The sequence below is a fragment of the Thermobia domestica genome, chromosome 10 (assembly GCF_964235325.1).
Source record: "Thermobia domestica chromosome 10, izTheDome1.hap1.1, whole genome shotgun sequence".
Taxonomy (NCBI): Eukaryota; Metazoa; Arthropoda; class Insecta; order Zygentoma; family Lepismatidae; genus Thermobia; species Thermobia domestica.
This window is the reverse complement of record NC_137463.1, coordinates 1214725-1503082: the sequence shown is the minus strand read 5'-3', so window position 1 is coordinate 1503082 and position 288358 is coordinate 1214725. Positions and strand designations below refer to the sequence as shown.

General features: G+C 36.0%; 2 protein-coding genes across 16 annotated transcripts; one reads left to right on the top strand and one right to left on the bottom strand.

Annotated features, from left to right (window-relative positions):
* Window positions 1–13754: 13754 nt before the first annotated feature.
* syd (JNK-interacting protein syd) lies at window positions 13755–140939 on the top strand. 15 transcript variants are annotated; one of them, XM_081727580.1, is made up of 29 exons: window positions 13755–14644; window positions 23964–24084; window positions 25681–25873; window positions 34144–34282; window positions 37625–37745; window positions 42024–42138; window positions 44203–44294; window positions 49340–49381; window positions 52356–52373; window positions 54344–54401; window positions 60578–60634; window positions 64034–64181; window positions 64970–65157; window positions 68329–68496; window positions 78393–78633; window positions 79401–79565; window positions 83269–83452; window positions 88851–89135; window positions 91383–91499; window positions 94063–94222; window positions 101574–101790; window positions 103631–103802; window positions 109603–109617; window positions 116055–116168; window positions 116902–116931; window positions 119334–119528; window positions 120145–120285; window positions 129847–129971; window positions 137151–137312. In XM_081727580.1, the coding sequence occupies exons 1-28, from the start codon at window positions 14345–14347 to the stop codon at window positions 129960–129962; spliced, it is 3912 nt and encodes a 1303-aa protein (XP_081583706.1). In that variant the 5' UTR covers window positions 13755–14344; the 3' UTR covers window positions 129963–129971; window positions 137151–137312. The 15 variants fall into 15 exon arrangements, with proteins under 15 accessions (XP_081583706.1, XP_081583705.1, XP_081583713.1 ...); XM_081727579.1 differs by lacking the exons at window positions 49340–49381; window positions 129847–129971 and adding an exon at window positions 45169–45204 and having other exon boundaries at window positions 13757–14644; window positions 137151–140939; XM_081727584.1 differs by lacking the exon at window positions 129847–129971 and having other exon boundaries at window positions 13759–14644; window positions 34174–34282; window positions 137151–140939.
* A 6842-nt stretch (window positions 140940–147781) lies between these two features.
* Window positions 147782–285300, bottom strand: LOC145662234 (solute carrier family 13 member 2-like). Its single transcript, XM_081727577.1, has 12 exons — window positions 285062–285300; window positions 243991–244256; window positions 240956–241070; window positions 223521–223648; window positions 185600–185761; window positions 182509–182628; window positions 173694–173888; window positions 169577–169674; window positions 158225–158308; window positions 153064–153257; window positions 151151–151288; window positions 147782–149681 (listed from the first exon to the last, which is right to left on the bottom strand). Exons 1-12 carry the CDS (start codon window positions 285176–285178, stop codon window positions 149550–149552), a joined length of 1749 nt encoding a protein of 582 aa, XP_081583703.1. The 5' UTR covers window positions 285179–285300; the 3' UTR covers window positions 147782–149549.
* Between the last annotated feature and the right edge of the window lie 3058 nt (window positions 285301–288358).

The following is a 288358-nucleotide window of genomic DNA, read 5'->3' as shown; positions in this document are numbered from 1 at the left end:
TGTAGGATATGAACCAGCACCAAACTCAAATGGTGACTTATCACGTACCATTGGGTCCGGGATGAGATAGGGAGTATCTCGACATGTGCGTGGTACCTCTACACAACAAGGCGGTTGCCAGTTGAACGATAGAGGTAAGCAGGGCCGTGATTGAACAAGTCCCCTCGGGCATTGCCTGGGGCCCCGGATTTGGGTTGGACACTGTCGGGCTGTGGTCATACCGTGGGATTCGGTAGCTTGTGGGAGCCAATCCCAGGAATCTGGGTAACGGTGAACACGGGCGGGAGGTGAGCTTGTCTTATAACGCTCGGGCGCCATGCCTGCAGAGCATAGTAGGACTGGCTCGCTAGCAGTCTGCCTCAACCAGTAGGTTAACTACTTCGGTCTGTCCCACTCCCTCACAGAATGGGGGTTACATCGCTTAGGCGAGTCAGGATTAGGGGACAAATCTTGACGGTGCACCACGTGCACGAGGATACAATTTCAGTATCGAGCGACTACGGGCAGGGTGCAGAGTTAAGCGGAACTCGTCCATTATATAGACCAAACGGTCGCGGGCATGCTCCCCATGCATGCAATTAAGCGTGGCAATAGTAGACCACTAGCATCAACTATGTGTCAGTTGGCATTGCTTAGAAACTGTTTAATGACTCGAAAGTAGCGTGTGATATCACATACATAGACAGCAATTTTGGTTGGCTACCTACAAGCATTATAAAGCTAGAGAATATTGGGTGGCATCTTCCGGAATCTATGGAAAAAATAGAGGATGCAAAGAGACTGCTGCAAGGTGCGTGTGGAGATGTAGGAGAAAAAGTTGGAAAGAAACTAAATGCAGTGCTGGAAAGAAACCCTGGTTACGACAGCCTATTGGCTGTGTGTGAGATTATCAGTTGTGAAACAAGAACCCCCCTGAAGATATTTCCCTCAACTACATTTCCCTGTTGAAATACGCTCCTGTTACCTCATGTGATGTGGAGAGATCATTCTCTGCATACAAGACTATTTTATCCGATCGTCGACAAATTTTACTTCTGATTATTTGGAAATGTACCTTGTAACTGTAACCCATTGTGCAACAACACACAGTTGAACTGCAGGCACATCTTTTGTAAGTACTTTATTTCAAATTTAAAATGTTCATTAGTGGAAATATTCTTCAATCTTAGTTCAGCTGGTATTGTTTAAAATATATAGGACTGCTTTTCCTTGCATGAAATAAATATATATAAAGCAATGCATGTCGTCTTAAGTTGCTTTTAGTATTTACATTTGCAATATTGCGTATAATTCATTTCAAGATTGGGCCGTGGTGACGGATGCGCATTCAGTATAAAAGGTTCTAGATTTGGAACGGCACCACACCATACCACATGAAATTTCTGACGTACAAATGCCGTATGCATTGCTTTTCTCGGGGCTTTCCCGTTTCTCTCTAGCTGATTCACATCTTCCTTCATTCGCGTCTGATTTTTATTATCCTGCAATCAGTCACGTCAGTGACGTATGACTGTCTCAGCTGTTCAAGCATTTCACTTCATTGGGGGACTTGCATTAAGCAGGATAAAGTGTAGTAGATTTTCCTTTTTATTTTCATAATTCGTTTAAATATTGCATACTCATACGCGTGTTAATATTACGTTTTCATAAATATGTAATATATGTAATATTACATATTTTTATATAATATTACATATTTCTTTCATTTTAAGCGATTTTTGTTACATATTTAATGGGTTGATATTACATAAAAATCCGGACTCTAGTGGTAATACTAGATCAGACTGAGTTACATATCACCTAGGATATTTGGCAGTGCTGGCATCCCCAACGGCGACTTGACATCCTTTAAATAATCTACGCAAACCGGCAGTAATTTTGTTCTCTGCTATATGATATTTATTATAATGACAATAATGAAAATTTTAACTAAAATTGTCTTGACTTCAATGCAACTAAGCCTGTTTTATTGAGAAATAGGAGCGCCATAAGAGGATAGGCGCAGGCGGAGATCTCCGCCTCACAATTCTGTCCAATCCGTCACTGTTTCTTTCCTCGTTTTGCAACCGGAGAAGCTGAAGCAAGGTTTTCGTCCCCAGCATGGGAATCAACATGGACGTTGGAACCCGACGAAGTGTCTCCTCCCTGCATCGAAGGAGAATTTCCCGAAGTTTCTGCTCTGGAATTCTGGACTCCACTTCGTGAAGTATGGCTCGAGTTCATCATGTGTTGTGGGGATAATTTTCTTCCTTCTCTGAAACTGTTGTTGCCAAGAGAGATGAGTCATTGTAAATCGACCCATCTTCATCCGACTCGTTTTTAAGCTAAGTCCTGCGTCTAATGCAAGTTTTAAGGCCTTCCAACATCTAATATATCTCTCAGGATATTTTATAATTGATGTTATGTCCCTTACAGCTGTTAACGAACTGAACACCTTACATAAACTGAAACAATGTCTTTAAAACTAAAACCGATTTCCTTTTTTCAGGGGTCGTAAGACGGAATGGCATTAACAAGGGATGAGTGGATAGAGATTGTGTTGATCTCAGGATAGCGCAGCAGCAGACAGATTGCAAACTATTTCAACGCTTGTCATTCAGAATGGGAGCCCATTTCCCATAGTGCAGTGTGAAAAGTTAGCAAAATTTAAGGAAAACGAGCCGGTGGAAAACAGACCAAAAGCAGGCAGGCCTCGCACAGCGACGGACGAAGAGACGTCCACTGCTATATTGGCATCATTCGCGAAAAGTCCGACCCGCAGTACCCGTCGCCCAGCCCAAGAATGTGGTGTATCTCGTACGTCCATCCTGAAAATCGTATCTGTGCATAAGTGGCACCCATACAAGATACAGCTAATCCAGCATCTAACCGAGGATGATCCAGACCGCCGAGTCAAATTCTGTGAGTGGGCCGCGGAACAAATGACAGAATCCTCGAGGCCTTTTTTTTTTTTTTTTTTGGCTAGGTGAACAAGCACAATCAGCGATATTGACATGACAACAATCCACATTGGTACGACGATGGCTCTGACAAAGTGATGGTGTGGTGCAGTGTGTAGGGTACTCGTGTGGTGAGCCCATTCTTCATCGAGGGCAATTTAAATGCAATTACCTATCTTAACATGCTTAAGGAGGAGATCCTGCCGTCCGTCACATTAGAGGATGGCTCTTTCCCTTTGTTCTATGGAGCTCCTCCGTGGCTAAGCGGTTAGCGTACGCGCCTTTGGCGTGGGAGGCCCGGGTTCGATTCCCGGCGGGAGCTCATGTGGTTCGGATTCCACGTTAATCAGTAGGTCCACGTCTCATATAGCCTCGCTGCTGAAAAGGGACGTTAAACTCAAAATCAACTCAACTAAACTCCCTTTGTTCTATCAACATGACGGGGCACCACCTCATTTCGGATTATGTGCTCGTGAGTACCTCGATGAGAAATTCCCACAGAGATCGGTAGGCTGACGAGGACCTGTGAAATGGCCCAGACCCCACTCCATTGCATTTTCTTTCTGTGGGGCTACGTGAAATCCGTTGTGTATTCTACCAAGATCAGGGACCTTACACACCTTCAACGTAGGACTATTGACGCGTGTGCCAACGTTCCTGAGGACAGTGGGCAGGGTAATGGATGACTGATTGCTCAGAAGGGACGGCAAATTGAACAATTGCTGTAACATTGGTCAGTGAACCACACAATTCCCGCAATGGTATCTCCAGGTAAATGCAGAAAATCGGTTAAAATATGGAACGAGTGGCCGTAGAACCAAAAGCATTTCACTACTGGACTCCTGGAAAAAAATTCAGTCCTATTTGATGTGTCACACAAGAGGGTTCCCATTTTAAAAAGTTCCGTCCATTTCAAGGTGGCGACCGATGGTGCCATATGTCTCAAAAGATTTTCCCCCTCGTCTGTTATCACTTTTCCCCTTTTTTCTCAATTCTGAACTGTTTGAATTCTATTTGGGTGTTTACACATTTTTGGACCACCCTGTATATTATTCCTAGTTGTAAATCACATTTGATTATAAATATAAGGTAGGCCTAAATAACAAAGTATAAGTTAATTATTTTGGAGAAAACTATTTCTTCAAGTAATGGTTTAAACAAGCCCTAGTTTGCTACTTTGACACTGCACGAGCGTGTAGAAGGGTAGCGTTTTTACTGAAGTTCACTCTTCTATTACTCTAAATGTAGTTGAGTCTTTGTCATATATATATATATATATATATATATATATATATATATATATATATATATATATATATATATATATATGTTGTTAGATATTTTTATTTGTATAAAAAATTGTAAAATTTTCAGCTGTTTTCATTCCGTCCCTTTTTAGATATTGACTTGAGAAAATTGACGTTAAAAGGCTTTCGGCCATTTTGGAAAAGATCTAGAAAAAGAAAAAAAGGAGTGTATTTTCAGGACTAAAGGTTATACTGCAGGTAGTTATATAAGTATTCAATGCAGAAATAACGTATCATTAGTAAATCTCCTTTCCTTCATAAAACTAACGATTAACGATTGATACATTTTCCGAGTTTTTATAGTAAAGAGTTTGACTAATTCTCTTGCACTATAGAAAAATTAAAATAATGTATACCTGTAGTTCATTCCATGCTGAACACACTGGCGCAAATCTCGAGGGGTGAGGGGGAAGTGTCCCCTCCAATCTTGGAAAGTTTTACGTCCCACGGATATGCCGGTTAGGCTAAAGGAGACGGTGATGATGAAAGATGAGTGAAATGGTGGAATGAAGAAAGTGGGAGGAAACGGGAGAACCCCGAGAAAACTCACAAGCACGATGTTTGTCCACCACAAAGTCCACACGGTGCGATCTGGGATCGAACCAGGGACCCCAAACACCGGAGGTGAACGCTCTACCACTGAGTTACCGCGCCCCCTCCAATCTTGGAACTGGGAGGACTGTCTTCCCTAATAATTCGATTTGAAATGTTTTATTTTGGGGGGGGAGGGAATGTGATGATTTGTGTCCGACTGCCAGAAAAGAAAGTGATATGAAATTGATGTCCCCCCAGAATAAGCCTTAAATCTGCCCGCCTCCCAATGTTGAAGACATCTGCTCCCTGATCCTCCACAGAATTAGTTTTCAACTTCACAATTATTTTGAGCATTGCTTAACAAAAGGAAAGAAATAAGAAACGGTGTTACTTGTCCCCCCAATGTTGGAGACAGATTTGCGCGACTGGCTGAACACACTGTTTTTTTTTTAATTATTCTGATATCTTTAAAATAACTTGCCAATTAAACTTGCCGTAAACACGTTTTTTATTAAAATTTGCCCAGCCGTCATTTTAAAAGTGTCTGCCAGAAATAACTATGGCATATATATATTTTTTTTTCAAACAGTGTTTTGTGACTGTCTACCTATAGGGAACTCATGATTTTTTTTAAAAAAATCAGGAAAATAAAAAATGGTGTGCAACAATTTTGTTTAAAATTGGGTGATTTGAAATGGATTGACCCGTCGAAGAAAACTATGTATTAATTTCCATATCGGAAATTCCATCCTGCAACCTTACAAACACGCAGAAAGATACCTACGCCTCATTAGGCAGAATGCTATCAGAAATCAAAAATTAAGTAAAAATATTGAGACAGTAGAAGTTTCCCCTTTTGCCTGACGTCATTGCTTTACCAGTACTTGTACCAAGGAGAAACCCATTACATTAATTCCGTGTTAGTGGTCATAAAAACATGTAGAACCATAAAATACAGATTTTGGTACATATATGAGTTTCAACAGCTTATCAATTAGGGAACTACTTCGATGACATTTCTCTGATACGATGATACTCCAAAGGGCTAAACAGAAATAACATACATTCTGAAGCATATAACACTTTTATTTGTTTTTACCATTTTCATGAATCAAACCATATTCAAAAGCAAGTTTCAGACTTTCAAATAAGTTATAGCTTGTGAAGATAGAGTATAGGTATTTTCTTTTTGGTTTATAAGCTCTAAAGATCCATGCTGTGTTCAATATATAAACTCATCTGTTCAAGGCAACAAAATTAAGTGTTTATATAGAAAAATTTAATCAGAAAATCTTATAATCATTCACAATTTAATCAAATTTAATAACGGAGAATTTGGCGTAGTAGACCCTACTTTTTTTTATATAGATAGCCAATGTTTAAAATCGCCGTTACCCATTAGGATATTACAGCGGCGCAAATATTGGGGGGGGGGACGTCCCATAATCATTTTTTTTAAAGCGATGTTCAAAATATTTATGAAGTTGAAAAACAATGCCGTAGAAGATCAGGAGAGCAGAGTTGTCTTCAACATTGCGAGGCGGGGAGATTTGAGGCTTATTCTTGAAGGGACATGAATTTCATCTCATTTCCTTTGTAGCAATCGGACACAAATCATCACATTTCTTCCCAAATACACATTTCAAATCGGATTATTGGGGGGACAGTCCCCCAGTTCCAAGATTGGAGGGGACATGTCCCCCTTATCCCTCCCGGGAATTGCGCCACTAGGATATTAATGGGTTAATTCTATTACTGAACTCGATCGAGATAATCGCTCTAGCAAAAAGCAGAATAAAAAGTTGAATCCGCTCAAGAAGACTGCCTTCCAATAATCCGATTTGAAATGTGTCTTTGGGAAGAAATGTTATGATTTGTGTCCGATTACCACAATTTTGAAACAAAAATTTTCAAACAAAAGTTTGAAACAAAAAAATTTCAAACGAAAAATTTTCAAACAAATTTTTCGAACAAAATTTTGAAACAAAAAATTGTCAAACAAAAATTTTCAAACGATTTTAAAACAAAAAATTCTTACAAAAAATTTGGAAAAAATTTTACAAACAAAAATTTCAAACGAAAATATTTCAAACCAAAAAAGTCAAACAATATTTTCAAACAAAAATTTTCAAACAAAATTTTGAAACAAAAAATTCAAACAAAAATTTGGAACAAAAATTTTTCAAGCAAAAAAGTTTCAAACGAAAAAATTTTCAAACAAAAAATTTCAACTAAAATAATCTCACGTTTCACGGTTAACCATCAAACATTATCTGTTTTTTAACTATTCGATTAACAAATAAACGGTTTTGATCATATTTATCAGTGAGTTCAAAATGTTGAACGAAAGTGTTCAAACCAAGATTTCTAAACAGTAATCAATAAATGTTAAACAAAACTTAAACCTGAATGCAGCAAAGATTTGAAAATCATCAGCCAATCATATTGCACGAAAGATAGTGATCAACAATGAGATTGCATGAAAGATAGCGATCATCCAATCATATTGCATCAACAATAACTTTGTTAGTGATTAACGAATCAAATTGCGTCACCTTGTGATTAAATTTCAAAGTGTTCGAGCATGTATTGTCTTTCGCCTATGAGTCATAAAATTCAATAAGGTTACCTATCAGATTTCTGAAAACTCAAGGTAAAATCAACCACCACCAATGATCTTAGACTATGAGCTATGACTAAAGTTCAAAGTATTGTTTCAAATTTCGCGCCTCATACTAAAATTTTGTTTATCACAATTCCCAAATTTAAAGAATGGTCCTACGTACCTTTCTCGATATACCTAAGTCTTAGAATCAATCATATAATTACATGTAGTTAGGTCTCAATTAGGTCAATTGCTTACCTTAGCAGAACCAACTGTTGGCTAGAAACGTGTTATTTGATAACTTCCACGAATTTGAAAGGAAATGAATCCCTGTACACTACCTCATCAAGGCCAATCACATGGTACATCGTGTTGCTTACGTTTATATTTGGCCCATAGGCGGGAATAATCAAAACCAATGACGTAATTTCATTTTGACAATTCTCAAATTATTCTACAAAGTTATATGTACCAATGTCCTGGACTCCTAATCCCATCATAGGTCAATAACAGATCACGTGCCTATACTCATATTTGACAATTATTTACCCAAAGAATGAGATACCACCCAATTCTAAGAACAATTACCAATTATTGATTTAAAAATAAGAAATGTACCCTCCCAAAATTTAAGATTGATACACAAATACATCTGTGTCTTATGAAAAAGTAATAAATCCTATACTCATTCCATAATAATAATCAAAAAAGATAAAATAGGTCAATAACCTTTAAATTTGAATATTTGGCCATAAGAGGGAGGGGTATAGAGAAAATGGGTTCTAGAAAACGTTTACCAAATTTTGTTATTTGATAATTCCCAAATTTAAAAGGGAACTTAAACATATAAAGGTAATAAACCTCTGTACATACCCATATAACGTGCTAAATCCTTATCAAAGGTAATAAATTGAGTCAATAACCTCCGAAATTTGATTTTTGGTAGTTCTTTACCTATGAAAGGGAACGAGGTGGACCATCCAAATTTATAGTGGTACATATTGAGGTCCTGTACTATGATACCAAATGCTTATATAAGAACAATTTCTAAAATTGAGTGGATGAGCCATGGTACCCCTCCCAAATTTTTAAAGGGGTACATCAATGTACCCATGTCTTATGATAGTAGATTGACCCCTATACATGATCATATAACATATAAGGTAATAGGACCTCATCAAAGGGGATAAATTGGGCAAAAAACCAAACACGTGGTACAACATATTGCTTATGTTTATAGTTTGGCATTTTTTTTACCCATGAAAGGGAACAAGGTGGATCACCCAAATTTATCATGATACATATTAAGGTCCTATACTACAGAGCGTTCAAAAAGTCTCTATACACTTGAATCGTGGCAAGTCAAAGTCGCATTCAAAGTCACATGAAATAAAATTTTATGCGAAGTTTGCAACACTGCTATATTATCGCCTTGCGTGAAGTTCCTTTCTTAGATTCCAGTAGGCAAAGTGACGTTGAAGTGATTGTTGCATCTAGTTAGCGGTCTCTGAAACAATGGTGTTAACTTTGAAACAACGAATATTCCTGGTTGAACATGTGTTCCGTGAACAAGGTGAGTACAAACAGACAGTCAAAGATAAGTTTGCAGCTAGGTTTCCGGATACACCTGTTACGAATAGTCACACTGTAAGGGCACTGGTTGATAAATTTAGAGACATTGGAACGATAATGGACTATGATCGAAGTGGTAGACCGTCAGTGCTCGATGAAGAAAAAACGCTACACATATCGGATACAATGCAACGTAGTCCCCATAAACCACTTCGAAAACTTGCCCAGGAAGAAGCAATAAGTGTTGGTACGGCACAAAAGGCGGTTCGTAAGAAACTGTGTCTTATCCCGTATAAGGTGAGAGCGGTGCAGCAGTTACTTCCTCCCGACAGTGTAAAACGAGTGCAGTATTGTGAATGGTTTACACGGTTTGTTATGGACAAGTCTGACGATGTTTTGGATATATATATATATATATATATATATATATATATATATATATATATATATATATATATATATATATATATATATATATATTTTTTACTGATGAGGCCTGGTTCCATTTATCAGGTTACGCCAATGCCCAGAACTCACGTTTGTGGTGTGCAGAAAACCCACATGTCATACATGAAGTTCCTCTGCATGACCAGAAGGTAGGGGTGTGGATTGCTATATCCAGAAGAATAGTCGGCCCCATATTTTTCAGACAAAAAATAGATTTAACTCGTTATTGTGAAATTATTCACCAGATCATGGGAGAACTAACGGAAGACGAAATTCGTAATGCTTGGATACAACAAGATGGCGCTACAGCACATACAGCTCGCCAATCCATGAGATTACTGCAAGAGGTTTTTGGAGATTGAATAATTTCAAAGGGATTGTGGCCACCTCGGTCTCTTGACTTGTCTCCTCCGGATTTTTACTTCTGCGATTATGCAAAGAATTCTGTTTATAAAGGGAACCCCCACACGCTACAAGAACTCGAAACAGCTATTCGAGATTTTGCTCATAGCATTCTACATGAACAACTTGTGAGAGTATTTGAGATTAAGAAGAAACGTGTGCAAGCCTGTTTGGAGGCTCATGGGGGACATTTCCAACATTTGCTGTGAAAATGTGTATGTATATGCTACGCCCTGTACATAGTGCTTTTATGCCATAAAATATAATAAATTTTGAGTAAAATAATTTTCTCGTTGCATTGAATATGTGACAATTCATGTGTATAGAGACTTGTTAAACGCTCTGTATTATACCAAATGTTTAAATTGGGCAATTTCCAATTTAAGGGGTGGGCCAAGTTACCCCTCCCAAAAATTTAAACGGGTGCATCAATATACCCATGTCTTATGGAAGGGAATGTACCCCTGTATAAGTCTATATCATCATATAGGGTAATTAAGCCTCATCAAAGGAGGATAAATTAGATCAAAAAACCCCGAAATTTAACTTTTTGGCATTTTTTCCCATGAAAGCGAACGAGGTGAACCACCCAAATATATAGTGATCTATATTAGAGTTTTATACGGTTATACCAAATGTTTAAATTGGGCAATTTCCAAAATTTAAGGGGTGGACCAAGGTACCCCTCCCAAAAATTTAAAGGAGTGCATTAATATAACCATGTCTTATGAAAGGAAATGAACCCATGTACACTCCCATATAACCATATGACGTAATAACACCTCATGAAAGGGGATAAATTAGGTCAAAACCCTCCGAAATTTGACTTTTTGTAATTTTTTTACCCATGAAAGGGAGCGAGATAGACCCCCAATACTAATAGAGGTACATACTATGGTCCTAGGCTACCACACCCAATTTTAGATTTGGTAATTTCCAAAATTTAAGGGGGTAGTCATATGTACCCCTGCCAAAATCTAGAGGGGGAGGTCCTAAGTACCTCTAGATCATTGACCCTGGGCCAAGGTCATTGACATTTGACCTATGATGTCACAAAGGTCGGGTCTAAGTCCAAATTTGCCTCAAGTAGGACGAGTACTACTGGTGTCATAATAGCAGAATATTTGGACATGCGGAAGGTCAGTGCCAAATGGATCCCAAAATGTTTGAATGCTGACCAGAAGAGAACACGGATGCAAATGTCACAGGAAATTTTGCAAAAGTTTCAAAACCCTGGTGAGTTCTTGCGCAGTCTGGTGACAGAAGATGAAACATGGATGCACTACTATGATCCAGAGACTAAACAACAATCTATGGAGTTGCGCCACAGTTGATCTCCTCGACCGAAGAAGTTACGAAGTCAAAGATCAGCTGGAAAGATACTTGCATCGCTGTTTTGAGATAAGGACGGTGTCATCCTTATCAAATATCTTGTACCTTTATTTACAATATGATGTTTTGCAGGGCGCTCCGGGACATGTCCCGCTGTCCCGGTAGGCTAGCTTCCGCTCCAAACACGTGTATGCTAATCATATAACTAATTGGAAGTTCTGCATCTTTTCGTGTAAAAATTAAAATATTTTCCTTGTTGTGCAGCATTATGATGCTTCTAAGCTACTGAACCCGAATGGTTAACATTGAGATTCTTGTTTTTCTGTTTTTAGATTCGCTCTCCTTTGTGAATGTACGTATTGTATGTGGTCTGATTTCGTCAATGAACACATTTGAAGTTTCGCATACATATGTGAAGGCGTTGACATGTATTACAGTCAATAATATGAATCTTGTTCATTATATCCTAATCTCAGGATATGCGATTACCTTCATTTTTTTTTTTTTGATACACCAAGACATGTTTCATTACTTTTAGTTTATTCTTAACTAGGCAGATCCAACCATATGATAGTTCATTACCATATTATAGTTCATTTACAAGCCTACCGCGAAGACTTTAGAACCGGTAAAAACATAGGGGGGCCCGGTCCCCCTAGACCTCCCTTGGATACGGGCCTGTTATTAATGGCTGGATTTATTCCGTTAATGCACAAAGAATTTTCTCAACTAAAGTCGAAAGTAGATTCAGGTATACATACAGAGTATTAGAAAATCTCTCAGATATTAAGAAATGAAGTTCAAGATTATAATATATGTAGTTGATATACTGTATGTACTGTATGCAAATCGATTTGTTCCTATTATCCTTTTCTACACGACTGCGAAGGTTACTTCAGTAATTTTTAAGATTGCGCTTACTGTTTTCAAGCAAAGAACTATGAATATCTTAAACATTTTAAGATACTAGGTAAATTTGAATTATGCACTAGGCCTACTCTATGTTTAAAGAAAAAGTCACTTTTAGAAATGACTTCTTGTAAATATATATGAATTTTTAAAAAATAAAATTATACACTTATTTACTGTTTCACATAAAGTTAACTTGGGAATATTAAAATGAAATGGTGACAGAGACTATATATATTTTTCTCTTAGTAATCATATGACTGAGGTAGATATGCACCATTCCGTAAAACTACTGGGAATCCATCTAGATCCGAAATTAAACTGGAGTGAACATAGTGAAAATTTATACAGGAAATTATCTAGAGTGCTATTTTTATTACGTAAACTGAAAACAATAGTTACAGAAACAATGCTTCTTGCAGCATACTATGCCTTTTTCATTCTCATCTACAGTATGGCGTAATATTGTGGGGAAATTCACCAGGTGCCCAGACTGTCTTTAAATGACAGAAAAAGCCATAAGAGCAATAAAAGGCTGATAGTGTATCGTGTACACTAGCGTGCGCAGGACATTGGGAATGTGGGTGCCAGATCTAAAGTACCATCATATGGAATGTCGTCCTCCCCCCCTTTCCTCTAAGAAAAGATAGTGTCATTGCACCCGATGCTGCGTCGGCGACGCATGGCACACATGCAGACGGGAAATAATCTACACGTAATCTCTTCTCAGTTTGTAATAATTCTACATAAAAAAAGTTTGTCTAATGGGGTGCCAAGGCACCCACGTTGCGCACGCCTATGATCGTGTAGACGTACCATCATATGGAATGTCGTCCTCCCCCCCTTTCCTCTAAGAAAAGATAGTGTCATTGCACCCGATGCTGTGTCGGCGACGCATGGCACACATGCAGACGGGAAATAATCTACACGTAATCTCTTCTCAGTTTGTAATAATTCTACATAAAAAAGTTTGTCTAATGGGGTGCCAAGACACCCATGGCACCCACGTTGCGCACGCCTATGATCGTGTAGACAATATTTTACGGATTATGACAGTTCCCTCTCTATATATTTATAGTAGTCTTATGTACGTTAAAGAAAATGAGAGCAGTTCGTAACAATATCCATTCATATAATACTAGACATAAAGATGACTTAAATACGCCTTATATTAGGCTAAGTATAACACAAAGAAGTTATAAATATACAGGAATGAAACTATAATACATTGCCAGTGCATATACGAATGATGTGTGATAATGATGTCAAAAAACATTGTAAATCTTTTCTTTAAGTAATTATATTTATAGTATTAACGAATTTGAAGACAAGGGTAAATTGTAACTTTTATATGCTGACAATGTCTATTGCAACAAATGTTGTTTAATTACAATAAATATGCTATTCTATTCTATTCTAAAAACTAACACGTACTCAGCAGAAACGCCGTGACTATCGGCAAGTCACGTAACTTCACTATATTGCGGGTGAGGAAGGTGGCCAATTTTTTTGAATAAGAGTGTACATACATAGGACAATGACGCAAGTAAGGTTCTTCACTTTCGCTTATCCTATTTCCTCTTTCGTTCACACACAGTGGGCTGCTTCCATCTACCGGTCGTTTAAATAAGTCAGTTCTGTCTTCCTGTATATTTTTTTACGGTGTTGAATTTTTTATGAGATTGTTGCATAAATAAATATGCTGGATACGGGATTCTTCTTCGGTCATTTTAACACGTACCTTTATTAAATATCCAAGGACGCGTCCTTGTAGCGTCATCACTCTTTTAATTCTCTTTAAAAAATTACCATATCAACTGCGCTCTTGTGGAATTATGAAGAACTACGTCATAGGAAACAGTGATGATATCATAGTAAAAGAAGTTTACAGTTTAGAGTATACGTGTAAATTTAAGTGATATTTATACACGGCTTTCTGAAGAAGGAAAGTAACTTTCGGTAAAAGCTTTGTAAAAATTCGCAAAGCAACATAATGTTATGTTATACTGTTAGCATGATAACTTTTAATTACTTACTATAAATTGTTGATAGCGCTTTACTTTCGCGTGTAAACGTTTTCTACTGAATAGTCGAGCGTTATGGTTGATCATATGAGATCGCTGTGTATGTGGTGGTTAGGGAATGAGGAATTGTACGTAGAGATGGTGCTTTATGATCGAGGGTTGTGTATATTCTCGTTTTAATTCTAGTACTCACCTAAATATGTGTGCGTTTATTACGTGAGGTAGTGGTGATACCTGTTTTGTGTTATTTAGTGTTTTGGAAATACAGAAGTCATGGAATTGGAGCAAGAAACGGTGTATGGGACACACGAAGACTCCCATGTTGTTATGTCAGAGAAAGTCCAATCTCTGGCAGGCAGTATTTATCAAGAGTTCGAAAAGATGATAGGGAAGTACGATGAAGATGTAGTAAAAGATCTAATGCCCCTTGTAGTGAATGTACTTGAGTGCCTAGATTTATCTTATACGGAAAATCAGGAACATGAAGTAGAACTGGAATTATTACGTGAAGATAATGAACAGTTGGTGACTCAATATGAAAGGGAAAAACAGCTTAGAAAGGCTTCAGAACAGGTAATGAGAGCTATAGCATATCTAACTCTTGAATCTTGAAAATAATCACACATTAAAACGCGTGCAGACTATGAATCGGTGTGCCATCATATAATTACTATAAATACACTGTATTTTTAAATTTGTTTTAACGCCTTTGCCTCCGAATGTTTTAGGCCAGTTAACATTTCTATTGTCCTACCATCTTTCTCTTATGTGCAGATTAACAATTGGGGCTTGTAAGGGATTTTTGTCTTCAAGATACGATTATCCTTCAGTCTACAAAGGGTACATATTAAAAATAGGTTGGCACAGATTTCTAAATTTTATGCGTAATGTGCTAAGAGCAATCACCGACATCAGTACTTAAAGGGTGCAGATTTTATGTGAGGATTCACACATTTGTAAAATTTAGGCCTACAGAAAAAGAAAGGGTTCACTCGAGCAGACGGCTCTACCAAAAACAAAATTTATAGGTAAAATACGATGTCAAGCACTTCGTAAAAGAAGTAGAGTGTGAATATAAGCAATTTCTGTCATATTGAAATACATTTTTAATGGGAATGAACTTATTCTAAGTGTAACTATTTACTGAAGCGGAAGGCGTAAGAATACAAGAATGCAAAAAAGGTGGAAATAAACGGAGGGAATGTTCTGTTCGTCTTAGCAATGGACTTTTGCGATGGATATAATGTAAACATACGATTTTATTACAAAGAATTTTGTGATAAAGAACGTCATGTTATAAAGTTTTTGCAGCGCCATAGTATGTTAAAAAGTAAAATCAACTATGCGAACTGTGAAAAAGGAGTAAAAATTCAAAACAGACGAATTTCTCGTCGCAGCGGGCCATTTGTAACCGGGAAACCAGTGAAGCCATTTTGAAAGTAAGAGTTATTACGATTATTTAAGTGTTTTTGAAGATGAAAATTATTGCGAATATTTGATGTATTTTTGCACTATACTTGTTTATGCGTATGCCCCCCGTCACTGACGCGCCTGCTCTCTACGGACGCACCTTCTCGTTTCGCTCGGGCCCCCTGCTGCGCTCCTGCTCTCACTCAGTTAGATAGCATTCGTGTTTTTCGCGGTCACCTAGCACAAGTTGGTTCTTTGCAAGAAGAAATCGGAAAATGCAGTAAATGTGCGACAATTTGGTAGAGCCGTCTGCTCGAGTGTTGCCAAAAGAAACTTATTAGGATATTTTAATAGGCTACTATGTCAATAATTGAAATATGTTGTGTTTTTCCTCTGAAATGCGTATCTGCTTAAAAATTCTGGTTATGGCAAGTTTAGGCACACTAAATTTTGCAAAACTTATATGCAAAATTCAGTACGCTACATGGAAAGAAGTTCATGAGGATCAAATCTCAGCAGGCGGCAGAATTGAATACTAAGTAGTACGGCTAAAAGTAGGATGATTTACAGGAACAGCCTTACCTAAGCTGGCCCCCATTTCGCTAAACAAACTCCTTTTAGGTTTAAAAGTACAGGGTTACTAGTGTAAAATCATTATAAGTGCTTTACGCCATTTAAAATAACAAGTTCATGGGAAGGATAACTGTATTAGATACGGTACAGTTTTCGTAATGTTTAGATAAAGTAAGTAGAAAATAAAAGATTTACAGGAGAAATGAGTTGAACTAAGGAAAATATAATTGATTTAAGAATGGAATAGAAATAAGAGTTGTGGAAATGAGAATGTATGTACTTGTCGGAAGGGAATACGAGTGCAATGATATAAGTAGTTGCTCCTTATCTAACATCATATTATAAGAAATTAACGACATTGTAACAGTTTTTCAAAAAAGAGAAAACTGACCCCCTTCAACTGAATATAGAGTCTATTTTCCTCCAGCTTAGTATTTCTGCACAGAGAGAAAAACTGTATTTTACGTTTACCAGTGTAGCGTTACTAGTGTGAAAATATTTCAACTGCTTTAGGAACTTGTATCATTGAGAAAACCCTTGCGTTTTCACTGCTCTCGCTTACGCGTTTGCACACCGTCACTGACGCGCCTGCTCTCTTCGGACGCGCACCCACGCATACCTACTAGCTTGGCTCTGCCCTGACTTGATTAGATAACGTCCATGTCGATTGTTATACGCAAATTTCTAGTCATTTAAGTTATGGCACGATACTTTGGGTTCATGAGTCCTCCATTAAAAGTCTATTGAAAATACAAAAGATGTGTGTAAGATTGATGCTTGGTCTCCCTAGTCGTTCACATTGTAGATCAAGCTTCGTTAAATTAGAAAATGACACCTGCAATTTTCATATAACAATGTTTGCTTTATATGAAGGAAAACAATCGTATTTACGATGAATTAGGGTATTCTCCTACTTATGAAACTAGAAAGAGGATCCGTTTAGAATTATTTAGATGTGAATATAGGAACACACATACAACCTTTTACTATATGCTGCCAGTTAAATTTTATAATTTTCTTATATTTTTAAGAGAACTTCCATTTATGGCCTTTAAAAAGCGTGTTCAAAAATTACTTATTAATAATTTTATATATAATGTTGAAGAATTTTTCGAACTCAAAAATGATAGTTAAAATATTTTCGTCTATTATGCAGTGGTCCTTATTTATATTATGGTATGTTGTATATGTAACCCTAAAATTTTCAACTTATAACTGTTCATATCTGATGATTGTAATACATCTGATCTTCTCAGATGTTTCTGTAATAACATTTATTATTATTATTAGATTTCTAGTGGCCGCCTAGCACATACTGGTTTGTGTTTTCTTACAGTGTATCTAATTTTTATGACAGGTCTCTACTCTGTTTTTGTACGTAATTCGTAAAAGACTTGTAGTATTTCAACAATTTTTTCTGGTTGCCTTCTTGAATTTCATCTATGCTAAGTGGAGTAATGCCATGTCGCTCAGTGTAATCGTTTTGGAGGACAATGAGAAGGAAATTAGTAGAGCAATTATACTTTTTCAACAATTACTTCCAATGGAGCGCATAAATTTGACCTGCGCGGAAATACATTAATACAGATTAACTATTAAGCATGAATTCTGCCATAAGGTAGCCAGTAATCACAATATACTAAAGTGAAATATCTGAATTTACTCTGCTAACTCATGATGCGTAACCATACACGTGTTCGAGGGTTAAATGATCCACATAGAATTTACTTAATATGTGTTCTCTTATTTTGGAACGCAGATGTACAAATAATGAAACATATCGGGATATTACCTATAACATCCGTGGTAACGTACAAATACATAATCTAACAGGTAGGGTTTTTATTATGCCATATCGTCGCCGACGCGCCTGCTCCATACATGCATACACGGGTGCCCTTTGGCGCTTCTTCTCTCTGAATCAGTTAGCATCCGTTCCTTTATGATGGCCGCCTAGCACAAGTTGCTTTGTATCTTTTGCACAGTAGTTCGTACATTGCATGTATACTGATATTCCCTCTTAAAGCGAATCTACACAGAGATGCAAGTCCACATTCAATAAATGATTGTTTAAGATACAGAAATTTGATTTACTGAAAAAGAAATATATATGCATTGAATTTATATATGGGTCCGTACAATAAATCTGCATCATTTAAGATTACAATTGAAAAAATGCAGTTGGAAGGGAGAATAATGTGTAAGGTACATAATCGTGCTATGCATTTTTTTGCTATGTTCGTATTGTCTCGGCAAGTGCAGGAGGGCTGAATATGAGTACAGCATGTAGGCATAAATCATAAAAATGAAGGTGCTAAATACATGAACTAACCTTTTAGGTGGTCACTAAATAGCGAGAATCCTGTTAATTGAGTCAGGGCGGTGCTGAAGCGGGGGGCCCGATCGGGTATTATACCCTGGCCGGTGAACGATGATTTCTGACAGCTTTGCACAAGGCCACGGCGAGCAAGCAGAAGATAGCAGGTCAACCAACCTTAAGACTCAGAACTTGTCGCGTCTCCATGGTAACCACCGCACATTGCCAAACTTTCACTCACCCCTCCCATCCTCAACCAGGAAGCAAACGATTCTCCCCTTGCGCGAGAAGCACATGGCAACACCGCACTCCTCAGTCCTCCTCGTGAGCTGAGCTGTCAGAAATCATCGTTCGCCGGCCAGGGTATAGTCCGTATGAAGCAGACGCGTCAGCGACGGTGGTATACGTACAAACTAGGATAGTGGAAAACACTTCATATGACATAAGAGTAGAGCTTTCCGACACTTCTGTGATTATTTTGTACACTGCCTTCGCATAGCAACTAACTTCATCATGGGTTCCTTTTAAAATGTTAGCACATTTTGTTTTCCGTGTTAGTACCTTATTATTCGCGTGAGAGGTAATATCCCGATGTATTTTGAGTTTTTTATTATAGAATCGTATTGTATTATCAAGTAACGCATTTCTTCCATAGAATTTACAAATTTGCTCACTCATGAAGTGGAGTAGCACCCATACATATTCCAGTAGGCGGTGAACTTGCAGATCTTGTGTGAACATAGAAATCGTTAAAATTCTTCTTTATAAACACAGTTGTAGTGACTTGTAATGACTTATAAACACGAAAGTAACTCGTAGTGACAATCTTGCGTGTTTATCATACCATGTCTTTATTTTCGCACGTACCTGCTGTCATTTATTCACCTGCTTGTACAATCCGCGGCAAAAATCCTGCAACATGAGGATGTAAGTTTATTGTGAAACTACGCCTAACAGCACAGGGAATGAACATAACGTCTAAGTGGAACGAATCACGCCAGGATAAACCTCGGCCTCCTCCCGTGCACACTTATTTTGGAGCAAAAGACTTCGTCATTTCACAATAAACGTATATGCTCATGTTGCAGGTTTTTTGCCGCGGATTGTACAAACCCCTCCCTCCACGCTAACGTGTGGGCCACCCAGCCTCATCCTATCCTGAACCGGAATAGGTGCAAAGCTATTTTGTAGTGGCTGCATAGTACAGGTTGTTAGGTGTTTTTCACACTGGTTATTTTTATGGTATATTATAAATCTATATATACACAGTTAGTGGGCTGACGCCAATAAAATAAATATTAGAAGATGGTGAAGGAACTTTAATTTCTTAACGATTATTTTTGGTAGCTCCCTTCAACTTGAACTGTGCCAAGTGGGATATGTTAATGCTCCAACAGAAAGGAGTGTACTATTAGGATAGTACTAGGTTTGATTTGATTTTGAGTTTTACGCCCCGTTGAGCAGTGAGGCTATGTGAGACGTGGGCCTACTGATTAACGTGGAATCCGAACCACATGAGCTCCCGCCGGGAATCGAACCCGGGTCTCCCGCGCCAAAGGCGCGCACGCAGGATAGTACTAGGATACTACTTACACCGAGATATATAAGTTAGCTGTTGAATGTTTGACTCCGTAGTTTACTTTTTTTTTTTTTTTTTTTTCGTTTTAAATTATTGACGTAGAAGTCATTTAACGTGGCAGGTGAAAGACCGCTCATAAATTGACACTTGTAGGATTTATAACCAAGCACGAAACAACATAAAGACCGACGGTCGTTGAACGTCATTTTCTATTTGATTTATAATCAAGGTATAGTATGATGAATCTGACGTGCAATTATTGATATGAATCTGAGGTCTATCACACAGTAAGTGGGAATTCGTTGTTTCTCTCTAGAACTCATTATCTACTACCAAAAAAAAGAATTACTCTACGAGCATCTTCCCATTATGCATCGTGGGACAAATGCAGAATACGGGTCACTATATATTGACGTATACTGTATATTGTTTCTATGTACACACATGGTCTTCTAATACCTTAAAAACTCCTCCTCCAGTAGTGACTTTACACTTCTGTGAGGTATATCTGTCGAGGGCACCTGCTAGTGCAGTGCATGATCAGGAGCGAGCTAGAGGAGGCGAATTCACCAGAGATTCAGGGATCAGGAGCAGTGCTATTTGCTACTTTGTCGTTTGGGAATAAGCATATCAGGTGTTGTATGCGGATTAAATGGTACTGATGCTTAAATTTATTTGGTATTGCTGCCGTATTACTTTTCGCTGTCGTAGGCAAGTTTTTTTTTTTTATTTTATTTTTTTTTATTATAAAGACATTAATCTTGTGTGTAAAGAATATATTTTTTTTCCTAAAGTTTGCAGACCTTGATCTCATATTATTTAAGAACATCGTTGTTTAATAGGCCTCTTTTTAGTCAGCAAGTGTCACTGGAAACGGCGTTTTAAAATGTGTGATAATAGTTTACAGCGAGCGAGGTAGTTCTCTCTTCATAATAAGCCTAGTAAAACAGTGTTCATAAATTGAGGAGGATTTTTAAGTGGTTGTGTGAAAGTTCAGAGATTTAAGAATGGAACTTTTATTACTTATAATGAAGTATTTGAATATATATTTTCTATTTCTAGAAAAAGGAAAGAACGCTGCAATAAACAAAAAATCAGAATAGAAAACTAATAAATAAACCACGGGAAAAGGAGTCTACAAAATGAAGACGACATTTCAGTAGGAGGTAGAATGATGAGGTATATACGGTTTGCAGATGATATGGCGCTTGTTGAAAAATCTGAAGACAAAATCAACAAGATGTTAGAAAACTTGAGGAAGGGCTGTGAAGGCTATGGGATGAAAGTAAATGTTAGAAAGACAGAAGCTGTAGTGATTAGAACGAAAGGGTCGATGTCAAATATAGAAGTAGGAGGAAAGAAGGTGGAGCAGGTGACTACATTTCGATACCTGGGTAGTATTATTAGTGATGACATGAAGTGTGAACGTGAAATTAAAGCAAGGATAGGAATGGCGAAAGAAACCTTTAGGAGGAAGAAAATACTATTTTGTGGGACCTTGAATAAAGAGTTGAGGAAAAGACATATAAAAATGCTTCGTGTGGAGTATTGTGTTGTATGGATGAGAAACTTGGACATTACGCAGAAACGACTGGAAGCTTTCGATTTGCGTGTGTGGAGAAGAATGGAAAGAATTAGCTCGGTCGAGCAGAAAACGAATGAGAGAGTGATAGAAATGGTGGCAATTTTAGATATTAAGAAGAGGAAGGGATATTGACTAAGAAGTAACTGTATCATCAGGGTCGTGTTAGAGGGTATGATGCAGGAAAGAGACGGAAAGGGCGAAGAGGACTACAATTAACGATATAAATAGAGAAATCGTAAGTGAGGAGGAAGACCGTGGAGCATGGAAGCTTTAATTGCAGGAAATGATCGGCCAGTAATGGCAGAATACCTATGATTATTATTTATTCCATCTCCAATATTCCAACCTCAAATGATCCTAAGGTCTTTGTCTGGGGTGATTGTTTGTTTGAATATCGAATCAACGGCGCCGGCTTTCCAAAATTTTTGTGGGTACATATCAATGGCGGGGGACGTGTTACATGTTTTCAAGGGAGTCTCGATATTTTGTGATTGATTTTCTTTTAGTTAAAATCTTTTATAAACATTGTCATAAAGAGTTATGCTGTGATAAAGTAAAATATACAAGTACTATAAGGATAAGTTGCAGCTTCCGTAGCTCAGTCGGTAACACTTCTGACTTAAACGCAAGAGAAACGGGTTCAAACCTGGCTCCAATGTTAAGGATAAGTTACTGTAATGAATATTCTCAACGTATGTAATCGTAACATTAAGTGTATACTTTAAACAACTTACATGATGCACAATGATTAGAAGAGGCAATGCTATTATTAACACGTTACTTAAAAAAAAAAAAAAAAAATACCCCCATTGATACAAATTAAAATGAAAAAATCCTCATAAAATCAAATAATTTTAATGGTATTTCAGAAAGAACTGTGCAAGGATTTTGTTGTGAATATAAACAACAAAATAACTGACTTAGGTGTGTTGCTTGGTTGCCTCTGCACAAACACATTTGAAACAAACAGTTGTGTTTTAGAAGTTAGAAATTTTAACGTCCATCTCAATGTTTTAATATGCTTATTATTTTTTGATAATGACGAGTGAGAAATATTTATTTTATTTTGTTTCTATCAGACTAAAAATCTTGTGGGTGTGCTGGAGCCGAGGAGCACCTGCGTATTCGGCGCACATGATCTGAACCATTTCTGTAGGCCACATACCTTAATATTCTTAGACTGTTGTTTTATTCTGAATCTATAGGATTTAAGAGTACATTCAAAAATCGTAAGATTTCTTGATTTTGTCCTGAGTCTGTAGATTTAAAAGATGATTTAATTAATATGCAAAAGATAAATTTGTAAGCATTATTTTCAGGCTTCAAGATGATCCTTCATGTAGTGTTTACAAGTTTAAATATTCATCTTGCTCAATTGACAGATTTAGGATCAAGCTGCAGCCTAAGAATTTAATGGTATGTAATCCACAGAAGTGGTTCGAATAATAATAATAATAAAGCAGACGAAGACTTCAGAACTATTAGAGAATGAAATAAATGAAACTCACTATAACGGTAAATCAAAAATTACGTATACATGAAGGAAGAATCAACCGAATTTTCTTACACGCGAAATCCTCTGTAGTTGCGAATTCAATGGTCAATAAATAAATAAAAAAAATGTTTATTGTATTCTTATAATATCATCAGTAATGAAAACAACGAGTACGTACAATGGATAATGAAAACTTAACATTTTATGTTGTTTTTATTTTTATAGTGTGGGAACACTGTAGTTTAGTGGTTAGAGCATTGTCTTTATATCCGCGTGGACCCGGATTCGATTCCCGGCCGATGCTTCCTAATTTTCGGCGTCCCCCGAGCGTCGTGAGGCAAAGTGGAGAGCCACGAAAGACGTGACGGCCATCAGGTCTAGAAAACTCTTGACGAATCTTTTAGGGACGTACTTCAGTCGGGCGCTAGCAGATGGCGCTGGAGCTCAGAAATGGGCCGTGGTTTGGCTTTATTTTTATAGTATTAAATTAAGTCTGAAATATTTTTTCCCGTGGCATATTCAGTTCTTCTCATATTATTTTGGAATCAAGTTATGAAAGGCTTGCTTCATTCTTAGTAATACATTGTGTTAGTGCTCGTGTTTTCAGGTCCCGTTTTGGAGTACAACGTTCCTGACAAAAACTGAAAGAAGAGTGGTTCGGATCCCACTGTAATAGGTCGCGTTCATCAGAAGGACTTAAAAGAAGCAAAACCACAAATCATATTTTCTATATACACCTTTTGATTATGTGTTGACAATACCATTGGACGTTTATGGGCGGCAGTCAGTTGTTAATAATTTCTGTATTCTTTTGCTGCATCATTTTCATTTTTTACTCTTTTTGTATGTGTTTTTCTCTTGAAATTACACTTATTAACTTACGTGACCATTGTTTTAGCGAATTAATTATGTTCATTTATTTGTTTTTATCAGAAATTGTTGGAGCTAGAAGATGCTGCAGAAGATGAAAGAAAGGATCTCGGAGGAAAAATAGAAAGCCTGGAGTCTATTGTTCGAATGTTAGAGTTGAAATCAAAAAATGCATCAGACCATGGTAAGAATACTTTACTAGTTAGTTGTATTTTTTGTAAAGTATTCTGCAGAACTTCTTTTCTGTGGATTCTATTCTTTTTTTTCTTTTTTCTTTCTTTTCTTTTTCTTTTTTTTTTAATCGCCATCTAAATGGATTGATTAATTACAGTGTAGTGTTCCCCATCATAAACAAAGTTAGGGTATCATACATTCCTGGAATGCGTTTTTAGGTTATTAACTAATCTCTTATTTGTTTGCTTGAAATGAAAAGAAAGTATGCACCAAAAACATTGTAAATGTAGTATTTGAAACAGGAATTTGGCTACGTTACTTGGAACACTTAACTTTGGCTACGTTCAATACATTTCCAGCAGAAGATTCAAATAATTGTATGATCAGCAGAAGCAGTCGTTAGTTCTCATATCAATGACTAGCAGGGTTGGTAAAAAACCTTGGTTTTTGTTAAACGCAACCCCCCCCCCCCCCCCCAAAAAAAAACCCCGGTTTTTTGGGTTTAAACCAGGTTTTTTGGTTTAAATACTTTGCTCAATGTATTTATATTATATATGGACAGAAATGAGTTTGTTTCGCCTTGGTGTTATTATGCAGCAACAGGGTTATGCTGGAAGGGGTCGCATAAGCTTAAAGCGGAATCCAAATCGCTTCCCGGCTTACATACGAGAAAAATTGGCCTCCATTTGAACTCAAAACCGGGACTAATTGACCACAAATGCAATGAATCTGCCGACACACTAACGAATGACTCCTGATAAAAATCCGTTGTACTGATCTTTATATACTTGTTAATATATTTGTCGAGAGTCATATTAGAAGGACAAAAGATAAACAGTTGCACAAGTGAAACCATTATACAGAATTACATATAAATCGGGAAACTCCCGCCTTAGCCATTGGGAAAATCCTGTTATTACTTTAAATACAAAGCAAATCCCGTTATTACTTTGCATGTAAAACTTTAAGGTCAACGTATCATAATCGATACGCTAAAACTGAGGTATTAAATTACAAATTTAGTACATTCAGTAAACTTAAAACAAAGTTCAGTCCAAGCTAATGTTGGAAGCTACGTAGGCAGTCGATAAATTTTGCCAATGTCCATCAATATATTTAATAACATTTCCTTCTTTATAAAACAACTAGACATTCAGGCAAGCAGAAATATACAATTTGGTTTCGTTTCGTATGTTTAAGCTTAACATCCTTACGTAATACCGAGGTTATCAAGGAAAATACTTTCGCTTAAAGTGTTATCCGAACCGCTTCTTTGTTTACACTTGAAAGAAGGGTTGTGGTTCGACCGAAAATTGAACATGGGACACTTTGATTAAAAGGTGAAAAGGAAATAAAACTAATGCAGATTGTTTGATATGTGGAAACGTCACTATGAAGTTCACACGATTTAAAGCATTTTTTCGTTCTTTTTCTTTTTTCTTTTTTTGGTTTAAAACAGCCAATCCTGATGAATAGTAAAGTTTTTTTCTTGAATGATTACGTCCTTGATCATTAAGTTTCAACCTGTTTGCCATGTACAACTTTGTTTTCGGAATTGTTGAATGAAATAAAGTAACAGTGTATTTTTATTTATTTTGAATTGTAGTTTCGCGACTGGAAGAGAAGGAGCAGGAGATGAAGAAGGAATATAGCAAATTACATGAAAGGTACACCGAACTTTTCAAAACACATATGGACTACATGGAACGAACCAAGATATTGATGGGCACCGATCGTTTGGAACAACTAGGCTCTTCACGATGTAGAATACCTGTGATGAACTTGTCTCAGCTCAACAGGTAACCAACGGTTGAGATACGAAAACCGCTATTTTTATATAGTATGTTGTGACTTATATCGTGGCATTTCGAAAAACTATTTTCACATTTCGTTTCAAAATCAGTAGTATATGTAAATATGTTTCAACAACAACAACAACAAAAAAAAAAAAAAAAAAAAAAAAAAAGCAGAGAAAATAAGCAAGAATCATTCTGTAGATATGATTTACTTCGTCAGGGAACGTTTTTAGATTTCGTTCAGATTTTTCTTTTTTTCTGTCAGCGAATGAAATTTTGTATGTAGAAGGTAGACCGAAAACGACCAAATACGGGTATTTTCTTTTCTGCGGACAAACGGTTTAAGGAAACAAAAGCCCCCCTCTGAAACTGTTTCTAACTAGTGCTGAAATCCACAGAAAGACATGAACTATTGAAATTAAACTTCATACATAAATAGTAGACATAAAATGGGGGAACATGTTTTTTTCTTTCTTGCAGGAAAACTATTTAAGAGGGCAGAAGCACCCCTCCAAACATGTCAGGCGAAAGTGAGATTTTTCGTCAATCTTTAGCATAACTCGTAAAAGTGCATGCTTGAATTTCACGTATATGTAATAGACATAAATAAGCTAGCACGTATTGGTCTTTTCTGCGGAAAACCGGTTTAAGGAGACAAAAAGTTCCTGTGAAATCATTTCTAACCAGTGCTGGAATCCATATTTGGAAGGTGCCTCTGCGCTCTTAAACGGTTTTCCCACAGGAAAGAAAAGACTTTCTCCCTCATTTTATGTCTACTATTTGTGTATGAAGTTTAATTTCAATAGTTCATGTCTTTCTGTGGATTTCAGCACTGGTTAGAAACAATTGGATAGTAGGCTTTTTCCCTCTTAAACTGGTTTTCAGGAGAAAAGACCCGTATTCAGTCATTTTTAAGTCTACTTTGCACCTGCGAAATTTCAGGAAAATCGGCGTGGAACAGTTTGCGAAGGTTTCTTGTAAGTTGAAATGTACATACATATATTACTCCCAGGTATGAGCTCAAATCTAAATATCTAGACAGAATATTGATACACTGTTGGTATATACCTAGTTATATCATAAATACTGTCTCAGTTTGGAGTGGCACAGTGCTGCCATCTGTGTATAAAGCAGACGATGCATGTAGTGTGTGTGTGACTGTTCATGACATACGTTGATATTGTACTGAGTTCTGATGGAGTGAGGCGATTACGAAAATCGTGTAGCAGTAATTGCACTATATAAGGTCGGGAAGATAGTAAGTGAAATTTTCAACCTCCTGAAACCCCTACAAATCAGCAAGAGATTCGTGTATCGCGCCATACAGCGATACACCGAGACTGGAACGGCAGCTGACCGCGCAAGGATTGACAGACCACGAACGGTACGAACCCCGCAGATCCAGGAAGCAGTCGCAGCAAGAATTCAAAGAAATCCTGTTCGAACACAAAGTGTGATGGCTGCTGAGATGAACATCAGCAGAACTTCCATGTCTCGTGTGCTCAGGAGTGACCTACATCTACGGGCGTATAAGAGGCTAACTAATGATTTTCTGACCCAAACATTAATGTCGCAGAGGGTCCTTAAATCAAAGAGACTGTTGCAACGTTACGCCGACAATCTGCACAGAAAGATTCTGTTCACTGACGAAAAGGTGTTCACAATTGAGCAGGCCTACAACGCCCAAAATGACCGTGTGTATGCCACGTCATCTACTGCAGCTGTTGAGGCAGCTCCAAAGGTTCAAAGGGCACATCCTGCCTCAGTGGTGGGGAGTGAGCTGCTCAGACACAACCCAGCTGCATTTTTGCGAACAAGGTGTTAAAACATCTGCCAAGGTATACCAGGACACAGTGCTGACACCTATAGTGAAACTACTGTCTGCTACTATGTTCCCTGGAGAAAGGTCGACCTTCCAGCAGGATTCCGCTCCAAGCCACAAAGCGAAAACAACCCAGGACTGGCTGGCACGGAACTTCCCTGACTTCATTTCTACCGCTGATTGGTCTTCTAGCAGCCCGGACTTAAACCCGTTGGACTACAAACTTTGGGCAGTCCTTCAGGCAAAGGTCTGCCATAAACGGCACCCATCTGTCGAGAGTCTGAAACAATCCTTGACCCGAGCAGTGAACAATTTTCCATGGTCGTGGTGCGTAATGACATTGAGAAGTGGCAGGACAGATTTCGTGCCTGCATCAAGGCCAAGTGGGGACATTTCGAAAAATGATACGTGCGTCAGGTGTACAACATATCAATGTAAAACATGACCAAAATAAATTGACCCCTCGGTAATACTCTCTGTGTTATTCACACTCAAACATGTGAGAGTATTTATGATATAACTAGATATATGCACAATCGGGCTTTTACTTCTTTAAGCGACATTTTGACATATTTTTAAGTATTGTGATTACCAGAAACTCTCTTTGTAGATAGCGGTTTTTCGAAATGCGAGGGTCTTGTGTCATATTAGTAGTTTCTATAATCATATCTGCAACTAATTGCTTTTAATAATTATGACAAACGCGAAACTATACTCAGGAATCAAACTTGTATGCATTATTTTCGATTTAGATATAAATGTAACTTTCTATTATAAAATAAAGTATGAAATGCGTTTTTATTTAGGTAATGTGTGCTATATTTTAAACAGACGTTTTATTTTATTTTTTATTTTAATCGTTGTATTGAAGTACTAGACATTAAGTACGTAATGTTCATCATAGTAAACTTTTTTTTTTTTTTTTTTTTTGTAAGCGTTTCAGAGTATATAATATCTTATTCAAGGTGTTTGCCTCATAAGTGGTCTATACATTTCGTAGTTTCTTGTTAAGATGTTTAACAAGGGACTACCAAATTTGTAGATCACTTAACAAGTAATTAACTTGAATTGGAAATAAGTGTTCTTTCTAGCAGAAGTTGGCATCTACTCATCCACTTGTTATTTCTCTTTGAATTACATATTTCTATTGATTGTGTAAGTTTTCCTCAGTTTATAGCAAGTGATATTTGAAATTAATTCAAACATTTCGATGTAGGTAGACACGTACTTTTGTTGGGATGTACGATTACAAGAATGTACCATAGTGTGGAGTGACATTGAATACTTTGGAGAAAGGAACTTGAATAACTTCTTAAAAACAGCTGAATTTTCACATTAAACTTTTTCAGAACGTATGTTGTTCTTTTAGCTACAAAACCCATCTATTTGTTCATTCGCAACTTGTTGAAATAAAAATAAAAAATAGTGTGTACAAAGTCACCCCCAAGATGGGGTGAATTTGAACACTTAACTTTACATAATGCTATATTGGTCTGTGCAATACTTCATTTCGAGGAGAGCCCACCAATGTGGAAGAGATTGAACGGCCCTTCATGTAGATATTGATTTAGTTGTTCTAGGACATAAACTGACGGAGGTATAAAAAATATACTTTTTTTTTTTTTTTTTCAAAATTGACTCTGTATTTTGTCAGGAGTGAAAATGAAGTTTAACTTACTATTTACATCGTTCTCATAAGTTAAAAAACCTTCAGCTCAACTCTCATCTGGTGTAACAAATACATCGTACTTTACTTCAAAGTTGTGTAATGCCTTCTAAAGTTAGAAAGAGCAATTTTACCATGTAGGACTCATTCAAAAACAAAATGAAGTCTACCATGAATACCGTTGAAATCACTTATACAGCTAAAGAAATGAAGGCACATATTAACAAACAAAATATGACATCATAAGTTGCTATACTGAATAGGTGTTTTATAACACCCAAAATAAAAGTTTTGAACTTGAGTACAAAAGGATAGCCTTCCATATACCTAGTACCGTATAGCAAACAGATAACACTCAAGTGTGAACAATAGGAATCAGGAGTGTCTTAACAAATATTGTAACCTATGCAAGATACACCGAATACTGCTCTATTCCGACGGTCATACTCAGCCTGTGGCAATAATTTCTCAATATCGTCAACGTCAATAGATGAAATGGCATCATTTAACGCCCAGACAAATCGAGAACTGTCCTTCTCATTCTACATAAACTTAACTTGAATGTGCAATGCACTTTTCTGAATTACTTGTCCTACAAAGTGTTTAACAGTTTTTTTTTTTTTTTTTTTTTTTTTTTTGTCGGAAACTGTACAAGAAGGAAATCGCTTTGCGTGATTTCTTCGTCTTTTGCTGTTTGCATTTTTTCAATTTCTCTCGCTTCATCTATCAATTGTTCTGTATCCATGGAGGAACCGGTGTCTAAAACAGGATCATCCACACTTTCTGTTGTACTTTCGTCGCTACGTTCAGCAACTAGACCTGTCACAATCTGGATGGTACACTGAAATTTTCAGGCCCAATGCTCTTACCTGGTTCAGCTTAAAGTTTCTTTCTTCGGGTGATTTTTTCTAATTCGCTGATTATGGCTGTCGTAAACACTTCAAATAGTCAACGACATTTGCATGCAGGTCTTCAGCGAAGTCCTGCGCAGGATCATCAGTTCTGTCTTTGATTTAGTTAAGCATTACAACACGGTAGAATGGGTAGCTGCAAATCCAGCTTTCAGGTTTTTCCAGTTTTGGATGTATTTCATTCCAGAGCTCCTTTAGCATCAATTGGAACTTTGCGTTATCCAAACTCTTTACCTGCTTGGTTATCTTCCATTTCGTTAGGAGCAAAGAAACAATAATGTTTAAAATCTCCCCCACATATAGTAGGAGAAATGACGTTTGTTTGACAAATTTCCTTTTTACCTTAACACGAAAATCTGTTTGACAATTACCTCTTACGTTCTGAATATGTACACAGTTACCTATTATTAGCAACGAAACTTATTATATCTGAGCAGTATATACAAATTTTTTTTCGCGTACATTTCTCGTATTTTCTTCACCAAACTTCATATTTATTTGCTTAGGAGTAATGCATTCAAATACTGAGAACTTGCATTTTTCGTAATTGTACTAAACACAAAATGAGCAGTGATTTTTTTTTTTTCTTGTAACATGTTAATCTGTGTCAAGTATTGATCCTCGAAGATTTCCTCCATTTCTGTTCAAAGTCACCCCTCGCTACGGTACTTAAAAAATAAATAAAGAAAAAAGTATAGATACTGGGCTGACGGGAACACGAATCCCACTTTCTCTTTTATTAGAAGAACAAAACTGGCAATGTTACTGGTAGTTGAGTTTGTTCAGGTAGTTTCTGTCAGTCCAGCATCCAAATTTTTCTGTACAATTACAAGTCTGAGTTATAAGTTTTGCAATTTACTGGTACGGAATATATATATATATATATATATATATATATATATATATATATATATATATATATCGAAAGAAAGCAGGTTAACATTCAAAGTATAGCCCCTCGTGTTGGAGTGTCTGCAGCCATCTTCTTCCCAGTAGGCTACTTCGATTCCACATCGATACCACCTCTTGTCCTTGAAAGCAAAGAAGTTAGTCACTGCTGTTTCCATCTCCGGCTGGTTGTTAAAATATCGTGATTTCAGGAAGTGCGCCATGGACCGAAGCTGGTACTAATCCGAAGGGAGTAAGTCAGGACTATATGCCGGCTGCTGTCAAATTCCTGAAATTTTGTTGCTTTTTTTTTTTTTTTTTTTCGAAACGAGTGGTAGTTTTGCGATATCCTTTTGCAACAGGGTGCGCTTTCGGTTCAGTAGTGCGGGATATTTTTTGGCATAATGCAACATACATCCGCTCCAGCTGTTCGGAATTGGTCAGCATTAAACGAACTGAAAGTTAATTATTCCCAGTAATTTCACCACGCACATAGCATGACTTCATGCTCGAAGCGGTCCTTTTTGATGACCGGTTCTAGAAGTTGGTCCTTGTTCAACTACTGTTTTAGCACACACTCACTTTTCGTCGTATGTGATAATCCGTTTGAGGAAACACACATCATATGGATCTTGCAGCAGTTGTGGCACAATACAATAGCTCCTTATCGTTTTTCCAGAGTTGGTGAGGGTGGCGCACTACTGAGTTTGTTTGACAATCGTAATGTATTGGTGGAAGAATTTTTCCCATTGACATGTCACATAACCTCAGATTCTGTTATCCTGAGGCGGCCAGGCCGTGGCTGATTTTCGGCACTTTCACATCCTGTACTTAATTTCTGGAACCAACAAGTTACTGTGCTGTATTTCACCGCATCTTGCCCTTTCGCATGACAAATGTTTTGTTTGGCTGCCGCAGTGTTATGCTTAAGTTCGAACTCACATAATAACAGTTGACATATGACACATTGCTGAGCAGTTAAGGTCACTGCCACTAAAAACTGACTGAAGATACTAATAAAGCCATACTACGTCTTGGGCCAGTTTAATCTTGTGCTTACGGTCGATATGCTGTTTGGGTTGTGGAAATATTGCAAGACTTATGACTCCTCTTTGTACATATTTGTTTAGAATATTTGCATAGGAAAAGTAGAGTTAAATAAGAACAATATATTTTATTTATTTATTTAAATCTCAACTTTGGAATCAAATAGTTTAAGATTAAAATGGTTTCTTAATCTCTAAGGCTTCAAATGTCTTCGTTATAGTGATTTTGTTTATTACTGTGCCATTCAAATAATTTCACTACAGCATTAATCATAAATATGTTTCTCACTTTGATGCCAGTGTGGAAGCCTTCTATTTTTATGTTCGTTCGATAGTGAAACAACTCTATATATCTGTAGAATGCATAAGAACGTATGGAAACTAGCAATTAATGTTTGCTTTTTATTTTTTTATGAGTAAAACTTTAAATTGGCCAATGATTGAAAGGAATCGATGGTGAGACTTCCTTGTGTTCTTGCCGTTCTCTAAGCATGCGATTAGCACACTTTTACACCTGCTGTTATAAACTGAAGTGAAGACAGAGAAACATTCGTGCACTTAGAACTGTATAACGTGCAGGCACATTGCGATATGCATGTATTTGTTTTGTTTAAACAACTTCATATCACAGAATTCATTCAACATAGACTCGACTGATGATTATCATTGTGAGCACGATGACCTTTTGGTGGATGAGGTTGTTAGTAGTTAGTGATGAAGGAAGCTAATCGTAATATATTGAAAGTATGTTCATGACGATTACTTGATAGTTCAGTTGGGTTCGAATGCTAATAGGTGTCAACAAGTTCACGAACTCCTACTGGGTTTGCCCTGGAATGACACTTTAGTAAGGGTATGGGCACATTTTTTCCGAGAATATCCTGTTGCTGAGTTGTAATTTATTTTGTTCACCTATTAATCAGAATGACGTGAACTTAATTTCCGAAACACTGTCGTTTGTCTTGGCTGGTATGCGAGTAACACGATTTCAGTGTGATATTGAAACTCCCGACAAGTGGCTCAGAACGCAAAACATTTCTTCAGATTCAATTTTTGTGAAGGAAATGAGACCGTCTGTTTTTATATAACGAATCAAATCTATGAAATGTGACATTACACGGATATGTCATGAGATGTGGACATGGGTGAAATTTGTGATAGAGTATCGAATTCATATTTGCCTTGTAACATACGTTTCTTCCGGAGACTGTGTCCAAATTAAAATATGGACCAGTATTTACCTACAATGCTTCAGGATAGGTAGGTAAATTGTGTAAAGGTACCTCAAAAGTGGGTTCTCTCAGAGAATGCTGTTTCCCAAATGGATGAAAGCACTTATATGTTAATTGAAGAAGAATTCATGTAGTTCAAGAAATTCTATTTCGTCAGTTTATTCCAAATTTGTTGACAGAAAAAAAAAAAAAAAAAAAAACTATTCTGAAAGTAAATGTCCTTTTTAACGCTACTGTTCAACCAGGGCCATAGTGATTGAATTGGGAAATGTATATCAAATGGAGTTGGCGTAAACAGTAGTAGAAATTAAAAAATAATTTTCAAAATGTGAAGCAAGTTGATATGCACAATCTGGATGTGGGAGAAAGACAACTTCTGGTAATATGATGTCTATCACTGGTATATCGGTGCACACATTTACTAACAAAGCACAGTACCAGCGTTGTGAAATATTTATATGGCTACTTAATGCATTGTTTTATATTGCGAAAATAAATGTGCATCTTGTCGCATGGAGCTCGTAATGACAATTGGAAGATGTTGATTTTTGGGGATAGAGAAGTAGAGTCTGTCTGGTTGCATGATCTGGATTCTTGGAAGATTCTTCAATCGCCTCTCTTCTGCGCTAACAGCATGGGTGATGGTAAATCCTAGGTTAATATTTTAGTTTTAAAGATAATTGTTAGTTTCGGAAATGACTATTTCAGGTCATCAGGTCCTGTTTCTTTTGGATTCAGTTCTTTAGAAACGCCTATGAAGTCAGTGAGCAGCCCCGTGGAATACGGAAGCATCACGTCTCCACCGGACAGCACACACTCAAATACAAGTCTGAAGAACGAGTTACAAGTAAGTGGAGACATTTTTAATTTTAGTACAAGTTTATAATGAGAATTGCTTTAGAACGACAGGTCCGTGGAAATTTGTCTTTATCAGTATTAAGTATGATAGCTATTTAGGAAACTAGTATAGCGATGGTAGTTGCTCTTTAGAAAAAACGTGCGACAGCTAGAGTCTTGATTCCATATTACGTGATGGACTGGAGGTGGTGAGATGAAAACTACCAGTTACAAAAGCAAGCATGAGCACCACTGCTTCACCGACAACACTGCAGCATATGGTAAGCGAGCTGTCAATACCGAAGTAACTAATCCTGTATTAATTAAATCCAATCATTGTCAGCAGTTCAAATACATCGTATGTGCATTTATAATAATAGTAATAATAATGTATTTCTGTAACTGTTATCGTAATATCAGAATTTCTTGATCTTCTATTGCTTTAACTGATTTTATTTTCAGTACATGAGAGCTCCAATTGTATGAGTTTTAGATTCAAAATATATTAAATTTCAATTTTCATAGTGATATTGTTATAATGTTGTACTGATATTTTTCTTGTGTACAAGCTCTTTAAGTTTATCTAAAATTGTGAGTCAGGGTATCCTGTTGAAGGAGTTAGCGTACCAGCTGTGTATTGGAAGGTAATTCTTTCGGCAAGTTTTGTGTTTACTTTAACATTATGCACGAAGATATGAAAAAAGATCGATATCTGGAATAAATTATTCATGCAAATTTAGTATAGTCATTGTAAACAGCATTTCCACGCGTTTCTCCAATTCCCCGTCCCAAGTTTGTGTAATTGTTGCATGAGCATTTTATTATAATGCTTTTCAAACCTTGAGCTTACGTCAGAGCATTCCACCTATTTGTAGTTTATTTATCAAAAGTTAGGAGACCTGTTTTACATTTATGGAATGCGTGAAATTTGTTGCTATATTAAATAAATATCGGCAATATCAGTTGGATATTGTATCATGCGCATTATTCAGAAATGCACGGCATATGGAGGACGAAACGTGCTTATTGTGAAGAGCGTACAGTTGTGCAACATGGTCGCTTTCGTACTTATTTGGTCCACGTTTTTCTGTATGGTTGCGAAGCATGGTCGCTTACTCTGAGGGAAGAACGTAGACTGAAAGCGTTTTAGAACAAGATCTTGAGACGCATATTCGGACCGAGGAGGAACGGAAATGGGGAATGGCAGAAACTTCATAACGAGGAACTACATAATGTCATCAGTATGGAATCAGTTTAGGGTCATCAATTCTAGGAGACTCAGGTGGGAAGGTCATGTCGTCACAATGGTAGAAAGTAGAAACGCTTTCGAAGTTTTAACTGGAAGTCCGATCGAAAAGGACCATTAGGAAGACCTAGACGCAGATGGAAGGACGGTATTAAGATGGATCTCGCAGAAATAGGGATGAAAAATAGAATCTGGATCCAGTTAGCTAAGGTTAGAAATCAATGGAATGCTTTTGTGAACGCGCCATAGAACCTCCGGTTTCATAGGCCATAGAGTTAGTTAATTATGGAAGACGAAAAGATCTCCTCCTTACGTCCTCAGTTTGAAGTGGAAAGTGGTGTAGAGGAGCAAAGTAATTAATCTCTGATTGATTCATTGTTATTTTTTTTTACATTAAAAGGAGGAGCTGTGCAACGCAACGTTCACATTGGCAGCTGTGAATTGGAACATTTTAAGTTATTTTAATGCATTATTAAATTAGAGCGTCAGGTACTCTTTTCGCTTGGCGAATGAAAAAAGTTTTATATTTTGCACCAGTGGAGATCGTGAGAAATTTTCTGGAATACTAATACAAATGTAATAGATATTCTGTGCAGTTGTTGTTAGGGGTCTTAGTCACAAAGTTTACACGATTTGTTGTCCCATTATCCAGATCTTTCGTGGAAGAAAAATGAAACCACAAAAGTCTGTTTATTGTTTATACGGAGTATAAAAAAGTAAGTAGTACTGTTTACCTCAGTATAATAGAAATGGTCTCTAGGGTTGTCGACGGTTGATGAGCATCGTCCTTAGTTCGCTGATGAGAACACATCTTATGTTTAAATTAGGCTAATCTCTTAGATAATACGTTGAGTAAGAAAGGTCATTAAACTGCAAGTAAACAAAGAGTCAGTTGCTTTCCAGAACGAATAAGACGACAAATAATAAAGTCTGTGTGCAGACGTCGTGTACCTGCAAAACTGTTATTTCTTATCTAATTTTCAAGTACGAATAAAAGCAGAGTAAATAATAGAGATAAATTTCACGTTTTCCAGGCCTTTGATTGCTTTGTGGTTATTTGTTCTTATGAAGTTAAGGCTGCTTAACTAAGGTCACCACACTTTTTAGAATTTCATGGGATAACTTAAATAGTGAAGAACATAAACAAATATGAAGAGGGAGCCTGGTAGTATTTACAAAATGCTATTAGATAAACCAATAACAATTTTAAGTTAAATTCTTTGTGTTCTGCAGTTTATGATGTCATAATTGATGGACACCCAATTAACCCGTTAAAATTTTTGGTGCCTATTTTTAAGTGCAAGGGTAGTATGTTCATTATTCGATTAAACAAGTGCCAATAAAGTTTTTTTTTATTTGTTTGTTTTTCACCTCTGGAGGCATTACAGAACGCGTTACGTATTGTTTACGCCTTTCTGCGTCGAGACGTAGAAGGAGATGACGTCATAACTTTAAAAAAATATTTTGTTTGTTAGACTGACTTTCATTATTTTTTGGCGGGCTTACTTTTACATCTAGAAGACTGAAATGTTGCACAAATATTCAGTCTATAATTTACGTTAAAAATAAATAAATAAATAAATAAAAGGGTTAAAAACAATTCTTAGTCCATATAATAGCAGTTTGTAGATACTCTGTTTTACTTTCAATATTCTTTTATTATCTATATTATCTTTAAGTTATTATTATTAAGTGTTCTGCACTTAATATTATAAAGTTCTGCACTTTAAGTTATTATTAAGTTTCTTCCACATTATTGACTAAAATAAAAGAAAGAAGGGGGTGGGGTGAACTTAGTGAAGAGCCTTAGATTGCGGAGATTTTGTTCATGTAACTGTGTGTAGTGTCTTCGTTGCATGTACCCTTCAAAAAAAAAAAAAAAAAAAAAAAAAAAAAAAAAAGCGCTGATTAATCGGATCATTGCTGTTAAACAATGCCATATTTTGAAAATTAGAAATAATAACATTAATAAATTCATGTATGTAAGAATTTCGCTGTATGAGTGCGAAAATGTTAAAAGACAGGATTATTACAAGGCATATATTGTTTTTCATCTTTACGTTAATTCTAATATTTTGTGTAACTGTTTTACTTTTGTTCGTGCAGGAGACTCAAGTTGGAACTGAGAATCTGGAGGAGTTGCAGTCGTACCAAAGGGAGAAGGAAACATCAGAGAAAGGTCAGCTAACAGACGCCATTATATTGGAACATCGAGGCACAATAACAAGTAGGGTTACTAACGACTAACGTCGTCATATGTCTATGCAGTTCGTGAGTAACGAGTAGCAGCTGAACGCATGATTGCATGAGCGCTTGCTCCTCTCCAGCTCGACGCTTAAATATACCATCATTAGCTGTCTTCGTGATTCAGTCAGTGTCGTTTATTTGCATGCAAATTCGTACCATACTTATAGTAATGGATATTCATTCCTACACTATATTTCAAGATTGATACTAGAATTACATATACAAATCATGTTCAGTCGTTTTGACATTGTTATTTTAGAGAATTCTCAGGTAACGTGTCCAGGGTTTTCACCAACCTGGAGAACCTAGAAGTCTGGGAATTCGGCTTAGTCGTAAAACGTCTGGAAAAGTCAGGGAATTTCATGAAAAACTGAAAGAAACTGGAAAAGTCAGGCAATTTTAATACAAATTATTTACTTCTCAGAACCCATTTCTATATTTGCTTTGCAGCTATTGGGTACGAGATATTTTATAAAATAAATTAATTTGCTTTGCAAAATTTCCCTACCTGCACGCAAACTACATACACGTACAATCAGCGACAAGAGTTCTTTCCATTTGATGAAATTAGTTTCGTAAATAACTTCAGAATGGAAGGACAATTTGAGTACAGTTTTCAGTAAATTAAAAAGAATAGAATTTTCTGTACGTTCAAGCCGTTGTACATACCAGCGTTATTTCCAAAATAAATTTTACCAAACGGAAAGAACTTCTGTCGTTGACTGTACATACATAGTAGGTCAGAAACCCTCTGGTTAGGAAAAGATTTTTTCACATTTTATATATAGACCTGGAAATTTGTAAATCGTTATTTGTAAAACCTGTAAAAGTCACGGAATTCGTTCTTAGCAAATAAATGAGAACCCTGGTATTTTATAATTCAAAAACTTGTCCCCATTTCACTTACATATTTCTCATTTCACTTTCATTTTTCTGAAGCAAGCGTCCTAAGCTCTTATGTGCCATGATATGCATTTGTTTCAAACTTCTTTTCTCGAAGATCGTGTGAGCTATATTGACTAAATTTTCCACGTTGATAATGTAATGTAAATGGTTTTCAAGCGAGATGAATATGAAACGTTATATTCTCAAGCAATAGTTGAAATGGTCATGGTCAACCCTCCCCTTGAGGAATAATGCCCCCCCCCCCCAGTTGGTACTGGTTTTCCCAGGACTTCGTAGAAGGATCAAACATTACAAGTTGGTAATAGTCATGACATAGATGCCTAGAAAACTAAATATTTTTGATCAATCGTGCTCTTCAGAAGTAATGTTAAGAAAGTTGTCCTATATATTACCATGATTTTTTTGAACTAATTTAAGTAAATTGACAAAACCTTAAACCTTGGAAGTGGTCATGGAAGTGAAGTGGTGTTTTCAAGCAGAATGGTTACAATAGATATCCTTGCGAAATGTTGGAAAAACTCCGCTTACGTTTGGTATTACCAGGTTGAATGCATTTCCGTTCCTTTATGATAAAGAGACAGAGACGGTTCGAGCAAACATTGTACGAGGATAGTGTTAAGCAGAATTCGTTCGCCCAACTCAATTCTGCATCTTAAATGCATTTATCGGTTGCTTATGTAAAATACAGCAAAATGGAATTTTTGAGTCCCTGAATAGTGGTTCGAATCCTTCTTTAATAGCAAGTGTTGTTCTTTATAACGTCAGAGCTGTGTAACGACGTAAAGCAGAAATTATTAAATCACATTCATTTTGTTCAATTTCAAAGTACTGTGTAGAGTACAGTTAACGCGCTGGCACAGTAAAACAGAGACTGGGATTTGGTCGCCGCAGAGTCAAATATTTTCAGTTAAATTGAATGTAATTTCATCTAATCAAAAATAAAATATTCTTTTTAGTTTTCAAATATAGTGTACAGATTTTTAAAATAAGATACATGCTTTTCTCTCTCTCTGTGGAAACATAAATATTCTGTTAAAATAATTTTGAGGTATGCAGCCTTTCTTAGACGTATCTTCAACGTACCTGTTTTATCTTTTTTGTTTCTTTCTTTTTTTTTTTTAACCTCTTCACGTATATCAAGTAATGTCAGATTATTAGCTGGAAATATTTACCTCACTTGAATAATAAAAAAGAGCTCTGTTCTTGCATGAAAATAGTATTAGATGCCAAGAGTTACTCTTAATACTCCTGAATGGTCATAATGCTTTTTTATACCTACCTTTCCCGTAACTGTTCATTTTATGTTAAATTATGCAGTCTATTTAGTAGTAATTAATGCGAGAAAAGATTAAACAGGATAACTATTTGCTGCTTAAGCCTAGCTGTGTATAAGAGAAGGGTTAGTTTTTATGCATTTACCATCATTTTCACAACTTAAAAGAAGCATTTTGATAACAAGAGTGCACTTATTGCATTAGTTAAAGCGGCTTGTATTTTTTGAAGTGTTTATTTTGAAGCTGATAAATGTTAATTAAGTTTCTGCATCAGGAAATGATTGTGTACTGCAAGCAGTGTTTCCAGAATTGGTTGCTTCCATTAAGTCTTATTATAATGTTGGGCTTGTAAATAAACTTTCTCTGTACTTATGTGCATAGATATTTAACTTCTTTTTCCCTCCATTATATGTTGTTTATTTGTAACTGTTACGGTTTTTTTTTTTTTTTTTTTTTTTTTTTTTACTTATTGATTTTTAAAGAAACAATTTTGCTCTATAAATAAATATTATCACATAATTTGTCTATTGAAAATTAATTTCATGTCTGATTTGAAATCCCTGCAGAAAATGATTTTAGTGGTTCCAAACTTATGTTTCATTAGTGTTTAGCATCGTAAATGCATGCCATTACCGAAAAATACAAGGGTATCTTTACCTATTGTGTCATTAACTGACATATTCTTGTATACAAAATAATTCAGGACATTTCAGAATAATTTGAACGATAACAAAATGCTCTATGAGGAATATATTACCAACCATCGGACATCCCATGAGATACATCCTCAAGTTTTATATATATATATATATATATATATATGTATGTAATTCATTAGATTTCGTTTAAGTTTTGGTAATAGGTTCATAACCGAAAATGCACTGTAGAGACACAAAACACCTTTTCAGCTCAAGAAAGTTATATCTTTAATTTGTCACATCTAGTGCTGAGAAACTAAACTATGAAACACGTGTAATACAAAGAAACCTATGAATTCTCTCGTATACAAGTAATATATTATGTCAGTAATGTTAATGGTTTCTTGAGATATTTGAAAGTGTTATCGGACTTTATGCGTAACTAATTTATACAGTGCAGCCCTCTTATAACGAATTTCAAGGGACCAACACTGAGTTCTTTATATCCGTACTTCGTTGTAAACAACTCATGTATTTTTTCGAATTATGGGAAAACAAAGGATTAGATAACAAGCAGATACGTTGAAAAAAGAATATACAGCAGTGGGAAGCGTGAGTCATGCCTCGCATGTACAGAGACAACAGCTATAAAAACCAGTTTCGCGGTACCTGAGTTATCCACGGGCAGAAGAAAAGAAAACATGATCTTGTTCTGAGAACTTTCTCTATAAGCAGTCTTTACGGAAAGTATTGTTCGTAATATACGGTCATTTCTGACATGTTCTGAATAGGCGATGTGACTGGGATTTCATTTATGTTTGTAATATCCAATAATTTTTTATTTCCGAGTTCGTTATAAGCGGGCTTCACTGTATTTCTAAGATTACGATATACTGTGAAACAGTTTATCTTTTTTCCATGTGAGACTTCATGAAAGCAAATGAAATATTTTTTCAGTATAAAGCTGTATTTATATAATACAGTGGATAAAAGTGGATACAGGATCATAGTTGTTTACTTCATATTCTTTATATTAACCATTCAGTTGGTTGTAACGTATATACACATCATGATACGAAGCGCAGTAAATCTGACATGTGTGAACGTAACGACGTAGCTCAGTTCTCACTTAACCAGTTTTTAATGGCGTGATTTTTATACATTTCTAAAATTGAAATGGAGGGAGAGAGCTAGCGTGGAAATTTAAATATTTACTGCAGGGTCGGGAGCAGAAGAAAATACCTAGCTTTGTAGTTAATGATATTTAGACTTAAGAATTGTTGGGTCTGCGCACTACAATTATTCGGGTACCGCGCGTGAAAGAATGATGTGTAAAAATCTATATTCATTATGAATCTTTTCCAGTCCTTTATATATTTATGTCTGTTCTTACTTGATATAAATATTATTGGAATCTAATAATGAAACAATGGGTTTCAGGAGGAGGCTGGGTAGATGGTTTGAGTCCTGAAGCACAAAGCGTCACAGAGCTTGAAGATGTCGAAGAGACTGCCGTCACCACTGTTGGGCCCCAAGGGAAGAGCAGGACGAAGAGGTGAGTATCTCTCTATTGTATGTGTCCTTAATAGGTTAACTGGACATGTGCTTAAGCCACTTCGTCGTAAAAGAGCCACATTTAGCTCCTGATGGATTTCACGTTAAGTTGTAGAGCCTCGCTACTGAAAACAAACGATAAACATGAGATCAACAACGATCTTCCCAAAAACTTAATGACTACCTTTGTTACTAGTAAAGTATCAGGGAGGTAAGTGCTTTGTGAGCCTTTATGCATAATAGTAGTAAGCTTAGCGGGGATCAGCATAAAGAAATGACGTGTCTACTTGCTCTGAATTACTGTTTGCACAAGTCTCGAAAAACACGGATTTCGTCTAAAATCCTATAAAGAGGGATGATCGTTGTTAAGGGTAATGGGCATTTCGGGAAAATGAAAGATTTCTATTAAATCCGGAAAAGGTTAGGAAAAATGAAATTCTTGTAAAATTTTTCAAAAAGTCGGGATGTTGGTAAACAGCAATCTTACAACGATACGAAGGTAGTGGTATGGTGGAAGCAATAATATCCATTGTAATTATTAATACTAATTATTTTAGATGGAAGTGTAATTTACTATTGTTATAAAATTACCAGTACGAGATGTATTTAAAATTCAAAGTCTGAACATTTTAAAAACCTTTGAAATGATACCTCTTCCTTTGCAGTATGTTTGTACTTGTTTATTGCAAATTCCATTGGGTAGCTAGCTCAATATTATTCTCTAGTAATTTAATTGCTCGTTACTAGATGCTGTTGGCTGTATTGTCTTATTTCTAGCGTGGTCGTTAGGACTAAACTTGCGTAGCTGTTTTTAACGATGTGTAACATCTATATTAATGGAAATTGAGTCTTGTTAACATCTTAAGTATATATTGATAGTAAACAGCCGGAATGAAACATCTCAATGTTTTTACCAAATTTCATAATAGATTTAATATGTTCATGGTATTCAAAGAGTGAACAACGAGCAGTTGTACCAAGAATTGAACTCAGGTCTTAGGCTACCAATTCCGCTTCCCTACCAGGCATCCATTTTCACTCTTGAGGCCAGTGCTCAGCCATTGAGACGATATTGATCATACCACAACTTCTGTCGTGTTTGAACAGCCCAATATCTATATTAATGTTGACTTCTGTTTGTTTTATTTATCATATAACATAGTTCAGCTCGTAATGTAAGCCAGGCAGATTAATAAAAGGTAAAAACAAAGGATAACATTCCACAAGGGTTTTCGAGTAATGTTTTAACTAGGTCTCTTCGGTAATACGTAAACATTTTGTTGGTGTGTTTAGTGCGCGTTCAAAAAATTGTCCGGACTTAGCAGATGACAAGCACAGTTCAAGCAGGAAGATTCCGCCAACATAGATGTGTGTCTAACCATGTGAATTTATCGCTTAGTTTTATTTCTCTAGTTGTACATTTTATTCCATTTCATATATAACTACTATCATCTTTTCATTTGCCTTTGAAAGTTAGTTTACGTTTTCGGTCGAAACAGTTTCGTGACAAAACTTTGTAAAAGTATCAAGGTTAATTTCCATTTAAAAAGTTTGTTGTCGAAATTTGATTATTGTGAGAATGCTCTGTGTAGTTAATGCCACAGGGAAAACTATTTTCTTTGAGGATTAGATAACGTATTCAAAATGGTGCCTCGAAGGCGTTATCCACTGTTGTGAAATAACGAGTCCCTCATTGGTTTCCTTTCCATTTCACTATATTTGATGGATATTAAATGCTAAAGTAGCAAAGCGACATTTCTTAAGGCTCTGCTGTGTTCGTTTTCTCTTCAGTTTTCCTGTATACTACAGAATTAACAATATTGTAAAGTAGCGAACCGTACAAAAATATCCCATAGTGGTCACTGCTGAAAAAAAAAATAAAAAATGAATTGTGGTTAAACTTATGGTGGAAGAGAATAAAATAATTTCTTTACCAGAAAGCGGTCTTTTAATTATGTTTCGACCATGTTCCCTGACAGTATATTAAATTGCGATTATTTAGGTTGTATTTTATTCGGATATTCTATTTTAAAAGCTTCCTTTTTTTCTTGTTTGTCTTTTGTAGAGAGCAGAGAAGTGGTAATACTTTGTATCAGGAACTGAGCTTTCAAGATGCGGAAGCTCTTGGTGAAATGGATGAAGGTGCCGATATCACAGGTATGCGTAAGGAAATGCATTACGTAATTTTCTTCAAGTGTATTTTGTAACGTAAAGTTAACATGTTTTGTTACTATTATCTTATTTAGAAGATAAGCAGTATTACTTACTAAGTTAACATGGTTCTGAGAAGATTCACAATGAACTACTAAATGAATTTTTTTTAGAGTTGTTTCCTCAGCTGATCGGCTTAAGCTTTCAAGACTTCGTGCCAGGTAATTATTATTTAGTTGGCTGGAGATACATAGAGAAGAAAAAATATAATGGTGGAGTCGGGTGAATGAATATAAAATTCAATAAATTTGTTATCTATATATATATCTTAATAAACTAAATATATATCTTTACTTTGATGTACCACTATTATTTTCACGTATCGTACGCTTTCCATATTAAATCAACACTTCTAAATAAACACCATTAAATCATGCATGTAATAATAATTGAAAGACGAAGAAGAATATAAGTTTTATAATAATATCAGTATTTGTTCGTTTAATTGCATAATTTATTTGTGTGAAGAAGAAAATATGATATGTAACTTGTAAAATCTGAGATAAAGATCGGATTTCCCTTAAATTTGAAGAAAGTAACATAATGTATGGTGTACTACACAATAAATTTATTTTAAGATAATTTTAATTTTCATTTTGGTAGAGAGACCTAACGAAAAAGCCAATTAGTATAATTCTTAAAATATATTCGAATGTTAGTGGCAAAGACCCCTTATAGGTAAAATGTGTGTTGCGAACAGTATTTTCATGTTTTATGATATGAATAAAATGTCAGGATTGTTTTATTTTGTGTCTTTCGTAAAGTGTTTTGTAACCTTACTAAAATGTTGAAATTTGTCTCATTTCTTTGCATCGCACAGGAAGTTGGGTTCATCCTGGTGAATACGCCTCATCCGGTTTGTATCCAGTGAAATACTTTTGTTAAAAACTTTTCTTTTATGCTTCCATTTCCCCCTCCGTATTTCTTGATTTTATTCTTTGGGTGGGGATTAGAATGCATGCACAAGTCACATGCATTTAGATGTACACAAGATGCTGTGGAAGCATGGCTGGTTTTATAGTCATTCTTTTGTATAGTGCTTATTCTTCTTGTGTACATTGCAGTTATTCGAGCTTCAATACTCCACGATTATCACTTTAAAATTTTTCTGTAAAGTGACGAGATCTTACGTGAAAATGTAGATTTTTATTTATTTATTTTTATCAGTAATTACGAAGGAAGTAATTAAGAGCAGCCTCTAATACCATGAAATTTTACACTAAGCTTATACATATGATAAACTGTGGAAATGTTCGATTTTGTATCACACCAATTTATCTACAGGTGTGAACTTGCAAATTTTGTGCTATTCGTTTCAAGTTTCCTGTATTTAAAAGTACTGGCTGAATTTTCGGTGGATATGGCCATGGAAGAAGAAAACAGTAAAGACTAATTATAGCAGTGCTTCTGTTTGTGATTTTTAATATAAAATTGATTAACAAGAAAAAATAGAATGACTATAAGAGAAGAGAATATAAATTATTCATTTAAAAAAAAAGCCGGAAGAACTGTCTCAAAACTTAGCTTATAGGCACGGACAAAGGTGGCAAGAAAGTTCACTGAAAATTCAGCAAGTACTTCCTAATACAGAGCACTTGAAAAGGTAAGTAGTACAAAGTGTCTATAACATTGTTCGATTTGTGATGGAAGCTGTGTAAGTTCTTTAATTTTACGATTTTAAATTCATCTGAACATGATATGACAGGATTAGATAGTGAAAGTATATACTTAGTTCTAGTTTTAAAAAAAATATATAGAAAAGTATCACTGTGTGTTTCTCAGCGTAGAGTGAAAAAGTTGTGAAAACATTGAACTAAAATCCTTGTAAGTAGCTATGGTTACGGTTCTTGATATTTATTTAAGCTTAGTGTGACAAGTTTGGCTAATATTAAGGAATATATTAACCTTAAAATTATACATTAATATTAAAATGTGCGAGTAACATGTGTCGTATGGTGAGAGTAGAACAAATTTGTGAAGTGTTTCAGTACAGAAAATTAAACAATAATGTGCAAAGTTAACATTAACAGTGCAGTATTAACCTTAAAAAAATCTTAAAAATTCAGTATTAACCTTAAAATTTAGAAATCTCCCAGACACTTACATTATTTCATCCGTACACATATTCTGAGCCCACACATACAATATCCTCCCTAAATTTACCAAAAATTAATAATAATAGTGACATACCAACTCGTTGATAAAGATTACGACGAAATAATTGAAATTAGTGAGTCGAAAGCTCCTAACTGGGAATATAATATGGTTATTATCAGTAATTATGGATTAAAATTCATTTTTTTGCGTACAATATCCAGGTATGTAATATACTGCTATATCACAAAGCTAGTGGATAATCTTCATTATATGTGTCTAAAGTTATTTTCGTTGTGGGTAAAATATGTATAATTTTATTGGACGGAGTTCTAAAATTATTCCAATTTTCTTGATCTGCTAGTACAACTAAGTAGAATTCACCAAATGAAGTTAGATGCTATTTTCAGTTTCTCGTAAACGTTATGTGGTTTTATCATTGTATATCATTGTAATAATTACTTACTATGTTGAGAATTTTCCTGCTGGATCGTAAGTACTTTTTGTCCTAAGGACGTAAAGAAATTTAACTTAGAATCAGTACCACATTCATAATAACAGTAATAAACGCCATTCCATGGCTATCTGTTTCTGTGGCCAAGTTATTACAAAGACTAAGACAGGGAAGAAAACAAGAAGTCTCGAATTCTCAGTACAAAGTAAATCTAATTTTCTGCAGTGAAGGAAAAAGAGAGGATATTTCTAGAGTTGTTGTTCTTATGAATTTTTAGATCAGTGAACCACTTTTTCTGGTTCTAAAATAAAACTGAGTCCAATTATTTTGCAATTCTGAACTGTATTAAACAAAAGACGTACAATTAAGATTTTCATCATACATAACCTTCATTACCGTCAAGTTGAAAATACCGTTTTATGTATGTTCATGCACTCTTTAAGTAGAGTTTTGCTAAATAATGTGTTTCAGTTCTGTCAAAGCATTTAAGATTTCTTATTGAATTACTCCTTATATGTATTTTATTTTATTTCAGAGAAGTGTTTATATGCTTACAAGATTGAATATAAGAATGAAAGTATGTTGTTTGCATGAGGCATATTTTGAATACTACAAGACTAGTTCATTATCATAATCTTGTTGTCATGTCCGAAAAGTTTTTTTTTTCGTTTATTTATTACGGTTCCTTTGCTTTAGACAATTGAAACTTCGGTCAGTTTTCTTAATACCACAAGAATTAACCTAAATACATAAATTAAAATTTACTTGGGCCACAGTGGGTCCGTGGTAGAGCGTTCACCTCTAGTGCATGAGGTCCTTGGTTCGATCCCAGCTCGCACCAAGTAAGCTTTGTGGTGGACAAACACCATGTGCGTGGGTTTTTGGGTTCTCCCATTGCCTCTCACTTTCTTCATTCCACCATTTCATTGATTTCTCATCATCACCATCTCCTTTAGCCTAATCGGCATAACTGTGGGGCGTAAAACTTTAAGACTTCATTTCATAACTTTGATTTGTTATCTTAAAAGAATGTTGGGTGTTACGTTTACATACGTCATAAGAAAAGTTTACGGGTTATACTAACAATAATAATTGAAGTGAAGGTCCCCAATGTATGATTTGTGGTGGAAAGAATAGATATTTTTATTCTTTGGAAGTTTAAAGACGACGTCACATCGCAGCGCTTTTGCTTATAAAAAAAAGTAATAGTAATAAAAATGAAGACAAAAAATTCTTTCATAATTTTTCAGATACTTTATTATCCTTGTTTTAGGTTGCGCGGAATAACAGCGGGACTGATTTATGATTTTTTAAATTCTAATAAAGCATACAACATCAAAAGTAACGTCCTGAATTTTTTTAAAGATCGTAACCTTTTTACACTTGCTTTTGTGTCCAATGCTTTTCTTTCTTTGCTTTACCGAATTTTCATGAACTAAAGTTCGGTAAGAAACTGCGTGTTTCAGTTCTAAAATTGTTTATGGAGATTATGCGAGAGAAGAAAATCGGATAGAAATATGTAATATTATTTGTGATATGCGGGGTTTCCATATATCATCAGTTTGTACTTTGCTCTGCTTCACTACTTCAGTAACTCTTTTGCTGCTTCGCAGTATCCTTATTTGCCTCTTTATTTCGTATATATGCCTTAATACTTTAAATAACTGAGAATAGAAATAAAATCTTTATATCATTCTTTGACTATAAAAAAGTAATTTCTAGTATGTTTTCTAGCTAACAACTCTAGACTGTACGTAGTTCCTTTGCGTAGTAAAGCTCGAAATCATTTAGATAAATGCCATCGTCGGGGGCGTAAAAGCCTCATTTCTTGCCAATATAAATATTATGACCAGTTTGTATCTACAGCTATCTGCTTTCATTTTAAAAATAAGAACTCATGATGGAGCGGTGTATGCTAAACAACTTGTGTGAATTAGATGTTCGTGAATAAATGCTACGTAAAGAGTAATAATAGAAATAAGGATGATATTTATTTTATTCTTTAGTCAATTCAAGGAAGAAAAACTTAAATGTGATAACGTGAGCTCTATGCTCTTTTATAGTAGAAATTACCAATAGCTACACACAACAGATAACCGATGGAACTTATAAATAATGTGGTGTCAGCATTAGCAAAAGCGTTTTCTGATATATTTCAGTAACACTCATTGATTGGCAACCAGAGATGTTATTAGTTATGACGTGGCTCATTTTGCAGAAAACGTTGACCTAATGTATATTTGAATGTTAATAATCTTAGGTATTGAGCTGGCGTTGGTAATGCTTTTTTAGTTATCTTTTAATTTCTGTAACCTAGATGTAGTGCCTCTGTATTTTTTCTGTTGCTCAAATATTTATTTTAAATTTTTTCTAATCTTCTTGTTGCACCCTCGTTGTTTTATTTGCATGTAATGTTTACTGCATGCTGCTGTCTCCCACGCAGAGAGTGACACTGATGAGGAGTATGGAAGCTCACTCTTTAGGGGTAGGCCTCTTGGATACTTCTTTACGTCTTTTGTTCTTTGGAAGCTTCAAAGATGGTGATTGGTAGCCACCATGGAATTTGTTCAAATGACTGTGCAAATAGAGCGGACAATTAAATCATAAATTTGTTTGGGTTTTAGTTATAATATTAGACATATTCTATTAGACTACCCTATGCGTATTTTAAAAGGGAGATCGAGCTAGAAATTGGTATGAAGCCAATTGTCTTAGAAAACGTGTGAAGAGCTATTTGTTGTAAGTAGGTGATTCTTTTGATTACCTTACTACATACACTACTAAATAAAAAATATTAGTTATTAATGGTCTTGAGTGCGTACGGATCTTTATTTATTTATTTTTTTTTTTTTTAGCCTATTGATTTAAATGGAGACTTTCTTCGAAATGAACTGGAATTTTAATGAAGTGCTTTTACTCATTTCTTCTTCGAATTCGTTTAAATGTCGTTCCGTGCTTCTTAACTTTCGTATGTGTAATCTTAATATTTAATAATCAAATTTGAGTAATATTTAGTATTCATTGTGGAAAAGCAAAGGGACGTTTACGTAGATTAAAGTGTGCAATGGACTTGCATTTAGTTTTCATTTTTGCATTTTCTTTCATTTTGCGTTACAATAGAATCTCTGCGTTAATAGATAGACTGTTAACGTTTGAACGTCATCCATGGGAACTGGATCGATAACATACTCGCAGAGAGTTTGCTTATACGTCCCAATAATACTTCAGCCAATGAGAGTGTATGTACAGACGAAATGAATAAAAATTTGTGTGAAACGAGAATTTCGAGAGTACTTTTTACTCCTGGGTTCTAGACCTATGGACGGTGCTTCGTCTGAGATGGACGGTTGGTAACAGGACCTGCGTTACAAGTTCTATTTAGTTATTTTGCAAGTTTTTTTCTTCCTTTAATTTTTTTGTTAACCTACATCAATAAAGTATGTATGTAGGTTATGATATGATAATACATATAAAGTGCAATGACATTGTAAAACCACGTCCAAGAATTGTAACTATCATTTTACTTACAGGTTTCTGTAATTCTTGAATCTTTAAATTTCCAAGCTTTTGACTCTCCCCTGGAGTCTTGGTCACGGAGGTAAAAACAGGAGGAAAAAGAACAGAAACATCAATGAATAAAAAAGGAACGTACTTACCAAGAGGAAGAGCTGTGTGCAAAACACGTTGTCAAGTGCGTCAGCGATCTGCAGATGGTCTTGAAGAAAAGAAAGAAAAAAAAATATTAGGAGCTAGAAATGAAGTAGAGACAGGTTTCTGAAACTTTATTTGTTCATTAAAAAAAAAAAATCTAGACAAGGGATGGCTCAGTGACGAATGGGAAGCGGTTATCACAAAATTTTCACAGCATTGGCATGATAATAAAAATAACATGAGTTGGCAACCTTAGTTTGCTTCAAGACCATCTGCAGATCACTGACGCACTTGACAACGTGTTTTGTACACAGCTCTTCTTCTTGGTAAGTCCGTTCCTTTTTATTCGTTGATGTTTCTGTTCTTTCTCTCCCTGTTTTTAACCTCCGTGACCAAGACTCCAGGAGAGAGTCGAAAGCTTGGGAATTTAAAGATTCAGGAATTACAGAAACCTTGTAAGTAGAATGAAAGTGCTATGAATTCAATCGTGTGTGTAATTTCTTCAATATTTTTCGTAGTGCTCGTTATGTGCGTAGCTTGCCTATACTAGTTTTTAAATGATGTTCTTTACAGTGAAATCAAATTGCTGAAGTTATTGCTAATATAACTTGTAATATTGTGGCGAGGTTGGAATCACATCACACTGTGCATTGGATCTCAAGTTCGATTCCCGAGCTTGTTCGTTACGTTGTTTCATTTGGCATCCGCGGTAATCATAAGAATTGAAGAAGAAATAAGCAAAATGCCATCATTAAACTTCCAGTTGATTTCGAAGAAAACAGAAAAATGATTCTCCATTTAAATAAATGTTCTAAAGCAACAAAGATTGTGTACGTTCCTAACAGTGTTAACTTATAATGAGAATAGTGAGTGAGCGTGAGGTGCATAATGACACTTTAAAAATATTTTCTACAATCATGACTAGGAAGTTTGATATTTTTTTATAGTCATCAGTAATGTATAGAGAATTACGTTCTTTGTCCGTTTCAGAAAGTTAAACTAAAGTTGATCGACTCATCCCGAAGCTATTGAAAAAAGAATATATTCTGTTCCTGTTTTCACTGGTGACTTTTCTAGAATGTGCTTTCAATAACATAGCACTAAGGACATTCTGTTCCTAAATATTATATAGTATTCCGGAGTGGTATTGTCGTGAATTAAAATTTGTTGATATCAGAAATAACTATTGTAACGACATAAAATTCGTTGATATTAGAAATAACTATTGTAATTAGTTTTTCTTGCTTTTTCCGTCCAACATAAAGCACCGAGAATGACAAAGAGGAATGCTTTGCTTTCGGAACGTGATACTTTGCACAGGCACTGCTTACTCTGCATATTTTTGATTACCACAAACGCTTAGGTTTGTATAGGTTATTGTGTTGCGTTCTGTTTGTGGGGATTGAAGCTAAGAAAATAAAACTTTTCCGTAAACCTCAGAATACGTACACTTTTCATTTGAACAAATTCTTCGTACATTTCAGTTTATTGATCACCACAATGAAATTTTAAATACCGAATTCCATAATTATTTTAATTTTTTGTGGACATATTTGAATTATTATAATATTACTGAAATAATTTAATTTAATTTGGTGGATATGTTTAATTTTTCTCCATTTTTTTTTTTTTGTAAAGTTACTACATGATTATGTTATTGAGTTAATAAATGACTTTAAGCTGTCCCATTGTAAAGATTCATCTTAATAATGTAATTGATGTGATTGTGTTACCCTTTAACAAGACTAACAGATGGACTTTTTCTCTTTTGGCTTTCTTCCCTGTGGATGTGCTGTTACAAATCCTAGTTAATGACAACTTTTTTGGTAAGGAAATTTTTCCTCTTTAATATGTTTCTAAGATTTTCATTATGTAATTGCTACTTAAGTGTAAATATGTACAATTCATTGAGACTTTAAGGAGAAATTTTTATATCTATATATAAGTGTATATACTGATTAATTTGTAGAAAGATTTTTTATTTTATTTTTAGATTAATATATTCTCTAATATAGTTACGTATAAAATCGAACGATAATCTTCGTGTAAGTTTTAAAACTTAATTTCGTAAATACTTGATAGAAAATTATTTTTCTATCTGTGATAGGACGTTTGTCGCTGATTCTTCTTGAAAATACCCTGGCTAAATGATTTAAAAAAAAAAAAAATTCTACAGAGAGACTGGGTTTGATAGCCAATGAAAGTACGTGTGGTTCGGATCTTAAGTGAAACTATGAGTGGGGGCCTCGGTGGCTTAGTGGTAGAGCGTTCACTTCTGGTGTGTGTGTGATCCCTGGTTCAATTCTACTTTCCGGCAAATGGGCTTTGTGGTGGACAAACACCATGTGCGTGAGTTTTCTCTGGGTTCTCCCGTTTCCCTCACTTTCGTCATTCCACCCTTAACACCCATCTCATCATCACCGTCTCTCTTATCCTCGGGAAAAATTCGTGGGACGTTAAACTAAAACAGTGCAGATCCGTGAATGGTAAAATGGAACGTTAAGCTACAAAGAAGAGAGAAGCTGTTATATGGCGAATGGAGGAGGCAACTGAATGTTGTTCACATCGTATTCTCTAGAGGTGCGAATTCTGTGAAATTCAGTGAAAATGTACTACTGATTACTAGCGTAGTGATTAGTCCACCGACATGTTAAGTCGTAGATTCGGATTTGATTCTCGATCCGGTTCTGTATTTTTCACTTTGAATTTCTTTGAAATGTCGCCTATCAAAATACGATATGTTGAAGAACTGATTTTCTCTGTTTGGCATATAATACCCAGTTCAATTTCTGAGCTCCTTCGTGGCTAAGCGGTTAGCGTACGCGCCTTTGGCGTGGGAGGCCCGGGTTCGATTCCCAGCGGAGCTCGTGTGGTTCGGATTCCACGTTAATCAGTAGGTCAACGTCTCATATAACCTCGCTGCTGAACGGAACGTTAAACTCAGTCAACTCAACCAGTTCAATTTCTTAAGTATTCATTAGTATAGACGCTATATTCTTCAAGTAAACAAAAGTTGTGGTACGGTCCGTGGGTTCTGAATGGCTGAGCACAAACCTCAAGAGAGTTTAGTGTCCGAAAGCAGACTGGATACCACCGTCTAGGTAAGCCGGAGATCCGGTTTTGATTTCTAGGTTGTTCAGTTGAACATCAAGAAAATAAATTAATTCGAATGATATGGAAAAGTATTTGCTAGACAAGCAAAGATTTGAACTCCAATCTTCCGCTTGCCGGGCTTTATGTTCCACTACAACTACTAGTGTGTTACTTCTTTCTATGGCCCCAACTACCCAGAGGAAAACTCTCGAGAATATTTTGAGTAAGATTATTTTTCTAAAACCATATAAAACATGCAGTACATGCATATTTGAAATTATTATTTTTCTCACAAAACCAGAGAGTATGGAACAATGTTGGGAAAGCACATAGCACTGTTCCGTTGTCACTGATAAGGATGTGAAAACAAAATAATGTGAAACATTTTTTGCTACATTTCATTTTGAGATGTAAATTTAGCAAAACGGAGTAATGTGAACTGAGTAATCAATATTGTTTTCTACTATTCTTGAATATGTTAAAAGTTTTAATGAAGTTTACCATTCGGAGTAATTAACAAAAATGTTTACAAACATTTCTAGTCTTGGCTAGTTTTATTTTTAAGGTTAGATTAAAAGTCATCGTTGGAAGAGACAATTGTGTAATCTGAAAGTTGAAGCTATTAGTATAGAGATAATAGTTGATGTTAATGTTAATATGTTGATATATTAGTAATTGAAGTTTATGCTTTTGCTTTTCATAGGAATGGGCAAAGAAGTGGAGAATCTCATAATGGAAAACAATGAACTTTTGGCAACAAAGTAAGTGATTTAAATTCCATTTACATACCAGAAAATAATGAAAACATTATCACTCCAACATTATAAGTTATTACGATGTTATTGTTTGCATATGGAATTTTAACTGGATTGTAGAAACTAGAATTATCACATGTAAGATGTTAGAAATGCTGCATGTAGTGTAGATAAATACTTGGAAAGAAAATTTTATTTATTGTCTTGACCAGCGTTTTTCAATCTTTTTCAGTTGTTGGTCTATGACTATGTGATAATCTTAAAATTTTACAAAACGCCTGTAAATAATAATAATAATAATAATAATAATAATAATAATAATAATAATAATAATAATAATAATAATAATAATAATAAAATTTTTATTGGTATCAGAAAATTACAGAAACAGAATCCAATTACAATTTCCAAAAGGTAATAAACTATGAATTAACAATACAATCAAACATGCATGCAATAGCAGATAATTAGAATAAAACCTACATCCATAATAATAAATCATACACAGACGACAGTAACATTAAAACTAACCAAGACAGAACAATACATGCAAGAAAATGAAATTTATAACAAGTGATAGGTAATGAATTGCCTCTGAATAGAAAGAAAATCAGCAGTAAAAATATTAGTAGTACGTGACTAATTGTGAGCTCTTGTTAAGCATTTATATACTGGGACACCAATAAGAACAGGATTACATTTAAAATTTTTGAAATTTCTTATTGACATGTTAGGAACATGAAGATTAATGGTAAGTTGCCCATCAAAACATTATGAAGAAGTTTCATATCAAATGAAGTCCTTCGTTCCGATAATTTGAGTGAGCCAAGTTGGTGCCTGATTATGTCATGAGATTTCTTTGATAGGAATTTGATTTCGATTGTAACCATGAGAGAAACAAGTTCTGAACTACTTCAATGTCTTTTTGAAAATATTGGGCACTTTTATTCTAAATACTCGTACAGTATTCCAAATGGCTTCGTACATTGGCATAATATAGTATTAAACAGATTTTGAAAAAAGAGAAATCTTAGATCCATTTTATAATTCCTAAATTCCTTCTAGCTTTAGAAACTATACGTTCAAGATGTTTGTTAAATAAGAATTTAAGAGTCAAATGTAATACCCAGATATTTGATAGAGACAACCTTTTTAACAGGAATATTATCAGTCATAAATATAATGTAGCAGATTAGTTTTAGAAGTACAGTATATGCCAAAATATACAGTACTGAAATTAAAAGATGAAAAAAATTACATTATTGTCATTTGTGAGTTTATTTCTTCTCAAAAGAAATTAACATGCACACTACATACATAAATAATTAGCGTGTTGATTTACTACGGTATGCGTAATGTAAGTGTTGAAAGTGTGCACTGCGTCGCTGTAGAGAAAACAATGAAAACAATGAAAATCATATCTTCACGCAGATTCTCAAACAAAGGTTGCTGCAGACTCCGCCAAAGGAGATGATTTGCTCACGTAATGCAGGCACAGTTCTTGGCGGATTTCGTAACAATAGACAGCATAACTGTGTTACTTGGTGCCGTCTTATTAAACGTATCTCGAAATTGTTCTGTCACCTTTTTCAAACTCGGTCAACCTTCACGACCGCTTCCGTATGAGCGGAAGTAATGCTCAACTATGAATACTTTTTCCTCCGTCAAAAGAACCATTTGTAACAACAACTGCACAACACAGCTTCCTTTCAATGCGAACACGTGAAGCTGGAGCTATGCTCCATCGACAAACGCAACCACGTGTTCGAGATGCGCGAGTTTCAGTTCTGTATATTTTGGCGCATACCGTAAAAGATTTAAAGAATGTTTTGTTGAGATTCAAAGGTAAAGCATTAACTTTTGACTAGGTGACAATAGAGTTAATGTTTTTTTAAAATTTTACATAATAACAACACATTACATTCGGAACTCGAACTGCCTATCAAATTATGAAAAATAGTAGTTCCAGTTTTGAAAGATTAAATAATGAACTTTTCTATAAAGCATGCATCATACGATGCCAGTCAAAAAGTTCCGGAATGTTGTAGTTTTGGCATTTATGATAGATCACAATGAATCTTGAATCCTTAGTTCTCTACCTAGGTCATAACAGGCAGTGTACGGAGGTGTGTGTGTGATGATTAGTTGGCGCAATGTCGCAGTTCGAACATCAAGTGCATGCACAAATTGGAGAAACTGGTTTAGATACCTTGATAGCCTTAAAACAGTTTAAAGTTATATATATATATATATATATATATATATATATATATATATATATATATATATATATATTTAAAAAAAAAAAAAAAAAACTTGGCCTCAAAGGAACCCGTTTCGCTACCTTAGAATACATCAACTTGAACTTCGGAAGATGTCACCATTTACTCCATAGGATGGCAATCCAAATAGAGCAAACAGCGCGTGAAATAACTATTAATTGAACTTTCTTCCGAGCGTTAACGAAGAAGCAAGTTATCACAAATGATACCTTCTTTCACCGCTAACTACACATAGAAGAAAATTCAAGTAATGACCTTAAATTAAGACAAGAAACAGCATCTTCGAACATTCAATTAAACACTCTAAAATCGCATTCGTATAAATATATTGCACCATGCACACATGGCAAAGAACATGAGGCAGAATCTCAAAGACGCAACTATAGCGAATAATGCGCAAAAATTGAGTCTAATATTTAATAAACTAACATACTTACATATTCCTTCAGATGGGCATATACATTTATAAACTAATAAATATATATTGTTAAGCTAAACTATCTCAGATGAACATTGATATTAATTTTATAGATTTTCAAATCAATTTAGTGGTGCAGCGTTGATCAAATCCTGTTAGCTTCGTGGTTCCGGGGCGCCAATTGAGATTGCTTCCCGCGGATTCTCTCGTGCTCTCGCAGTTTGCGCGAGCTCCGCCTACGAGATGTAATCACAGGTAATGCTGTGATTGGCTGTCATTGGTTGCTAAGGCCATAGTCATATCGTCTGCAAGGCGTCGCTATCCGTGCGAGGATGCATAGCGCTGTTGTGAATGTAGTAGTCTTTTTTTAAAATAAAAGGAAAATAAATTGTCTGAACTGGATACACCAAAAGTAATGCACAAATAAGTTTATCACAAAGATACGAAAAGAGGCCTTTCGTCGGTGTTTCCAGCAATGGCAGGAGCAGTGAAGCAAATGTGTATGTTACGAAGGTGCCTACTTTGAAGATGATAAAGTAAATGTGTAATAAAGAGCTGGCACAACATTCTGGGAACTTTTTGACTGTCTTGGTATTCTGTAATGTCCTAACTTCTTACACTCCGTTGGGCACATTATTTGCAGGTGTCTGTTTTTGAGTGTAAATCATGTCGAAGTACGTATATATATAAGTCAGAGAAGTAAACTGTCAGATAAGGAACAATAGGCAAGCACATGCTTCATTGATTATGTTGATGCTTCTTTGTTCTTGTATGCATGATATCTAAAACTAATTAAAATACTATATATATATTAATACTATGTCTGTACTCCTTTCCTTAAATTTCAATGCAAATTTCCGGGTGTGTACGTACACGAGATAGATCCTGTCTGAAAACTTACAATTTACGCTCCGATATGAAGCCTCTAGCACAGCGTTTCCCAACTGGTGTGCTGTGAATGGGCAGCTGGTGTGTCGCGAGGAATCGAAATAAAATTATTAATTTTATAGCAATCAAATTGCAAAACCTAGGGAAAAATGTATGTTTGTATTTCACATTACTATGAACCTCTACTGTGAATCTAGAATTTTAAGTTTCATACCGGGTTACTGTTCTGTACATTTCTAATCTTGAGAAAAATGGTTACCATTGTTATGACCATTGTTGCAGACTATTTCGTAACTTGAACATTTAAAATAAATATCATTCAATCCTTTCGACAAATTACCTACATTTGAGATTTAAAAGTAAAAGAGATGTGTTTGTTCGTTCGTTATTTAGTGATCTTCCTTCTTAGTAAAAGGTTCGATACAGTTTTTTTTAAAAAAAAAAAAAAAAAACAAAGCGTATTTTTAGAAACCTGAATCCAATTTTTTAATGCAATTGTTTTCTATTTTTAAATTAGAATGAAAAATAAGCGTAATAATTTACCACGGGTTGATAGAGCTTTCTTCTCTGTGAGGAGGAGATCAATAATCACAGAAAAAAAATACTACTGTGTCTTATATTTACAAATAGTAATAGCTATAAGTGTGCCGCGAGAATGCAAGTAACACCTGTAGTGTGCCGCAAGTTGAAAAAGGTTGGGAAACATCGGGTTCTGAAAATCGGTGGAGGTGGTCTGTCTATAGTTGGGGTATCTGGGGGTATGGAATACCCCTAAGCTGAGCATGGTCCGGGTTTCTCCCATTGGATAATATTAAAAATTGACTCTCCTGTAGATACAGTTTTAGATATTTTTGAATGAAAATGGATTATTTCTTTTAACAGTGGAAGATATTCTTCAATGAGAGTATTGCAGCTTAGCCAGGAAAGTTTTAGGATTTTAACTCCTACTTTAGTTCTCGTCATGCCATTCTGATCCTTGACGCCACAATCCCGGAATTCTACATGTTTTCACCGTGTGCGTGGGTTTTCTCGCGGTTCTCCCATTTCCTCCCACTCATCATTCCACCCTTTCATTCATTTCTCCTTTAGCCTAGACGGCCTTTAACCTTAAAGACTTCATTTCATTTTTTCTATATATTCCTGGTAAAGTCTCTGCCTAAACTTTATATCTTCCCCCTCCCTTTCCGATCTGAAAAGTTCGCAGCCTGAAAAACGGCGAAAGATTAGCAATTGCTTTTTTCTTTCTTTTCACCTTTTTTTTTTTTTTTTTTTTTGTGTGGGTTCTGAGCACCTCGACAAAAATTCTGGGGCGTGCTTGAGCACCCCAGGAGTCTGCGACCCTGGCCTCATTTTATTTTTAACTCTTAAAGGAGAAACTTCCAGGAAATCAGTTAGAAAAAGATGAAATGGTTTCATAGCAAAATCAAAATACTACTCCTTCCCCGTTCATAATTATCTACATAGTATTGTTTCAGTTAGTTTCTAAGTACCGTACTTTAAAATCGCTATATAAAATAGCTATTACTATATTCTGTTCCGTTTTATTCCTGCTCATTCCAAAGTACTGTATAAAATAGCTATGACTGCATTCTGTTCTGTTCTATTCCTGCCCATTCCAAAGTACATATAAAAATAGCTATTACTATATTCTATTCTGTTTTATTCTTGCCCATTCCAAAGTACTATATTAAAAATAGCTATTATTTCATTCCATTTCTATTCCTTGCCTTTCCTTTCCCTTTCGTTGGCGTAATTTGAAACTTTTCTGTCCCACAAGTATCGTTAGCAATTCCACCTGTTCCATTGAATTGCTATCCGCTTTATTTTTTTCCGAATAATGTCCTTAAATACTCATTCTTACTAATAATAATTACGTTACACGTTAAAGATCTTTTTTTTTTTTATCGACTTGAAACGAGAAAATGACTTGATACCAAACTCTTACGATATTAAAGGTTATTATGTTTTTTGAATTGAGGGCGCACATGAATTAAAATATGAAAGCACTAATGTGGAGATTAAAGATGCCATCATTTTTGGATCAATAGATCTAAAATATTTCAATCAAAAATTTTCTTGTAGGCCTTATATCTGGAGATCTACATATAGTGTAGCCAAACCCAAACTATCACTTAACTCAGTATGATGTACTTATTCCGTAGAACATACGAAAACTTGATCTAGGGGCTGTTCAAAAATTTTGTGGCCGCTGATTCAAAAATTAATTGGCCAAGATCACAACCTTCTGATCCATTTTTTGGTTTTTCAAATTTTCTTGTTCCTGAAATTACTTCCTAAGGAACAAGCTACATAATTATATTACACGAACGAACACTCAGATTAATAAGTGGAGTTGCATTCAACTAAAAGTTGCTTGTGGTTTTTAATTCTGAATTTTATTTCTTTTGAAATGTAAAAATTTGTTTTAACGTCACAATTATGCCTTTTAAGCTAAAGGAAGTTCTAAATGTAAATGACGGTATAATCATTAGAGAAATAAAGAACAGTTAATTTCAGTTATTTTGTTTTGTTTTGAACATAAACGAACAAGTTTATTTCCATTAATTTTTCCATTTTCTTTTCTTTCTCTCCAGGAACGCCTTAAACATAGTTAAAGACGACCTTATTGTCAAAGTTGATGAACTCACAAGGTAAGTAAGAAATGATCAATATAATTACTTTATTTGTTTACACTTGTGAACTTAAGATCATTTTAAATTTCAGTCTTTCCTTGTTCAATGGTATTCAGTATTACTTTCCCTACGTAACGTGAGAATGCTTACTTGCTACGAATGATACATGTAAGTGTATTATATGCTTGATATTCTGTAGAGTGAAATTCTAAAAAGTGTTTATTTACACATTATTAAAAATTTTTTTCCAGTTTCTTTTTACGATGACACTCACTGTTAGTGCCACAAACTTTGTGACGGGACTGTGATTTGTTGATTTGTTTTTGTCAATTATGAAAATTATTAACGGAAGACAGTGTGGGTTTCAATGGCTTCTAACGGGGAAAGAGAGCATCTTATGTTCCTGTCAATATCTTCGAGAGATTTGATAAAATGATACGTGATCATATTTAAAAATGTGGCTACCCCCCCCCCCCCCCCGATGCATGTAATTCCAGACTCGAGGGTTTCGATGGGAGATCATTGAACGCATTACGGTGGTTCAGATTCAAGTTTGATGCAACCTCGGTGCGGTCACGTGGGTTATACTTTAAGAAACAAACTAACTACTGACCGTTTTTATATTCGTATAGGTGTTGAACAACCCCCACAACAAAACTTAGGGGACATAAAACTTCGCATGTCAGATGGGCTAGCGTCTGCAGTACAGATGTATTGCTAGAACATAAAAACTGCGGAAAAGCTAGTTTTGTAACAACAATTATATATGCTATTAGTTTTCCTTTAATATATAGCCTAGTTTTAAACTAAATCCAGCATGTTGTATACCGTTTCAAAGCATATTAAATTGTGCTTCTTTTTTATGTCTTATTAAAATGTTGAATTATTAGCCATTTTCGAAAAAATTACGAAAATAGATTAAAATTTTATCTTCAATTCTGCTCTTTCCAATTTTTCGGGAAAACTGCGCAGATTTCGCAAAAAGTGCAAGAACACAAAATTGTAGAGTATAATTTTCTCTTTCCAAAGGAAAAAAAGATGATCAAATCGGTCCATAAATGGCTGAGCTATGAGCGTTTAAAGAAAGTCACGATCCGCCATCTTGAATCCAATATGGCGACTAAATTTCTTTTGGTCACGTGATCTGGTTCATGGTCGTTAACTCTCTCTTAAGTGGGTAATAACACCCAGCAGTCAAAATAAGGGCACGTATAATGCACACGTGACACAGGCTAGCGCCCGCACTATAATGTAAATGAGCCAAAAGAGACATGTTAAAACGTCAGCAATGAAGAAGTTAAATCTTTATCCACGTTTTACCAAGGTGAGTCATAAGGCTTGCAATATTTCCATAACCCAGAGAGCTTGCGCGTGTATACGCCATTAAGGGCTGTAAGTTCAAGGTCAAACTGGCTCAAGAAGTAATGTGACAAACGGACTATTTAACGGGGAGGCCGGCACTCCATCGGTATGTCATTGAGTTTTTAGTGGCAGTGACTATTAGTACATGAATTGTTAACGCTGCAGCAGTTACGAAAAGCATTTGTCATGCGTAAGGGAAAGGTGCGGTGAACCACAGGACAGTGATTCATTGGTTCCAGAAATTTATTGCAGGTTGTAAAAATGTCGAAGAACAGTTAAGGTCCGGGTGCCTAGGCTAACAGACTGTAGGGTCACACGACACACCGTTAAGAAAAATCCATCCACCAGCACACTACAATTGTCAGACCAACTCCGGGCTTTCAAAAGAATGCACTATAAAAGGGAACGCTACACCGAATCCATAACAAAACGTAAAGAAGAATCTGCTTGTGTTTAAGAGAAATAGAGAATGTGATCAATGTATTGTCAGCAGTGTTGAGTTGACTTGAGCTTAGCGTCCCTCTAAGTAGCAAAGCTTTGTGAGACGTGGACCTACAGCGTAACGTGAAATCCGAACCGCATGACCTCCCGCTGGGAACCGAACTCGAGTCTTCCACGCCAAAGGCGCGTGCGCTAACCGTTTAGCCACGAGAAAGTTTCTGTCACCAGTGCTTAGCTAGGAAGTTGTTATTGAGGGGGGGGGGGGGGGAGTAGTTAATTTTTCAAGAGAGACTGCCTTTTTACGTAGTAAAATCCAGAAGTCTTTTTCCATAATATGAAAGCGTTGCATACATACATCTTACACACTTAGATACGTACAGTACACACAGATTATTCATATTGTTATTGCTTGAACTTAGAATCACAGATTGTTGGAAAAGTTATTTATAAACAAACAACCAAACAAAGTTTCTGAAAGATATTTGTTTGACTTCAATTTTATAGAGGTATAAATGATATGAAAAAAATCTTAAAGATAAGATTAAATCCAGACTTCGTTGTACAAAAGTATAGTAATAAATTTGCAACTGTGTGCATTCAGTTAGGCAAATGAGAGTTGCAAAATTGATGATTAATTTCCATTGTTTTAAGTATTTTAATGCGGTGACATGGTTTAAATCAGGCATGTGCAAGTTGGAACAGGGAATGGGCCAACCACAGAGGACTTACTGGAGTCGAGGGCCGTACGAGACAATGTATAACATTTTCACAATAATTGAATAGCCATATTCTCTTTATGAAATCGTTCTCGTGCATTAATATCACAGAAACATAAAAAACTGTTATAACGGTAACCAGAATATTTACTTACTAAAGAAAACTAGAAAAATCAAATTAACATGTTAGTGGAACATTTGACCAATCTAGCAATATTCGGTGGTACACTCTGCACTGGGGGTGTTCCAACGCGGACGATGTTTTTGAGGCGGACGTCAGTTATTCAAGCAAAACTTTCAACTCAGTGTAAGAGATTACGTAATAAATAATAACGAGTCAGGCGGGCCGGGTTAAAGGGTTTGAATGGGCCGGGCGGCTCTAGGGTCGGCTGTTGCACATGGCTGGTTTAAATAAAAAAAAAATAATCATTTTATATCATTAATATTTTACTGTAAGTATTAAACAAGTTTAATAATCCCATAACATATGAAATTCATTGGGGGCCGGGAGAGGGGGGGGTTAGGGCAAAATATCATTTGGTGTCCGGACTCCCACTTGCCTGTGCACCACAGATTTTAAGATAAATGTTTAATTTTGTGTTGGATTTTTCCACTGGGATCGTGAATTAAAATATGCTGTGCTTTTAATAAAATTCTTCAATATGGACGAAATATAAAATAGAATATTTAAAAAAAAAAAAAAAAAATCTTAAGGTGATAACTGTTGAGAATTTGAATATGACTTGTAAGCATTGCTTGATCTCTTCGAATTTCGTTGAATTGATAGAAAGGAATTCTCTCTTATAGTTGGAGTACTTCCGTTCTATCATTTTCTAAAGTAACATAAAGTAAGTAGTTTTTGGTTTTCTTGTTTTAATTGTTTTTATGTTGTTTTCAGCGAGCAGGAGATCCTTCGTGAAGAAATAAAGTCTCTGCAGGCTGTGAAGTCTCGATTGCGCCTTCGAATCCAGGAGTTAGAGGATGAAATCAAGAAAATCAAAGAAGAAGCAGAGAAGAATGCCAAAGCCAGCAAATCGGATGATGAGGTATTGGGATAGTTCTTTAATCCGGAAGAATTAATTAAAAAAACATCCACATCGAATAAGACTTTTCAACTACAAGTTTGTTTTGTTTTTAAATGAAAGGAAATGGGTGTAGGGTTGAATGCTGGTATCACAGCAGACTTCATTATAGAACCATAACATATAATTTTCGTTAAAAGTAAATATTGAGACTGCTTTAATTGTTGGAAACAAATACAGTGAACCTGTAAATTTGCTATCCTTCCTACAGCCATATGAAAATATTGCTATCCTTACTTAAATTTTGAGTTATTTTCATACCTTTATATAGAGATGTGCAGTTCATACGAGTTTCTTCTTTATTTCGTCTTAGATCTTCATTACAAGGGTTTCAAACTGTTCTTTATGCTGGGAAACGAGATTGAACATTCGAAATAAATTGAATTTGCTTTCACCGTAATTTATAAACATTAATTAAATTACATTCAAAGTTAGTAACACAAATACAATAGAAGTAAATACCAGATAGATATCAAATATATACTTGAAGGGCTTTCAGCTGAATAAAGTTTGATAAAATGCATTGAGGCTATGAAAACGTTTCAAGTTTAAATAGGAGCTAAAGCGCCATTACGTAGGTACGTATTATTACTGTTATTATATATAAAAAGCGCGATTTGAAAGCTATATGTTTCAGTGGAATTCAATTTCAGTAGTAAAATTACTGTGCATCTTAGTAAAATGTTATTTTTGATAATTGTTCCGAAATGTCATTAAATTGTGATATAAGTGGTGTGTGATTACTTTTCTAGGAGGATGTTCCGATGGCTCAGCGAAAGAGATTCACTCGAGTTGAAATGGCAAGAGTATTGATGGAGAGAAACCAATACAAAGAAAGATTCATGGAGCTGCAGGAAGCAGTTCGTTGGACTGAAATGATTCGAGCGTCCAGGAACGATCCAACGATGGATAAGAAGAGCAAACAGAGTATATGGAAGTTGTAAGTGTTTGCAGATGGCTTCCGTAGTTTCAATAAAATAATACTTTACTTGGCACTCTTGACATGTGTATTTCATACATCTTAGTTTTAGTTTTACCGTAATAAGAGTTGGAAGCCGGTCGATGTGTTCGCTTTTGTTTCGGAAATTTGTGTATCTGGAGCTCAATTGATATATTGATATGCGAAGTACTGGAATGCTTTTAAAGTGCGGCATCAAAATCAACTGAAGGATGGCTTAATAATACCATGTGTTACATTGTGTTATTTTTGAAAATAAACTAGTATTCGAAAAGTAGGTCTTCATTATAAATAATACAAAGATGCACCGGGAATATTTCTTCAGTGAATGCTCTTTCAGCCTATATTTCAGATGAACTCTCGGTCAATCTTCTTTACAGCAGAGGATTTAAAATTATTTTTGTCTGTAGATCTTTACATAGTTGATGCAACTAACAGTGGTACGTAATAAAAATATATATTATAACGTCTTTATATAGAGAATATGTGCTATGTGTAATGATTTTTTTTCTCAAGTTATTTTAAATTTCAAGATACTTCGTAAAGATAAAGATATTATTTATAGATAGCAAGATTTTAACCGTAACCAACTAGTATCATTTGGGACGCGGTGGCGTAGTAAGCGATAAGAAGTCTATCCACCAGTTGGGCAACCTGAGTTTGATCCTAGATAGATGTGTTACTTTTTTCTTGTTGAGTCCTCGTTCTAGTGCGATTTAGAGGTTCACCCGATCTCGGGAAACATCGGCCGAGACATGATACCAATGTCTAAATAATGTGAAGCCTTATCTCCACCGAACCCTGCGCCTCGTATGGCCTGTTCCGATTAGAGAACACCCTTGGAGGGGGGGAAAAATCAAGAAATTGAAGGGAAAGCACACGATATGTTTAATAAAAATCATTAAATTTATAGTAAAGTTACGATAAAATATCATCTAATGTTAAACAAGCCAAGTAATTGACAATTCTAAGCCTCTAAAAAGAAAACACGCCATGTTGCATAGAATCGGAGAATATTAACGAAGTTTATGGTGAACCTTTTTTAATGGGGTAACTTTTTTTTTTTTAAACCAATATCTCCCTCCCCGAAGCAATGGGACTGATAGAGAAGGGTCAAAGAAAAATAAACATACTTTATCAAAATCGAAGGTTTTACGAAAGTGATCGTGGAAGATTTTTTTTTTTTTTTTAACATTATGCACATGTTCTAGTTTCAGTGTCTAGCGGTGACATATAGTGTAGAAGTAAACGAAAGATATCCAAGTTGGAAGTTTTTAAATTTTACCCTTGTAAATTATCATTAGCAAGCAGTAACAGAAATTGTTGTGCCTCCAAGGAAACTTTTTTTTTTTCTTCTTTCTTCCTAAAACAAAGTTACCGTGAAAATGGTCTTAAACTTGTAAGTAGATTAAAAACCGTTTGTCCCTTACTGAGTAAATACCAAATCAATAACCTGTATTGGAAAACACAACGTTCTATGCAAATTTAATACTTTCTTGTTAAGATATATTTAAACTTTTTTTTTTCTTTTCTTTTTAAGATTCAACTCTAAACATTAGGAATAAGTTTTTAAGACTGAAACAAAGTACACAATATGTTCCATAAAAAATTATCAGTTTTTTAAGAAAGTTATCGTTGAAAATTGTTTTGTTATGTTATGCATGTGAGTAAACTTCCAATACATTTACCCTGTTATGCCTGGTCACCCTGTTATGCCTGGTCAATTCCAACCCCAAGCACTAGCCTTAATTAAAGGAAACATGAACCATATTGCGTCAAAGTCAATTCTTACCAGTGACTTTGTGTATGTGTAAGCTTGCAACATGAAGTGATTTCACCTTTTTTACCCCCATATTCTCAGTGAATTTCAACCCCTAGTAGTAGGCTTGTTTCTTATTGTTACCGGAAGTTACAAGCTGAAAGAGAGGTTAAATTGGAGAAATTTTAGGAAGCAGACGGATATACAAATGCAGATTGAGTCGAGTGGTTGAAATTGCCTCACTCTCGCTTCAATTGAGTTTTTATGTTTAAGTAAAACGCTTTACCATTCTGTTGCGTGAATTGGGTTTTTAACTCATGATATTTTGCTACCTTCCTTCTGTGGACTTCATCTGAGGCACAAATTAATTATTATGAGGTAACTACATCTGTTAAATTGGATCTAAAATTGTGTAAAATATACATTTTGTTGTGAAAGCACCAAAAAATTTTACTGGTCGCCACTCGAAACACTAGAAAAAGGTGTTAATTGTATTCATACTTGTCACATGCACTGTTGCTAACCACTATATTTTCTTGATGTGTTAAGCTTGTTAGATACGAATCAAAATTTATAACTCCAATACATAGTTTTATGTATAATCTGCCTTTTAATTGTATGTATAAGTGTATATGTTTAACAACCTACAACGATTAATTAAAACGTATTCTCACTCTGGTTCATTAATTTTATAATAAATACGAGCCACTAAATAATACACCTACCATTCCGTGGTTTACTTCCATTTTATTTATATTTTGTACATCTGGTTGCTCCTGACAACGACATATCCAAAGTCTCATTATTTTTAAAAACACTTGAATATCTTTATACATTAACATTATAATTAACATATCTTTTCTTTTTCTTCTTCTAATAGTACAAACAACCAGCCAGCCTAGTACATATTTAAAATAACTTATAACCCAGAATTACAAGAGGGTACAGATTTACAATACGAATATACTACGTACCGTTGTAAGCCTGATTCACCATTAAGATTAGTCATCGTGTCTAACAAACTGTTCACATCAAGAAATGATGCTGGTAACTGAATATAATAGCCATTCAAACGACAACCATACCTTCCGAGTGGCAGTCCCTAATATTTTTCAGTGTTTTCACAACAGAATTTATATTTCACACAATTTTAGGTCCAATTTAAAGCAATGTAGATGTGTTTACTTGCGTAAGTAATTTGTGCCTCAGATGAAGTCCGCAGAAGAAAAGTGGGCGATATATCAGGTGGAGAAAGAGTGTCTACACAACAGAAAGATGGAATTTCTTATTTAATTATATGTAGTATAGCGTGTAAGAAATGAAATCTATAATATTTTATAAGTTTTATGTTATTGATTGTAATGTTTACATAGCTGAATTTGAGTATGTTTCAGTTTCAGTAATTTGTTCAGCACATCGGAGAGGCCTCAACGGAAGCCGTTGCCGTATGTGAATGTAAGATACAATGCGCCAACCCATCATATCAGTCCTGCCTTAGATACCATGAGGAAACGAACTCTTGTTGATAGAAAGAGAGGGTTGGATTTTTTAGATGGGGACCTGTAAGTACTTTGGAATAATTTACAAGTGTTTTTGCCATAATTTCATTTGAGTACAAATTAAGTTATTTCTTTCGTAATGCGTGTACGATTGTGAACCTTCATGTTATTGTACATACTTTTGTAGAATAAACGTGTTGCATGCATTTTCATTGTTCTTAATGTATTATCATCTCCTCCAAGGCGGGGGGCGCGGTGGCTCAGTGGTAGAGCGTTCACCTCCGGTGCTTGGGGTCCCTGGTTCGATCCCAGCTCGCGCCGTGTGGACTTTGTGGTGGACAAACACCGTGCTCGTGGGTTTTCTCGGGGTTCTCCCGTTTCCTCCCACTTTCTTCATTTCACCATTTCACTCATCTCTCATCATCACCGTCTCCTTTAGCCTAAACGGCATAACCGTGGGACGTAAAACTTCAAGATTTCATTCCATTTTTTCATCTCCAAGGCTTAAATGTTAGTGTTATTTTGTTTCTGTGTTTCAGAATCAATTGTCTAAGTGTTTGGAAAGATAATGTGTTACATGTGAAAATAGTTCATTGTAAAATATTGAAGAAAGGTGTGTATACTAAATATGGGTGCAAGAGACACATACACACAGATATACTAAGTTACAGTACATTGGTATTGGAATAAATACAGCTTACTTCGCAGGAGTGTGCTTTAATATCACTAAGTTATTTTTAAGCTCTTCGTGCTTCTAAGTAATTTTCCCAAAAGATGGTTCTCGCATAAATAACGGATGTTTGAAAAGAATGTTTTACTATATGCTAAGGAACAGGAATCAGTAAACGAATACTGAGCACCTAATTGGAGTAGATGAATCCCGAAGAGGAAATAGAAAAGGAATTTATTTCCAGAAAATACTCAGTACTATACACAGAAAAGTACGCTATATGTTCTTTCGCTATATGCTTCATTAGATAAGTGCAACAGTGAGTAAAGTCTCCGTCCCATCAATATATGATTCTCCAGAACTGTAAGGCCCATTATTTCCGATTCCGAACGCCTGCGAAACGAATACTTCCACACGTTCTTTTCTATTCTCGTTACCTACTCCTACACCAAATTGAGGCAAGTATCTCTGAGTGACATCACACTCCTCCCTCATTAGATATTCTTCCTGATCGACTGATATGTTACTGTGCTTATGAAAGCAAGTGCAGCCAAGTAATTGAAGAGGGATAGTTTAGTAATTTGATAGGATAAGTAATTTGAATACTGACTAAAGCTGTACTTACCAAAACCACCCAGATTATAAATCTTACCATGAACGTTTCGACAAAAGGTTATTGCCTTCCTCATCACGAATCCTTTAAAACTAAGGTTGATGCACGAACTACATCACTCTTGATTAACTTCTATTGTATAGACTAACTTACGCTTGGAGTAATAATGTTTGAACAGAATTCTCCGTCTGTGTATAGCTTCTAAGGATATCTTTTAAACATTACTCTTGGAAGTGCTTAAGTCTGTCGAACCCTTCCTGCAATTTGGTGTAAATATCCTGCACTGAGTCAAGTGTCAATTTACTTTTGATCGAATGTGATGAGTGGATGGTATGATTAAGCATTATAATAATGTTTCGTATGTTTGCTGTTGAAACCGTTGTGTCTAGAGAACAGAGTAGCTGGGCACATGCTCATGAGGGAGCAACTGCTCTCTGTTCTTCCGTACCTCAGACCTCTTTTTTGCTAATGTCTCCGGACTGCCTCAGAGCATCACAATAAACATGCAAGAACATTGACTATCTGACTAATGAGAATAAACTTTCTGTCCACAGTACACTTCGTCGCAAATGCTTTTATTGCATTTGTTACTTTTGTTGAGTTTTTTTTAAGGTCTACAATAGTGGAGACTCATCCATTGTGAGGACTGTTGCTTTGTTTACTATCGTATTTGTGGATAAAATTTCCATCTGTGGTCACGCATCATCTGAAGCTTTTTTCACGTGGTGAAGTGATTTCCGATTTTCTCAGAAACGCACATTACTCCAGGTCAAGTAACACCCTATCATCATAGGAGGTGGACGTCTGCAGGATTTTTCTCAGGAGGGGCTCAGCTCGGGATTACGGAGCGGAAAGGACATGTAGAAGCGAAATGAATGAAATTACATTTCTAGTTTTAATCCTACTTTTATGACCTGAAGGCTAAAGATGATTAATGAAAAGGTTTGGTGGAATGAGGATGTGGGAGAAAACAGGAGAACCGCGAAAAAACATAGACACAGTGTTCTTCACGAAAAAGTCACATGGCCCCCTCGCACCAGAGATTAGCGTTCAACCTCTGAACCATTTTGTCACCCCAGATATGTATATCAATCTGGAATTCACTGTCACAATTCCTAAGCAGAAAGACAAATGCTTTTGTATTTTGCTGACCACCTAGTATCATATAACAGGTATCTTTACAACAGATGGTAGGAACAAAATAAAATAAAGATAATATCGGAGAGTTAAACTTAGAAAATATTGCTTGTGCTCGGAAACTTAATTCAAATTATTGATTCACTTGAACTCCAGGGAGAGTCCCTTTATTTGCGGATATCCATGATCGTGATCATACGCATTGTGGCTGAACAATATTTACTTGTCAATTTCTTGAATGTTCTGGTGCGTATGAGAAATACACACTTGAATGATGCTGGTAAGTAAATTCATTTGTGTTAGTACGCAATGAGGTACCTTTTTTTAATGGTTTGGAATAATCATAGCACAACCTAGCCTGTGGTAGGTGCATTGACTCAGGATTTGATAATACCATAGCTTTCCCGGATGAAACACCAATATAATATGAACCTTTGAACAATGAGAAATATCAGCTTAGGATAAGCACTAGTGAGAAATTAAGTATTTGTACATAATGATTATTATTGATTTAAGCCAGGATCAATTACAAAACTTTACAAAGGAAGATTGGCTTATTTCTGTAATTAGTACTATATAGTGGGCTGACCTCTACACTTTCTTTAGTTGTTTTCTCACAGACTGTCAAGATTTAAAAACATTGTTTCAGAATGTAAAATACTTTTAAATTCTAGCGTATTAATTAGCGTATAACGGGGAAGAAGTCCAAAGATCAGACATATACTAATCAATAGATCTTATTGAGCTGAACAAAATAACATGGACGGAGTATAAATCCTCATGCGTAGTTTTCGAGAAAATCTGAAAATTCTTTTTTTTTTCTGTAAACGTAAAAATTGAAGCTATAACATTATAACAGCCACCATACCTATTAAGATGTAACTGATCTTGAAGTGTACCGTCATCAGGCTTTTCATTGACATACCAAGAGAATAGCACATAGTATGGCTAATGGAACACAGTCCAAAATTATTATTATTATTAACTCTTACAGTTTACTTTCTCTTAAACTCTTGTTCAAAGATAACACCTGTGTCAATCTATAGAACTACATGTTTCAGGGTAGATTCTGATGTAGCAAAAATCTAACCATTTGGCGTAACAGCCTTCTCCAGCGCCATCTGCTAGCGATTGGCTGAACTACGTCCGTCCCTAACAGGCGCATCAAGAGTTTTCTAGACCTAGGGGCTGTCACGTCATGTTTTCACGTGATTCCCCAGTTTGCCTCACGACACTGGGTGAACGCCGAAAATTGGGGAGCACTGGACGCGAGACCACGTGAACGTGAGTCCAACGTTCTAGCCACTAGACTAGAGTGTTCCCCGTAGATTGTGATGTAGCTATCAATAAAATCGAGAAAATATTTTTTGTGGCGCTTCGTTGCCAATAATAGTTGAAGGTTTTTATACTGGTGGAAAGGATTGTTGACGGCTGTATTTATGTACTACAGCAGATTGTATCTATTGTTTGTGTTCTAACAGTGGCACGCGTACCCCTAAAAGCTATGTACATATTTGTAACTGTGACGCACTTAACTACTTACAATGCAACTGCTATAAGCCACGTGACATGCTTGTGCCGACTTAAGTGGTATTTACAATTTTCTGTTTAGGCGAAGTTACTCCCTCAGAGTTATTGAGATCGGTTCGCTTCACGTCACTAAACGAGAGTACCCCTTTGCATTTTGCATGAAAGCAAGAACAAAGATTTTCATTGGATCATTAAAGATAGATATAACATATATGGCACATCAACAAAATAACTACTTCCTACTGCAGACACTAAAACACTAAACCTAAGTGAAGGGATGCATGATTATCAGGAGAACTTTGGTACAATGAAAACTTCATCTTATTAGCTAGCAGTGTCCTTGCTTCATCACAACAGAATTTGCGAACAATAGAAAAATTAAATCAATAAAAGAAAATTTTCTCTTTTTTTTTTTTAATGAAAAACGAAGAAGAAATACGTGAATAAGAAATGCATTGATCCACTTTTTCAAAAATTCTTACAATTATTAAACACTGGGAGTATCAAGATAATTCTTTTAGGTCAATGCTCAGTTTGCTCAGTTTATTCATTTTTGTTTAAAACTTTTTATACTGTCTTTTTCCACAGTCAATTTAGGATTTTACACCACACATAAAAATCTCTCGTGTTTAATTTTATTTGTAACTAACTAAATCGATGGCCTATGGAACCCGGAGGTTCAATGCCGCATTCACAAAAGTTCTCCACTGACTTCTACCCTTAGCCAGCTGGATCCTATTTCTGCGAGATCTATCTTAATATTGTCCTCCCATCTGCGCCTAGGTCTTCCTAATGGTCGTTTTCCGATTGGTCTTCCAATCAAGACTTTGAAAGCGTTTCTACTTTCTTCCATCCTGGGTACATGACCTGCCCACCCGAGCTTCCTAGATTTGATGGCCCTAACAATATTGGATAAATGGTATAAACTATGTAGTTCCTCGTGATGAAGTTTCCGCCATTCCCCATTCCCTACGTTCGAATATTCGTCTCAGGATCTTATTCTCAAATACTTTCAGTCTATGTTCTTCCCTCAGAGTAAGCGGCCATATTTCGCAACCGTACAGAACAATAGGCATGATTATCGTTTTACATATTTTAAGATTTAAATTCTTCGACAGAATTCGCGATAACAAGAGATTTTGAACTGAATAATAACACGAATTCCCTGCTTTTAGTCGACATTTAATTTCTTCGTGAATGATTTTCGTCTGTTAATATTTGAAAGTATTTACTTTATCAAAAGTATTATTTAATATTTTAATGCATCCATAATTTGCCGTATTACGATCCCGACGCAATTCCATGTATTTAGTTTTCTCCGCCCTTCTAAACCCATGTCCATGCAAGCGCTTAATAAGACCTCTGCATTTCTTTCTATTGTTCTCCTATCATTCCTTATTAGATTTACATCATCAGCATACGCCGTAACCTGGTGAACACCGTTCAACTCTAGGCCCTGGTTGCTATCTTTGATTTTCCTTATAGCGTATTCCAGAACAAAGTTGAATAGTAATGGCGACAATGCATTTCCTTGTTTCAGGCCATTCTCGACGTAAAAGCTCGTGGACAAAAATTTTCATACCCGGACTTTACTTTGGGTTAATTTAAAGATATCTTAATTAATTTAATTAGCTTTTTCGGTATTCCAAATTCTGTGAGAACGTTGTACAATGTTTCTCTCCTAACCGAGTCGTAAGCATTTTTAAAATCAATAAATAGTTGATGTACCAGGGTATTGTATTCTCACTTCTTTTCGAATATTTGGCGAATGGTAAATATTTGGTCGATAGTTAATCGATTTCGTCTAAATCCGCACTGATAATCTCCAATAGTTTGCTCTGCGTATGGGGTCAATGTTGCTAATAGAATATTTGAAAGTATTTTATAGGATGTTGACAGAAAAGAAATGCCTAGATAATTATTACAGTCAGTTTTGTCGTCTTTCTTGTGAATTGGAGCAGTGATTGATTTTTTCCACTCCTGTGGCAATTCTTCCTTGTTTCAGATAAGGAGAATGAGTTTGTGTATCTTGTTCCACAATTTTTCGCCTCCAGCTAAAATTAACTCAGCCGGAATTTCGTCTACACCCGGAGATTTGTGTTTCTTTAATTTCTTTATAGCGATTGCTACTTTTGTTCGGTTAGGTTCTGGAATATACGGTTCTGCAATGTGTATCTCCCTTTCTCCACGCACATTAGTTTTAGGCTGCATGCTAAGCAAATCATCAAAGAAATCTTTCCATCTATTTAAGATGCTATTTGTGTCAGTGAGAACTGTTCCGTCAGCTTTCTTTAATATATAAACACGAGGTTGATAGCCTTTCTTAAATTCGTTGATCCCTTTATACATGTCCCGGATGTTTTTATTTTTACTATTATCTTCAAGTTCCTTTTGTTCTAAAGGTTTTGGAAGTTTCCCGCCTGATGTCTAGGAAATTTTGTGTAGTTATTTCATTCGGATTTTGTAGGCAACGTAATTTTGCCTGTTTTCTCTTTTCTTCTAGTTTAATGCATTCCTGGTCGAACCATGGTTTGTTCCTACGTATTTCCGCGTGTCCCACTTTTTTCTTTTGCTGAAATTTTAATGCTATCTCTAATTTGAATCCAAGTATCCTCAACACTAGTGCACTCCGAATCTTTTAAAGCCGAGAATCTATTCGAAACGTCAATCTGGTATTCCTGTCTTATCTGGCTCTATTCTAATTTCTTTAAATTAAATTTCTCCGTTTTTATGCGTTGAATATTTCCTTTATTCAACGATAATCTTTCTCTTATTATCGCTGCTACGAGGTAGTGATCAGTGTCACAATCAGCCCTCTAAACGACCGAACATCAATTATTTAGATTGTCTTCTTCTCTCTACTAAAACGTGATCAATTTGATTGTGTTTTGCTGTCTGGTGAGTTCCAAGTGTATTTATAAACGTCGCGATATGGGAATTTTGTACTCTTCACGATAAGGTTTATGGATGTTGCGAAGTTCACGAGTCTAACACCGTTGTCATTACTTTCCTTATACAGACTTTCGTTCCCTATAATCGGTTTGAAAATATCCTCTCGTCCTACCTTCGCATTGAAATCCCCTAATAGAATTTTCATATGATATCGCGGGAGTTGGTCAAATACCCGTTCCACTTTATATCGTCATCCTTATCTTCAGTTGGGGCATGTACATTTAAAACAATAATATCACACCACTGTCCCTTAAGAGTAATAAAAGAAAGTCTGTCAGTGATAAATTCAACCCGTTTAATTGCTGGTAATATTCGTGTGTGAACGAAAAACCCTGTTCCTAACGGGTGATTTTTATTTCCTTCCCCGTAAAAGAACGTAAAATTTCCGGAATAAACAGATCCATTTCCTTCCTACCTAACTTCCTGAACTCCTACTAGATCCATCCTGTATTTCTCTAACTCATCTACGGATTTTACCGCGCGTGCCCTATAAAGACTTCTAATATTCCATGTTCCAAATCTCGTGTCCATTTTCTTTTGCTGAGGTCGTGCCAATTTATCAGTCCTTGTCCGAGGCATCTGTGAATGTTTCTGAACAAGTTCCTTTTGTTGCAGGATGAGGTTGTTAGCCTTACCCAAGCCCCCAAGCTGAAGGACCACTCCTTGTCTTCTGTCCGCGACTGCTTATTCAGTTTATTCGCAGCAAACCTCTATATCTAGAGACCTTCTTCTCTTGATCCGCAACCTGAGGACGCACCATGCAGTGGTGACAGGAATCCACATAGTTTTGTTTGTAGACTTTAAGAGGAAAAGGGCAGTTTCATATGGAGGAAATGAAGTTGTATACTTTTCGTATGTACACTAACGATTTTGAAACAAAACTTTATAACTTCTAATGAAGAACTCTCAAACCAGATTGACCATAACTCGCATAATTATTACAACAGAAGTACCCCTTTTGTAATATGTATTGTGTGATAAAGATGTCCAAGAACCCTCCTTTTGCTCCGAATATTTGCTTCGAGACTAAGATTATTAATTTTTGAAATAACGAGGAAAGAGGAACACTAAAAATATGAAAAATTAATGCAGCTAAAACAAGATAACACTCTTGAGCAAAAATAACCTGCATTCATCCATCATATTTGTAGCATCTGTATCTAAGGGAAATAAACTTTAATACAAGGAGTGATCCGGATGTCCAAGGCTGACTGAAGAGGGGGGAAAAATATAAGTTTTCAGTCTAATCATCCTTAACATAATACTTCCGTAATCTGTGCTTCAGCATTTGGATTTCAGTGAAAGCCGAGTCCTTCAATTTACTCTTCTACAGCGTCAAATATTTTGTTGTTGTTTACCCGCGAGTGACCTTCCCACCAAGGATAACAAAGTAGTCGCTAAAGACACAATCCGGAGAACGGTCATTAACTGTTCCAAAACTCTAACCGTGATGATGATGATGATGTAAACAAAGGATTTATGAATGGAAACCCTCTTTTGATTGCATTCCTCAGTTTTCAAATTAAGTGAACATAGTGGTCGTCTGTAATGGTCTATCTGGGATGCAGGTAACAAATCAATAATATTTACTCGCTATTTCAGAAGATAGAGGCCACAAGTTAGCGAGCGTCCACTTCACTCAGAATTTCTCGGAAGCAGGAGATCATTGTTTCCATTGCTTAGGTTGTTCTTTCGTCTACGGATCGAAGTGGTGAAATCATATCTCATCCTCCGAGACAAATGCTGGAACAAACATTTCCATGCTCAGAATCATTCTCTGTTTGCTTTTGATCAGCCGTCAACATTTAAATTTTTCATGTCCAATATCCAAAGTGTATATCACTATTCCTTGCATTGATAGTAATATCAGTTAACCATTTTTTTCATTTATCAGTTAATCAGTGGTTAGTTCCAAAATCATTAGACGACCTGAGTGGAGACCTTAATAATTTCGTAGACTTATTGTAGCACTCGTTCACTGTAGAGCATGGTCACTCACACTCTCATAATATATTCACGAAATCCTCACGATGCATATTCAGTATTTAAAAGACAAATCATTTGTGTTAACACACTGATATTAAGGTAAAAGTCTGTCTTTTAAATACTTCAAGAATATCCTTTGGGAACTTGGGTTTTCATACTCACTGGTTTACTTCTCACTACAGATTGTCGAACGAATAACTGCGCATTAAAGCATCATTACTCACAAATTATTCCTTGTGGGTCGGGGTATGTGTCACCTTTCCTATGTATAATACATTCTCTAAAGTCCACAATAGAAAACATCAAAATTACCTCCAGAATTCATGAAATTCTCAACAATGGTAATGTCTCGTTTTTCTTTATCAGGGTGTCTATCGGTCACGAATGTCACAAAAAAAAAAAAAAAAAAAAAAAAAATCACGAAATCAGAAAACGGTCATGAAAGTCACGAAAAAGTCACGAAATTTAGCTTTTGGGTCACGATTTTTTTTTTAAAACTACAAATGTAAGTACAGATTGGAAAATTTCGTTCCATAAAACGTCAAAATTCACCACCAAAAATGTCTAAGGTCGGCTTTAGACGCTACCAAATCGCAAGCAAAGTACGTTTCTATCGCATGGATGAAAATTCGGCCTAATTCGCACCCAAATTTGCTCTTGAAAATGTTAGGAAATTTTATGATTTGGTGAAGAAAAGGTCACGAAATTTAATTTTAAAACTTTAGTAGATACCCTGTTTATATGTCTTGCGAAGGATTTATATGTCGTGGACTTGCAATGTAACCTGTTCATATTATTAATAATGCAGTGCGAATTGTGATTGAGTGCTGTAGTGCATTTCTTTCGTCTTTGTGTGTCTTGGTGCTGTACATCAGCAGCTACAAAGGATTTTTTCTTTAAATAAGTCGGAAAAGAGAAAGGAAAGAATTTATATTCGGCTTACAACTTTTTGTATGTATGTCGTAAGTTAGTGGATTAGCTGTACAATTTGTGTATAGTAATGCTGCATACTTGCAGTGATGATAGTTTTGCATTAGGTACCGAAGTTTTTATTTTTGTCTCTGCATGGAGGTCCTCGGAGAAGTTGCAACAGAGGCGTGCGAATGAGAGGCGGGAGCAGTACAGGCAGGTGAGGGCGCATGTGCGGAAGGACGATGGCCGCATGCAAGCCTATGGGTGGAGTCTCCCAGCCAAAAGTTCCAATCAGTCTGTCTCTCGACCGTCAAGTGATGGATCCGGAAGAACGTCTCATGTTCCAGTGCCTGTCCCGGTGTACTGCCGGCCTTTAACGGAGAAGGAGCCTGGGATGAAGGTTAGTCTCATTTAACAATAATTTTATAATTACGATTTCTAATTATTTATTTTTTTTAAAAAAAAATCTTACATTTTGTGTGAAGAAACAATATAATTGCCAAGTTACAAATAATGCTAGAAGAGAGAAGAAAATTTGAGTATTTTGTATTGTACAAGCTTTGCATATAACAGACTTAAATCTCATTTAAACTACTCACTGAGCAAAACAATACGTTTGTTGTAAAATAATATTAACGTACAAGTTTTACAAACTATTGAATAGTTAGCGAAACTGTTAGACGTTAATATTTTTTACAGTAAACGTATTGTTTTGTTCAGTGAGTAGTTTAAATCAGAGAAAATTTTGGGTATCATATACAAATGTTCTAGTTGCTAGCCTAATAAGCAACGTTTTCTTCGTGGTTATTCCTTGTATTTGATTTATAACGCATTCTATTCTGTTTTTGATTTAATATTAAAGTACAAACACAACTGCATTTACTCAAAATCGTTAAAGACCCGAAGGATATTGTTGTCAAGCTGTCCGATATTTATTTTGGAACAAATATGATGGCTACAGATAATCTATGCATTCTTAGATGTGCTTCTAAGGAAGAAATCAAATTTTAATGTTTATATTTTAAATTTATACATGTAGTAAAAGTAAAAGAAACTGCATTTACTTGGAGTTTTATTTTGAAATTTAAATGTGTTCCACTATTCATGACGTTACAGTAGATATATGGCATTTTGGTAATGTGTAATATAACATTGATGTGTTTTCAGATATGGTGTGCAGCTGGAGTAAATTTGAGCGGAGGTCGAACTCGTGACGGTGGATCCATCGTGGGCGCCAGTGTCTTCTACTCGAAACCTGGAGACGAGAAGGGTAAAGAAGAGGAAAACGAAAAATCTTGTAGTGAACTGGAAAAACTGGATCAGGAGCTAAAGGTAAGCCATTTCTATACTTTCGTTTGAGTGAATCTACTGTCAGTCATTGTTAAGGATTGCTTGATCCACTTTAAGCGTGATGGGTTATTTTCTAAATCAGTGCCTGTTCGCGGAAGATACTGTTTCTGGAAAATAGAAATGAATATTTGCACAATTAGAGGATTTGGTGTGACATAAAATCGGTTATTTCCTCTATTTGCCATATACATAGGAAATGAGTAATACATTCATATGCTCAGAATACTATATTTTTCATTTTTGATAAATATAGTACATAATGTGCAGTCTAATCCAAAAAGAATGAGTGCATTGGTTATAGCTGTTTTGAGCTAAAATAATTTTTCTAAGTCCAATTTCAGGTATCTTCGTAAACAGTAAACTAAGATGCCAGGTTCGAGTTCCCAGGCGAACCTTCACAATCGGAGAAAAATGTGCAGATATGTTTCCTTCTTTTAAGTGTAATAAGACATGTTAAAGTGTTATTGAGTGTAGAAAAAAGTAACATTGAAACACTTAATGATACAGTGTTTCGAAACTATGTATACATGTGAGCACATGCTGATTTTCTCATCTATATTTCTATACGTAAAAGAACATTTCCAATGAAACGAAAGACAGTGAGCATAGTTCTCGCATTCATAGTAGAATAAAGAAGAAAAAAAAAATGCAACGGATATAAATGTCATTGACTTTCCTTCAATGACATTCATGTGGCTTTTGGAAGGTGGGCTTTTTAATCATATGAATTTGATTAAAGACGTATTTTGTGGGAGTAGTGTGTTTCGGTATTCAAGTCAAAAGTATTTTCGGTATTTAGAATATCCTCTGTATTCTTTTTTTCATTTAACTTTCATTGAAATAAGTATTTTAAGGAGAAGGAGTTTCAAATATTTCCCGTGCGAAAAACGGGCATTTAATATATATATATATATATATATATATATATATATATATATATAATATCAAACGTTCTAGAAATGGCGCCCACGGATAATAGAGCACTATTATATAGGCTATTGTAGTGAAAGTGTGGATTTATACGGTTTCTTTCCTACACAACTCTGATATTTGTATCTCATGTTTCATATTTTTGATTATTTCGTTTTCACTTTTTACAATTGGGAAATTCCCAACTTCTGAACTTCCGACATTCTGAAATTTGGAAATTTAATTAATGATTTCTTATTGCTTCCTGTTGGACCACCGCTGGTACTTATCAAGATATGTCACAAAACCTGAGGTTCGAAGTGTTGAACGAAATACAATTACATGTTTTAGTCTCTCACATAAAGTGAGGAGAAATGCGAATAATTTCAAAATACAAACCGCGTTACTCAAATTATGTAATAAATAGTGCATGTTACTAGTCATAACTGTGCTCATGCATTAGACGAATAAAGTGCATACACAATAATCCTCAACTTTAATAGTGAAATAAATAAACACCAAAATGTTTCACCTCTGGTGCATGGGGTCCTTGGTTAGATCCAAGCTCGCGCCAAGTGAGTTTTGTGGTGGACAAACACCATGTGCGTGGGTTTTCTCGGGGTTCTTCCGTTTCCCCCCACTTTCTTCATTCCACCATTTCATTCATTTCTCATCATCACAGTCTCCTTTAGCCTAGCCGCCATAACCGTGGGACGTAAAACTTAGATTTCATTTCATTTCACGAAAATGGTTCATATTCAGTGATTATAATACTACTCGTATGTTTAAGGACATTCATGCTGTGATGAGAATATTGAGAAGTAACTTCCGTATGACAAATAGGTACAGACAAATGCACAGCACACTTATGTATTCTTTGTATTTAACATTCACATAATATGACTACGTTCTCTTAACATTCTCCACATATCAAATGTTGAAACTTTAAACACAATAGGCCTAATTACTTACGTTTTGAAATGATTGTATAAATATATACACACAGCTAATTCATTTTAATGTAATTATTTTAACATAAATATTCATGCATTGAAGACAATATCATTAAATATTATAAAGTTTGTCCCAAACGGGAATCGAACTCAAGATAAAAATTCCCGTACTTTACCTCTGAACTAATATGAACACTCCTGCCCACCTCTTTCTGAAGTATAACTGAATTTCCATGACAATTACAATGAAATCCATGGCAGATGTGTTTTTCCCTCCTTTCTCTTTTCATTCTACTATGGATGCGAGAATTATGTTTACTGTCTTTTCTTTCATTTCATTTACGTATGAAAATGTAGATGACAAAACGAACATGTGCTCACATGTATACACAGGGTTGGCAAAAACCATAGTTTTTATTGAAAAAAACAAAAAAAAAAGTTTTTTTTTGTTTAAACCAGTTTTTTTTTTTTTTTTTTTTTTTTTTTTTTTTTTTGTTTAAATAATTTGCTGTATGTATTCATATCGTATATGGACATAAATAAGTTTGTTTCGCTTTGGTGTTATTATGCAACAACCCGGCTGTGCTGGAAGGGGTCACATAAGCTTAAAGCTGAATCCAAACCGTTTCTCGACTTACATCCGAGAGAAGCTGTCCTCCATTTGAACTCTGAATCAGGACTAATTGGCTACAAATGTGATACGTCTGCCGACTCACTCACGAAGGACTCCTGATAAAAATACGTTGTACTGATCTTTACATAGGCCTACTTGTTAATATAATTGTCAAGAGTCATTTCAGAAGAACAAAAAGATAAACAGTTGCAGAAGTAAAACCATTATACAGAATTACATATGGACAATTTCAAAGTACTGCAGAGTATAGAAGAACTAATTTAATCCAAGTTAGTTAAGAACGACTTCTATTAGTCCAAGTTTAAAAAAAAAAAAAAAAAAGAAAAAAAAAGAAAAAAAAAGACTTAATTTGCATATTAGTAAGAAAAGTGAATAAAGATACAAATTATTTGAGTCCACTTTGACACATTTATACATAGATACCAAAGATACTTCTCATTTCACTAAATGCCTCTCGTGAGATTTGTATGACCCCCCCCCCCCCCCCCTTCACATACACACACACAAAGTATGGCATTTCGATGTATTTTATCAATAGTAAACATTATTGAAACGAAACAATATTTAGATTTTTTCTTTGATTGCAATTACATAACAATAATAACAAACTATAAAAAAAATCAAAAAACAAACATTCATAAACTTATATAAAAAAGTTGCTTTTGCAGTATAACCTTTTTGGGTTATGACTGGGGAACTTAGGTCTGAATATAATACGAATAACATACGAGAGTAAAACGTGATAACTCACAAATGTATGTTCATCAAGATTTTACAAACGTTTACGAACATTTTTCGTTTTTTGGTCTAAAGCAGTTGGTTTTTTTGAAAAAAAAAAAAAAAAAAAAAAAAAAAAGCTGATTTTAACCAAGGTTTAAACCAGTAACCCTGTGTATACGTATAGTTTCGAAATACTGTATCATTAAATATTTCAATAAATGTTCCTTTTTTCTACACTTAATAACATTTCAACGTCCTATTACACTTAAAAGAATAAAAACATCTACCCATTTTTCGTGATTGCGAAGATTGGCATGGGGACTCGAACCTGGCATCTTTGATTTCCTGTTTCCGAAGATACCCGAAGTTGGACTTTGAAAATTTTTAGCTCGAAATAATCATAGTCAATGTGCTTATTTTTTTTGGAATAGGGTGTACATGTAAAATAAAAATGTTTCTTGTATTTCAGGAAGGAGAGAAAATAAGACGAGAAGGTGAAGAGCTAGAACACCAATTATCTTCTTTAGTCTGGATCTGTACGAGTACTCATGCCATTAGTAAAGTTACAGTCATTGACGCCAATAATCCAGCAGACATTTTGGAGTCCTTTCATGTTTGCTCATCACATTTGCTATGCATAGCTAGTGTTCCAGGTGAGTTCGTTATAAATAAATATAGTTTATGTAAATGATGTGTACTCACTGGAAACATACTACAGGATTCGGTAGGAAAATTGGTGGATTTGAACTCATAGAAGGTTATATTTTGAAACAAAGCCTTTTCTTGTAAGTTACAACTACTGAAGTGCTCTTTATGAACTATTTAAAAAAGGATGAAGAAAGTTACGCTTTAGAAATGATGTCATTCAAATGAAGTGTTGTTCGGAATGCAGAGGATTCAATTGATTCCACACAAATATGGTTTCAGCAAGATGGAACGACTGCACGTATTTCAAGACATCAATGGCTGTTCTCAGATAAATGGCTCAACGTGACAACATACAACCTCGTTGATCGGACCTATCACCATTCGATTATTTTCTTTGGGGTTACTTCAAAGGAAAAATTTCCATGAATAAACCACGCACTACAGAAGAAAAGACGTTGTTCATTGGTTTTAATAGTGGCAGTTCCACAAGATATGGTCCAACGTGTTGTGCGGAGTTTCAGTGACAAGTTTGTGTATTCGCATTAATGGATCTCATTTGAATGATGTCATTTTTGAAACTTTGACTATGTTCATGATCATAAATAGCACTTTATTGGCCGTAGGTTAAGAAAAGTAATATGATTTCAGTGATCATCTGATGTTCTTGTTGATAATTGTAGCTTCTGTTTTCCGTTGAAAGAAAAATGTAGTAGGTATTAATTGTGAAGGCTTCTTCAGCAACGGATAAATTTATTTTATTTATTTATTTTTTCAATTGGGAAATTACTGATCTCGGTTCGATTTTCCTGCTATTCTTCTCCTATTAAATGCCCAACGGAATAATTTTGACTCCCTTTATAATTATAATGAAATGACAATATGAATCGAAATCTTTGGAGCTTTTGATGGAAATATTTAGGAGCTGTCATAAAGAGAGACGTTCGGGTACTCGGCATGCAAAGAGACATGTCATGCCTGGTAGACCTGTCATCGCCATCATACCTTGGTATACTGAAACATACCTGGAAATGGACAATGACTGAAGCCGACAGGGAAATGCATTTAGTTTCAACCTAAATTTACTAGAGCTTGAAACATTCATTGGGGCTGTGTATGCACGTGGGATTTCGGGTCCAGTGCGTACCCGGTGTACTAATGATCTTCGGGACGTACCGTCAGGTAAAGTTACAGTTCTAGAAATCAGTTTTGTGAAATTCTCAAGTAGTTCTATCTACGCTTTGACAAGAAATCTAACGAAACTGACAAACTTGCTCTGTTCCCAGCTATGTTGAACAAGGTTTATTGAAAACAATCTCATTTTAGAGGCCTGGGCTGTGCTTGACTATTGACGAACAGTTTTTATGTATCAAGTAAGGCAAAAAACTTCAAAGTCTAACAAATATGACAATAACATTCTTCCAATATTTAAGTATGTAGTGAATCGATTTCCGTATGTGGGAAAAGAAGCATAAACTAGCGAAGCATGACACTGTACAATAATGTGACTGATGAACCTATAATTTGAAAAGGACAAAGTATGACTACTGAAAACTTTTTCAATTCTTTAAATCTCACGAAGACATTTAGAGAGAAATCCACTAGCCTTGTGAGGACGTGCTCAAGAGAAGACCCTACTGTTCTAAAAGTGATGAAAATTTTTGTTCCATCTTGTTTACAGACATGTTGAGTAACGCTGCAGTGTACCAAGGGAGTGTGAAGAAGAATGTGCTCGTCTTCAGCACAATGCATTCATATGTTAACATTTCAAACAACGTAAAAAACTCCAAACATAATGAAATGTCACAATGACACATATAATATGAGCATTGAAAACCAAATGACAAGGTAATATTAAGTGCAAACAGGCACTATAAGGTGGAACATTTCAGATCACCCTTTATCCAGCAGTCATCAACGCTTCCATCTTCTATACTGAAATAACAGGAAAAAGGTAAAACACTAGAAATTTTCAAATTACTAGCAACAAGACTGGTACAGGTATAAAGTAATTGTGCAACAAATTACAGAAGAAGAGGAAGATCTAGGCGTCACTTCAAATATTATCAGATAAAGTGTAATGTAAAAGGAATAGTGCTGTGGAGTTTTGCACTGTATAGGAAGTCAGTACGCAGAAAGTGTAGCCAAAGGTTCAGCGTGTGTGTATAATTTGTAGTGTTGCCCACGACACAATATTTTAAACTGTTTTGTCTCGAGAAGGTGTCGTGAAAATGCTGCCTTATCTCAAAAAGTTTCTATTGAAAGAGTCCTGTCTCGTCTTGTAAGTCATCAAATTTTTTTTATCTCGTTTCATCTCGTAGGCAACACTGGTGATTTGTGACCAGGAAAAGATAAACAACTCATACATGATATTTTCAATATATTCATACAGATATCGGTTTTGGCTGTGCAATGCAAAGTTTCATTAAATATTATTTGGTTGAATATGCGAGGTGAGTGAGACATTGTCTAGTATTATCATTTATTGATATGAAATGCTCTGCGAAGTACTTAATTTCAATCCCAAATATACGACAATGATTAATAATTACAACTGGAGTCGTTTTTGAGTACATATTTAATCATATTTTTGAAAAAAAAAAAAAAATAAAAAAGACTTATCATAAATGCTTTTTAAAGTTAGAACAAGTAAAATAAAATACTTGTTACTCACTGCAATAATCCCAAGAATTAAGGATTCCGCATCATCATCATCTGAAAAAGAGGAGAAAGGTGAAAAGGATAAAAAGTAAATATACTACTTTACATCAAAGAATGCTGTGGCAAAATCAAGAAAACTGATGATGAGGGCCGTGATTCTCGAAAATGTTTCTTAATTTTGGGATTATTGCGGCGAGTATGAAACATTTTATTTTGCTTTTAGTAGTGACTATCACTGGTTGCAGTTTGTATTTCTATACTTTTTAAAGCCTTTTACATTAGTACAGCTATGTGCAACAGCCGGCCCTCCTAACCGTGTTTTCTGGCCCACTGGTCAGTTATTGAAAACGATATTATTATTATAATGTAGCAATTATACAGTGAAGGTGAACAACAACAACAACAACAACAACAACAACAACAACAACAACAACAACAACAACAACAACAACAACAACAACAACAACAACAACAACAACAACATCATCATCATCATCATCATCATCATCATCATCATCATCATCATCATCATCATCATCATCATCATCATCATCATCATCATCATCATCATCATCATCATCATCATCATCATCATCATCATCATCATCATCATCATCATCATCATCATCATCATCATCATCATCATCATCATCATCATCATCATCATCATCATCATCATCATCATCATCATCATCATCATCATCATCATCATCATCATCATCATCATCATCATCATCATCATCATCATCATCATCATCATCATCATCATCATCATCATCATCATCATCATCATCATCATCATCATCATCATCATCATCATCATCATCATCATCATCATCATCATCATCATCCTCCTCCTCCTCCTCCTCCTCCTCCTCCTCCTCCTCCTCCTCCTTCTTTTTCTTCTTCTTACTACTACTACTACTAAACCTGTTAAGAGCGAACTACAAATTTCTCATCGATCATACAGTGGTAAATGGCAACACCATGAAGACAAACACGTGGCAAGCGCGGGTAATTGGAAGAAAATTTCCCTCTATAACTATTGCTAGATGTAGCGACAAGTCGCTAAGTTGGCAAGGCTGACTTTGCGTTCGGCGCACTAGAGAGGCCTGGCCACGACAGTTGGATTTTTTGTTCTCGCCTGCGTAGGTGTGTTTGTACACTTAACGACTTCCTTCTGTGTGAGGCAGTGTTAGATGACTGTACCGTGAAGTATAGTGTTTGCTGGTTTTGTGTTATGTTGTGCTAAGTTAGTAAGCATAGTTAATAATATCGTCACAAAAGAAAAGGAAAGTTGACACAGAAGGTCGCATGATGGATAAAGATTCCCATTGCATCGAAGAAATGCTTGCCTTGTAACCTATGAGCTGTAGTACTACGGGGGAAGATTCCTTCAACGAGGTAAAACACGTAATTAACAAATTTGAGATCAAATGGGATATCGATTGATGGAGCTCCCTCAATGGTTGGGCCAAATGAAGGAGCTGTAACAAAAATAAAGGATTAGTTGAAAGAAAAATTGATATCAGTAACGCTTGTTTTTCTTTTATTCTATTTTACACCAGGAGAATCTTTGTGCGAAAACGTTGAAATTTGCCCATGTTATGAACACAGTGGTTTCTTGAGTGAACTATGTAAAATCGAAAGGCCGCAATCACCGCCAATTTAAAACGTTTCTTGACGAACTGGAAACTGAAGATGAAGTTCTGATCTACTCTTCTGAACAAAGGAAAGATGCTACAGCGTTTCTATAATCTGATAAAAGAGATGGCAGTTTTTATGGACGTAAAAAGAAAACCTACAGCCCAGTTAAGCGATGAAAAATGGTTTTATGACCTTGCATTTATTGTGTATATTACCTGTCACTTGAATGATCTGAATTCAAAGACACAAGGTCAGTTGGTTCGTGAACTTTACGGACATGACAAATCCTTTGGAAGGAAGCTAAAGCTGTGGGGAAATCAAAGGAGGAATGAAAGTGCTTTCTACTTCCAACCCTGTTGCAGCGTGATAAATAATTCTGTAACTTCTCTTTCTACGCAAATCCATTGACAGGTTTGTTTGAAGAATTTAATATCCGTCTTAGAGAAGGAGGAAGTTAAATTCAGTGTTTTCTCATCACCATTAAGCGTTGACGTTAGTAGTACTCCTGACAATTTGCAGGTGGAGCTCGTTGAATTTCAGGAGGATGTTGCTTAAAAGTAATATTCCAGGACACCTGTCTGCAAGATTTTTGTGAGAAATACTTTCTATGCAACAAATACCCCAACTTAGCTCTTTTCAAAATGAGAACCAAAGCATTGTTTGGCATGAAGCATGTCAAGTCCAAGGAGAGATCAAGGATAACAGATGTCGCGTTAGAACATCTGGTGTACCCCTGAACGTTGAGAGACTGGTTCAGGATATGAAGGGTTAAATTTCCCACTAAAATTTTTGTAAGTAAATACATTATTCTGCTTCTCTGTAGTGAATAAATATTTTGGTTACCATTGTAATAGTTTTTTTGTGTCATTGTTGTGTAAATTACAATGTTCCATCATTGAATGCATCCCCACCAATTAGTACTCTGAGATTGGCCCACCCACTGTTCCAAGTTGTACACCCATGCATTAGAACTAAAACTAAACTTAAATATTGGGTCATGCTTTGCCTGACACAATAGAATTCGAGTCATTGGACTTTCTTCATTAAATTGATTCCACGAAAAAGAATATTGTGACTTCTATATACTGTTTGTTGTAGGTGCAAAAGAGAGCGATTACTTGATCAGTGAGGAGCCAAATAATGAGGTTGTTCTTGAGCTCACAGAGCAACACTCGGAGAGGGAGAAAGAGAAGGAGAAGGAATCGAGCGAGGAAACCCAGGAAGAGAACCGGGAGCAGGACGAAAACGAAGGAAAGATCGGAAGGATAACGTTTGTTAGTTGTGCAACCGGAAGTGAAACGCCGGCGCCTGTTGAGGATGAGGAACAGTCCCCCTGTAATAAGGCCATTTCGAATTCTCAGGACGACAGGGAAATTATTGAAGGTTAGTAACAACTATTCTTATTGTTTCAAACTCTGTGCACTGTGATACATAGCACGTAAAATTGTATAATACAAATGTTGTTTAACACGAGAATGCATTAAATCACCTGCCAGTGTGAATACACAGTTCTTTACAAAGTATTCATTTTAGTGAAATGAAAATAAATGTGAGAACTTATTTAAGTTCTTGGTTTTTGGTGGCAACTTATTAGTTGTTAGTAGTGTGAGGAAAAACATTAATAGTGAATGTGCACTCAAATTGTAAATTCAATAAAAACTTTATCTGGTAAGCTTGAGTTAGGCTTAACACAGTTAAAAGTTTAATAGCTTGTCTTGTGGCGAAGTACACAATTGAAGTACAAGGACTCTGAAAATGGAAGAATATAAGGTAAGAAAGGACAATCAATTGTACTTGGCAGTGTATCCAGACTTGCGCAAAGGCCAGGAGTAGTATACCATCGCTTAGTCTGAATGTGTGCAAAGAATACTTATCAGAAATTAAATTAAATTAAATTAAATTTCTAGTTTTACGTCTCACGACAATACCCTTTAGGCTGAAAAAGAGGATGATTATGAAAGAATTGGTGGGATGGAAATTGGAAGACAGACTCACGTGGCCGAGGATTGAAGCAGGGATCCTCGTACCACAGATGACCGCTGTGCCACTGAGCCTTCTTGCCCCCACTGGCCTTAAAGTTGCTAGACGGGCATTTACGTACTGTTTTAAAGATGAATGTTAGTTATTGTGGCTTATAACTAGACTAAAAATTGTTGTGATAGACATATTTTTGTTTTAGCACAAGCAGACTTCGTTGTTTTGAGTCTAGTAGTGCTCAGTGCTTGTTCCTCTTTCCCCAAAGAAAGTTACTAATTCTAGTTTGATCAATTACCCATCTGATTTGCGTCAATCAGAACGATCAACTACTTTCATGGTGAGGATTGAGATGAAAATACGAATATCAGAGTTAAGCGAACCTTTTTACTAATATTTACTGATCAAAACCACACAAATTTTGATAGAACTGTAGTAACCTTTTCATTTTTTCTCCTCTCTCTCTTGGGGGGCCGCGGTGGCTCAGTGGTAGAGCGTTCACCTCTAGTGCATGGGGTCGCGGGTTCAAACCCGGCTCCTGCCAAGTGAACTTTGTGGTGGACAAACACCGTGTGCATGGGTTTTCTCGGGGTTCTCCCGTTTCCTCCCACTTTCTTCATTCCACCATTTCATTCATTACTCATCACCGTCTCCTTTAGCCTAACCGGCATAATCGTGGGACGTAAAACTCAAACATTTCATTTCATTTTCCTCTCTCTCTTGGTCCCAAAGTAGTGAGGAAAAACGGATTTTATCGCATGATCGCTGTACTTAAACAGACTAAGAACAGGATAGGTAAGAAAGTGTTATATTTTATTTATCTCCCGATTAAATAAATAAATATAAACGAAACAAAAGTATACGCCTTGAAACAGAAGGTATACTCTAATGACTAAGACTAAGCAGAGGATATGCGGCGTATATGTCGTCGACTGCAGTCCTGTTTATACATTGTATATAGATTTTTTGTTTAAGTAACGAGCATGCTGGACAAGTGATTTAACCGCTTAACGGTTTTACCCGAATTATTACGTTCAAGGGTAATGTGTAAATCTTCATTATCCCGAGTTATTACGTTGAAACTATATTTTTCCGTTCGAATCTGTATTTAAGCGAAATGTTTCGTTGTAAGAAGAAAAGGTGCAGGCAGCAAATCTTAACAAGCAAATTAACCGTCTTCTGTTTTGGTTTATTGACTTTTACACCAGGCGGCAGTGTATTACTCCTGCAGTGCCCGAAATATTTCGGGATAATCCCGATTGAATGTTTTCACGTTTTAAATAGCCTCAACTTATAAGACGATAGAAATTTTGCCATGATTCTGTTCAGGACTTAGCAGATAAAGCTTTTGTTTAAATAAAACATATTTTTTCAGCACGCAAATTCATTTAATCTTACAATTATTTTTTCAATTGTGCCCGAAAAAACTCTGGATAATCTAGAAGTAGTATTTTGAGGGGTTATAACTTTCGAAATTTGGTTCTGAATGACAATTAAAATAGATCGTGTTGGCACGCATTTATGATAGATTTAAAATATGAAATAAAATAATATGACCTTTTTGGGACGTTTCTCTAAAATAAATTCGACCGTTAAGCGGTTAAAAAGCCATAAGGCTGTTCCCCGTGTAAAATGACTGTATTTATTTGTGCACAGATCCAAACGAAATTCCCGTAGAGGCTGTGAATTTCACTCCACCAAGACGATTGATGAAAGAAGTCACTGGGCTTGTAAAAGATGGTTTATCTGAAGTTCCTAAAGGTAATGAATCTGGTGTGTATCTCCTTATTTCTCTATCTTGCACTTCTTTCTCCTTGAACACATTGTAGTATGCACCTTAGATTTAGATTTATATATATCTAGAAAGTAAGGAATGTTATTTGTGCAATTGTGTAAATCGCAGATATTAATGTATCGTAAGATCTTATACGAGAACAAAGGTGCGACTTGTCATCAAGATTATTTCTAAGCTATATTTAAGTTGTTTTCATAGCTCAAATATATCCAACTGCTTAGTGCTTGCATGTGTTCGAATGTTTAGCTCTGATATTGTCAGGCAGGTTTCGTATCTAGAGGAACTCAGAAAGACTAATCGTCTTTATTCAGCACCAGGTGGCAGACTATAGATCTTCAAGAAAGATGCGAATAAGGCTCCTTCAGTTGGTCATTCACTTAACTGTCGCAGAAGCCTTTCATGGAACGGAATATCACAATAAATTGATAAACTTCATAATCTATATTTATAGGGTGTTTTAAAAATAGCGCCCACGGACCACAGAGCACTATTCAAGTCAAAATAAAGCAAAAATATATACGTTTGTATACCTTTGTGGTCCTCGTCTGGAGACCCGAATTGCATTACGTGGCAACGTCGCATATAAAGAACCATCAAGATGATCTACCAATCCATGGATTCTTTCCAGATGACAATTAAAATCAATAGACGTCGATACTAGCATCACTTATTACTGTAGCAATCGATGGATTTGTAGAGCAATGCTAATGATTCTTCATAGCGGCTGAAGGACACCTCAGAGGTTATTCCATCATATAACATTTTCGATTTATTTTGACCTGTAGAATAGTGCCCTGTAGTCCGTGGGCGCTATTTTTAAAACACCCTATATATATCGATAATGAAGTTTATCAATTTATTGTGATATTCCGTTCCATGAAAGGCTTCTGCGACAGTTAAGTGAATGACCAACTGAAGGAGCCTTATTCGCATCTTTCTTGAAGATCTATAGTCTGCCACCTGGTGCTGAGTAAAGACGATTAGTCTTTCTGAGCTTCCTCTAGATATGAAACCTGCCTGACAATATCAGAGCTAAACATCATGCATGCACTAAGCAGTTGGATATATTTGAGCTATGAAAACAACTTAAATATAGCTTACAAATAATCTTGATGACAAGTCGCACCTTTGTTCTCTTATAAGATCTTACGATACATTACTATCTGCGATTTACATCAAAATATATCTTTCCAACACTGAGTGTAAATAACACAGGTATTGTAGTGGTTAGCGCGTCGGCATGGTAAGCTTTGAGACCTGGGTTCGATTCTCGGACTAGTACATTTTTCATTTGTTTATCATCCTATCACATCAAATACTTACCATAGCTGATACAGTTATTGTATCCTGTTGCTGCCAACGTATCCAAAGGACTTTCGAGTTTACTAGCTGAGGTAAAGTGCTTTCCGGAAAGAATATTCGATTGTAACACGCACCAAACTCCACTTAGGATTCCTCAGTTTCAGTCAAAAAGCAAGACGGTATACACATAAAGATGTTCGCTATCGAGCTGTGAGCCCTCAAAATGAACGTCAAAATTAAGAATCCTGCCAACTGTGAGGTGCGGAGAGAGAAGATTTTTGATTCCTCTTGTTTTTCCTGCTGATAAACTCAAAAACCTTCCAATACTTTGGCGGTAATAGAGTGTAATGATGGTATCATGCTATAAATGTTTGATGTTTTTGACGTAAAGATGTTGAAAAGTTGAGGAAGGTATACAATATCTGTACCATAAACCTTTAGACACATTATTTGTCAATGTTTCATACGAATACGTCCCTTTTTTCTTTATAGCCTCGTTCTGGATAATCACTTTTTTTTTTTTTTTTTCGGGAAGGGGACAAACTTCTGTCCTGATATTAAATACTTATATTCTAATAACGGATTCATTGTTTTTAAGAAGAACAATGAATGTTACTATAGATGTGATGACACAGAGGAGAATATCTGCTAATCCAGTGGCGCACGAGAGAAGCGAGCGAAATCAGACAAGTTCTGGGCGTCATGCCAATTTGGGTGGGCGTCTCTTGAGAGTAGAGGGAAGTAAGCAGTCTTTCTCTAGAGTGTGTCGGATTACAATAATAATGAGTATTAGTTTGAAGTATCATGGATTCAACGGGTGCCTGTTTTTGTGCCTTGTTGTCTGCAGCCTCCATACTCTCTGGGTATTACCGAACAAATTCCCTTGTGCAGACGTAGCTAGCAAAAATGGAAAATCATTAGTAGAATAAGACATTAGGAGACGATTTATTGTCTATATATTTTTTTAAGGAAAATGTTCTCTTTATGGTAATAAGGGTTAATATAAACCTGGAAGGTTAGAAAAAAGTAAATCTATCAATAAAATACAACTTTGAAGGCATTACGAAGACAGTTAAAATAATCCTGCTTCGCTCTTGGTTATATATTTTTCTATCCTTTTATTATATATTAAGTGTGTTAGTTATTCTTTGTCGTATTGTCTTCATTTCAAATTAATCTTTTCAGTGTTATTTTTCTTAAGGGTATTTTTATTAGAACAGTTTGTTTTACGTTTTTCAGAGAATGAACATGCGTACGAAGAAATAGAGAAAATGAGTAGTGTTTTACCAACAATGTGGTTGGGTTCTCAGAGCGGTGCCATATATGTTCATTCGGCAGTCTCTCAGTGGAAGCATTGTCTACATTCCATAAAGCTCAAGGACTCGGTCTTAAGCATTGTGTAAGTAAAAAAATAGATTATTTTTTCAAATGTGGTTTTTAAAACATCTTTTCTTCGTTTTGTATTTTCTCAGTATATTATAGGTAGTAATAGCTGCATATTTATCTAATGTTAGCTTTCAGTAAATAAAAAGAAGAAAGAAAGAGAGAGAGAGAGAGAGAGAGGAGAGAGAAAAGAAGAAGAAGAAGAAAAATAATACTGCATTTGTTTATATAAACGTATGAATCTGTTTCGGAGCTTAAGATTTAAAGTTCATAAATTTGTTAAGTCATTTGAATTTGACATCAAAATGAAATAAAAGATAAGACCATATTCTGTACAAAATATTACATTTTTTTTGTTTTGTTTTGTTTTGCTGCCTAATGAGTATTCTCTTTCGTCATAGACAGTGTTCGAACGGCAGGTTGTTATTCTGAGGAATAACTGACAGCAAACTTCTAATTTTTCGGACAATGTACTAGTGAGGAAAATGTACTTTCTTGGTAATAAACTAGTAATTACTAACGACAATTTTGGTCAAAAGTATACACCCTTAAAATGGAAATAACTAGCGAGCGATTTTTCTTTATAAAAAATCCTTTTTCTTCTTTTTGGAAGTTAGTATTTTATTCACCTTATTCTTATCCCATTTAACTGCAACTTATAGAAATAGTTCATAAATTCCAGTGGAAACGCATGGCATATTTCTTATGTTTAAAATATTTTTTAAACCAAAATTTTTATCAAATTCTCGATGTTTGAGATGTATTCATGTTCGTGCGTTTGACCAATTTTAATCTCAACAGTAGCTTTCCGTCGTTGATGTAGTTACTAGTACAAGCGCTTGTGGTGGAAGGGTTTCGGGTTTGGTTGCCGGTGGTAGAACCCTGAAATTTGAACGCATCACAGTGTTTCGGATTCCATTTTCAACTGTAGGTTCACGTCCTATATCGCCTTGGTGCTGTAAGACGACGGTAAACTCCAACAAACCACCCTGCATCTCAGATTTCCATTCCTGTTAAGGTTGTCATCCCTTCATTAGATATTTCTACACCCTCTGTGAGGATTCCATCTTCAGCTGTAGGTTAACATCTCAAAAAACACTTCCGCGTGCGGTGAATGACGCGTATAAATAGGGCAAGTTCGTTCCAATTTTGTTCCTACAATGTGCACATCCCATTGTAAAATATATAGTAATATCTATTAGGTAGAAACAATAACAGTCCGAGATTTAGCTCTACACCCAATTTATTTTATAAAATATTACGAAAACATTATTTGTATCTACAAAGAGAATATATCAGAATATTCCTTATAACTAGCAAGGTGAAGGAAGGAAAATGTTCTGTACGGGAACCCTTTAGCTCATAGCAGCCTCCCAGGGCATCTGTAGCGACTTCAGGATACGGTACTTTTGTAACCTCCTCAGCTCATGGGAGTCATGGCAGCCTTCAGGGAATTAGGCAAGGTAGTTCTTCTTCGTCCAGGGCGACCTTAGGAGCAGGTGTAGGTTAAGCGATCAGTGGTCAACTGATACTTCTTTCCTCTTTGTAACCTCCTTAGCTCATGGCAGCCTCCAGGGATTTAGACAAGGTAGTTCTACTTCGTCCAGGGCGACCTTAGGAGTAGGTGTAGGTTAAGCGATCAGTGGTCAACTGATACTTCTTTCCTCTTTGTAACCTCCTTAGCTCATGGCAGCCTCCAAGGATTTAGACAAGGTAGTTCTACTTCGTCCATGGCGACCTTAGGAGCAGGTGTAGGTTAAGCGATCAGTGGTCAACTGATACTTCTTTCCTCTTTGTAACCTCCTTAGCTCATGGCAGCCTCCAGGGATTTAGACAATGTTGTTCTACTTCGTCCATGGCGACCTTAGGAGCAGGTGTAGGTTAAGCGATCAGTGGTCAACTGATACTTCTTTCCTCTTTGTAACCTCCTTAGCTCATGGCAGCCTCCAGGGATTTAGACAAGGTAGTTCTACTTCGTCCATGGCGACCTTAGGAGCAGGTGTAGGTTAAGCGATCAGTGGTCAACTGATACTTCTTTCCTCTTTGTAACCTCCTTAGCTCATGGCAGCCTCCAGGGATTTAGACAAGGTAGTTCTCCTTCGTCCATGGCGACCTTAGGAGCAGGTGTAGGTTAAGCGATCAGTGGTCAACTGATACTTCTTTCCTCTTTGTAACCTCCTTAGCTCATGGCAGCCTCCAGGGATTTAGACAAGGTAGTTCTCCTTCGTCCATGGCGACCTTAGGAGCAGGTGTAGGTTAAGCGATCAGTGGTCAACTGATACTTCTTTCCTCTTTGTAACCTCCTTAGCTCATGGCGACCTTAGGAGCAGGTGTAGGTTAAGCGATCAGTGGTCAACTGATACTTCTTTCCTCTTTGTAACCTCCTAGCCCATGGCAGCCTCCAGGGATTTAGACAAGGTAGTTCTCCTTCGTCCATGGAGACCTTAGGAGCAGGTGTAGGTTAAGCGATCAGTGGTCAACTGATACTTCTTTCCTCTTTGTAACCTCCTTTGCTCATAGCAGCCTCCAGGGATTTAGACAAAGTAGTTCTCCTTCGTCCATGGCGACCTTAGGAGCAGGTGTAGGTTAAGCGATCAGTGGTCAACTGATACTTCTTTCCTCTTTGTAACCTCCTTAGCTCATGGCAGCCTCCAGGGATTTAGACAAGGTAGTTCTCCTTCGTCCATGGCGACCTTAGGAGCAGGTGTAGGTTAAGCGATCAGTGGTCAACTGATACTTCTTTCCTCTTTGTAACCTCCTTAGCTCATGGCAGCCTTCAGGGATTTAGACAAGGTAGTTCTCCTTCGTCCATGGCGACCTTAGGAGCAGGTGTAGGTTAAGCGATCAGTGGTCAACTGATACTTCTTTCCTCTTTGTAACCTCCTTAGCTCATGGCAGCCTCCAGGGATTTAGACAAGGTAGTTCTACTTCGTCCAGGGCGACCTTAGGAGCAGGTGTAGGTTAAGCGATCAGTGGTCAACTGATACTTCTTTCCTCTTTGTAATCTCCTTAGCTCATGGCAGCCTCCAGGGATTTAGACAAGGTAGTTCTACTTCGTCCATGGCGACCTTAGGAGCAGGTGTAGGTTAAGCGATCAGTGGTCAACTGATACTTCTTTCCTCTTTGTAACCTCCTTAGCTCATGGCAGCCTCCAGGGATTTAGACAAGGTAGTTCTCCTTCGTCCATGGCGACCTTAGGAGCAGGTGTAGGTTAAGCGATCAGTGGTCAACTGATACTTCTTTCCTCTTTGTAACCTCCTTAGCTCATTGCAGCCTCCAGGGATTTAGACAAGGTAGTTCTCCTTCGTCCATGGAGACCTTAGGAGCAGGTGTAGGTTAAGCGATCAGTGGTCAACTGATACTTCTTTCCTCTTTGTAACCTCCTTAGCTCATGGCAGCCTCCAGGGATTTAGACAAAGTAGTTCTCCTTCGTCCATGGCGACCTTAGGAGCAGGTGTAGGTTAAGCGATCAGTGGTCAACTGATACTTCTTTCCTCTTTGTAACCTCCTTAGCTCATGGCAGCCTCCAGGGATTTAGACAAGGTAGTTCTCCTTCGTCCATGGCGACCTTAGGAGCAGGTGTAGGTTAAGCGATCAGTGGTCAACTGATACTTCTTTCCTCTTTGTAACCTCCTTAGCTCATGGCAGCCTCCAGGGATTTAGACAAGGTAGTTCTACTTCGTCCAGGGCGACCTTAGGAGCAGGTGTAGGTTAAGCGATCAGTGGTCAACTGATACTTCTTTCCTCTTTGTAATCTCCTTAGCTCATGGCAGCCTCCAGGGATTTAGACAAGGTAGTTCTACTTCGTCCATGGCGACCTTAGGAGCAGGTGTAGGTTAAGCGATCAGTGGTCAACTGATACTTCTTTCCTCTTTGTAACCTCCTTAGCTCATGGCAGCCTCCAGGGATTTAGACAAGGTAGTTCTCCTTCGTCCATGGCGACCTTAGGAGCAGGTGTAGGTTAAGCGATCAGTGGTCAACTAATACTTCTTTCCTCTTTGTAACCTCCTTAGCTCATGGCAGCCTCCAGGGATTTAGACAAGGTAGTTCTCCTTCGTCCATGGAGACCTTAGGAGCAGGTGTAGGTTAAGCGATCAGTGGTCAACTGATACTTCTTTCCTCTTTGTAACCTCCTTAGCTCATGGCAGCCTCCAGGGATTTAGACAAAGTAGTTCTCCTTCGTCCATGGCGACCTTAGGAGCAGGTGTAGGTTAAGCGATCAGTGGTCAACTGATACTTCTTTCCTCTTTGTAACCTCCTTAGCTCATGGCAGCCTCCAGGGATTTAGACAAGGTAGTTCTCCTTCGTCCATGGCGACCTTAGGAGCAGGTGTAGGTTAAGCGATCAGTGGTCAACTGATACTTCTTTCCTCTTTGTAACCTCCTTAGCTCATGGCAGCCTCCAGGGATTTAGACAAGGTAGTTCTACTTCGTCGAGGGCGACCTTAGGAGCAGGTGTAGGTTAAGCGATCAGTGGTCAACTGATACTTCTTTCCTCTTTGTAATCTCCTTAGCTCATGGCAGCCTCCAGGGATTTAGACAAGGTAGTTCTACTTCGTCCATGGCGACCTTAGGAGCAGGTGTAGGTTAAGCGATCAGTGGTCAACTGATACTTCTTTCCTCTTTGTAACCTCCTTAGCTCATGGCAGCCTCCAGGGATTTAGACAAGGTAGTTCTCCTTCGTCCATGGCGACCTTAGGAGCAGGTGTAGGTTAAGCGATCAGTGGTCAACTGATACTTCTTTCCTCTTTGTAACCTCCTTAGCTCATGGCAGCCTCCAGGGATTTAGACAAGGTAGTTCTACTTCGTCCAGGGCGACCTTAGGAGCAGGTGTAGGTTAAGCGATCAGTGGTCAACTGATACTTCTTTCCTCTTTGTAATCTCCTTAGCTCATGGCAGCCTCCAGGGATTTAGACAAGGTAGTTCTACTTCGTCCAGGGCGACCTTAGGAGCATGTGTAGGTTAAGCGATCAGTGGTCAACTGATACTTCTTTCCTCTTTGTAACCTCCTTAGCTCATGGCAGCCTCCAGGGATTTAGACAAGGTAGTTCTCCTTCGTCCATGGCGACCTTAGGAGCAGGTGTAGGTTAAGCGATCAGTGGTCAACTGATACTTCTTTCCTCTTTGTAACCTCCTTAGCTCATGGCAGCCTCCAGGGATTTAGACAAGGTAGTTCTCCTTCGTCCATGGAGACCTTAGGAGCAGGTGTAGGTTAAGCGATCAGTGGTCAACTGATACTTCTTTCCTCTTTGTAACCTCCTTAGCTCATGGCAGCCTCCAGGGATTTAGACAAAGTAGTTCTCCTTCGTCCAGGGCGACCTTAGGAGCAGGTGTAGGTTAAGCGATCAGTGGTCAACTGATACTTCTTTCCTCTTTGTAACCTCCTTAGCTCATGGCAGCCTCCAGGGATTTAGACAAGGTAGTTCTCCTTCGTCCATGGAGACCTTAGGAGCAGGTGTAGGTTAAGCGATCAGTGGTCAACTGATACTTCTTTCCTCTTTGTAACCTCCTTAGCTCATGGCAGCCTCCAAGGATTTAGACAAGGTAGTTCTCCTTCGTCCATGGCGACCTTAGGAGCAGGTGTAGGTTAAGCGATCAGTGGTCAACTGATACTTCTTTCCTCTTTGTAACCTCCTTAGCTCATGGCAGCCTCCAGGGATTTAGACAAGGTAGTTCTCCTTCGTCCATGGCGACCTTAGGAGCAGGTGTAGGTTAAGCGATCAGTGGTCAACTGATACTTCTTTCCTCTTTGTAACCTCCTTAGCTCATGGCAGCCTCCAGGGATTTAGACAAGGTAGTTCTCCTTCGTCCATGGCGACCTTAGGAGCAGGTGTAGGTTAAGCGATCAGTGGTCAACTGATACTTCTTTCCTCTTTGTAACCTCCTTAGCTCATGGCAGCCTCCAGGGATTTAGACAAGGTAGTTCTCCTTCGTCCATGGCGACCTTAGGAGCAGGTGTAGGTTAAGCGATCAGTGGTCAACTGATACTTCTTTCCTCTTTGTAACCTCCTTAGCTCATGGCAGCCTCCAGGGATTTAGACAAGGTAGTTCTCCTTCGTCCATGGAGACCTTAGGAGCAGGTGTAGGTTAAGCGATCAGTGGTCAACTGATACTTCTTTCCTCTTTGTAACCTCCTTAGCTCATGGCAGCCTCCAGGGATTTAGACAAAGTAGTTCTCCTTCGTCCATGGCGACCTTAGGAGCAGGTGTAGGTTAAGCGATCAGTGGTCAACTGATACTTCTTTCCTCTTTGTAACCTCCTTAGCTCATGGCAGCCTCCAGGGATTTAGACAAGGTAGTTCTCCTTCGTCCATGGCGACCTTAGGAGCAGGTGTAGGTTAAGCGATCAGTGGTCAACTGATACTTCTTTCCTCTTTGTAACCTCCTTAGCTCATGGCAGCCTCCAGGGATTTAGACAAGGTAGTTCTCCTTCGTCCATGGCGACCTTAGGAGCAGGTGTAGGTTAAGCGATCAGTGGTCAACTGATACTTCTTTCCTCTTTGTATCCTCCTTAGCTCATGGCAGCCTCCAGGGATTTAGACAAGGTAGTTCTCCTTCGTCCAGGGCGACCTTAGGAGCAGGTGTAGGTTAAGCGATCAGTGGTCAACTGATACTTCTTTCCTCTTTGGGTTCATTTTTATAGGTGATTTCTGGATGGCTCGTTTCTCCTGGAGTCCCGTCGTGCTAGCTATTAACAATTACAAATTTAAAAATTAAAATTACAGTTTTTATTATGATTTTCGTGTTCAGCGACCTAAAATCTAAAAAAAAGATTGCTTTCGCTTTTATAAAAAATTGCATTGTTGAACAGTGTAATGTATCTTATGGCAAGCATTAGTAAGTATTCAACCAACCAACCGAACAGTAGTTTCCAAAGCACAGGATGAGTTCCTTGAAAAACTTAGGGGCATCGAAAACACTTTAAAAAAGGATAAATTTAGTAATAAAAAAAAAGATAATAAATTTAGTTCCTTATTCTTGTCTGACCTCAATACCAAGTACTGGGGATGACTGGGAAACTTGAGAGAAATTATTCACTATGCCGTATCAAAATCGGAGTAATTTCTTAAAAACATTGTGAAAAATTATTTTGTTTAATATTGTCTTATCAGATATGTGTATATAATATGCGTATATGCATACAAACTTTTACCTTGATGTTGTGTTTCATTCTAAAATAATAGTTGGTTGTTCTTTTAATTCGTTCATATACGAGGTGTTTAATATTCTTAAATATTTTTTCCATTGTTTTACCAATGAAATTGACCAATTTCTTTTTGTTAAAGTACCTTAAATAGGGCTTAGTATATGTATTGTTTTCTGTTTTATTGACTATTACCGAAACTAAAGCTTTAAATTGTTGTTGTAGTCATGTCCATGGACGAGTTCTAGCGGCATTAGCAGATGGAACAGTAGCAATATTCCGCAGAGGAAGCGACGGTCAGTGGGATCTTAGTAACTATCACTTATTGGACCTCGGCAAACCTCATCATTCGATACGATGCATGGCTGCTGTACATGGACATGTATGGTGTGGTTATAGGAATAAAATTCATGTCGTAGATCCACGTACTATGGCTGTAGAAGTAAGTAACCATTGGAAAACAAATAATTTCTATGTCAGGTTGTTAATAAGCTTTTATTATTGTGATACACATACAGATTGTTATCAAAATAATAATAAAACCTGCAGTTTGCAACACGTAAAATGTGTGAGGTAACAACATTTCAGATGTATGTGCAGCTGATCGCTTATAGTACGTCAGGCGACATAGAACAGAGGCATGTGTTGAAGTGCTCAGACGGTGGGGATGCAAAATAAGAGTCTTTCCTGAGTTTCAAAAAGGCCAAATTATCGGTGCACCTTTAGCTGGCGCAAGTATATCTAAGGTGGTGGTTCTCCCTACCGTAAAACATGGCGGTGGCCCTGTGTGCTGTGGATCGTAGGGACTGTGTGAACATTTTGGGTGATTACGAGCATCTCATGGTCCAGATGTTTCCGATATGACAGTTCACATTGCTGTGTCTGTTGTGGCGTGGTTTTATGAACAACAGCTCCCATCAGACGTAAAAGTTAATGAACATCTGTTCTCGGACTAAAGACCAGATATCCTCACTGACTGAACTGAATACTGCAGTACATGAGGATTGGTACTCTATTTTTGTTCATGTCTTCTATTGCCTCCATTCTACGATCAGTTGTGCCGGCTAACGGCAGTCTTACGTTTTATTAGCTATTACATGTTTTCCATTATTTTTGGTTACTATATGTAAGTTACTTACAAATAGATTATTACAATATACTGTTCTTGCAAGTGTTCGAAGTATAGATTTAAAAGTAATTAGTGACGGGCAGCTTTAATCTTTTTCGAGATCGAATTCTTTGGTTCTTGTTACTTGTATGATACCTGCTTCCTTTGTTTTTCAGTTTGATTGCTCTAAATAAGGATTCGATCTCTGTGGGCTGTGGTTTGAAATAAGCTGAATAATGACTCATCTGACAATATCACGCGTTTTAAGTCGTCAGCGCTCTATGTTACATGATCATGGCACCATTGGCGTTGTGCTAAAGCGTTTGGTCCCTTAGCGGCTTGGTCTGTATAAATCGATGTTACGTGTCATGTAACTCGCTGCTGAACTGTGATTGTCGACATAAGTTGCTGGAAGTAATGCTTGAGCTATTCAGTTACTTGCTATTCAGTCATACAATTCTGAGTGACATTATACTTCAGTTCTCATTGGGACCTGTTACGGAGAGTTTTCTTCCGATCACTCTTGCTCTTCATCGATGTGGTTTTGCCGTGAGTTTTGTAGGTTTTTACCACCTTTAGACGCTGTCCCTCGCAATGCACTCAATACACTTCCTACTTTCGTCACGCTCGCACTAGACAACGTAGCGCAACTACTTGCCTTCTTTGAAAATAAGAGAGATCGTCCATTTTACAGTATCACCGTCTGGTCAGTCCACTGCACAGAAAGGACGGCCTGGAGGACGCAGTTTACTCTAATACCTCACCGCTAACAGCCTGGCGCTGCAATCGCCGCTTGACCGTTGCCAACCCAGACATCTGACGTATTTCCAACTTGAGGTGTTTCCATTAAATTGATGAGTATTGTGTACGGATATTTCTTTCTTCTCATTTCTCTGTTACCATTTTTCAGATTTTCTTATATTCTGTTTAATACAAAGGTAGACTTCTGAAATTTAATTCACATCTTTTTATTTATATATCTTTATGAAATATCCAAGTATTTTGCATTAAAATATATAGTTATGTTTCTTTTCTGTGATTGCTTCTGTTTTATGTCAAATGTTATATTTTCATTATATAAAATTTTTCAGCAAATTCTTTTGTTCTTGAAGCAAATGTGAACCTATTATCTTCTTTTTATATTAAAGTTTTTTTTATTTATTAATTTTTTCAGAAATCTTTTGATGCTCATCCACGTCGAGAGAGCCAAGTGAGGCAGATGGCGTGGCTGGGAGATGGAGTCTGGGTTTCAATACGTTTGGATTCTACGTTACGTCTTTACCACGCTCATACGTACCAACATCTACAAGACGTAGATATAGAACCTTACGTTAGCAAAATGTTGGGTAAGTTATTTCTATCCGAAAATTCTGCTTATGTTAAGATATCTTGCACTTCGATATAGGTTGAACCATGGTTTCGTTCTATTAATATATAAATATTACCGTGTGTGTTATCTGTTGCAATGTGTTACTTCATTGCAAAGTCAAATGTAGTGGGAAGCAGTTTACAGTAATTATTGAAAGATATATAAATTTTTGCGCGAAATAAATATTCTATGAGACAAGAAAACTAATCTAAATGGGTAGATAAGTCTTCAAGGCTTACTATTGATGGTAAGAGAGCATTGTGAATTTTCTTTTTACACAAAATAATATGTTGAAAATGTTAAATAAATAAGGTAATGCCACATCGTACGTCACATAATCAAGTTCAGTTATTAGAGCAAGATTTTGTCAGAAATTTGAAGACATAGAAAAGCAGACAGTCGTTCGGTTATGTACAGTCTTTACCAAACTTGAAGATATATGGCTGGTCTGAAGACGAATGGTTAGCATAATGTTAGGATATTGGCACAGAAGTTTGAGACCCCAGGTTCGGTAACTTGGCCAGTTCATTTTTTCCGTTATTGTATTACATTAAAATGTTAATATTTTTCTGTTTGTTTTTCTACGAAGTATACTCCGAAAAACACCAAGGGTTGCGGTGGCTCAGTGGTAGAGCGTTCACCTCTGGTGCTTGGGGTCTCGGGTTCAAACCCTGCTCCCGCCAAGTAAACTTTGTGGTGGACAAACACCGTGTGCGTGGGTTTTCTCGGGGTTCTCCCGTTTCCTCCCACTTTCCTCATTCCACCATTTCATTCATCTCTTATCATCACCGTCTCCTTTAGCCTAACCGGCATAACCGTGGGACGTAAAACTCAAAAATTTCACTTCATTTTTTCCGAAACACCAACACTATTACCTAATTAATCTTTAAAAGCAATATTGAGTAGCATGTATACGTCGACTGCTGGAAAAAATATTGTATTTCAGAATATTCACCATTAAGATCGCTACACTTTTGCATACGCTCAAACCAATTTTGAAATATATATATATATATATATATATATATATACGGCTATCTTACAAATCGCTATTCGGAATGCATCAGCATCCGCTTTAGGAAACACTAATTGCTAATCACATATCTTATTTTTTATGAGCGGAAACACGAAGTTACTAGATAATAAATCATGCGAATACGAATAATAAGTCATTAATTAAACACTTTTACTGGCCAAAAAATCAACAGTTTGTTGTGCTGAATTGGAATTGGCGTTTTGGTGGTACAGAATGATGCGCCGTTTTGACTTGGTTTTATGCAATTCACTGATGACCTCTGCTAAACAAGTTATCTTCTACTTTTCAGCATTTACAGTCTTTCGATGTTTTGAAGCTATCGTTGCCACATGTCCTGTATTACCGAAGAAACAAGCTATCGTTTTCTTGGTAGTACTTCTCGAAGAATTGTTTCAGTTGTTTAGTTTCGGGTTCATATGAACAGATCCAAGTTCGTCCCCTGTAATTAGTACATCAAATATTACTTACCTCGGCTGAACTTTTTAAGCATTTCATTACGACAATTGATACGAGCCTGTCTTTGAGCTTCAACCAAGGTGTGTGGGATCCAAAGATTTGAAAGTTTCCGTGCGTTCAGGTGACCATTCAAAATCATGTATTGCCTTCATGTTTGTGTTCAAGGATATCTGAATCTCATGGTATGCCACATGCATATTTCTCTAAATTATTTCACGCACAGCACCAACATTATTATTGGCAACAACAGACTAGATGGACGACCGTCACGAAATTCATCAAGGAGCAATGTGCGATCACGGTGGACTTCGAGAAACCAATTAAACATGGTCTAATTAGGTGGTATTTCATCTCCAAAAGCCAAATGAAGTTGCTCGGATGCATTGCTTTGGTGATAAACTACATTTGAATTTACCTGATACTGTTCACGAGAAATTTCCATTTCTCACACAGAACAATTTCTTCAAACTGCTGTGAAAAAGAATCGAATAAACAAAGTTAATTTAAACATAGAGAGGTCCGTTCTTTCAATATTATTATTATTATTATTATTTGTAAAGTTGGGATGAGGATTACAATCATAAGTAGTGGGTTTCGTGCGAAAGCTTCAAAGAATTCCCATATTCTCTTACTATTTTCAAGCCAAGCAATAGAGGTAATCTTAATTCTCAAAGGAAACACGCGTTATGTTTTATGGAAATTTTAGAATGGTTACGAAATACATGGGGGAACATTTATTAAAATGAACATCCCCTTATTCTTGACTGGCTTAAACCTAAAGTAATGGGTATGATTAGGAAAATAAATTTGTATGCGATGTTACCCGCATCAAAATAAAATAAAAAAATCTATAAAATTACCATTGTGATTTTAGTTTCATATTTTATATCGAAGTGATTTTAGTCCCGTATTCTGTACGGATTTCACTCCTTATCAACTAAGTCTGGGAAATATCACCTGCGAAATTTCCGTTAAAATGTGATAAATTTGACTCAAGTTATCGTGCTATACATAAACAGGTGGGCGGATGAACAGTCGAAGGTCACTTACACGCTCTTCAATTAGTGTTTTCTCTGCCACTTATGTCAAAAGTTGAAAAGTCAAACAACGAAAAATGCGCGAATGAATCTGGGTCACCACTTTACCGTATCAGTGGTCAAACTGTTTCGCCCTTCGACCGGCCTCATATCTTCACTCTTAAGGCTGATACTGAACTAGTTAGACGAAATGTGACCGGGGAAGATAGTGGTTAGCGCTCCGGCATTGTGAGCAGCTAACCCGGTTTCCGGTTGTCGATCTCGTTGGCATTTGAATTTAGTTGATTTCTCACATCTAGGTGATATATGATATGGGAAAAATCGGATGTTCTCTCTATTTATCATATAATATCATAAATAGTTATTACATGCTTCCTATGTACAAGCATTGTAGCAAAGTTAAAAAAAAAGTTTATGTAATATAATGACGCACGTAAAACATTATATTTTGTAGAAGATTTTACCAGCCTTTCTGCTGTTTTATTTCAGTGAAATGCTTCAACATTCGCTAATGTCCTCTTCATTTGGCTTTTAGTATGAACGAGAATTGTTTACTGTTAAGAAGACTCTTTTATACGGGTATTCTATTTACAAAACAATCTGAACGGATAATTTTTGAACAAAGACTTGGTGTTGCGTCTTTTCTTTATTCTCCTGCCAAGTGATTCAGTAATTTTCAGAGTTTTTCTGCCAGTGACCAGTTTTGTGCTTAACTACTTTAGTTTAGTTTTTGTCTCATAGAAATATGTGGATGGGCTGGGTAAAGCTACAAATGAAATCCTTAATTTAAGCGTTCATATTTAACGCAATAAATAGATAAAAATCTAATGGAAGAGATTAACATTGTGAGCTGCTTATGACATGTAATCACATTGTATGACTTAAGGACATACTGTAGAATCCAGATAGTCGTAAGTTCTACAACTATCAGATGTTTAATATTTCTGACATTCAGTGGGCTTGTTGAGTGATGGCATACATGGATTTGTTGAGTAAAGAAAAACTACTTTGAATACTGAACATTTTTTAAATGTTGTATTAATTGAATTTAAACCTTCCTTATTTCTGTTATATTCATTCATATAAAGTAGGTGTTGATTCATACTTGATTTATCTTAGAAACATATACCTATATAAAGATTACCATTTACATTCACATATACTATTTCAAATACATTTACAACCTTCTCCACTATATTGACAATATAAATGTGTGTATAAAAAAGAGTGCATGGTTGATGAATCACATATGTAGATGTAAGTTTTGGTGAAAGTAGCACCTAACAAGAAATATTTTTAATTTTAGATTAAAGAGATCTAGTTCTATCTTTTATGGTAGATGACTTTTTTATTTAAGCTTTTGATTTTATTGATGGTATAGTACAGGACTGAAACTGCATAAGAAAGTGTGTACAAGTAAGTTACGCTGTGTGTACGATGTCGTATATTGTATGCTTTATAATTCCTTGCATGGAAACATCGCTTTCATTCACTAATGCTTATGCTTACTTCACGTTGAAACTTGCGTGTGATTCTCTGTCTTTCAAAATACCAGCTTCTAAACTTAAGGCTATATGTTGTGCAGAAGCTGATAATCGTATTGTTACCAAATTCCAGGAATTTGATCGGATTTAATAATTGTCTGTAGAGAGAGAGAAACGCGGGAGTTAAGAATTAAGGAAACCTATTGATTTAAAAGTTCTGCTTTAAGTAAACATTTCTCTGAAAAGTTTTAACTATGCTGACTCCGTTGTAAGTAAATAAATGCACCTTTTTAACAATAATACAAGTTGCAGTCCTATTATCTGCATTCTAAAGGCCTTCCAAATTAGTAACAGAAGTTTAAAGTCGAATTACATGAACATTGTGCAGAAAGTAATTGTGAAGGCTACTATGTAGTGTCAGATAAATAAATAAATAAATAAATATCATTTGCTTGTCTAATGATATTAGCATAGCTAAGAGCGGATATCTCAGTATCTGTAACTGTGCACCATATGTTTCTTCATAGCTGTTGAACTCATACCATACTGCATCATTAAAGAAAGGAAAAAGTTACAGACTGTTAAATTTCATAACTTAGGAGTGGTATTTGTTTATTATAATTTTATTTTCTTTGCATGTTACCTATGTTCTGTATATTTATCTGGGCTGTTCAGTCTGTTTCATAGCTTTTCAATGTGCTTTGATTCAATTTCTGAAATATGCATATATACTTACTTCTTCTTGTCAAACGCTTTAAATTTTACTCGTAGTTAGCTTCGGCCATAGCATTTTTATCGCGTTTGTTTTATATATATTGAACGAATATGAACGTTTGCAGTTATCGACAAAATTTCTCAAATCAATCCAAAACAAATTCTGTTTTGCTTCAAGAATTACACTATTAAAAATTGCATCGCAATGATTTGTCCCGTCCCGTCAAACATTTTTTGATGATTATGTTTTTTTTTTTTTTTTTTTGCTTCATTATGCTTAATGGAAGAAGACAATGGATACGTTGTATAGTTGAAAGTTCTATCATTTTAATTACGCGCACCCATATAATATGCGAGTATGTAAAATTGATGAGCATTCTTTAATTTAAATAAAATGAAATATATTTGTGATCGATCTTTTTTTGAATTATGTTATATGTATACCCGTGACTTTTCTTTGTTAATATCTTCGAGCGATAACAAAGATATCTGAGTATAAATGCATACGATAATTATGTGAGATGAATTAAAGACAAAATAATACATTTCAAAAGAAATAGGAAATGAGCAAAGTAACATAATCAATGCTAATTTATAACTTAAATGCATCGGATTGAAAGTTGATAGACAAGTGGAATATTTATCAGATTGTTCAGCAAAGTCTCCTTCTGTTCGACTACAAATGGAGTAATATAAAAGTAGCATTACATTTGTTAAATACGAAGTTCGATATATTCGATGTACTATCAAATAAACAACAATTAAAAATATACGAATACCTTCTAGTCGAATATCTTTTTTGATTTAGCTAAAATAGTGGAAAGACACTTTCAATACAGTTTCAGCCCTGTTTTCTTAGGATTGATATCCTTTAACAAGTAAGTGAACCGTCGTTGTTGTGTAAGGCTGAGGTGTGATTCCGTACACCAACGCTAGATTTACTTTCAAGTTTTGCAGTGATCCAAATGCTTCGTACTGTGCTAATCTTGGTTATTTATTGTCTTATTCTATGCTTCCTTTGGATGTTGCAACATTGCTCTCTGCACTTAGCTGTGTTCCCAGGAGGTAGTAATCACATTTATATTTATTGTTTTTCATTATTTCGCTTTTACTTTTACTTTTGCTTTGCTTATTAGTCTCTTTCTATTTCTCTTTATTTACTATTCGTTTTCTCTTCTTAACGTAATAGTAAACGTTAGGGTTTTTCTAGTATTGTAAGTGGCTGTCTTGTCTCTTGCATGATTGGCTTTGTCTGGATTTCTGTGGATATTGTCTTGCTTTGATATTAAGTAACTGCAGAAGCATTGGTGTCTTGTTAATTTTAATGTAATAACTTTTCTATGTTTCTGAAATGGCAGACACCTGTGGTGAGATTTCATCTGATTGGTAATGGTGATAGTGTTTTATTAAGGAGACTGAACCATCCAAAGCATCAATAGAGGCAGAAGTAACTTAACGGAGATATTATAGTTGCATAGCTGCGTAATGTTTTATTTTTTTTAATTGTAAATAGATATATAAAATACCAGACTATCCCAGAAGTCCTGCACCATCAGCACATTGACCTGCATGAGGTAAAACGTTGGGAGGGTAGGTGGCGCCACAAGTGAAAACTGTTGGCAGACGTAGAGGACAAGTTCGTGGGATCAAGTGGAAGCAAGTACTGCGTGTGTAGCGAGAGTTCCCGTAAATTCAAAAAAGGCAACATGAGTGAGGATCAAATTGCAATTCGAGCTGTGGTACGATTTTTATAGAAAAAAAAGATTAACTGCAAAAAGCTGCAGCGGTGGAAATTTGTTGTGTAGAGAACAAAGCAGTACTGGATCGATCGACAGCTTCCCGTTGGTTTACAAAACTTACTTAGGATGATTTGTGCCTCGCGGACGAACCCCGTAAGGTTAGACCTCCGACGGACACTAACAGTCCTCTGCAAGATGCTGTGAGTGCTGAACCACAATCGAGTACATGTGTGTTAGCAAGAGTGGAGCATCCAAATCGACGTAAACCATCGATTGCATGCCATGGATTACGTCATAAACAGCCCCGAGCAAGTCTTTGAGCTGACAGAGTGGCTATTTGCCACTTTTTATTTTTTTAAAAAAAGAAAGAAAAAAAACCGTGATCTTCGTTTCTGGAGGAGAATTGTGACAGATGAGAAACGGGCATTTTTGAAAAACGCTGACGCACGTAAACAGTGGGCGAGAAAAGGACAGGAAACTCTAACCAATGTGAAACAGAACAGATTTGGGAGAAAGTTCTTTGTGTTTGGAATATTGGGATAATTCATTTTGAGTTTGTTCTAGAAGGTCGTGCTGTATTCTGACAACTACGAAGAGTCTATGCCATTCTGAACGACAAATATCCGGCATTAACGAGGAGGAAGAGGTTATTGCTGCAAATTGACAATACTCCGAGTCATCGGTCTCGAAGTGTGACCAACACCTGGCTGAACTTGACAGGTTTGAGTTGTTATCTTATCCTGCCTATAGTCCAGATGTTCCACCTTATGGTTTGTTTCGCTCTCTCTGACATTTCGTGTGTGGTCAGCAATTCAATTCATATGATGAGGTGCATGCTGCCTGTCGCGATGTTTTCTATTCTAAACCTGCCACCTGGTATCGCCTTCAGATTGAACTGTTGCCCCAAAGATGAGTGAAGGTTATCGAACATGATGGCCTGTACTTTGCTGAATAAAGATTAGTCTGTTTCATTTTCCTTGTTGTATGGTTCAGAACTTTTGGGACAGCCTGGTATTGTACTATCTAGTAGAAAGTAATTGGACACTCCTGAAGTGTTCGGCCTGTGAGAATCTCATGCTGGAATAAAAGCTGTAACTCGGTGTGCTAGATCTCGATTAGATTGTCTGTATCCTTTTCAGTAGTCCACCATTCTCTTTTCAAAATTTCATTCAGTTGTGCAGTGGAAGTTGGATAAATGTTCCGAAGCCGGTTCAATGAAAGCGGTATTTAATGAGATTGAGGTTAGAGCGTTCTCTTTATACTAACTCTCAGTAGCAGCAACAACATGTAATCTAGAATTGTCATCTTATAAGTGATTGAAATCAGTTTCGTAGAAACACCACAATAGTAGAAACATTTCATTGCCTAGAATTTTACAGTACGACTTAGTTCTACACCTTAGTACATTTACCCATGATATTACCATAATCAAATTTCTTGAATATATATATTTATTAGTTTCACGTTTCACAGTTAAGGCCTGTAGGCCAAAGGAGACAGATGATTAGTGAAATGATTGTGAAATTAATTCTTTGTGCTGCTTCTTCATCCGGGATCGAAACCGGGACCACATGCACGAAATGCGCACCTACTGACCACTAGACCAGCGGGAGGGCTCAAATTTTCTGATACATAGTACGCATCACGCGAACTGGCGTATGATCTTCAGCGCTACTCTCACGTCGACCAATCCGGTTGCAGCGACAGTGCAAAATTTATATTTTATTTATAAATAAATAAATATTAAAATATAAAAAAAAATATTGTTCATTAGGATCATAAATAGAAAAGAAATATTCCTCTTAGTTTCGGAAGATTTAGTACTTACGAGATTATGGAGAATTGGATCCACGTAACAATTTTCATTATTTCTATTGATGCTTTGGACTTGGTGTTTCTGTAGCTGAGAGATCATTGCAATATAATGTTTGCCAGAAGATGAAAGTGAAAATATTTTAGTATAGTCTTTGTAATTAAATGTATGTATTTGTAAAGGAAATTATGGTAGTATTTATAGTATCTATATCTCATTTTTGAATGTGATATTTTTTTGTCGTTTAATGGCTTTACATTAAGTAACTCTTCGTTTACCCAATAATGTCTCTTACAAATTCATGAGTGAAACGAACTTTTAATTATACTTAGAATAAGAGTTTGCCCATACGGACCTCATTCTACAGATAACCGTATAACCGTATTTGTACTTGGCGAGTTATATACACATGTTTCTTCTAACCTTATACGGGGTGTTTCAAAACAACACCGACAGCGTTCGGGAGGAGATTCCTCACGCCAAGATAAGACAAAAAGTATAGACCAAGCTGGGTGCACAAATGCTTCGCCTGCCGAAAACATGAAAAAATAAATTTTAAAAGTCCATAGCTCCAGTACTATGGGACCTACCGTAGTCGGGTCAAGACTTTATTTAGGAACTAGTATGTGCCCTATCCAAATATCGCAAGTTTCAAAATCCTGCAGTACTTCTGCAACAATTTTTATAGAGGTAGTTGGTGAGTATTTCAAATTATTTGGTCTAGGAATTAATTCGTGCGGTTGGTACGCACACATTGAAGCTGTAGTACAAACACAAAATACATAAATACCTTAAGAAAAATATTGTCCATCGCTAGCCACCACTTTCGCCCATCTGTCAGGCAATGTACGGATTCCGTGGCGAAAGAAGTCCTCATCCTTGGATGCGATCCAGTCAGAGACCCATGTTTCGATATCTTCTGAAGAAGTAAACCGCTGTCCAATCAAATCGTTGTTCATGCAATCGAACAAGTAGTAGTCCGAAGGAGCAACGTCTGGTGAATACGGTGGGTGGGATAAAACTTCCCATCCGACATTTTCTAAATAGGTTTTGACCGGTTTTGCGACATGTGGGCGAGCGTTATCATGTTGAACAATAAGTTTATCATGTCTGTTCTCCCATTCCGGTCGTGTTCTGGCCAGAGCTTGCTTCAAACGCATTAATTGTCGTCGATAACGTTCTCCATTCATAATTTCACCCGGTTGCAGCAGCTCATAGTACACCACACCTTTCATATCCCACCATATGCACAGCATAACCTTTGCACAGTAAATATCTCGTTTTGGTTGTGATGGACCTGGTTCACCTGGTTTCACCCAGGCCTTTTTTCGTTTAGGGTTCTCGTAATGGATCCACTTCTCATCACCCGTAATAATTCGATGCAGAAACCCCTTTCTGCTCTGTCGTTGAAGCAGCAATTCGCAAATGGTTTTTTGTCTTTCAACGTCTCTGTCTTTCAATTCATGTGGAACCCAATGTGACATCTTTTGAATCATTCCCATGGCTTTCAAGCGTTTGGAGACTGTTGTTTGATCAACGCCTAATGCTGCTGCAAGTTGTTCCTGCGTTTTTGACACGAATCCTGCTCGAGCAATGCTGTCAATTCTTCGTCTTGAAATTTTTTTGGCTGTCCAGCTCGCTCTTGGTCTGCCAAGCCGAAATCACCACTTCTAAACCGTGCAAACCACTTCTGACACGTTCGCTCAGCTAGAGCATGGTCACCATACACTTCCACCAAAATACGATGACTTTTAGTCGCACTTTTCTGCATGTTAAAGTAATGCAGCAGGACACCCCGCAAAAACACTTTATCAGGCACAAATTGCGCCATGTTCACTTAACTACAAACTGGTGTTGTTGACGCTTTAATCCACTGCCCTATACTACGAACGATACGCGATGACAGGGGTTTGCAACACATGTGTGGATACACGGAACTGTGGGAGGCTCCGTTCGTTGCGCCATCTCTTGTCCACCCGCACGAATTAATTCCTAGACCAAATATATGCTCGTAGCCAAACTCCCTCTATAAAAATTGTTGCGTGAGTACGGCAGGATTCTGAAACATGGATATTCGTATAGGGCACATAGTACTTCCTAAGTGAAGTCTTGACCCGACTACGGTAGGTTCCATAGTTTTGGAACTATGCACCTTTAAAGGTTTTATTTATTTATTTATTTATTTATTTATTTCATGTTTTCGGCAGCATATAACTCCGAAAGAAAGCATTTGTGCACCCAGGTTTGTGTGTACTTTTTGTCTTATCTTGGTGTCAGGGATGTCCTCTCAAACGTTGTCGGTGTTGTTTAGAAGCATCCTGTATATGTGTGTGTGTATTCCTTTATATTTAGAGAAATATTTAATGTATGTGGTGCCATCTTTATGTAGCTGTCGGTCATTTCCTATGGTGTATTTTAAGTCTCATTTTCAAAAAATTACAAGTTTGTATTATATTTTTCAGTTGATTTTACCTTATACATGTACTTCTAATAATTCAGCTTGTCAATTCCTATCATGCATAACCATTCTCGCTGGTCTAGTGATTAGCGGACGGTGGTTTAGGTTCAATTCCTGATGGAAGTGCATTGAACCGTTACGGTCGTTCCGATTCGAGCTTAAGGCAGGTCTACGTCTCTGTACAGCTTCAATGCTGAAAGAGACGCTAAACCCCAACAAGCTACCCAGCACAGTTGAACGATGTTGCCCTACTCCAGAGACATAAATAACTGCTCTACAGTGATCCCAAGTCTCCCATGGTTCTGTTTCGAATTATGATTCGAGATGTTATTTGGGGGCCGCGGTGGTTCAGTGATAGAGCGTTAGCCTCTTTCGCATGGGGTCCCTGGTCCGATCCCAGCTCGCACCAGGTGAACTTTGTGGACAAGCACCATGCGCGTGTGTTTTCTGAGGGTTTTGCCGTTTCCTTCCACTTTGTCCATTGCACCATTTCATTCATTTCTCATCACCGTCTCCTGTAGCCTACACGGCATAACCGTGGACGTAAAACTGAAAGATTGCATTTTCGAGACGTTATTTCTGTTTTTTCTCTCAAATTGCCTACTGACATCAGTATTCATTGAATGTCCCCTGGAATGTAAAGTATGTGAGAGCAAACAAATAATCACATTTTGTGTGCTAATAAATGAACCCGTTGATCATACTTACTTCATTGGAAGACAGGAGCAATTTTTCTAATTGTTAGATGGCTGATGGAAAGATAGGGAATAATTATTCATAACGAATCTAAAATATTTCCAGTGATTCAGCAAGAACGAAAATAATATATTTTAAGTGTGATTTAATACATCTCTTCCTCTTTGTGGAAGATAATTTGTGTAATTGTGAAAGCAACGGCTGTAGTGGGGAGCTTTTTTCTTAATATTAGTATAAATATATGTAAAACCCTGTGTCGGTAAAACTGTTAAGAGTTTTGTGGGTATGTACTAGTTATTTATTTTCCTCTCTCTCTGCCCCAAAGTTTTGCAAATATTAATTGAACCATCTTTCTTCCGTTCACATACTTCCACTCTACACGAAACATTCTTTGATCATTATTACAAATGGAGTTTCCTTATTCCTTTCTTTTTTGTCGTTCTTAATAATATTTCTGCCGACAGCTGTACTACAGTAGGGTCAACAAGAGATGGACTCGGAAGTTTCTTACACATTCGGAGGGAAATTGCAGCCCCTACTCTGCTGCTAGTTTTACCAACCACAGTCACTGTCTTACATCATTAATTAAATTGGCATGATAGATGCACCGAAAAAAAAATCCTTGACACGTGAGTAGTAGCAATGTCGCTGCGAGCCGTCAGAGCCCTTCTCTTGCTGACACTTCTATGATGGAAAATGTATCTCGTAGAGGTATTTTCAGAAAATTCTCTGTGGCTGTGTGATACTCCAGTCAATTACAGCCAACTACTTAAACTGATTGATGTTTTTGTTGTAGGAACGGGACGTCTGGGTTTTTCCTTTGTTCGAATCACAGCTCTTTTGATTTCATCTAGTCGCTTATGGATAGGAACGGGAAATGGAGTCATTATATCCGTTCCTTTGTCGGAAAGTAAGTAAAGCTCTCATTTATCATATTGAATAAAGAAAATATATTTCAGTTTGTGACTTGAATTAAGGAAATTTATGAGTTAAAGAACTTTGTGAAAAGTGTAAATATAAAGAATTTAAGATGATTTGTCTATTCCCATCGTATATGACATTAAGAGTAAATAATGAGCAAACTAAGGGAAAATTAGAATAATTAGAAATATAAAATAATATATAATATTGTTAATGCAAGAGGAGAAAACTATGTATATTATTGAGTATATGCTTGTATGCAATAGTATTTGTAATGTACTATGTTAATCGCTAATTAATAATTGTTATAGTAATTAAATTGATTAATACACCGTGTGCGTGGGTTTTCTCGGGGTTCTCCCGTTTCCTTCCACTTTCTTCATTCCACCATTTGATTCATTTCTCATAATCACCGTCTCCTTTAGCCTAACCGGCATAACCGTGGGACGTAAAACTTAAAGATTAAATTTGATTTTCTGTTAGTAATTATGTGTTGGATGTGTGGTCCTCAACCACCGAAATATGAAAAGTTTAAAAAATAAAGTAAAAGAGATTTAATAAGGTAGAGGAGCCGTAGTCATCGAACACTGACAGAGGAAAGAAGGGTTAGTTAGCATTAGTTGTTCATCATACGGGATGTTTCCCAGCCATTTGCCATTTTGATAAATGCCATTTACTTTGTTACCATTGATTAACTTTTTCATTCGCATGCTGCTCATAAGGAAATGTCGAATTGTTTAATCCAGAATTTCGTAAGTATTTCAACGTATATTGTTATGCATTTTTTGAAAATCAAATGTCAGAGTACTTCATTCCAATTGAATTGAAAGAAAATAATAATTAGAGAACATCGTTAGTTGGATTGAGGTTAGCGTCCATTTTTACACCGAGGCTATATGAGACGTGGGCCTGCAACTGAACATGGGATCCAAAGGCTCGTTCGCTAGTTATGTAGCTGCAAAGAAGCTAAGAGTACTCACTGATTACGGAATTGCTTTCTGTGGAAACGAGATTATTTTGAAGTTACTTTATGCGAGGTAAAAGTATGGCATCTAATGTAATGTTTGTGGTATTGGAAAGTACGGATTTTAATAAAAACGTTCTGGGTCCGAGACTCAGGGTAGCTGATCGGCGTGTGAACTGAGAAATCAATGTGCAACCAATGATATTCATAGCAACATCATGTAGATAAACGACCTCTTGCTTGCACAGCGACCATTTGTAAATTTGATTGCGCCATATAGTTTTATTTCTGTAATATGATGATAACTTGTTTTCTAGTTTTGATCACCAATATGTATGCATAAATAAGTTGAATAGATTGAAATAGATTTGTATGAGGTATAATTTGCCCGAGATTGACTCTTGTGCACGATTCTCCCATAGTAACAATGTGTTTATGTGCAAAATTCTCGTATTACTTTTCTATCTATATTTGGTGCTCGAAATCTAGTGTTGGTATTCAGATCACTATAAAATACTGCAAGAAATGCTGGAAGAACCACGTAAGCTTTATGTATGGTGTCTTTTTATCGGGAAGTCCCGTAATGTTCGTTATACGCATTTTTATCTTTAATTTGTGATCTTCACCTGGGGGCATCTTTCTGATGGATCCCCAAAATATCCTTGTTACCCGTAAAATACCGTATTCTTCACCCAAGAATTCTTTGGTTGAAGGAAATTTGGTTTTAAATTTTGATAGTGTGTATCAGTCAAATTTTTAATTTAATTTATTTTTTTTAGAGCAACATACTCTAAGAATTAAAAAAAAAAAAAAACGATTATGTATTTACATTCTGCTAGATTTTAGGGTCTTTCCTAAAGTAATGCTGATTACCTGAACAGACTACACAAAGGTCAGTCGGAAGTCTTTCAATATTTCCACAACCCAAACAGCAGGTGCGTGTATACGCCGTGATCGACCGTAAGTACAAGTTCAAACTGGCCCAGAATGTACTGTGACAAGCAAACTATTTAACCACTCCGTTATCATCTTCAGTCTATTTTTAGTGGCGTTAACACAGCGTCTGGTAATTGAACTAGGTATATACGCAGTGGTACCACAGCAGAGCAGCTCGTTGATCCCAGAAATTTCTTGCAGGCTCCTCAGGGTAACATGTTCTGAGCTCATGTGACATGGTATTGAGGAAAATTCGGCAAGACTACGATTGTGAAACCAATTCGGCATGTCCTAATTCATTGTAGTGCACCACGAGCTGGGAAAATCATCAGGAGCTTCGGATTTGACCTCAACTCAGACGCAAAGGAGAGTGAGTGAGTGGCGACAACTGCTGCAGAATTCACGAATGTGGGTATTCTGAAACGGGTAGTCACATGCGACGAAAAGTGGATAAAAAAAATGTTTTTCGAAATCCGAATGTACAAAAACAATGGTTGAGTAAGGGTCAACTCTAGAACTGGTCATCAAACAGGACCATTTCGAGCGTGAAGTCTTTGTGTGTGGTGGAATTATGAGGGGTAATTCACTTCGAGTACGTTCCTAACGATCGTATCATCAATGCCGACCTTCATTCCGAATAGTCAATACGGATGTATACTGCACTACGCTAAAAATATCCTGCATTGGTGAACCGAAACCACACCCTGCTGCAACAGAACAAAACCACGTCGACTCGAGAAGCAATAAAAAATTCAGAAAATTGATGCCATTCAACTAATGCCACCACACCCGGTATATAGTCCTGACCTAACCCCGTCTGATTACTACCTGTTTCGGTCATTAGCGCACTTTCTGAAATCACAATGCTTGAACAACCACTAGGAGATGGAAACAGCAATTACTGACTCCTTTACCTCCTAGGACAATCGACGAATTAACAAGAAAGTGGTCGTAGACAGTCCAATAGGGGAGGCTATTCTTTGAATGTTAAGCTGGCTTTATTGTACTGTAATAAATACAGGTGTATTGTAAGACCTGAATGATCTTTGTATTAAACAGAAACTTATATACATGGTTCGGTCAGTTAATTAATACTGTTTGGGCTTGTTCATTTTAATTATACACTTTGTTCCTTCTTGTTATTGTAAAAAGTGACGTAACTGCATTTTTTATTGTTGTGTTGATTATGAAATTCCTGAAGTATTGCGAACATGTAAAAGCCAAAAAAAATTAAAATTGTATGTTATTGTGCAGATGCGGGCAGCAGACCGAGTGGAGGTAGTACTCCAAGTTCGAACCAAAGAGTCCCTGGCGGTGTAGTCCGTGTGTATTCGGACAACAAAAACAAGATAACACCAGGAAGCTTTGTTCCTTATTGTTCGATGGCCCAGGCTCAGTTGTCTTTCCACGGTCATCGGGATGCTGTTAAATTCTTCGTGGCTGTGCCAGGTATGTGCTCTTTCTATTTGGTTCTTTCATATTTGTTTTGTTGGTTGTCTCAGAGCACGATATTTACAAGCTTTTAAAAGGAGGGTGGACCATTTATTTTGAAACAACCTTGTAACTTTAAACTAATTGGAAAATTTGCACTAAACAAGCTAACGTCTCTTTTGTATTCGTGAATTTAACTTTCCGTTCTCTATCAACTATTATTAAGACTACTTATGCAAAAAGGTAAAACTGTGAGCAATATGTGCTGTTTGAAGCAGGTTGTTTGTTGCAGTACTTCTTCCTAGGATTGGAGTATGAAAAAATAATTATGCGAAAAAAATTGCCGCTCTGGACCACGGCTCGTCTTGACCCACGGCTCTGGAGACAGTACTTACTTGTTCTGTATCGTACATTTTAGTCGCGATTTTCGCTTGAGGTCTAATGTCTGGACTTGTCCTATTTCATTCAAGGACCAAGGATATCTTAACTAATACTAGTTCAAGTTCTCAGTAAGTGTTCCTGAAATTACAGTTTTAAGTTGAACCACCCTGCCTATATAATAATAATAATAATAATAATAATAATAATAATAATAATAATTCATTATTGATATTATTTTTCGTTATTTTTGTAGGAGCAGCTGGGATGTCAGCAGCCACATCCACACCAGAACTTCCAATTATAGAGAATACATGCAGCGATTCGTTAGGAATGAAGAAACCGTATTCCATGTTGGTGATGTCGGGAGGGGAAGGGTACATTGATTTCCGTATTGGTGAGTAGTTGAATGTTTGTTTGGCGTAACAATTGGTATATAAAAAAAAATATACTTAAGGTGATCAGGTATCTTTCCCGGGAAGTGAATTCCATGCTTGCGATTGTCAATGTAAACCGCGTGAAATGCTCTTACAAACAAACTCAGAAGGTATTCGTCTTGGTTTTCTCTGTTGTGTTAGGTTTTTATTAAATATCAATATTCGAATTTTATCTACCTGTACTGACAACAGTGTCGAGATACCATGCAGATGCAGTTTAGAGGGAGAAATTGAGTGGGAATTAATATACAGATAGCAATTCTGTACACTAACATATTATCACGTATGAAAACAAGCGTCTTGCGACGTCCAGTGCGTGCTTTTCACAAATTTTATGCTGGTTTTGTAGTATATGTCGACGGATGAGGGTATGAATGATGCTGTTCCAACTTTTATTCATATTGGCCATATTGGAGATTAACTGCTGTTCCTTCATTAGAATGAAAAATATCTCGCACGCCTATCGTTCTATAGACTATGAAGATTTTGTGAAGACTTCCATTCTAACGATTTCATGGTTTGTATCTTTAAGATGTTTTGAAAAACGTGACGGAGGATCGTTGTATTTAGAATCATAGATATTTCTTTCAGTCTGGCGGGAGCTTATGTGATTCGGATTCCACGTTAATCAGTAGGTCCCGTCTCATAAAGCCTCGCTGCTGAAAGGGACGTTAAATTCAAAATCAACTCATCAGTTTCTTTCAGTCTGATGTGTGTGTTCCTTCACATCATTTATATGTCTTGGGACCAGGGTTGTTGGAATTTTCCCCAGCCCAAAAATACCCAATAGATATTTTTTTAAAAGTAAAAATCACAGAATCACATAATTAAAACCCAAACACCACCTCCAAAAATATACTTAAAATGTTGAATTGAAATGATAATGTAAATACAATTACTTTCTTGAACCATGTTTCTCAGTACATCCCTATAGTTTGAGAATTGCCTTAAAAATAAGTATTTATCAAGACAAGGGCTCCAGAACAGAATACTATTTAGAAAAATGCGAACAATAACGAATTTTGTTTGCAATCGATCAAATTCGCAGTAACGATGTTCAGCTGTAATCTGAAACAAAAAGCAGTACCACTACATTCAGTTTGTTTTTACTCGCGTATTAGTACAAGCAAATAATAAAATATCTTTCTCCATGGGTCACTTAATTACAAATCGATACTGATGACCTTGAGGTAATATTCCAATATATACTTGGCGTGTTTTGAGGTAAGCTAAGGAAACTACAATTAAAAGTAATTACAATTGGTGCGACTATTAAATTAAAATACAAAATTAAAACAATAACCAATAATGTCAATGTTAAAATCAACAAAGGAGACTGGATAATAAAAGAATAAGTGCTCAAGTGTGACTATTACACAAAGGCTGTTTCAAACATAAAATTGACTCAGTGGACATATTTAACTCCCTGAGTGCACAAAGGATAAGTAATACTTATTCCACTGATTTTAGAAGCCTGTAAACAGGTTTAAGCAACTAAAGTCAGTGGACGCAACAAATAGGTACAGAAGTTAAGGCAATTCGTTTGTTTGCACAAATCCTTAGAAATGGTGAATAGAATTGACAGAAGCGTACCACAGAAAGTTCGGTGCCGATTTTTTTTGTTTTCAGGTTTTAGAATGAAGATGATTCCAGAGACGATTGAAACATTGTGACTTAAACACGAATGGAAGTTGGAGGTACAAGATAAGATTTAGAGTCCCAAAAATATGCTTCATCTGCACTTTAATCTCTCCACTAATACCGGAAGTGGTGGAAATTACTACTGCTTCCGGTTTCAATATTAAATGAAAAAATATCACGCCATACAAAACATACTCTTCACGTAGCAGTGTTACTTGCGTAGAATTACCCATCTCTTTGTTGCTCTACAAAATTATCTACTTCCTTCTTTCTAAAAATCGAAATATAAACTAGTGCCAATGGTGCAAAGTGTGCCTCATGAAACACAAATGAGCTTCACGAATTCCCTTTGTGCGACAAGAGAATTCTGTGGTTTCATGTATACAATAGAACGTAAATGCTTAATTAAATAATATGAATATAGCCTTAAATGTACGTACAAAATTTAATAAAACTCCATTTTGTTCAATAAAACGCAGTTTTAGCCAATAAAACCCACTGGCATTTTTTTAAAAAGGTTTTTCACAACCCTGCTTGACACGTGCGTGAGACTTTTTATGTATGCGTAATCCAGTGAATCAGTTAAGAATCTCCTTTATTCTATGAAGTACAAGGTGACCCACATTTTAAAGGTTAATAAAACAAAAAAGTATTGGAGATAGACAGTTTGTTTATTCATAACTATAAAATGGTATTGAAAACCTTTCGTGATTATTCTGTTCTATTGTATTTTGAAATTTTACAGTAATTACAATACAGTTATCGTAAATAACACCTAATAAAACCACCCATTTTGTAGTCGGCTGTAGCGTTTCCAATGAAGAGGCAAGAAACGTTGGGGGGTCACCGCTTCCACTTACATCTCTTACCGTTTTCAATCGACATTATGGTTTGACCAGGAGCTCATCGCGCGTACACTGTCGAAATGTTTTTCTAAAACATCAGTTCTGAGATTACAATGCAAAGAGCTTTTCCGTTAAAATTTGCTGTTCCACGAAGTGAAAATGGTTCTGATTGGAAGACTGTCTGATACTGAGTTGAAAACTTCTGAACAACAGGTTTACTGTTGAAATATCGAGACTGTAAGAAGTCTATTTTGCAGTCCGCAGAACGTTCTTCAAGGAAGCATGCTGCAGCTGTTGGTCTTCCTAGGGAGAGTCTGAGAACAGAACATATCAGAACAAAGTAATTACAAACTGTTTTCATTTTATATTTTTATATTTTTAATAAACAACTTTCTGTTTTATTCGCCTTTGAAATGTAAGAGGTTGTTGTGGGTCACCCTGTGGGTCATGTTCTTCGGAGTGCTAATGGTGTGCTAAAATTATAATTCTCGTGTACGTGTTATCAAGTCTCATACTTGTGTCAAGACAGTTACATGGATATAATAAAAATCAGCACATATGTCATTGAAAAACATTTCTCTGATTTCAAATAGCACCGATGCTTCAACACGAGGTCTTTAAGAACTTAAACGGTACCAAACACGACAATGATAAAGTGCAGGTCAGTCATAAAAAAAATAATAATATACAGCAAAAGTTCCTATTCCGACATACCAGTGAGAATAACATTATTTGATAATGAACCAACCACAAAAGTTTAAGGTTTTTGCACTGTAAAAACATGTATTAAAAGCCCCAGAATGTTGGTATTTACAGGTGGTGATATGTTAGTGTACATACTTGTTTTCTATTTAATTAATTCCTACCCAGACTTACGTAGTCTAGGCGACAACCAAGTCTTGACACGGCCTCAACCAGCTAGAGAACATTTGATGATTGATATTTTTTTAAATGAATACGTAGCAGCATAGAGAAGAACCCAGTGAGTATACTTTATCTGCTTGTCGCTTGTGGTTCATATAAAATGGTTATTTATTATTATTCCTGAATATGGAAAGATACTCTTCAAGTGAGTATTCCAATTTGCCTCTTCGGATAAGTTAGCATTTTAATCTTTCACGATTATTATCAACCATTGTAAGTTGCTTTTATCGCAGCGATCGCTTCACTTACGTCGTTATGATAAGCGTCTGTATGTAGTGATCCCTGGTGATGCTGGCGAAAATCTAATACAATCGTTGAGATAAAAGTAATAAACCACTGACTTGTTTATGTGTCTTGTAGTTCATGTACTGATAATTGCTAAAGTACAAGGTACGTAAACAGATTAGGAGTTCTCATTCTTAATAAAAATGTATTAGATTTCATTTATATTACTATTTAATGAACAGGATGTTAAAACGTAAAGTATAATGCCTTTGAAATAAGCATTCTGATATTAACTTTCTTTCATGTTCTATATACGTTGTTCATTAAATTATTTATGCCATTGAATACAACTTGTAAGTGTTGACTTTGTACGTAGAGTTCTGCTGCCTCGTAACTCTTAAATTATGATTTAGCTTCTAACGTTAGTCATTTTGATGAAAATGTCCTGATAATATTGTCGAACTGAAACTTGTGAATATTCAAAGTGAATCTTTTCTTTCTGGCTGTATCTTAGGATATAACCTTTCGTTGGAAAGCTTCGTTAAATTGCTTATTTCTTATGATATTTTCGAAAGAGGGTGGTATATTTGATTGCTAATGGTTTATCTAGTTTCAGAAGGCGTTTATATTCCTACAACATTATACAGTTAGGGCAACGTTATAGAAAAGTTAACTTATGAATCAGTCAAACAAGATCAATGTATGTTATTGAGTTCTGTGAAATGTGACTTACTAATTGCTACACGAAGCCTGTTGAGTCTCATTCTTGAATACGTTTGCACAGTCTATTGGGAACTTAGGCGCCTACTCGACTTTATTTCTTACTTTATATCTATTGCTAATTTCATGTCTTTGAAAATGGAATATTCTACTTTTTCGAATTCATCTTTTATTTGACTGTTTTAGATTTTCATCAAATGCAGTTTGAACTACAAAAAAGTCATAATATTTAGTTTTCAATATAAATACAAACGTGTTGGATGGCATGCTAATATATTTTGATCAGTGAAGTTTTTGAGATGTTATTCTTCCTTCTTTCTGTTTGCTGCTTTTGTTCCTACTCTTTCACATTCATCTGTTGCTTAATCATTTACGATGAAGCTGCCAGAGGATATGGAAAAGCCGCGCGTAGCGTTGAACAGTTTTGAATATCAAGTTGTCTAAAAAATATTGAGGCTTTAAAGGTCAAAATTGTGAATACATTTTTTTTTATTGTGGTTTGAAAATAATAATATAAAGCCACTATACACCATTTTGTTAGGTGACCTGCAATTTTCCGGCAAAACCATAATCCAATGGCTGTAGAACTTACATGGTTTCTGATACATAAAAGACACATGGTTCACACAGGTCTCTTTTGAAACTAACTAAACACCATTCAGGAAGTTCAGCAGAGACCGAAAAGAAATAATTGACGATATCAAGTCCGAGTTATATGGTGGATGCATTCAAACTTCCCAACTAAGTTTTGTCAATTTCTGACGGGTCGTGAAAGATTAATGAGGTATATGACACCCTTTTTGTTGAGCAGTTTCGACCGTATTTTTTTAAAATTGTTACGTTGCTGACAATACAGATTCGATTCTATCGTTGTACCCTGCGGCAACAGCTCGTGATCCATGATTCCTTCCAGGGCGTCAGTGTGGGCTTTGCCACAGATTATGGAGCTGTGCTTGCTTGTTTTGCACCTATTGTTGTTGTAGGCACTTTTAACCACTCGGAACAACAGCTTCAGAAATAGCTCTAGTTCTTTACGTTTCAGCAGAGATTTGCATACAAAGCATCAGTCGAGTAAATGTTTTTGAGTCAGATCATGTCAGGCTTCTTTTGTAGCCATCTTTCACCGTTTGCTGAAGGATATTTACGTCACTGCTTCTCTACTTTTGTCAGCATCTAATTCACTTTTGCTGTGATTAGTGAAGCCGAAGAACTTCTTGGGCTTGGAAATTTCCAGAAGGAACCACCTTTTAGCTGTTGTCTTTTGATAACGTATCTTGCCCATAAATAGCACAAATTTCTTCACTGGCCTTTATAGGAATGAAATTGTAAAATGTATCGCAGTTCACTTTTCTTTACGGCGCCTGGTGATAAGAATTCCAACCCTTTTTGCACATCTATTAGCTTCAATAATCAGATGTCAAATGACGTTAGCCCTGACCTGCTGCAACTCATATTCCCTGAGATTTCGGACACTAACGCCACCTCGTGCGCAAAAGATTCAATGCTTTTTAGAACGACTTATTTTAAATTACAGCTGTGATGAATAACTGAATATGTTGATTATGCGAATGAGACATCTAAGATAGCACTGTTATCACGCTGTTTTAGATACTGAATAATACTAGATTTGATACGTTTTTATTTCTATTTATTTTCTTATTTTATTATCTTACACTAAATAAATAAAGTGCTGCTTGCCTCATATAAAGATCTGTTCTTTTAAACTTAATGGATTGCCCTTCGTTTGTATATAGGAAAGTTTGTGTATGGTTTGTTTTCTTTTGTTTCGGTGCTTAAGATGCAATGTCCACACGCACAAGATGCTGAAATACCTCAATAACTTTTGTGTTATCTTCAGCTGCAGGCTGTAAGTAATTTTATCAATCAAATGTTGCTAAAAGATAGTAAGGGCTACTTTCTCTCAATGTTTCTGTAGCAATTCTCTTGTAAAGAAGATAAGATGCCATTTTATTAGTTAGGTTTGTGTTTTGTTCACGTGTTCATATTCGAGTCTTTAACACAATACTCAGTTAAATAATATACTTCAGAATTCATAAAATTAAAAAGAGAAAAGATTAAAACTCGACTTTAACAAATGTAATGGCTACCCGGTCTTTTGTAGTGAGACCCGGGTGAGGCATAGGTCTCGGATCAAATCTATGTGGTTGTAAAAGAAACATAAACCGTCAACGGAACAATCTTCACAGCATAAAACATTCTTTACCGATTCAGTTCTATATGCTAAGAGAAAGAATTATATGTATAAAAACGAGACGACGAAAAACTTACCAGAATCTAGGTTTTCTTAGTACAATAACTTTTCTATTATTAGTCAGTAATACAGTTTTTCAGTAGATTTTCGTATATCGTGAATGACTTGAAGTAACCGTTCGTTCTATCATATATTAAAATTGCATGACTTTTAATTCCAAGAATTTTATTTCGTTATCCATTAGCGTAAAAAGTTCATAATTAATATGTTGGACATTGTGTGTTGAATTTAATATATCAATTCATAAAAATTAGTGCAACAGCATTTAGTAAGTATCTGAAAGTAAATGTATTTTTTGCTTCAGAAAAAGGAAGAAGGAAAAAAATCGTTATCTAAAGCAAAATTAGATAAAAAGAATTAAGTTCCAAGTCATAAAAGCAGTAGTTTCAGACTATGCGGGTTAGTGTACAAATTAGTGTGTTCGTGTTTTTCACTTACCGTAATAAAGAAAAGTGTTACCGGACTTTTGAGACACGGTGTATATATATATATATATATATATATATATATATATATATATATATATATATATATATAATACACCGTGTCTCAAAAGTCCGGTAACACTTTTCTTTATTACACAAAAACTACAAGAGGTATAGCTGTCGTGTATATGTCATATGAAAGAGCATCTCAAATGTCTTTTTATAATGTATGAGTTCACAATGCCTCGATATGGGAACCATGTGTAACACGACATATGTCTAGATAGTAATCAAATTCTTGCCATACTCGTTGGGGCATATCCTGAAAGACAATGATAGCAACTTCTTCAATCTTGCGCTTGAGTTGTTCTGCATTTTCTGGTAACGGTGGCACATACACACTATCTTTTACGTATCCCCATAAGAAGAAGTCACAGTGAGTTAAATCTGGGGATCTTGGAGGCCACGTGTCAAAACATTGATCATTTTTCCCTGCCCGCTCTATCCAGCGTTGAATTAACTCATTGTTCAGGATTTCACGAACATCGTGATGATAATGAGTTGGGGCCCCGTCCTGCTGGAACAGGAAATATTCAGCATCTTCTTGCATTTGTGGGAACAACCAATCCTGTAACATATCGAGGTACGGATGGCCAGTTACAATGGTTTCTGCGAAGAAGAATGGTCCGTAAAGTTTCAACGTTGACACTGCGCAGAAAACGTTTACTTTGGACGAATCACGCTCATATTCAACGAATTCGTGAGGATTCTGGGTACCCCATATTCGACGTTATGTCTGTTCAGTCTGCCATTTATGTGGAAAGTTGCCTCATTACCAAAGATTATGCGATCCACGAAGTTCTCATCCTCTTCTATGAATTGTTGTACTTGACTACAAAAAACATAGCGGTGCTGTTTATCGTTTTGCTTTAAGTGATACAAGAGCTGCAATTTACTCAGTCTCTTACGTAGCGTTCTCCATATTGTCGTCCGTGGTAGTTGTAGCTCGCAGAAGCCTTACGAACATATTTTTTCGGACTTAAAATTTATTATGCCAGGCATAAATAGACTTCCTACTTGGTGCTTCTTTCTTGTACAGTCCGCAGCAAAAAACCTGCAACATGAGCATGTAAGTTTATTGTGAAATTACGCCTGTCAGCACAGGGATTCAACATAACGTCTAAGTGGCACGAATCACGCCAGGAGAAACCTTGGCGTCCTCGCCTGCACACTTATTTTGGAGCAAAAAACTTCTTCGTTTCACAATAAACTTTGATGCCCATGTTGCAGGTTTTTTTTGCTACGGACTGTACCTTGCCCTTAACTTCTGTTGCACATCTGTAGCACTCTTGTTTTTATCGAATTTCAACACACAGAAAGCACGCTCTGTACCAGAAGTCGCCATGTTTACAACACGCCAACGCCAACTGCGGTGAATGTGGGAACTACGAGCATTGCCTGAGAAAAAAAAGTTTAAGATAGTTTTTCATATGACATATACACGACAGCTATATGACTTGTAATTTTTGTGTAATAAATTAAGAAAAGTTTTACCGGATTTTTGGGACATGGTGTATATATTACAAACTGAAAATTTATCAGTAATTACGTCAATGTTATAAAAATGTGTGTTGCCTTGGAAATTGTTAAAGAAGAGAGAGAGAGCATAGGGTTAACATTTCCAAAGCTTTTATTATTTCGGCCATTGAATTAAATGTGATTCAATTCAAGAAAGTTGGAGTCTATTGTGAATTGTTTGTTTGTCGTAATCTAATGGAGAATTTGTTATTGTCCTAAACAAGATACAAGATATAGAAAAACAAATTAGTTAAAGCAGTTCCATGCTTCTTAAGCAATCTGCTATGTTGAGAAATTATTGCATACTGCGAATATTAAATAACGAATCTTGTGGACAGCTGGTGGTGAGCACGACGTACAAATACATTTTATATACAGAAAGCTAAAATTTTTCTCCTTAATGCTGTAATGAAGAAGGATATGCGAGTAGTATTTGCTAGCATTTTTCTCTTGGTCAAGGATCCTGAATTTTATAATGACATAGAGGCTTTTTAGGACCTAAAAGCTTATACATTCAATTCAATCTAAGTTATTGAAGGTGGAGGGATTGAAAACGCAAGTAAAATTCCTGATTGGAATAGACTCCTATGCTGATTTGCATGTAAGAATATAAGATACCTATATTATTATTATTTAACATTTCATGTGAATTGAAGAATACTTAAGAGTCTGCGAACAACTTTCATGCACTACAAGTCTTCATATATTCATTCGGGCTTTACCTAGGTTAAGCTCTTCAACATATAGTTTCGCTTTCTTCCCTTGCTTCTGCTAAAATATATTTTTTAAATTTAGTTTTTTTTTTTTTAATATTTTTATTTTCCCTTCTTGACTTTATTTTTATGTTGAGTAACTGGGTGTTTTTTTCTTCCTGCTCTGACTCCGTTGCAGTGGATGACGCAGAAGACGAACAGGATACTGCTAGTCACCTTATAGTGTGGCAGCTGCCTCACGTAAACATATTAGACGATTGGCCATTTACTGATGGGCAATGTGCGACTGAATGATCTCTTTCGGTAGGCATCTTCAGCTGAAATCGCCAGGTGGCAGCAGCTTCTACTCTTTCCTGTTTCTTTCAAACTCTCTCTTCTCTTTTAGACTACATAATACTAACACACGTTTATGTTGTTGGGAAAAGAGGTTGGAAGTTGCACTGTTGTTTGAAACGCACAGTAGGGTTTTCGTTTTGCATGTTGGATTTGGGAGCAGAATTCGTTGTGGATGTGGAGCCACGTAGTTGAAAGATAGAACCATCAAACTGAGGAAATGTGTTAAATTGTGTGTGTCATTGTCTATAGGTTGAACGGGTATGATACTCTTCTATAAACAGAAAACTGTCTACTAAATTTGATTCATTTAAAGGTAAATTGAGCAAAGTTTATTCATATCATCCTACAGTAATTGACAAAAGAAAATAGCGCATTTTATGCACACATTGTATATTAAATATGCTATTGACTGTTATCAATAATTATACATGGATTCGAGGGAAGGGTTAATACAATATTGATTCTTTCACAGCTTCCTTTTCAGCGCGGCTTTATGAGACGTGGACTCGTACAGTTAACGTAGTATCTGAACCACATGAGCTCTCACCGGGAAATGAACCCAAGTCCAAAGGCGCCTGAGGAAAAAAAAAAGGACTCCCGAAAAACCATTGAAGTATATAATTAGGTATTGAACGGCTTAACGCAATAGCACCTGTCTTTATCATCAAGATATATTTTACCCGTCTGCAGCAGAACGATTTGCTGTGTGTTTATATGTCACGCCCGTTTTTAAAAGCTTAAACTTAAACGCCAGCAAACCAAATATCAGCTCAGGTTTCAATAAATAACAGTGAGGCCAAGTGAAATTGTGCTGGATCCTTCTGCTTTTGATGCGAGTAGAAACACTTCCCTGATATTTGGCCATACAATAACGTATTTTAAACTTCAGGGAATAAAACCATTCACAGCAATTGTGCTTAAATCTCACAACGATGTTATTGTAATGTGAAATGAAACTATCATCTAATTTAAAACAGAAAATCCACGAGACAGCGTCAGACTGAAAGTAGTCATGATTAGTATGGTCTTACTTATGAGTTATCACATTTTATTTAGAAGTATTAGCGAAAGTACAACCAGAGATTGCGGATAATAAATAGGAGCGATATTAAATACCCAGTGAAGTCCAAGATCAGATGGTATAGAAAGAAAATACGTGCTTAGGTGTTTCTATATTTCTTTCTTTCTTCAATAATAATAATAATAATAATAATAATAATAATAATAATAATAATAATATGGCTTAAGGTATCCGAAAGTAATCGTGGCAGAGCACTTCTGTCCCGGAGGGGGCTGGGATGCAAGGGCAAAATTCATCTCCAGACAGGCAGAGGGGTGTAAATCATTGTCTCTGATTTTTCCTAAAATTTGGATATGTGAAACTATAAGTGAATCTGAGAAAACACATTTTTAAAAACAAAAAATGTACTGGAAATGTAGCAAGTCGAAGTTGACCATGCAAAAGCCACTTTTGAACGTAAATAATAATAATAATAAAAATATAAAAAGGTAAATATGCTAATCCAGATGATGATTCTTTTTTGTTCTTAATTAAACATTCCGGTACATTTTTTTAAAAAAATAAAAACAAAATATGTTTTTTTTTCCTCATATTCTCTTGTAGATTCACATTCGAATTTGGGGAAAATCAGATACTATGATTTCCTCATTTTTATTTTTATTGACTGTCTGCAGATGTATTCAGCCCAAAATGGATGTATATTACTGGCAAAGAATAGGGTTAACATGGCAATAAAAACAATAACAACAGTTTAAACTATATATATTCTGAGAAATTTATAGATATATCAAAAGTACGGTTCGGAATTTTTCTTAAAACTTACGAGGGTCCAGTGATAACTGTTACAATAGTTAAAGGTTTTTATCAAATGTGTTCGTTAGATAAGAGTAAATACTATTTATTGTACCGTGATAAATATGTTCAATGCATATCCTGATACTGCACTATTCCCTCATCAGGCTTTTCCTTAGACTCTAGTAAGATGACAGTACATAGTATAGCAGCCGATGCCATCAGAAGGATATTTGTGTTTCTATCAGAGTTACGTCTCGTATACAAGAAGCTACGAGTAGTTCAATCCATTTAATAATAATTCCTGTTCGCGTATTCTAAAGCAAAGTAAAAAATTGTAGCATGAATGAGGCTTTCTGTCACTTTGCTTCAGGTAACTATACTGGGGTCATAAAGAATACCTTACTTTATATATTTTTATACGAGGTGTAGTCAAAGAATATGAAACCTTATTTGTCCCGCGTAAACTAATGTCGTTTGTCGATGATGTGTAAGGAATATTGATGGGCATCTGTGAAAGCGTCTGTCGCCAGCAGTCATCCTTTAGGCAGTGAGTGCTGGTTTGGATTTGCAAATTGTATCAAATTACGAAGCGATTTGATCAGAGCATGTGCATCAAGTTCTGTCAAAAAGTTGGCGATACTCAAGTGAAGATAATTCACAAAGCCCAACAGGCGTTCGGGAACGATGCGATGAGCGTTTTACAGAACAAGTGGTACTTCGAGTTAGGCCCAGAACTAACCGAAATTAAACTGTTATTGAACAAATGAGTTTGTCATGCAGAATCGTTGTATTGTAGTCCGAGATGAAGGTAAGCATTGCGTTCAATTTTGACTGACGATTTATGCTTGAAGTTTGTGCTGAAGCTGCCAGTGATGGAATACAATCAACTCTGATTGGAAATGTTAGACAAAACACAAAGTAACCCTAACTTGAACACCGTGATCACACCGTGTTCATGAGACGTGAGTTCATGCTTACTGACTAGAAACTAAGATTCAATCCTCACAATGGAAACGTTCATCACCTCAGATACCCAAAAAGGCACGGTAGGTGATGTTTATCGCTTTCTTCGACACTACGATAAGAGGTATCACTGGAAGATCCTTTGTCGCCTTTGTGATGCTGTCGGATCTGTGGGCAGCATAAGGTAGCAAGATCCATCATATGCCTCCCCCATGCTTCGTTATAGATGCAGACTTTTTTTGGGCCAAGGACAACATTCCCATGGTTCTTCAGGCTCCCCACCTTCCGGACATGTCGTCCAACTGAATTTTCGCTGTTTCCAAAGAAAAGGGGCCCGATTTGATCCCAGAAAAGAAATTATGGGGAATACGACGCCCCAAAAAGATGCGTTCCAGAAGTGTTTCCAGCCATGGAAGAACTATTTGAATAAGTATGTGCATTCCGAAGGGAGATGGCAGTCGCTGCGTGTTATCTAAATAAATGAATTTGTGTCAACCACAGGTTCGAAATATTTTTTAACACACTTCGTATTCGCCATACACATTCAAGCACTTCTCATTACGTGATACCAGTTACTGTATTCAACCATGGTAATTAATCACCAGTGGGAAAAAGAAGAAATATTCAATCGTAGCACGTATCATACTTCACCTCTGACAGCTCAGTTTAAGCCAAGCGTGAGATGATGAACGTTATCAAGTTGCGAGCCCTGAACGTGTGCAGTAAAATCGAAAGCTCTGAGGTATGGAGTGTGACAAAGTTCTTAATTTGCCTTTGTTCCGGAAGCTGAGACCCCCCCATCCAGAAACAAAATTTTGTTCAAAGTAAAATGTGGTTTGGAATTTCAAGGTCTAAGGAGGAATAGAAATAAGAAATTATGTGAATTTCTGAAGAAAGTGTTTTTTTGAAAGATTAATGTTCACTGCTGTACGTGGCAAACAGAATTAGATTGCTCGTTAATGTGTCATAGCAAATAAGCTTAACTGCAATGGATTTTTAATAATAAAAACCCTTGATTGACCAGATGAGTTTACTCGGGTGATGATTGGTTAGTACATTGATTGCCGTCTTTGGCATTTGTAGCTTTTGAAATTTTAATTATTACCTATTAAACACCTTAATTTGGTTGCATCAGAATGTTCGGTAAGCAGCATAAAATGTTTTCCTCTGGGAATCGAACCCAAGATCACTTCACATCAAATCTGTATGATGTTGAATTTGTTTTAATCTACACGATTCGCTTAACTGGAAATATTACTAACTTCACCTTCTGTTGTGAAACAGTTTGTGTTTATTGGCCCATTTGTTTTTGGCAAGGTTTTAATTTCCTAACCAGAAATACGTGATAATTTACGTTCGAGCGTGCTCCATTATAGATTAAATTTTATAATATTGTGAGGTGATATGAGCAATAAATTTGAGTTAGAATAAGAAACCGCTCAAGTTTCAGTAATGCATAATGGGCAACATTTCTGTCTTTTCCCAAAGCTTAGGTTAGGATTCTTTCTCAGATTGCTGTGTCATTTGATATACGCGTCATCACTGCTGAAAATCGTTACGTAAAATGTCTGTGTGCTTAGGATTGTGGATATAGGTGTCAGTGCAGATATCCTGTGGATAGAATTCTTTTGTTGCTCGAAATTTCTGCTTTCCTCTTAAATGATTTTAGCTTTAGTACGAAATCAACGACTATTTTGATTAATATGACGTATATTTTCTTCGAGGTCCCCCTGTCATCTTCATTAGCCAATACTAAGAAGTGAATTTATTCTCCCCTAAAAATGTGTTAATTAAAACTTTTAACTCGGTTCTACTATGTATAGTACTACTAGTAGAGAAAGAAGACATTTAATGGAGGAAAGTGTCAGTTAATGTACCGATCGACTCAAAAGTATTGTTTTTCAGGTTGTCTTTCATTATAACTAAAAGAACGAATCAAATTTTTCTACAATTTGGCACTATCAAATTCCTAACCAGTACAGTAATGAAAAGAAGACCTACTCAGAAGGAGTGTGCGTCTCATTTGCGTAATTCGAACAATCGACCTTGCTGTACAGAAAGAATTGGGACTCGAAACACACATTCATCTGCCTACCAATTACTTCATGTAAACAACACAACTTTCGTCTTTCTTCTCTTCTGTTTTCAATAATTTGAATTTTGTATTACACTCCCCCCCCCCCCAAAAAAAAAAAAAAAACAAAGGAAAGGAAAACTAAGAGTTTTGGTGGATTTGACGCTACAAAGAGAAAGGAAACAAAGTAAGATATACCCCAAATGTCAGAAATAACTGCTGTTCAGTACTGGAATAGATATGGATCTGTCGCTGGTAGAACTCAGCGCAAAGGCTTGGGAAAAGCCTTTTTTTAATAATAATTATTTCCTGGTGGAAATGAAAGGTGTAGGAGCACCGACGTGGAGACCTAATATTCTTGCTTTTTCCATTGATTATCTACAATATTCTTAATCCCATTTCAATTTTTACGTTTTGCGTTTTACTAATAATTCTTACTCTCTTCCATCTTCCATTTTGATTTATTTGAGAGCCTCATTTCCTCCTTCGTTGCTCTATCCTTTCTTCAACAGACCCATACCCTCTGTATTTATTTATTTCTGTCATAAGCTTTTTTTTTTTTTTTTTTTTAAATATTTTCCTGCTTGCCTAAAAAATGACCCATAATCGTGGCGCTTATTGTGTAGCAATGTAAGTACTCTTTTCGTTTTATGTATTCTAGTCTGTGGAGTTAGCGTAAACATATTTCACTTCCGGGCACTAGTATGATGTTTTTCACTGTTTATGTACATATGAAAGAATAAAAAAAGTTGTCGGAAGACACTAGCTCATAGATCATGAACCCCTGTGCTGACGTGATCAAATTAACTACTGTGTCGAAAGACGTAGGTTCGTTTAAATGATCATTTCTCCACTACCAATCATAATATAATGATATTTCAACTTGAATTTAACTTCAAAAAATGTTCAGTAACTTTTTTTTTCTCTTTCTTTTCGTGACACGAGTGGTTAAGAAGTAATAGTGGGGAAAATGTAGAGGTAAGTGATATACTGGTAAACATTTCAGAAAAAACATCCTCGAAAACAACTTTAATGGTATATTTTTTTTTTTTTTTTTTTTTTTTTTGCGACATTTAAACAATATCTATTTTTATGGATAATGAGACCCTGATTTCCCAGCTATCTCCCCTCTCCTTCCCCCCATCTTGGATTTTGTGCATAAGGAAGCGAAATTCGACATGGTAACATTAAGCAAGGTCTTATTATCCCTAAAAGTACACGTTACCCAAATGTCGCAAAATGCCGTTAAAATCTTTTGGGAGTTTTTTTTTTTTTTTGTTTTTTTCTCTGAGGTGTTCACCAATATACCACTCACTTCCAAATTTTTTGCCGCTATAACTTCTTAACTTACTGTACCTGTTTTGTAGCCTAAATTAAGATCTTTCAAATGGTGTATTGAAATATTACAATATCGTGATTGGTAATGGAGATATGATTATTTAAACGGACCTCTCTCGACACGGCAGCCATTTTGATAACGTCACCACGTTGGTTCATGACCCCTGATCAAGTGTTACGCGGTGTTTTTATTTATTTATTCCTTCATATATACATAACCACTGTGCAAAATAACACACTGGTGACCGAAAGTGAAATATTTTGGTGACATTAATAACTCTACCGACCATACCTACATTAAGTAGTTAAATGGGATTTAACGTTATCCTCCGTATGATTCCGTAATAAAATATTACTTACGATAAATGATGTATTTTTTCCAATGCATTATTTTATGTATAAATTTAACCATTGTATTTGTGTTGCGAAAGATTCTATGAATAAATATTAATTATACAATTTGTTAATACCCTGATGGCTCAGAAGGAAAATATAATGTCCGCCATTGAAAACACGTATGAAGCAATTGATACTTGAAAGAGAGAATTTTGTCTGCTTAAAAGAGTACAGAACACAATTGGTAGTTTTCAAATAAGATTCAGTATGAGAGAGCTCATTCTAGATGCAAGAAATTAATTATTAATTAATTATTAGAATAGCTCATATGAACTAATAGGGAAGAGGATCGTTTTCTGTTTCCCCACCCCCTACACACACACACACAGACTTCTTCGTTCTAGCCAGTGTTTTAGCTTCATTCAGTTCCTCCCTTGTGACCCATGAACATGATTAAGGAACGTTAAACGAAGCCTTCGTTTCAAAACTATATTTTTTTTTCCTTTCCGCTGTGTTAATTTGGATTTTTATAAAATAAAGATTCTTCAGCTTTTAAAGCTTAGAGAGTGAGTACTGTGCTATTGTAATTGAGAATTATTATAAGGTTTATTGTTTCCAGGCGACGGTGAGGAGGAGGAAGGGGAAGGAGTCCCAGAAGATAATCCTGAGGAAGCCAAAGCACGAGCGCTTAGCAAAGGCGAGAGAAGCCATTTAATTGTGTGGCAGGTGACGCTGCCTGAGTGAAGGTCACAGGAGATTCAAACAATGTTATGCACTACAGCTTCCAACACTTCCGCGTGTGATGTGCTCCAGTTTGCAATATAACTAACTACGTAAAACAAGCATCGTAATACCATCTGATATATTGCTAATCGCATTCAGGTGATTTAGATGGAGTCTTTTTTAAAAATGTATTAACCATAATTAAATTTTTAATGAAATATGCAAATGCGCCAACGTATGATTGAATTACTGACAGGAAATAATGCGGAAAGCATTTGAAGAGTGGATTTCTTTTTTGGTAAAAATTTTCTTAGTTTGCAACTGATGTAAAATTTCCTCGGGCAGGGTAAATGAGGGAGAGCAGTGTAAACCATGTTAATTTAAGATTTACTGAAGCAGCAGTGCTGCTTTGAAAAAGAAAATACCTTATAAAGACACCAATGATTTACTGAAATCATAAGTTGAAATCTAATTCGGAATGAAAATTAATTTCTTTGAGAGGTATTTATGACTAAAGGAGTGATCCGTTATATTTATTTGTTCAAATTTAATACTCTTTATTTTTTATATAGCATGTGTGGAATATGTCTATTTCGGTTACTGTATCTTTCACAACCTTCTATTATGAAATCTTTGGTCTGAGTAGAAGGAAGGAAATTACTGATTCTGTTGAAGAAACAGATAGCTTTCCAGCATCCTTTTTAAGACACTGTTCGTTTCCCGTTTAGGGTCAGGGACACCAGGTTTGAAAAATATTGTCTGAGGAATTATGTATGTTGAAATGCAAGAAGTAGTGTACCTGCTCACTTTTATTTAAAACTGTCCTGAGTTAAATAATTATTTTCAAAATTTTGTTAATTGTTTTAAACTATCGTATAGAGAAGCATAATAAAACATTGTGTAAAATTAGGTAAAGACAATATTTGTTTTTCCATTATGTGATAATGAAATTTTACGGTATGACTTATTGTTTTACCTTAATGTTATTATAATGAAATCATTATTTTAAGTAATGTAAATATAGAAATTATAAGAATATAGATATATATACTGTATAAATTATAAACAAGACACAATGTACTTGTTGGAAGTTTCATGCAAATATTCCATCTCATTTTGATACATCACTTTCTGTTTTATGTTTTTGAGAAGGCAAAAAACTCTGGCCATGTACCTTATTGATTTCCTTTTAATCTAGGGACATTTTTAACTATAAAATTTGATATTTTTTGTGTGCATCAAATGCATAAGGAATGGCTGTGCGAATGATGATGGGTGGATTTATTTATTGACATTGCATGTTTGGATATTACTTACGCAGTTCATAGATCAAGTAAACAGTATATAAGGGCCTAGATAGAAATTCAATAAAATATAGCTGAAAATGTATCTCCCTGTACAAAAGTATGCTGGGATAACGGGATGCGCTTACGTAGTTGATCCTCTGAATTCGCTCACCAATGAGCTGCCAGTATTAGAATTAGGTTGCTATCAACCTAAGATGTGTCAGTACACAGATCCACTTCTATGAAGTAGAGAAGTACTTTGAAAGGGTCTTTCCTGATAAGATAGTGAAATCGGCCCTTAATCCAAATCAGGTTGCTATTGGCCAAAAAGGTTACCCTTGACCTAAAACTACCTAAAAAAAAAATTGACCCCTCCCCTTACCGAATTATCGTATCATACATGCTCAAAATGGAATATTTTTAAAATTTGGTGGGAGTGGTCCAAAAATTTTGAAAGTTTCACAGATTGTAGATAATATCTAGATGCAAATGTGTAATTTTTTCAAAATTATTGATGCGTATTATTTTTATTTTATTGCGTGTTGAAAATTTCAAAAAAAAAAAAAAAAAAAAAGAAGAAAAAAGAAAAAAATGGGGGGTGGGGGCACGTTCCTGATTTTTTGGTTAAAAAATTGTTATACCCTTAGGTACAACATATTTTTTTCGGGGCCTGAAAGTGATGACAGCATTGTCAAAAAATAAAACTGAAAACAAACGTGTTTTTCACAGTTTTCCCACCATTTTAGGGGCTTTAAGATGATGGCCCCCTTCAAACAATTCTTTGTCAAAGTTCTCAATTTTCCTCTCTCTGGGATCCCTTCTGCTTTTGTCGTTTTTTGGCTGCTTCGATTGTGTCCATTTCGAAACAGAAACACCAAATATATCTCTGGAACAGTGCTTCCACTTCAACCGACTTTTGCACAACAAAGTCACACACAACTCGCGGTAGAGAGCGCCACTGTGTGCGACCACTGAAACAAGCACTGATAGATACGAGGAACCGACGCGAGGTATGTATAACTTTGCATGACCCAGTAGTGACCCAATTTGGATCAAGGGCCGATTCCACTATCTTACCAGGAAAGACCCTTTGACGTCAGAACAAGTTCCTTTCTATGGGCATTACGAAAAAAGACGTATTGTACTTTCTCTGTCCTTAGACCGTACTGGAATAATTAAACAAATTTATCTGCTATTCAGGAAAGTCAGTCCTTCACGCTGGTATAGTGGCTACGTGGTCCTGGGTTTGATTCCCGGTGGAACAGCACAAACATTTAATTTCACTTGTATTAACCATCCGTCTGCTTTAGCCTAAAAGGTATGATCGTTAGATGTTAAACTAAAGAAAGAAAATAGTTTTTTTTTTTTCCCTAGGAAAATCTGATTAATATGAAATTGCAATATTATTATGAGCACGGTGATAACGATACGAACTCAGTTCCTTTTCTTTTGCCGAGCTCCATCGTGTGGGAGCTCATGTGGTATGAATTTTATGTTAAATTGTATATCCATGATTCATGTAATCACTGTACTGAGGAAATGGAGGGGGATAAACTCTAAACCAATCGGCCTTTTAAAAGAATCCCAAAGGCTTTGATTTTCCAGCAGCATCTTTAAGATTCGATCAGGACAGAGAAAATAGCAGATAATTGAAACATTATTCACAGTTGACAACAAATATTGTAGAAAAGCAGAGATACCTTTGTTGCAAAGCACAAATTACCACCCACAGCATGCGAAGGAAAATATGTTTGCAATAAAAGAATGCAGTTTTTTCGTTTTATTCAAATGAGTGGCACTCGTCCTGTTATCCCAAGAACTAGTGTATATCCACTCCTCTTTCAGATGTCGGACATCACTGTAGTTAATGAATGCATATTAAATGTGTAGATGCAGGCATCAAGGGGGAGGGTACAATTCTTTTGCACGCATTTTTCAATGAAGTAGTAAAAGCAGATAAAAGTTGAAAAATTTTGAGAGAATCAATTTAAAAAGGAATGTATCTTGTAGATTGAAATTTTTACCCTTCGAATGTTTTCTATGACACTTGAGCTTTGTATTTAAAAAATCCAATCCAAATGTATATAGAACATTTAATATTCAGTTGGGAAACTTAACTTTATGAGCGTGAGTGTGTTCATTTCTAGATAACAATCTATTATAATGAAATTTTCTTTGATATAATAGATTCTATGTACGCCAGAGGTTTATTTGGTTTTTTAAAAGTTTTATTTGTATATATTCAAGCATCCGCATGTAATATATTGGAATTGTAAAAATATTAACAAGAGTTGTGATATTTATTCTTGCTTCTTAGCCAAAGACTGTGTTTATATATTATGTACATGTAACTGTTACCTTGTCTGCGAGTCCAGAGAATAAATATCGTACTCAACGTATTTCTTATTTTTTTACTACCTGCTCCGCCCATTCTATACTGTAGGTTACAATGGTGCTTGATTGAAAAATCACTTAAAATTGTATACATTTAATTATTTATCTACCAACCAAAATGCCATTATACAAACACTACAGTTTAAAGATGGTTACAACCTTTATCCTGTTTTGGAATGTAAATGAAAACAATACAGTTTTTAAGTTTCAATCATGACAATACTTTTAAATTACACTAGCAACGTTTATTAGTGTTAGGTAGACAAGCGATAGCCCAAGTATGGACTGTTTATTATTAGGGATTAGCGTGACGCATACTAAGACGTTTCCCGCTTATTATGATATATAAGGACAACGAGAATGCAACAAATACGAAGGACAGTCAAGTGAAAACCGTAGAAACTGCAACAATGATTCGCCTTTGCACTGTTTGTTTTAATGGTTATGTAGTTAAGTAACCTCAATATTTCTCTCCACTTTGAGATCTTGATCAGGGATCATTTCTTCTGTTTCGATGGAAAATTCAATTATTTCTTTATCCAATTGGTGTGAATTCTTACCCTATGAAAGGAAAATTGAGATCAAAGTATTACGAAAGTATTTCATTTCATTATTGTTCGAAGATGTTTCTTGTAAGCCAAACGTTAAAATATTCCGTCAAAGGAACCAAACTCAAAAATAAAGTACAACGTGGTCAAGGTTTCGACAGCTTAGAGCATTTTGTTTATATAAAGTCTATACAATAATTGCTAATTGTAGTACGAGGTCACTGATGATACATTTTTTTTTTCGAAACTTTAGGGAAGGGGTATTAGTCAGGGTTTGAAAAAACCCGGGTTTTTTTGAAAAAGCCCAGCCCACCTGGGCCCATGTGGGTTTTTTCGGGTTTAATCGGGTTTTTTCGGGTTTAATTGGGTTTTTTCGAAATATTTCAATGTCTTTGGGGTAAAAGTGTTAAAATGTGATTTATATTTCAAGATTATCATTGTCACAACTTGCAACAATTTTCTATTCACTGCTGTTTTGAAAAAACGACCGCCATTTTGAAATTTTACGTTAGATCGCCGCCAAAATATATACAGCTAATTTAGTGCGCCTCGTGCTTATATTCTAAAAATTTCAACTTAAAAGACCGAAAATTGCACTTTGTAGCGTGGATACCCGCTATACTTTTTTAAAGACACCATTTTGAAATTGTACGTTGGTATGCTACCAAAATCTGTACAGGAAATTTAGTGTGTCTCGTGCTTGTACCTTGAAAATTTAAACTTAAAATATCGAAGGTGGTACCTTGTAGTATGTGTGGTACAGGCAGACGATCGAATCATCCCAGAAGCCTCACTGACGTTTGCCAAATATGAACACCAAATATATTAATTTAACTGCGTAAAATAAATGGTTTTATTTGAAGGTCACTTTCGATACTTTGTGCGTTCAATAGGTGAAATTCCCGAGCATTTGTTGCAAGACGTTTCTTTCCAGAAAATTAATTAAACTTCTTTCCAGAAAATTAACAAAGATATAATTCATATTTTATCTTCCAGCGTAAAATGAAATAGTTTTATTGTTGAAGTATTCAGTTCCGATGCTTTGTGCGTTCAATTGCGGGAATTTCCCGAGCATTTCTTTCGCGACTTTTTTCCCCCTCGAAAATGCAGCTTTCTTTACTGTATATCGAAACTTCCACTAGTACGGAAGTTTGAATTCAGCACTTGAAGTAGTAAGTGTTAAGTAGCTTTCGGAACTCTGAGCATTAAGCTTCTTAAATTTGACAAGAATTTTTACGCTATTGTTGGTGTTGATTCTAAAGAACGCTTATTTGAAGAGTACCAACAAATAACTGAACTATACTGTTATTGTTGGAAAACTAAATTTTACTGAAGAATAGGGTCTACTTGTGCTACCACAAAGGTAAGAAATAATACTAATAGTTTTACGAATGCACTACATATTTACTGGTAGTACCGGCACATATGGCTTTAAACTCGTCAAACGTAGGGGAGACCGGGGCACATTGTCACAAGTGGCATGTTGTCACAGTAGCAATTCTGAAAAAAAGCGAAAACATTAGGGCGCCGGTGCTGCTTTCTTGTTTACTTACTAGATGTCACTACTAACTGTACTTGATTGGAGATACGCGGCAACAACGGTGCTGCGTCAGTTGAACTTTGTTTTCAGTGCCGGAATGTAAATTTTCCGAGTCCTGAAATTGCTGTTTTGTGTGTTCGTGAAAGCGGTAGAAACAAATATTTTTGTGTGTGTTATGTAGGTTACAAATAGAGCTTCATAATGTGCTACTTTGTATGAGCCTAATCTTGTCGTTTGGTATAGATATTTTGTAAAAAGAGTAATGGCAACGCGTGGGGCAAGTTGTCACAAATAAGACGGTGCATGTTGTCAGTGTAACAATGTGCCCCACTGTGTGTTATATATAATACAAACGATAGGGTTATCTCGGTTTCGCAGACGGTGAGAATATACAAAAGAAAGACAGAGAGGAAAGCAACACCAATGGAAGATCTACTGGTTGCAGCAAGAGCTATGAAAAGAAATAACAACCCCATATCAATACGTAGGCCTAAAGCTGCTAAAGAATTTCATGACCAAAACAGAACATTGGCAAGATTTTGTGCACGTGTTACAGATGGCGAACTACAGTTCGGCCAATGCTTATTTACATTAGGTTACTCTTCGTAATACTAGGAAGAATTACTAGTATCATACCAAAACAAGCTTCGCACATGTAATTTGGACTCACTACAAAAGAGGTTCGCGATTTGGCTTACAACTATGCAAAAGCGCTAGGATTGAAATGCCCAGAGTCGTGGAATGAAAAGGCCATTGCTGGCCGAGACTGGTATCCGGTATTTCTGAAAAGACATGGTGATCTTGCTATAAGAACTCCCCAAGCAAATATTTTGCACCTATAAACAATGTCAACGAAGGTCCAAAGAAGATTACGATTCTTCCTCAGAGGACGACGATACATTGTGTTTAGTTTATGGCGATCCATACAGTGCGAGTACGGAAGTGGATTCAGTGCATTCGATGTACGGAATCAGCCTACGAAAACTGAGGGAAGCAGAACTTGGTTTATGTGTGAATTAACTGTGACTCTGACGATGATTTCCAGGTATGGTACTTTGTAGAAGCAAAAAGATAAACATTTTCAAACTAGTTTGCGATGCGTACTAATAAAACGCAACTAAATTTCGTAATAATATTTACTCCTCTTCTAAGCTATACAGCAGTCCTATCAGAGGAATTCTTTGCAATTCATAAACTACAATCAAAAACGACTTAAATGCAATTCGCTAATTTTGTGTAGGTCTACTGGAGATGGGGGGTATGATTTGATAATTTCGTCATTTTGTAATGACCTTTCAGTTTGTAGTTTTGATTCCTTAGCTATGAGTTAGTTCTGTTTTCATGGCAGTTTTGGTTTTCCTACAAAGCTTGATGTAACAATAAATCTTTTAGGTTGAGAAAATATAAGCTACAGGTCCTCCTACTTTCTTTCCTATTTAACTAATATAGTTTTCCCTTTCATTTAATTATGTTTTGATTCTCTTTCAGACGCTAAGTATTTAATGCTGGTAACATTTACAGTCTTTTTTGCATTAGTAATAGTTGCATTAATAATATCTACCAATTTCTGGAAAGTGCCACAAGAATAACATGTGACAATTTGCCCCATATATTGTGACAACTTACCCCGCATATGGGGTACATTGTCACAACTGTATTGATCATAAAACATAGTACATAAATCCAGTTCAGAGCGAGTTACATTGGACAGAGAAATATATGCTATCCACAAGATAAAGTATGTGTATACTAAAAATTATAATTTTCGGCCTTACACGAGCATCACAAGAAAATAAAACGTGGAAATTGTGACAATGTGCCCCAGTCTCCCTTATGAGGAATAACGTCCCTCGGCATAGCCGAGTCGGTGAGCACACTATTTACGGAAAGTATTTTCTAAAATATAAAATTGCATTGTTTTCAAATAGGCTATAAGCATAATCAGTACATTAATTTGTTATATAATTATCTCAAGCTAAGCAAAGTTTTTTTCATTTATTCAGTGCATTCAGAACTTTATAAAGGTCTTATGTAGAATGTTGTTGTATACCTTAACGTGAAAGCATTTAATTCGCCTGAGGAAAGTCCAAAATTTGATAAAAATCACTTTCAATGTGATCAACTTAGTTGTAGCAATAATATATTAACAAAAAGCTCAAAAACCCAGATGGGTTTTAAGGTGGGTTTTTTCAGGTGGGTCCAACCCGAAAAAACCCACCGGGTTTTTTCGGGCTGGGCCCACTTGGGCAAACCCTGGTATTAGTAGAACACAATACAAATTGTGAAACATATCCTTTATATTTTCATGTCCACGAAGAAAGTAAATCTCGACTGAAAGCAGGGAATTCGTGTTATTATACAGTCTAAACTCTTTTTATCTTCGCGAATTCTATAAAATTTGAAGCATAAAATATATAAAATGATAATTATGCCTGTTCTGCTGTATGGTTGCAAAACATGGTCGCTTACTGAGGTAAGAACGCAGACATTATTTGAAAATAAAATTCCGAGGCAAATATTTGTACCCAAGAGAGAGAAGCATGGGATAAGGCAGAACGAAGAACTACGTAATTTATACCGTTTACGACCATTAAGTCGAGCAGGATCAGGTGGGCAGGTTACGTAGCCTAAATGGAACAAAGTTGGAATGCTTTCAAAATTTTAACTGTAAACCCAATCAGAGAAAGACCATTAGGAAGACTTGTGGAATCCGAACGACATGAGCTCCTGCCGGGAATCGAACCCAGATCTCCCACGCCAAAGTTGCGACGCTAACCGTTTAGCCACAAAGGTCAAGATCAAAGTTCTTATATTCTACATCTGTCCTGCACTGAAGTAGCAGCTTCTACGCCATTGTCATCATTTGGTATGCTCTGTTATAAAGCGTGCCTAATTAGTTGTCCCATCACCCGCAAACTAGTATTAAACTATGATGCATGAAAAAGTATTTTAGCCAATCAAAAAACACTTGCATTTTGTCTCGTGTAAAGAATTTTCTGTAAACTTCACATATGTTAAATTACCTAATGTCTGACCTGGTCGACATTAAGCTGGCGTTAACAAGACTTGTCTGTCGCGCATCCAGTCAATCAGGGCATAGATGTTACCTTTATTTTCCGTAGTCTCCTTTAGCCTCAAGGCAGAAGCGTGAAACCTAAAACTCAAAAATACGAAGTGGGATCAAGAAATACGGTGAATAATTTTATTAGAAACAGAGTAATAAGCTTACATGGAATTTAATTTAATCTCCTTCAAAGTACTGTCCTTGGCTAGCAATGCACTTATCCCAACGTTGAATCCATGACTGGGAGCACTTCTGGAAGGCTTCTCTTGAAAGAGTTAAGGTTCTCTGTTGTGGCCCTGAATGGTGTCAAAACATTCTGCTTTAAGCACGGTTTAATTGTTGGGAAGAGCCAGAAGTCGCACGGTGCTGGAGAGTACAGCAAATGTGGACAGGCAGGAATATTTTTTTTTGGCCAAAAACTTGGGGATCAAACGCAAGGTGTGGCACGGCATGTTTTCGTAGTGAAGAAGGAAGCCGTTGTATCGGCGGTTAAAATAGTTTTCACAGACCCATACGAGATGTTTAGTTCTTCGCTGAGCTCTCGAATAGTCATTCGCTTGTTGGGATAAATCATTTGTACCACTTTTTGCATATTTTCATCTGTTTTTGACATCTCTATTTTTCGGCACTTGTTTTTAACAGACTCGTTGCCGCTTTTGAATCGCTCATACCACTTGTAAAGTCTTCAATGCTATCGCTTCATCGCCATACACTGATTTTCACATTTCGTGAGCTTCTTTGGCATTTTTTGCAGCGTAGAACAAAACTTAGTATTGGCGCGCGACAGACACTCTTAACACGTCCTCACTCTCCTGCCTCTAGAAGCCAACTAACATGTCACAACTCGTTCAAACTCGACAGTGACTATATCAAAGGTTTAGGCTACCAGACTTACTAGTTGAAATGTATACAACGTCGATAGATGGCACTGTGCAACTACATTCACCGTACTTTTTGATCATACCTTTTATTGTTTTATCTGCTATTCGGGTGTAGGAGGAGGAAAGGAATTAGCTTTACTACGAGCATTTCAGTATAACTTATATCTAACCATCTTTGTAAATATAATTATTTTGTTATATTACCATGCCCTTGAATGTACCTTAATCCAACCTCGCTACAGAGTATTTGGGACTTGTTAATAAATTAGCTTTTGCTGTTTTGCTGCAAGCGAATACCACCTTCACAAAATTAATCGTTTAGACATTACTTTATAATATTCAAATTTATTATTATTATTGTTTTGTTTGTTTATTGAAGTTTAGCGTAGCATTTATATAGGCCTTACCTCAAGAATCGCCACTGCTCTCAGAACGCCTTGCATACACAACCACCCCCTGTAGCTGACGATACGTAGTCTTTCTGAAAACTTCTATCCCAGAGCCGTGCAAGCTTTCCAGCTAGTGTAATGTTGCAGTGTAGGCTTTTCGTACATTTAGTACCAGATAACGATAATCAGCCTAGGAATAACCTTCATAGTGTTGTCAGATATTTCCAACCGCTGTGAAACTCACTATCCGCTGTCTTGTACATCATATTCTCACTTGTTAACCAAAGCTTCGTGCAACATTTTGAAGAAATCCTTTCTAGAGGCGTTGATTGCGCAATTCACCGTAATTATTATCTAGCGTAAAGGCAAAATTTTCCTCTAAATGTTAAACTTTTCTCGGGTAGTTTCAATAATACACAAATAAGTATCCGATATATTTTATTTAAAAAATATACAATACGTACTTTCACCGTCACAGTTTAATAAAATGTACAAATTCATTCTTGTGTAAATGTATGTAGACATGTATCACATACAAGAAAACTGACAAACAATTGAAAGATATCATTTATTGTGTAATTAATAGAAGTTGCCTTTCTATTTCTATAAAATAATGCCGTGATTTGTTTTATGCATGAAAAGGCAAGTGTAACATTAAGTAGTCGACCGTTTTACGCATTTTCTATTTTCTTTAATATTCAGAAAAGCTATTAACTTACTTTCCACCAAAGTATATGAATGGTCCCATATCATAAATAAATATTTTTGTAAATTAGCTATAGAATTTTAAAATCGTTAAAGAAAAGGAAAGCAGAATTTTCACTCTTAGGACACATGAGTTAAGAATTATTTTTCCTAATGCTCGACAGTTTATACAATGGTCAACTATGATTACTTATCTCAAACAAATAAATAAATATCGATGTGTTATGGTGAACAAAACTTCACAAATTAAGAGGAAAATTTTTATCAAACAAACAGCATTTATTGTGTTACAAGAGATAGTAAATGTTTACAATTTGCGATCTTAATTTTGCTTTCCAAATCTAAGAAAACTATTGTTCTTATTTTATATTGGAGATGTATATTGCACTCAATATTAGTCGAAGGTTCTCAAAAGGAAAATTTATTCCCTGGAGTCAAAGAAAGAAGTAGAGTCCCTACAAAGTACATGTGTTTTGATGAAGTATAAACTTAAATTTATTACAGACAGCACAAAATAAGAAATAGGTTTAATATAGGCACAAGCTTGTGCCTACTCATGGCTTCAGCCAGTCTCCGAAATAATTCCAAGCTAAAGTTACACTACACTTGCTCACATTGGAATTAAGAGTAGATTACCAATAGTCGTAAGCGTAAATTTAAAACGTTATTTGTTTACTATGCTATTTATAACAAGACCTTATTTCAGATGTAACAGCAGTTCACGGCTTCTTTTCTAGTAGAATGATATCTTGTCAATATACCAAATTTCAGCATTATTTCAGTCGTTATTTGAAGTCGACGGAAAGTTCCAGAGCAAAGCTTTTACTACGATTGAAACCCGTTCTGGCCCTCCGCATTGAGGAATGATAAAACTTTTAATTACAAATCTAATTTAAAATAGTGTAGAAGTAAGTTGTATATAATTTCAATTAATTCATTGATAAAGACGAATCTAAACCTTTTCCGTCTTATTCACGAAAAAGCCAACTTATTGGACGGATACAAGTGAAGTACATTCACCTGAGATATTAACATTTAGAAAGTGATCTAACAAGCATTTGTTAATTACTAGACTTCAAATGTCCACAATAAGTGATTCAAACCTCGATAAACTAATATCAAAATGGAAAATTGAATCTAAAAATAATTCTTCTAGTATTTCATTCTTTAATAAAACGTAATGAATTAAGATTGATTTTAAAAATTCGCTTCACGTACTTTGGGCGTTCAAACTTGCTACGTGAACTAAAGAGGAATTGTCATATCACATGTGAAAATGATGGATTGATTCATGCGTGGTACATTTTTTGTCAGTGACATAAGAGAATATAACCTGTGTCCTCTGTTATGTTCGATGTTTTGGAATAATCTATTCAGATGTAGTTGATTCTGACAACATGTACCGTGTTTTTAGTCACCAAAGCACCGATGAATCCTTTGTACCATGCATCTCGACAGTGCTTAGTCTCCTGTGCTATGATGGAACTCCTAAGTAAGACTATGGGTTGAGTTGGCCCACTGCGGGAAAGTATGAAGATCGTATATTACAACACCCAGTGTGTTGATGAATAAGATGATAACCAGCATACATAGGACGTTCATTACGAAGCCAGCCTTCATCTGAAACACAAAACAGGTACTCTAGAAAGTTTAAATAAAATATCGAGTTTACTACATCAGTTCAAATAATCATGCTCCGTCAATGGCCACTACGCTCGAACGGAAATAATGGTAGTATTTTTACTTAATTTGACTAAAAATGTTGATTTCCGTAACTTTTTTTTTCTTTCTTTGAGTTTCAAGTATCAAACGCTTAATCGCTTCCTCCAAAACATAATGTGAATCTTAACAGGTTTTAAGACATCTTAAAATTAATTAATAGAGATTTGGCGCTGCTTTTACTATTAGCAAATTTAAACCTTTACGTAACTTATAAAAATTCATACAATTCGTAAATATAATTTCAACTTAAACATTTATTATTTCTTCAAGTAGATTTTTTAATCTATTGAAGATAAGAACATTATAACATGGTGCATTAATATATGAGTAATACACCTTCTTATAGAATCAACACATTTATAAAATATCAACCTTATTCTGGCCTTATATTTCACAATAAATTACATTTAATATGTGAAAAAGATTTTTTTTTCTACGGGAAAGGAAGTTTTATTGAAGAGATACATTTTATTCTGTTCAATTACCAAATTCAATTTACATCTCAACGAAATCATATCAATCTTAACTTTTCATTTCCTACAAAATATATGACTTTAAATGCTTGTATTTCCTTAGTTGTGTTTAATTTGTAATATTAAAAAAATACATTTTTATGCTTTACAATTAAAATTTCTAGTAATCAATCAAAAATTAACAAGGAGCAAAGAAATGGTAAACAAGACTGACGTACAGATAGTGAAAGTGAAATCGTCAACTATAATGAAGACCTCAAGAAGCTTCTCTCTTCTAGTTCAGTGCAATTAGACCAAAAAAGGACAAAATCTGGGCATTCAAAAAACAAGCCGAAACCTTTTCTAAAATGATCATGATACTCTATTCAGTAACTCAGAGGAAGTCCCAAAAAATCCCGCGTCGGGTTTAGTCACTATGGCTGCCATGTTGGCTAGCATATTTCCAATTACAAAAGTTTTCTTGGAAATTTCATGTCACGCCCCCCCCCCCCCCCTTCCCGTTACGAAATCCTGGGTAAACGAACCAATATATGTTCCAGTAAAATAGTTTAGAATGATGGAGCCCCTGCTGTGATGATCACAGTATTTCATGTCACGGACTCTCCCCTTCACGAAATCCTGGCTATGTGCCTGTCTGAATGATTTAGATCAATATCTTGAGCATGAAAATGCAGATTAATTTACATGTGACGCAGAATTTAACTGCAGCAATCAGCAGTAGAGCAATGACTACTTGAGAGGACTGCTACAACAGTCGCCAGCAAATCAAGGGTTAAGGGTTTATTGAACACTTCATCTCTTGCGGGTAAATGATCATCGACACTTTTCAATGACAAAGTAAATGACTAGATAATTGGTAGTTTTGTAGAAAATCTTAAGTATGCTACAACTCACCATGTCAGTAGTCTTCATTTCACATGCGGTGTAGACGATCGTGTTGGGAGGAGTGGAGACGGGAAGCATAAACGAGTACGAACAACAAATAGTCGCTGGAATCATCAGATAAAATGGATGCTGCTCAATCGCCACAGACTGAAAAAAAAAGTTATTCTGTTAGATATCCCTCAACTGTAATTTATCATCAACAAAGCGTAGAATGCAGGAATAAAAGATCTAATTATTATTATCAGGACCCGTATGTACTAAAAAATTGGAAAATATGTACTGTGAATAAAATAATCACCCAATGAAACAGCTGCTTTCCGTCACTTGTTTAGAATGTTTAATGTGCATAGAATACATTTAATTTCTACAGTACACTACTTGGACCTTTTGAAGGTTTTCTCAACTTAAACTTCGTCTATTGTCTGTTGAAGTAACTTCACATGCGGGAAATCACCATTAAAACATCAAATGACGAGATAAGACAATATTTATACATTGACAGATGGTTGTGGACAAAGATTTCCTGATTCCACAAACGTAGTATTTGATTGACTTAATTTTTCCTAATCTTGAATTTAAGCTAAGCACATTATCCAACTATTCTTTAACTTATTTTCGAACTTGGCTTCGGGTACAAGTTTTTCTTCAGTTCGAGCTGCAGACTCTTAAATGTTTCAACAATTGTCGAAAAATGTTGATGAACGAAATTAATATCTTGATGCTATTCCCATTACTCAGAGGGTAGGAGAAATATTTTCTTAATGAATGTCCAAGAAACGAGTAATTATCGATTGAGGATATTACGAATATTAAAATAATTATCTCTTCAAATATACGTAAAATACGCGGCTGCTCTTAGAATATGCACTAACCTTCAAATTTTGCATTTTTAAAAAACCGAGTCTTATTCATTATGTATAAAGTTATTTTTGAAACTTATTTCAGCCTGAAAAAAAATGTAGAAATTTGAAGAGCGCTCAAGCATAATTTCTAAAGATAAACCATAATCTACATTGTCTTAGTACATCTTGTTGAGAGGAAAAGTAATATTTAAATTTAGGTATTAGGAGTCGTCTCAAATCTATATGAAGCATTGGGTGAGAGGTATGGAGCGCTCAACTCTATGTGAAGAGTTTCAGCTCATGTAAGCTTATGATGGACATAATCATGTCGATAGGTTTTCTCGGAGTTCCCCTGCTTCCTCTGGATTGAACTGTCAACTTATAAATTGGCAGGACATATGTAATTGAATAAGTTGGCTCTTTACCGAACAGGGGCATCCAGAATTGACCCTCTACTCTTATAAGTTGGCGATTCTCTCACAGGGACATATGGGATTGAATCCATAGCTCATATACAATCTCCTCAAATAACTCAGTTTGCAACACTGGTACATATTTTTGTTCACGATTGTTCAGCTGGCCTACATACACAACATGAGAGCTATATTCTTGTCCAATATGACAAAGTTCATACCAAACTGAGAACACTGCATTATTTACAACACTGATAACAATGTTTTTGGATAGCCTACTACGAAAATATCTTACAGATTGCTTAAATATATTTGAAACGATTTTATCTTAAAACTTTACATTATCTGGGTTCACGGTTCTCAAAACTTTATCGTTTGTATCATAACTTCATTATTTATATCCATTGGGAGCCTATGTGTTACAGATTCGGAGGGGCTAGTTAATTTGTTTTCAGATTATTGTAAACCCATTTTACAGTCGGGAAGTCTTAACACACTGGTTCCATTTTCTGTACAAAGCGTTATTTTATATGGACATTAAATTTGAAATGAACATCCTAATAAATATTAATCTAAACTTAATTGAACGATATTATTCCACCAATTGCGAATGTCACACTACGCTTTTATAGATCTAATTCAATAGTCTATGAGACATTTTTCTTACCAATTCAGCCAAAACGGGTAACAAAATATTGGACGTAGCTGTGTTGGAAACAATTTGTGTAACCATGACTGTCATCAAGCACACAATAAGCACGATTACTTCAGGAGATAACGCTCCCAGAAGAGTTAACTTTTGACCCAGCAGTTCATTCAGTCCTGACTTCTTACTAGCCTCTGCAAGGGCGAATCCACCGCCTGTAAACAGTAAAATGTATAATTAAATATCAACCGTTATTTGGTTAACGTCTTTAACTAATCGGTGAAAAATGCAGAAACCTATTACTTTTAGCAATGTTGTACAATTCACTTTTGTCCATTGCAACTGTAGTTACAAGAAGGTGATAATGTATAAAGAAAGATTTTGTACATTGAAATATAGGAGGTAATATTTTGTTATTGCACTGCAGCTGCATTCAAAACAGAAGACCTAAAAGAAAGACCAGGTCACCGAAGTATTCTACGCTGGCATCTGAAGTTAGTTTAATGATAATGGCTGTCTATGTAAACGGTAAAGCATTGGGCGACCAAGCGCATCTGATGACAAAGGACTCTTATGTCAAGTAGATTTTGTTTCATTTGGTGTCAGAATTTTTTTAAATGTTGCTATAAGTCTTCTATCTTTTCCTTTTTTCATCTATGAAAATGTCTACATCTGGACAAATTATGGGTATGGAAGAGACGAAATGGGTTACTTATATATTCGTATTTATATTTATTTGCCTGTTCATAGCTTACAATATGAGGATATTCCCCAATTAAGGTTTACAGTTGTCATATAAGGATACATTCTCTATAGGTTATCAGTAAGGAAAGTTTCAACAGAGTAATAACTCTTTTCTAGCAATAATTGTAACACATTAATGTCCTTATACTTTGTTGGTAATTGGTTATACCACCATATACTACAGGAGGTGCAACCAAACCTATGGATAAAGCCGTCACCAAACATAACAAAAATGTCAAAGGATATTAGTTCCGATTTTCCGTAGATATAAAATTAATGCTGTTAAAATTACTCTGATAACTTTCCCTCCATTGTAAATTAATCATTCATTAATCAACTATTAGTCTACTCCAGTAGTTATTACAAATAATATACTAAGAGTTATTTGTCATTCAGATAACAAATATTCCAATGCCATTCTGTTTAACTCATTGATTGGAGTTTAACATCCATTTTCACTATGAGACTGTATGATACGGGAGCGAATTAATGTTTTAAGTGAGATCCAAATTACCACTCAACATTTAATCAGGCTTCTTTCATAATGATTTGGAACTATATGTAATGAGGACTCAATTTTCATTCAGATCGAATCCTGTATTCTCTCATCAGGGAAACAAATTCGATAGATTGCTCTGATATCTACAGGTGTTACAGGCAAGTGTTCCGTGTGCATGAAGGTGATGTTCGACATGGAAGGGAGAGAGACAAAGTTTTCGAGTTGAAGTGACACTCCTAAATTGGAACAGTTAGTGAAAGGTGAACTCTTTTACATCAAGCATCATAAAATTTAAAGTAATCAAATCCTAACAAATGACAAACGTTCGACAGCAGTTACAACGCTAATGATTCATCTCTTGTGAGACGAAATTCCTGGAAAGGTTCATTTACACAAGTGCTGGATGTCGACAAACTACCCGGAAAAGACGCCCCTCATTCTTTTGTTGGAGGCTCAATAGCTTTCTATGAAGACATCTCTGTATAGTTCACTCGAAGACTAAAAAAAATTCATGAAAAAGTATCTTTTTGGAATTACTGGAAGTTCAACAACAATTCTTTTATATAGTGCTTAAGAGCAATTCTCTGAAAGATATCTTTTGATTATCAGAAGCACTAGCAAGTGCGCTATAATTTCATAATGAAACTGTGTAACTTGTATTTTTAACGAACAGGTCACAAATATTTTAATTCTTTCACGTGTGTAACGTGTATTACAGAAAAATAATTTTCAAGTATTATAAAGCAGAAGTTAATTTATACTGATAGCACACATTTCATATAATGGAACAAAAGTTGTCAAAATTGAAGCAATTACGTGAGTATCATTGAATAAAATACACTGACATTAAGAATTTTACATATAACTTATCCTCAAATACATACATGAAATATAAAATAAACAAACATTCAGTAAGTTACTGTACTCAAGATGAAAAGCAACCATATTTAAACAACAGAATAATATATTTAAAAGCATGTTTTACTATATATTTTTAAATTATAAGTGCCTGTTGTATTGTATATTTCTTGAAAAAATAAAGGAAACATCTTCACAATATTTGATTGTTAAATTTGAAATGTGAAATAATTAGGCAAAAAATAGTGATATCTAATAAGGACTTGGCAAGCTATACTTTTATCGTATTGTTTTATTTTACAATTTTAAATTTTTAATATGTAACAATCAGGTATTGTTCAATTTACTAAAATCTTGAAGGTATACAGGCGACAAGGAACAACAAATTAAAACTGATTGATACAAATAGATTTGGGGATCATTCCAACTATTTGAAAATTAACAATTCTATAAGGATTTTTTTAATAGTAATGTTTATCTTCCTATCTACATATATATCTACATATATGTAGATATAAAAAATATCTACATATATTTTTTTATAGTATAGTAGCTAACAATTAATGTTTTACGAACTTGGGATACAATTATGGCGTGTTGAAATAGCGTTCATTTCAACAAGTGTATTCAGCACCACAAAGCGGTAATATCAGGAATCACGTATGGCAAACAGTCAAGGACTCGTCCTGAAATAAACTCAATGCATTTACAACTGTTTTCAACAAGAGTTTGCATACATTATTCTTAAGTTCTCACGTGAGTCTAGCATGATAAGGCTTACTCAAGATATCGAATCAGATTGTGTTTTATAAAGGATTACGAACTATTGGTTCAATAAGTTTTATTCTTACAAAATGAAAATAACTTACGTTGTGAGAAGTAAAGAACTTCTGTATTGATATTCACTGATCAAAACACAAATTTGGATAGAACTGACGTAATCATTGAATTTCTTGTTCTCTCTCAAAAAATATTTGAGATTTTTTTTTTATTTGTGTATTAAATGCTCGAGTATTTTATTGTATTTTTTTCTCATACATTTAGCACTGCATTACAATGTATCTGAAGTGGATACGTCATTTATATATAAACACAAAAGTTAATATATATGAATTACACACTAAAGTTCGCGTCACCCGAATTCGCGTGTAGCATCAGCTAATAAGCTAGCAATGCCCTGTTACTAAACCTTCAGGGAGGAATCTAATCATTCATAACTGGTTTTGTTCGTATTTGTGGACAATTATGAATGATTAGGTTCCTCTCTGAAGGTTTAGTAACAGCGCACTGTGAGCTTATTGGCTGATGCCACACGCCAATTCGGGGACGCGGACTATAGGTTAATAACTATGCCTTACATTTTGCATCATATTATTATACTTTACATTTTGCATGATCTCATTATTAAAAATAAAGTAAGTAACTATTACTTGCAGTGTATGTAGATCTCCTTGCACTTATATCTAGTACTAAAAACAAGTAATAACACTGATTTACTGTAGATCATGTAAAAATTTTAATGTACTTAGAGATTCATGAATTCTTCTACCGAGTATAAGCAATGTTATAATAAATATTTTTGGAGTTCTTTTTTAAATTTAGCAACAGAGTCCTGAGTCTGTGTCTTTAGGAACTTTATTGTAAAGCATGATTACCCACGTATTTACACTCTTTTTCCATATAATGCAGTTCTATGTTCTACAATAGAAAAGTTTTGTTTGTTTCTTGTATCATGGTCATGATGATGTTCTACTCACGTAAGGACACCTCCCAGGTGTGTCTACAAATATCAGTAAATTTAAAGTATACACACAGGATACTGGAAGTTTTTTTTTAAATATTTGTTTAGCTATTGCCATCATATCGTTACAACAATAAATGTTTAACCTAAAATAAACTTTTATATTTTCATTACAAATAGTTATTGACATCCTAAATTTTGGACGGTCTCGCATCATGCAATCTGTCAAATAGTCCTGAGAGTCTCTCGACAGGAAAATAATAATTTATTTCAGTCTCGTGAGTAAAATCTTAAATGTCCAAAATTCGGAACTAGAACAATCGATACATTTATCAACTACATAATCAGTGCTCGGATAGGAACACGACTTTAGGACAGCGATTACAGTCAACAAACAACTTGGTTACAATATTCTCTTCTAATTAACTGCTTTGTATACGTAAACATACACAATCGAGAATAATTTTAAATCTATTTTTGACCCTCAGTATATTTTACTATAACAAGACTTCGCAGACATTTTTTAAAAATTAGAAAGTTTAAGTTCTAGTTTAGTTTATTTCATCCTTTCCGTACATAATGGTTATAGAAGGCCAAGTACACAGAACATGTCAGAAACATTAGGATATATAATTATTCCTTGACACTTAATGTGTAGGAAACTTCCACAGCAAAATCGAACACTACAGTGTACGGGAATTGAATCTTTGGAAACCATATTGAAGGGGAGGGATAATTTCGTGGGAAGCAGAAAACTTGTTTAATCGTGATAGTGCAACATATTCGAAAAGTTTTGAAAATACAGAAACGACAGATAATGGTCGATATTTTTTATATCATCAGTAATACCCATTTTATGAAAAGTATAGCTTTCGCCATTTTTAGATTATCAGGTAAGATGCCAGTTTCAAACGAATAATTGGAAATATTAAACAATGGCTTCGAAATAAGTTGAATATAGTGTTCAATAACAGTCAACAGAATTTCATTTATACTGTAATGGCAATAATCGCAAATTGTACAATTATTTAAACTGCTTTCGAATAAATTAATCGTGTTTCTGAGTGACTAGATCTGAATAATTCTAACAACAATTTTATAATTTTGTGTGTCTTGGTTTCTCAATCTTTTATATTCAAGTATTCCTTGTTCTACAGATTCATTAAAGAAATTTTAAGAATATAACAATGCCGTCATTAGAACACCACGAGTTTAGTTCTACAATTCGTTTTTTCTTTGTTTCTACGAAACTACAGTTCACAAGTGACTACTGTAAATTCATTTGAGGTTCATAAATGTAGTAATGTTTGATATTTACTAAAACAAATTCATCAACTCACCTACCAGTAGAATTGCTCCCCATGGCATTTTCTTTTCCAATAATTTCCAATTAAGTAAAGCTGGAGTTGGTCCACGAGGTGTTCCTGCGATAAATCAATATGTTTCTTGGTATATTTCTGAACAATATAATTAGTTCTATATTTTATTACAAAAATTTAACCTACATTTGCAGAAACAAATTATGACAAACTTATTTTTCTAAGTGATTCGAAAATATTGATAATACATCATTTACAGGTATTTTTCTACTCTTTAACTGAAATAATTCAGCCGATTTTATTTATTTAACCATTTTCCAAATGCCAGTTGACGAGGCTAATTTACGACGGAATCCTTAGCAATTAATGGCAATAAAACTGCTGAAAGCTAAGAAATAAAATCAAAGAACTAACTTCGATAGTTCTATATATAGGGAATATTGTACAGAATGTGCATACAAGAACGGCACAGTTTCAAAAGTAAATAACAGATCTATTTCTCTCTTCATACGAAAGCAATTTACACCATCAACAGCAGAAACTTTCTTACGGGCTACTAACAGTCAGCTTCTCATGCTTACTGCAGGGACAATTTCGAAGATAATACTTTGTATGTGCTTCATTTTAAATATCCAGAACTCGTTACTCCCGCATTGTAACCAAATTCAAAGCAAGACGCACAACACAAACGTATCAGGCCCTTCCGATCTTCGAAAATTGATGTTTCTGTAAAAGCAAATAGACCTCGTCAACCTCGTGTATCGATGTCATCTTTGCAAGTGTGTAAAACATTTAACAAAGTTCCCATAAGTCAGTGGCCACAGCAAGCAAGTAAATATCAAAAATTACGGTGAGGAAGGTGCATGAGCCTGCAGCTACCTAACAAGAAAACAACTACGTTCTTCCATAGCTCATCCACCAGCCGACCGGTTAAGATAGGATTTCAGACTTCCTTCATTCTCACCAAAAGTATGCTTGAAATATACACCGGACAGGCTTCCTGCCTATTGTTTTGAGGGGCACCAGAAATTAATAAACAAATGTCAGCTCCTTTTTGTTAGCATACATGCGTTCTATTCTCGTAAGGAGCTCATATGCCTCCGATCCCACGTTAAGCTATGGTTTACGCCTCATATAAATTAGATTGTGAAAAAAGAACGTTAAAAGTCAATTCAAAGCAAGTACATAAATAAAGTCAAAGGTAAGTAGTATATAAAATGGAAACAAATAAATTAAGTATACAAGGAAGTAAGTATAGATCTTTTTATTTCTCTCAATGCTTTCGCTACTTTTCCAGGACTAACCTAATGCTCTAAGTCTGTGTAAATTAACGAATAGTAATAAACTATTTTAATCCATATTTTTAAAGTTTACAGTAAATAATTGCTTTAGAAAGCTATTAAAAATATTATTTTCCTCATGTTGGTGAAACTATGAAATTTTCGATAAAAATAATTTATCATCTTTTAAATATAAAAGTAATGGACAAAGAATAATATTACAATCACAAATAATTAATTTACCGAATTGTTATTGAACAAGTAGGAAAGTCTAGAAATTCGCTGCATGAATTGATGGAACTAATGGAATGTTTTGTGTGGTATTTCTTTATATACTCATGAGCAACTGAATTAGGGTGTAATCCTTGGAAAAAGAATGCTTAAGTGTCAAACTCAGTTACTCCTGGTAACCTTAAAATTGGGATCTGGCCCGGAAGAGTAGTAGTTACTTCATATCTCGGTCAAGGTAATCTCTGTTCAGGAACGTTGTACGTTAAAAAGAAAGAAAAAATTCAAAGAATACCCTCAATACTCGTAATATGTATTGTAGATGTAATATATATCGTAAAGATTGTAGATTTATCGTCATAAATCTAGAGAGGATAAAATTCTCTTCTCTTCGAATTGGTAAATGTCATACATACACGATGTAGGAAACGCATGAAATGTCAACAATTATATAAAATAATTTACCTAGATACTGAATAGTTATTGTTTATATTCAGAAAACTATATATGAAAATATAACATGAACACTTGCATGCACTAAGCACGATATTACGATTATGGATGATTAAAATACTTAAAATTTATCACTATTATCTATTCTGACACTTCGAATCAATTAAATATACTGATATTTACTTCACAAGTGGGAGGGAGTACAATTTAAGGGATCGGTGACGTAGGGGGAATTGGTCATTCCTTGCCATGATAATTCTACTAGTCCTCCAAGCGGCTTGAAGATGGTTGGTTGAACTACCACAATTGAACTGTTTTAACAGCTTGACAGAAATCTCTCAGCCAGCGAAGAACACAGGAAACAATTCAACTTTCTCTCTTAATGGAAAATCATTAACCAGAGCGTTTTCTCTACATTATCTCTATCAAATATAAAACTTCGAACATTATTGCACTACATTCAAATGAAGAACGACCTAACTAAGCTTCTATATCGATGAATTATACGGATGCCCTGTCCATGAGAAATACAAAGTTTCTCAGCGTTTAGTTTGGGCATTATCAGTAAAACGGGAAAATTCTTAAGCCTCCTTAAGATGTTACTAGTAGACAAATGAAAATCTATATGAAAGTGTATGACAATTGCCTTTAGACTGATATGCTTAGTTCGAGTCACTACGCGCTTTTACCTTCTTGAGAATATGTCCAATAGGTATTTCTCACGATCCACAATCTTCTATAAATATTTCCAACTGACTTCAATGGAAAATGTGAGAAGTTGAAGACAGTTCAGAAAACAATAATAAATTGGTAATTTTGATTGTGTTATTGTTGGTTTGGCTTTCTGCCTAGTTACGTTCTGAAATTCACAAAACACTTGTGTTCCCAAGCTATGTGTGTTATCAAAAGTTCGTTGACGACAAAACGTCTGGAGAGGCAGCCGGCTGGTTTCCATGAATAAAAAGTATATTGTTCAGTGCAAAAAGAAAAAAAAAAATGATTTCAGAATGTTTTTATCATCTGCGTTTCTCAAATAAAATTAGAAATGTTACGAACAAATAAATGCTGGTTAAAAATATATTGTACACTCGGGTAAAAATCATGGAACGGTGGAATGGTCACAACTGGCACTCGACATAGAATAATTTGCTAGTAGCATGCTTAAGCAAATTAAGAATTCTAGCCGTGAATTGTTTCAAAGTTTACTGAAACGAAGTTTTGAGACTTTTCACTTTTATGAAAAAAAAGAAACTGTTCGATGATATATTCTCTAGTTATTATTGACAGCACTGTTTCGAAAATATGAATAACTTAAATTTTGATGTGAAAATAATGAAAAGATTGAAGAAAAATAAAATTATAAGCTTTTTTATACCAAAACTTCAACAGATGAAAATTGGCGTAAATCATGATAAATGATATCACTTTGCATCATGCCATCAATGATGTAAGCTATGAACGAAGTATGTGTCTTCCCAATTAGTAAGGACGAAAGTAATTTCACTTGATAATTGGAAGTACACTTATTTCCTTAAAATTCTGGATTCCGATTTTCCATTAGATATTACGTTGAAAAGTATTTTTTCTTCAGAAATTCTAGTCCCTAGAATTGTTCAGGAATTCTAGTTCTTCGTTCATAAAATGATTCCAATACCTTGAAGTAGGAATAAGGGAAATAAATGCATTTTGTGAGAATTTATATCCTCTTTTAAGACTGGGAGAATTTTATTCTCAATTTAGTTTTGAAATTTTATTTATTAAGGCATTGTGTAAGAATATTAACTAACTCTATAACCTATGAAACCCAGAGGTTCAATGCCGCGTTCAGAAAAGCTCTCCACTGACTTCTATCCTTAGCCAATTGGATCCAGTTTCTACTTTGTATTTCTGCAAGATCCATCTTAATATTGTTCTCCCGTCTGCGCCTTGTTCTTCCTAATGGTCGTTTTCCGATTGGCCTCCCGGTTAAGACTGAAAGCGTTTCTACTTTCTTCTATCCTAGCCGCATGACCTGCCCACCTAAGCCTCATAGACTTTATGACCCTAACAATGTTCAGCGAAACCGTATAAAATATGTAGTTTCTCGTTATGAAGTTTCCGCCATTCCACATTCCCGTTCCTCTTGGGTTTGAATATTCGTCTCAGAATCTTCTCAGTCTATGTTCTCTTAGAATAAGCGACCATGTTTCGCAACCATACAGAACAACAGGCATGATTATCGTTTTATATAATTTAAGCTTCACATTCCTTGACAGAATTCGCGACAACAAGAGATTTTGATCTGAGTAATAACACGAATTCGCTGCTTTTGTCGACATTTAATTTCTTCGTGAATATGATTTTCGTTTGTTAATATTGATCCTAAATATTTGAAAGTATCCACTTTATCAAAAAGTATTATTTAATATTTTAACGCATCTATTATTTGCTGTATTACGGTCCAGACGTACTTCTATGTATTTAGTTTTCTCTGCATTTACTAAGAATATTAATAAAAAAAAGTTTTGAAATAACTCTGAATAAATGATAATACACCCATGATTTTATGAGATTATAAAAGTTTGTGTGTCCACAATTCGGACACTTTTCATTTTGTTTAATTCTATATATATTAATCCAAATCCAAATATATACGTGAATATATACGTAAACACCTACCGAAATTTACGTAACGAAATACAAATATTAAAATATTGACCCCTTTACTCACGCATTCTAATGCATATTGAACCTGTAAAATTATTTTATGCATGAGGATTTGAGAAAATTACGGGAAATTTATGTGTAAATAGGAACAGCAAATCTGCATATTAAAATAAGATCTTTTTCGAAAAAATTAGAGATCTGGAAAACACCCACAAAACTTTTATCATGAAAGTATTTACAGTTAATAAATTCCGTTTTTCAACACATGGACGAAACCACATTCCAAACTTCCTATGTAGTTCGTATTAGTTACGAGTTATATTTATAATCTCCTATACTTTTCAAATGTCCCATGTATATAGGCTAATGTACTAAATGAAAATATAAATTAGTTGTTACTGAACATATTGCTAAAATACATTTCGACCTATTAAAAGTTAGTTTCAATAATAGTCGTCGGACATTATAATCCTGAAAAAGGTTTAAATCAATATTAAACATACTTGAAGCTATCAAGATATTTGGCATTATGCTGCTTCTCCTTTTGCAATACTAGTAATGTTGAAGTTCAATACATAGTATAGACATCTGAAAAAAATACTAGAAGCACAATGGATAGACACTGTCCTCATAAATATTTCAATAATTGCTTATTAAATGAAGTTTCATATAGTCGTTGTGCTAAAAATACTAACTTCCTTTAGTAACTTCGGCCCATCTTCGCAAAATTGAGTCGTCCTGACGCAATAGAACACTACTGATGTATCTAAAATGCGTGCTCTAAGTCTAAAATTGTTTATTACACAAAATACATAATCTAATATTCATAATCTTATGACTATAAGAAAATGTACTAATAGTATCTCTTATTTCTTCATTCGAAGTTCATGAGTGGACTGTAACAAAAATACATAAATGAAATATCCTTCGTAGCAATAAATGCTTTTATGTATTCGTAAATATGACGTCATGGCTGAAATAAAACACACTTTAAATCTTCAATATATCAAAACTACAAATGCTGAGAAATATTTCATCGAGTTTCCTGTGTGTGGCTGGAAATATGATGATATTAGTTAATAAATTTCAAATTAAGGTCGTAAAATGTAACTGTTTGCAACTGTTCTAACTTACTTGAAACAGTTTGTTGTCAGGATGTTGTAACATTCTTCTGACTAAGCTAAAATAAAATCGTTACCAAAAGTTTAAATGCATGTAATTTTGCTATGAATTTCTGAAATAAATTTTAAATACACGAAACAGATTCATAATTCTAACACATTTCTCACTCAAATATAATAAACGTACTTTCTTCTTCTCTTCTAATGCTAAAACAAAACACTATTATGATTTTGGTCTTGCTTTACAAAACATTTCTTATTAAATTTCTTGAAAACTTATCTCTTCCATGTTATATATGAATTCTTAAAATTTGTAAGAAAAGATATACAGATAGGTACAAGCAGCTTCCGGTTGAACTCAGATATTCATTTGCATAATACAAGTCAGGCGTCGGATCTTCATGTAGAGTCTTCACGTTTAAAAGTGCATAAGAATAGTACATATGCTATGGCAGTGAATATTTATAACAAGCTTCCTTCTACTTTTAAAAACAAAACATCCGTTTCGATAAAGCAGTCAAGTACTACCTACTCGAGCACTGCTTTTATTGTGTAGAAGTATCTAGCAAATCCATAATCAGTTATATCAAAAAAATGTCTGTAGTTAATAAGGTTTGAAGTATATATATTTTTTACATATGTATAATGTGAGGGTTTATTAACTGTTATTTTGCTTTTATATCGTTATATGTAAATTAGAATAAGCAAAAAATGCGCCTCTTTAACTTAAAGTGACACTATTTGTAATATTGCATATAAGATTTAAATCTATAAATATGTACACATTCAATGTTCTTATGACATGTCCAACTCATACGTTCACGTTGTGAACAATGTGTATGAAAAAGGATGAAAATAAATACAATACAATTGCCACATGATTGAATTCGTGTAATACTTTAATACTTAAAAATTCCTAATAAAATTTCTAAAAAATCAAAATTACATTAGCATAATGTAAATTATTACAATAACATAGGAGTAACTGTCTTTAAACTAAACAAATTTGTTTCGTTTATTGTGAGTAAAAAATTCTTAAAAAGCTACATATACATTACAGTATCTGCAAATAAAATAGGATATGTAAATATTTTTAATTTCTGGCAAATAAATCCTAAAAATTACAAATATTAATAGACATCATAAAAACATCAATGTACACACGATATTATAAAGTGCAACATACAGTCATGTCTAAAATGATTGTCGCATATCTATAACTGCCTTGTTGTGGGAATATAATTTGATAGCGATTTCGCAGGGTACTTTTAATACTGTTACTATGTGTATAATCAGGAACTATGTGAATGTGTATTTGTAGTAAATTTCATAGGAAAATAATTATAAATACGAAAATTAGAATGAGTAAAACAAAATATTGCTAAATGAACAAGAAGAGAGTTTTTCCGTTAAATTATTCTTATTTATTGCTCTTTTGACATGAAATTTGCCACATACATGTCTTTGCCGATTACACATATACTAACATTATAAGAAATACCGGGCGAAATCGTTATCAAATTCTATTCCTACAACAACATATCTATAGGCATGCGACAATCAATTTAGACATGAGTGTACCGAGACTTTCATTAGCTTGTTTTGTAAAATATGTTTTATAGTTACCCCCCCCCCCCCAAAAAAAAGTTATCTGTATAGAAAGTATTAGGTTTAAAGTGATGTGAAAGAAATATGAATATATATCTTCTTGAAATAATTTTTGTGCTTTCGATTTGAAGTTGTTTTCAATCAGAAAGTACAGACACGGATTATCTGAAAAATTGGTTGGTGAGCACAAGAATAGATATAATCCGTCTAAACTTACAGCAATTCAGCTACGTAGATTATGCCAGGATCTAACATCCTTGCTTACTGGGACGGCTGATACCTCCCAGTTTGTTCAATCCGATTCCACCCCATGCTGAATGATAAGGTCATAAGGACCACATTATGAAAAGAAAAGAAAATGTAATTTAAAAAATATACTCTTGAAGAATTCATGTGGAATACACAGAATTTGAGGAAAAATCAATCCAGCTGTAAAGAAATAATTTTACTTAGCACATAATAAATTTTCTTCGAAATTCCATCTGCTTCAACACACTGACTATTACGAAAAGTCGATGTGCGTATATGATTCCAAAACCATCTCTAAAATAAATAAAGCACTGACGTTAATATATATGACAAGTCTTAATGGAGAATCTTATTTATCATGTTCGGTAAGCTCATACTCTGAAATAAAAGTATCATATTGAGTTTCAACAACTAGAGTTCAAAATCTTCAAATCACTAAAGTAGAAAAATTATGATTTATGAACATAAAATACTGAAGTTTTATTTAATAAATTGAAAAGTTTTTTCCTAATTCCAAAAAACATTTCTCACTTGGTTATTTAAATTTCGTTTTAATATAATACATGAGAATTATTGAAAAAGTTCTAGAATTTTAAATTTGAATTTCGACATTGTTGATTGTAGACATCTCGATGATAAACTACAACGACGCGCCCGAAAAGAAAAGGAAAAAAATAGTAACGAATAATCAATGAAGTTTAACCTAACCTAATCAACTTAATGTAATGAAATTAATATCAAAGCTTAAACTAATTCTAACGCAGTACACATCCAGAACATGTCCATCAACCATACACTTATTCACGAAGAAAATATATCAAGTGTGCAATATACGTTAAAACTAATTACTTATAATACGTAATTGAATAATAATTACCTTTATGACATGATGATGTGAATTTATTATTCAGAAATTTGTAATTAAACTTCGGATGTTTCTTCCATATTCGTTTTACTTTATTTCATGTTACTTCGTTATATATCAGATATAATTTAATACTTCTGTAACAATATAACTTTATGAAACTGATTATTGCATCTCATGCTTCATTTGAATTTTGATCTTTTGTTAAGTTTAGCGTCTCGGTAATGGCAGAGTTCGACACGGTATCTGTCCATCGTACGATGGGAAAACACCCACCTTCATTTGTTTCGCACCCATTGAAGGATCCGAAGCTACGTTCTTTCCGGGATAATCGCTACGATACTCTCAAAATCTTTACCTGGGCTAATCGAGCTCTAGTTTGCGTTCTTTTCCAGAGAGAACTGGGATCTGCCTTATTTCATTACTTGAAATAGGACATTTAGTTTCATGACATTTGACCTCTTGAGATTTGCGATATTCTTAGGCTTATACTAAACACTAGATAAGTCCTTTATCTGTACGTTGGATTACACATAACTCAAATTATCTGTGCAGTTAGCTGTTGAATTTTCTGTTGCTCAAACAAATGTCACAGATAACCTTGGAAGAGGCCAAGAGTCACAGTGTTCAACTACCGAAGTTATTATTTTTAAATCTAATCTTCTCACAGAATTTATTGCTCTATCAGTCAAGTACCTGAAATAGGGCACCTAAGCTTCGTGACCTTTAACTTCTTGACATTGGTGACTTAATTGTTCGATTTAGACTATTCTTGGGTCGGTAGTTTAAGTGTATCTTGAATGACACTTTCTTTGGCTGAATTGAATTATTGAGAGAAGTTGCTGCAATGAGTACTGTCGCAACAAAAGTCAAGGCTGACTTGATAGAGATCAAAGATTACAGTTAACCATTTCTCATTACCATATAAGAAGCTATACAAATAAACCAATTTGTGTGGATATTTGCAAAAGTTTTATATCATATCAGAATTGAACATTACAATCCCACAAGCAAAAGGAAAAAAAAATTGACCTTTGACCCTGTAACTCATTAATCCTTGATGTCCTCGACCTTCCTTCCTTTAGTAATTCACAGAACTTCGGACCTTTGTTTACATCAACTTTCACTTTCCTAGGCTTTACCATTTCTATGGAACACGAAAATGAAATTTATACACGAATTTTCGGAATATATGAGAGAGGGGTGGAAGCACATTTAAAAACATTTCATACAGACTGTGCCGTTCGAACAAAACTCATACCACAGAATGCTGGAAGTTTCAAGGTCCCTGTACACCAACGAACATAAAGGACAAGTTTATGGCAATGATTGTAAAGTGGATGCTACTACTAGTTTAAATGTTATCGGACAACACAATGAGTGCATGCAGTTGTGTGTGGATCACAGCTTGTATTTGTAAGCCAAGACGATGCCAGCGAACGCCTATTGTTCAATTAATCGACTTCGAATGTGGGCAGATGGCTGGGCTGTAGAAAGCCTGTGGTCGCTCTCTAGCATTACCGCTCTTGACGAGTCAATAGTGTACACGATGGGAGATGGAGCCTCCTAGTGTCATTACGACACATCTGAACAGAAGTATCGTTCGGGCCATTCTAACAGATAGGCCGGCAATTGCTAGCGCAATCAGTTACGGTAGTCCCCTATGTGAGGTTATGAACACTAAACCGAACGATTGTTCAACGTAGGTCTTAGGTTCCTGTGTGTTTCTTGTAAGACTACCCCTGACATCTACTCATCGCTGAGAATGTCTTTTGTGGTGTGGAGAAAGACGAAGAGTATTAATGAATGATCATGGTTTAGTGGGTACTTCAACAGCTAGGTTATTTGTGAGATGAGACTAGGGGACGGTGGTATTGAGAATTGGCAGTGATTTGGCTCACGCAGTGACGATCGCATGTGTTTTGTAGACGCGCAATCAGACGTGAGCAGGAAAATCCAGCGTGTCCTCACACTCTCTTGCAGGACCAACACCTGACTTCTGATTTGAGAGCTACACTCGCCTCGCCTCCATTCAGGGGAATATGATCTGTGCGTCATTCTTGTCTTCTAATATTATGTAGAAGCTCTGTGGGACCCCCATCTTGTAGCAGAATAACGCACGTCTTCATACGGCAAGTAAAACCAGTACATGTTGTATGTACATGCACATGCACATTTAACTCTGGGTTACATAAATTCTGCACATAAGCCCTATCAAACACGTGTGCATACTCAGACAGCAACGACCATCGTCCAGTTACATCGAAATCTACAGACATTGTTGGATACCATACCATCAGGAGCTATACCTCTACCTGACGCTCGGGCTGATAAGTGTTATTTGTGAGGGTGTTTGAATAACACGTTCGGGGTACTATTGGAATCACTATCACCTGCTATTACTTTCTTCTTTTTCTTTCCTTCCTTCTTTCTCTTTTCTTTTTTTGTGTATTAAAACTCTCTGTCAGATCCGTAAATTCATATATAAATCTTTTCGATTTTCACGAAATCAATAGCATGCTTCGGAGAGACTCCTATTTTGAATATAAAATATCCTAATATACCGGGTTTATCGAAAGTTCGGGGCAATATGCGAACTCAGTTATTAGTAAACTTATGAAGAAAATGGAAGAAGTTGTTGGAAATAAATTATATTTAATCTAAAATGGTAGGATTTTTGCAATCGCACAAGTCATAAGGGTGTACTGAGGGCCTAATGGAATAGCTTACTAAATTGGTAACGTTGTTTCACATAGGGCGCTTTAGCAATGCGAAGCCCAAATCTTATTATTTTAGATTGAAAACCTTCTTCCGACAATCTTCTTCATGATCTAGTTACCATATGGGTTTTGACTTTTGATACACCCTGTACTGTACACAAACTTTCTGTTATTCATGATAAAGAGACTTGTGGTGTACGTACCAGTTCTTTCGAAGTTTAAGAAATCGAGGTTGGCAGGAATAAAGAAAAGTAGAGAGACCATCAATATTGCTGTAGAGGCATCCTTTGGGGCAGTTATCCTGTACAAAAGAGATGCATCCAGTTAGTATCTTATAATGACCCAGCTTATTTTCTCTTACAACTTAGAGATGTTGACAGGGAATTTAAAATGCAAGTAAAGTGAAAAAGAAACAAACAATAAAAGCATTCATTAACACTTTTAATCCATTGTCTGTAAAAGCGTGCTAGAATTACCAGATATTATTTTTGAAAGATTTTAACGAAACTTATCCACAATCGAATACAAAAGTTAATTTAAATTGCCTTTAGCAGTGTTCAGTTCGATTCATGGGCGTCTCTGGCAAGGGGGGGGGGGACGAGAGGGACATGTCCCCCCAATATTTTGGAGTACACAAAATATTCAATATTTTATTCCAATTTAATTTATTTACTAACGCCAGAATAACATTTAAATAATAATAATTATATTTATTTGAAATATAATATTCAGGCTTTGAAACTATTATAACAGTTCTTGATATACCTCAGGGGGGCCGGGAAGGTAAGCAGAAAGGTTACAGATGGAATCGAAGATGATAAACAGATTGAGCTAGTTAGTACGACTAAAATCACTTTCTTGGATGCCCCTCCCCCTTAAATTTCACATGCCAGAGACGCCAGTGGTTGGATTACTAGCTTTAATTATAGTAAGCTTCGTTCCCCTAAATATACAGTTTCAATTTAAGCAAAACTGTTGTACACTGCATTGCAATTAATAGCCTGACATCCTTCAAATGATCAGTAGATCGGCTCAGACGTCACAAATGCAGTACGCGTGACGACAGAAGAAAAGAACGGCCGGAGAAACCTCATGCAAGCGCTTGTAATTGAAATGAGTGGACGGCGAGAATTAACCCATGATGAAATAGCGATCATAATAGTTAGTACCTATTGTTTTTTGAACACTTCGTCAGCACAAATTTTTGGTGGTCTCTGCTTTAAAACCAGAGTCCCTGGCTCAGAGTCGATGATTTAGGGGTACATAGAAATTTTAAATTCTAGTTACCTTTTTAAGTTTTGGCAAGGATACATTAGAACTAACTATCACCTTAAATTTTGGAAATTTCTGAAACAAAGTTTGGTATGGCAGTATAGGACCAGATTATGTCTCTCTTAAGTTTGTTTGGTCCATCTCATTAACTTTCATTAGAGGAAAAAATGTAAATTTCGGAGGTTTCTGACTTTAAGTATGCTTTTTGATATAGTTATGATTGAATATAGGGACTCGATTCATTTTACAGAACCTGGTACACTGATGCTCTTTTCTCAAAATTTGGGAGGGGTACATATGACCATCCTTTAAATTTGGGAAGTGTCAAAAAATAAAATTTGGTGAATTTGTTTCTAGAACTTGAGTATATACATTTATAAGCTCGATTGGTCCTGTTTGCCCTCTTTTATGGGAAAAAATTATCAAGAATTCAAAATTTGGAGGTTTAACCTATTATATTCTCTTTGATGATGCGTTACTACATTTTGTGGTTAAATAATTTAGTAAAGGAGTTTATTCTCTTTCGTACGACATGAATACATTGATACATTCCTCTTAAATTTCGGGAAGCGTACATTGACCCACTCCTTTAAATTGAGAATTCTGTGAAAATAAATATTAGTAAATGTTCTCTAGAACTTGAATATCTAATTTTATAAATTAAATTGGTCCTGGTTGCCTTCTTTATGGGTAACAATTACCAAAAATAAATGTAATTCATATGTATTATCACGGAAAGGTTTGGACCTAATGTATGCTATTTGATTGCCTAATATGTTTATATGAATGAGTACAGGGCTCCATTCTCCTCAATAGGACTAAGGTATCATAGTGTAAACTTCTTAAATTTGGGAAATGTAAAAAAGTCCTTAAAGTAAAACTTTATAACAACTACCACTTTACACTATGAACCTTAGGGTTTATAGGTGTGATTCATAATTTAAAGTAGAATCTGATTGGTTGATATGTATTAACACACTGAATCTTAGGAACTGCATTTAAGACTGCCATTGTATTAGATGTATGGAGAGCAAAAGTATCCAAGGTGCTGAAGAAATACATAACTCATGGAAAGACATTATCAGAACAGATGAATGGTGGACGGGAACCAAAGCCGTGTTCGAGAGTACCGCAGAACACTAAAAGAGGATTGTAACAAACAACTGTATTTTCTAGAGCTAACGGAACAACTGTCTGGAGAATTCACTCAGCATCTGGAGCGATCGGTTTCCGATGGGAGTTCCACAAGCTCGACATCCAAGCTGGAGATTACGATTTTGAAACTGTTTATTCACCACAGCCAACGTATTTTCTAATCTCGTGTTGAGCTAATATTTAAAATTCATATTGTTATTGTCATTTATTTTGTAATGTCATTTCATCATTAATTTAGTTATAGATTATTATTTATTTATATTTATGAATCAATATTGTATCACATTTTGACGTTGTTTATTGCTATGTATAGTTTAACGACAATATATTGTATTATTATTATTATTATTATTATTATTATTATTATTATTATTATTATTATTATTATTATTATTATTATTATTATTATTATTAACGTGGTAACGTGGAAGATAATTAACAGACTGAATCGTGTGACCAGGTTTATTCTAGCAGAGGCTCTAAGAAACATAAGCTCAGGACTGACTACTTCCTTCCTACCATTGAGCATATGCTGATGTGTATCGTGATTTCATGCAGCTTCAATTAACATTCAAAGGACAAATTACTGACCATCTCTAACAACTACATAGTCTTAAATTACATGTCAGGCGTGGTTGGAGGAACATCAGGATAAATTTTGCATATTCTGTGGTCTATTCAATCCCCAAACTTATTATGAACATCTATGGTAAGTTTTAGAAAAGTGAATCCGTTGCAGATTTGCTTCTCAACCATCGCTGGTTAATCTGGCTGCATCAAGAATGGTCTACCACTGTTCTGGAAACGATTCGTGACTTTTATACGTTAGTTCAGCCTCAAATTCAAGCTTACTACAGGCCGTAAGATTATTCGTTGCCGTATTAACAAATAACTTGGATTTTCTCAAGATTATTAATTATTTTCAAAAGTTACTACAACCATTTTTCATAAATGATTTAATTCTGTTCTAGCGCCCTCACTGTATATTCTCTTTTCACTTTACTCTGAGAAGTTTGAGGAACTTAGACAAGAAATGAAAAGTTCACCAATTATAGGTTAAAATGAAGAGAAATGTACAAGTAGATGTTAGTGAACTTTTGTTAATCTTGTATTAAAATGTCTGGCAACTAATAGTGGTAAAGTCGCACGCTGCTTTGGAAAAGTAAGATCCAAATTTCATCTCTTTCTGGAAGTATTGTTGCTGTAAAACTTGCAACCACCAAATCACGGCCACTAAAATGGTCTTTCAGCAAAGGAGACTAACAAGAAGGCATGCAGGCAGCGATATTTATTTTTATTTACGGTAATAACTATCTTAGTAAAGCAAGCATATAACATGTTATAAGAGCGTTTAAGGTGAACAGTACAGATGTGTTAAATAGGAGGAATGATTTCGTTTGGCATAAGCAGTGCCACATCTATGTATTGTTATACATATTATAAATTGTTTACTTAATACAAAGTTTACGAAGTGGACAGTTAAAGAAATTTGGGCCAAATTTACCGACGTCGAGATGATGTCCAGCGGTTCAACAAGCGGAAGTTCACCAAAACTGGTAAGCATGATTTCTGGACTTTGTTTTGAAGAGCCTGAGACCAAACTTCATAAACAACTTAGATTTTTCAGAATAATGTGTCAACAATCCCTAGTAAGGCTTAAACACTATTCTCTACCTGAATCTTTACTTAAGACAAAATAGTATTATGTTATATGTTTACATAACTTGCGTCATAGCAACAGAAACAATATAAATTTTATGAAATGGAACAGTCATCCTATTAGATTTTATAATGAAACCATTAGAATGTTTTCAGAAAACCTAACACGATCCTATTTTAAAAAGAAGGAAGGAGATTGTTATTATTTACACTTGTTTATTGCAACTCACTCACCCAGCAGGATAAAGAGAAGCCCATCCAGGAATAAACTGTGGATCGCGGAAAAACCAGAGGAGAACCAGTATCACAAATAAAGCCAATGTCATCGACTCTTGAAAGCTCATTGGTCCCAGATCATGATATGTCTTTGTTAAGAGTTTCCTCACAGCTGCTGCCATCTGTAGCTCCTTCGCTTGGTCACCCTTTCGTCTATCGAAAAAGAAAGAACCTTTATTTCTGTTTGAGTTCTATGTTATTTTATGTTTAAAGACTTACCTGACTAAAAACTTCCTTCAGCCGAATTTAAGTTGGTAAGGAGGTGGGCTGATAAGGGCCATTTTTCGCCCATCAGGCCCGAGATGTGAAATGCATGGTTTCCAATAGTATACCTCATAAAAATAAGAAAACAAATATATTTTGATGGAAAGAGCTATAAATGAGAGGTAAAAAAAAATAAAAAATAAACAAAGACGTAAGTCGTGTGCTAATGAGGAACGTAAACACTAATGTCATGAGTTGGAATCAGATAAAGCAATAGTAAATAGAACACTAACGGCAAGAATAAGAAGAATAAAGTCTACTACGACTATGAGATCAATATATTATATCGGAAATAATCAAGCATAGATAATAATCAGATAACTGGAGACACTTGTAGCTAGTTTGCAGATTAGGCATCGTGCTTGCTGTCGTCATCCGAATCGCCACTGGACCATCGCGCAGCGGCGACATCTTGTAGTGTATGAGTATATTCTAGACTTGGTTTCTTAACTGCGGTGGAATTGTGGCGCCAGTAAGCCAGAAACCATAGTACGGAAGCAACATGCTCACAACATCCGACGACACGCGCGTCTATTTTACATTGACAGTACCACTGAACTCGGAGAACAGAAGCATCGTCATGATATATGTACAGAGACTACGTACCTTTGTCACTTAAGTGCTTGTGAGTGTAAGGATCGGAGACATCAGGTAACTATTTTTGGTCGTTGTTTTTCATCTTTCCTTCAGTATTGCAATATAACGTATCAATGACTTCCCATCGGTACTTCATTGACGCGTGGTATGTATGATTCTTCGATATATATATCTATTGCAGAATTTCATGCCATTCTGCGACTGGTTTTCCTGCTCGCACTTTTACTCATACCACTTTCAGAAATGAAACGCCTTCTCAATACTCCATAACGTGCTGTCTCTATTTTTGCTGCCCTACACACATATCCGCGCAAACAATACATTTTCTTTATATATTTTATTGGCATGCTGAGCATGTATTTTCAGTCACAATCGGTAACTTACATCAGAGCTGGAGTATCCAGTTGAACTCGTACATTACAGCGTATAAACGGTATTCATCGTCCTATACTCTCGCGCAATACATTTTGTTCTCTAATAGGTAGAAGGACACACTGAACCAAAATCAGTTAGTACTCATATCAAAGGTTACACAGCGTTATATTATGACGAGTCAGATTTATTTTGGTTCATCGACCCCTTCTTCCTATAAGCCTCCATCAAAGACAGCAAACATTACCAAAATGTCGCAAAACGCTGAAACGGACTCTTTTTGGGCACTCATTTCTATGACTTACTATTTTCATCATCACGTATCTATTATTTTTACATATGCAACATATCTTCTAGTATACAAATACATTGCAAACTTGTCGGAATCGGACACATCATTTTTCCGTTGTCTGATGGGCGAAAAATGGCCCTTATCCGCCCACCTCCTTTGGCGTTTGCCTTTACTTGAACTACAAGATTAAACAGGATAAACTTCATTTAAAACAAACATCCTTGAACGGTCTAAAACAGTGATGGGCAAATGGTGGCCCGCATCCAACTCACGAACATGTACGATTTGTACTTTTAAAAAATCTTTATGTGTAGCCCAAAGAGTGTAGCTTTCCATTGTAATATACTTAAATGGCGACTTTTTGCTTCGAAAATATTTTCTTTAATCTTTTAGTTACAAAGTTGACTCTGCAAAGTAAGACTTCGTGCTGCGACAGAAAATAATGGAGATTTCATAGGATTATTTTCAGATGTTGGTAGCCTTGACACATGAAACAAGAAGCAGGATACGCAAAATAGAACGAAGGTTCATAAAATCAATGACCTACACACATTCAGCAAATGCTACATCAGCGGGTGAAGGGAAATGAAACATGGCCCGCTATGCTATGGTTTTGAATGAATAACGAAAATGAAATGTGTTTTTTTTTTCTGTGTTCTGCTCGCAATGCATTGCGAATTTGGCATCGCAAGCGTAGAATCTGTTCGATTTTTCTACCTAGGTATTATTACGCATGATAAAGACAATGAAATTAGTCCACCATATAGAAGGAAAGAACATAGTACGTGAAAAATGTACAGGATTTTCTGTAAAATAATAAAGTAAAAAAAGCTTCATAAATTATTTTCCTAATTTGTAAATTAACGCCTCCTTCAATAGTTTCAGATTTTTGCTTCTTTCTGAGACTAAAATATATAACTCACTCACTCTATGGGCTATGAAACCCGGAGGTGCAAATGCCGCGTTCAGGAAAGCTCGCCACCGATTTCTGTTCTTAGCCAACTGGATCCAATTTCCACTTTGTATTCCTATTTCTGCAAGATCCATCTTAATGAAGGTTTCCTACATACTTTTGAATACTAAATTAAAGTGCACTTATGCATAAGTAACAAAATTAGATGATAAAATATATATTATGTTTTATCCAAGCACTCAAAATGTATTCATATCTTAGGAAGCACGTGAAGAAAGTGTTAACACGTAGTTTACTAGAGAAGCGTTTTCAATAAGAGTGATATTGCAAACGGAAGGATGAATTGATATAGAGATGGCACAATCAAAATTAGTTCCACAACTTATTAAAGCAATCTAATATATGAATACTGTACAGAAGGCTGTTTTATCCTTATGGTAGCACTTTGCATTTGCCACCAGAGGCGCTAGTTTCGCGTCAGCAACGTGACGCACGCAGTACGGAGTAGCCAGACACTTGTGCATAAGCCGTGCAAAGGAGAGACGTATGTGAGCAGAATGCCGCCGAAAATCGACCGTTTTGGGGACAGGTATAGCCGAATAAGAACACAGTGCAAGAAGAAAGGTTTCACAGAGTCTGATAAGGGAATTAATGCAGCCATCCATCGCAATGCAAACCCAGAGCAAACCATTGCCATGCGTCGTCAAAAGGGGCAAAAGAAGCAACCGGCTCCACAACGCAGTAAAGACGTCATTGCCAATGTCCGCCGGTTTGTGACCCAGGAGAATCCACCCACCCAACGTGACATAGCGAGGCGTGTTGGACGGTCAACTGCAACTGTACATCGAATCATATCATTTAAAAATAAAAGGTCTCTTGTTTTTGCTATTGTTCGGTTCGTTCCTTAGGTTGGTTATGAATATGTAATATGTTTGAATTGGTTTAATTCTGCCAAACATCTTCAGTAAAGATGGCTTATCACGTGTCATGAGCCAGCCAAGGAAAAGAAAATATCTTCTAAATATTTAATTAATGTAAATTATAATTTATTACACACACCCAAATGGTAATTTTACCCAATATTTCAAAAAATATAATAAAATAAAAATAAATAAAATAAAACCAAGTAAAATAAAATATAAAATAAATAAATAAATAAATAAAAGATTTAAAAAACATCTAGAGACTCTACGAGATGTTTAATAACACATAAAATAAAATTTAAGGAGTAAATACGATCGTAGAAACAAGTTGTCAAAATAAGTGTGACTATTAAAATTAACCTAACAACATATTTATAATATTAAAATTCATCTTATTTGTTGTTCCTTAAGTTCTTTGTAAGGTAACAATTCTTTTCACAACTTCTTGTATTTTATGTTGAAAAAGAAAGAATTCTAAAATTCTATAAATTTGAGATTAACTCAATGCTCACATGTAGTTTACATCTTAAATTGAGATCTACTTGCAAAACTTGTTGCGAATCTAAGAGTTTTTTTTTTTACTTCAAAAATAACAGTCATAGTATTAAACTATAAAATGAAAATGAAAATAGGATTGCTCAAGTGTAAAATACTCCCCAGACAGAACAAGGAATATAATGTCAGCTACAATCTACAGAAGTTCGCATGGGCCATGTAAACAGAAAACAGTATGCATGACAAACAATGGCGTCACAAGTTTCCGTAGCTGATTGATGAATTCATTAAACACATTGACATTTCAACTGAAAAAACTACTCATATAGCTATAATTGTGGGCTCATCTAATTAATTTATTTTGATTCAGTTTAATAAAAGGCCCCATTCCTCATGACCCCGCTCTTAAAATACTGTCAAGTTTGAAGGTGAATAACACAGTGTGTTAACACCAAGGCAATTTATTTTGGTCATGTTTTACATTGATATGTTGTACACCTGACGCACGAATCATTTTTCGAAATGTCTCCCCTTGCCCTTGATACAGGCACGAAGTCTGTCCGGCCACTGGTCAATAGCATTACGCACCACGTCCATGGGAAAATTGTTCACTGCTCGGGTCATGAATTGTTTCAGACTGTCGACAGATGGATGCCGTTTATGGCAGACTTTTGCCTGAAGGACTGCCCAAAGGTTGTAGTCCAACGGGTTAAGGTCCGGGCTGCTAGAAGGCCAATCAGCGGTAGAAATGAAGTGGGGGACGTTCCGTGCCAGCCAGTCCTGGGTTGTTTTCGCTTTGGGGCCTGTAGCGGATTCCTGCTGGAAGGTCCACCTTTCTCCAGGGAACATGGTAGCAGACAGTGGTTTCACTATAGGTGTTAGCACTGTGTCCTGATACACCTTGGCAGATGTTTTAACACCTTGTTCGCAAGAGTGCAACTGGGTTGTGCCTGAGTAGCTCATTCCCCATCACTGAGGCACATCACTGAGGCAGGATGATGTGCCCTCTGAACCCTTGGAGCTGCCTCAGCAGCTGCAGTCTATGACATGGCATACACACGGTCATTTTGGGAGTTGTAGGCCTGCTCAATTGTGAACACCTTTTCGTCAGTGAACAGAATCTTTCCGTGCAGATTGTTGGCGTAACGCCGCAACAGTCTCTTTGATTTAAGGACCCTCTGCGACAACAATGTTTGGGTCAGAAAGTGAGCATTCCGCCTCTTATACGCCCGTAGGTGTAGGTCACTCTTGAGCACATGAGACATGGAATTTCTGCTGATGTTCACCTCAGCAGCAATCACACTGTGTTCGAACAGGATTTCTTCGAATTCTTGATGCGATTGCTTTCTGGACGTGCGGGGTTTGTACCGTTCGTGGTCTGCCACTCCTTGCGCGGTCAGCTGCCGTTCCAGTCTCGGTGTATCGCTGTATAGCGCGCCAGAGTTGGCGTGGGTCAATGAAAACTTGACCCACGACCCACTGACCCACCACCCACCGTGACCCACGACCCACTGACCCAACACGACCCACTCTGACCCACCACCCACGGTGACCCACTCTGACCCACCACCCACCGCGACCCACTATCATCCACTGTGACATACTCTGAACACGATCCACGGCCTCTTCTTTACTGACCAAAGAGTTTACACTTGTAATAAAACAAGACTGTGAAATTGTCACTAATCGAAGTTTGAATTTCTAGTCAATCGCTCAAGCACCACTCTGCTACAATAACGGTGGATCTGACCTTTACGACATAAAATGGTAAAGTGTTTGTCAGTGAGGAAATTGAAACAATTCGAGGTGGGGGGGAAATTAGTGTGAGCCTAAAATATACTTGTACTAAGAGAGTATTCTTGCAAGTGTTAATTTCTGAACGCATTCCACAAGAAACTTCTATTCGCAGGAAAATACCCCTGTACAATATGGAAAAGGTTATGGTTTCTCAGTTTACAGTATTTTTCTCACAAAAGACTTGAAAAATCAGTTGTTCATAGGTTATAAAGGTGCTCGGGTACCCTCTGTGAGAGCATCTCCATAAAGTATGCTCATAATTGTAATTTGTGTAATCACTAAAACACCACGTTAAATCTAAGTTACAAATCATGCATAATTGCAATTATTATGAATATTTATTCAAAGTAGTTTACCTAAAGCAAAGAAGAGAGTCACTAAAAAGTAGGTACAAAGTTAATAACACAAATAAGCCATTAGTAATACAAGTATACATTTTCCGTAACTCGTAATTTTCCACCTTAAAACAAATCTGAAATCGGATCTATTTCCTGTTGGTAACTTTTTGGCGGTAAATCATCCGCAGTGGAATGATGTCCATCCTTCAGCCAAGAAATAACTAGCTCGTCTACTTTGAGCTTGTCTAGCGGTGGGCCATTAACATTGATGAGCAACAAGTTAGACAATGTTTGTGCACTTAATCTATTTCTAATATCAGTCATCTGTAAATTCATAAGGGGAAATCCCCGTGCGCACTCTGTCGTGGAAATTGATAATACTTCTACCGATTTCTGCAACTTCTCATCGACAATCTACTAGTTAGACTTAAGTCTGATAACGATTTTTCTCGGTCAGTTTTGAAATACTCAGCAAGAAGTATCATCTCTCTATCACCATACAACATCTTTTCCATATTGACCATGTCAGTTGGCAATGTCGACCCATGTAGAACAGAAACTTCATCTACCACGCCTTTGATAGGGAATCTTGTGAATAAATTATCAATTAAAGCCTGATAAACTGATGATTTCTTATTTGTTTATAAATTTAATTTTTGTAATTACACATGAAGGTTTGATACCATTACCAAGTTCCCTCCTCCGTTTAGAAAGCGAAAGAGAACGAGGTTTCTGGAAAATATTCAGAGGTGAATGAGAATTTCCCTCCTTCTTCAACTTCAATTACCACACTGCTGTTTGCCATGTGCCAAATTACGATGAATTTCAATTAAATTATCATAGTATAATTATTTCCTTGTTGAATTATCAATACTTTTCAGTGGAAAAAGGATGAAATTTCAAAGTTCCAAATCAAAGTAAGTAGACCAACGTAAAGGGGAAAAAAAAAGTAAAATTTTCCATACAATTATGCGTACAATACAAACTTCAAATTTCCGTGTAATTAAGCTCTCAGTACAAATTTTATGCCTATTTTTCTCACAACTTTATGGGTTGATTGCCCTGTGCTGTGAGCGCTCCATATAATAAACATAAGCTTCAGCAATTATTATAGCAGAAAGCAATGGATTTATGAAGCCAAGCACTGTATTTTTTGTTTCTGATTTTTTTTTTCTGAAATAACCGATCGTTTTCGATCATTTTTACAAACCAACTCACTACCAAGTTTCCATATATAGAAAGTGCCTCCCCCCACACACATAAAGGAGAATTTAAAAAAAAATGCTAGGACACATTCTGTTTATTTTCAATAAAGAGTTAATACACTGAATTTTAGCTCCGTAAGTTTAACGGCTTGCGAGATACTCATTTTTTTTTTCGCAAAAATTCGGATCCTCACTACCTCCTTAGGATATTATGCATTATAATAAAAGCAATATAACATCCCAATTTGGATTAAGGCCTAAGTACATACCAAAAGTAATTTCATTTGACTTTGCAATTTGACCGTGATGATCAGGCACACATAGTTACATTCAATTTTTTATAAATAATTTATATATTACAGTGATTCAAGAATGTATTTTTTCCAGTAGTAGCTCTAAAAACCCACAGGTCTCAAAAGCCAAGTTGCAGTGTAAGTCCTATTGCTATTATTACTATTAAAAATATCAATATCCAAAAGTGCCCGGTTTTCTTTTCACTTGGTTAGATATACTCACCTCACGTAAGTAGACAGAAACAAGTGGAAAAGAAAGGGAAAGGAAGGTCTTGAAAGTAAAACAGAGACAAATTTACCAGTCTTCAGAAGATATTCTCTACAGTGCAGTGAGCAGAGAGAGTCGGTAGATCATACTGAGTCGGTGGGTCGCAGTGGGTCACGGTGGGTGGTGGGTCGCAGTGGGTCACGGTGGGTGGTGGGTCGTAGTGGGTCACGGTGGGTGGTGAGTCACAGTGGGTCACATGCTGTTGACCCACGGCCCACTGACCCACTCAGAAAACTTGACCCACTTGACCCACTGGCCCACTCCAACTCTGCGCGATACATGAATCTCTTGCTGATTTGTAGAGGTTTAAGGAGGTTGAAAATCTCACCTGCTGTCTTCCCGACCTTGTGTAGTACAATTACTGCTACACGATTTTCGTAATCGCCCCACTCCATCAGAACTCAGTACATTATCAACGTATGTCATGAACAGTCTGACACACACTACATGCATCTTCCGCTTTATATACAGATGGCAGCACTGTGCCACTCCGGATGCCTACAGGGCCACTCCAAACTTTGTGACAGTATTTATGATATAACTAGGTATATAAAGATGTACACAGTAATCGCGCCACAATAATCGTGAGGATTGTTAGTATGAACACGGTAAATGAATTTTGAAGCCCTTTTAAAAGGTTTTCAAGCTTTACTTTTCATGATACTCATATGTTTCTCTGTGTAGGATACTACTTTAATAAGAGTTTTCAAAATAACCAACTTTCACGTATTGAAATCGTAGGAAACAGTTGTTGATACAACATTCTAACATTGTAATCTCGATTTCACGTACAATATAAAATAAAATAAATGAATTAATGTTTTTGTAAGTGTATTGCTTTATTGGTTTGATATTCCCTAAAATACCAGGACATACTCGTGAAGACCTTAGTCCTGTTATGAGTCATTTAATTTAACTCAAAGGTATATCACTATTAAAATAACTAGACAATGGAAATTCAGCCTTAAGATTCAGAATTAGAAACTAGGTAAACACTTAAAAGTCTTCCGACCTACCTGAATAGTCCTGTATATAAAATTTGCAACCATATCCATGCTAATAGTGTGTTCAGTAACATTCCTGGTACGTTGAATCCCATCCAAATTGCAAAATTAAGAGGCGACTCGGGAAAATGCCTGAGAGGAATAGAAAAAGATTAAACTTCAACCTCAATCATTTTGAAATTTTAATATTATCCAACATTTCCCCTCTCAGCACGTAAGATATGACAATAATTCAAAATCTCAAAAATATGGAATTTGAAATAAGTTAAACTGCATATTGAATTTCAGTGTCACTTTCCATAATCGGTAATCAAAGCAATCACTCACCACAAATGGAGGAAAATGACAGTCCTCAGATAATACCTATTCGTTTCCACATAATGATTGCTCTAATACTGTTCATGAACTGTACCTCTCTTTTTCCACCCTATAATTCCTTCTCAAGGACAATCTAATCCAAGGTTCCCTCGGTTCCAAGCACGAGTAAATTGTAAAGATTAGCGTCAGGAAGGGCATCAGGTCGTAAAAACCTACCAAAATTATTGTGGGAGACAAAGAACCTTAAAAAAAGATTCAGAGTGGGGAAGATTGCCCAAAAACTGCGATAAGTGATCAAGGGTTACCGAATCATGGACAGATTCGGTTTAAAAAAGTTGCGCCAGAAGACGAGAGAGTCGGAGAACAAAAGAATTGGTGTACGGATTGGAACCTTGAATATCAGAGCTCTAAGTGGAAATAGCATGAAGAAAAGAACCGACGCAAGACCTTCCTTAGTAGCAAAGTTAGTTGGCCCACCGTTGGAAAATGAGTGGGATTTGGTCAAAACGGTGGTGATGGTCGGTGCGAGCCTATAGCGGGAAAACTTACGTTGCCCCAACGTTGGTTAAATGTATGGTTGTGAAACCAGCTATTCTCCCGACCTTCACGCAACGATACTGGAACTGACTGTTTTCCCAACCAAGAAACATGTTACTTTAGCGTTAGCTATATGTCGGAGAACCCCCTCTATGAAAAGCACTTTTCCCACCACTCGGCCACTTTGTTTTATCGTTGGCTAATGGTCGCTAACTCCATCATACTTGATGCTGGTAGTGTGCGTCACTGCTCATGTGCAGTTCTTCACCGCCATATTGTTGTATTCCAATTACGTAAACTAAAGATGAGTTCGTGTTGTGTGTATTGAATCATTTTCCTATATTAATGTATAGTAAGCTTTTTAAAAAAGAAGATTTACAACGCACAACAACTGTCAAATATCAAACACTTTTAAAGTGTATGATTATGGCCGAGTTGCCTTCCCCGCTGGTCTAGTGGCTAGAGCGTGCGCCTTTGGTGTAAGGGATCCCGGGTTCGATTCTCGGTTGGAGATCATTTGAAATTTTAACTGTCCTCGATATTTCTGTGTTCGTGTCCTTGTCATTCTAGGTTACTGGAAAAAACGAGTAAAAGAAATAAAATTACGTAAAAACTTAGTAATAAGTAGTTAAAATAAGTTGGAAGCATGCCTGCCATACACTGCTGTTTCTGTTTGTTTGTTTTCCAGCACGGTCGAAGTATAACTAAAAGTTAATAGAATATTTAAAGATTAACTCTATGAAATAATCAGAATATCTCAGGAATATCATATAAAAAGTCAAACGTGCCGAACCAAATGCACCACGATCCTACCCCACCCGCCGCGATGACATGTTGGGGAACGTCAGGGAATTGTGCTAGATTTAGCTGGATAAATGTCAGCATTTGGACGGTGAACCACCATTCAACGTCGAGGTTTGGCCAGGCTAACGTAGGGAGACTGGTGGGATTTGGTTGGGTGAACGAAGGCCCAACCTTCGTTCGGGTAGGAAATCTGTGGGAAGTAGTTTGATGGTTTGGGTGGGAAATGGTTACCAAAACTGCCAAACGTGACATTGGGCCATCGTTGGTATGTCGCAACGCCATCATTTTACCAACGTTGGGCCAACCGATTTTGCTACTAAGGTTACGTAAAAAAAGGTGAATATCCTATGTTTACAGGAGACACAAGGAAAAATAAAGTAAGATAAATCAGCGAAGAATAAGTTATTTCCAATAGTGGTGAAAAACAAATGTGTAAAATGGAGTCAAAATTGTTAAAGGATTGATTTTGTGATAGATTAAGAGCATCAAATAAAATCAAATTTTAGTTTAACCCCTTTAGGCTAAAGGAGATGATGATTAAAGTTGTGAAATTACTGCTTTCCCACCAGAAATCGAACCCGGGACCACGTGAGAGTGTCAGAATAAAGTTAGGAGGTGATTTGGTGACATTAATGCTCCCATGTCCCTCGAGGGGATGCATGAAAAATAAAGCTTTGGTTAAATCTAGACCAGATATTAATGGAAGTACTTGAGGATAAAAGATTAATTGTTGGGGGTGACCTAAATAGATATGCAGGAAAGAGCAAAAAAGAGGAGGAAAGCGTACTAGGAAATAATAAGTTGTAGTAGTGCCATTAATAATTATATTGTCTGTATAAGATACTTGCAGAGATTTAGGATTTGGATTTAGATTTCTGGGCTTTCGGCATCTAAGGCCATTTAGCCCTTCACGTTTTGAGTGATGACGTACCTCGGCGAGCACACAATCCAGGGAAAGGGAAGGAAGAAAGGATTAGGAAAGGAAGGAAACGGCCTGGGACCTATAAGTTAGGTACCACCCCGGCATTTGCCTGGTGTGAATCAGGAAAACCTCATTCAGGGTGGCTGGCCTGAAGAAAACTTTTACACTTTTTCGACCGAGTGCCCTCACCGGGAATCGAACCCGGGACCGCTCGCACCTACTTGCAGAGAGTACTTGAAACTATACACAGGATTTGGCTCGACTTGACTCGAAACTCGACCCGAATTCGAGTCGAGTTGGAGGAAATTTTTCGAACCGAGTTCTCGAGTCGAGTCGAGTCTCAAAGATGTCTGTTGCGAGTCGAGTTTTAAAGAAAACTCGCTCGTGCCCATCCCTAACTTTATCTCCCACCTTGCTCAAAAGTGACGATAAACAAACAATAACAATAATAATAATAATAATAATAATAATAATAATAATAATAATAATAATAATAATAATAATAATAATAAGTACACTTACTTTTCGACCATCCCTTGGAACACGAGGTTCGTGGTGCTTCCAGTGACTGTGCCTGTTCCTCCGATGTTGGCTGCGTACGCAAGGCTCAGCATAAACCCTACTCTCATTTTTCGAAACTCTTTCTCTGACTTGTCTTCCTTCGCCGCTGCCGATTGACTCATCCTAAACAATCAGGAGATATCAGATGGTAGAGACGTATATATTATATTATATATATATATATATATATAACAATAATACAGGTTTAACTATGAGAAGTGATTAAAAATACGAATCAATGGTCTAACATAATATGTAATAATATCTATATTGTACAACACAGACCTCAACAAATAATAAACATATCACTAGAGGTTTTGAATTCTAAAATTGCATGCAATTAATGTACCTAGGTAAACATAGCATTTGTTCTAGAGAACACGAGCAACTCTTCGTATTGAATGGTATGGAGAATGATGAATCGGAGCAGTCCGGGACATGACTGAAAGAGATTGAATGCTAGATTGAATGCTAGAAAGAGATTGAATGCTTAATTCTAACACAATGCAAAGCAATGCCTTATGTTTGCAACCAGATCCGTATTCACAGGGGGGAGGCCCCCTAAAATTTTCACGGTATGTTTGCAAATGAACTATAATATGGCGATGAACTATAATATAATTGGATCTGACACTTCTTAACTTCTACCGGACTCCACTACATTTTTGCACTGGCTACGAGCCTGTTTGGAAGATTGGTATGATGGTATAATTTCCATATTTATTCATTTATTTTGCGTTTAACAGTACACTGTTGCGTGACATGATTCAATTTATTCTTCGATTGGTAAGTAACAGGAAGTATGCATTGTTATGTATACAAAAATAAACTAAATGCGTTTCGTTGGAACTACTCTATACTCCCAAACGATAAAATCCAACATTGAAACTGGGAATGGCGGCGGACCTACTATAAGGTAACCAAGAAAATTCTATCGCTTTTTGTGGAGTCTGTGTTTCATTAGCCCTCACACCGTGAGTTGAATGAGAATAGAGATAAGGCGAAGGTCAGTTATTGGTGTAGGTATATCCAACATACTACCTGGTTGTGGCAGTTCAGTTACACCGTGAACTTGGTAAGGACAGAGTGAACATAGGACCTCCACAGAGCGTCATAAGGGCGTGTATGCTGTACAAGTTCAAACTGGGGTCAAACGGCACTGCAGCGGGGCGGAAGATATGCGAGGCCTTCGTTGAGAGTATCGTGACTACGCGGACAGTGCAGCGGTGGTTTAACAAGTTTAAAGACGGGGACGAAACACTCGAAGACGCACCACGTGCCGGAAGACCAATACGTACAAAATAAGATCTTTAGGCAGCAATTGAGGCGAACAGTGGCCACACATGTGAGCAACTGGGACTACAATTCAGTGTGAGTGGAGAAATCATTAGGAAGCAGCTCCATCAACTTGGGAAGCATTACAAGTTGGGTCGATGGATCCCACATGATTTGACTCCGGTCCAGAAGGCAACGCGAGCAGACACCTGTATTTCTTTGCTGTCTCGTCTCAGAAAGGAGCCATTTCTGGACAGGGTGTTGACATGTGATGAGAAGTGGGTCCTGTACGATGCTCCATGGCGCCGTCGTCATTGGTTAGCATCCCATGAACTGGTTCCAAAATAGCCGAAACCAGCACTGCACCAGAAGAAGATCCTTCTGTGTGTTTGGTGGACTGCTCGCGACATCGTGCGTCGGGTACTGCTACTAGCTAGTTAGAGCACCAATGCAACTGTGTACTGTCAGCAGTTGAGTCATGTTCAAGAAAAAAGTTAAAACTCTGGAGTCAGCACTTCTGAATCGCAAAGGGATCCTCCTGTTACAGGACAACGTTAAGCTCCTGACTAACGTGGCTAGGATGACCCGGGACACCATTCTACTACTTGGGTGGGAAACTATTGCATCCACCATACTCCCCGGACATTGCACCGTCCGATTATCATCTGTTCCATTCCTTGGACAATCACCTTAGAGGACGCGAGTTTAAATCCCTAATAGAGATGCAAAATGCACTTTATACCTTCTTCGCTTCACGGCCCACTCAAGTTCTACAAAGATGGAATCCATGGCCTTCCAGAACGTTGGCAGAAGATCGTCAATGTTGATGGGGACTATTTTTGATCTTTCAGGTACCAAATTTCACAAAATTAAATCCCCACGTTAAGCGGGTTTGCATATCCAGGCTCCTAACTATGAAAACATTTACGCTCACTCCAACCTCAATCATTTCACGAATTCAACCTGTTTTACATATGTTATTAGGACATAATTTCGATTGTGAATTATTCTAAAAACACTTTTATACATTGCAAGAGCTGTAACGTCCAAATATTTACTGAGAACTCATAGTCGTATCGGAATAAACAAAAGCGAGTATGGAACAGTAAACTGGTTTCATAAAAGGCAAAATAAGATGTGCCAAGGCATACGAAACGGTCGAGTGGTTTGGGTCGATACACTACCACTCACATGTTTGTGTGTTCAAACCCGGTAGCAAGTTGTTTCTTTTTTAAGTGTCTTCCTATTTTCATCCGGAGGCTGAAAATGAGTAACTTATTGAAAACTTCTTTTGTTTCAAATTCGATTAGAACGGAACATTATATGAATTGCGAATCTTAAATCCATAGTTAAAAAAAAAAATGAAGTATACTTACTACTCCATTATCCTCTGATTTGTAACGAAAAACTATTTATAAACAGTGGTGACTTCAGAAAATTATCCTCGGGGGGAATTTCAATATGCGGGTGGAGGGCAAACATTGGTAGTCCACATTGAGCACGATCAAATATATGGTCCTGAAGGCGGAAATTTCTTAGCTCCAGAAGGGTCTCAAATTCTCCCTCAGATCACGTCCTGAAAGCATCATTGCTTAAAAGCTTTTCGTAACAAATATAATATTACACTTGTTTCTCGTTCTACATTTTGAATTGGTAAAATCATAACTTATAGAGAATTATAATAAAAGCATATAAATTACAATACCAATCATGTATAAATTATCCTGTAAGTTACCAACTTTGGGTCAGATTAAAACTCAAATATTTGTTTTCGGATTGCACTTAGAAGTAAGTCCTCTCTATATAATCCTGATTGAAAGCCATGCATAACTCGAATCAATTAATCAATATTTATACAAATATTTTTTTTATTTTACTATTTTTACTATTCAATATTATATACACTTCATTTCCAAAATCAAAATCTCGAAAATGTATATTGAACGAGTGCAGATTCGCAAATAAATGATTATTTATCATATATATTGGTCTCTATTCGAAATTCTATTTAATCGAATCCGACAAGAACACACACAGAAACATCGAGAACAGGTGAAAAAAAAAGAGAGAAAAAAGCGCGCGTGGACTCGAACTTAGTTCGAATGGTGCTTCATAAGCCGAACGCCTTAGACCACTTGTCTACGGTAACAACTAGTGATTGTCGCAAAGGCTTCGAGTAGTAGTTCTTATTACAGAATAACATTTTCTATTGCCTAAAATTTAAACCTAATTTACTTTGATATAATATATCTATTAATTTGTTTCATGAACACGTTTTCGTTACTTTGATGAATGATGTATGTTGTTGATATAAATTCTATTACACGTTCTTTTGTAAATATTATAGAAAGTATCAGGGTTATTTATGATCTTTTATGGAAATTGACTGGCGCATGCGCAGTGTACAGACAGTTCAATTGGAAGGCGAGGAAGGAAACGCTAACACACTGTTAGAATGTTTCATCTCTGTGAAGTATAAAGAACAGCTAAAATGTATTTTAGCTTGTCATTGCGTAAAGAATTACCAGGTTAATGTTTGTTCAAGTTCTCACTGATCAACTGGACTTATGAAAAATAATTAATATTGTCATTACTGCACAATATGAAGAATAAAGAACGTAAATTACACCACATTGTTCTCGAATTCGAACCTAGCTAAGGAAGGAACAATAAACAAAATGTGATTTATTCATTCGAATTGAGATAATTCAATGAAACTAGAAATTACACAATCAAAAGGAAAACATCGTTAAAATGACAATAATACTTTTATCCGAGATGTGAAATAAAGTTATTAATTAACTGGAATGAAAGTAATATTGTGCATGATATAGAGTAAGAAAAAAAAAAAGTATATGTATTCTTAGAAAGGTTCAAAGTAAATTCACAAATACTTTTTGAAGATATACTACTCTTCCTTTACGTTTTAAGGAACTAATAAGTAAACAAGCAAAGGAAAAGAATGAAGAACGAAAGTATTGCTCTTGAAAAAATATAATAAATAAATGAAACTTAAATAAATGTTTACACAAAAAATAACACACTAGTACTTCGTGTAATCACCTCCAAGAGTCAAAAACTTATTGAAGTCTGGAGGGGATACTAGATACAAGTCTCGAGCAATACGACGGTGTGTCACGAAAATGTTGCCACAGTTCCATAACATGATTTTGAAGAAACGTTTGGTCTCTGTCTTCACGTCTCTCTTCCCATTCTTGCACCATGTTGGCCCACAGATGTTCAATTGGGTTCAAATCTGGGGATAGAGGGGGCCACTCAATACAAATTAACTCTGGATGTTCACTTAGCCACTCTCGTGTTTGCCGGGAAGTGTGAACAGCACTGTTGTCATGCATAAATATATATTCTTCCTGGTCGGGGAAGTTTCTTTCTAAGGACGGTAACACTGCTGTTCATTCTCTCAGGCACCGCAACCAAATCTCCAGGACCAGCAGCCGTCATGTATCCCCAAAAGTGTGCTGATATTCGCCCTGAACAAGAAATTCTGATAATATTTTGTTCAGCATACCCGGTTCCGCGCGGTCTATACAATATAACTTTGCCTTGTTGGTTAGACTTGAAAACCTTCTCGTCGGTCCAAATGACTAAGTCCCAATATGGCTGAGGTTGGGTTATGTTATTCTGTGCCCATTCCATTCGTCTGGCCTTGTGAGTTTCAGTCAGGAGAGTCTTCCTAACGGGTCTTGAACAGTGTAGACCAGCCCCCAATAATCTTCTTATTGTTTCGTGAGAACAATTATATTCTCTGGCTTTGTCCAAGAGGATTGACGTGTGGCGTAGAGGTCTGTTGATTACTTCTGTAACTAAAGCTTGATCTTGAGCTGCAGTTGTCACTTTTGGCCTTCCACTTCTTGACCGAGACCTGAGCCATTCACCACCTTCTTCATGTCACTGAACCCATTTCTTGACCGTTTTCTTGTCACATCCCAGATCTCTAGCAATCTGAAGCACAGTTTGTCCCATTTTTGCTCGGCCTATGATTTCTCCTCTCAGAGCAACAGACAGTTCTCCACAACCTTTAGAGCGATGCATTTTCAGAACTTGTTAGAAATTTGCGTTCTGGCGTGTATGACAAATGTCGGTAAAGTGTATCTTTCTGTTTCTACCCGCGCATGCACCAGTCAATTTTCATGATAGATCATAAATAATCCTGACAATTGTTGTAATATTTATGAACAAATACGTAATAGAACCTATATTAACAACATCATTCGTCAAAGTAAAGAATACCGTAAACATAAAACAATTTCAACAGACTATTACATCAGGCCAAAATAGGCAGACTTCAGAGAATACAAAATAAATTTCATACTGTAACAAAAGATTGAACATGAAACACGCTTACTATATTTTCAACTTGTCACATTAGCCGACTGGAGTACGTCATCATATAATTTCCAAATGCCCATCTGCGAATTGGCAACGTATTTGGAGGAGCATTTCATGTAATTTTGTGTCCACCTCAGCTCGTTCGTTATGGTACAGATCTGTTAATAACCTAATAGATACTAAGGCTAAACGGCAACATCTTCAAATTACAGATGACAACCAATGTCATATTTGTGGGAAAGTTGATACTTTGGAACATCGTCTCACTACCTGCAACGAATCGCTCTCCGTTTGGAAAACTTATCGTGAAATGGTTCAGTACTTATGTAAAATAAGCTTGGATTTCATTACTGTTCAAATGATTTTGTTTCCTGATTTTAGATTTTTTCCTACAGAGAAGCAAAATTCTGTTGTTTGGCTATCTGCTGATACTATAGAATTTACTCTGTCGCCTAGGTTACCTCAAACACATCACACATACAAGGATTTCCTGTGTTCACGTTATGGTAAATTCCCACCACCAAGAAAGAAAAAACTCTGCACATTACCTCAACTACCTATTGCATGGACGCCCGCTATAATTGACATGTAAATTTTGTTAATTTTCCCTACTATACATTGACTTTGTGCCAATGTACACAGTGTGTACCAATATGTAACTTTATTTTTGTATTTTGATATAATATGTAACGTCAATTAGTAAAAATAAAAAGTGATTTAAAAAAAAGTGGACTAAGGCATTCGGCTAGAGATTCTGAGGCACCATTCAAGAGTAGTTCGAATCCCACCACAGTACAATTTGGTTTTACCTCTTCTTGACGTTTCTGTTTCTGATCCTGCCGGATTCTGTTAAATATAATTTCGTAATACGCTCAAATATACGTAATATTTGAAATCCTTAACCTCCCATTTTTACATTTTTCTAGCTCAGTTGAGAAGAAAGGGAAAATGAAAGTACAAAGATTTACAATAATTACTTAGCATTTACTGTCATTGTAATTGTGGATATTTTATTTATGAAAATGTATAATGAACTAAAAATATATTTAGTAGGTCACATGTCTCCATTTTTCGATTCTAACTTGAAAGTTACAGTTTAGGCGGTGACATATCAAAGACCCAGGGGGATGAGGGGGTTGTAACCCCTCCCATTGAAACTTTTATATTCTATTGAAATAAAAAAGTGATTCAGTTTATAATCTTGGAGAAGCAACAATCACTGTGTGTAGAGGACGGTTTATTTATACTACGATTTATCACTTTCAAATGTGTAGAAGATGTGACTGGATATTGTGCATAATCATTCAAGAAATATAACACAACGAAGGGACTTCGTAAACCCTTCACGCCACCCCAGGAGGAGGAAGTGGGTCCCGCCATCCCTCGGTTGGGAACTACTGCTTGCGAGGGAAACATTCTAACAGTGTGTTAGCGTTTCCTTCCCTCGCCTTCCAATTGAACTGTCTGTGTACTGCGCATGCGCCAGTCAATTTCCATAAAAGATCATAAATAACCCTGATACTTTCTATAATATTTACGAAAGAACGTGTAATAGAATCTATATCAACAACATACATCATTCATCAAAGTAACGAAAAAGTGTTCATGAAACAAATTAATAGATATATTATATCAAAGTAAATTAGGTTTAAATTTTAGGCAATAGAAAATGTTATTCTGTAATAAGAACTACTACTCGAAGCCTTTGCTACAATCACTAGTTGTTACCATAGCCGTTGGAGTTTTGCCGTGAGCAGCGGTGTAGTGAACATCGCTGTGGTGTGCCTCCGATCTCAACGAGATTCTTACGTTCGTTGAAATTGTTTGAGTGTTTCGTTTACTGTACTCAGTCGTGTGTTCTCAGTAGTAGGAAATACAGTGTACCAGTGAAAACTAACAGTTCATACCAGTGACAAGCAGTTTATTGAACATAGTACTCCGTTTTGTTTTTTCTTGCCATGAATAACCTTCGGAAAAATACTGTGCGGCTTGCATTTGACAAGACGACACGAAATATCCGGCCTTCGGTTGCGCTCATCCAGACTTGGTTAATTAATGAGTTACAGTTATCAATACACGATCTTGAAGCTATTCAACTTCACAATGATGATTATAGCTTGTATTTGAAATTTAAATCGCAAGAGAATGTTGACACATTTTTACGACGACACCCGGAATCACTGGATTTTCGACATGAAAATGGAACAGTAAGTCAGGTCAAACTTTCAAATGCTAGTATCCAGTACACTCGTGTACGCATTTTGGATCTCCCGATGGAAATTAGTAACGATGAACTTAGTGCTGTGCTTTGCCCCTTTGGAAAGATCATGTCCATAAATGAAGAAATGTGGTCGAATACCCTCCCTTTTCCCATTTACAATGGCAATCGTATTGTGCAAATGTGTTTAGGAAAACATATTCCCTCAAAAATTGTGGTACGGGGTTGTCGTGCTACTGTGATGTATCAAGGTCAACCACCCACGTGCTTCATTTGTCTGGCTCTTAACCACGTCGCAAGTTCTTGCCCTCGCAAAACGAAAGCTCAGATGCCTTCAGTTCCCGTTACTGGATTTAAGATGACCGAACTTTCTACTGGAAAAATGCCCCCCACTCCGAACTTTTATCCATCTTTTAGTGCAAAAAACCATGACTAATGAGCCTAATGCCCACAATATGGACTTGGAAAACACTTCAGTTGCCGAGGATGTTAATCTTCATGCTGATAAGGACTTCCCCCCTCTTTCAAGTCATTCTGAATCACTTGCCACAACAGAACCAGAGGAACGGAAACAAGATAGTAGTGTCACCTGTGAGCACCCTATACAACTACGAGAGCCACAACACGCTGTGCATAATGTTTCTTCGTCTGAGTGCCCACAAAAACAAGAAGAGTCTGTTAGCTCTCCTTCCCCTCCCCCCTCCACTGTGGTAGTTCCTTCTTCCCCTTCAGTGGCTGTAGTGAGTGACCCAGTTTTCAAAAAAAGGAAAACAAAAAGGTTGCAAGACAATGCATCGAAAACAAGTGAGTTGTCTGTGTGGAATTCTCCGACTGTATCGCTGCCAGCACCAGTGGCACGTGACAACATAGCAATAGTCAATGAATAACACGTTTGCTCCGTGTATACCTGTAGGTTAACACAAATGTCTCACGCGACGGTCAAAGCAAGTGTTCCATGTCAAGGCTTCCTTCCTCTTCAAGGGCAGGAGTGTTACTTGTTTATACTTTAGAGGTGAGAATCTCCTATTGTCCTTCGATCCACAATACGTCTTTATCGCTGGTGTTTACATTCTATGAACATAACCATAGTGTTTACTAATGTGTCGGGAAGTCCAAGGTTTCACAGGGAAGTGTTTGCCCTGTATTGTTTATTTACTTATTTTAATTGTTTATACATTGTATATGCAAGCAATTCCTAATTCCACGTCACGATCCTATATCTCGTTAAATATTCGAGGGATTTCTAGTGATAGTAATCGTACTCTATTACGTCGTTTTATCATGCAAACATCGGCGGACTTCATATTACTGCAAGAAGTAGCGTTTCAGAATTTTGACTTCCTCCCTATGTATAGAGCCTATGTGAACGTGGGCCCTCAGCACCGAGGTACTGCCATCTTGTGTAAAAGAGGTGTCGAGGTTAGGAATGTTGTGTATCTTCCATCTGGCAGGGGTATAGCAATAACTTGTGATGATCTAACTCTGATTAACATTTATGCCCCGAGTGGTTCAAATAATAGGAATGCAAGAGAACAGTTTTACAATGAAGACATTTTACCCCTATTTCCCACTATTCCCATAAAAATAATATTGGCTGGGGACTTTAATGTTGTGAATCGTGGGATAGACACTACCTCGAAGTTCATTCCTTCCCCTGCTCTCCAACAATTAATTTCCTCCCTCAAACTCAAGGATGCTTGGGTACAACACCGCCAGGATCTTCAGTTTACATATAAGACTCAAAATATGTCTAGTCGCATTGATCGATGTCATACAACACCTGACTTAATAGCTTCTGTCACCGATATTCATTTACGGATTATACCATTCAGTGATCACGCAGCAATACTCTGGACATGCAAGTACAATCTCGGTGTTTCGGTTACTTACGGAAAGACTGAGTGGAAATTAAACAATCAATTACTTAATCATGCTGAAACGAAATGTATCTTTCGTCTGAAATGGGAGTACTGGCTCCGACAACGTCATTACTATCCAACTTTAAATGAATGGTGGGTTAAATACGTTAAGCCGAAAATACAGAGTTTTTTTAAATGGCAAGGTGCTGAAGTACAAAGAGAAAAACGAGAAAGTCTCGCATATCTGTATCGAGCTCTCCAGGAGTTGTGGTTCCTCCCCAGTTCACAGCAAAATATGATAGCCATTAACAAAACGAAGGCTTGGATCAAACAAATCCAAGCTACTTCGGTCAGACAATATGCCCATCGCCTGCCTCCCGGTGGTTGTCTTCCCGATGAACATATTACCCTGTATCATTACATGGCTCAACATAAACGTCGCGTTGCTAAGGTTATTGACGTAATTAAGCATGATAATCGAACGATCACGTCCCTCCCCGAGATACAGCAGGTATTCTTCGATCACTACAGAAACTTGTACGCTAAACAAGAGGCACCTCAAGATGGATACCAGCAATACCTGAATCTCCCCCTTCCCGTCCTGTCGGACAGGGAGCGCCAGTGCTTGACGTCGCCCATCACAGAAGAGGAAATAAGTAGGACGCTGGCTCAGTGTAATAGTGATTCCAGTCCTGGGGCAGATGGATTATCGTATGCATTCTATCAAAAGTATTGGGATATAGTCGGGAAGGACATGGTTGCCCTCTATAATGAACTATTACGATCTCCTAACTTTCTACAAAATGAGGGTCACGTGATATTTCTTCCAAACTCTACAGACGCCACACATGAAACACACTATAGGCCCATAACCTTGTTAAATACCGACTTAAAATTGTTCACCAAACTTTTAGTGCAGCGCATGCGCAATCTCTTTGCTGATAAAATTAGTCCTTTTCAAGCAGCGCTCAATAAAGAAAAGAATGTGTATTATGCACTTACGAAGATTCGCGATGTAGTAGGATACTTTCTTTTTGCCAGAAAACCGGCCTGTCTTCTGTCATTGGACTTTCAAAATGCCTTTGATCGTTTATCACATGATTATCTTTTTGCAGTGCTCAGCGCATATAAATTTCCGCTTAGCTTCCTTAATATTATCCAGCAACTGTATAGCACGGCGACTGCTCGACTACAGATAAATGGTTTTCTCACTCAGTCCATTTCACTGAACAGCGGAGTCCGCCAGGGTTGTTCAATGTCCATGTTTCTTTTTGGGCTTGCTCTTGAACCTCTCTTATATAAGTTGGCTGCGTATATCCAACCTCCGCTTCACGACCTGCAAAATCTCTCCGTCACGGCCTATGCTGATGATGTGAATATTAGTTGCACGACATTACAACAGTTTCACTATATTATTGCCCAATTACGACAATTCAGTGATATTAGTGGTGAACGTATCAATTTATCTAAAACAAAAGTGTTGGCATTTCATAACTGGAAAATGGATGGCATTCCAGAGCCCTTCTCAACTGTTGAAGTGGTAGATCAAGTTAAAATATTGGGTGTTATATTTTCGAATAGTGACAGTATCCATTATGAACGAATTTGGGATCCATTACTGAATACTGTGCGCGGGCTGTGTCTCCAACAAAAATTACGCAAATTAGACCTTATCCAACGTATTTGGTATGTAAATAGTTATTTGTGTGCAAAATTATGGTATTACGCTCACATATATCCGATATCGGACCTCTATCTTCGAAAACTTCATTCTGTTATTGGTTGGTTTATTTGGGCAGGACTTTATTTTCGTGTCACACGTAATACCCTTATTCTACCTTGGAAACAAGGGGGCTTACAGCTCATTTCGATACGTGAGAAATGTAAGGCGTTTTTCTTAACCAACAACTATAAGCAATATCAATTTCCTGACAGTATTACACATCAGTGGCTTTCGTGCTGGATGGTCTCATTTCCAGCACCCAACCCCCCTAATATGGAATCCCTCAAAGACGCCCCTGTGTATATTAAAGAATGCGTGCAAGGTTGGTCGTATCTACCTCTCTTGGATCCCACCAATTATTTCAATGTAAAAATTATGGGTCAGTACTTACTTGCACCTCTGTACAACGAAATGGTTCCGCACGTTCAGCAAAAGTTTCCCACAAAAAACTGGAAAATGATATGGCATAATGTGCACAATGTCACTCTGTCAACGCAGGTAAGGAGTACCTGGTATATGATTGTGAATGAGCTTGTTCCTACTAATGTTAAATTAAAACGTATTGGAGTACTACAAACGGATATGTGTCAACGGTGTGATCAGCCTGATACGATTGAACACAGACTGCAATTCTGTGCTCAATCACCTGATATCTGGAGAACGTTAACAAGAATGTTAAGTGTCATTTGCCGTTTACATGCAACTGTGTTTGAACCTCAGTATATACTGTTTCCCGACTATCGTTTCTTTCCGATCACCAAACACAATACTGTCACCTGGCTAATTGGACAATCACTTTTCTATATCATGGATACGTATCCGTGTGGCAATATGTCTGATTACATTATTTTTCTGAAAAATGCTTGTAAAAGATTTTCTGTACAGTGCGAAAACAAATATTTTGCTCACTACTTACGAATCTTGTATAATGAATATATGCACTGAGATGTTATAAGTTCCTGTAATGTAATCAAATGAAAATAATAATAATAAAAAAAAATAGCCGAGTGGTCTAAGGCGTTCGGCTTATGAAGCATCATTTGAATTAAATTCGAGTCCACGCGCACTTTTTTCTCTCTTTTTTTTTTTCACCTGTTCTCGACGTTTCTGTCTGTGTTCTTGTCGGATTCGATTAAATAGAATTTCGAATAGAGACCAATATATATGATAAATAATCATTTATTTGCGAATCTGCACTCGTTCAATATACATTTTCGAGATTTTGATTTTGGAAATAAAGTGTATATAATATTGAATAGTAAAAATAGTAAAATAAAAAAAATATTTGTATAAATATTGATTAATTGATTAGAGTTATACATGGCTTTCAATCAGGATTATATAGAGAGGACTTACTTCTAAGTGCAATCCGAAAACAAATATTTGAGTTTTAATCTGACCCAAAGTTGGTAACTTACAGGATAATTTATACATGATTGGTATTGTAATTTTTATGCTTTTATTATAATTCTCTATAAGTTATGATTTTACCAATTCAAAATGTAGAATGAGAAAAAAGTGTAATATTATATTTGTTACGAAAAGCTTTTAAGCAATGATGCTTTCAGGACGTGATCTGAGGGAGAATTTGAGACCCCTCTGGAGCTAAGAAATTTCCGCCTTCAGGACCATATATTTGATCGTGCTCAATGTGGACTACCAATGTTTGCCCTCCACCCGCATATTGAAATTCCCCCCGAGGATAATTTTCTGAAGTCACCACTGTTTATAAATAGTTTTTCGTTACAAATCAGAGGATAATGGAGTAGTGAGTATACTTCAATTTTTTTTTTAACTATGGATTTAAGATTCGCAATTCATATAATGTTCCGTTCTAATCGAATTTGAAACAAAAGAAGTTTTCAATGAGTTACTCATTTTCAGCCTCCGGATGAAAATAGGAAGACACTTAAAAAAGAAACAACTTGCTACCGGGTTTGAACACACAAACATGTGAGTGGTAGTGTATCGACCCAAACCACTCAACCGTTTCGTATGCCCTTGCACATCTTATTTTGCCTTTTGTGAAACCAGTTTACTGTTCCATACTCGCTTTTGTTTATTCCGATACGACTATAAGTTCTCAGTAAATATTTGAACGTTACAGCTCTTGCAATGTATAAAAATGTTTTTAGAATAAATCACAATCGATATTATGTCCTAATAACATATGTAAAACAGGTTGAATTCGTGAAATGATTGAGGTTGGAGTGAGCGTAAATGTTTTCATAGTTAGGAGCCTGGATATGCAAACCCGCTTAACGTGGGGATTTAATTTTGTGAAATTTGGTACGTCTTACGTGACATATCTATGTTCAAAGGTGGTAGGTGAAAAAACGACAGAACTTTCTTGGTTACCTTTATATTTCCAGTTTGAATATAGACCTAAGGACAGAGACCAGAGAGAGCTGCATCCTATTAAAAGGCTTTCTCGTTAAGTTTTCAGAGTGGACCTATTTACAAACAGACCGACGAAGAAAATTGTTTAGAAAGATTTCCTATAGTATAACTTGGAAGATCACAAAATATTGAAGTATATATTCGTTTTCCATGATATCAACAAATGTTTCCTATATTTCATATATAGAGAGGGGCATGTGTAATATGTACTCAGCATGACATGTTTCAGATTTCTTATTTTTAGCGTTACCGTCATAGTGAGATTATTCGGTATTCGTTGTTTCTGACCCTAACTCAGTGTTTCCTTAAGAAAATTTCCCCCTCAACGGACTCAAAAATTTCCCTTTCCGTATAAAATTTTTCTTATTTGTTGAGTGTTCAATTCATATGACAGTAGTTATGAGATATGATTAATTTAGTTATATTAAATGAAGTGCCAGCCTCATTTGTTTTATTCATTTGCTTTTTTCTTTTCCTTTTTAACAAGATATCTACATAGGCTACAAGTAGTGTATACCTAGCCAACAATGGGTGAAAATTATGCTACTTTGAACACACACAAACTATTGCTATTGTATTGCTTTATTTGAAGAACAAAAAAGAAAAAAAAATAAGCATTGATATTAGTCAATCACTCGGTTAGAGAATTTCCCTGGATTTTTCAAGTTTTATCGAAAAATCCCCTTTCTCCCTTTTTGCTAAATTTACCTACGAAATTTCCCTATATTACGGAAATTTCCCTCAAACTACGGGAAATCCTGACAGATCGGGCAGAAGTGTGCAAATTATTAGACACGGACGCCTCCTACAACAACCAAAAGCTTGTAACTTACCACTTACCCGGGTTATTGCCATACGCTTTTCGAGCTCTGAAGAAAAACTGAAATATTAGAACAGAGCACGATTTATTTTAAAACGAGTTGAATGGGAAAATAAAGCAGTGTCCCATTTCTCAGAAGAGTAACCCGAAATTATCATGCCAACACCATTGAGCTTTTGAGGTTGTTTACATATATTCTAGAAATTCATGTACCAAAATGGACCCTACTCGAAAAGTTTGTCAGTACGCATTTGTTATTCAAATTCGAAGCATATTTTGGACGGTTGTATTCTGTAGTTGGATCCTTATATTTTGCTATGTCGAGTTCAGCTTTGTATGTTGTGCTCTGGTTGTGGATGTCAGTCTACATAGTTCTAGAGAAGATCCTAATCATAGAACATATAGAGAGACATGTTAATGGAAGAATGCAAGGTTGTCTAAAAAAAAAAAATTGTGTTGATTCCACTTCTTTCATAATTTAAACATGCTCTTATTACTTGAATATTTTGGAGCATGTCCCCAATGTAGGAAGTGGTGTGTCTTTGTGGATAGGCCTAAGAATTTTGTTCACTTGACGTATTCAACATTTTGTAAGATATCGTGTGGCAACTTTTTCGTAATTTGATTACAAATTCCGAAGTCCTTTTCTTTCACTTTCATAGATACTCGGGTATTCTTAATCATTTCAATAGGTATGCGTACCTTAGTTTCTTTTTCTTCATTTTATTTATAGTTTCCTCGAAATTAACGTCTATTGTTCTAAACGTTCATCAGTGTGTTTTCTTTCAAAAGCAGTTTATTTTGCTCTCATACAACTGTTTCATCCTTTTCACCTGATTCAAATATAATCCCGAATATTAAATGTTTTTTCAATCCTTAGTTTCTATATCCTCGTAGGGGGCACGGTGGCTCAGTGGTAGAGCGTTCACCTCTGGTGCTTGGGGTCCCGGGTTCGATCCCAGCCCCCGCCAAGTGAACTTTGTGGTGGACAAACACCGTGCTCGTGGGTTTTCTCGGGGTACTCCCGTTTCCTCCCACTTTCTTCATTCCACCATTTCACTCATCTCTCATTATCACCGTCTCCTTTAGCCTAACCGGCATAACCGTGGGACGTAAAACTTACAGATTTCATTTTTTATATCCTCGTAATACTTCTTTCTTGCTTTGTTTATACTTCTAGTGGATTTACTTTCAGATACATTATTCAGATTTAATTCCTTTGTCATCACCTTTACATTAATTCCATGTTTAAGGATTAGCAGCATTTTATTTTTAAAAAAGACACCATTCTCTCTTCGTCAAACTCAAGTTTGGTTCTGCATTTTCTCTCAGTTTGAAGGCTTCTTCAGTCTGCTCTTTTCTATCATATCGTTATTTGACGACCAGAAAGATCGAAATGTCCCAACGCTATTTAATTTCTGTCTCTGTATCTTCTCAACTTATTTTTCTTTCGAAATTCCGAACGAATTTGCTTTTACTTCCCCAGATTTAGATGCTCAATATTTACCTTCTTGTCTGCTACTTCTCTTTCCTGTGGTTATTTTTCAGTTCGATTTCAGTTCAACCATCACAAGTTATCCAATGAGAATATTCACGTTCTTTAAAATATTTCTACCTATTACGTATCATTACGGAGTGTGTTTGATATTTGTGGTTGTTGAATGGATACTGCCCCAGGTAGGAATAACGTTATCACATTTTTTTGTACGGATTCAACACGTTTTCTATCTGCAAAGTTCAATCCCCTTCTTCTCACTATTAATTTTCCCTAAACTATATATTGTTCCTCTCAGCTGGTCTACTGGCTGCCATGCGTGGTCCTAGAATCGATCCCCGTTGAAAGAGACCAAAAATTTAGTTCCAGTAGTTATCCGCCTCCTTAGGCTAAAGAGCGTAAACCATAGGACGTTAAATAATTACAAAAAAAAAAAAAACCTTTTCTCCACTTATTTTCCTAAATCATATTTACTTGCTATATTACTTCATGTCCTTTCTCCATAAAGTATACTTTCCTATCTATGATTCCCTCTATTTTCTTATAATATTCTTTCATTACTATTAAATAAATTATTAGGAATAAGTCAATCATCAGAGGCTGAAGCGCTTGCATAGAATAAATAAATACGGTAGATCAAATCAATTTTATATGTTTTTGGGTACCAGAATATACTGACTTCTTGCAACATGAATATTGATCAGTGGCGGTTTCTCTTAATGTTTGCATGTTTGTACAAACCTCCTTCCAAAATTTTCGTTTTTTATTTATGCTAAATCACTTTTCATTTTATTGTCAACAACATCTTTCCCTAAAGAAGTGCATTTGAAACGGGGCAGGCTAATAGCTTTCTGCTTGGGAGTTTGACAGACTCCCCAGCTGGGCTACTGCGGGGGTTGCGACGTGCAAGGACAATTATAGTGCCTCACCAGAATCTATATGTTTGCAGATCTTTTGCAAGCAAGTCTACCAACAAAAACAGCTTTTCCAAAACAAAACGCTTCGGAACTGGAAATTCTCCACCGTCTTTCCCCCTGCAATATTGGTTGACACGGTTCTCGCCTGAAGGAATATGGTCCGCTTCTCGAAGTCGTACACAGAGGAGAAAAAAAACCTTGCGCTTTGCCTAAATGCGAGATTGCCAAGTGGTCATAACTATTGGTTCTGTCAACCAAGTAAGGTCAAAGCAGCTATGGAGACAGTAAAGGCAACCCCGTGAAGAGTGAAGACAGATTGAGGGTGTCAATAGTTAATACACTCGTGTTTGAATGACTAGAAATTTGGCAGCATAGAGAGAATGTTTTCCTTTTCATATGTGTATGGGTGAACGAGAGAATTGGAGAGCATTTATTTTAGACAAAAAGGGTTAATGGAGGAAAGGGATGAGATTTTAAAGGTGACTGCAATCCCTGTCCTCAACTCGACTGACCAATGTCCAATATAGGAAACCCTTATGTTTCTTAACTTTCCTCTTCCGCCTACTATTACCCACGGCTTTGGCTGCTTAAATAGGGCCTAGCACATCTCTCACTAAGCAGCCAGTCTTTTCCAGCATATAAAAATTCGGTACGTAAACGTACGCCAGGTCCCATACACTAACGTATTGACAGCTGCTAACAAGACTAGCGCATGAAATTTTATGGCTACGGCGGAATGGCCGGTGTAAAAGGTCTTTGAGGGGGATTGGCGCAAAATAAATCACATCGAAAAAAAAAAAAAAAACATGTATTTGGAGTCGGATGGGAGCATGTTCACAATCAAATAGTCGAATCTGTTCGTACTTTGTAGTGTTGTTGTGTGTGCGTGTGTCGGTCTTTGTTGTTCATTGGAATGATTGCTGTAATTGCATAATACGTGTCAGTCCCTGATATACGTGAAGTGACAATGAATTCTGTAACGTCTCTATTGAATGAGCCATTTTCAAAAAGAACTTTAGAAGCAAAGCTACTTGTGAAAAACATCGATGAGCATATTCCGACTCTCAACATAACGCAACATTTACAAGGAAGTTTAATCTCAACTTCTACGAACAGCATAAATGGTTATGTGGATGTGAAATTTAAAATGCTTTGTTTTGTTTTCCGTGTTTGTCGTTCGGGGCGCGGGCGGGGAAGATGTATAGAGTAAAAGGTGTTGTGGATATCCAGAATCTGCATAACAAAGAAAGAAAGAAAAAGAAAGAAAGAAAAATCGCCAGCTCATATAAAACACGTTAATCTCACTTGTTGGGAAATGTAGATATTGCTGCTCAACTAGATGCTGGTTATAATCGGTCCATTGAGAACCACAATCAAAAAGTGACGCAAAACAGGTACGTGCTCAATATAATCATCAATTCAGTTTTGTGACGTCTTCGAACAGGCTTTAAGAGGGCATGATGAAACAGACTCTTTCTTCAAATCCATGCGTATTTAGTGGATTCATTAAAAATGAAATCTTTGAGTTTTAAGTCCCACGGTTATGCCGGTTAGGCTAAAGGAGACGGTCGCTAACGCTCTCGTCTTCGGTGCAAACGGTCCCGGGTTCGATTCCCGGTGGGGGGGGACTCGGTCGAAAAAATGTAAAACTCTTTTTCAGGCCAGCCACCCTGAATGAGGTTTTCCTGGGTTTTCCTCATTCACACCAGGCAAATGCCGGTGGTACCTAACTTATAGGTTCCAGGCCGCTTCCTTCCTTCCCCCATCCTTCTTCCTTCCCTTTCCCCGGATTGTGTGCTCGCCGAGGGAAGTCATCCCTCAAACGGGAAGGGCTAAATGTCCTTAGATGCTGAAAGCCCAGAAATCTAAATCCTAATCCTAAGCCTAAAGGAGACGGTGATTATGAGAAACGAATGAAATAGTGGAATAAAAAAGTGGAAGGAAACGGGATAACCCCGAGAAAACCCATGAGCACGGTGTTTGTCCACCACAAAGTCCACACGGTGCGAGCTGGGATCGAGCCAGGGATCCCAAACACCGTCAAGAGTCATTAGAAAACGCAACAATTTTTAAGGGTACGTCAAAAATCATACAAAATGAGCTTCTCTATTGCATGTTAGAAGTATAAAATGAAGAAATCGCTATTATTGTTTATACTATTATTATTATTATTATTATTATTATTATTATTATTATTATTATTATTATTTATTATTATTATTATTAATTATTTATAACAGTGGCGGCTAATGTTATCGTTGCGCAACGACCAAAGTATTTCAAGAAAAATATTATTATCAATAGTAGTAAAGAACAGAAAAAATACTTTTTAATACTCGCATATACACACTTTAAATAACATACTTTTATACTTCTGTAACTGTCCGTTCCGTTAATCCATTTTAAAAAGCGAAAAATAATCCGTCACAGAGTCTCTAATTTATATTGTGTTGCAGCGAGCCTACAACGACCAGATTCCTTCAGCGCGGCAATTGGAGCAAATGTTAAGTCTCCTTTCCCCTATCTCAGAAGTTAAAGGGACTGGTCGTTCCAATGCTTCTACAACACAGCACGGCTTCCAGTGAACGTGAAGGTTTTTCGCGCTAAATAAGATTTCTGAATTTTCTTTCACTAGCAATTAACAAATGGAATTTGTTTTTATGCATTCATATTTTTAAATAACGCGACCATACTGAAGCAAATCAATATAATGACAATTAAAAAAAGAGATTGCAGAATTACAAAATAAGAAAGAAAATATCTAGTAGAGGAGAAAACAAATGAAAGTAGACCGGCATTTACAAGTAGGCATGGGCGCGAGACCAAACGAGACGAGAACTGAAACAAGTCTCGTCTCGTCTCGCAAATTCAAAAGCTGTTCTCGTCTCGCGTCTCGTCTCGTCTCGCAGACCTAAGTTCTCGTCTCGCGTCTCGCAAAATTTTGGAAGTCTCGTCTCGCGGCCTCGCGCGAGACTTCTCGCGTTGGTCTCGCGGTCTCGCAAATCAATACTGGAATAATGTAGTCTTCATTCGACCCTTTTAAAATAATGTATACTCAAAGTTTACATAGTTTTGTTTCTTAGTTGCATTGTTACACAATGCTTATCCACTCATTCCGATTCAGAATGCTTGATTTTACACCCCACATTCTCGGTATTAAAAATGCCAGTTTTCTGTAGTCTCTGTCTATGTGAAGTATGAATGAAATCGGAATGTTACATTTGAGTAATCTTATTTGCAAGACAAAAGCTTTCAAATAACTTGGTAAGAACGGTAACTCAAATAGCCGTATTTATAGTAAACATGCAGCGTTAGTAATATATATTTCACAACTTAAATGCACTTTCATCTAAACGTTTTCTTAACAATTGAGAGTTAAGAGATTAATCTTTAATAACTACAAGAAAGACTACAATGAGCTTAAATAAAAATGTATTATTATTATTATTATTATTATTATTATTATTATTATTTAGTCTAACCGAAATTCACGCAATGAACCAAGCTCATCTGAAATAATATTTCAAACTGTTTGCAATCTGAAACACTAGTTTTTTCCTCAAAATCAAAACAAAACCATAAAAAAGTAGTGGAGTACCGACAGCGTTTTTCTCCCCCTCCTTTTCTGACGAATAAAAGCTAAGCAGATATCAGTTCTGGTTTTGGTGAGAGGATTCGTCTTGCAGCCATAAATCCATTTATCCTAAATTTATGTTTACGGAAAGAAACAACTGCTTTGACTAAAAAATTTTCCTTCTTAACCCTTAGTCGGTAATATCCGTCTCCCAGGCGGATGTACGATACTTTTTTCTTCAGAGTTGGTACTCATATTGGAGGTATGACCTGATACTTCACCTATGCTTCAGTTGTGGGTTGACTGTGCAGTTTCCAGCAGGTGGTTGCGTGTCTAGCTCATTGTTGCAAACTTCGAAGTGTATAAAGTTATTCCACCCCGTCTCGCAAGCGGATATTACTGTAAAGGAAATATATTTTATCCGTCTAAGGCACGGATATTACTTTATACTGACAACTATTAATATTAATTGTTTCTTTCGTTTCGAAAATTGAATATTTTAAGATGTCAAATAGCAAAGGTATACCACAAAGGAGTAAGGCTATACCACAGATGGCTATAGAACAGTTAGAGATGGCTATAGATGAGAAACTGATTATGATTACGGATCCGACGACTCGTATGTTCCTGAACAACATCATTTATCCAAAAGTTCATACAAGCAATCCAGAAATAAATTTTAACGATGCAAATAACATATCTGATAAGGGATACAGCAATGATCAGAAAAGTGATCAAAATAATACGAAAGTACAACAGAACCTGATAGTGTTTATTGCAAAAAAAAAAAAAAAAAAAGTTCAATCAGATAGAGTTGCAAGAAGCCAAATTTGGGTACTAAAACACCTAAGTAAAACGTTATAAAAAATAAATTGTCATCATGGGTAGGACCCGCGAATTAGTTATAGAATTTTCCAAATCCAGAGGACATCTGGCATTTATTCCTTACTGATGACACGTTGAACGAAACTGTGAACTGCATTAATGTACAATGGAAGTGATGAGAAGAAAGTTACATAACTCCTTCTCAAGTTATAAGAATACTGATAAGACTAAAATTGAAGGGCATATTGGTTAGATGACTTTTTGATCTATTTTCAAGTCGGGGCACGAGAGCTTGGTGTCACCTTTATCAACTGACTGCACTGGACTTCATGCTTTTCATGCAACCATGTCTCAAGAGGTGTGAAGTTTTGGTTTGATGATTTATCTGCTCGTGAACGAAGGAATAGAAAGAATCCTCCAGCAGCAGTGTCCAATGTTTTCAATAAGTTCATTTCTAATTGCCAAACGGCATATTCTATTGCGGTGCATATACGTGTTGATAAAACACTACAAGGTATATATATTAGAAATTAATTCTTAGCGGCGAAGCATATTGCATTGAACTCATGGGTACATTTACAAGTGAACTACGATGTGCTTCTTACCCAGTTTATTAATTTTGTTACGTAGAATCAATTCTCTGGGTGTAACTAAACCTTATTGAAACCTTACAAACACCACTTTGGCTTCAAGCGTCTCAATTGTGCGTGTCCGTCTCTCAGGCGGATGTTACTGTTATAGCTTATTTTTCTGATGTTACCAACTAAGGGTTAAGCAAGCCAATAGGCCCTTTTTCTGCCTTCATAAAACAAGTTACCGTAAGAAAATTTGGTGGGCAGGAGGCACAAATCTGTTCTAAACCCAGAGGCTTTACATCACATTGGAACTAAACACGTGTCTTTTTCCCTCATATTATATATATATATATATATATATATATATGAGGGAAAAAGACACGTGTTTAGTTCCAATGTGATGTAAAGCCTCTGATGATATATAATTCATTTAAAATAGGAAGAAGAAAGTCAGAGTGTCAGAGACAGACAGAAACAGAGAGAGAGAGAGAGAGAGAGAGAAGATATGGTATCCTCTGACCGACGCCTCGAATTTCTGCACTGAAGGAAAAATCAAAGTGAGCCGTATATTTTTGAACTAGGATATTTTTACCGAGGGTGCAATAACAGAAGACCGGAAACCGCAGCCGCGAATATGTAATGTTACCTAAGTTCATTGTTTCCGTCTACAAAATTTTCCGAAAAGACAGCTTCCAAATATGTCCTCAATAAAGAAATAAAAAAAAAATGTATTGTACTGGTGTTTACTATCCTGCTTTTATGATTTGTCAAGATGTTGTCTCGTCATCAGGAGGAGGGTGGATACACAAGACAAAACGTGTCGTTTTCCCCCTATTTGCCTCCCCCTCCTCAAGAACTTTATGACCAAAGATCTTGGCTCACGACCCCAAAGAGAAAATAAAGAAAACAGTGTAGATAATGGAAGAATCTATTTTATTGCATTTTGGGTAAGTAGTGACAAAGAAAAACAATCTTTATTTCTTGAATCTTTTGTCATGAGGAAATCTCCTAAAATAACTAGATTTTGATTAACCTTGTTAACTTAAACCTATCATGAAATCAGTAATTGTGACAACCTGACCAAACCATTTCAAGAAACAAGAACAGCTAACTAAGCAACTATCAGTGTTGCCGAAAAGTCACAACACTTACCCCGTTAATTAGATACTTTGAAACTACCAAAATAACAGTAAAACATAAAAAAATCAATACAAATTTCATGATACAAAGGAAAATTGTATTTTTTTTTATTTCCACTAGTCGACATAATTTATAGTAAATGTTCAAATAAATGCTAGCCCAAAAGTTTAGAAATAAACTATTAGTTACTGACTTGCCTTCGTCTGCGATTGTCTCTACGATTTCAGGTGATGATGATGTGTCGAAGGGATGTTTCGATGAGAATCATGCACTTCTAAGGTATCAATTTTGTAGAACATTAACATCTTTGGGGAATTCATAATTATGACAGCATTGTTCCTTACTGCAAAGTACAGCACGAACGCACAATATTGATTTACCTTCTCTGGACTCATTCTGTTCGAGGGTTGGGGACGAGCAAGTTCAAACAAATTTTCTTTAAATTTGGCTTCACTCGAAATAAAAATATTTTATATCAACTCGAGAACTCGGTTTTAAAAATCTCCAATTCGACTCGATATTTGCTCAAGTTTCGAGTAGTGTCGGGTCCAAACGAGTTTAATTCTATAGTATTAGTAGTTTTTACATTAACTAGTGATGCTCACGAGATGCGGCAAGAGGAAAAATTAGTCTATCTTGAGATGTCGTTAATGTATTATCTCGAAACAAATGTGAACTGTTTCTTGAATATCACCAGTCCTGGTCACGAGGCGAGAAAGATTTGATTTTGTCTCGCCCAGTCTCTATCTCTCGCCTCAAAAAGAAGATTAAACAAAACAAAATACGGAAATTTAGCTGTTTGTTTAGGCAAATAGTAAACATTTTCACTTTCGGTATGACCAGGCCTAAATTCAATTCATTTTTGGTATTTATTTAGCGTGGTAATGGTACAGGAGGAGTTATATAAAGAATAAACACGCGAAATCAGTGGACAATTTACTGAAGATATTTTCAGCGAAACAATTGTTTATGTTCTCCTTCTTTTGCGAAAGCTTCATCCTCAACCATATAAGTGTCTACACGTTCAGCCGAATCTTTATCGAATTCATCGTCTGAACCGTCTGAATTCTTGTCAGCTTGTCAGAATTTCTCTCGAAACTGTTTTCGTATTGAAAACATGGATGATAAGTTCCGAAGGCTTTTGGCAACAACAGATCCTTTCATTTCTTCTTTGGGCAAATCATTTTATAAGAAAATGAAGAATTTGTCATCTCAAGCTGTAAACATTTTAATTATTTCCAACACGGAAGCTGACAAAAATTTAGACGACTCAAACGAAAGTGATGAAGGGAATAACTTCCATGGAGATTCGGCTGAACATGTAGACAATACCTATGGAGTTATTCCATGTGGAAACGACAAATTATGCCAAAATCTTCGTGCGGTCGCATTCGAGATTTGAGTGTTTGTCTGAACACTTATCAATATGTGATAGGAAGGAAAATGGAATGGTTTTTAATGCACGCCATTCATGTTGAAGATACGGCCATAGTTGAATCTTAAGTTATGTTCATTTTCTTGGAGCTCTATCGAAAATGAAATAAATAAATAAATAAATAAATAAATTCAAAATTGCACTATAGATATGTGGACAGTCCCTTTTTTTTTTTTTTTTACCACGTAGTAGAGACGCAAATACACATTTTGGGTTACGAAATATTTGGATCTTTTTAGTCCAAGTCGATGAATTAAAGGGAAGAAATATTGAAAAATTTGTTGTTTCAAAGGGAACGTAATTTTGAGAGAATAATAAGTATCATCTTACTTTCTATAGAAAAAAATAATCTTTTGTGTTTCTAATTCCTATTAGTGTTAGTGGTATATAGTGCATAGAGAACGGATGCTGAGCTATGCCCCCTCTAACTTCTGATCGGAAATGACTAAAACGCTCAAATTTGTGTTTCTGAGCTTCACTAAAGTATCTGTTTTCATGTTGTCAATTTATATTGTTGTTGTTGCCCCAAAATTAAAAAAAGGAGAAGAAGAAGAAGAAAGAAAGAAAGAAAGAAAGAAAGAAAGAAAGAAAGAAAGAAAGAGAGAGAAAGAAAGAAAGAAAAGAAAGCAATACATATCAATCTCCAAAACAGATGTGACCATTACAGCCTTTTGAAGCTCCAACGCTACATCAAGATTGATGTGTTGTCTGCATTCCAGGGTCTGAAACCGCTACAAACAAAATCAAATTTTGCAAGCATTACAAACAATCGTGAACTGAGTCTACTAAAAGGAGTGAAAACAGAAAAAAACGACTCTCGTTTGTGATTGCATTCCTTTTTACACCCGGACTTTGTTTACAAGAATGTTTTTGTGGAATTTTACAGCTGCTAAGGAACGTGAAGCAGCAAGAAACGTGCAGCCACGTAAACACATGCCGGGACAGAAGTAAGTCGAAATACAAATTGAAATTTTCACCACTTGTGGAGGAAGCTGGAATCAAAATATTGTTAGTATTTCACTGGGCTTTTTTGTTCCACACTGTTTAGAACTTTATATATATTTCTGGTTATTATCATTCACATAATCGATCGTCTTGCTCGATTTTTCGCTTTCAGGTGGAATGACTCTATATGGTTGAGGACTAAGCTTTCGAAAAATAAGGGGGAGAAGAACAATTGTTTAACTGAAAAATTAAAATGACTTCATTAAGTTATATTTTAATAAATAAATGACTGGTAGATTGACTCTGTCCTAGCTATTGAAGTAGACAAAGTATCTTTCCCTCTCGAATCTCAAACTTTTTCAGACGCAGTCCGCTATATGGATCCGCCATTTTGAATTTTTAAATTTTAATGTCAAATTAGTAAGTTTGTAATCAACAAAGTCAAATGCACCAATGTACCAAGTCCAGTTCGCCAATTTTACTTTTTCCAAATTTGGTCCTCCATTTTTTTTTTTTTTTGATGTCAAATTGATCCTCATTACAGCAATTTTTGTCCATTTTTACTGATTTTGAATTATGATCACGTTTCAAGCATTTGATCCATAGTTTATCGGTCTCTGTGCGTCACCTTTTGACCCGTCGATCTCTTGGCTAACGCTCTCCTGGTCGTCGCTCTTTTGCCATCACTCTCTTTGCTGGCGCTCTACTGTCGGTACACCCATGTTTATTACAAAACTCGATCCTGACATTATTAACTATCTTCTCTCCAATATGTATGATGGTACTTGCAAAAGAATACCATATCAATATCACAAATGTAAACTATGCGAGACCGCGAGAAGTCTCGCGAGACTTCTCGCGCGAGACTTGCTGAAGTCTCGTCTCGCGTTCTCGTCTCGCAAAATATATCAGGTCTCGTCTCGCGTTCTCGTCTCGCAAAATATTATAAGTCTCGTCTCGCGTTCTCGTCTCGTTTGCGAGACGAGACGAGACTTCTCGCGTTCTCGCGTCTCGCGCTCATGCCTATTTACAAGTTAATTCTTAGCTTATATTGATAATGAAGACTTCTACAGTAATTTGTGAATCAAATATTAATAAGTCAGTATGTAAAATCTCCCCCCCCCCCTCTGTGAATAGTATTTTAGTATAAACATATTTCTTTTATAAAATAAGTATATTTTATACTCTTGATAATTTCCACATAAAACTGTATGATGGGGAACGCCACATTGAATTTGGGACTAGTTAGCAATGCTCAGGGACGTATCCACGAGGGGGGCCCACCGGGTCCGGACCTCCCAAAAATTTCGAAACTTGACTAATATTTGTAGACTTTCTTAACGAGCTATACTTGTTTAACAGAGAAACTATTGATGTAGGCTAAATATTTTATTTTACGTCTCATCATGTATTCTTTCTTTTCTTATAGAAATAATCGTTCTATCATTTTTTCTAAAAATATGAGTGACAGTAAGTAAGAATTACTTATCGTCTTTTCGGGTGCAGTATAAGACAGGTTCCATATTATGTAGACGTATTGGGCCTCCCTCAAATACTTTGGACCCCTCCCAGTTAACATTTCTGGATGTAGAACTGGCAGTGCTGTTTGTTTTGATGTTCTTTGATTTTTGGTTTCTGTTACATGCTGATCCTTCATCTGGCGAGTTTCAAGGTTTCCTTTCCAGAACATATCACATTGGTGAGCGTTGTTTCGCCTCATGTGGAAGTATATTGTGTTCATCGTGCATTGCGTAACAACCAGAGTTGGCGTGGATCAATGCAAACTTGACCCACGACCCACTCACCCACCACCCACCGTGACCACTGTGACCCACTCTGACCCACCGTGACCCACCACCCACCATGGATCACTATCATCCACTGTGACCTATTCTGACTCACCAAAATCCATCGTCATCAACTCTCAACACGACCCACGGCCTCTTCTGTACTGACTAAAGAGTTTACACTTGAAATAAAACAAGACTGTGAAATTGTCACTAATCGGAGTTTGAATTTCTAGTCAATCTCTCAACCACCACTGTTAGAATAACGGTGGATCTGACCTTTACGACATAAAATGGTAAAGTGTTTGTCAGTGAGGAAATTGAAACAATTCGAGGTGGGGGGGAAATTAGTGTGAGCCTAAAATATACTTGTACTAAGAGAGTATTCTTGCAAGTGTTAATTTCTGAACGCATTCAAAAAAAAAAAAAAAAAAAAAAAAACTTCTATTCGTAGGAAAATACCCCTGTACAATATGGAAAAGGTTATGGTTTCTCAGTTCACAGTATTTTTCTCACAAAAAAACTTGAAAAATCAGTTTTTCATAGTTTATAAAGGTGCTCGGGTACCCTATGTGAGAGCATATACATAAAGTAAGCTCATAATTGTAGTTTGTGTAATCACTAAAACACCACGTTAAATTTAAGTTACAAATACGCATAATTGCAATTATTATGAACATTTATTCAAAGTAGTTTACCTAAAGCATAGAAGAGACTTACCGGTACTAAAAAATAGGTACAAAGTTGAATAACACAAATAAGCCATTACTAATACAAGTATACATTTTCTATAACTCGTAATTTTCCACCTTAAAACAAATCTGAAATCGGGTTTATTTCCTGTTGGTAACTTTTTCGTGGTAAATCATCCGCAGCGGAATGATGTCCATCCTTCAGCCAAGAAATAACTAGCTCGTGTACTTTGAGCTTGTCTAGCGGTGGGCCATTAACATTGATGAACAACAAGTTAGACAATGTTTGAGCACTTAGTCTAATATCAATCATCTGTAAATTCATATGGGGAAATCCCCGTTGGCACTCTGTCATGGAAATTAACAATATTTCCACCCGATTTTTGCAACTCCTCATCGACAATCTGCTTGTTAGATTTAAGTCTGATAACGATTTTTCTTAGTCATTTTTGAAATACTCAGCAAGAAGTATAATCTCTCTATCACCACACAACATCTTTTCCATATCGACCATGTCAGTTGGCAAATGTCGACTCATGGAGAGCAGAAGCTTCATCTATCACGCCTTCGATAGGGAATCTTGTGAAGAAATTATCAATTAAAGCCTGATAAACTGATGATTTTTTTATTTGTTTATAAATTTAATTTTTGTAATTACACATGAAGGTTTGATGCCATTACCAAGTTCCCTCCCCCGTCTAGAATGCGAAAGGGAACGAGGTTCCTGGAATGTTCAGAAGTGAATGGGAATTTCCCTCCTTCTTCCCCTTCAACTACCACACTGCTGTTTGCCATGTGCCAAATTACGATGAATTTCAATTAAATTATCATAATATAATTATTTCCTTGTTGAATTTTCGATACTTTTCAGTGGAAAAAAGGATGAAATTTCAAAGTTCCAAATCAAGGTAAGTAGACCAACGTAAAGGGAAAAAAGTAAAATTTTCCATATAATTATGGGTACAATCCAGATTTAAAATTTCCGTGTAATTAAGCTTACAGTACAAATTTTATGCCTATTTTAGTCACAAGTTTTTGTATTGATTGCCCTGTGCTGAAAGCGCTCCACATAATAAACATAAGCTTCAGCAATTATTATAATAGAAAGTAATGGATATATGAAGCCAAGCACTGTATTTTTTGTTTCTGATTTTTTTTCCTTAAATAACATCGAACGTTTTCGATCATTTTTACAAACCAACTCATTACCAATTTTCCATATATAGAAAGTGTCCCCCTCCCTCCACACACATAAAGGAGAAATGATAGGAAACATTCTGTTTATTTTCACTAAAGAGTTACACTGAATTTCAGCTCCGTAAGTTTAACGGTTTGCGAGATACTCATTTTTTTCCCGCAAAAATTCGGATCCTCTCTATCTCCTTAGGATATTATGCATTATAATAAAAGCAATAAAACATCCCAGTTTGGATTAAGGTCTAACTATATACCAAAAGTAATTTCATTTGACTTTTCAATTTGACCGTGATGATCAGGCACACATAGTTACATTCAATTTTTTATATAATAATTTATATATTACAGTGATTCAAGAATGTATTTTTTCCAGTAGTTAGCTCCTCTAAAAACCCACAGATCTCGAAAGCGAAGTAATAGTATAAGTCCTATTGCTATTATTACAATTAAAAATATCAATATCCAAAAGTCCTGAAGTTCTTCTTTCACTTGGTTAGATATACTCACCTCACGTAAGTAGACAGAAACAAGTGAAAAAGGAAGGGAAATGAAGGCCTTGAAAGTAAAACGTAGACAAATTTACCAGTCTTCAGAAAATACTGTCTACAATGCAGTGAGCAGAGGGGATCAGTAGATCATACTGAGTCGGTGGGTTGCAGTGGGTCATGGTGGGTGGTGGGTCACAGTGGGTCACGGTGGGTGGTGGGTCACAGTGGGTGGTGGATCGCAGTGGGTGGTGGATCGCAGTGGGTCATGGTGGGTGGTGGGTCACAGTGTGTCACATGCTGTTGACCCACCGACCAACTGACCCACTCCATCTGTGGTAACAACCAAGACGGGTGATTTGGAATGTAGTTTTTTTTCTTTTACTCACATGTGTGTGTGTTGATGTATGAATATGTGACATTCGGAATTCATATACCAGTACCTCTTTTGTATCAGCTGTTTTGGTTTTTAATTATTAGGTTTAATTTTTTGTGCTTGCTTTAATTCTGTAAATAGCCTACAAATTCTGAATGAATTGTATACCATGACTTCTGTAAATAACTTACAAAAAACACTGACCAGCTTTCAACTGAGGAAAAATTTGCAATTAAGGCTTAGACAAAACAAGCAAAGGGCAATTCAGGAGAGTGTTCGAAAAAAATCCAGTTTAAATTTACGATATCTTACGACAGTAGTGTTGTTTGCACCAGATACATTTCCTCAATTCATTTTAAATTTTCCTGGATAAACTGTGAATAAAGTGTGTTCAATCTTCAATGTACTTTTTTTTTTTTTTTTTTATAACACTAATCTCTGCTACGAACTCTCTTCAGTTAACGTTGAAGAGGAATTCAGATCACTGTCAGGGACTGAGTTTGCTAGAATGAATCGTTCGCAATAATCTAGAAAAAATATTTAGTGAATCTACAAAGCTTCTGAAATTAATATTAACTGTACCTATGGCGTCAGCAAATGGACGAAAAGTTTTTTTTTTCCACATGAGAAAAATTGACACTTTCAAGGAAATGAATGTCTCAAGAAAGGTTATCGCCATTGGTTATGCTTTCCATCGAAAAAGACCTGACAATAAGAATACCAGAGTTCAACCAGCATGTATTAGACAGATTAGCTCCAATCAAAGAGAGGAGAATGAATTTACTAATTAATTAAGGTGATTAATCGGATAAAATGTTCTACATTTTTATTTTTTAAAAACAGAATTTTATTTAATTTAACATGTCACATAGCATTTGCATCTTAAGTTATGCTGATTAGTCAATGAGTCAACTTTATATCTACTGTCTCTTATCGTTCGTACTGCAATACCCGAAACCACAATCCACCGGCCGCCACTGATTTATAATATTAATAATAATGAAAAAACGAGGTCGTATATTGTGCACCACCTAATATTCAAAGCACGGGCCGCCACTGATATTGATATAATAAAGATTCCGAAAAGAAAGGAAAAAATAATACTACACTTTTACTTAAGTACTGTGCTAGACAACTGAAGTAACCGATGTGTGTGTGCCAATTTCAAAGGCTAAAGAAACAAAGAGAAAGAAATCTACGATACCTTGTTAAGTAACCTCAGACTTCAGCCACACACACTTTTGCCATCGCCCAATCAACAATTGGATGCCATCACGAGAGAAGTGTGGAGTTTGAGATGCGAGGATGTCCGTAACTCCAAGTTCCTTCATGCACCATCTTTGACAAGAAGTGATCGAGATCCCAGAATAGAGGTGGCTGTCTGTGACAATGACGTCACTAGGACAGTGTCCAAAATTGCAAAGTGCACACTTCGAGGATGCTCGTTCGATGTCTAGAAATGGAGTGCGCACTAGATAGTATACACTTCGTCAAATTAATTTTTGATCTGCACTTCGTTTCAGCACCTCATCGTAGTGGAACATGGAACATTGATAACAAATGTGTGAGTTTCGCCAACTGACTGAACATATTGGCTTCATTAGACAGTGTCTGATGAAGTCAATATGTTCAGTTAGTTGGCAAAACTGTCACACATTTATTTTACCAGCTGAATATACCCATTCCTTGCATGGGGGCTGTATTTGGAAGTCAACGAATGTGAGAGTATCACCCTTCATTTCAGCGACAGCGAAAACTGTGGATCTGACACTAATATTGGACATTTTGGGCTATTTTTACATGTCTCGGTATCCTCCCTCCTCGCTGACCCCCGGCCCGCATACAATGGTAGCTGAATTTGCAAGTCACCGCTAATGGAAGTGTCCCTATTGATGTTAGCGACATCAAAAACTATAGATTTGACACTAATATCGGTCATTTTGGATTACTTTTATATGTCAATTGTTAATTGTTAAATGTTTCAGTGTAAAATGGCCTAGTGCTGTATCTGAAACCTATTATAAATAAATAAATAAATAAATAAATATGTCTCGGTATCCCCCTTCCCCGGTAACCCCCGGCCCGCAGCCGAATAGGGTGTATAATGGAAGTTAATGCGATCGGAGTTTCACCATTGATCTCAGTGACCGCGAAAACTATGAATTCGACAATAATGTCGGTCTTTTTCTACTATTTTTGCATGAGTCCTACCTGGTTCGAATTTGGAAAAATGCTTCGCCTTGGTCTGGGGCCTGGACCAAGGTACCCGTGGCCAAATTTTGGTAACTCTCGGTCAACTTGTCTGGTCAACAGGAAGCACACAGACAGACAAACAAACAAACTCATTCTTTTATTTATATTAGAAGATAATAAACGTTGCTTTGCTCGTAATTCTTATTTTAGCGTGTTATTCAATATAGCAAAGCTAGTATGAATCATTTGGTGCTTTTTTTTTTAAAAAAAGAAAAGAAAAAGATGAACGCCTTTCAAGTTATATTAAAGATAAATTTATCGTATAGATTGACAATACGGGGCAACCAAAAAGTGACTTAAGAATTTCTTGTATGTATGCTAACAGCTTTTGGTTTGCCATACCTACAAATATTTGTCATTTCAGATCACTCACGCGCAAATTAACAAGAGCGGAGCGTAAAAGCAATAACTATTTGCATATTGTGTTATGTGCACAATAAACTCTTAACAGCATAAAAACCACTGAACTACTGGCGATCTTCTGTTCCATTAGGCATGCTTGCACGAGGGAATATTTATTAATCCACCGAGAGGGGAGTAGCACCGGTGGTTAGGGCGCTGATGACACTTACGAAGTAACAGGAATTTCATTGCAAGTGAAAGGAGGAAACTTGCAAGAGCTTTAGGACACCGAAGGTACTGAGGAGAGTGCTATTTAAAATACTGTGGCGTAAAACTACTTTAGGAGAGAGTTCATATTGTGTATAATTGCTTCCTCTACAACAATGATACTGTAGTTGTGGTAGTTCTACCGTATTGCTTCAGTTACAGACATACTGATTAGACTATTTCTATCATATAGCGCTAATTATTAAGTTCTTCAGATGTTACTCTTTCTTTGTAAATCTATAGGTTTTACCCGTAAATATTCGAAATAGTGTCTCTATATTCTTAATCTGCAGTTACGGAACAAATTTTCTAATCCAAGTATAGCAATAATAATAATAATAATAATAATAATAATAATAATAATAATAATAAAAGAAACGTTCTAATAAGAATTTTATGAAAAATTAAGAAATTGTTTTATGAAAAAATGTATGTATGTTCACATACATGGAAGGAATTACTTGTTCATAATCGTTTCATAGTGGGTACAGTCAGGGGCGGATTAAGGCTTTTGAGATCCTGGAGCAGACTATTTCAAGGGGGGCGCATACATTTTCTTATTAGGAAATAAGGATCATGTTATAAAATCCTCCATTACCACATGAAATAATATGATCTTAATGCCATTATACATTGAAGATAAAAATGCTGATGCTGTATTAGATTCTGCTTCGCAGATATCAATAATTAGAGAGGATTTAGTTTCACCTAAGGCTAAGATATTGAATATCGACACACGAATGAAAAGAATCAGAATTATCTTTTGATAAACAAGAAAGCAATTGTACGTTTCAAAATTAATGGCAAAAGATTTCATCATGCTTTTCGCGTGTTAAGTAATTTTCCCAAGACATTTGGTTAGGGAATGAATGACTTTTTAGTATCTCAGAGAGCCCAAATTGATTTGAACAGGAACGTTTTATTGTTAAGGAGATTTGGATATAGTCATAGATTTGCTCTAAGTAATGACAGAGATATTTTAAAGGAATTGTCACCACAAGCTAATAGCTTGGTTTGTAATAGAGGCCCAAAATAGCTCACTTCCTCACAAAATAAGTATCGTGAAGACGCTGGTTTAAGAAGACTTAACTCTAGCGATACCGCGAGCGTAAAAAGAAATACGCATGGATCTGAAGCCTATACTATAATAAGTTGATTGCTATATTTTAGTATTAAAGAGAGGGATTTTGGGGGGCTCCATTGGGTCTGCCCTTAATCCGCTCCTGGGTACAGTAATGAGATTATATGAATTAGGAGGAATGTTTGAAATCGTTGATAAAGTAGAAAGAAATTTTTGACTCGTATTTCACTTTTAGTTAGTTGTCAAAAATTCAAAATGTACGGTAATTGCAGGGGTGTAGTCACGGGGGGGGCGCATCAGGACCAGGCCCCCCCAAATGATTTCCTGGCTCCCCCAAATGACCAGCTTTTAAAACATCATAGTAAAATTATCTCGCTTCATTCATTTAAAAGTAACAAAGTTTATTGAGAATTAATAATTTACGGTAAAATAGTATGGAGAAATATTGTTTCTCCATACCGATCGAAAAATAGTATGGTATACCTTCCTTATACCGATCGAAAAATAGGATACTTTTTTGTGACAACAGATTACACAATTTACTGCGATTTATATTTGACAGTTTGAAGACAAACGGTTTGACAAGGTACTATAAATACAGCCTTAAAACAAAGGTACTAAACTGATTTGTAAGTACAGTATATTTTTATATGCTTTAAGAAGTGTTTTAAGACACATAGAGGATGGAAAATTTGGTGAGAAACAATGTTTTTATTCAGTTTGGATTTCATTCGCTCTCTCTTTTATTTCTACTCAGTGTAATAAAATAATTATATTTTTTTAGTCACGAATAATAAATAAATATTTTCGTCAGGAAACCGTAAAGAAATTCAGTGAAATTTCAAAGAAAATCAACGTTGTGTAGATAGGTTCTGTATACAAGGTCTTAAATTTAAATATAAATGTAACCAAGAAGTTTTGTTGCTTTTTCACCCACCACCTTCGAACATCGATATGTCACCTAACCTGGAAGATCAAAAATAGTCCCCATCAGCATCGACGACCTTCTGAAAACGTTCTGGAAGGCCATGGAATCCATCGCGGTAGAACTTGGTGGGCCGTGAAACGAAGGTATCAGGTGCATTTTGGACTTTTACTAGGGATTTGAACTGGCGTCCTCTAAGGTGATTGTCCAAAGAATAGACAGGTAATAATCGGACGGTGCAATACCCGGGGAATATAGTGGTTGTAATCAGGGGTGCCCATACCCCCCAAAGCTGATGGCGCACTCCCCCCAAAACTAATAATCTCTTCCCTCCTCAAAACTCAAGTCCTCTAAAAACAATTACCCAGTGTAGCAGTAGTTTTTATAGTACTAGTAATTGTTATTTTTGTTGTTCTTATTTCCTGTAGTAGTATTATAGAATGCTTGTAGTAGTAGTAGGGGCAGTAGTAATTATAAAAATGGCATTACTTTTATTAGTAGTCTTGGTAGTGTACTATGTGTGAATGTGTGATTACATTTTCCAGGATCTGCGAAAAAAGAACAACTACCTAGCTGGCTTCACTCTGTACAATACATGGAGCTGAATATATAGAATACTACTGGAGCGACCTCTCACGGAAAGTCTCTATTGTACACAGTGATGCCACTTTTGGGCTGGTTTTCAGTTTACCGCAGGCCCTGGAAAATGTAATCGAACAAACAGAAAACTATACAAAATATTATCATTAATTCATTTATTATACATCATGTAGCAATTGAACAGCATTACTTATTAAGTGTCGTACATGGTATAAATAAGAAATAAATAAATGCTCCCAGCAGAAAATGGGTAAATTACCTACACAAAGCGATAAACCGACCAGCCCATCCTTTCATATAGCAACTTGCGCGGTACTTACTTCATAGTTTCTAAGCAGGGGGTAGGGGGATTCATTCTCGAGATTTAAAAAAAAAAATCGCATCGTGTTCCAATGTTATTCTGACGACAGCAAAATTACTTATTCGACATTAGAGTAAAATTCTTCCCCAATGTTTTTATTCCCCCCCCCCCATTTTTTTCTCGATGGCACAACTTGCGCCATTCATCCCTCATGTGGGCGGCCTTTCTCTCTTAAAACGAACCAACCTTTCCTTTCATACTGCTACTTGCGCGGTACTTCATTCATCGAGTATCGAAGCAGGGGGTACGGGGGTTCACCCCGGAAAATTTTTGAAAATTAGCTTCTCAAAATCGTGTTTTAATGCTATTCCGACAGTAAAATTGCTAGTTCGAAAGTAGAGTAAAATCCCCCCCAAAATGTTTCTCAATGGCGCAGCTTGCGCCATACATCCCCCCCTGTGGGCGGCCCTGGTTGTAATATTGTTTCTCATACAAGGCGGAGAATGGTGTCCTGAGTCATCCTAGCCATGTGGGACTTAGCGTTGTCCCGTAAACGAGGATCCATTTGCAATTCAGAAGTGATGGCTCCAGCGTTTTCAGTTTTTCTTGAACACAGCTCAACTGCTGACACTACACAGTTGCATTGATACTCTGACCAGCTGGTAGCAGTTCCCGATGCACCAAACACACAGAAGGACCTTCTTCTGGTGCAGTACTGGTTTCGGCTGTTTTGAAATCGGTTCATGAGATGCTAAACAAGAATATTTTCATGTTTGGACAGCACGATCTTCGAACCCAGAGTCTTTGGTGCTATGTACTACCGTTGTAATATCCTTTGTAACTGACCCAAAATGATCAGAAATTTACTACAATAAATAGGAATTGGAAATTCCAAATAGATTTGCTTTTATTTAAATCACTAATAGGGAATAATGAATACTTGTAGTATCAATAATTTTAGTTTATGTGTTGGGTTAACTAAATCGTGTCAATTTCAACGAATCCTTACATTTCTATTATTCCAATGATTTACATCATTTCTAGGTAATATTGGATTCGAGTAAACCTTAATTAAGGTTATGTAAAATGACTATAGATTTTGTTATGTAGAACTTTTACCCTATCATGGTTTTGAGAGAAACATTGCGAGACCAAAGCCTTCCAACTTTTCCTTCCTTTTTTCTCTCTTTCTCTCTCTTTCTCTCTGGCTACTTCTTTCATGTGCTTGGTGATAACTATTCTCAAATTCCGTGTTAAATGATTCCTTTCCTCTGTTTTATTATATTTATAATTGGAAAAATTAATAAAAAGAATTAAGGGATTGAAATTAAAAATTAAAATGAAGACAATAAATATATTTAAAATGAATGTTAGTAAAAGGTAAAAGTTAAAATGAACTTTAAAAAATAGTTTATTAGAATTAAACATAAGAATTTTCAATATTGTGCAACGAAAATGACGTTGAGTAGTAAAAGTTAATTGACAAAATAAAACGCACGGGAAAATTAATCGACTGTTACGAAAAGTTACTGTTCTCAAACTAAATGAAAATAAAATTATAGTTCTGAAATTGGAAAAAAATAATGAAAATCAAGTATATTTAATGAATAAATAATGAATCCTAACGAACAAGAGTGGATATTTAGTAGGGAATTTTCAATGTAACCCAAAACCATTTTGCATTAACACTGAGAATGTTAAGAACGTTTTTTTATGAATGGGAAGGGGGGGGGGGAGAGGGAGAAGAAATGGAACAGGATCTTTAAAGTAAGATTTTTAGCCAAGAGGAAATGAGCAAAAACTCTAACTGCAGGCTTCAAATCTGGAATGTTCTGATAGTGAAGCGGAAAGATTGACAAATATCCTGTAGACGTATGGTGGGAAGAAAGAGAAGAATATCGTCAAAACTCATGGGTACAAATGGTGCCCACCAGCAACGCTTACTAACCATCTTGGGAACTGTTTCTACAGTATGAGTTCTCCCGTCTATTTTAAAGTAGAAAAGCATTCGCCTCGTTTGCTTACTTGAATTGAATGTTGTCCTCTGGAGCAAGTTCACTGTCCGCTTCACAGTTCCCATTCATCGTCGATAAAACGAAGGTGTTTGGCTCCTTTTCTACCTTTCTTTCTTCTTCTTGGGCTTTCTTTTCACACTGCAACAAACAAGGAATTTTAAACAATTTAGCATAATTAAATGCATTTCCGTACTCTCTATCCATTAAATAACTAATTTTTTATATTTCCTACCAAAGTAAGGTTAGGAATCCATAATTTCAGAGAGCTGTTCGTTATGTTTATGTAAGACAAGATTAGTCATTTATATTATAAACTAGAACCAATTACCTGCTTCGCTGGGTTCAAATAATAAAAATTAGTCATATGTTTCGTTAGTCAGTCATTTTTTAATATTACTGAAGCGCTATCTGGTATCGGTTATTTTCGATGATTTTTATTTTTCTCCCCTCCTCCTCCCCCAAGAATTTAGGTTAAACGGCATCGGAAGTGTCACTGTTTATCTCAGCGACCCCGGAAACTATAGATTCGACACCAATATCGGTCATTTTCGATCATTTTTTTTAATAATCTCCCCTTCCCCTAAGATGCACCATCAAAATAAAATGATAAAAACCATATTAGGTGCGAGCCTCATCTCTGTTGAAAATTTGATCGAGATGAGTTGAAAGGTTCACGAATTATTAAGTCTCTTTCATTTTTATTTAAATAGAAGATGAAGATTTTTCGTAGCTGTATAAAATATTAGGAAATGTACTTTTCTTTCAAATGCATTCTTTTATTTTTGTGACAAATACGCAAAAACACTGAGATTTAAATGGTTAATTTCTCTGCAAAGGAATTTTTAATGGTGAGGAAACTTAATTTATGAGAAGATTAGAAAGGAATCTTAAAATCAGAAAAGAAGGTCTTCCACTTTGGAAACCAGAACAGCCTGAATTTCTTCTTCTACATTTGGTACTCGTATTTTGGTACTTCAAATCATCATCTGTGAGTTAGATATTTTCATTCACTTTGGATATCATGATTATATTTTTGACAAATTGAAATAGAATAAATGGGAGAGTTTGGAAAGTTTGTAAGTTTGACAATACAAAAATAGAAAAAAATGAGATACATTAATAAATATTTTATTCGAGTATTAGGATTTTTCTTTTTAGATTAGAATGATTTCATGTAAAGAAATACGCTAATTTGCTAATGCAATCCACAGATTGAAGAGAAATCCCAAATGGGAGTGGCCTTACGCTCCAGCTGATTCCCTTTTGAGTTCAAGGGCGCAGCCAACTTGTTTCAGATAGTTTTTCCCTCGCAGTATAGCTATCGTAGAGGAAGGGACAAAGGGAGAAAAGCGGTAGAAAAATAGTGATTGATATTTTGTTATATAACTTCATATCAACGTATAATCTTAGTTAAACAAGTCCTTTAATTTGTGATCCAGCCGAAAAAATACAAATATTTTATTGTAATGTTCACATTACATTGAAATGTTTAATATTAATTCGATTGGAATTACAAGATTATGTAAAAGATCGTCTATATCAGTGGTCGCCAAACCGTCGATTTGCGAGCTACTAATAGACACGTAGTCACTGCGGTAGATCACGTTAACGCGCCAGTTTGCTAACTTGATTCCTCCAATGAGCTGACGCTAACGGCAGGATACGCTAACAACAATTCAGTGATGCCAACCTGAAACAATATGAAATCCCATGTCGAGAGGCAAAAAATCCCATTTTACATGTGAATTTCCCACGTTACATAATTAAAACTGTTATAATATTAAAACTTAAATTTCTCTGTGTTAGTCACTTTTCACAATATCTAAATGAATAAGCCGTATATTTCGATTTTCTCGAAAAATATATATGCTGGTTATTATCCCTTTCCGAGAAAATAAGGTCAAAAACTCCCACGATATGGGATTTTTCCCCCACAGGTTGGCATCACTGCAACAATTGCTTGTTTCTCCCGCGCAACTGCCATTGTCAGCCTCATCTCACACTTGGTTGTATACACGTAGGGTTGTGTACGTTATCATGTTTTTCAGTGTATATTAGACATTTGCTAACTTGGATACTTTGGTTTTATATTTACTAGAAATATAAGTTTATAGGCAATAAACAAACGTAAGATTTTCTTTTTAAAAAAGTTGGTAGATCTTTTGATTAGTAGCTCACCGTAGGATTTAAAAAAGATACGGTAGCTCAGAAGCTTCGTAAGTTTGGCGACCACTGGTCTGGATGAAGATAGCGTGTTACGTTTTTAAAAATAATTTTTTTACAGTTTTTGGTATTTTTCCATCCAATTTCAATACTTTCACCAACAATTAATTTTAATAGAATTGTGAAAAAGAACTAAATATGATCATAATACAATGTAACTTGAAAAGAATGACAATCAAGAAGGAATAAGTTGTACCAAGGAACACATCTAAAATGTAAAAAATACGGACTCAAGACATTACTTCCTTATAACAATAACAAATAATAGACAACGTATGAATAATAACACTAATACTTACTAGCTGAACCTGCACTCTCTACACAACGCATCATTCACATGTGAGTATGAACAGAGCCGTGCGTGGAAAATCAGAGCTCGGGGCGAGAGTATACGACGGCGCCCCCATATATATATTCCAAGCATTTTTCCTATCTTTTTTCCTTTTTTCTCCCGAATTTTTCGCCCCCCTTACTTCGGCGCCCGGGGCCGTCGCCCCGCTCGCCCCCACGGCACGGCCCTGAGCATAAATCTCCTTGTCATTCCTCACATCTATATATAGTCTGGAGGAAATCCATCGAAACTAAAAATTTCAGTATGTCTAATGTTTCTCGGTGGCTTTTACCTAATTTGAGGGTGCTGAATCTGAATCTGCCGGGTGTACAAATGTACACCTTGAGCGTTTCGAGTAATTCAAGATGGCGGCCAAGATGGCGACTGTAAAATTGATAGGAATATTTTTGTATATTTTATCAAGAGGGTTTCAAATTATATGTTATTTGGGTTGCAGATTCCAATAATAATGTCAAAAATGTTATGAAATTGATACAAATCGAGGTATTCAATATGGCACTCAATATGGCGGCCGTAAAATTGACAAGAATATTTTTGGAGTATTGTATCAACATGGGTATCGAATTATATGTTTTTTGGGTTGAAGATTTCAATAGTTACTTCAAAAACCTTATGAAATTGATAGAAATCAATATATTCAATATGGAATATTCAGATTCGCGACCCTCGAGCTAGGTACATACTTAGAACAATATCTGTTACACTGAAATTTTGGATTGGGTGTTGATGCTTTCTCCGTCACCGCAACTTACCTTGTTTGCGCTCCAGAACATTTTTTCCACATTTTGGGCTTCTCTATATTTATTTACAAAACCATCCCTTTCTGTGTGCAAAAGAAAACAAACAACACAAGCTTAGGTTTGAAGATTTTCTCATATTTTTTTTCCTAAACGTTTTCTTAATCAAGAATTATGTTGCTGGCCACATTAATGCGAAATATGTACATTTACAATACAAAATGCCGATGTTTCTATGTTACTCCGCAACAAAATAATAAATATCACAGATCAGTCACTTGTCAGTCTTTGTCAGAAGAAGTACGGTATCCATGTTTTCGTCTTCTAGATTCCTAGTATTTTGACGTGTGAAGATATTCTGGCATCGTTTAGAGGCTTCACCATCGTTTAGAGGCTGACAATTGCAGAAGTCAGTGCAGCTATTATGATTTTCCACACAGCCACAACGTCCTTTACACATGTTTTCAGAAGAACAGCCGCAACTCACCATCTTTAAGATGTCTTTCGGTGCCATCACAGTTCTTGGTGGTACAGTAACTGGTTCCAATGTTTTGTTCAACTCATCACGATACCACCCAAAATGTGTCGGAACCATGTCTGGTGGGTCTGGTTTATCTGCTTGTTTCCAAATACAAGCTTGGAAATGAGCTATTTTTACATTTTCAGAGAATGCCTCCGTAGTTGGTGGCAAGCTCTTCAATTTCGGGATATGTACGGCAGACTTCTTTGACAATTTCTTCAGCCAGACATATCTTTTGACATCAGACATTGTAGGGCTAGTTATCCTACTACCATAGCAAGAAGCTATAAACTCAGTTGCCTCCTGAATCACATTTGCAAGTAATGATGTCTTATTTCCAACTTTTTGAAGCTCCTTCCCACTTTGTAGTACTTTCATTGCCTTCTGCTTTCCAATGCCATAAAGAGTAGGAACTGTATCGCAGCCAAAAAGAGAATGAAGTGCTAGTAAGTTTGAAACAATATCACGGTGTTTGGACACAGACAATCCAATGTCAATAACTCCTCTATGACTTTGAGTTGTCTCCATAAAAATGTTACAAGTAAGTTTTTGTGTGTGGTAGTGGTGCATCAGGAGGAGAAAAACATTCGTGTCATCACTAATTACATTTATTGTACAATTTCTGTCCAGCTGATTGGCTACCATCACTACTTGTGTGATAATTATGACATCAGCCTCTTCGTGAGTGTTTTTCATATCTGGACGTTCCTTGATACAATCAGCAGTTATTTCTGTTGTAACATCTTCTGATCCAGTGATGAATAGGCTTTTGGTGGAATCTGATGGCAACTCTTCTGTCATTAGATAGACCGTACTTGCAGATTAGCTGTACTAGTTGTACCTTATTCTTTGTAACATTCAGCACAACTTCTTGGGAGGGCAAGGACGTGTTGAAAGACAATTTATGATACCTGCTCCATGTTGATCCTGTTCTGACGCTTCTTACTCCTCCTTTGGTGCTGTACTCCTTATATTAGTCAAATATCAAGTACACGTTGCATTTGTTCAATTTTTCAAGCACATATGACCGATACAAATTTATGAAGTCAAGAACAGTTCCGTTAGATGGCCAGTTGATCACCCACAAAACAGCACAACCATCAAGTATGATAGCATCTTCGTGCTTGTACGATCTCATAGACTTCTCTACCTGTAATATTTGTTTCAGTTTTGACTTACTTTTGCAGAACCTGAGAGTCCCGTATTAATCAAACAAAGATGTGGGGACAGCGGCAAGCTCATATGAAATCACTCCTTTAGCATCAATATCTCGTGTAGATGTGAGACACATTGCACGCGTGTACAAGAGTTCTATGTCAATGACACCAATACTAGCTATTCTTTTGACGTCATCGCAGGAAACATTACGAACCGTTGTTTAGATTGGATCGTGAAAACCAGTTGGTACTTTTTCTTCCTAAGAACACAACGCCTTCTCACCTATCTCAACAGCATTATCAACATTCACTTTCTGGGAACAAATTTTTCCTGTCACAATATTCACAATAGTTTTTGGGTGATCATCGGTCTTCAGAGGATCTATACAATGAGACAGCTTTTCCTTTAACTTAATTCGGTCTGCAGCATCTCCTTTTACTCGAGATGGCATTCCTTTCTTTATGCTTAGTTATTTCCATATCTCGTCCAGCATCTCTCATGACATAAATGTCATTTACTAAACGACTGCAAGTGTGAAGGCTGAAAGCCCATCGCTTCACTGCTGATGGATTTAGTGTAAGTCCGATTATTCCTCCTGGTCCATGGCCATGACGCATAAATGTATTCTCAATGAACATGTCTGATCATATAGTATTCCAGATACCTGGTTTGTGACGCAGAAAATGATCGCCTTTCATAAATCGTTCTAGTATTTCACTTGGAAGTATCTCTTATTTTGTTTGTGAGATATTTTCCTAAAATCTATGATAATACTGCCATCTGTGAGCACAAAATTAAGATTTTACGATTTATTATTACTAATGTCAGTAAATATTTTTTTCAAAAATAGGTTTCAGAAATGACAACATAAACTTCTTTTGCAGCCGCCATATTAGACGCCATATTGAATATCTCGATTTGTATCAATTTCATAACATTTTTGACTTTATTATTGGAATCTGCAACCCAAAAAACATATAATTTGATACCCATCTTGATAAAATATACAAAAATATTCCTGTCACTTTTACAGCCGCCATATTGACCGCCATCTTGAATTACTCGAAACGCTCAAGGTGTACATTTGTACACCCGGCAGATTCAGATTCAGCACCCTCAAATGAGCTAAAAACCGCTGAAAAACATTAGACATACTGAAATTTTTGGTTGGGTCCAAAAGTAGGGTTTTTCCTCCAGACTATATAGGTCCCTTTACAGACATAAATGAAAGACTTCTTGATAAAAAAACATGAAGGGTACTATGAAAGGGAGATTTCGCTCGCACCGGTTATAAGATTTGAGCCTGCTTTCCGTTGGAGTTTCTAATTCATATATGATCAGTGCTTGCTTTCTTCTTGCATGCAGTACGCAATAAGAAAATGGGTCAAATCCATACGAAGTGGTCCAGAGGTGGTTACTCGAGCAACTCTGAAAATTATAAAAATTTGAGTGTGATGAACCTTGTGTATCAGAAGGTCAATAGCATCATTCACGATGACGTATGCATAAGTGTTCCAGAATGCCGGCCATCTTCGTTCTCGGTGGAGTGCCAATTTTTGTATTTGCAAGCGTTTTCGAAAATTACAGTTGCTCAGGATGTACGAACCAGATGAACACCAAACAAAAACGAATGTTTACAGGAGAGATTGAGGTACACAGAGAATATAAACTTTTGCGCCTAAATAAATATGCACGGTTGCAAACCAATACATGAAATCACCAGAAAAACTACAGAAAATTACACTTTTAAAGGGTCTGCATTTTGGAATGTGATACAGTGGGGGTCTCATAAGTGTTGTGCTGAATACTATTGCATGTAAAGGGTCTGCAAAATTTCCACAGTATTAAGGCATTTAATGTATCAGCTAAGTATCATTGAAATCCAATCCCAGTTACGGAAGTTAATGTTCACAAAGTTGCGTTATATAGGATAAACTAGTCTTTGGCTTGTTGGGAATTCCGCCCCCAGATCACCGCGTTTGCTCGGCCTATGCCTCAAACCTCTAAAACCTACAATTCTACCAAGTTTCAAGTTTCTTTTCATATTTCAACTATCTAAAACCTAAGATTTTGTCACAAAAAATACCCATTTAAATAACATGGGAATTACTTCATCCCCCAATAGATACCTCAAAAACTAAAAATATTCACATTTGGCAATTTTCCTGTTGGTTAGTCCCGGAAGTCTACAATCATGCAAAATTTCATCATTCTAATCCTGAGTTGAGTTGATTTTGAGTGTAACGTCCCCCTCAGCTGCGAGGCTATATGAGACGTGGACCTAGTGATTAACGTGGAATCCGAACCACATGAGCTCCCGCCAGGAATCGAACCCGGGCCTCCCACGCCAAAGGCGCGTGCGCTAACCTCTTAGCCACGGAGGAGCTCATCATTCTAATCCTGCCGGAAGTGCCTAAACATTCTGGGGTGTATAGCAGATTTCAAATGATAATCGGCATGGCCTTGAGTTGGCTTCACGCGGCGTCCAATTGGCTTTGAGCGGTGTTGACAATTCGCGACAAGCAGTTCTGCACGCTGACTTCTCGCGCTACTGCGAATCTTGACAATAGCAGAGGCGCTTATTAGAAATATGGTATTAGCACATTAACTGCTCACTTTACGAAGTAGAGAAAAGAATTACGAACACATACGTGAAAACTACATCTTTTTTATGACAACTGGGTGTCATGATACACGCTTTGAAGGGTTTCCATATAAAACAATTAGTAAAACGAGCGTTGAGTCCCGTCTAATTTTCAGTGGATTTTTCTTCGATTTGGAAATGGAACTAAACTTTTATTAAAGGATAATCAGGGGTGTAACCAACAAGTTGTTCTAGAGGAACATTACTTTCAGGGGGAGGAAAGCTTTTCACACATTAAAAGCAGAACAAATGATCTCTTTCAGAATATGAAAACATTTTAACTCACCATGTATACTATACACATATTATGTTTTCTCGATGCTACCTTAACAAAAGACGGATCTTGACAGTACTGAAGTTGAAAACCGGATTGTAAGAGATAAATCAATAAGCTATTCATAAGAAAACAAATGCTGTTTCTAGCAGTCTGTTTATCCGACTTTGTGTTTATGTAGGTTAAAATACTAAAGGGAAAAAAACTCGAAGAAATATCAACTCAGATATTATTATGCAATAATATAGTAGTGAGATCACACGGTGAGCGTCCAGTTAGGGAAATGAGAATATAAAGCATATAATTAATGTTAGTTGTTTTAATTAGGCAAGGGCGCCGATCCTGGGGGGACTGAGGGAGCCAGGGCCCCCTCATTTTATTTGTAAATTTGCAATATTAGGCATAATTTGAATGCAATTTGTCTTAAAATCATATATGCTTTCTGCATCTGAATGCCCCCCCCCAAAAAAAAAAAATTACAGAGAAATCAGCGTCCTTGTAATTAGGTACAGAAACTGTATTGATGATGTTTTCTTTTCTCTCTTTTTTTTTAAATTGTATTTTATTATAAACGTTCCTAATTTGCATTAACTAGCGCCTATTAAATAAGTTTACTAAACATATACCAGATGAACCTCATTTCAGGGCTGGAAATAGTTTGGAAAGTCAGGGCCCCCTTTTCCCCCGTTTCTACACCCTTGAGAATAGTAAGCGATATACGAGGGGGGACCCAAAAAAAACGGGAATTGTGCTGCAGTGGGGAGGGAGAGTGGGGGAACCCATTGTTGTACCAATTGTCCGTTACGATCACGTCACCTGCGTCAGTGTGCGAAGTTGTGTCGCTGTGAGTGCATCGGTTCGCTCTTGAGAGTTTGTTTAGTAAACCAACTTTTTCCAGTTCGGCGAAAACGTGATGGCAGATTGTCGAGGCGGCTGTGAAATTTGGTTTCCTGTTGGGGAAATCGGCCGCGGAAACTACTGTAATGCTGAAGACTGCTTATGGGGATGCTGCCCTAAGTAAAACCAGAGTATACGAGTGGTTTGCACGTTTTAAAAATGGAGAAATGTCAATTGAAGACCAACTCCGTTCAGAACGCCCCTCAACGGCAAGAACTGACGAAAACGTCGAAAAAATCAATGCCCTCGTTCGTGAAGACCGTCGCCGAACCATTAATCAACTCTGTGAGATGTCTTAAATATCGTGGAGTTCAATTCAGAGGATTTTATCAGAAGATTTGCACATGAGAAGGGTTGCAGCCAAATTTGTCCCTCGCCTTCTCACAGACGAGCAAAAGGAGCGTCGACTTGAGGCATGTGTTGAACTTCAAAATCAGCTCAAAGAGGACCCTGACTTTTTTGTCAAGGTGATTACTGATGATGAATCGTGGTGCTATGGCTATGACCCCGAATCAAAGCAGCAATCAAGCCAGTGGAGGAGGTTTTGCCACTGTGGAGGAGGTAAAACAAAAATCGCTGGAGGTCATAAAGAAGATCCCGATAAGTGATTTTCAAAACTGTTTTGAACAATGGAAGGATCGTTTGCAGAAATGCGTTGCGGTCCATGGACAATACTTTGAAGGTGATGAAAATTTGGTGTAAAAATAGAGAAATAAAGAAGTTACGACGAATTTCCCGTTTTTTTGGGTCCCCCCTCGTATATTCGATTCCCGGCGGGAGCTCATGTGGTTCCACGTTAATCAGTAGGTCCACGTCTCATATAGCCTCGCTGCTGAAAGCTAAACTAAAATCAACTCAACTCAATATATATATATATATATATATATATATATATATATATATATATATATATATATATATATATATATATATATATATATATATATATATATAAGAACAGAAGGTATGGGACATTCGTAATATTGTTTTGAAATTGCCTTCATGCAAGATTCTTCCTTATTCGACAGAAGAAACGCAGTATGATTTTTTTTCTTCGTTTCAATACCTTACGTACGTGTGGCCAATTACGTACTCCTTTACTGCTCTAGCAGGGATGCAAAAGCACCAGGCATCTGAGTGGTGTCAAATTATTGTAACCCAAAATAAACTCGACCATATCGTGTTGCTTGCGAATCAGATGGATTGTTGTTGTGAGACCTACATCAAGTATAAGAGTATGTTGTTATAGGAACAGACATGGAAGCAAAGGAGCTAGTTGTGTGTGTAGGAACGCAACTTCTCTTCTAGCATAAACAGAATTCATCAGTGTCTGGGTTGCTTTCTTTCGTGGTAGGTCATTTGTTCTCCAAAAGGGTGCACCGACATTGCGCAAATTTTCCCACGCTTATCTGTTGACACAGATAAAGCCTTAATGAGCAGGCAACAAAATTGGAAATTGCGAAAAAAATCTTGTGCAACGTTGCCATCATTACCATAAGTATATCGACTAATAAAAACAGTCACCAAAATGCAAGTCGTTTTAACAAAAAAAAAAAAAAAAAATACAAAGTAATGGATAACAATAGCATTTTCAGTCATCTATATTATATGTGTGCAATGGCGTCGTTAGAGAGGGTGACTGGGGAATGTGTCCCAGTCATTCATTTTCCGTATCATATCTAACTGTAAGATTAAAACTGTAAGAATATAGTTATTGAAAGCAAATAGTTTTGAAATACTGTAAGGAAAACAAACATATATAAAATAAACAATATATATAAATATTTCTAGAAGTTCTCTTGAAATATCGTGAACAGACGTTCGACCAATCAGAAATAAAGATTTGTCTATATCTTCCAGTTTTGGCCAATCAGAAACAAGCACTTGTATACATATTTCAGGTGTGTCTACCACATATCTTAATAACTATCCTTTCACCTTTCTATAAATGATACTTAGATTTGCATTTGCGTCTTAGTTGTTCTTAGGTGCTGTGAGAAACATTTGTTATATATTACCTAGGTATTATCGTATAAATTGTTACAAGAATGAGTGGTCAGTGTATTAGAGATAAATAGGGCCCCTTGGCAAGAAAGCTCGCCCCCTTGAGTGATGCAGCAACTTATATCTACGTGTACCTCCTACATGCAGTTAGAATTCTAAAGCAGCATGTCGAATGTTGTGTCTCGCCGCGGTTTTCAACGAACTTAAAGAGTTCTGGTTTGGCCAATGGCCACCAATTAATATTGCTACCAAAGTGTTTACCATCCTCTTAGGTATTGATTAAGACCAATATCGTCTCTCTATGAATTACCGTTCCCATGATATTGGCCAAAAATGGCCGATTTCCAGAGATTTAAGGAGCATTATTTGAGGAACCGTAAGTCATAGAGAGGTCATATTGGTGTTGGTCAATATCTAAAAGGGTGGTAAATATTTTGGTAGCAAATAGTAACCGGTGGCCACTGTGCAACTGGCCATCAATTAATATCAGTACGAAAATGTTTAATGTTCTATTAGGGATTAACACTGATATCATCTCTCTATGACTTACCGTTCCCGTGATACTGACTAAAAAAGTTCGAATTTCTAGATATTTAAGCAGTCATATCTCGAGAACTATAAGTCATAAAGAGATGATATTTTGTTAATTTTTGCGAGAAAGAGAAGAGGGTGCGGATAAAAAGATTTACCTTTACATCTAGGAACAATTACAGCTATCCTTCCCGCTAGATCTCTCCATTCTTTTAAAGTTCGTTCTGGCAATGCTCTTAGAGCATTCTCAACTGTTTTATCCTGAAGATATTTACCGGACAGTGTACATTAGAAAGGTTTTGGACCTGAAATTGGTTTGTGGGCCTGAAAAGGGCCTCAGTTCTTTAATTACTGTGTATTTGCTTCACTCCCAGAGAGATAACAAAGCGTTTCCGTTAGCCGACTGTCGACAAAGCGTGTTCAACGTATATGGCCAGAGCAAATGTTGAAAACATTCTCAAGATGGGTGCTGGTCCCTCCTTTGTTTGGACACGAATGAGGTTCGTGAACTGTACGTTTTGCTGTTTTAATGCATCTCTGATGTTATCTATGTTGGTTGTGGTTGGAACACCTTCTTCAGGAAAGCAATGCATCTCAGCAATTCTTCTCTGCAAAGCTTATTCTTCTCCGTTGTGCACTCTCCCAAATGTCACCAGCAACTGTATGTCAGACCTCCTCAGGTTCTGTTAAAACCCCGAACGAATTGCGGATATAATAAACCAATAATAGAACAAGCCAATGAGGAACGAGAATCACAACGAGCCAATCAGGATCGAGAATTAATCGCAAGTTTTAGTGAGGAGGGTAATATAAACAGGAAGCAATAAACTGGAGAAACATAAGTGAAACTTTCAGAATGGAGTTTACATTGACGAAAACAGAAAAAGGTGTACCTTGTGTATTAATGGGAGGCTTTAAGTATCGTTTCTTTCGCCAAGGAAAAAAAGGCTCAAATTGGAGGTAAGTTAATGTAGTACATAATTTTTGCATGTATATAAGCCTATAGCTTGCTAAGTTATGCAAAGCCTACATTAGTATTTTCAGTAGTCAGCTTGACCTATATTTTAGTAAGTTCTGTAAGCCTATATTAGTATTTATGCTAGTCAATAGGATCCATATATACTTTGTTAAAAGATGTAACACACTATTAGTATTAATGTCGGGAAGTTGGACCTATATTTTGTTAAGTGATGTAACCTATATTAATATTTATGCCATTCAGTTGCTTCTATACTTTGTTAAGTAATGGAAAGTTACATTAATATCCATGTCAGTCAGTTGGGTCTATATTTTGTTAAAATATGTGTCTAGTCCCTATTTTAATATTTATGCCAGGCAATTTGTCCTATACTTTCGTAAGTGAATAAGTAAGCCTGCATTAGTATTTATGTCAGTCAATTGGACCTATACTTTGTTAAAAGGTGATGGAAGATATAACATTTTTGCCAGTGAAATAGTGAATACATTTTTCTTTAAATAGTAAGTTTAGAACACGTGATACGATTTAATTATTATTTCCTTTCTTTCAGATGTACTAAGAAAAGCTGTAATGCTAGTATAACAATGGATGAAAATACAAGTGAAGTTTTAGAAAGGAAAGATATTCATAATCATTGTGAAGATGAAGATGGTGTTCAACGGCATTTTCTTAGAGAGAATTGTAAGCGACGAGCCACTGAACAATTGAACGAGAAGCCAAATAAAATTATAAGGCAGGAAGTTTCAAAATTGGAACATCATGACACACTTGATCATAAAGAAATTAAAAGATGCCGAGACGTTATTTATAAAAATCGAAGAAAGGTGACTCCTCGTCTACCCAGAAACACCGTAGAGGCTATACAGCAAATGGTTCAGAAGCAGGATGATATAGCAATTGACGGAGAAAGATTCATCTTTGTTGATGATGAAGCTAATATAATTCTTTTCACGTGTAAGAAAAATATCGAGTAAGTATAATTTCATTTATAACCATTAACTTTGAAATGAGTTTCATTTACAGCATCAAGAAGTAGAATAGGAAGTAGTTGCTTGAACAGAAAAGTTCCTTTTTCCGTCTTATTTCCAAATTATAGTAAAATAGTTTTTTTTTTTTGATTCTCACAAAATATATCGTAACATAGCATTTCACCTAACGATATGACACTACAGTCTTGTTTACTATTTTCTTTTCTGACACTAATCTTATTTTCTTTTCAGTTTTCTGTGTGAGTTCAGCGGGTTAGAAGTATTTGCAGATGGAACTTTCACTTATGCTCCTAAGCATTTCACACAGTTATATACAATACATGCATATAAAAATGGATATTATCTACCTCTATGTTTTGCATTTTTGCCGAAGAAAGACAAGAATACGTATGTGGCCATGTGGAAGATGATAAGAAACTTAGACAGTAGATTCGACTTGAAAATCATTTACGTTGATTTTGAAACAGCTGCTCACGAAGCCATCAAGAATGTGTTTCCAAATTGTGACATTCGTGGCTGCAGATTCCATTTGGGACAAACATGGTGGCGGAGGATTCAAGCCGACAATGATCTGCGACAAGCATATATGGATCCAAAATCTGAACTAGGTATTATTGATATTATTATGGTCTATTATTCTTTATTATTAATTTAATAATACCATGTGGACTTTGTTTTGTTATATATTAATACAGAATACAGTTGAAAATAGAATCTTATTCTGTTTGACTGAAGAATCTTAATTCAGTCACCATTCTTAAAAGCAAATAAACTGCTGTTCTAATAATGTACGAAATGAAGAAATTATAAAGCCAACAGTAAGATCCATCAATTTCACTACTTTCCCAATGCTTGCTTATTCTAACAAATTATTATTATTATTATTATTATTATTATTATTATTATTATTATTATTATTATTATTATTATTATTATTATTATTATTATTATTATTGCTTTTCTTACAGGTTCATGGATAAAGGCATTTTTTGGGTTGCCATATTTACATCCAACAGAAGTATCAGATGCCTTTACTCAACTAATATCAATGACGCCGGATGATACAGGGCATAAATTTTCCGATTACGTCCTAGAAAACTACATAGAAGACGGTTGCAAGTAAGTAGCTTCCTTTTGAATTTCATCTATAGTAGCACATGCTTCAATAACTCTTAATACTGCAAAAACTGTTGTCCTAGTTTGAACACAACATTAATGGTTGTGCTGATATGGTATTTTCTCTCAATGCAACTTAATTATAGTGAAATTTTCTTCTGTCTTCATGTAAGACGTAGATTAAAATGCAGGTTTTGATAGTTGTAAACAAATTACGGACCAAGACTATAAATATTTCTTGAATCTAGTGTTATAAATGTTTTAGTGTTTTATATAAATTGTCAATAATTGTGTGCATGAACTAAGGATCTTTTTATTTTATTAATTTTAGGTATCCACCTGTCATGTGGGCGTCTATACCATCCACGATGCGTCGGACGACAAATGGACCAGAAGCTTTTCACAGACATTATAATAGTCAATTTTACTTCCCTGCTCCTGATATTCATACGGTGATTTCTGCTTTGTTAGAGATCCAAACGGAAACTGCCATGAAAATAACGTCCATATTAAAAGGAATTTCAAAGGCCCAAAGACCAGCAGAAGTCAAAAGGAGCGAGTTTGTCATGAGGAAGTATGCTGAGTTCAGGAATTCGCAGAGAAACTATGAGAAGGCACGTATGACATTTTTAAAAGCTGTAGGATTTAAATTTCAAGCATTCAAACTGTAAAATGAAATTTTCTGTAAATAAGTATGTTGCTTTGTAAATATTAGAATGCAATAAAATATATCTCATAAAGGAATAGCTTTATACATTTCATTTCGATGCAAAATTTCACACAATTCCTTAAATCCTGTTGTTGGCAACGTCGCGGCGGAAATTTGCGCAATTTCAGCACTTTCTGCTCCTCGTTAATAAGACATAAATTACTTAGATTATCAACGATCTAATCTTTAGAAAAATTTGCGCAATGTCGTTGCACCGCTCCAAAATTATAATTGACAATGTCTTTAATGAAACCGAGTACAAGTGCGGAATTTTCTTTCTTTCTTTTTTTCTTCTTTTTTTTTAATTGTTACGAAGTGAAGCTCGAAGAATTATTTTTTGTGTTTACAATTTTTGGAACTCATAATAACTCATAATGAAATTTACAAGAGTCAGATTCAGACAATGGCGAAATATTAATTGACATAGACGATAGTGACAGTAGTGTTGAAGACGAACGTTTAGCAGTTCCACTGGAATAAGTTAATAGGTAGGTTATTCAGTTGCTATATATACTTCTAGGATACACAGCCAAAATCTTTGAGTTTGCTGGAATAGTATATTTACATTGTGAATAATGTTGCCAATGTATGTGTAATAATCTCAACTAGAGGAAGAGCGAGAAGGGAAAGGGGAGTCCGAAATCCGGCAACACCGCGCGGAATATCGCACAGCATTGGCTACTGCCCGTGATGCTTTACATCTGAAATACACAATAGATGTCCCATACAAATAACATTGGGAAGATTTTTCAGTTCCTCATAAAACCTCTCTATGGTTGAACTTTTCTATTTTTTAAATATTTACTTAAGTAACGCTAATGGAAACGTACAAGCACATCGAATTTCAAGTTTTTATTCCGATTCTAAGTACCTAAAATATGAGAAGTCCAAAAAAGGGCTCACTTAAATCACAGAATTTCTTCATCCCCCCTTAGACCCCCTAAAAATTAAAAATATTAACTTTTGGCAATTTTCCTTTGGATTAGTACTTGAAAGCTATAAGTGCAATTTCAACTTTCCACGGCAACCGGAAGTAGCCATTTATTTTATGTCAGTTCATGTAGTTTTTATAATTTATATAGTTAGGATAGATAACGCAATCTTTTGAACATATTAACTTCCGTAACTGGGATTGGATTTCAATCTCACTTTGCTGACACATTAAGTGCCTTAATACCGCGGTCCAGTTCGGCGATGGGTGTCGCGGTTGCAAGGGGGAGCTAACCTCCTTACCATATCGACGTTAGGCCAATGGACCAATGAGCCCAGAGAGCAGATAGGGAGATGAATTGTGTATATATACTTGAGGTTTTTTTTGTATCACTCAGTGTACGTCTGATGAGGATCTTGGCTGATGATCTTGACTGAGTGTACGTCTGATGAGGATCTTGGCTGATGATCTTGACTGAGTGTACGTCTGATGAGGATCTTGGCTGATGATCTTGACTGAGTGTACGTCTGATGAGGATCTTGGCTAGAAAATCGAAACGTCACGTGCAAATGTGTTTTTATATTAAATAAGTTCATTCTTGTTCAGCAGTGTGTTTATTTTTGATTTTATTCGCAAGACGTTGACTATGATTGTGTGTCACTAGCTTATATTGTTATTTTGAATAAGATAAAAGAGCAGTTGAGGGAAATAACATTTTGCCCCCCGTTTAGTCTTATTTTAGATCCTTTTCTTCTGCCTTTAAAAATCCAAACTAGTCCTATGGTTCTCAACCAATGTGTCGCGACACACTGGTGTGTCACGCAGTATGTGGCAAAATTTTAGAAATTAAAAATCATGAAGATTTTAATACGGAGTAATTAATTAAAATCGAGACAGACTGTACCAGTCAAGGCCTCCAGCGGTAGCAATAATACTAAGAGCTACATAGAGTCATAAAAACAAATTGGTTTCACTATGATAACCAATCTATTATTATATTTATTATTATTATTAATAACAGTATTATTATTAATAATAATAATACCAATGAAATATGTCGTCAGTCAGAAAAGGTTGAGAACCACTGCATCACACAAAGAAGCTGTTAAAAATTGCATTTAAAACAGGACGTGGAAGTACGAGAAACAATATAAAAAATATAATAGTAAAATTTTAAATGCAGGATACTTCCAATCATCAAGAACTGAATAATAAGTTGCTAGTTAAAAACAAGGCTTCGTTTCGAAAGACTTCACATGATATGCGATAAAAAGCAGATTCTTGAGAAATACGGAAAGATAACTTAATGCTGGTTGTAAATCTGAATAAAGCTCAGGCGACATTTATGGCAAAAGGAAAAAAGATCAGCTTGTGTATTCACCTTATGCAACTCTTCAAGAACAGCGTTCAAAATGGGAACCATCATGGCCGTAGCAGCGAAGTTGTTGATCCACATGGAGAGGAACATCGTGGTCAACATGAATCCAAGCATCAACCTGAAAAAAGAATTAGCAAAATATTTGTCATTGCTTTACTTACGTTTAAACACTCAGAAAAGTTCGACATTGATTTTTAAAACACGGTTAAATAGTTAAATCTAAAGTACTTATAACGAGAGAAAGATTTCTCTAACTGTTATATTCTTGTTTCATATACTACAGAGTACAACCGGACACTGGAACGCTCATCTCGTGTGGTATGAGGGGTCTTCAGTTCTATTCCAGGTTATACAAGTTTGTGATCAACTACATCGTGCCCCTGGGTTTTCTTAAGAATTTTTAGTTTCCTAGCATATTCCAATTTTACTTGTCATTCGTTTCCTTTAGTTTAAACCAATGTTTGACAAACTGTGTTACGTATACTATAAATTGCCCTTATGGTCCTCTTATACCATTCTGCACAGAAAGACTGAAAATACAAAATTCCAGTGAATTTGTCTCTCACAGTTGAAAATCTCGAACATAGATTATAGAATTGAGTGAAGTAGAGATAACACAAAATCATAATAGTCTATTTAGAATTATTACTGTAAATATTTTTGATAGCCTTGGATTATTAGAAAATAACTTAATACCTGTATAAAATTAAGGGAATTTAGCTAATACTGTTTGAAAAATATAATTATACTGGCGTGTGTTCAAAACATTAAAAAAAAGTAAATTTTCTTTGAAGAGGACAAGAATAGGTTAGTCCATAAAATATTTTCACTAATAAAAGTGGTCCTCATTAAAAAAAAAAAAAGAAAAAGAAAGAAAGAAATAATGGTATAAAGAACGTAATTGTGGATAAGACAAAAGATTTATTATTTTGTCTTTTCTTCGTAATTTTACAGTCACTATATTATTATTATTATTATTATTATTATTATTATTATTATTATTATTATTATTATTATTATTATTATTATTATTATTATAGTTTAGCCTTAACATATAAGCTCTACCATTCAGTACAGGTCGAACTGAACCAAGTGATAAATGATGCTTCCTTTTCGAGAATATGGAGAAAAACCAATTTCTTTGAAGACTAAAAATTGGAGAACTATGTCACACATTGAGGTGAAGTTGATACTTCATTATGACAGAACGTCGCATGCCTAATGATATGCAATCTAAAATTATAATTTATTCTTTAAATATTAAATCATGTTTAACTAAAACATTCTCCAAAGATATCAATCCATACTTTATACCAAGCTGAACGAAACAATATGATTGAGGCTTTATGCATTGAATAAAATAAATGAAGTTTCAAGCGCTACACAATCGTCTTTCTTTGCCAATAATAAGAATAATTGAAATTTTTAAAAAATTATTTCGTAATCTTTGTGTGTAGCGGAAAACATTCTTAACTAGTAGCCTAAATTGTGTTTTCCTTAACTATGACACACATACTATTTACACTCATTCTGCTTGTATTTAAAATATCACGGTTCTGAAGATTGAATGGTTTCATGATGTATTTTGAATGTCCGAATGGTTTTTGGTTTCATTAGATATACACAGGGGTGCTTGGTACTTACTTTTCAATAGCAAATTTTAGTGTTTTTTCAATACCGAAAAGTATCGATATACCGAAAAACCGAAAGATACCGAAATACGAAAAGAAACGAATGGTACCGAATAATGCCGAAGACCGAAACAGCGAACGAAGTCCAGGATAACTGTCGAACGTTAAGAAGTAATAATTATAAGTAATAATTATGAGAAAATATGTGACTGCTCATTTCCTGGCTGACTGTAGCCTGAGCCCGCTCTACCGTACATGCAACACAGACTACATTTGCAAGGGGATGACAAAAAACTGACAAAGTACACAAAACTGAAATACGCCTACTTATGAAAAACACATTAAATATTTCTTGCCGAAACCTGACTTCACGATTATGTTAGATTAATAAAGTTTAACGTATCTAACGGGGTGCTGAAAAATTTTTGGCTTTGCCAAGAAGAAGAAAAAAAAAAAAAAACTGTCAGAGGTCTGAGATGACATATTTATTAAACGAATTCCCCATTGAAATCAAGGCACTTTTGACAGCGTTGTTGAAGCTTTTGTAGCCCATGAAAAAAAAAATCTCACATCAGCTCTCAGCAGCCTGTATGACGTCAGAAATGTCCTCAAAATGGTGAACCTTCAGGTGTTTTTTTCAGGTTACGAAATACAAGTCAGAAGGGATCAGGTTTGAGGAGTAAGGTGGGTGGTGGACCAATTGGAATTTTATGGTGGCCAATTTGGCAGCAACAATGTTGGATCTGTGTACGGATGTTGTCCTGCAATATCGTGATCATTTTTGTGAGCTTTCCACGGTGTTTCCTCTTAATTTCCGCGTTCAGCTGGTCTAGAAAATTAGCGCACTCTTCGGTGATAGAAGCGCCATGCGATAGTTAGTCCACCATTATAATACCATCTTTGCCCCCAGTGGTGTTGTTCTATTTTTTAAACAACCGAGTTATATATACTGTGTATCGAAAAAACTTTTTTCGAAATGTTAAGGTGGGTAGTGCGGAAAATGGCTATTTGTGACCAAAAAGATGTCTGATTTTTTGGTGGTCGTTTAGGTGGTGCGAATCGACCTTGAAGTTTTCATAGTACTTTTGTTATTCAACACGCATAATTTGAGGAAAATGTCATTATTTGGCTATTTTATGTATTTTTCTGCATTATGGTAGTGTTTGGTTTCATTTATGACGAATATATTAACATGCCTCAAAAGTGGTTTCCTACGCTGTTTACTTTAGTTTTTGGTCAAAAATTGTCAATTTTAGGCTAAAAATGCCTTTTTCTATTGATGTTTTTAAAATTGGTTTTGACTTCCCAATTCTGTACCAGAAACGGGAATCAAAACCGGATTATCAGATGCAAACGACGCCTAGTCATTCATTTGAAAGTTAACAAAATAAAAAAAAGTGTACTCACAAGCGAGGACTGGTTCCAATCCATAAGACAACTCGAAGAGCTATTCTTTGGTGTAGATTACAATGCTCCACGGCGATTGCCATTGCTAACCCTCCGACGAACATGAAGTTAGTATCCTTCAAGTAAGCCATGCAGACGGAGTTGGTGTCCAAAACCCCCAGCAAAGGAAAGAGTGCCACTGGGAGCAGAGCGGTGACCGCCAGAGGAAGGGCTTCCGTCACCCAATACAGGGCGAGCAAAAGAACTACGTACGCACATCGGGATTCCTGCAACAAAACCAAACGTTTATTATAATTATTCATTCTTTATTAGATGACAGTTCAAAACTCAATTACGGCTTGTTGCTTATTAATTGGCTTTACAATAAAAGAGTAGGGAACAGATTCAGATTTAGAAAATACTCTTTGTTTCAGATTATACAAAATAAGCAAACTCTTTATCTTAATTTCTTAGCTAACAACAATATATACTCGTCCAATTCTCCGTCTTTCGACAGCTTCGAGAACAATTCGAATACGATTTTCTGTAACTCAGAATTGCATCCTTCCTACGCGTACTGGAACCTTAAATTTATCATTTTCCACAACATTTTTTCTGAGAATTACAAGCACTCCACGTCAATCTATCTGCCTTTGGAAGTGACGGTTTAGCCTGCCAGGGGGCCCAGGCCCCCAGTTTTTTTAATTTAAGGCATTTATATATTTTTGAAAATTTATAGTAAATTCATGATATACTTATAGTCTGGATTCTGGCTGACCCCCAGTTTTTACCTTCTAGATCGGTCACTGTCTTTTGCTACTGAGATGAAACAAAAGCTCTAAACTAATGACAATGCTTAATCTCTTCGAGCGTCAATTGTTTCTAAGGGCCTATATAGTGTAGTTAAATTATAGGGGCTGGATAACTTTAAAAACATAATAAGTAATGAGGGAACTGATAGAAAGGTTAAACGAGTATGAATTACCCTTAACCCACAAACGCCCAAGACCAATTTTATTCGTTAGCAACTGCCTGAACAATACCGTGTTACATCGAAAACCTGAGAAGAAAACTGAACGAAATTCCTACAACAAGAGAACGGGTAGTGTGCCTGAAGTGGAACAACGGGGGTTTGGCGAACTGAGTGAGATAGCCCATGTAACGTAGTGAAAAATAAAGTGGGTCACTGGTGGCACAAGGAGCGTTTGTGGGTTAAATGCTGGTTTCATCAACTGTGAGAAAGCTTTTGATTCGGTGAAGACATCGTAGGTTGTTAAGGTTCTTAAATCAATTGCTGTCGAAGACGTTTATTCAAAAGTTATGGATAATATTTGGAAACAAGTCTGTTTGGATGTACGGAAAGCAAACGAATAAGGAAGGGTGCACGACAGGGTGTTATTTTTTTTCAACCTTTTTTCAAACGTACTTGTGTTTGGAAGAATAATGGAATAAATGTAAATAAAGAACATCTAACTTATCTCTTTCGCTGAGGACATCTTTCTCTTCTCAAACAACAACAGGTCTGCAGGATATGATAGAACTTAATACCAAGGTCAATGAAATCGGGTTGAAAATTAAAATGGAAAACATATTTAATGTTCATCAAATTCACAAGGAAGTCAAAGATTCAAATTGAAAATATGAAATTAAAAGAGATGAATACATAAGATATATAGGACAGAAGACATTCATGGATTAAAAAAGAAATTAATCGACTGGAATGCATTCAAATTTCGATATATCTAAAGCGTGAATTTTTTAATGAGTGTATTTCGTCTAGTGATGAGCACAAGAGTCTTGCACGCAAGACCAAGACTCTTTTACAAGTACCGAGTCAGTGGTATAGTGTTCACCTCTGGTACATGGGGTCCTGGTTTGATCCCAGCTTGCTCCATGTAAGCTTTTTTGGTGGACAGACAGCGTTGCCGTGGGTTTTCCCCTTTCCACCTACATTTTCATTTCACCATTTCATTCATTTCTCATCACCACCGTCTCCCTTTAGCCTCGGTGCATAATCGTGGAACGTAAAACTAGATATTACATCATTTCAAAACATATTAGTAGCAGGGGTAAAAGTGAAGGGGAACGCGGGAGAACGCCGTACCCCACCTCGAAAAAAATATGAACGGCGGCCCCAAAGTCACTAAAAAATTACAATGGGCAACAGGGAGAACGGGCGTGACGTCATGCCACTAGTTACCGTCCCCCTACCTTTTCAGAACCACTTTTTACCCCTCTTTAGTAGTGTTCTTCCAAACTAAAGAGAAATGTAGTATTGAACATTGGTAATTCCGTATACCATAGGTGCCGACTACATGTGTATGTCCTTGGTCCTTAATATCGTAATAACGTTTTCATGGCATTGACAAAAATTTAGTGCATGTGACCGCAAGTTTGATTTCATGGGCGGATACTTATACGTTGAATAGGTATACGGCACATCGAGGATTAAGCGATATAACTTCATACACAATAAATAATTCATATTCATAAGTCAGAGTGATTTTGTAAAGTTATTTTAAATAACTCGGAGTTTGATACCGTTATTTTGTATTTATAATATAAGTCAAAAGTATTTATATAAATTGAGTTTACACAAAACAGACAGTTGAAGCGTTTTCAATTTTCACTCAAATTATTCTAAAATATCAAGAGGTTTGACTATAATCGTTATAATTTTCATTTTTCTTTCTTTCTTTCTTTCTTTTTCTTTTTCTTTTTGGTCAATATTGCTAAGCATATCATCATCATAGGCATTCTTCCATTATTGGCAGGTCACTTGCTGTAATTCAGAAGCTTCGATGTACGGTGGTCCTCATCTAGTCTCTTCATCTTCGTAGCAATTTTCTGTTTAAATAGCTTCCTTCAACTATAGTCTTTGCCCCCTTCCTCTCTTTCCTTCCACAATACCCTCTAGCACGACCCTCATAATACAGTTCCTTCTCAGCCAACGTCCCAATCAGTTCAGTTTCCTCTCCTTAATTACATCTAAAATTCTTCTTTTCTCCCCATCTGCTACTATTTCTAACACCTCATTCGCTTTCCGTTCAATCCAGCTATTTTATCCTTTTTTCGAAAGCCTCCATTTTTTTCATCGTTTTTGCGTAATGTCCATGTTTCTGCTCCATAGAGTACATATTGGAATCAGTAAAACTCAATATTTATTTGGAAGTTTGTTCAAAGATTAGTTAATTGTGGTTAAAAGAAAAAAAATCTGACACCTTTGGAGTGTAAAAATATATATAAAGATTACGAAAAGTTGTGATTTATCTTATAAGTAGTGAAGCGTGGGCACGCATTGAAAAAATAAAAATAAAGTCATCGCCTATATCATGCTTGCAAGAAGGTAAAGTATACTACATTTAGAAATATAGATTGTATTTCCATTACTATTGGCGCATTGTAGAATTTATCCAGAGGAAAATTTACCTATGGGAAGCATAAGATTACTTAAGAACAAGACTTGCAAGGAAGACCAAGACCAAGGGTTCCAGTGCAAGACCAAGACCACACAGATCGGTCTTGTATTTGCTCATCACTAATTCCGTCTGTCGACATATGGATCAGAAATGTGAATATTAACAAATTCAGACATTTACCATTTGCAGTCTATACAACGACGCATGAGAAAATAGGAATGGGAATCACCTAGATCAGAAAGATGACAGGAGTGACGGCATGAAAATAAAGGTACCGAAGTGGAAGAAATGATGGATGAACGAAAGCCATTCTTGACTGGATACAGAGACAAGGAAACCTAAGAAACGTCGTCATACTATTAATAGGTAGGGTGACGAAACCAAGCATTGTATAGGATTACTCAAAATATATTGTTGTGGAGAAGAGTTCGAGAGACTTTCATCCAGCAGTGGATTTACAGTGGTTGACTATGATGATTACATATAAAATTATTATTATTCAGCCACGAGAAAACAGGAAAGGAAAGCACGAACATTCCGGGAGTATCAATTACTCTAAGCACCCAATGCTGCTTTCAGGAACCATTTTCAAAGCCAAGGAGCATGTGTCTCAGTAGTATTAGATCACTCACTCTCTGGGGCAATGGATCACTGATTCGACCCGATGTGAGTGTGGTGGACAACACCGTGTAAGTTGGTTTTCCCCACTTCCTTCTACATTCTCATTCCATTAGTTCTTCCATAACCACTCACTTTCCATAATCATCCGTCTTCCTTAGCCTGAGGGCGTTACCACAGGAAACTAAATATTTCGTTTTCCTTTTCTTCCGATTAAAAGCGGCCTCTATTGTTCCCTGTCTTTATCAGAGAATAACATATAATAATGATACATCATCTTACCCGATTTCGCAAGGAGTTCCCCCAAGGTTTTAGCGTTTCGTCCACTTCTCTACATAGTGCAAGTTACTCATTTAACTCCATTGAAAGTTTTCTTCCCACGAAAAACAATTCTTTTCCTCCAATTCACATTTGACTGTTGATCAACACAAACATGGAAAACTTTACTCGATTTATAATTTAGTTTGTGAAAGTAGAGAAAATGTTTTCAATCTGTACAGCCACCGAGTATGACGCAATATATTCTCGTCGCTTCTATCTTCTCTTCGTACGGTGCATTTCAGTCTATAGCTGTGTGTCAACACGATTTTATGTGGCATGTATTGCTTCTTCAGATATGATTCAAGATATTCTGGCATCACTCGCAGATTACATGCACCAACATTAGAAACTTTCATGTTTCACAGTCCTCAGCAAACGCCGTCTTCCTGTAGGAATTCCAGTGTTTTAATTTCCTTCATTAACCGTAGTCTCTTTAGCTCTATTCCCTCTTTTTCCTTCCATTCTACCTTCTACTCCTATTTCATACAGATCTTCATCAGCTAATCTCCCAACCAGTTTCTCTTCTTTTTAATTAGTTCCAAAATTCTGTCATCTACTATTCTTAATACTACTACTTTTTTTCATTCAAAACAGCTAACTTTTTTCAATTTTTCAACACATTCACATTTTGAAAGTATCCTGTTTCTTTTCGTTGCTTTTACATTGTGACCATGTTTCTGCCCCATACAGAGGGTACAACACTCCATATCAAACATTTCGCTAATAATGATACTTAATATCAAAAACTAATCATCTGTTCCTTCTACCCTCCTACTTCTATATCCGACACATTTTCTAACGTTCATTTCCTTTCAAGATTTTACAAGAGTCACATCATCTGCAAAGCGGGTTTAGTATGATGACCGTGTACATTTAGTTTTCAGACGAAAAACTATATTTTATCTGTATCTGACCATTGGATATATATACACTATAAGTTTGCTGTGTTTATTTAATTTTATTTAGTAACTCATACAAAGTTCTACGCTCGTAACGAACTGGAAAATGAACTGAAATAAAGCATATGAAATACATGGTTTATAATTCATACTTTGAAGGAAACCGTCCTTTAAAAGGGAAAAACTGGTATGTACTTAAAATCGCAATGCTCTTTCCTAGAAATTAAAATCATCTGACAAAATAAACAGAAGTCGTGTCGTCGAGGGAAAGTGAGTTTTTTCTTTCTTTTTCTTTTCTTTTCTTTCTGAAAGCTGGAGCTATGCAATTTTCGCTTCTGGCGATTCAACAAAATGAACGGAACGTTATAATTAAGGGATTGGGACGACGACTTCAAATGAGGAAGTTCAAAATAATTTTCTGCAAAGAAACAGTGAAGCATCAATTAGCCGCTTCGCTGGAGTAATATGTTCCGTTACTCAGTCACTTTTTACTATTGCTAAAACGTTCTCTGATATCGGTCATTTTCGATGATTTTTATATTTCTCTCCTCTGCCCTCCCATGTTGCATGGCTGAATTTAGATTTAAACGGCGTCGGAAGTGTCACTGTTCATCTCAGTGACCCTGATAACCACATGGATTCGTCACTGATAATGGTAGTTATCGATAATTTATATTATATAAATCCTTCCTCCTCAAGCTACGGGGCTGAATTTGCACATGCACGGGATCGGAAGTGTGACTGTTCAACTCAGCGACGCCGAAAACTATGGATTCGACACTAATATCGGTCACTTTCGATCATTCTTTAATTTCTCTCCCACTCCTCTCCCCTAAATTGCACCATCAAAGATATATTACAAAAACCATCTCAGACCCGAAACTCATCTATATTGAAAATTTGATCGAGATTTGTCGGGTGGTTCAAGAAATCAAGTCACAAACATAGTCACTTTCAATTTTATTATGTAATATACGATAGTACCGTAGAAGATAAAGCAGAAAATCACACAGCTGAAGATTGAATAAAATGATGTCGAAAAAAAAAAAATATGAAGGAGAAACGAAAAGGAGCTGAGAGAGGATGATCGACAGCTGTTTTGCCTTAAATATGTTTTCCGCTCGCATTCTAATGTTAATGCAAGCCGTAACAGAAATTACTGTTTCATCTTACAACGTGGAGGGACTTTTCTTTTGATAAATGGAAATCGAAGAGAAAATAAGAGATGAAAAGATCTTTGTAGGAAAAATTTCGAATTTTCTTAATATTTCTAAACGCTATCACCGATTCCGTGAGATAAGCTATTACTTTTCCTTTACTGATGGCGAGTTTTAAACTCTTCGTGAGTACAACCGCTTATTGCAACCTAATATGAAATGAAATGTCTAGTTTAACGTCCCACGCTTACCCCTGAGACTAAGTAACACGGATGATAATAGTGAATGAAGAAAGTGAAAGGAAATGGGAGAACCGACACATATGATGTTTGTTCATCACAAAGACAACTTGGCATAGGCTAGGATCGAACCACTGACCCTATGCATGAGAGGTGCACCACCACGGCACTTTCTGTTTTTGTGATGGAAGAATACACTTTTGATTAAAAAAAGTGATTTTTTTTTATACTTCGACTTCATAAAAGTACGATATTACTGTTTACAAAATACGGTATATCTGAAGCACACAATTCTACGATTAATAATTCCGGGAATGGCACCGTACACCAGTGTTGGGTAAGTTACTTGTAAAAATGTAACGCGATACAAGTTACTTTACTTTCTCTTAAAATGTAACGCCTTAGTAACGCGTTACTTGCCCCCCAAAAATAACTGTTACTTTACTTCGAAAGTAACGCGTTACTTTTAGGTCCGAAACTTAAAAATCTGAAAAAAAATATGACTTCAATTTCCCGTACTACTATTACTACCCCTATTAATAATAATAATAATAATAATAATAATAATAATAATAATAATAATAATAATAATAATAATAATAATAATAATAATAATAATAATAATAATAATAATAATAATTATTATTATTATTATTATTATTATTATTATTATTATAACACTGTATATAAAAACGAAAGATAGGCGGTTTGTATTTGAATACTAAAAAACTAGTTGATTGCCAACCTCGGTAGTCGTGAAGTCTAGGACTCACGGACGTTGTTCACGAGATTCTGAATTTGGGTTGAGGGTCTAGGTTCAGTATTCGGGCTCGAGCCAAACACTGTTAAGCGTTATAGGGTACTGGTCAAATATCTTCAAAACTGCTCGGCCCGGGTTTAGAATTGTCAATGACTCGAGCAGCTCGGCTCACAGCTCATTCACTATCGACCCGAACCGAGAAATGAGCCGAGCCAACAGCTCACCCAACCGACTCGGCTAGAGCCCTCAGCTCAGTTGAGCCGAACCGAGCAGATGGCTCATCCCTACCAAGCCAGCTCGAGCCGATGGTTCACCCCAAGTGAGCCGGCTCGAGCCATCTTGTCAGTTGAGCTTGTTATAAAAAAAAATCTTGTGGTCTCGCTATCGAGACGAGACGAGATGCGAGCAGTATCCCCTCTCGTGAGCAATACTAAAAGTATTCCATATTACTGTTTAGCTTACATTTCTCCTGGTTTTTGTTTTCCAGTGTAATCAGGACATGATTTCAAGACGAGTTAAAACGAACGAGCCATTTATCAAACTCAACTGGACTCGAAACTCGACGCGAAAACTGAATCGGCTCGGAACTCGACTCGAGAATATTACCTTTGACTTGACTCGAAACTCGACTTGAATTCGAGTCGAGTCGAGTTTTAGCTTGACTCGTGCTCATTCCTATGCGTTAGAAAAAAAGGTTGCTTATTATTATTCTGCTAAACTAATTATATAATAATAACAGTGTTGTTACGAAAAATTAAAAATACAGAATAAGATTATGCCTAGACAGAGAAACATTACACTACAACTAGTAAAATGAGAACACATGAACTGGGACTGAATCAAAACTTGCCAGTAACTCTAAAATCGATACATACTTTTTAAAGCTAGTTTCAAACTCTATAATCAACGGGACTCTAGGATAAGCAAACTGATCTGAAAGAACTCCAATATTACATACTATCAGCAAACTATTTTCTAGTAATAAAGTAGGTCTGCTCATCAGAACACAGTTTATTCATATTAACCCCTTACTGTATATAATTAATTCTGACACCCTAAATATTTTCCGCCGGGGCACTTCAGACATTTTACTTTTAAATTCTGTCCACCATCATCCTCAGCTCTTAAGAAAAAAGTATTCTTTCAAATGTTCAAACGGTAAAATTTTTTCGTTTTTCATCTTTATGAAAGCAACATCAATCAAAGTAAAATAGACTACCGGTATCATTGCACTCCTAGTTCACTCACTGAATGTATTGATTTGGAGCTGTCAAAATCTACGACAAAATTTTCCAGGTGCTTCCAATCAGTACACGTGATTTCCCTAAGGCTGTCCTCATCTTCAAAAAACAGCAAGTGGCACTATCTGTTTCTCTGTGTGTCTGTGACTGTCGGTCACTGACATACGTAGTTCATGCTCGATTGTTTCATTCTGAGAAATTCACTTACAGGAAAGAAACATTTGTTTCCGAAAACAAAATACATATATTGTAGTTACTCATCCGAAATGTAATGCGAAAAAAGTAACGCAAATTAGGTAGGCCTACGTTACTTAAAACTTTGTAACGCGTTGCCGTTACAGTTACTTTGGAACAATGTAACGCGTTACTAGGAAACGTTACTTAAAAAGTAACGCGTTACTTGCGTTACGTTACTTCCCAAGACTGCCGTACACCGTCAGATGAAGAGAAAGCACAGGCTTTCTGTGGCTAATTTGTACGATGCAAAATAAGACTTAACTTATTCTAGTGCTCGGTGCTCTGCAAAGTTGGTCATTGCACGCTATTTTTCATGAATATATGACAATTGCGACCAGTGACAATTCCAATATGAAATCCCGAGATAAATGCTATAATATTCTTTTGAAGATCATTTCAAAAATGAGTTTTGACAATTGCGAGGAAGTTGTTATTCATTTTAGATATATGTTTGTAACAAATTTAGGATTAATATTTTATATTGAATGTCAAAACTAACCGAAGAGTTGAGTGGAATATTACTCACGTAAAGGCATTACTCACGAAGCTGATAAGTAGCAAAGAGATCTAACATCAGCAAAATATTTCTTTGCTTATGCTATTGGTTGTGTGTGAATCTCCAAAGGTTGAATTGAGGTTGAAGCAGTAGCCATATTTAGCATTAAAAGAAAAGTGTGAATGGTTGTTGTTTCACATGAAGAGATCCTTCGACTTCAGGGACGTACGGAAGGGGGGGGACACGGGGGTCCGGACCCCCCCCCCGAAATTTCGACTTTTTAAAAATTTAGCCTAATTTTAGGGGCAATTTTAGCAATTTTAACATAAAATAGCTTCATATTTAGTTTGGACCCCCCCCCGAAATAAATTCCTGGGTACGCTACTGTTCGACTTGGTCTGTCGTTATAATAATGATTATAAACTACAGTGGACAATTGCAGCTAAGTTTTTCGAAATCATATGGCATGTGTGAAGGTCTGTTATTCATTAGTGGCGAAGCTTATAGTAATTGGTAACTAAGATAGTCCTGTGAATAAATGGACTTACTATCAACGGAGACAGCACTAATAATACCGTAGAAGATGGAATAATAAATGCATTGATCCGTAGACCCCCAACCGAAGGCTCAAGACTTCATTTCCTGCATAAAGTCGGGAAAAGAAACCATGAAGGTGATGTTGATCTTACTTGAAATTAATCAAAAAGGAACGGAAAAACAAAACACACCGATGAGAGAATCGTTCAAAAGCACGAAGTTACTGATGATTTCAAAAAAGTTATGATACCTGTGATCTATGTGCAAAAGCTGGATTTTTTACAACCTCTGATGAAACTGACGACGTATACAACGTTGATACTTTATTGTTTACATATGGTATAATAACAGCAGTACTGAATAAGTAAATAATAATAATAATAATAATAATAATAATAATAATAATAATAATAATAATAATAATAAAACAGACTACAAAGTGAAAATTAACACTGATTTTACACATATCAAAGAACAGCGCATTACTTCGGGGTAGGGACTATTTCAGCAGCCTCAAGCCTAGAAAAAATGTGAGAGAAATCGCTATATGTAGATTGACTATAAAATCCATAAATAAAAATGCTGAGTAAAAAGTCCAGATTTTACTTCAGAACTGGTGCCACATACGCCCACGCGCACTCTTCTGACGATTATTTAAACTACTTCCACAATGGCTACTAGATTTCAACTCACCAGTGTTAAGGCACATAGCCTACATTAAACCAAACTTTTTCATTTTTTGTAGGCCTACTTAGCACGGATTTAATTTTCAGTCAATGTTGCTATGTCTACATAATAATATGATATTAATATTTTTAAATTATGGAGTCTCAATGACAAATGTTTTGACACTGTCAGTTGATACTAATTGTCAGCGGAGACTTGAGACTGAATAGAGTACTTCCCCGTTGATTGCAAAAGTATCTTCTACATTTAGACAATACTTATTCTGAAAAAACTATTTCTTGTTTAGTTATATCTATATTGAGTTTTCGAATATACAAAAATGAAAATATTTTATTTTGCTTTAAAAAATTGCTTTAGCAACGGTGGCATGCTCAGACCATATTAACAGAGAATTTAAACGTCAGGTATTGCTTCCTTAGAAATGCCTTCAGGTGAAGACCATTTCCATTCCATAGAAATTTCCATTAAGAAGATTTTTAAGAAAATAATAAAAAAAACTTAAGAATTGAAGAGAAACCTGTTGTAAAATTTCAGCATTCGTGCAGATGATTTATTCCAAAATGCAGTCACCCCTATTAAAAGAATGAAATCTCAGTCTTTATTTCTTCAAGGGGTTGCGTGTACTTATAAAAGAATGTTATTCTTATGTTCATAGTTTTTAAGTTGATTTACACGCTATCAGCAAATTATGATCTAAGTTGGAACGATTAACAAAGCAGGAGGATAAGAACTTTTGATTTTGCCTCATTAAATATAAATTTAATAACATTGCGAGAACGGGAAAATTTCCATTTACAATATTTGCTCTCCGTTTGAAACACAGAATCTATGTTGACACTATATTCAAAGATAACATTTGCTATAATAATCTCTTGTCGCTTTCTACAGCACACTGCTCCAGCTGTTACATTCACCCTGATGATGCCTGAAATTGATGGTAGTAAACATGTCATTCACTAGGACTTCCAACAACGGTCACTGAGACTTGCTTAAAAGGCTCTTTTACACCACATTACGCTTATCTGACGTGTGACGTTCTCTTTTACCTGGACATCATCTCTTTTTCGAGCCTTAAGAATGGTCCGGGTGAGTTTCTAAAAAGTGGGGGTTTACACCCTACATTCGTAATATGTATTAATGTTAATATTGTTGTAATTTGAATTTCCAAGGAAATACAACACATCTAACTGTAAGCATGAAAGGATCAAACAATATTTTGTTCTTTCTGCTGTATTTGAAATAATCAACAGGTATTTACAGATTTTGGTTCGCATAACGTGATTTCCCTTAGAATCCAAACACACCACGCGCTGTCCCTTTCACTGAGAAATATTTTTTCTTGCTTGTTTCGAACGCGATCAAGCAAAATCAATATTTTTATTTTTAGGCCTACTCTGAAGAAATTGCAATATGTTTTTATTTTTTTATTTCTAATATTTCCATGTTTATCTTCCAATCACAGTTGATTGGTGCGGTAGAACTTCTAAAGATAAAGCAGAGATATCACCAGGAAGACAAAATACTATACTCTTCTGACAAATACAAGAGCTTCATTTCAGTGCAAACAAGGAAGAAGCATCTTTCGAAACAATCGGAGGGGTAAAGGGGTCGGCAATTCAGTAATTTGTTATCAGCAACATTATTATTATCGACAAAGGAGAAGTAAGATGATTTTTAAGCTGCTTCCATGATGTTTTCGGAAATTGAATTTTTTATTAAAACAGGTTTCTTCGGTAGTTCTCTCTCTCTCTCTCTCTCTCTCTCTCTCTCTCTCTCTCTCCTTACTTTTTTTTAAAGTTCCGAGTTTAGTTCCTCTAAATTAGTTTGCGTGCGTGTGAGAGAGTTGCTGATTAGCTCTCAGGATAATAAGTAGGTAGATCCCGGGGGTGGGGTGGGGGGCTCTTCGATCACCTCCGCCCACATTTATCTGAGTTTTAATCAATAACTTAGAGAATGAAGCTGCTAAATGCTATTCCATGAGAATTGTTTTAAAGTCTTTCGTATCTGTGCGTCACGCTAACCATAATAATTAAGTGAATAGAGATGTCTACTTGGACTATGGGGTGTTAAACTATTAAGACAACTGGCCGATTTAAGACTACTCTGACAAAACCTGGAGGACTTCAATTTAATTATTTCACAATAGAACAACATCTGCAACCATATTTCCTAGTACATTTGAGCATTAACATGTAATGGAGTATGGCAAAAGGAAAAAGTTAAATGTAACCAATTAGAGCTTTTAACCTATAATATAGAGCGGACCGAAGGCTCGGGTTGATCAACTCGTAAGGGAAATATGGATATCTAGCAATTACGTAGTCACAAAATGCGGACCCAAATGTGTGATCTATAAGCAAAGCTTTGGAAACAGTTTAACAGCACTTCATAGACACTACGTTAATTATTTGATACATTTTTGATGTTCATCTTTTCTTCAAAGTAACCCACTAAAATTAAGAAAAAAAGTTTAGGTGACCTTAATAAATACGATTTCGGGGCAGTTTAGTAATAGAGTACTTATTTTTGGTCCGTGAGGTGCGTGGTTCGATTCCTGTTCGCACCAACTGAGCTTTTCGATGGACGAAACTGTCTCTCGTTCTCTCAAGTAGTCTCATTTTCTTCAGAAAAAAAGGAAATATTTAAGTTTCACGTCCTATGGTTATGCTGGCTAAACTAAAGGAGACGGTGATAATGAGAAATGAATGAAATGATGGAATGAAGAAAGTGAGAGGAAACTGAAGAACCTTGAGAAAACCCACGCACACTGTGTTTGTCCACTTAGCGTGAGCAGGATCTCACTTTCTTCATTACACCATTTGGTTCCATGGTACAAATAAACAAGGTAAGTTTATCAGTGGACGCGTTTGCATCCTTCTTGCGCATTGACGTCACCTTCGACACATGCTTGGGACAGGAGTAACGCTGTCGTCTCCTTGTTTCTTGCTGTCGTACATTCACTTTGGTACCAGATGTGAAATCACTATTTTCTTCTGAATTTCAGATGTCTGCCTGCTATTTCTAGTCCAGATGCTTATTACTGGAATATTATTCTGGCATGGGAATATATTTTAGTTTAAAAATAAAAATAAGAGTATCATTAGACAAGTTTCCTTACCAGCCTCGAGGTACACTGTTAAAAATGGTTTCTTAAATTCGAGAAAATATTCCTCGTATTTGAGAACATCCGTTTCTTATCTGTGCACCGAGTAATACATTCTTAAAAGTGAGATTTCGATTTTCTCAAATCATTTTGAGAAATAATGACTCAAATGCGAGGAATTATGTCTCATTTCTGAGGGTTCAAATGCTTTCTCAAATTTGAGAAAAAATGTATTTTTTCTTAAAATTGAGATGGTAACATTTGAGGAAATGAGACGTATAGCCCCAATTTTGAGAAACACGTTTCTCAAAAAGATTTGAGAAATATCTCCCTCAAAAGCGAGAAACGGTGCACAGAAACAGGGTTCTCAAATACGAGAAGACGGAAAAGAATACAAACAAAATATAAACCTGCAAAAAAATTCAAACTATTAGTACACCCAGAATTTATATTAAATAAACACCTACAGTTATAGATATTTTTTAAAACATAACATTTTAATCTTCAATTCATGAAAATTCCACGAATACCACGATGACTTGTATTTTAGGTGCGTTACTTATTCCTACTGTATCAGACAGTTGAACATTTTTCTTTTCATCACTGTCCACTTTCTCAAGACTTTTCTTTTTCATCGACGTGGTTTACTCAAGATTGTCCCGTTTGATCCAACATTATACCAACTTCTTGATAATTCAGATTCAAGAATTATCCGTCTACTTTAGAATAACAGAACAATTTCTGCTGGAGTGTAACGTCCCACGCTTATGCTACGAGGCTCAGGGAGACGTTATGATGATCATGAGCGAAAATGCTGTAATGAAGAAAGTGAGGGAATCCCGACGAAACATACATATGTTTACTCACACTGCCCACTTGACGGAGGTGGAATCAAACTAGGGACCCCATGCATCGGAGTATAGTTCTACCACTGAGTTATCGCAGTCCAATATGCCTACTTCTCTACCATAAAAAAAGTTACCTACATGAGAAACACCATGTTCGTGGGTTTTTCCAGGATTTTTCAGTTTCCACCTACAAGAAACACACGCAGGAATTTATTTCGGAGATGCTCCAAGTTCAATACGAGGACAAATTGTATTAAAACATGTAAAATTGTACCTAAAATTAGATAAAATTTACATAAAAGTAGCGATTTCGGGGAAGGTCCGGAGCTCCAGGAATCACCCCCTACCTTCCACCTTCTTCATTACTGCAGGGGAATGCGACAGTTTGTGCCCCTCATAAATGTGCTGAAACTCCACTGCTAGGATTCAATTCAGATTGGAAACAAGGTCACAAACCCATGCAAAAACTGCCAAGAAACGTACGTCCACATTTTCATTACACCATTATTATCCATCTCTATCACTGTCTCTCTTAGCCTTGGAGCACAATTCTGGGACGTTGGGTTAAAAAAAAATAAATGAAATCTTTGAGTTTTACTTCCCACAGTTGTGTTGGATAGGCTAAAGGAGACGATTATGATGAGAATGAAAAAAGTGGGAAGAAATGGGAGAACCCCGAGAAAACCAATGCACACTGTGTTTACCCACCAGCAAGCCCACTTGCCGCGAGCTGAAAATCCTGGGATCAAACCAAGGGCCTCATCGCACTAGAGGTTAGCGCTCTACCACTGAGCTACCGCAGCCTCTACGTTAAATCAAGAGCAAATGCGTACAGTACTATGTCATAAATAACCAGCAGACGCGTGTCATTATAACGATTACTTTTAGTGAAAGAACGGAGGCGCCAAGCTATGCTAGGTGATCAGTACAAAGTACCTTTGTATTACAATTCCATAATAATAAATCACACTTTTGTAACGCTGTTTCTATCTACACAGATGACTTATGTATTCTTTGTTTCCGTACATAAGCTATTTTGCACATTATAACGAATGACGAAGGGTGTAAAACATTGACATGCCTCCCCGTTCTATTGTAATATAGAAAACAACGTGTCCTACGGGGCTCTAACCCGCCTTCACTTGTTATTGCTGCACTCGTTATTATGTAAATTGAGTACATAAAGAGCCAACCTGACTGCTATAGCCTATATAACCTGTATGAGGGGGGGGGGGGTCAGCGTTCTACACTACAGTACTTTTACTATACTACAGTATACTACAGTAACTTTTAGTCTATGGTAGTGTTTACAATTCACCCAAACTTACGTTCGAAAGTTGATATGTACGCTGCTCCTCGGCGCTGTCACATGACGTGTATTCATACGCCACCTCAGCTGCATCACCTACTCATATCCATTCGCACTCTGGTACAGCTGAAATCCTTTGTCTCCTTTCCTGAATAGTAATTAAGCCCTAATAATATTACTCCCTAGTAAAACATAGTAATATTATTTCGGTAAGATTGTCATCGTTGTTTTTTAAATCATCTATGATATTGAAAATCACGCACTATTCCATTCTCATTTTTAAGAAGTGAGAAAATCTCATAAATGGGAACCTGGAAATTTGCCTTGAGCTCATAAATGAAAACACATTTGGAAATAATGAGACATTTTCCCTCAAATATGAGTAAAAATTACTTATTTTGTTTTGAACATGCATTTTTCTCATTTCTGAGCAAGGAAATTTTTAAGAGTGTAGTGACCGTACTTCCTTTTCTTTTTCCTTTTTTCCTTCCATGGTTTCCCCGGGATGCTAAATATACTTGCATTTGCCAATCAGAATTTCCTCACTGAACTTTTTATTAATGCCATCATTTCACCACGTTCTTGTAAACAGACCTTTTGGAGGAAAGGTTTCTTAGTTGTTCATTTATATACAATGCATTCGAAGGCGAATAGAATCTGTTAAAACTTCCAGTTCATATTTGTTATGAAGGTCAGTGTTTATGATATCTGTATAAATGGACTTCGTGGCGAGCAAACACTGTGTACGTGGGTTTTCTCAGTCTCTCTTAATTTTCTCCCACTTTCTTCATTCCGTAATTTCACTCATTCTCATAGTCACTGTCTCATTAAGCCTAACCGACATAACTGCCTAACCGAGGCAAAACATTTTTTTTCATTTATGATATCTATTAATTTTATAATGATGCTCTCTCCTTTGGAGATATTCAAAACATAATATTTCTTGGTTATTGTGATTGTCTAAAAGTTCCTTTGAAGGAAATATGAATTCTTCTTTTAAGATGAACTTTTCCAATTGCACATTTGCACGAACTTCTTTAACAGGGAATGATGTTAAATTTGAAAACTACCTGCCCAGCTACAAATTCAAGACGATGTGTATGAAATTAAGCTCACAAGACGAGACTTCCATTTCCAAACGAGATAACAAACATTACAATTCTCGTCTTATTTTCGAGAGGAGAAATTTCTCAAGTCTCGTGAGAAAAGCTAGTTGACCCAAGTAATAGATCTTAAAAACATTTATTTATTCAGAGTAAAAAAATATAAATTGATAAAGTTATTTAATGAACACAACGTCATTACACAATATACTCAGCTAATAAATATGATTTAAATCTTCTTATATTGGACGACAAATTTCCAGATGAAATTAACAAGGAAGGAAATCAAGGCACAAAATTTGTACAGAAATTTATAAAATAAGGCGAGAAAAATTTCGAGACGACACGACAAAAGCTTTCCGAGAAAGAATTCTTTGCGAATCGACATGAGACAACAATTCGAGAAAAAACTTACGAAATCAGACGAGAAAACCTTTTGAAAGAAGAGAAAAAACTTTTTCGTCTTGTCTTGTTCTATGGCAAAATTATAAATAACAGAGAATCCAGATGACCATCGTTTGAAGCCATGCCTCACATATAAGAAAAGAAGTTTTTTTTTAGACAATCTTCATTTAATTTTCTTGCCAAACTTTTCATTTGCAAATTTGAACAACTGGTTCATACTAGCTTTGCTATCTTTAACAAGTGCAAAAACAAACTTTTCTCGTGTTTTATCATGTGGGTTTTTGACTACGCCTAGTTCCTCCCATAAAGAATGGTTTATGCATCCAAAGTCCCACACTTGGGTAACCACTTTAATAACCAATGTTTTGAAGTGTTTTCATCACTAACTACAAGCTTCGATTGTCGAAATCAAAATAATTTGATTGCATTCACTTCTCATACAATTCTCGACCCATTATTATACGCACTAATTAATGTGTACTTATTACCAGGGGCGGATCCAGGGGGGAGGCGATCGCCCCCCCAGAAGAGGAAACTTTCCTATTTTATATATAGGGTAAACGGCTCCTGAACGGGACGTGTTATCTCCATGATCTTCAAATACACTCTCAATAATTTGTCAGGTTTCTAGCTCAGCAAGCCACTATTGCACTTCACATCTGTCAACAACTGGCGTTTCATGGTTGAATGAACTTTCTCTTTTTCCTGAAATCAGCATTGCAACCTTCTGTCTTAAGATAAAAAAAAAAAATCTAAATATTTAACAGAATAAGGAAATATCACTAATAAGTTTAATGTCGAGAGTACACTAAGTAATACGAAGTACATCGCACATAATCTTATTATTAACTTCTTTGTAATGATAGGAGACAAGACTTGAAACTTAAGGCTTTTATAAGATTCAGGAGTGGTAGTTAAGTGTTGCGAGTGACATCTTTCTGAACTATCTTCTCAAACGTGAATCAGTTTTAACAAAAACGACTCAGGTGATTCTGCTTATATCTATATATATAAAAGAGAACGTACAAATCCTTTGTTAGCTCATCACGCTAATACGGCTGAACCAATTTCTTTCATTTTTGGGGGGTTATTAATATTTGGACCCTAGATGGTTTTTATCATATCACTTTAATTTTCAATTACCAGTGTCTTGAGATAATTGACCATTCAAGTGTCCATAACGTACAAATCCTTTGTTAGCTCATCATAGCTAAATCTAACCGTATTTATATGCAACCCACATGACCGTGTCACTCGGCGGGTTAACATAAATGACAGGCGATATAATGTTAACATTTACTCCATTCTTCTATGGTTTTTATCATATCACTTGAAAGCGAAAAAGTAAAAATTATCTAAGTAACAAAGTTTATTGCGTTCCGGGGTGACCCCAGCGAAGCGGGGTGAACGCTGCTAGTTTCATAAATAAATATTTAACCTAAGAACAATATGTAAAACAAATTCCTATATAAAAAATATGCAGGAAAGGCAATTTTTTTATTATTTTTTTTTAACGGCATGCGATCTTATTAATACTTCCTTCAACTTGCAGAAATAACTCTGTTTCGGGTTGCAATACATCTAGTTTACGTGAGGTAAAAGGGGTAAATTGTACCCATGTTTCACGTTTGAACATGCTCATAAAAAATAATTTTCCAGTGAAATCTACCGAATAAATTATTCGATTTTATTAAGATATGTGTACATTTATCTTCTTTATTGCATTCAAACAATCCTCACTTCCTGTGATTCAAAATAGTAGGATAAACAGGAACAAATACCCCAGACTTTTGGATTTCCATATTTTAAATAATATAATAAGAAAATAATTTTCTTTGAAGGCGTTCGCCAAAATTGCTAGATTTTGACATAATAAAGCGTTTAGTTTCTTTATTTCTTAACAAATGTTCAAATGCATGCATGCAGTTAAAATAGATCAAGACCCCCTTATCCTCCCGTTATTCTGAAAGTTATTTCCATGATAACTTTCTTGGAAAGTATTCGCTTTTGAACAACGTAGTATACATACATACATACACACACACACATACACACACACACACACATATATATATATATATATATATATATATATATATATATATATATATATATATATATATATATATATATATATATATATATATATATATATAATCTACATTTAGTCTTCGTTTAAACGAAACTAATAACTGAAAAAAGGAGTATATTAACCCTGCACTTCCTATTTAGTTAATAAAATGAATGATGACAAAGGGAAGTATATTTGCCCTGCAATTGTTAACTTTTAAGCACGTCAATATAATGGTAATAATTTATACACTACCATTACACTGCCAGTCTTAAGACTGGATAAAGTGTGAAGGGAAGTTGATATTGCGCTTCGAGGTTGTAGCCTACTTAGTAGGACCTACTAGTAGACACCATATAATTTATCGTGACATTTTATAAATGTGAATGTCGCATATCATTAATTCTTGTGAATATTCTAACCAGCAGTATTTTGCCTAGAATGTGCTAACACACTGAATAATCTATTGAAGAAACATCCAAATTTAAGGTGCCAACTCCTGGAAATCCCCCCTAAAAACAAAGGTCTTTAAAATGCTAGATTACACGCGAACATTAATCTAGCAAACAGTACGAAATATTTTTCATACTACTACTACTACTACAAATAATAATAATAATAATAATAATAATAATAATAATAATAATAATAATAATAATAATAATAATAAGCATCGCCGACTTTCTTCAGACACGGTCTTTTTTCTAATTTAATGTCCCATGATTATGTTTTGAGGTAGTGGCATAGCGAGGAGGGGTCACCCAGCTCCACCCCTTCCCCTTAGTGCCGTAATATCAAATATGATTTTGACTACATGCAGTATTCTTATTTATGATTACGAAATTTTAATTTTTTTTAAATCTAATTTATCATCACACAATGAATTTTAAAGTCATGTTCAAAAGAATACCTTCTCCATTCTTGACTGATTTTACACTCAAGGAAATCCCGGTAACTTTCAGGCATCAGAAATAATATACTACAATGCACATATTACACCATAACTAACTAACCAACTAACTAACTAACTCTATGGCCTATGGAATCCGGAGGTTCAATGCCGCGTTCACAAAAGCTCTCCACTGACTTCTATCCTTAGCTAACTGCATCCATTTCTACTTTGTATTCCAATCTCTGCGAGATCCATCTTAATATTGTCCTCCCATCTGCGCCTAGGTCTTCCTAATGGTCGTTTTCAGATTGGTCTTCCAGTCAAGACTTTGAAAGCGTTTCTACTTTCTTCCATTCTAGCTACATGACCCGCTCACCTAAGCCTCCTAGACATCACGACCCTAACAATGTTGGGTGAACCATATAAATTATGTAGTTCCTCGTTATGAAGTTTCCGCCATTCCCCATTCCCGTTCCTCTTGGGGCCGAATATTCGTCTCAGGATCTTGTTCTCAAATACTTTCAGTCTATGTTCTTCCCTCAGAGTAAGTGACCAGGTTTCGCAGCCATACAGAACAAGAGGCATGATTATCGTTTTATATATTTTAAGCTTTAAATTCCTCGACAGAATTCGCGACAAGAGATTTTGAACCGAATAGTAACACGAATTCCCTGCTTTTAGTCGACATTTAATTTCTTCGTGAATATGATTTTCCTCTGTTAATATTGATCCTAGATATTTGAGACTATGCACTTTATCAAAAGTATTATTTAATATTTTAACGCATCCATAATTTGCTGTATTCCGGCCCCGACGCACTTCCATGTATTTAGTTTTCTCTGCATACTACACCATTCTTTTACGAAAATTACTATTGAAGAGACTTTCAAGTGCCAGTGGGATAACATTCTTCAATAGTTTAAATCGCAAGCAATATATATCCTACGTTGTTCAAAATACTTTTCGAATACTTTTCACGAAAGTTATCATGAAAATAACTTTCAGAATATCGGGAGAATAAGGGAATTTTGATGTATTTTAACTGCATGCATTAGAGCATTTGTTAAGAAATAAAGAAACTATACGCTTTATTGTCAATATCTAGCAATTTTGGCGAACGTTTTCAAAGAAAATTATTTTCTTATTATATTATTTAAAATATGGAAATCCAAAAGTCTGGGGTATTTGTTCCCGTTTATCCTACTATTTTCAATCACAGGAAGTGAGGATTGTTTGAATGCGATAAAGAAGATAAATGTACACATATCTTAATAAAATCGAATAATTTATTCGGTAGATTTCACTGGAAAATTATTTTTTATGAGCATGTTCAAACGTGAAACATGGGTACAATTTACCCCTTTTACCTCACGTAAACTAGATGTATTGCAACCCGAAACAGAGTTATTTCTGCAAGTTGAAGGAAGTATTAATAAGATCGCATGCCGTTAAAAAAAATAATAAAAAAAATTGCCTTTCCTGCATATTTTTTATATAGGAATTTGTTTTACATATTGTTCTTAGGTTAAATATTTATTTATGAAATATAAGCAGAATCACCTGAGTCGTTTTTGTTAAAACTGATTCACGTTTGAGAAGATAGTTCAGAAAGATGTCACTCGCAACACTTAACTACCACTCCTGAATCTTATAAAAGCCTTAAGTTTCAAGTCTTGTCTCCTATCATTACAAAGAAGTTAATAATAAGATTATGTGCGATGTACTTCGTATTACTTAGTGTACTCTCGAAATTAAACTTATTAGTGATATTTCCTTATTCTGTTAAATATTTAGATTTTTTTTTTTATCCTAAGACAGAAGGTTGCAATGCTGATTTCAGGAAAAAGAGAAAGTTCATTCAAATATGAAACGCCAGTTGTTGGGAGATGTGAAGTGCGATTGTGTGGTTGAGCTAGAAACCTGACAAATTATTGAGAGTGTATTTGAAGATCATGTTGATGATAACACGTCCCGTTCAGGAGAGGTTTACCCTATATATATATGAAAATAAACGGACTAATTTCCTTTGACAGAAAAATGAACAAGTAATAGGCAGGGGCGGATCCCCGACTTCTGGGGAGGGGCAGTGGGTTGTCATACAGCCACTTTTAAGGGCTCCAAACTTTGGGATGGGTTATATATATATACCCATCCCAAGGTTTGGAGCCCTTAAAAGTGGCTGTATGACAACCCACTGCCCCTCCCCAGAAGTCGGGGATCCGCCCCTGCCTATTACTTGTTCATTTTTCTGTCAAAGGAAATTAGTCCGTTTCTTTTCATTTCCTCAAACGATACGACGGTCAATTTTTGTAGTTCTGTCATTCTTTCTTCTTTAACCTTACAAAATATACAATAATATTTAGGCACAGAAAAATAGACAACAGTATATAACAAATTGACCAAATGTTTTGAAAGAAAGAAACTGAGACAATCTTCAACACAAATCCAACAAATAACCTGTCAACTGAGACAGTTCGAGAAAGTTTTCTCGTTCGGAAGGTCAGTGATTTGGTGTTGAAAGTGATCACACGAAGGGACAGGACAGACTGAGTGGTTTTCCCTTCTTATTTCTGCCATGATTTCGTTCATTGCATCATTACTATCTAACTTTGCTTCGGTGGATTAGGCGGAGCACGCAGCTCTCAGGATCTATCGACTTGCAACTGGAAAGCGACCTTTAGGTAGGAGGGTATTAGAAAGCAAGGTATTAGAGAAATGGGTAATTATTGAACGAAAAGGGTAGCCTTCGCATAGGATAGAATATTTATGTTTTAGAATGTCGGAGAACGCAGCTTGCATATTTTGATTAAGTTCAAACTATGTCACATTCTTAATGTGATATGGGGCCGCGGTGGCTCAGTGGTAGAGCGTTCACCTCTGGTGCATGGTGTCCCTGGTTTGATCCCAGCTCGTGCCAAGTGAACTTTGTGGTGTACAAACACCATGTGCGTGTGTTTTCTTGAGATTCTCCCGTTTCCTCCCACTTTCTTCATTCTACCATTTCATTCATTTCTCATAATCACCGTCTCCTTTAGCCTAACCGGCATAATCGTGGGACGTAAAATTCAAAGATTTCATTTCTTATTGTGATATGAATTTCGTCTGCAGAAATGTTTTCCGAGAGGCAGTCGTCATATCTGGAAACTGTTTTGTAGATTTGAATGTACTCATTGAATCGTTTCACACCTACCATGTTACGCCACGAAAACTAAGCATAGAAACTGGCTCTGATGTGTTATCTTCCAGAATCATTTTTTACTTTTCTTTCTTCTAGGAATTGTATCTATAACAGATGCGGAATTGCAAACTGAAAACTACAAGAGAACACAATTTAGAATATGAATGTTTGTATTTTTAGATTTGGTCAGTGGCGGAACTTCAGTTTTAGCCTCGTCCTCTCAATTTATCGAAATCCATTGCAGGAGCATTACTTGTCGTTATTTGCTGAAAAGAGAAAGTGGAAAGATCATGATACAACATACAATTATATTGATGGGAGTAGAATGGCGAGAAACAGAGGGAAAAGTAATTTTTTAATTTGAGAAAATACGTATCTCACGAACAGAATATTATTATTCTTTCCTCGTAAATGACAAGGACTAAGTTGTCATATCTGGAACAAACATATTGCACAATTAAAATAAAAATCTGCTTCTGACGAAGTTTAACGTTTTTAGGCTTACTTTCTTTACATATGTAGGCCTATGGTAACTATTTTGTCGTGTCTTATTGTTTCGCACGCACAGTCAGTCTTCAGTACATGGATTTACGAATGTCATTCAAGTTATGTTTTGTAATCAGAGTTGCGAAAACAATGGATGCATGAATGTTACGTAACTAATGTCATTCGATCGTTTATTTCGGCCACGTTTGTCTCTGCATCAGTAGATATGAAAGCATCGACAACACAACGAAGACATATTTCAAAGGATAAAATATGCACGTGTTCTGATTTCAATGACACCTGTCAATTCGCACATTTACTACACTATGCTCAATTCTAGGGAAAGAAACATTTTCAAAGTACATACATAAATGAATAAGAATAAAAACTAAAATTCAATCTGTATGGACGACCTAAGGGAGTCACGAGTCCTAAAACTGAAATACAGAAGAGGAAGAGGGGGAAGGAAGGAGGGAGGACAAAAAATGAAATTTTGGTGGCGACGGGAGGAGGTTAACGACAAATATAGTAAATGACGGAAGAATTCATATATTATTTTCAAGAACTGTTTTCTTTCTGCAAGCGTCGGATTCCTGTAAAACGCCATTGGATCTTTGGGATAAACTCTATGAAACAAAGTTAGTGTATTCACAGAAGGTGTTAATTATTTCGTACTCAGTTTACACTTAATTAATTCCAAGCCCTGACATTACAATTCTTGAAAAGCAATTTTTTTAACTTTTACGTCTTACGGTTACGCCGACTAAGTTAAAGAAGACAGGGATGATGAGAAATGAAGGAAATGGTGGAATGAAGAGTGGGAGGAAACGGGAGAACACGAGGAAACCCACGCACACGGTGTTTGTCCACTACAAACTCATTTGGCACGAGGTGGGATCGAACCAAGGACCCCATGCACTAGAGGTGAACGCTCTACCACTGAATTCTTGAAAAGGGTAACTAGGCCTATTCTCTATATTTACCAAATGTGCTCCTATCCAGGCCATAATCTTATGGCTAGAAACGTCCAATTCGATTTTTTTTTGGTCACAGAAGCAAGGAGTTAAAAAATACATTTAAAATACATATTCTAAGGATTAGGTGCTGATTGTCATAGGTGAGGTTTGTCACAACCCTTTGATGCATAATTGACAGCAGCCAAGGGTTGCTAGACAACTATTACAGCAGTCATGTATTTATTAACAAAATAAACCCAAACGATACCAAACACGGTATCATCATTACTCTGCTCCGCAATTAACGCAAAAGTTCGTTGGTCGTCCTGTCGGGGCCAATGATGGAGGGGAGAGCTCCACATTCAGCATTAATAAATTAGATTCCACCAATTTTGACTTCTTCATATCAGTGGTAGTGATATCCCGGTAATAATCAAAACCATGGTTAATAATAATAATAATAATAATAATAATAATAATAATAATAATAATAATAATAATAATAATAATAATAATAATAATCGATTACCTAATATGCAGGCTATGCAATAGAATGCAGTGCTTGGTACATGTTAAACATCATTCGCGATCCTGACCTATCTATACAGTCAAAGCCATTCTAATTAGAACAAAATACAAGCTTTATATAAATTAAAGTATAGCTAAGTTGACAGCTACTAGCAGTTGTAGGAGTAGAAAACAGTTAATTCTATAAAAATTGGTTGAATTATTACCAATTATTACTATCATCCTATAATTATTGAATTGAAGAAGAGGGTTTAACGTGAAAGAAAGTATTTCGTTAAAGATGAAAATTTATTTCTCCTGAAACTTCTTCGCTATTTCAGTTTCAATATAAATCATAGCCTATCCGTTCAAAGAGTTCTTATTTCGTGGATTCCTTTATTTATTATTATTATTATTATTATTATTATTATTATTATCATAAGCTTTGTAAAACTGTTACCCAGATGCAACTATAAAAGGATGGTGAGAACAACACTGTACACTTTTCTTTTATTAGGATAAGAGTCATTTATGGTCAGTAACTACCCCTGGAGCATTTGATACGACAATGGTCGGCCCGTGCTTTCAAGTCATTATATTATCGGCGCATTCACTTTCGATTTTGACACTCCTTGCTGCCCAGCATTTTATTTTGTTGAATATAGGATATCCAGATTCAGAGCAATGTCAATTACTGAGAGAGAGAGCATTTTGGGTAAAGAAGATCATTGCTTTCTCATCATTGTGAACGGTAAAACTTCAACACGTTTAAAAGTAGCTGCGGGGGAAGGGGGGGGGAGGGGATGAAAGGCCCTTAATTATTATACGTGTAAAGGCAGTATGGCAATTCAACTTAAGATATGTTTTCTTATGTCACAAAACCTCAGGCTGGAAGTGTTTACCGAAATATAATTACGAATGTTTTAGTCTTCCGCGTAAAGCGTAGGGGCAAATGCTAATAAATTCAATATAATAGAGCATAACGCTTTACTCAAAATATATAATAAATAATGCATTTTACTCTGCATGGTTCTGTATGTGTAAAAATCAAATCTAAGTTTTATGTTCCACATACTTATGCCGACTAGGCTAACGGAGATGATGATTATGAGGAATGAATGCAACGCCGGAATGAAGAAAGTGAGAGGCAACGAGAGAACTCCGAGAAAACTCACGCACACGGTGTTTGTCCGCCAGAAAGGCCATTTGGTGCGAACTGGAATTAAACCAAGGACCCCATGTACCAGAGGTGAGCGCTCTACCACTAAGCCACCGTGAGTAGTAACTTTATCTTTTCACAAATAAAATTGATACGCAAAATAATGAAATCTTATTCAAGTAAATCTATGCGAAATCTTACTCTGATCCTTAACACACTTCTTCATATTCATCCATTCAGTGCAGAATTTCGTATGTGGTTTTATTGGTGTCAGTAAAGATGCCTAGAAAAAGAGTCTTTTTTAAGGTGCGCAAAGCCTAAAAATTCTCAATGAGTGTTGGTACCAAAAACCGTCAATTTGGAGTGCGAAATTGGCAAATCACACATTAAACATGTTCATAATTTTGTACACATTTTGTTCATTTTTATATACCTTTTAAAACTTTTTGTATACCCCTGTGTTTCCAGAAATTTGTGATCAAAATTCTTCACTCCAAGTTAATTTTTGAGTGCAGAATCACCAGATCCGAGATTTAAGTAGCTAAAAATAATTTGCAAATTTTGTACACCCTTAAAATAATTTTTATACACCTCTGTATTTCGAGAAAATTAGCTCCAAAAATTTCGAACTTAACCATCAACTTGCAGCGCGGAATATTCATATCGAAGACTTAAGTAGACAAAAATAATCCACCAATTTGTACACTTGTGTATATCTTTTAAAAAATTGCGTACGCTCCTGTATTTCGAGAAAATTAGCCTTAAAATTACGGATTCTACCATAAGCAAACCATCAAATTTTAGTGCCGATTTTCAATATCAGACACATAATTAGCGGATATGATGGTACATGTCCCGGAGAATTTTGTAAATCTCCCGTAGAATTTTGTACATCATTCAAATAATTTTGTACACCCCTGTGTTTGAGAAAAATGTCTCTCAAATTTCGAACTCAACCATAAACTTGGAGTGTGGAATCATCATATCGAAGAATAACGTACACAAATATAATCTACGAATTTTGTACATCTTTTAAAATTTTGTACAGTCCTGTATTTCGAGAAAATTTGCTTTAAACTTATGGTTTCTGGCATACGCAAACTATCATCTTGGAGTACTGATTAGCAATATCAGATATATAATTAGCGGATATGGTTCCTCATGTCTCGTATAATTTTGAACACCTTTAAAATAATTTCGTCCATCCTTGTGGGTCAATCCATACGAAATGGTCCATAGGTGGTTGCTCGACCATCTCCGAAAATTATAAAACTTTCAGTATGACGAACCTTGTGAATGAGAAGGTCAATAACATCATTTACATTGTCGTATGTACAGTACGTACAAGTGTTTCTGAATGGCGGCCATCTTTCTTGTCGATGGAGTGCCATTTTTGCATTTGCAAGCGTTTACGAAAACTACAGTTGCTCAGGACCTACGTATCAGACGAACTCCAAACAAGAATGAATGTTTAGAGGAGAGACTGAGTTACTCGAAGAACATATACCTTTGCTTCTAAATAAATATGCAGGGTTGCAAACCAGTATATGAAATCACTAGAAAAAGTACAGAAAATTACACTTTTAAAGGGGCTGTATTTTGGAATGGCATAAAGTGGAGAGTTCATAAGTTTTGTGCTAAGTGCTATTGCATGTAAAGAGTCTACAGAAATATCCACAGATATGATACTACTTTCATCGTAGATTTATGGGGGTCCGAAAGTTGATGTTTGTGATTTTGATTCCATTTTGGGGGCGTAATATCTCAGGAGGGCAAAATGCTAAAAATTGCTGCTTACAAAGTAATTCTTTATATGAATAAACTATTGCAAAAAAAAAAAAAAAAAAAAAAAATCATGACACATTACATGGAGAAAAAAGTGAGGACATGGTAAAAACTATAAGAAAGCACTCGCTTGACGATTGTTTTTGCCAGGAAAAATTTAAATGTATTGATATGTTTGATGCTAGATCTCAAAAACTACGCATGGTTCAGCAATTAGGCCCGCTTTTGTTTGTGTTCAGTTGTGCAAAAGCTTGCGAGTGGCGTTTGTTCCATCTTTCTAGCTCCATGATCATTGCCACGTCTACAGAGTGGACAACTTATCTTCACCATCCGCTATAACGGACAAACCAAACGAGAGAGAAAAGTGAAACATTGCACGAAGCAACTATAAGAAGGGGAACATCTTTGTGTATATTAAACAGAAAGACTCAACAGTGTTGCCAACTCAATATAAAGTTATTTTTTAAATGGCATTACGTCAGATTACTATATATTTAAAATCAACGTGTCAATCGTAAACTTAAAATACCACTTTTTACTCAGTGTTGCAAACTAAGGGTATTGTAGTATCACAAACATCCAAAGTTCGGAAACCTCTAACGCAAATACAGCATAACGGAGATGCACAGACATGTACATCGAAAGTACTTTAGTGTTGGATACCATAGTCATGGTATGGCTTGTTTCGAATGTATAGGAACGAAGTTACCAGGGCTTGAAAATTTTAACTTTTTTAAAAAACATTTATTTCGAAAAAATGCTTAGGTAAGTATCATATCTAGTTACTTGTATGGCTTGTAATGGATGTGTACATTATTATGCCGTTTAGAGCACTTCGATATCTCGAACCGTTCCGGAGACATGATAAACATTGCAGAAGTTCGCAACACTGCTTAATTCGTGTAATTGCGAGAACTTGTAATTACAGCTACTAAAAGCTACTGCTGTAATGTAACAGAAGAGAAGGGAAACAACAATCATTTTAATTGTTTTCCACAAATACGCCATTTTCAGCAGGACAGGATAGATGCAGGCAGCAGCAGGCAGGTGTAACGCAACCTAGTGAACACATTAACTTCCGTAACTGGGATTGGATTTTAATGATACTTTGCTGATACATTAAGTGCCTTAATTCCGCGGTCCAGTTCGACGATAGGTGTCGCGGGTGCAAGGTAGAGCTAACCCCTTACTATATAGACGTGGCAATGCAATTTGTTTCAGTTGGGTGTGATCGAGTGGGGAAGATGGACTATCACATTACCTGAGTTTCACAAGAAACATATGCTGTTTCGTATACTTGTACTGAAACATACTCTGCTTGTAAAATTTCGTCTTTAATTGTTCAAAACACATAACAAACAATCAAGTCATTTTGTATGTCACAATATCTCAGAAACAGACTCTCTCTAGTCAATTCTAATAAATACAACGAGTTTGGCATCGTATGGGTATGCGTCAACGTAACGGAATAAAGGAGAATTAGTTTGTGATAATAAGCGTAGCACCATTAGAGTATACAATCGCTTGTAACAGCTTTTGCGTTGTGTTAGAGTCCTCAAACTTAAGCAAAGTTAGTACGGAATAGGGCCCACATTTCTCTTGCTCTTTATTTGTTTCACATACACATCGAATCGAAATCGAAGGTCTCGAGAGAAATGCTTTATGTAGAAACGAATGTCGATAAGCGCTGAGGCCGGTCTCTTTCGCAACTTAATACCAACACGTTCTGTCGCGGGATTTTCTGAGTAGCTTGGCAGTCGTTCTACTGTCGCTTGAGCAATGCCATCTGTCCACGTGACTCTGTGCAAGGAAAATCAATTAATTATAAATCATAATTTCTGAAAGTAAATGGGTAGGCCGGGCATCTTACCACCCTTCGCCACTGTAAATAATACCGGGAACTTAAGTTATTTTTGTCACTTAACAAACTGGTGGGGGGGAGGTTACGCCCCTGTCCCGGGCTAGATCCACCACACCACTAGTGATGGGCAGTGGGAATATTCCCGGTGGGAAGGAAAATAAATGGGAATATTCCCGGTTTTTTCCCCTGGCATATAAATTCCCGGGAAGGAATTTATTTCCATTTCTTTATTTTATCTTCCAAATTATAAGAACCGTATGACTAATTACTTTATTTTCATTTATTATGATTTACTTCTAGGCTTTAAATAATTTGGAGAATAAAAAAATAAAATTCATTGACTACTTTATATAACTAATCATATGTTTTATTAGTTGCATTTCCATTTGCACTAAAAATAGCAAATTACTATTACTAATTTACAAATGATGAAAGGAACCAGTTTGTACAGTAATGTAGAAATTATACAGAAATAGAGATTAAGTACTATTAATATACCACGAATTACCGTTAGTAATAGACGCCGGCCTGTCTCCTGTCTCTAAAGAGGTGCTCGGGCTTCTTTTACATGTGATTTACGCATGAAATTTCGAGAAATAGGTAAGAAGAAAGGTCGTGTATTGCAATCTTACGTGATAAATTATAAAGATAAATCATTACCTTGCAAATTTTGTGAACATAAATACGTATGGGCAAATGTTGGTAAATTGGTGAGACATGCATCTTCTGACAGTTACCCAATTTAATTTGTTTATAACATTTAAATATTTAATATGTTTATAATATCAGTAATAGAGTGAAGTTTAGAAAATCCACTTACTTATAAATTTAAACTGTTTAACGGTGTAAAAATATGTGGACTTACTATACCATTTTTTCCACATATTTAGAACATATTGTACGTAATCTAAATATAATAAAATATTAATAAAATTACATAGCACCGTTCAGAATATACATTTTAAAGAATCCTCTGCAGACAGCTGTAATAATATACTGTGATAAAAAAAAAAACTAATTTAACCCATTAGCGCCGTGCGTGATCACAGCAGGTAGTACTTATCAAAACAAGTCTTGTGTAACTTGGTGTCAGTGGTTTCTTTACATGATATGCATTGCCTACTAGGACAAGGTTATGGTAACAATTCAAACAAAACAAGTTCCATATTGCAGCTTCAATTCAATCTGGAGGCACAGTTGTTGGTATTTCACTAAAAATAGCATAAAAACGGCATTGTCCTCACAGTAGATATTACAAGATATTCTTATATTTTATCATTTCAAATTATTTTGTGCTTGGTTATATTTTAGAGATGCCAAATGTTGTAACACTGTACATTTCACTCAACTGAAAATATTTGGGACATGCTTAATCAAGTTTTTAATCAGTGTGACCGTATGAACACGCAAGGCGTTTAAATATATTTTTCTCTCTTACGTATGTATGTAAAAATGTCGATAGTACAGTACAATTTTGCAGATAAATTCATTTAGAACAGTTTGTACATGCTTTCATTTCACTTGTGTTATTATTTTCACTTCATTATTATTATTATTATTATTATTATTATTATTATTATTATTATTATTATTATTATTATTAGGGCCCGGATAATTATGTACTAAAAACAATGAAAATATGTACATATATATGTACATAAAATCTCAATAATATGTAATAAAACCCTTCTAAAAGAGCAAAATATTTAAAATGAAAATACCAGCATTTTCTATTACGTTTTCTACATTTGATGTGGTAAATACAATATTTATTCAATTACAATGGTTACTACCTATTACTTTTCCAGCATGATCTCCGCAACGTTACGAAACAGAATGAGTTTCAAATTTTCAGTCACTAAACTTATCTTGTTATCGCGTATCAAATAGTTTCTATGCACTAAATGGTCGTTTCACTTCACACAAAGTCTTGCTTCATATTTATACTTTCAGAAATCATCCAAAGGTCGTTCAACTGTACATTACGGGAGAATTCTAGAACACTGGCCCGACTACCTATACAACAGATAGTAACCTACCCTAACATAGCCTAACCTCTCTAATCTCTAATTAATCTTAATTAACCTTATTTAGGAAGGAATTTTTACGAAAACTTTGTTTATGCCATTGTACATCTAATGGGCGTCCAGCGTTATAGAACCTTCCCGTACATTACACACTCAAAACATTTTAGTAAAAAATATCGTGAAGAACAAAATATTCTCAATTAATCTTTTCACTATTTCAACAGTCGATCTCCGTAACAGTAAGGAACGAAAATGTGTTTCAAATTTTCAAACACAAAACCTCTCCTGTTGTCACGCAACAGAGCTTTGTATTGACTGAACGATCGTTCAACATTACACAAATTAATTGGTGCATACTTAAACTTGCACAAATCAGAAGGTGCGTATTCAATAGCCACGACATGGATTTAGCTTCACTTAACACTCCACTAATAGCATAGATTGTCTTATAGCCTGGATTTTTCTCCAAAACGAAAGTTATCTTCTTATTCACTGCATCCCCAACAGATCCTTTCACATCTACCAGAGAAGCAACTGTTGAGCGAACAATTTCAAGATTGTCTGAAAGGCTAGATGATGATATCTCCAAGGATTAAATAGTACTACTGAGACATAAAAAATTGCTCTGAATGTAGGAAATATCATGCTTCAACTTCCCGTCATCAAACATTCGTTTCGCTATTTCTATGGAAGAGGCATCTTCAGAATCAAAATGTAACACTTGTTTCACTGCATCAAAGTTCGTAACATAGTAACACACAGCATCAATCCAGCTTCCCCACCTCGTTAGTACCGGCTGAGGAGGAAGAGGTAGTTCAGGGAATAGTTCTTAAAATTTCTCAACTCTACTGGGAGCCTTCAAAAATACCTTCTTTGTATTTGAAATTAATGCATCCACTTGTGAAAATCTAGAACGAACAAAGGACCCCGCACTTTTCTTATGGAAAGTGGCTTTCGGCTAATGTTGTTGAAACTTCGCTGGTTGATAGTTCTTAACATGTGGATCAAAAGTCTCAATGGGCACAAAGACCGAAATCCGCTCCTTCCTCCCCAAAAACCGCCTCCAAGTAGCTGGGGGGGATTGAACTGATTTCAGCATGTAAAACAATTTGTTGTTTTAATCAACTCAACAAGGACCCCAAACAACCACATGTTAGACTATCAAACTACCCCACTTGACACCGCCCTTTGCCCCCACATATCCGCCCCCCCCCGCGAATTACCTTACGGATGTTCCATATTACTGTATTTTATAGTTGCGCGAATGTGTTGAAATACCTACAGTTTTGGTCTCACCGACGATATAATGGGTTTCACGTATCGCTGATTACGAATCTGAGGTGAGAGTTCTAGAATTCAAGATGGATGATCAATATGGCGGATCAAAAACACGAAACTCCTGAATGTAGCCACAAATAGCTGTTTACTAGGGTATTTTGGGTCGTTGGTTACGAATCTGAGGTCAAAATTCTTGAATTCAAGATTGCAGATCCAATATGGTGGATAAAAACGTCGAAGCCACAAATCGTAGTAGACTAGAGTGTTTTTAGATCGCTGTTTAAGTACGCAACATTCCTTGATACTTCAGCCACCATGTAGAATTATTCTGCACCCTTGCCCTTTACCAAAACCCACCCACCACAGATATCTTAATGCTGAACGGTGTTAAAATAATTCATCAATTATCTGTTCATTATTTTCATCATTTCGGTTTGCAGCATCTAATGTGGTACTTAGCAATGAGTCATCGGGATATCTAATATTCTGTAAATGTCGTGCATGGCCTAAATACCACAAGACACTTGCAACGTGCGCACATGTACCTAATGTACGAGCACCGCTTTGACATGTACAGTAGTAACTTTGAATAACATTTTGATCATAATCCTGGTCATCTTCATCATTGGCTACATATGCAATGAAAACTTGAAGCTTAGTTGCATTGCGGAACCTTGAGTAGAGACGTATGCGCAGGAATCCCGGTTCAGTTACGTTTTCGTCAAGCTGGAATTGCTCATCCTTATCTCGTATTAGTTTATCTTGGACGTAAGAGGATGAGAGATCTACTTGATATGTGCCTACAGTCAAATCTCGTAAGTAGTTTAAGTTAAGTACAGAGAAATTAATTATGCCTTGATCATTCAGCGGTACCCATTAACCGTTCCTTCTAATAAGATTATCTACCTCCACTCTTGCTTTAACAACGTTCGGCATGATTGACCTATTTCTCATTTCTCTAGCTAATTCAATGGTTGCATCTTGCATGAAAATAACGGGATGGTATCTGTTCAAAATAGCTCCAGCTATGCGATAGAAACTACTCAGTTTCTTTGCATGTTGCAGATTCAACATCTGTGCTAGAAACTTAAAAACAGATCTTAGATGCCCGTTTCTTGCCTCGAGTATCCATCGACTTTTAGTAACTAGTCGAGAAGTATTCGCATCTTCTGTTGATAGTTGTCTTTCACGTGGTAGTAGGAGTGCGGGCATTCTATGACCAATTCCTAAATATTCCAGTAAAGAAATTGCATCGCGGTATCCTCTGTCTACTAACACAATGACCAGGATTATGGTCAAAATGTTATTCAAGGTTACTACTGTACATGTCAAAGCGGTGCTCGTACATTAGGTACATGTGCGCACGTTGCAAATGCCTTGTGGTATTTAGGCCATGCACGACATTTACAGAATATTAGATATCCCGATGACTCATTGCTAAGTATCACATTAGATGCTGCAAACCGAAATGATGAAAATAATGAACAGATAATTGATGAATTATTTTAACACCGTTCAGCATTAAGATATCTGTGGTGGGTGGGTTTTGGTAAAGGGCAAGGGTGCAGAATAATTCTACATGGTGGCTGAAGTATCAAGGAATGTTGCGTACTTAAACAGCGATCTAAAAACACTCTAGTCTACTACGATTTGTGGCTTCGACGTTTTTATCCACCATATTGGATCTGCAATCTTGAATTCAAGAATTTTGACCTCAGATTCGTAACCAACGACCCAAAATACCCTAGTAAACAGCTATTTGTGGCTACATTCAGGAGTTTCGTGTTTTTGATCCGCCATATTGATCATCCATCTTGAATTCTAGAACTCTCACCTCAGATTCGTAATCAGCGATACGTGAAACCCATTATATCGTCGGTGAGACCAAAACTGTAGGTATTTCAACACATTCGCGCAACTATAAAATACAGTAATATGGAACATCCGTAAGGTAATTCGCGGGGGGGGCGGATATGTGGGGGCAAAGGGCGGTGTCAAGTGGGGTAGTTTGATAGTCTAACATGTGGTTGTTTGGGGTCCTTGTTGAGTTGATTAAAACAACAAATTGTTTTACATGCTGAAATCAGTTCAATCCCCCCCAGCTACTTGGAGGCGGTTTTTTTGGGGGAAGGAGTGGATTTCGGTCTTTGTGCCCATTGAGACTTTTGATCCACATATTAAGAACTATCAACCAGCGAAGTTTCAACAACATTAGCCGAAAGCCACTTTCCATAAGAAAAGTGCGGGGTCCTTTTGCAACACGATGAAATGCGTGGGCAAGACAAGTTAGATGTAACAGCTTTGGATACAATACTTGCAAAGCTTCTGCAGCTTTGCACATGTACGGTGCTGCATCAGTCACTAGAAGGAAGACATTGTTATGCTTGATACCATCAGGCACAAAAGTCCCATAGCATCAGTAAAGAGTTTTGCAATGGCTTGATGGTTGCATCGCGGCAACAAATCACTAGTTAACAGGATAGGCTTGCTGACTTCATTATCTTTCAACAAACCTATTACAACATTACCAACATGTCGCCCTTCTACATCAGTCGTTTCGTCAATTGACGCCCAAATAGGACCATCATCGCTTTCCCCACGAATCGAGTTCATTGTTTCCACATATAAATCAGGCACGTAATGCTTTCTGATTGTAGATTCATCTGGAACTGTTTCGTGTGTGTATTGTTGCAGAAATTCACGAAGTACTGTATTGTTTAGTTTCAAAATAGGGGTATCAGCACATACCTTAGCACGGGACAGATCACTTGAAAACTGAGACTTCCGTGGCCCTGTACTACTTTGAGCTTGAGATTCAGTTACTACCAACTGCTTTTGTGGTTTAGGTTTTGAAGCTCGGGTCTGATGGCGTGATGTGGATATGTGTTACACAACTTAAGAATGTTGAGCGCATGAGACACCCTTCTCACAAACCTGGCAATAAAGCACTTTCCCATCGGTGGAAAAATGCTCAAACTCTTCCGTGAAATGCTTAAGTTTTATTGACAACGGGGTTTTGTCCTTTGCATCTTGGAAAGAGGATTTGCTGACAGCACAGGAGATTAAATCTTCAATAAAATAGCTCACACTTTCCCTACGGCATGCGTTGTAGCGGCAGGCACTTCACTTTTGTCAATCAAGAGTTCAGTGTTATCAATTGCGTGAATGCAAACTTCCCCTATCTGATTTAATATTTTTCGCTGAAGGAAAATATTAGTGGGGCGAGTTTGCGACAAAAACACGATAGGCAATCGTAAAGCCGCGTCGCGATAGTAATTCGATTCAATTATTAATCTCACGTAAGGATGTGAGCGCTACTACCGCGACCGAGAGTGTACGATTGCTAATCAAATCAGGTTGTGTCCAACTCTCTCTACCAATTCGCCAAACTACGTTTCAATACTATTTTAAAAGGGTGAAACACAGTGAAACAATAAATAAATAAGTAAATAAATAAAAATAAAAAATAAAAATAAAGCAAGGACTTTTAAATTCAAAGAGAGGTGAGTGTTTTCTTCTTTTCAAAGTCTATTGTTGAACAGTTTTTGTACGAAAAATCCCTATAAAAGATGAAAATACCAAGAAATATGTAAAATTATGTGCTCATGAGTAAAATATGTAATTATATGTGCATAAATGTAAAATATGTAAATATATGTACTTTCAAATGGGTGTTTTTAGGCCCTATGGGTCACAAATGACATTATTACCCTGATTTGGTATAAAAATATAACCCCTACAAAAATATGTAATTAAATAATTATCCGGGCCCTAATTATTATTATTATTATTATTACAATATGACTTTTGCTACTATTGTTACTGGTATTTTCTTTTTCCTTTCATTAAAGAGGTCTTTTACTTCAACAAATCCTTGATATTTTGGAATCGAATGACGTACAAGACATACAAGTCATATATTTTGAACCCCCGAAACATAACATCTTAACGGATGAAGATTCAGGAGAAGAGAAATGCAGTGATTCAAGAGGAAGATTCAGGAGAATCGACAACCTTACAGGACACCAATTTACCAATCACGCTGAAGTTCTTTTCACAGATAATACTGGACAGGTTGAAGATGTTGTGACAACGAAGTGGTCACAACTGCGTCTGTATGTAACGGGGCTCAGTCTGTTTATAATGTTGAGCGATATTTCCAGAATGAAAAGAAGAAAACACGCGTAAATCGTCTATATTTATTAGAAGAATACAACAAGCACATGGAAGATACTGATCAAATAGACCAGAATATCTCATCGCATTGAAATCAGGTCCAAATGGTGGTTGTGGGCACTTTTCTCTTGGATGATTGATGTACCGGTGCGAAATACATGGCTTCTGTTGAGCAGAAATAGGATAAACATTTCACGTTTATAATTTTGAACTTATTTGCAGAAATATAAAGCAGTTCCCTTAGGTGCAGGAGGTCCAGCTATTTCGAAGTTGAGCAGTGAGCAATACTGTGTAAGTGGCTACGTTCATTTTGATGACATATACCACTTAGAGGTTCGCACTAATGGTAAACGTTGTGGGTATACCCTGTGTTCAAGCACAGTTCTTGCGAAATGGTTCAAATGTAATGAGGGCTTTTACGTAGACAGTTTCTTTTTTAAAAAAATCTATAAAGGCCATGTACGCCCGAAGGTGGGGCCTGTCTCCCCCATGGCTCACGAAAATATATACCTAATATAGCAAACTGCTTATATTCAATACCAGACTAATATAGCAACCATGGAATGCCCCCCTATAATTTTTTCGGTCTCCCTGAGAAAGTCCCATTGATAATGGTATTCATAACCTACAACTCAACAATCCCAATACTGTGCTTATTTTGTCTTCTAGATCAGCGTTTCCCAACCGGTGTGTCAAGAGGAAATAGAAACAGAATTATTAATTCTATAGCAACCAAATTGCAAGACATAGGAAAAAATGCATATTTTTATATTTCACATTACTATGAATTTCTACCATGGAAAAATATTACTGTAATTTTAATATATTATTCTACATCTATTACTGTGTAACAGACAGTATTTCAATTCGTACACATTTCCACGGTTAGCTGCTATGTTACGCTTCAATTGAGAGTCATACTTCACCGAGAAATGGAAGCACTTGTACAGTACGCGTCAAGTGAACGTTCATAGAACCTCATTCTCACGTTAATGACAGAACAACACTTTGTTCAAGAGCTGTGTTTTGACTTCGACGCATAGCAAGCTGTGTGATTGCAATAATATGCACCGGTTTTGGTTAAAACAGCAAAGTTAAAAGTACAAGACATTTGTTTGTATGTTCGTTATTTAGTGATCTTCGTTCTTAGTGAAAGGTTGGATACAGTTTTCGAAAAAGAAAGTGTATTTTTAAAAATCCGAGTCCTATATTTAATTGCAATTGTTTTCTATCTTAAAATTAGAATAAAAAATAAGCATAATGAATTAGCATAGGGGAAAACCAGTAATCGAGCTTTCATCTCTGTGAGAAGATGATCAGTAATCACAGAAAAAAATACCATGGTATTTTATATTTGCAAATAATAATAATAATAATAATAATAATAATAATAATAATAATAATAATAATAATAATAATATCTATGAGTGTGCCGCGAGAATTCAAGTTACACATGTAGTGTGCCGCAAGTTGAAAAAGGTTGGGAAACGCTGTTCTAGATTGTAACAGTTTCTAAGACAATAAACGTTTTTTTTTCTTTTACGTATGTGTGAATAATTTAACAGGGCATTGATATACTCATGTTATCCGAAGGTGCTTACTTGAACGTCTAGCGTGTTCATATGATCACGGGGTACCCCAACGAAACAGCTTACGTCACGAACTTAAAATTACTCATACGTGGTCTTCACATCTAAATAAGCCAAAATTGAAAACAAAAAATAATTCCGGCGTTAATGGGTTAACTTTGAAATCATAATATAGTAATAGAATGCAATTTTCTTTGTGATTGTACATGAATTCCCATTTTGGGAATCTTCCCGGGAATATTCCAGAAAAATATCTTCCCGGGAATTTACCCATCACTATCCGCCATTCAGCGTCAGTCAGGGGTGCGTGAGGGGTTTAAGCTTGCGCACCAATTTTAAAGGAGCCTCCGCGTGCTTGCACGAAATCGGTGGTAGAACTCAGTATCATTGGTCTCAAAAAATACATATTTTGTGGTAATAGTTTTAACAGCAACACGCAAGGGATGTAATTTATTTGGTATTGGTTGCATGGTTCTGTTTGTTCTCCTCCATATATTAGTAGGGAGCCAAAGGAAGTCAGACCACGCAATTGTCCTATGTCCTAAGCAACATAGTAAAGTTACTTCTATAGTTAACAACATGGATTTTAAAGGCTAATCTATTATCTCACGCACTCAGTTTATGGTTAACGAATTAAGTCTAATCTGCGTAGCCTATAAAAATTCATCACCACGGACACTCACTCACTGAGAAAATGACGCTACATTATTGCAATGCCCGTAGTTTAATATGTCTTCTGCAATTTTCAACATATTATCATGGTATCACATTTTAAGGGTCTTCACTACAGCGAAATTAAACTACAGCTAATTTTAGAGTTTTTCTGTAATATCTTCAAAACAAATAAAAATATTCGAAAAGTAGAAACGTAATGAACTAGACAACACGATTTTGCATGTGATACCGTTATCACAACTCATCTATCTGCTTTTGATTTGCAACCTTAGATAGATTTAGCATTTTTTGCGGATTCTGTAAATAGCGGCATACGAAAAGCAGATAGGTGAATTGTGGTAAAGGTATCACATGCAAAATTGTATTGTCTAGTTTACTACGTTTCTACTTTTTGAATATTTTTATTTGTTTTGAAGATATTACAGAAAACCTCTAAAGTTAGCGGTAGTTTAATTTCGCTGTAGTGAAGACCCTTAACAGTTGATTACGAAAATAGTTTGTCAGTGTTTCAGTTGCAGTGAACACTCCTTTCCTTCAGTTTTAATGTTCCACATATAGTCAACTAGGATTAACATCTTTCTGGCGCTCATTACATCCCTGCCTACTATTCTGACTCGCATTGCACTTCTTATCCTTTCACCTGTTGAATCTAGTAATTTAATACTTAATCAATTACTGGGATTGAATCTACGGATTGCATCCATTATTCCTGTATAGAGTACATTGAACTCCATTAACATAAAAAAAGACACTTATTTTAGAAGTTTTTCAAGCTGACGTCACGAGAGTTTAGTAGTACAACACTTACATCTCGTGCGATGGATCCCTGGTTCGATCCAGGCCGTCTGAATTTGTGAACAACATGGGTTTTCTCGGATTCTCTCACATGGTCATTCCACTAGTTATTCCCTAATGATTTATCTTCATTAATCATCCGCCTGAACATAATGGTGGGACGTTAGATTAACGATTTCATTTCATTTAAAAACCTAATTCTAGAAAGCAATAATGCCCACTTTGCGTGTCACAGTCGAAAGAAAAATTTTGACCGTGACCTACATCCATCCACTTACCTTGTTCGTGTAAAGAATAGGAATCGGCAGAAGAAGCAAAGGCACTAAAATAACGACCAGCGTTCTCCAATGGACCAACATTATCTCCAACCACTTCCTTACGTTATGAGACAACATCTCAGCAGCAGTTGTAAACGAACTGATTGCCTCTTGCCCTTTGGTTCATTAATATGTCGCCTGCATTCAATGACAGCTAACGTTTACTAACACTGGCGCACGCTCCAATAGACCTGCTTTCTCTCCTTTAGCTCAACGCGCGAAACGCCACCAGCGAACAACTGCAGCAACTACAAAAGAAGCTAAATAACAGAGCAGCAAAAACACAAAACATGTTATGAATATTTTGTTTATTTCTCCGGGACAATCGCTAGGGGGGGGGGGGAAGAGATCCTGATTCCCTTGTTGAGGGAGGGAGTGACATAAGGACGAAAGGGAATGTTAAAGTGACATTATACGAAGTTGTCTATCATGCAGGAGCGGGAATTCCCAGTTGCAGAAATGAAATTGCAAATACAATATTCCGCAGTATTTTTATTATTATTATTATTCTGGCTATTTTATCTTCTCCCCTTCTGTGATCTTTCAAGTACTGCACTCCTTAATCCTTTCTGAGAACTTTAGAAGAACCCTTTGTAGGATTTCCACTTTTTGAGGTAAATTCTAGACTTTCACTCAAACAGCTACTCGCGAGTGCTGTGGCTCAGTGGTAGAGCGTTCACCTCCAGTGCTTGAGGTCCCTGGTTCGATTCCACCTTGCGCCGTGTGGACTTGTGTTGGACAAAGACCGTGTGCATGGGTTTTCTCGGGGTTCACCTGTTCCTCACACTTTCTTCATTTCATTCATTACTTATCATCACCGTCTCCTTTAGCCTAACCGGCCTAACCGTGGGACGTAAAACTTAAAGATTTCATTTTTTCAAACAGCTACTGCTTCCAATGGTGCAAATCCCGGCGGGAGACGAGGAGGACATGCCCCCCGATAATCTGACGTGGAAAGTGCTTTTTGGGATAAGTGTGATGATTTGTTTGCGACTGCCACAATGGAATGTAAGATGAATTGATTTCTCTTGGCTTTTCCATTTTTTAAAAAAGAATAGTATTCTGTAGTATTTCAAACTGAACTTCGTGCTATAGTGCGTTTAGTAGTCTCATCAATACGTATTAATTCCACTTCCGCTACTTGGGCACAAATTGCAATAAATACCAATAAATGCCTCTCTCCTCACGCTGGAAAGTTCTCTCAGCTGTACGTACGTGCACAAATTCCGGGGAAATGGGGAGACATGTCTCCCTCAACATTGGAACTGGAGGCTCTCCCAATAATCCGATTTGAAAAGTGCTTGTTGCAGATAAGTGTGATGATTTGTGTCCGACTGCCACAAAGGAAAGTGAGAGGAAATTGGTTTCCCTTGGCTTTTCCATTTTTAATGAAAAATGAAGGTGTGCAACTGTGCGTGACGTAACCTGATGTGAAATCTTATCTCCCCCTCTCCCCTAGGCCCTAGCATACGAAGAGTACATAGACTACCCAATGTCAGTAGAACCCATCTTTTCAGTTCATCTATCTGTAGTATCAGCTTAGGCATCTACTCATGCTTCGTAATCTAACTAACTCTATGGCCTATGGAACTCGGAGGTTCAATGCCGCGTTCACAAAAGCTCTCCACTGACTTCTATCCTTAGTCAGCTGGATCCCGCAGTTTCTACTTTGGATTCCTATTTCTGCGAGATCCATCTTAATATTGTCTTCCCATCCGCCTTGGTCTTCCTAATGGTCGTTTTCCGATTGGTCTTCCAGTCAAGACTTTGAAAGCGTTTCTACTTTCTTCAATCCTAGCTACATCCCACCTAAGCCTCCTAGACTTGATGACCCTAACAATGTTTGGTAATAAGTAAAAATTATGTAGTTCTTCGTTGTGAAGTTTCCGCCATTCCCCTTTCCCGTTCCTCTTGGGTCTGAATATTAGTCTCAGGATCTTGTTCTCAAATACTTTCAGTCTATGTTCTTCCCTTAGAGTAAGTGACCATGTTTGGAAACCATACAGAACAACAGGCATGATTATCGTTTGATATATTTTAAGCTTCAAATTACTCGACAGAATTCGCGAAGACAAGAGATTTTGAACTGAATAATAACACGAATTTCCTGTTTTTAGTCGACATTTAATTTCTTCGTGAATATTATTTTCGTTTGTTAATATTAATCCTAGATATTTGAAAATATCCACTTTATCAAAAGTATTATTTAATATTTTAACGCATTCATAATTTGCCGTATTACGGTCCCGACGCACTTCCATGTATTTAGTTTTCTCTACATTTACTTCTATTGTTTCATGTCGCTGCAAGCGTTTAATAAGAACTCTGCATTTCTTTCTGTTGTTCCCCTATCATCCCCTATTAAATTTACTTCATCAGCGTACGCCATAACCTGGTGAACATCGATCAACTCTAGGCCTATTTTTCAAATTTAAAAATATTTCATTCTCCCCCCCAAAAAAAAACTATTAAAAATTATGTTATAATTACATCAAATTAATTTATTTAATACATTTCTTATATATCAATATTTAATAAATTTATAGTTTTCATTGTATAAACATTATTTAATAACAGTTGTGTATCTACTAAACGTTAATATGGTAAGTTAACTTCGTAATATTCTTCAGCATAAACTTTTATATATTAAATATACTAAGTACTTTTAGTAAAATATTTAGGTAAAATTAAAATAATATGAAAAAATATTTAAAAACTTAACTTTTTACTCATATTTTTTATGTGGCAGGGGAGAATGTAGCGTTCAGTTTTTCCGCTACAATCTTAAATATTCTGTTTATAATATTTTTGTGTTTTCATTTTTTTATGTAATTTTAATTATGGTTTTATCTTTTGTTTTGGTGTTTGTAATTATTTAACTAGTTGTTTTACATTGTTAAAATATTTTTTTATACTTTGTATGTTATGCTTCTAAAAAAATTCCGTAAAAAAGTAAGTCAAACTGTTCACCGTCCATAATTGCGCGGCAAAAAAGTAAAAAAATATTAAAGTGTGGTTGCTTATCTTACAAAAATTGCAGAAATTAAAAAATTGATAAGCAGGATAAATATATCTTTCAAAAAATCAAATATTTACAATACAGCATTCCTTTATGCATTTTTTCTTCAAAGTTATAAACAAAAACTAAGTGGAGATGCAAGGTAAAAAATAGTAAAAACTAGTGCTGTCGAAATCGGTTTTTGAAAAAATCCGATGATAATATAAAAGATAGTCTAAGTGGATGAAATTTCAAATTGA

What these genes read in the sequence shown, in the direction of transcription:
- LOC145662234 (XM_081727577.1), bottom strand. Translation starts at nt 285,178, where the DNA reads ATGTTGTCTCATAACGTAAGGAAGTGGTTGGAGATAATGTTGGTCCAT. An exon ending in TTCTTGAAGAGTTGCATAAG is followed by an intron (nt 223,649 to 240,955) that starts GTGAATACACAA and finishes TGTTTGTTGCAG; the next exon opens with TGTGAAAAGAAAGCCCAAGA. An exon ending in GGGAGCAATTCTACTGGTAG is followed by an intron (nt 153,258 to 158,224) that starts GTGAGTTGATGA and finishes TACTGTTTACAG; the next exon opens with GCGGTGGATTCGCCCTTGCA.
- syd (XM_081727578.1), top strand. Translation starts at nt 14,345, where the DNA reads ATGGAATTGGAGCAAGAAACGGTGTATGGGACACACGAAGACTCCCAT. An exon ending in AGAAGGAGCCTGGGATGAAG is followed by an intron (nt 78,634 to 79,400) that starts GTTAGTCTCATT and finishes ATGTGTTTTCAG; the next exon opens with ATATGGTGTGCAGCTGGAGT. An exon ending in TCCTAAAGGTAATGAATCTG is followed by an intron (nt 91,500 to 94,062) that starts GTGTGTATCTCC and finishes TACGTTTTTCAG; the next exon opens with AGAATGAACATGCGTACGAA.